The sequence below is a fragment of the Parasteatoda tepidariorum genome, chromosome 2 (assembly GCF_982258835.1).
Source record: "Parasteatoda tepidariorum strain Cologne lab strain chromosome 2, Ptep-v5.0, whole genome shotgun sequence".
NCBI classification, from domain to species: domain Eukaryota; kingdom Metazoa; phylum Arthropoda; class Arachnida; order Araneae; family Theridiidae; genus Parasteatoda; species Parasteatoda tepidariorum.
Window position 1 is genome coordinate 6,475,182 of NC_141756.1, and position 285,569 is coordinate 6,760,750.

General features: G+C 30.7%; 5 protein-coding genes and 5 long non-coding RNA genes across 32 annotated transcripts; 6 read left to right on the forward strand and 4 right to left on the reverse strand.

Moving 5' to 3' along the window:
* The first annotated feature begins 34,169 nt into the window (after positions 1–34,169).
* Positions 34,170–114,150, forward strand: Rsod (superoxide dismutase family protein Rsod). The gene is made up of 15 exons (XM_043056129.3): positions 34,170–34,590; positions 76,602–76,818; positions 89,177–89,579; positions 91,404–91,537; positions 93,473–93,858; positions 101,198–101,549; positions 102,475–103,000; positions 104,235–104,621; positions 105,811–105,897; positions 105,982–106,107; positions 106,188–106,332; positions 107,535–107,661; positions 109,234–109,358; positions 111,627–111,746; positions 113,729–114,150. The coding sequence occupies exons 1-15, from the start codon at positions 34,524–34,526 to the stop codon at positions 113,818–113,820; spliced, it is 3,294 nt and encodes a 1,097-aa protein (XP_042912063.2). The 5' UTR covers positions 34,170–34,523; the 3' UTR covers positions 113,821–114,150.
* Positions 62,479–64,407, reverse strand: LOC147814393 (THAP domain-containing protein 1-like). Its single transcript, XM_087155534.1, has 2 exons — positions 64,107–64,407; positions 62,479–63,000 (listed from the first exon to the last, which is right to left on the reverse strand). Exons 1-2 carry the CDS (start codon positions 64,175–64,177, stop codon positions 62,805–62,807), a joined length of 267 nt encoding a protein of 88 aa, XP_087011660.1. The 5' UTR covers positions 64,178–64,407; the 3' UTR covers positions 62,479–62,804.
* Positions 114,151–117,944: 3,794 nt separating the features above from the next.
* Roe1 (grpE protein homolog, mitochondrial Roe1) lies at positions 117,945–126,918 on the reverse strand. The gene is made up of 3 exons (XM_016055716.5): positions 126,745–126,918; positions 122,565–122,736; positions 117,945–118,470 (listed from the first exon to the last, which is right to left on the reverse strand). Exons 1-3 carry the CDS (start codon positions 126,855–126,857, stop codon positions 118,036–118,038), a joined length of 720 nt encoding a protein of 239 aa, XP_015911202.3. The 5' UTR covers positions 126,858–126,918; the 3' UTR covers positions 117,945–118,035.
* A 184-nt stretch (positions 126,919–127,102) lies between these two features.
* LOC107442217 (uncharacterized) lies at positions 127,103–190,793 on the forward strand. Of its 22 annotated transcripts, none has more exons than XM_071177089.2 (16): positions 127,105–127,304; positions 129,524–129,576; positions 131,354–131,413; positions 135,932–136,006; positions 136,663–136,788; positions 142,786–142,860; positions 143,070–143,229; positions 143,392–143,946; positions 147,385–147,790; positions 154,418–154,663; positions 177,075–177,147; positions 177,739–177,854; positions 180,065–180,160; positions 185,160–185,215; positions 185,885–185,965; positions 190,329–190,793. In XM_071177089.2, the coding sequence occupies exons 2-16, from the start codon at positions 129,526–129,528 to the stop codon at positions 190,448–190,450; spliced, it is 2,298 nt and encodes a 765-aa protein (XP_071033190.2). In that variant the 5' UTR covers positions 127,105–127,304; positions 129,524–129,525; the 3' UTR covers positions 190,451–190,793. The 22 variants fall into 22 exon arrangements, with proteins under 22 accessions (XP_042912088.2, XP_071033189.2, XP_071033190.2 ...); XM_071177090.2 differs by having other exon boundaries at positions 127,122–127,185; XM_043056157.3 differs by lacking the exon at positions 127,105–127,304 and adding an exon at positions 127,345–127,546 and having other exon boundaries at positions 147,364–147,790.
* A 43,470-nt stretch (positions 190,794–234,263) lies between these two features.
* Positions 234,264–238,741, reverse strand: LOC122272551 (uncharacterized). Its single transcript, XR_006227129.3, has 2 exons — positions 238,562–238,741; positions 234,264–234,613 (listed from the first exon to the last, which is right to left on the reverse strand). It is a non-coding gene; the product is annotated as an uncharacterized LOC122272551 (long non-coding RNA).
* Positions 238,742–240,762: 2,021 nt separating this feature from the next.
* Positions 240,763–244,289, forward strand: LOC107447910 (uncharacterized). Its single transcript, XR_001584589.5, has 2 exons — positions 240,763–240,887; positions 243,697–244,289. It is a non-coding gene; the product is annotated as an uncharacterized LOC107447910 (long non-coding RNA).
* A 4,181-nt stretch (positions 244,290–248,470) lies between these two features.
* LOC107447903 (uncharacterized) lies at positions 248,471–252,515 on the forward strand. The gene is made up of 2 exons (XR_006227130.3): positions 248,471–248,610; positions 252,104–252,515. It is a non-coding gene; the product is annotated as an uncharacterized LOC107447903 (long non-coding RNA).
* A 3,290-nt stretch (positions 252,516–255,805) lies between these two features.
* LOC107447902 (uncharacterized) lies at positions 255,806–258,395 on the forward strand. Its single transcript, XR_001584585.3, has 2 exons — positions 255,806–255,945; positions 258,012–258,395. It is a non-coding gene; the product is annotated as an uncharacterized LOC107447902 (long non-coding RNA).
* A 5,157-nt stretch (positions 258,396–263,552) lies between these two features.
* On the forward strand, positions 263,553–271,514 carry LOC107447904 (uncharacterized). 2 transcript variants are annotated; one of them, XM_043052571.3, is made up of 3 exons: positions 263,553–263,712; positions 267,923–268,211; positions 271,197–271,514. In XM_043052571.3, exons 2-3 carry the CDS (start codon positions 267,951–267,953, stop codon positions 271,416–271,418), a joined length of 483 nt encoding a protein of 160 aa, XP_042908505.2. In that variant the 5' UTR covers positions 263,553–263,712; positions 267,923–267,950; the 3' UTR covers positions 271,419–271,514. The 2 variants fall into 2 exon arrangements, with proteins under 2 accessions (XP_042908505.2, XP_042908504.2); XM_043052570.2 differs by having other exon boundaries at positions 263,708–263,733.
* Positions 271,515–276,898: 5,384 nt separating this feature from the next.
* LOC107447898 (uncharacterized) lies at positions 276,899–279,402 on the reverse strand. The gene is made up of 2 exons (XR_011636047.2): positions 279,244–279,402; positions 276,899–277,481 (listed from the first exon to the last, which is right to left on the reverse strand). It is a non-coding gene; the product is annotated as an uncharacterized LOC107447898 (long non-coding RNA).
* Positions 279,403–285,569: the final 6,167 nt, after the last annotated feature.

A 285,569-nucleotide genomic window follows, 5' to 3' on the forward strand; every position in this document is an offset into this window, starting at 1 on the left:
TTGACCAAATGATAAGAAATTTCAGTGATATTGGAAGGGATTAGATAACAGAATGTTTTTGTAGGTGTTTTTAATTTTTTCGAATTGAGCTCTTTTTAATTATTTGCTTCTGTAGGATTTTTGATATAATTTTTGTTACTATCTGTTAAAATAGACTATAGTACCTATTTGATAATCAAACTAGATTAAATTTAAATCATTGAATTCGATTTAAATTGAATATTTACGAATTCAATTCTGATTTACGAATTCAATTCTGATTTACGAATTCAATTCTGATTTACGAATTCAATTCTGATTTACGAATTCAATTCTGATTTACGAATTCAATTCTGATTTACGAATTCAATTCTGATTTACGAATTCAATTCTGATTTACGAATTCAATTCTGATTTACGAATTCAATTCTGATTTACGAATTCAATTCTAATTTACGAATTCAATTCTGATTTACGAATTCAATTCTGATTTACGAATTCAATTCTGATTTACGAATTCAATTCTAATTTACGAATTCAATTCTAATTTACGAATTCAATTCTAATTTACGAATTCAATTCTAATTTACGAATTCAATTCTAATTTACGAATTCAATTCTAATTTACGAATTCAATTCTAATTTACGAATTCAATTCTAATTTACGAATTCAATTCTAATTTACGAATTCAATTCTAATTTACGAATTCAATTCTAATTTACGAATTCAATTCTAATTTACGAATTCAATTCTAATTTACGAATTCAATTCTAATTTACGAATTCAATTCTAATTTACGAATTCAATTCTAATTTACGAATTCAATTCTAATTTACGAATTCAACAATTAAAGTAAAGCTTAGATGTAAATTTCATTTTTTTTCTTTTTTAATATATCAATTTCTTAAGCAAACAATTGTAACTTAAATTTGGTTATGATGTAAGCTATACCAGATTTTTCTGTGTACAAAATTTGCAGAATAGATTAAATTTTCAGGGTATTGCCCATTATTAACAAAAATAAGTGAACCAATTACATTCTATAGTATTTACAATAAATTTGAACAGCCGCTAGATGGCGTTTGAAATGAATCTAAAACTAAGGATGTTATACTAATGACACTAGTCTCGTCACCAATATTTCTCGTTTGGTCAAAGAGTTGGATTTTCAATTTATTTAAACTTTTATCTTATTTTCTACGTCAAAGTAATTTCTTATTCGTTACTTTAATGATGTAGTAGTTTAAATTTTTACTGGACTTAATATCTCCATAACCGAGCTTCTCTGTTTGCTCATTAAAAAATTTTAATGTCATAGTTTTCTAACTGTTACCATACCATTAAAGACGGCATATCTCTAACACAAATGAAGAGCAATAGTTTATGGAAGTTTCACATTTTATAATGGATTGTTTGCTTTTATATTATCCTTCATCACTGTATTAAACAAATATTTGTAAAAAAAGAATTTAAAAAAAAGAGAAAAAAAACAATGTTGCATACCTAATGTGTTTGATACATGAAGATTCACATGAGCATCGTAGATGTTTAAATGTGGCTGGTCATTAGTTTCATTTGTGACGTCATGTGTATCTAGTCAACACTTATAGTAGCCATTGCACATAGATGAATATCTAAAGAAATTATATCTATATGAATAAATATCTGAAATTGAATTGTTTCTTTATTTGACTCTATTTTAAACACTTTTTTGTTCACATTTTTTAAATTTAGTCTCTGCCATCATCAACTCATATCATATAACTCATCCTATATGAGATATATTTGTAACCAAGGGAGATTCTTCAGTCTTGGTTATGAAGATATTAATCCTCTAATATTTTTCCAATTATTGAAAGCGTCTTGTATACTGAAATTCTTCAAAATTAGGTACCTATAAGTGACGTCACGCTGGGGTGTGGAACTGCTGAATCGCGGCTTTTGTTTTGCCATTGTTATTGTGTGTACTTGGGACAGTGGGATAAAGTTCCTAGTGTCATAAGATACTGTGGTAACAAGGATTCTATTATCAGATGGATAATATATACATCAGGGTTAAGACTCGTTATAATCGAAAGATCAGGGTTATAATCGAAAACTTGAGTTCTCTTTATATTTATTTCGTACTTTTATGCAGATTGAATAACAATTGCAATATTCATGTCTTGTAATTTATATTTGAAACAATTTACTAGCCTCTTCCTGATATCAGTTGGGCTAATTTTTTAAAAATTGTTTTAATAACTTAACTTTTTCATAAGGTAGGTGAAAAGAAAACACTTGTAGCTAGAAATCAAATCAATTTTTGAGTGAATATGACTTTCAGAGCTAGAATGTTGACTTATTAACAGGGTTGGCAATTTTTTTTTTTGCATATACCAGTGAAGGCTCTGATAAAATATATCAATAATGTTTAAAATAAGATGTATTAAAAACAACATAACTAAAGTATTTAGTATTTCTTGTTAAAATTATTATAATTCAAACTAATCGGTGAAAAAAAATTCGTTTTTTCTCAAATGCAATACTTTGTTAATACAGACCAAATTTGTCAATTAGATATGAAATCAATTTAGATCAAGAAATATCAACAGCTTTTCAACTACCACTATCAAAATTCCTTAACAAAAATCGTAAAGCTTGGCAGTTGTGCTGCTCATATCACAAGTAGCCGACTTTCATAAAACTTTTATTTCCAAGTTTAAAATAAAATTAAGTGAATCGATTCAAAACTTGAAATTGAGGCCAAATCTAGAAAAGCGGGGTCCCCCACGGTTGTCACTTTAAATCAAATTATGAAGAGTTTAAATTATTTATAACATAAATAAATCACGATATCTAAGTAAATTTAATGTTATATTTATTTAAATAATTGTTAACTCTGAATTCTTATAGACAAGTCTTACGGAAAAAGACAAATAGAATATATTTGTAACAGTTAGAGGCCTTATGATCAATCAGACCCTGCTTAAAATATCGTTTGCTTAAATTAGCCTATTTAAGATCAACCTCTTGTAAAAGTTAATGAAAATCCGATTCTTCGTTAAGCTAAAAATCTTGTTTAGTGGTCTGGAAAATTTTTACTAAGTGATAGTAAAATTATATTTTAAGCGGGAAGTGCTATCCAAGAATTTAATTAAAGCCAACGCATAAAATCTTATTAATAAATCACATATTCAATATATGAATATTTAAATTGTTAATTTATGATGATAAGTAACATTTATAAACTTCAATTACTAAGTTTTTCACATTGAAGCATGAATCTTGCTCCTCCAAATAAATGTTTTCTTTACTCTACTCTTACAGTATGGTAAAAGTGTCACTTTTCTTTAAATTAAAAGTAAAACCAAAGCTTCATAGGATCTAGTTCAAAACAAAATAATAGTTTTTAAGTTTACGTATAGATGGCAGCATTAAATTTTATGGCAACAACCTAGCATGAGGGGAACAATATTAAACTTATAATTCAAAGCACAATATAGTCAATATTTTATTATCTCTTACAGTTATAAACAGGAAGCAATAGATCCTAACACCATAAAAATGATTTTATTCTTTATTATCAATATAGATTTCCATCATGGTGATTTTAGCTTTAAAATTATCTAATTAACATCACTTTTTTATTTTTTGACAATTTATTATTTCACTTATTTAATATTTTTTTCTGTTTCAACTATGGTTTCTATCGCCCATTTATTATTTAACTATTTTAATAAAAAAATTTGACTGTAAAAAATACATAAAATAGAATTATACACACAATTTATATGCAATATTAATAAATTTGTGGAATATGCAATTATTGTATTATTTCTGAACAATATAAATAATACGCATCATAAATAATAATATGCATTTATTTATATGCAATATAAATTAATAATAAGGAAAAACTATCAGAATTTAGTTAAGTCATATTTACAGCTGACGAAAAAAAAATTAGTCTTCTTAGGTTTCAAATATTTAATTTGTAGATATAGATGAATCTCGATACTAATTTTTTTTAAATAACCAGTGGAAGATATTTAAGCATCGCAACATTAATAATCAAGTTTAAATTTATTCATAATGTTATTAAAACAAAATTTAATGAAAGAACAATAAGTTATGACAGTAAGTATTAAGTTATGACATATTATGGCAGTAAGTGTCACTCGAGGACAAAAATACTCGTGAAGAGCAAGTTAGTTTTTGTGCTAGTATTTTCAAGTTAGTTATATTTCTTCATTGAGTCTGTTCAGGCACAGGTAAAAAAACATGTTCACATTTAAAACATAAATTGTTATTGTTTTAATTATTTAGATATAATGCATTATCTTAACTATTTCTTTAATTTTAATATTTGTCTATATTTAACCTTCCTAAGGTACATTGAGAAACAATAATTATGCTTTTAATAACATTAAGACAGCAATTAAGTTATCGTAAGTTTCTGGGGCAATAAATTTTTAAATTCATCCTAAAACTTCATTAAAAAAATATTATGAAATCTTAACCTTATGACTGAATTTCAAACTCTTATTATTTTTGTAAAAGCTAAAAATAACTAGCTGAATTAGGTGATAATTCTTAATTTGATGAGGTCTTACAGTTAACAGATGGCAGCACTAAAACTAATGTAGTCTTGGTTATATTTCCAAATCAACATTTCGACTAGTAGATGGCAGCACTACAACACATGCGGATAATAAATCCTCTATAATAAGTAATTTTTTTGTTGACATTTATTAAGTTTATAAGTTCTATTTATTTGAACAAGTACTTACTTGAAATTATTCTTTGATCTGTTGATAAATGGAAAATATTTGAAGTTTTTAACATGATATTTTACATTCATTAACAGATGGCAGCACTAAAACTAACTTTGTCTCGGTTATATTTCCAAGTCAACTTTCAGATAAGTAGATGGCAGCACTATAACATATGAAGAAAATGAAACTTCTACCCTATGTATTATTTATTATTGGCATTAATTAAGTTTATGAGTACTATGTACAATTTATTACAACTAGTATTCACCTGAAGTTATTCCTTGATCTGTTGATAAATGGAAAATATTTACAGTTTTTAATAAATAGTTAAATGATAGGTAGATAGAGTAAACGGATATTATCAAGTTTGCAATAAAAACTAATACGATATTATCAAGTTAAGCCAATTTTAAGTTATTCAGACAGCAATCCCGAGTAATATTATTATATACTATATTTTTTTCATTTTGTTTCATCACAGTCTGGCAGTGACTTATGTCATAAGTTATGTCAATATAAATGTGCGCAATGATGACTTTGACGCCAGAAAACGACTTGCTAAAAAACTTCAATTTTTATCCGAATCGACTAAAAATTTAGTTAACCTTTGCTGTAGTTTTCGCTTCGGAAAACAGGGACTAAGAAGAACTAAAATGAAATGGTGGCTTATTAAATAAAAGTTCGAAAAGTCAGGATTTGTTATTTAATTAATGAAAAATATATAAACGAAATGGAAGTTTAAAAAAAAAGAAATCCAACACAAGATGGAAAATACAGGGTGTCTCATAAATACTGCCTGAAATCTCTTGATCTAATGTTTATAGAAACAGGGTTCCAGTTCCAACTGAAGAAATTTTTCAAATTAAGTTAGCTTTCTTTGTATGATAGTTTTGGTCACGTGACGTGTTTTAACTTGTAATTAATTAACTTAATTTTTAAAGAAGTAAACTTTTTATACAATGTTTTAATATGCAAACCTTGAACTAGAAAAATTTTTTCTCTGTACTCTTAAACGAGACTGTAAATTTTTTTAGAAAAAAAGCCTTGTAAGAATCATTTTAAAAAAGCAACTTAAAAATTATAAATTAAGCCACTTTTGCGCAAAGAAATAAAAGAGAGAAGAAGTCTTTATAAGGGATCGTATCCATATTGCATATCGTCGTAGAAACCGCGATGAAAACTTTTCTTACTTACATAGGGGTGGTTACCAACTTATTTTGAATAAATATGTAGAAATTAAGAACATTTTAATACGTTAAACGGAATTTTTTAATTTTATCTCTCTCTTTAATTTTATCTTATCTCTAACTAAATTTATGAAAAATATAAAAAGAAAATTGAATTATCTAAGTGTGAAAGATTTTTAAATGCAAGCGACTTTAAAATAGATTTTTTTTTTTATAGTTTATTCTCTTTTTGTTGAAATTATCTACAGGAATTAACCTTTAAAAATGAACACCTGAAATAGATTGATCAAAATAAAGTTGTTAAAATTAATATTTATTTATTTTTTTCTCATAAATTTGAGAGAAATAACAATTTCGCATCACAGTTTATTCTTTTTCGTTAAAATATTTGAATAAAATTTTCTCTCAATAATACGAAACAAAGTTATGAAAATTGCTCCACTAAAACTAAAATTTATGTTAAAAATAAAATGCGTTGGAGATCTCAGAAAACAGGAAAATAAAAACACTAAAATCTTAATTAAGTGAAAATAATATTTTATAATTTTTTAAAAGTTTATTTTAGAGATAGTTGGCAATTACACGCTTACAATTTACTTTAGAATACTCAGAATACTTTAGAATACTCTACTTCGATTTAAAATTTAAGTTAAAAAAAATAAAATACTTTGCAACATACTTAATTTTATATTCTTATTTTTAAAAGAAAGGAATTTAAATAATAAATAAAGGTAAATTATACTTCATCATTTTGACGAAGTTTCTTTTCTTCTGTAAATTTAATTTCTACGTACTAATATTTGATGAAAAAAGTTTGAAAAATTTACTTTACTTGCTATTGCCTCGGCTTTGCTTGCACGGAACTAATTTGATTTCAATTTTGCTTTCAATATGAAAAAAGTTAAAAAAATTTACTACATTTTTATTTACTATACTAAAAGTTACTATATTAAAGTTTACTATAATAAATACTTTACTATTGCCTCGACTTTGCTTGTACGGAACTACTTCAATTTCAATATTTTTTGAAAAAATTTTGAAAAATTTACTATACTTGCTATTGCCGCGGCTTTGCCGACACGGAACGACTTTGATTTTAATATTAACTATTTTTAAGAGATGTCCGCTTATGTTTCAAAATTCCTTATTTTTGAATTTTAGTAATGATTTTCAATAAATGAATTTTAGTAAATGATTTTTTTTTAGTAATGATATGTCAGTCATCCATTGAATCACACAAAACACTATGAGCTCTGTACATTTCAGCATAGTAAGTAATAGAAATATAAAAATTATTTCAATCTCAGCCTATCAGAGTTAACTCATCCCGATTCTCCATTACGTGCTGTACTACTTCCTCACGCACCTCTCGAGCCATAACTTTAATATAGTATTATTTACTCGGAAAAGGGAAGCTCGGTCTCCAATAATTATTATACACAGTATACGGAACCATTAGCGCCGTTCATATGTTTAAATTACATCAACCTCTTTAGAAAGCATTAAAAATAAATCTAAATAATCACATCGTAAAAATGTTTTTATTTCTATAAAAGCACAGAATTATTTTAAATATATTCTTAGCTTATTCAAAATTATTTTAAATATATTCTTAACTTATTCAAAATTATTTTAAATATATTCTTAACTTATTCAAAACTACTTAAACTATCACTTAAGACTACAGAACAAAATGAATCTTAATAAATACTTAATATGTAATCATTTAACACTACTTAAATTATGAATGAATTATTATATTATTAACGAAGAATTACTAACAAAACGCATTATTATATAGTATGACTATAGTGTTGCTACTTTATAGAGAGAAATATCAGCGTTTTTGGTGTTACACAAGAGAAAAATATATAGATTATTTCCTTTTAAAAATGTTACTTGGCAACCTAAGATCTTCTCTTGTTGGAGAATATCACATGTATCCCATTTTAATTCGCACACATGATAAAAAAATTTTTACGACCGTGATTGAAATGACGGTATCAGTTGAAGTCATAAAACGAAGGCTTTATATTATTTGACGATACGATTTCTAATTATCCATCTTTTTTGTTAATTTGTATAATATTTAATAAGTGCGATATTTTTCGTTTTGTAAATAATAATGTATCGTCAATAAATGTTTTAATATATTTTCGACATAAATGTTCGTCAATAAATGCTTTAATATATTTTCGACATAGTTCAGGCTCTATTTTTTGTCTAATCTAATTAATCGTCTAAGAGCAGCTATAACTCAGGGGATAGAGCGGTTGCCCTCCAATGAGGTGAACCGGGTTCGAATCCCGGCAACGGCTGAGCGATACGAATCCGCATCCGGCTGACACCGAACCCAGTGCTGACGTGAAATATCCGTGGGAGATTTTCGTGGTCTTTCTCTCCATGTAACATAAATGCAGGTTAGTTTCCTCAAGAAGTCCTCCACGAAGGCAAATTTCTCCCAATCCTTGTTCTGGGAGTTCCCCTGTCTTCTGGATTGGGTTCAAAATTACAAGGCTACGGAGTTAAACATTAGAAGTTGTAAACCCAAAAATTGGGTCGGATGTTCAATGACGGTTATAAAATAAAATAATTAATTGTCTACAAGACAAGTAAGAAGCATTCAGCTCTACATAAGAAATCAGAATCTGTTTTTACCTGAAATTATGAATATACAAAAGGAGGATAGAGTATATAGTGTGCTGCGTAAACTAAAGCAAAAAGCAGCGTGAATAAAGTGCAAATAACGTACGGAAACGGACATACTATAGTTTCGGTTCTATAAACATGCACCTGCCTCAATGTCTGACCACCAAATGACAAGAAAATAGTTATTAGGTGTGTCGATATTGAAGAAGGTTCTTGTTTATAGAACCGGAACAATAGTATGTCTACTTCTGTACTTTATCCGCTTTGTTTTTTGCTTTTCTATAGATATAGTTTACTGTATTGGCTTTAAAGGTACTTAGTGCTTAAAATTTATTAGCATTATTTTGATCATACATACCACGTTTCAATGCAATGAAGCTATATTTATATATTACTCTATATTTAAATCATGACTGTTACAGTTAATTTTTACCCTAAATGTTTAAATGATTATAAAATAAATGTCTCATTGTTATAAAACTCTTTATGAGAAAAAATAGGATAACCGGGATTTGCAAAGCTGTTTTCAGGGTGTTTAAAGGAATAGAATTTGACAGATATGACAACTGAATCGTTATCATATAAAATTTCCGTAAAAAGGCTTAGAGCCCAACGATTTATTTCAGAGGTTAGATTTCATATTATAAAAATAGAACTTAGTAGATATGACAAAAGTAAAAAAAATAAAAATACGTGTCACATCTGGAATACAGTATAGTTATCTAATATACTAATAGTTCATTTTATTCCTACATTGTTTATAGGATAAGATGTTATAATGTACGACAAAGACGAAAAAATATGATGAAAAATCTTTGTTTGAAAATATGTCCGGAATACAGTGCAGCGATATATAAAAATGGTTGATTTTTACCAAAACGTTTATAGGATAAGTTAGTGATTACTGATTAGATAGGTCGAAAGCGAAGAAATGTATATCAAATAAAATTTGCACATTGGAACGCTGTAAATGGAACTGTATTAGATAAAATTTTTATAAGAAAATTTTTTGGAATCTTTCGACATAATTCCCAGTCTAATTATGAAGCTTGTTATGTTTAGCTGATTCGTTGTTAGTGAATATGACAAACAACGAGACTTCATTTGATGATATTAAAATTTCATATAAAATTCTACGTCTAAGATGTTTATATAGGATTAAATACTAATAGATGCGACAAGGTGATTTGTGTCATGTAAAATCTACACATGAGAATGGGACAGGATAGTCTGGTTTGTAGGGTGTTGGGACCATGTTCAAGAGGTCGTGAGTTCAATCCCTGCCGGCCGAAGATTACCCGTGCAGTAAATGGTGACTGGTGCACGTTAAATCTGTCAAATCACAAAGTCCACCACGTTCCAATAACAAATAACTATCTCTGGGGGTACTGAATTGGAGATGGATCGTTCTCTATTTCAGGTTGAAATTACGATCTTCAGATGAATAAATGGATGCATGAATGGACCGCCCTATAAACGGGCTGTGACGTGCGCGTGGTTTAAGTCATATTCTTGGTCATATTGGGCGTCACTGAAAAACAAAAAATAACCCACCCTTTGCTTAAACTTCGCTTGGTTTCTCCAAGAAGGCCTGCTGGTATTTGGCAAGTGGCATTAGAAACAACAAAAACAATGCATGAAATTAGTTTGGAATCCAGCGAATCCTTTAATGACTGATTTTTGAGACCGTGTTCATTGCATTAAAAGTTTATTTGTTAAAAAATTTGGAGTTAGTTCTCTATTTCACGCCAAATGGCGATAAAAGCTTAAAAATAAAAATGACAAAAAAGAAGGAAAGAAAATAAACTTTTATTCAAGTGCAAATGAAATAAAGGAAGCCAGAACATTGGATTCCATATGAATTGCTCATTCTTTCAAATTGAGATTAATTAAATTATTTCTTATCAGACCGTATCAAAAACGTTACTGGAAAAAAAGAAGAAAAAAGAATTAGCACTCGTTTAAAATCTCTCTTTATTTTCCACGTAAATTTGTAAGAGTTCGAGAAAAAAAAAACGCGGAATTTTTTGCACTCAATTTATAGCTATCCTACATGTTTATTTTTTATGAGTCTTCCATTCCAAAGCTTACGAGCTTGTAATTATTTTCTTTCTTTTTTTTGGACGACTTTCCACTTTGTGTTTGCCCACCTGTTCGCTTTTTTTTTTTATTGGATTGAAATTCATTTTTTTCCTCACTTGTTTTCAATTAGAAATTTAAAAAGGATAAAAATAACGAATTTACGCTTTGTAACGAAATGAAGCAATTACCATTTGTTGTAGAAAATCAGGTACCGTAATAAGCTTTCCACTAACCGTAATAAGTTTCCCATAAGTTAAATTAGTCTCCAATTGCATGCATCTAAAATTAGGTTTGAATTCAGAAACGTGTTTAAGAAATGGGGATTTCCGATATATTTTCTCTCCAATAATTGACTTAGGTACCTCTTCTAAATATTACGGTCGAGGTATCAGAATTAAAAGTTTTTATAAAAAGTCACATATTTACAAAATAGGCTTAGAGTATTTTATGTAAATATAAACCGATGCAGTAAAATAATTTATCATCTCGTAATCTCAGTATATTGTTTGGCAATCAAAAGAAGATCACTCTTTCAGGTTGCTTTTAGGGGAGGGGGGGTCGGGGAGGGGCTTGTCTTAAGATGGCCAGACTATACTAATATATTTCTCTGGCAATTAGAATAAATTATGGAAAAATAATTTCAAGTGATAAATCCAAAATTGCCTACATCTAATAACTGTTTAGACCTACAATGTAAAATAATACGCATTATCATTAGTTTCAATTTTTCAATTATCGCAATTTATTTGCGTAAAAAAATCGCTCGTAAGAATGGAATGCTTAGATAGTTGACAAGGTTTAGGGAATAAACTAAGCAAGTGAACTGTGTGTCTCAGTTTAAACTATGTAAAATATATGTGAACCAGTAAACTATGTATCTAATCTACTATATCTAGTAGTTTATTTTGCTATGAAGCTTTAAACAATTTTTTTAAAATTAAATATGGGAAAGCATTAATTGAATTTTTTTATTAGAGCAAACCTAAAATAAATAGAATTTACAATAAGAAATCAATTTATGTATGTAATTTTAAAATAATTGGTATTTTTCGCAGTGATTTATTTTAAAACTCATATGAAGCTACAAATAATTTTAAAGGCTTATTTTATAAATTATTTAAAATTTAATTCATTTATTGGTATGATGCATATTTTTGTTGGCTTGTGTGATACAGGTTTGTGCTGTTTGCAGGCAATTACATAAGTACGGGCTATAAGCTTTTGTCCAGTCGAAAAACAAATAGGGAAATTTTAAAGAAGGCCAACACGAGGATGAAATAAAAGATTATAAAAATATCCTCAACTTTTGTAAGCTATAGGCTATAAGTTTGATAATTTTTTTTTAAATTGCAAGTTTCATTAACATTTAATTTATTAAAAACCTTCAGGGAATGAGAAATTAATTTTAAATAATTGCCTACTCCAAAAAAAGTTTTAAGAAAATATGTATCAAAAATAGAGGGATGGAAAAAAATCTCCTTGTCATCCACATTTACACTTAAGTCATAGGAATAGTTTATGACTATCATACAGTTTCTAAGCAAGGTAAACACGACGATTATTGTGAAAAAGATGTTTTTTGAAGGAATGCTTTAGGGTAGTATTACCCATATCTCAGCCCATGGAACAAGCTTCAACAATTTGTTTTATTTTAAGTTTTGATATAGATTCCATGTTGTCAAATGCTTTTAAAAGAAAATGTACAAAAATAAGTTCCTTTTCCCTCATATGAAAATATTTCGTTCCGCAGTTGTTATCTATTTTTAGTGTCTTCACTTCATGTCCTTATATTCTGGTTTGAGGTAATGAGGCTCATATGCTAGCTCATTTTTTTTAATGCCACTACGTTTAGTGTCTTTGCTTCATCTATTTGAAGAAGAAAAAAATTGCATTTTTTTTTAAAAGTTGCTTTCTTTTAATGTCAAAGTATAAGAAAACTTTGCATTTATTTTATTTATTTCCCCCCACTTTTTTTGAGGGGTGGAATATGTTTAAACTTGCTTTTAAGTATGGTAACATCTTATAAATTATTTCTAACTATTTATCATTGAAAAGGTGTTTATTATGTATGCCATGTTCTTTTAAATAACAATTTAAAGGGAGACAAAGAACCTTAAAAGCAGACGATTTTGTGATAGCGTTTGAAAAAAAAATTCACATTTTTAAATTTAATCCTTTACTGCTGTATAAAATATAAATATAGTTGTCATTCTAGTCGTCGTTAATATTTGAATATGCCTTGTCTTTTATATATGCCTTATATTTGTATATGCCTTTATAAATGCCTTATTTTTTTTTAAAAAAATAACTATTTAAAATAAGACAAAAAAACCTTAAAAGCAGACGATTTTGTGATAGTATTTGAAAACATTTTAGAATTTTTAAATTTAATCCTTTCCAGCTGTGTTAAATTCAAACATAGTTGTCATTCTGATAGTTGTCAATATTTGTATATGCCTTGCCTTTTATATATACCTTATATTTATAAAAGCCTTTCTTTTTTAATAACAATTTAAAATGAGACAAAGAACCTTAAAAAAAGACAATTGTGTGAAAGAATTTAAAACATTTTCGAATTTAATCCTTTGCGGCTATATAAAATTCAAACATAGCTGTCATTCGGGGCGGAGTTAACGTATTGGTCGAACGTATTATGTGGGATAATGAAGAAAAAAAATAGATCTTTTAAAAAAGAGAAAAATGCCTTTACGCTTAAACACAATTTATAAAATGTAATATTTAGTTTTAATCTCCACAACCTATCAATCTAAATGAATAATTAGTTTGAGCATTATTTATTGTTGTACTTCTGGATAAAAAATATCCTATGCAGGATTTTTAGCAATTCACAGGAATCCAAATACAGAGTTGAAATTTGGAGCACTGAAAATTCCATTTTTATTTGTGAACTGATTGCGAGTATTTTTTTGAAATTATTCGAATCTGTTCAAAAGTTATTGAAATTTTAAGTTTTTTTTCTAGCGAATCTTTACACACTTTTTTTGTTGCCTTTAATAATGTCTATTTATCGTCTTAAAAAAATAATACTTTTCCTGTTCGTGATCTTTATTTTATAAGCTCCAGCTAGAGTCATAATAAAACAAAATTGAGGGAGCTTAGTTTTTGCAAGATAAAAAACAGTTTTTTGTTATAATAATATAAAAGTTTCGTTAACTATTAAAATTACTTCTCATTTATTTTCTCTCATAGAGAATCCGATCTTATTTCCTAAGTTTTTATTCATTTATTTTTTACAAGTATCCTAGAAACAATTTTACCTAGTCCCCAATTGGGTACAAAATTAGCTCAATATGGATTCTATATGAACATGCACCGATGGACCCATATTGGAATGTCTAGAATTTTTAATATTGGTTTTATATAGGGCCAATATCGGCCTTCATGGGGCCAATATATGGCCTATATTGGCTGAATAATGAATACGAAATATCGGATGAATCGGACAATTCTATATAGGGCCGATATTGGTTATAAAGTGACTGTAAAATATGGGGTGAATCAAACGGACAATTCTATATAGGTCCTATATCGGAAAATAACGGCCCTTTGAATGCTTATTGAGCTAAGATTCGTGAATCTCGGTCCAACGAGGGCCCAAGTTATTTTTCTGTTAGGGTACAATTTATTTTTCAAATCAGGGTAACAATTCATTTAGTGCCGATTAACACATATTAACAAAATGTTCTAACACGAAATTGTAATATTTAAATTTTTACTTACAAAACGTTATTTGTTTTTTCGGAAAATATAGATTTTTTAAGAGGGGGGGGGGGGCAACATAGAGAGAGGAGGAATCACGGGAGTAGGGGAGTGGAGCTTTTCAGATTTTTAAAAAAAAAATATACGCAAAGCTATTATTTTAATTCGGATTAATCAAATAACTCGACAACAAACGGAACAGCTTAGATATTTAAAATAGTTTAATTCTCACACTTTTGCTGGAAGTGTATAAATTAAAACTGAGATTCAGGCCACCCTACCACGCAATCCATAAATTTTGGCACATTTTAAAGACTCATCATTTTCTTTTTCAAGAGGTTTATGTTAAAAACACAATAAGAAGTCACAATAAAATTTGCAAATCAGGTTACCATCCGACTACTATGCACGCGATGTCTTTGTACCCATAATGCACTTCTAAAATCCGTCTGTCTAAGAAAGTATTTCAAGAACAAAAAAATTTGTAGAATAATAGTTTTTTTTTGCGACATCTGGATACACAACCTGGAAAAAAAAGAGCCAAAGTAAATAAAAGAATTAAAAAAAAACGCAACTCTTCAGCTTATTTTCCATATTGTTTTGTGATTTTGGCCTTCTAAAAACAGTAAGGTTAGTGGGCCAGAGTTTTATGCCAATATCAATACTCTTAAGATTACAAAAGTTTTGTTTATCCATGTTCAAACTTAAAGGAAGTAATGAAGCTATTACAATCTAGAATATTTTAACACTCATTTTCTTCTTTCACCGAAGACTATGAAAATTAGTTTGATTTTCTTATTTTTAAAAAAATAAATCATAAGCTATTATTGATTATTGAAAAAAACTGATGCAATCAACTGGTTGGGATGTTCTTGCAATACTTTAAAACAACGACTTTTTTAAAATTTTATAATTCAGAAACTCTTAGACCGATTTCATTCAAATTTCGCATATTTCTATTTAAAGTGAACAGTTTTTAAAATGATCTCAAAATTTAAATACCTCACAATTAAAAATTTTTCTGACTATTATTAAATAAAATAATTAATAATTATAAAAAAAAATTTTTTTTTGAGTGGAATCTTTGAATGAAAGAATTTTGAAATTGTGACCGAAAATATTACGATTCGTTTAAAAAGTTCTCGAGTTATGGTGAAATATGCGAAAAGTAAAATTGTTTAAAAGGATCCAAACTCTCGACCGTTCTCCTGACCTAACAATTGTCTTAGTATGTAAAAATCCGATTATTAGATCAAAAGTTATTCAGGGTGTTCAGTTTTTTAGTGCATGTTCAGAAAATAAATGTAATTTTAGAAAATTTATTCAGGACTAGAATATTTACCTTCTTTCATGCCGCTATACAACCCACAGTGGGCCTTGGCTTCCTGATGAATGTTATTCTAATCATTCTTTTCTTGAATTTTCAGTATGCAATTTTCATTATGGTTAGATCTTTTGTTACATTATTTAACAATGTCTGTTCTGGGTCTTCTTCCTCTGGGTTTTTAGTTCATTGATTTCCAATTTAAGACTTTTCTCCGTCCCTAATTTTTACTAATTCGTTTAGTATTTCATGACAAGGGTTTCGATTTTATGAATAAGGTTTTTTTCCTTTCCGTTTGATTGTAAGTTCACGACTGTTTCTAATACTAGAATTTTGTAACAGTCTCGTACGTTGCAAAAAATTCAGACAAAAGTTGCCGTTGTGGCAGTTATACACTGAATAAGGCTTGTTGAGCTAATTTCTGCTTTGGAAAATAAAAGTAAAATAATGACAGAGTATTTTCTCTTTTATCGAATTTGAGTATAAATATAAAATGAGGACTGCTTAAATTAAAATATAATGATTCGATGGCTCATCAAATCGAAGTCTTAATCCAGGCAACAGTATCAAATACTAAAATGGTCATATTTAATCAAAGAAATGTGAGGGAAAAAAAACGATTAAATACAATGAATTCTTGTCTTTGCTTTATACTTTTAAATTATTGGGAAAAAACTTAATCACTATAGTTATTGGCTTTCCTTCAGCATTTTTTGTTTTTAAATTTTAGGATACACTGGTCGTGGTAATTTAATGTGCTTAGGTTGTAGAGCTTGAGTACGAAAGAAAAATGGACCTTCCTTAATTACTTTTGATTTAATGATCGAATCTTCCCGTTCTAGGACTCAATCTTAACGTTTTGATGGGGTGATCTCTAGTATGCTAAGTAATTATGGCAGACGATATTTTAAGTTTCGAAATCAGAAACAAAAACATATTTTCTCTAAATAAATAGACCTTCTCCCGATAGATTCAGATTTCTGACCCTAAAAATATAGAGGGTAGCAGCAATTCGGGAAATATGGTCCTAATAATTTTGTCAGGAGAGCGGTCCAAAGTTTTGCAATAGTTTGGACAAGAGAATGTAGAGAAAAAGTTTAGAATGAAGAGAAAGAGTTTAGGTCTATAATGTTAATTTTACTTCTTACGTATTTCGCTCTATCTCGAAAATGTTTTAAGCGAATTGAAGAATTTGTGCACTTATTGTAAAATTCGTTTATCCAAAGATATATCCATGCAAAAAACAACTTTTAGTTAATATTTATTGTAATTATATTTATTCAATAATATTCGAAAAAAATGTGAATTGCAAAGTATAAATTTTAAAGAATATAATTTTACTTGGCAAATTTGAGAGAAATCAGCCCGACAATTCCAGATAAATTATATTTTGAAAAGTCGCATTTTTAAAATTCTATAATCCATTGAGGGTGGGCCGGGATAGTAGGGCACTGGATCCATGTCCAATAATTCGTGGGTTCGATCCCCCGCCTTCCGAAGTGTAGTAAATGGTGACTGAAGCACGTTAAATCTGTCGAGTCGAAAATGTCCTCCATGTCCTCCATAACAAATCAATACCTCTTGGGGGTACTGATCCAGGAGTTTCCTTGTCTTTTGGATTGGGTTCAAAATGACAAGGCTACGGAGTTGAACATTAGTAGTCGTAAACCTGAAATTGGGTCGGCTGTTCAACGATGGATATAAAATCCATTCAGGGTGGTCTGTTTTTTTTCCTCTTCCCCCGAATGGTTGTATGTTGTACATACAATCATTCCATTGTGTAGTCTTCAGCGTCATCAAGATCAATGCGAGACATTTTTTGGATTTTCCTCTCTACACTGAGAAAAAAAGAATCCAAATTTCAACTTGCATCGAAGTCTCAAAAATCGTAAAAAAAGTAATAAAAATAATCCATATTATAACTATTTTTTTTTTTTGAACTACCATAACTCTTCCATAAATCCGTAAAGGAAAGAGTGTTTTATCTTGTCTCCGTAATCATGGGTGTTTACTTGTAAATTGCTCGGTTTCACCGAGCAGGCTTGCACGTGTGGCAAGTGACATCCGAAACAACAACAACAATAATAGAGAACTTATAGTGCTGGGGAATTTTTTACTCAATAACTTTTAACTAGAGCCATAAATATCGTTTTCAAATATTCTTCATATTTTATAAATTCTCAGTAATTAAGGCCACCATTAAAAATAATTTTTTATTATTATTTTCAGAACCATGAAGATATGGGTCTTAGAATTGACAGAATGAAGAAAAATAAAACTTATACGAAGGACATTATAAGGAGAGCCTTAAATTGCAAGGCTATGAACTTGAATAAAAAGAATCTTGCGGGTAAAAAAAAAAAAAAAAAATTATTTTAAAATTAATGAATATTTAAAACACTAGCAACTCCACCTCCAGCTCGTTTTCGCTCGCTGAACCCCTGAACTACTTACGCTTCTCACTTCACACTTCTTCTTATATAAAAGTTCTTAGTGTAACACATAAATCACTTCTTCTACCCCCGATCCACAGCCACTAAGGATTTTTGCATGTATTTCACAAACTACACTTTTTATTTTATTTAATATTTCCTCATAAAAATTGATTTTGCAGTTGACACAAACTATTGAAAAGATAACATAATAATAAACAACTAATGAAAATATCGGTAATAATATGATATATATTTTATTTTATCGTTCATAATATAATTAAAAAAAAAGGTAATGCGAAATAATTTACTTTATATAAAAAAAATATACCAGTTGGGTTTGCACCTCTTTCAGTATCGTTTGTCAACCCCTGGTAGCCAACCGCCATCCATTTAAGATTGCATTGGTCTGCTCAGTTTTCCTATAATATGAAATTTAATAACTTCTAGACTTTATTATAACTCCTTCAGAAACTTTTTTTTTCATATATAGAGAAATTTAATAAATTGTTCTATAAAAATAGCCGTCAAATTGGATTTCATAAATAACCATTTTTAATACAAAAAAAAAAAAACAGCCAATTTGTTAAAATTTTTCCATGGACGAAAACTACTAAAAACAAAAAAATATTCTTAAATCTTATGTTTTTTCATGAGATTTAACAGTAGGGTTCATTGACTTTACGGCAAAATTTCGAATTCCACCATTAGTGCTACATTTATGCTCAGCAAGTAATCATTAAACATCCAAATATTTAATAATAAAAAGAGTGGTAAAAATTTGCAAACGCGTTTAATTATTTTTTGCAAATTTATGCTGTTTAATTCTCTTGAGGTTGTTTTTCTTTCTCTCTTTCGAAGAGATGACATTGAAGGAAACGAGGAAGTGGCCAATTACAGATGATACTACACTTTCCTCCTCTCTTTCAATTAATTGGATAACCTGCGGGGGTATCCATTCTAACTGAAGATGATCATTCTAAATGAAAGTTTTCAGGACTACACTTTAAATGAAGTGTTTGTTTCAAGTAATAATTATCTCACAACTACTATGAACTTTCAGGCTACCTTTATTTTTAAGCAATTGAGTTTAGGAGAAAATGTAGACGACTGCATAAGCCTTATAACAAATTTTGTGTACTAAGATGTACTGGTTCTAATTCCTCTTATTCCAAGACGCTATATATTTTATCAAATTCTTAAAAAGTCATATTTTTAAAATTCGATTTCGCAGGAATTATTCGACTGATTTCGCTCAAATTCCGCATTTTGCCTCTTAAAATTTCATTCTTTAAGATTATGTAAGCCCTACATTTCAAAAATTTTCCAACTACTATTTAATAAAATAATAAAAATTTACTAAAAGTTGTGTTTTGCATGTAATTATCTTTGGATAAATAAATTGTATAATTGTTAGCTAAATTTTTCAATTCGACTAAAAAATTCTCAACATATTTTTTGAAAAACGTAAAAAGTAACAATAACATTAAGGGGTCCAAGCCTTGGACTGCTCTCCTGACCAAACTATTGGGACCCTATTTCCAGATGGCAGTGACCCCCTTTATTTTAAAAGCAGAAATCCAAATCCCCAGAAAAAATTTATGTTTATTTAGAGAAAGTACGTTTTTGAGTTGCACTAATTAATTGGCATATTTGAGGATACCCCCTCCAACCATTTAGATGGAATCCTAGAGCGTGAAGATTTAAATCAAAATTTATTCTCAGTAGTACGTCTTTTTCCCTCCTGATTTTGAACATATTTTCAAACGCGATTTCAAACTATATAAATTTTCTTAAACACGCAGTGTGGACTATGCCAATTTTTTTTCAAACACGCGTTTCAAGCTATGTCTATTTTCTTAAACGCACAGTTTGAGCTATGTTCACGGTCTATGTCACGTGCATATTCATGGTTTTTAAACGTGCCTATATCGATTTTCTAAACACGCGCATTTTAAGCTATGTATGTCTAAAAAAAAAACTCATCGATGTTGTGGCTGGTTTACGTCGCAACTGGAGCTGCACAATGGGCAATTGGCGATGGTCTGGGAAACAATCCCTGAGGATGATCCCAAGACCTGCAATCGCAATAGACAGGGTTATTCCTACGTCATCAACGACGTCACTTGCTCTCCTCGTTCCAAACTTTGTTTTGAACGGAGCAAACAATATGGCGTTTCTCATGTAGTTAAAAATGGGTAAACTAAATCTTTGAATATATTAATATAGAGTCGAATTTAACCACTGACATGGCAAGAAAAAGTGTTGCATATATTAATATTACGTTAATCTCTTTTTATGATATTAATTGGAGTAGCTTATTAATTGTAAATGATTATGAAAACTTTTTGTATATATGATTGGGAGAATTTGTATTTAATATTTACCATATAAATTGTATTTATAATTTGGAAATCGGAAATTTGTGAATTTTATTATTTGGAAAACGTTATTTCTAATTTATGTTTAATTTTTCTTAAAATATGTATATTATAGTAAATCATTTTTTTTATAATATTGAGACAACTTATTAATTGTAAATAATTATGAAAATTTTAAAACAAATTAAAAAGTTATGTAAGGAGCATGAATAAAGTCAGATAAATTAGTGAAAATTATAAAGCATAGACACACGTTTTTAAAATAGCTCAAATTTATTGTTACCGGTTGTTTTGTCAACCACCAGGATCGAAATCAGCTCTCTAACACCTAAATCCATGGACATTATAAAAGAATAATGTTTCATTCTTAAAAACTGCGCAGCATTAGCTAACAAATCAAAAACGAATATCAATATTTTTGCTAAAAATGTTCAGAAATCTGAATTATTAATATTCCTATTTTAAGGATATGTTACTGTGAAGGACCGAAATGAGTGATTGTTGACTTCCTCCGGTGAATGTTGACAGCATTACTGGCTGGGGTCAGTGTGCGGGTGGGTGATCACTTGGCTCATTCTGCTTAGTGACAGAGGGAGTGCGGTATAGGTCCTCGTTAAACTGTTCTACCGTAAAGTGCTCGACTTCACGTGTAGGTCGTTGGGCTATCGAAGCGGGGGTGTCATCCCCTCTGCTGAGGCTCAAAATTATGATGGCATGTCTTCGGATCATCCTCAGCGATGTTTCCCAGACCGTCGCCAATAGCCCATTGTGCAGCTCTAGTGCTACGTAAATGAACTACAACTGAGCACTAATGTTTCTCCTAATCTGTCTTCAGCAGATATTAAAATATTGAATGAATATAATAATATCATCGAATAAATTAGCATCAAATCGGATATGACAAATATTTCGGACATTCACCAAAGCGATTATGTGATTGTTGACATTCACCGGTGAAAGTCGACCTTCTACTAATGATTTCAATCATTCACGGTAACATTTCAGTTGAGCCTTAAATAATAATCCATAAATAATGCAAGCGTACAATGTATATCGAGAAAAAAAAAAAGATGATTATCCATACAAAAACTTCAATTGCGGTGAAAGTATAAATCTTAAAAAGAAGAAGATAAGCACCTACCTTTAAACTCTTGAAAGCTTTTTTAAAAGGTTTGGAGCCATTGGAGCATTAAATAAGATAGAAAATATCTTAGATATGAATGCTGCTTTGAAGAATGTCTGACACGCCAGAAACATTTTATTTATGGTTGTTCAGCGATTGTATCTGGATTTATGGATTGAAATTTATAATACTATTAATTCGAAAAAGTTACTGCCCAATCCCGATTAAACAAATCTGCCGAATTTCGCGATGTTTTTTTTTGGGGGGGGGGGGAATTTATGAGTTTTATTGATTTTGTAATTTGGGGAAAATGTGATTTGTCTTTGGAATTTTTCGATAATTTATATACTTTCTAACTTTTATCCCTCAATTTACAATTTGAAAAACGTGGGCCGGGGTGAATCATGGGGTAGAGTGTAGGGAGAAGACGCAGGTTTGTATCCCAGCGATGGCTGGTCGATCCGAAATCTACTTTTCCGAACCGACCACAATGCTGACGTAAAACAATCTCAGTGGTTGACGAATCATGAGTTAGGATCCTTCTGCCTTTAGTTCGGGACAGCCGAGTTATGGTTTTCGTGATTTTCCTCTCCATGGGGGAGAAGGGGTAGCTGAAATACGGTTTGGTTCCATCATAAAAGTCCTCAGCGAAGGCTAGTTTGTCCGAATGCTTGATTCAGGAGTTCTCTTGTCTTCTGAGTTGGGATCTAAATTAAAAAGTTACAGTGCTGAACATTGATGGTGCTGAACTCGAAAATGAGTCGGCTGTGCAATGCTTATAATAAAATGAAATTAAAAAAAAAATTAAAAAGCGTCAAAACTGCTAGAACTCGGTAGCAGAAACTTGATACTTTTTTTAAAATTTAATTAGTACCTACTACCAAAATTAATGAAGCCCCATCGACTTCAATAATAGTTTTCTGATTTTTTACTCTCTTTTAAACGAATTAGTAACATTTCTCCATTAATTTTACCTTTATTGCATTACTCATTATTTTGCTTTAATTAATAACTATCCCCAAAATTAATTATCATTGGCATCAGTTATAATATTAGCGTTGTTTTACAATTATTTTCAACGAATTATTACTATTTCCCATTAATTTTGATTTTTATTTCAAAACTTTTTTTTAAAATTTCAATTACCGTCGTTTTTAAATTATTTTGTTTTAAGGTAACACGTTTTTAACGCATAACTATAAAAAACAAAATAAACACGTGATTTTAGATAACCTTAGAAATAATAATTTGTTAATGTAGTCCACCTATGCTACCATGATCACTTTGAACATTCAGATAACCTGACACTACGAATAAAAAATAATTAAGTATTACAAAACGCGCAATAAACAAAGTTTTTAATTAGAGCTATAAGCTAGCAAACATCATCATTGATATCTTTAAAATGTTTGACTAAACTGAATCGTTTATAGTTTATTTTAAAACAATGGTTTCCTCTAAACCGATAAGAAAATTTCATCATTTAAATGTCTCTGTATTAAAAATATAATTTTAAAAAATTCGGGTTTCGTAATTTGTTTACATTTGTACTCATTAAACTTCATGTTGAGTGCATACAGGCACAATTCTTTTATTTTATTATATGTATAGATAAAATTGTGAATATAACAAAAAGTATAGATTGATTATTGCTGAATTTATAGCTTCTGATTAATTTATTACAATCGATGAGTCCGAAATTGAACTATTGAGTTCCAGTTAAAGGCATAATAGACTTAATTTTTTCAAATAATGCTCTCATTTTTTTCACATAACTTTCTTCGAATAATTTGAAAAAGAAAATATTGAGGTCAACACACTTTTTTTTGAATATTCGAATCTCACCTTGAATTGAAATTCAAGGGTAGTGCTGCCATTCCGGAAGAACGAACTGTGATAGCTCTGCGTGAGGTTTTTGACACAATTTAGTCACGCCCAGTGGCATCACTTCGATGTGGCCCACTGATTTTCACTTGTTCGAAAATAAGGCGGTTGATATTTACTCTACCATTCATGTATTTTTCATAAAATCATTTATGAACGTCTAATGTACTTTTCCATTGTAGTTCAACTTTTAGTTTCTAGGTTTATAGTTAATTAAACCACCATTTTTATCAACATTTAGGAATATCACGCAAAACGATTTGAGAGAAAGTTATAAAAAAGAAAATGTTTTAAATATCAGTCGATACTTTTGTTGTTACATTGTTACTGAATTGCTTTTGTATATGTGAAAGTAAAATTTTGCAACCGAAGTTCCGACCATTTTCCAATTAGCTAGAGTAGTCAAATATCTAACTCTTAGCACGGTGTTTAAGCCAATGTTAGTTTAATACGATTCCTAACTGCTACATAATCAGAACTTATTGTCACATGAACGTTAAAAAGTAATCAATCAAAATTGCTACAATTGTTTGTCTAAGTGAGAGGATTCAAATGCCATTTGGAATTTTGTACCAAATTAAAAATTCAAATTCTTGACCGATACAAGCAGAACTTATCGCCTCAGTAGATTTATCGTTAACTAAAATTCCGAGCACTATCCTACTAAATAGAGTGCTCAAAACTTCACGAATCTATGCGTCTAATGTCATGACAAGTTCCAATCGTTTTCAGGCTACTATCAGCAGTACAATTGCTATTAGATTAGAACAATTTGAGAAATATATAAATTCCTTCACTCTTTTAAACTATTCGCGTCATAGCGTTTGCAGTTTTGACGTTTTAATTTGCAGCCAAAAGACAGGTTTCCTGATTTCATTCGTCGACTATTTGCTGCCAAATTCCCTTTGTCTTTCTAATTATCCAAAAGTATTCAAAGAATTTTATTTTGTACCTCCATCTACTACTGAAATCTGCGAAATGATCATGTAAGTTGTATAATTCAATGAGACTGAAATAAGATATATTTTCCTGAAAAATCTTAATTTTTAAGAAATACTACTTCAAAAAATTCCTCCTTGTGGAAAAAAGTTCAAAGTGACAAAATTAAATGAAAACTTAATCTTCATTTATATTTGGGTCAAAAAGTAGGGAACAACATTGTTAACAGCAGCTTATTCTGAATTATATTGATATTTATGTTATATGCACTACACTAAACATTCACTACTTATGCAACATACTGTTCGACTTAAATAATATTAACACTATAATAAGTTTTTAAATGAGATAATCTTTAACAATAAATTTGTGGAAAAAACTACCAGCGTTGCGAATGTTACATGGTTTGCACAATCCTATAGTTCACTTGTTTTCCTATATTCTATTAACGTGTTTTCTTATATCCTATATTTTACGTTCTTTAAAAAAAAAAAAAAAAAAAAAACAGAAAAAACATACGGAAATACTTTAAGAATCATTTTAATAATGGATTAATAAGTTTAAAGTACTTACATTAATATATTTCCTCTTGAAATAATAGGATGGTTTCGTAGATTGCTTTTTAAAGCAAATCACTAAATTGCTGCTTTTTAAAAATATTTCATATAATAAAATATAACTTATTTATTGCAGATATATGTTAAGAACAGATATATGTAACAGTCCCATTGAAACTTAGTACTCTTACTTTTATTTGTAAACACCAGGATACTATTTTTTTTCCTTTTAAAAAACATTGTTTTTTTTTTTTTTTTGTTGGCTTTAGTTTTAAAAATCGCCAAATTTAGCTCCTTTGGTTAGAAAAAAATATTTTTTCAGAGTGTTTAAAATTTTGCAATAATTTATGTTAATTACTCTCGCTGAAAAGAAATATAAACTTACTCTAATTTTTTTAATATTTCATTGATATAAATTTAAATTGATTTGTATTTAACTGTAACTTATGAATAGAACTTTAATAAATAGGGAGGTAGATACCTTATTTACGCCTCCCTAGATCTGCATAATGGGGAAACATCCCTGAGGATAATACAAAGACATGCCATTACAATTTTAATCCTCTGCAGAGGGGATGGTTCTTCCGCTTTGGAAGTCCGGCGACACGTTCGCGAAGTCGACCACTTTACTGTAGAACGGTTTAATTAAGACCGATACCGCGCAACCTCGGTCCCTGCTCAAGTAGATCAAAGTGTTCTTCCTCCCGCTTACTAACCGCAGCCGGTGATGCTTGATTTCGGTGTACTATTGGGAACCGAGTCTTTATGATAAGTCAACTGTGGGCTCTGAAACTTAATGAAATTTATTAATGATTTGCATTTTTATAAAAATTATTGATTTAAATTTAAACTGAATTGTATTCTAGAGCTTAAAGTTTAGGTCTGTGTTATTCGTCCACCTTTTGAGATTTGACCTTTGATGAACTGACTTTTTCTATGAGAATTTAAAAACAAAGTATTAAACAACTCAAACGCGAATTAAAAAACAGGTTTGAAAGTTGACCAATTTCTTTCGATGAAAAATTAAGATCAATGCAATTAAATCGATAATCATACAACTATTCTCTCTGAGCTTAGAGTTCACATTTACCATCATTTACGTTTACGACAGTAAGTTAATTTCTTGCGCATTATTTTTAGTTCACAAAGCCTTGATTGAATTAATCTCAATTGCAAACTCAATTAAAGGATTTAAAATTTTTGATGGTGCGCAATGAGGTGTGGATCGCGAAGGTTGTCTGGGGGAAAAAATACGGTCAACTTTCACGCCAAAGAACATTTTCCTAAGCAGATTATGAATTTGTAATCTTTTTAACTTTCTCAACAACCTGAGTAGTTTTACAAACAGACATTTTATGATTTCGCTTCTAAAGCGATCATCTTAATCTTCCTGATGTTCGAAAAGCGCATTACTATAATTCAAAACATTTAAGTTTAGCGCTTTTACTTACACTACTAAACTTAGAGCATTCAAGTTTGGTATTTTCTAAAATTAAATGTAACTGAATTTTACTCTAATACTGTCAATAAACAACACGTTAAAATTAATATAAAAATTTCGTTGACATACATTTGAATATTTTTATAGGTCATGAAGAGGTCATAGTTGAGAAGAAAAAATATTAATATAAAATTTTAATAATATAATTCTAATTTTTAATAATTTTTTGTCTTATAATTTAATAATAATAATTTTTAAAATTATTATTATTAAATTATATATTAAAAATTAATGTATAGTATAATAATATATTAATAATGTATTAATTTTTAAATTTATAATGTTAAAAATTAAATCATTTTTACAAAATTATTCCGCAATTAAAATGCCTCACCATCGATCATTCTTAAATTAGAAGAAGCTTTAAAGTTTATGCATTGAAAATAAGAAGTAAAATTGAGCTTTGACTTTATTCCTTCTTCGTTAATTTCTAATATTATAAATAGGGTTAAAATTTCTGATATAGTAGGGTAGTAAATCAGTTACACTCATTTCAATCATTCGCGCCTAACCGTTTGCACTTTTGGTGTTTTAATATGTTTATAAAGGAGAGGCTTAGGTATACTATCGTCAATTGCTTGTTGCCGAATGCACTTAGACCCTTCTTCCACTCCAATAACACTCAAATACCGTTCTTCAGTACTTTTATCTACCAAGATACCTGAAATTTAAAGTCTATGTTGAGTAGTGGAATAAGGCTAAAATAAAATCTTTTACCGAAAAATCAGATTTTTGTTTACAAAACTATAACTTCAAATATTACTTCCCCATAGCTCTTCAAACGTGTTCTATTTTTTTATTTATCAAAATACGCAAAAAAATAAATTTAACCTTAAGCTGTGTAAACTTTTGACAGCTTTCCTGATTTAACTATTGGAACTGCACTCTGCTAATTGCGGTTCCCTTCTATATTTTAAAATTGAAATCTGAATTCATAAAAAAGAAGGAAAAAAATATGTTTATTCGAAAAAAAAAAGTATGTTTTTGAGTCGTAACTTGAAATCTCTGTATTAATCAATTAGAAGGCATACTCACAGAACTTTTAAGATTACAGTGAGGTGTAGGGTAAAGTCGGGTAAGACCAGGTAGTGGGGTGGTGAGACCGCTCGATTGTGTCGAATTAGTTCTGTTTTCTAGCGGACAATCTCTGAATTATACTTTGCTAGGCAAGAAAAAAGACCTAACCTATTGGCGTGTTGTTGTTGGGTGCCTGTGTAGATTCGTTTGTTATACTACGTTTTACTATGGTCGGTTTGTTTTACTATGTCAACTGTCTTGTTTTTAAGTTATCCATATTTATCTGTCATTACATCATCATCATCAATAGCTCAACAGTCTTGGATGAGCCCTGGCTTTCTCAAGAAGATGAGATCAGTCCTTCCTTCTCCAGTCACTGGCTTTATTAAGGCAAAGTCACTTTGGAGGCAATCCCTCTTTCCTCAATCTGGATCTGCCTGTTCTTCTGACTCCTATTGGCTTCGCCAGAAAGAATTTATTTTCGTCGTTCGATCATCATTCTTAAAGTGTGCCCGGTTCATTTTATACGTTGGATCTTATGATACTTCAGAATATCTGCTTCTTTGAAAAACCTGCAAAGTTCAGAGTTAGTTCTCCTTCTCCAAACTCCATAATCACAAAAGCCCCCAAAAATGGATCGGAGAATCTTCCTCTCAAAAATTGTGAGAGTTCTCTCATCAGCCTTCGACAAAGTCCACGTTTCAGATTCATACGTGAGAATTATCCTGATTAAACTTTTATATATTAGCAACTTGGTGTTCCGTTTAATGCTGTCAGAATTCAGAAATGTTCTTAGGTCATAAAAGCATGTCTGTCATTACAGTTATAAAAATTATTTTTAGTCCAGCTTATTATACGTTTACTAAAGATTTATATCCTAACAAACAATAAAGATATAGTTTAATAGCAGCACTGTTCCTTTCAATACCTTCGATTCTTGGGGTAAGACCGAGTAACTACACTGCCTTGACCCCTCCTCTTGATGTGTGTCTATGCTGAGCCCATAGAAGCTGCAGTGCAGCGGAGGAAGAAGACAACTACATCCAAGGCTGAACTAAGGTTTCACGGGTCCCGGGACAAAATTTATTTCGAAAAACTTTCTCAAATCACAAAAAAACTTATTTTCATATTTTGAAGAATTTTAGAAATCTTTTTATACAAAACTGTAGTTTATCGGTGTAAAGGAATTGTCTGAGATATCCTTATAATAAAACTAGTTAATAAACACCATGTTTTTTGGTAATAATAATTTTCCTAAAATGTCATATAAAATAGAAATATCTGCTACTTTTCATTTGAGATTGATGAATTTCATAAACGCGAAATTTTGCTGAACCGTAAGGAGTTGGTCATCATGGAACTCGTGTCACCGCAAATGTTCAATCACATGATTTTATTCCATTAAAATTATCTTTAAAGAACCTATATTTGAAATCCAACTTCTAAATATTATTAATAAACACACTATTTCAGGTATACTAAAAATGACAGAAGAATTGAAAAAATCAAAGACAGAAGTTAGAAATGTTAGGTTTATTATATTCTGATTAGGAAGGCAATTTTTTAGTTTCCCAAAATTTTAAAATAAATAACAAAATCCGTCAAGAGAAGGTACTACTGGCTGTAAAACTATTAAACAATATTTTCAGTTGCATGTCAGACGGTTCTAATTGAATTATTTGCACAAATGTTTGTTCATTTTACCCCAATGTTGTTCTATTGCAAAAGATGGCTATTTAGAAAACCTTGTCAGTTATCAGAGCCATCTCTTGGTGTACTTCACTACTAATTTTGAAATTTGGGATAAAAAAATATCTGTTTCTTAAGCAAAACACTGCAAACGTATATTTTTCTCCCTCATTATTTTATGGATAGAATTTTCGAATCGCTGGTCATTTTCTGGACACCCGGCCATTTATAAGTGGGGCCTGTAATGTCGTACTTGATTTTTGATAAATAGTTGTGGGACATCTGATCTATTTCATCTGAGGACAACTTCTTATATCTGAAGATGCATTTCCTCTATTCCTGAAAATTCCACTTGAGTGTTTAAGGAACCCTAGAGACCCATCAACAATGAGAGGGAAGAAACGCTACTAAAATGAGGAGAGAGAAAAAAAAATAAAAGTAGTCGCGTTACCATTTTGGTCGTCATTGGAGTAGAGAGAGAATTTTTCACTCACAACTTCTCTCTCCGTTTATTTAATTATTTTTTCTTTTTAGAAGTGTGTAACATACTTTTTTGGAGACTTCATTAATCAATTGACGGTGGCCCGAAGGTAGGGAAAAAAAACTTTTGAAGATGTGTTACAGAAAAGTACGCGAGGTTCGAAGTAATAAGTAGTTTAATAAAAGAATAGGGTAATTATGATTATTTTTCATAATTAACGGCACTTTTAAAAATAGGCTTCACGTCAAGTTTGAATATCGTGTAAATTTGTTACTATCTGCAATCTTAAAAAAATCCAGTTTAAAAATTTCCGAAAAAAGCTCTTTTTTTTTTTTTTAAATAACACCGAAGAACAATTTTGTTTCGTTTTTTTTCCTGTTGCATAAGATTTTTTAACGGATTTTGGATATTTCATGTTGCTGATTTCAAATCTACCATCGGTATTTCTCTCCAAGCTACTGTTTATTTAAATGATATTTTTAAGTTATTCTTTTTTCAAAATATACAAGTTTAAAAACGTTATATATAACAAAGGGTTCGCGTAAATGTTGCGACACACTTCTAGGGGTGTTAGGGCACATCATCAGGGTTAAAATTGCAATACATCATGTCCAGAAAAGTAGTCATACTTCGCTTGGGCAACTTTTCTATTATGAACTGCTTCTCCCTTAGCTTCTGAACAGGTCGTAACAGGAAAGCGCCTCTAGTCGCGTACGACGTCATTTCTAAGTATAGGTTTTTATGCAATTTCATCCCTAATTCCCCTTGAACTTTGTCGCAGCATTTACGCGACCCCCTGTTATATATAACGCTTTTAAACTTGCACATTTCGACAAAAACTAAACTAAGAAAAAAAAAATCTGTTGCTTTAGAAGCAAAACTTATAACAGATTTAAAATTCCCTCACCCGAACTTGACGAGATCAAACATTTGTATAAATGCAACAAAAAATAAGTTCCCCGGTGAAATAAGCTATTTTTATGAACTGTGACACTATACACTGTTGAAACATAGTTGAATTGATAATATAATTTGACACATATTTGAATTGAGATATAATTTGATATGTTGAGAACAATGGCGAGCATAATTTGTCAGTATTCACAGTTTAAAACAATGTCGAACAAAAGTTGGAATTGTGCATATTTGCTAAAAATGATATACATAATTTGACATCATGCACATTTAAGAACAATGACGCACATAAAATGACATTATGCACAATTGAGAACAATTTCGTACACAATTTAACATCATACACATTTGAGAAAATCAATTCAAGACACATAAACCTACTTTCTCCGTGCAAATATATATTTTTGTACTAAGAAGGTACAAAATGATTTGGCGCAATGATTGGATTGGGATGATTTGGATTTTTAACCCTCCAAATATTTGAGCTAGCAGCAATCTGGGGTAGTCAAAAGTTTGGACCCCTTAATGTTAAACTCACTTTTTGCGTATTTTGATACCTGTAACAATCTTTTTAAGCAAATAGAAACATTTTTGCACACAAACGTAAAATTCCTATTAATCCTAATTATTCTATGCGAATTTTTTTTCATAATAATTATTTTATTTTATAACAGTCGAAATTTTTTTCGAATTATTAGTTCTATACATGTTTTCGCATAATGACATTTATTACCACACACGTTAACTTACATTACCATAAGCTCAGAGGAACACATACTTGCATTTCTTTTCATACAATTTGAGTATTGTTACGCTTTGATTTTCATCATTTTATGATTGACATAGATTATTATATGGATTATATTCAGTATCCTGGAAAAGATTCATTTAGTGAAATGAATTTTTCCGTAACAAATACAACTATAAATAACCAAAATCCATTTTTAAACGTAACGATTAGGAGCATTCGTAACTGTAATTTCGCGTTCATAAACGAAAAGGTGCCAGGTGCTCATTAGTCTTGAAATTTTGGAGCTTTAACCTCCACGAATCCCAAGGCCAACAAATGGTTGTTGCGGGAATAGCTTTATGAAAGTTTGGAAAGGCTAGTTTGTATTGAAATGAAATACCTCGGCTATATACTTAAATTTTTAGAGAATTACGGATACACGCATGTTACTAAATTGCACCTAATAGTGATTTCTAAGTGTAGAATAGATTGGACAAGCAAATCGATAAATGAGCGAATTAGCAAATCAGTAAACATTGAATCATCGAATTAATGTTTCAACGAGATAGCAGTTAGATAACGATTACGTGAATCAGCACGATGTAAATGAATAATTTATTCTTTTATTTGATGTTTCTGCGATTTGCTATTATATTGTTGTATTGAATCTTTGAACTGCTTTTTTTATATTTTTGGCTCGTTCGTGATTTCGCCGATTCTTTGATTCACTGATTCATTTATTCAATGATTTCAAGATTCGTTGACTTTTTGGTTCAGTTTTGGATTCTTTAACACACTGAATAGCCGATTTGTTGTTCCACTGATAAGTTAACCCGTTCTTTTCTTGTTGATCTGATTCGTGGCAAAAACTGATTTTTCAACTTACTAATTCTTGCATTTATTAATTCTTCGATTTGTTTATTTTTTCATTTTCCAATTTATGGATTTGCTAATTTGTTCATTCAATTGTTTGATGAATGTCTATTATCTTTTTTTTAATCGATTCTACGAATGAAAAGATTCCACAAATCTCCTCATTCACTGATTTGCACTTTTTCTGCCCTAATTGTATGATTCGGACATATTAATATAATAATAATAAAACTGTAATAATCCCGTCTTGACCGAATGTGTTTAGCACAGACGTTATACTGCCATGCGGAATTTTTATGTACTTTTTACGTATAAAAATTCTAACAATAGTTTAATTAGTATATAAAAACTATTATTTAGTCCCAATAATAGTTTTTATATACTTCCTTTCTCCTGGAAAATATTTCTATTTAAATTTAGATAAATTTTAGGTTTATGTTAAGAAGGTCTTTCTGTTGCTTTTCAGTTTGTGAATTAGTAAAATTATGGGAACATTTTACTTAATAACAACCTGACTTCTTCAGGGGTTGGACAGACCAGAATGGGCCACAGCCTTCTTCAAAGTTTGAGACCAGGTGATCCTATCTTTGGTTTTGTAAAATAATAAACTTCATAACCATTAAAAAAATTAATAATTTAATGACAAGTTAGATCATAAGAAAACTGTGGATATTTTTTATAGGCAATGTTCTTTTAGTAAACATTTTCTCCTTTTTGGCTCATTTCATGAATAACTTTCCCCATATCCTTTACGTTATGATGAAATTGTTCTAATTCTAATATTTTTCGAACATAATGAAGGAAAAGCATTAAAAATATCCATTTTAAAGCCAAATTGTTCGAAAGTATTATTTCCTGTAGGAAATGCCCAGTCGTATTACCTAAATCTCTACAAAACTTCACTTCCTCAATATGTCGATATATATCGTATTCTGGGCGAAAGAGAAACTTCAGGAACACGATATTTTGTTTGAAAATATAAATATTTTACAATATATTCCGATATTTTTGTAATTCAGCAAATTATCATTAACTTCACATCGATCAATATTTACGTTACCTTAATGAAATTTACAAACATTCAAATATCATATTCTATAAATATTATTTTGAAAAAATCTCGAAATGTTATCGCATTTGATATTTATCACTGTCGATTATGTCGCATTCAATATTTACAGTTGTCAATAAGGATCGTGCTTGCAACACATTCGATATTTGTCATTATTAATATAAACTTGCGTCATTATCGTATTCAACAATGATTCCGATTGTAATACATTCAATATTTTTCATTATCGATAATACAAGCAAAATAATCGTATTTGATATTTATCATTACCAATAATGATCACGATTGTATCGCATTCGATATTTATCTTTGCCGTTAATGCACTGCATTCGATATTTACTAATATAAATAACACTTGCGACGTTATCGTATTCAATATATATTTATCAGTATAGATAATTTTCTTCCATTCATTTTTTGTAATACGATATTCTTTGAGAATAATTTTTTCAATAATGTAAACCCGATAATTGAAAACATTTTTTAAGATATATCGCAAAGATTTAGTCAACACCAAATAAGCGAAATTTTTTCATATCACAATTTGTATTCGATTCCACAAATTCAAACAATTCAGAGCGGATAAATCTACGAGATATTCCTTTGTCAATTCAAGATGGATAGAATATTTTTTAAAGCGATAAGCTCTAATAAAATTAAGAATTGTGAACACAATGCTCACACAGCAATCTATACATGTAAAATAACAACGGACAAAACAGGCACATTCTGAAACTTCATCCATAGCCGGTTCGTGGATAATTTTTTTCAAAATAAAATACCTCCAAAAGTGTTCTACACCTGATGACGTATGACTCTCTCATCCAATCAGAAGAGAGCAGAAAAGAGCCTCAAAACAGGGTTAATCAAGGCCGCATTGAGAAAAAAACCTTGTTACTTCTGAGATAGAAGTCTGCCTAAGCGCGCAACGTCGTTTAGTTTCCATTTCAAGCTGTGAAATAAATATTCTGAAAGAAAGTTGTTTAAAATCGTTAATTTTGTTGGAGATAAATGGCAATAGTTAATTTAGTGCTTGAAATTTGTGTTTGCGCTTCTTAATCAAAGCAGCGGGGATTTTTATATTATTTGTATTTATTCACAGATCGCGCGAAAAATAATTATTTTGACGAATTGGGTTGAGTTTGTGTGCGGTTTGCAGTCATCCACGTGTTCGAAAATCTCACTACAAAACAAAAACTGAAGGATGTCAATGTATCTCGGTGTTTGAAAATGTGCAAATTAGATTACAGAATGTCTATTTTAGTGATATTAGGTTTTATTTGGAACTTTATAAGTGGTGAGTCATTTATATATTTTTACTTACTTGTATATGTTTTTTTATTTGTCGTAAATGTGACATTGTCCTTTTAATTTGGAATTAAAGAAATGCGAAGTGAAAATATTTGAAAAAATGAAGAAAGGTTAAATAAATAATGAGTATTAAAATCTATCATAAAAAAAATATCAAATATTATCGAAATTGAGAAAATATTTGAAGAATAATATTTGAAAGAAAGATTGAATAGTTAACTGATGAAATTGAAAGAATAATACTTGAATTGTACTAAAAATATTTTTGTATAGTTTCAATTCGTGCAAGCATTTTTTTTTTTTTTTTTTTTTTTTTTTTTTTGCACGGTGGGGTGTGACATTTGTCGTGGCTTATCTCGTTAACACTTTGAAATAATTCGATAAAATTGATTTACTTTATTTGACAAATACAAGATATAATGCTTTCAGGAACGTTTTTTGTGTTTTTGTTAGCATAAATACGATTATTTTTTACATCTGATAATGGAAATTAACACAACCAAGAAAGAATAAAGGCTCATTTAATTTCCTTCCTCATGTGCTGACCAAACAATTACAATTATCCGAAAGGAATTTGCAAGATAGTTTTTTTTTTTTTTTAAACATATTATTTAATTTGATTCTAAAGGAGAAATTATAGTTGGACAAAGACTATTTAGTTATTTACAGTTTTCGATTATTAAATTTAATCATATTACAGAAAGATATAATGAAATGAGGAAAAATATTCAACTTTAAAAATTTAATAAAAAATTTTATGTTTGAAATAAAAATTAAATGCGGGATAAGATAAAGTTTCGTAAACGATTTCTTTAAGGATTTTAAGAGGTCAAGTTAAGGAGTTTTTATCGCCGGAGGAAAACACTGAATATTCCTAAAGAATATTTTATTCAAAATTTTTAATATGTATTAAAGCTTAAATTTTGATTAAATGCAAAGTTACATTTTTATTTAAATTTAATTCTAAAAAACTCCAAAAGTCAAAGTAAAAGCAAAAAACGTGGTAGGGAGAGGGGACTTTCTTTTACAAGCATAGGAGGGTGGTTTCAGTTAGCTTATTTTTATTAACAATTTCCGAAATTTCGAAAAACATTCTTTTGAAATATTTGAATGGTCCCTTCTTAATTTCTCTTCGAACCAAATATTGCTACTAAAGTTTACATGCCGTGCAGTTAAAATATATCGTTTCATTCAAAAACTGAGCTCAAATTATGATAATTTCACTATTTTATTTTCCAAATGACGCTGCAACCACCTTTGATTTCACTCAATTGTTGGAATCAAAAAAGGGGTTGTGATTTCCAAATATTTGTCTTTAAATAATCTTTAAAAAGTGTTTTACTTTTGATGCAAACATTTCTATCGTGTTATTTTTTTTAATGAACAGTAAATAAATTTCCCAGTGATCTTTTTAAAATATTTCACAAAAACTCATAATTTTTTCCGTCTGCACGTTTAATACACAAAGTTTACAATTAATTTAGCATTCTATTATTTATCATTTCTTGGGAAGAAACAATTTTTTTTGCATATTTATAAAATTTATATATGGTAGAAAAAATTTGGTGTTTATATTAATCTGTATTATCGTAAAAGTGTAGTATCAAAGTTATTTTTAAAGTTGCTTTTGTCTTGAAAGCACTCAGGGTCTTCAGTGGTTTTTGGGTACGAACCAGGTACTATCTTTTCTTTCAGTCTGAGACTTAATTAGTGTAGTAATTTCTCCCTTTTTTTCATTATAATGGAGTGGTTAAATTGTACATTGTATGGTATATGAATGTTTTGCATAATTTTAAAGTAGGTAAATTAGAAGAGAAAAAAAAGAAAGGACAAAATCGCAGTCGAATGGGGATAAAATTTGGGGCCTTAAGAAATGAAAAGTTTAAAACATCACTTTTTGACAATTTATAAATTAGAAACTTTTTTTTTTACTTTCAAGCTTAAATTGTTGATCTGTGATTTGAAATGACATGCTTTAAGGGTCGGGATAGTCTTGTTGGTAGGGTGTTGGGCCCATGTCCAGGAGGTCGTGAGTTCGACCCTCTCCGACCGAACACTCTCTGTGTAGTAAATGGTGACTGGTGCATGTTAAAGCTGCCCGGTCACAAGTTCCTCCATGTTCCCATAACAAATCAATACCTCTGGGGGTACTGAATTGGATCGATCTCTAGGTTAGATCAAAATTACGATCTGTGGATGAATGAATGGATGTGTGAATGGGTCCACATTTTAAACGGGTTGTGACGAGTGTGTGGCTGAAATCATTTTCTGGGCCATCAATGGTTCCACTGAAAAACAAGCAACGCAGTTTCTGTCATAAATTTTCTTGGTTTCACCAAGCAGGCTTGCTGATATTGGCAAGTGACATTAGAAACAACAACAACAACTTGTTTTAAATGATGTATAAAATTTTACGGCGGGTGATAATTTTTTTCCCAGTCAACATTAAATTAAAAAGTAATACCTGATTATAAATAATAAATTTTTTTTGCCTGCAAATATGTTTGTGCAAACGAGTTTTATAACTGCGTGCTGAATAGTTTGGGCGAAATAAGCAAAATTAACACTAAGAGGTTCAAACTTACATGAAAATCTGATCACTTGGTGGAAAATTATTAAGGTGGTTTTGTTTAGCGCACAGCAAGTTTCTTAATATCCGAATATTAATATTTAGAAATAATGAAAAAAGCAAATATATATTTAAAGACTATTTAAACTGAAAGCTCGTATCTCTTAATTTTTTTTAAATTAATTCATTTTTGTAGGATTTTTTTTTATTAAGATGTGGATACGATTATATTTTATTCCTTTGATTTTCTTTTTAATTTTCAAATTTTTTAATATATTTTAACATTGATTGAGAGTTTACTGAAGAGGACGTTATACTACGTTCTATATTATAAAACTATAAAATTATAAGTGCTATAAAATTTCCATAGCAAGTTTTGAGAAAAGTGAGTTCATATAAATCATGAAGTTTGAAATGGTGAAAAAATATTTTTAAAATATGAAAATGCAAACAAATTATTGCAGGATAACTTCCGCAGTGTATTATTCTGAGTAATTGTTTGCATATTGGTAATTTGAAATTTTTTTCAGGATTTAAAATTTCATGGTTTAATTCTAAGTTGACGTGAACTCACTTTTTTCATACTATAAATTTTAAATTATTTATATAGCAGGGCCCGCGCTAAGCATTCTCCAGCTCGCCAAATTCGATAAAATCGTAAATTTGGCGAATGAAATTGTGTTTTGGCAAAAGTATTGGCGAATGATTTTTTTCCACTGGAAAGAAAATTGATATATAACTCAATCCTCAAAATGACGTCAAAATGAATTTTTTTAAACAAATCAATATTTTTTATTCAATTACAGTAATTTTCGGTAGATGCGCAGCATAACCCATTAGAATTGGGTCCAAAAAATTGAAGCCTGAAACTATCGTAAAATACATATTAAATCCCGTTAAATAATTCCACGGGGAAAAAAAATCTATCATAAAAAATTTTTAAGATTTGTATTTGGCGAAGACTTTCGAAAATTGACGAATACTTTTGATGTTTGGCTATTTTACTGGATAATAATTTGAAGTCCTTAGAGCGGGCCCTTATGTAGGTAGAACAAAATTTGTCATATTCTTCCGCGTATAACGTCCTCTTAAAATCCTGTTATAACAACGCTTTTGTTTTTTTACCTCCCACGGCTAAAAAAAGTGTGATATTCCTCGCCCATGTCCCGATATTGAAGAAACATTCTTAATAAAGGGTCTTTCCAAGTAAAATATTCTCTCTCTCTCTACAGTTTGAGTTCTTTCCCGCCCTCCGATGTCCATAGAATCTTTGTTTTCAGTTTAAAAATAACTGCTCTGTACCACCCATCTCTCTCTAACAAACTTCTTTAATGAATGACTCTCCCCCCCCCCCTTCTAAGCTGAGAATCTTTCTTTTTGTCTTCTACAACAGCTGTTATGATATGAGTGTCACAATAGCCATTCACTGTCTCGCTTTTGATCTGTTGAATTTAATTTTTTTTTTTTTTGAAATATTGAAAGTTGTTTATGAATGTATCTCTGATATCGATTTTGCTATATCATGTCACAATAATGAATAATATTAAGAGGAATAGTTCTTTCTTATTTTACTTTATAACCGTCACTGAACACCTGACCCAATTTCTTGAGTTTGCGACTACCCATGTTCACGTCCGTAGCCTTGTCATTTTGAACCCAATCCAGAAGACAAGGGAACTGCTGGATCAAGTATTGGGAGAAATTTTTCCTTCGAGGCGGACTTTTTGAGGGAAATAATCCGCATTTGCTTTACATGGAGAGGAAAACCACGTAAACCTCTCACGGTTAGCCTGACGTCAACGGGACTCTAACCCATGATCCGTCTACCACTGAGGATATTTTACGTCATCACTGTGGTCGGTGCGAGCTGGGTAGGGAATTCGTATCGACCAGCCATCGCTGAGATTCGAACCCGGTTCACCTCAAATTCTCTCTCATTGCGATTTACTTAAATAATGTTATAGATATACTTTGATTCGATAGCTTTGCAGCAAAATAAAGAGAAAAAAAATGTTTTAAAATGCACGCAAGTTAATGTTTGATTAAAACATTCAGAATACTTTACAATCACGTACAAATAATTTTTTAACTCAGTTTTAAAAAAAAAATAATAATATTTAGAGTAATAAATTAGATTTTTTCCTAAATGCATCTTTTTTTGTAAACCTTTGACGTAGATCGGACGCCGGTGTCCCTTTCATAAATTTTTTTCCTGACACTCGAATTGCTAACAAAGATATATTTTGGTAACTTTTAACTATAAAAAACTGTGTAATAATTACTAAAAAAAATCTGTTAGATTATCGGTGTTACATTTGGATTAAAATATAAAATCCAGAAAAAGTAGTTTGAAATTTTATTTTCCATTCATATTCAAATAATGATCAATAATTGATTTTGTAAATGAAAGAAATTGAAACGATGAACAACTATTTGTCTTAGGCCTAAATAACTGCAATTAAGGGTAAATTTAGAAAGTTTGGAAGTGAGCCGTGTTTGAAACGCAATCTTTAACGCAGAAAAAGACACTGATTATGTTTCATGATGTATTTCATAACCATAAATTATCAAAATACTAAATATAATAATTTCCACTTATTTTGACTTAAATTAATACAAAATAATGAAAAGGTATGAAAAATACGCTTAATAAAAATTCTGTGTCAAAAGGTTAAGAATAATAAGTTTTTTTCTCTTTTTTTTCTGAATCTATTAGTTTTCGGCACGTTTTTCCCTCTGCCTCAACAAATTAATCAAGAGTTAAAGTTAAAATTATTAATTTTTTTTAAAAATCATGACGATTTGACTCAATCTTTTGCTTTTTTTCAAGGACCACTGGTTATTAATAACACTAATATATATCGTGTCATTCTTTAATAGATCAATAGAAAGTGAGAAACTTTGGCTGATGGCATTGATATCTGTTTTTGTTTAAAATGTTAATGCAGACACATGAAACATGTTTTTTTTCCGTTGCAAATATCAAGGATAATGTTATTTGCAATAAAGTCGAATCTTTATCTATAGTTCTTGCATCTTTTGTTTTACCTTATGTTTAATATGTTATACCCGTCACAAGATCTATTATTATTATTATGATACTCGTTCAACTCATTTATGAAACAAGCTGATTCCCGCTTTGATCTATCAAAATTTCTACCGATATTTTATTTTATAACCGTTGTTGAGCAGACGATCCAATTTTTTTTGAGTTAGTGACTACCAATGTTCAACTCTGTAGCCTTGTAATTTTGAACTCAGTCTAGAAGACAAGGAAACTCCTGAATCAAGTATTGGGAGAAATTTGCCATCGTGAAGGACTTTTTGATGGAACTTATCCGCATTTGCGTTGGTTGCATGGAGAGGAAAACCACAAAAACATCTCACGATTAGCCTGACAGCAAGAGGACTCTAACTCATGATCCGTCTACCACTGAGGATATTTCACGCCAGTATTGTGGTTGGTGCGAGCCGAGTGCGGAATTCGCATCGACTAATCATCGTTGGGATTCGAACCCGGGGCACTTCATTGAAAGGTGACAACTCTTTTCCCTAAGCTACCGATATTTAACAGAAATATACAAAAGAAAAACAGTAACTCTCGATGCTTATCATGAAAAAGAAAACAAGAATTGGTTACATTTCGAGGAAAGCGCCTAATTTTTTATGCAACAGGTGAAGAAAATGTTGAAACTTAAAGTAATAGCAATTTAAGAAATGGTAACGAAAGATGATACTGATGAAGTACTTAAATTGGATCGAATTTTATTTTATTTTATATCCGTCGTTGAACAGCCGACCCAATTTCATGGGTTTACGACTACTTACGTTCAACTCCGTAGCCTTGTAATTTTGAACCAATCCAGAAGACAAGGAAACTCCTGGATCAGTACCCCCAGAGGTATTGATTTGTTGTGGGAACATGGAGGACTTTGAGACTCGACAGATTTAACGTGCATCAGTCACCATTTACTACACGGGGAGTCTTCGGTCGGCGAGGATCGAACCCACGACCTCTTGGATATGGGCCCAGCGCCCTACCGACCAGGCTATCCCGGCCCATTGGATCGAATTGTGAAAAGTCAGAAATACTCAACGCTTTCAATAAAATCTTTTTTTTTGAATTAGAGTAACAAAAAACGAGAGGGGCTAAATTGGCCCCATCTGTCTAGTGTTTTTTAAGATATCCAGCGTGTTAGCTATCTAGTGTTAAACTGCCAATTTCTAATTTCAGTACAAAATAGCAATGAAAAAGCATATTCAATAGAAATGTTCGTTTGAAAAATATTAAATTGCATTTATTTAAGTGCTTTTTTTTGTATAATCGATATGTGTTTCCTAAATGAATTCGATACGTGCTTCCTTCCTAGGAATAAAAAAGGGCAGGGTGATTCCTCACAGAAAAGGGCACATTGAATTTTGAAGGGACACTCACTTGACACTGTAAAAAGTTAAAAAATTGTGTAATATTATGTAATAACTGAATTACATCCTCAACAATTTTTATAATATTTTATGCATATATTTCAAAAAGTAATTCTCAACACATTATCGAAACAAGAGAAATTTTGTAGTTTACAAAAAAAAAATTAAAAGCATGCTAAAAGACAATCTCTGAGAAGAATTTTTTTTCAAAAAAAATTAAAACTAAAAATATTATTAATTGATAAACGACTTGAAAGCTTTTTTCCATAATTTAAACTGAAAATTATGAAGAAAAAAAAGAACCTTTAAAGGTGCAAGTTTTTTAAGAAAAAAGTATTTATGAAAAAAATTCAAATTTAAAATTGCTTAAATTCATTAATATATTCCCCCTTGAAAAAAAGAGAAACGTATAAACGTTCAACCAGTTGAATAATCTTAGCAAAGTGAATATTTGTAATAGTAATCAGAATTAAACCTATAAACACAGATAATTTTACCGGTGTATTTATTATTTAAACTGTTATTTATTTATTTTTAAATGGAATATGAGTTAAAAGGCAGTATTTTTTGAGAGATAGCGGCTTACTTTTACAAAAAGGGCAAAGAGGGCGCATTTATATGGATTAAAGGGCAGATAGGGCGGGTTGCCCTTCTAAAAATGCTTCGGGCGAACACTGCCTCAATTATTATTTTTCATTACAATTACATTCTAAAAATTACATTGCGTTGCCAGGTGAAAAAAAATTTTTTTTTTTTTCGAAAGAGATCACATCTCCAAGAAGCACGACAGGTGAAAACAGAAGCAGAACGAGTCAGCGGGAGTTTTTACATCTCTCGTCTGTCATGTTAGGAGAAAGTAACGATTTTTAAGACAGATGAAAGTGCCTGAGAATAATATCTGGCATCAAGCAGCTGAGACACGTTACTCTCTTCTGAATATTTTTTCCTCTTAAAATTGAACCACTAATAATATGAATGCTCACTCATAGAGTTAGAACCCGATTTAGCAAACCTAATTTCTAATTTTCTCTCTCTTCTAATTTTCTTCTTAAAATCGAATATCTTATGATATAAATGCTTAGGTATACCGTCAGAAACCGATTTAACAAATGGAATTTCTCACTTTTTTTTCTATCTTCTAATTTTTTTCTTCTCAAAATAGAACCACTTATGATATGAATGCTTATATACAGTCAGAAACCGATTTAAACAACCAAATTTAATTTTTTTCCCCCTCTCTTCTAATTTTTTTCTTCTTTTAAAGTGAGAGACAGAATTTATTAAAATATCTGAAGAACTTCTTGTTCGTTAGGAAGTGGATAACTTAGCCCGTGGTCACCCATACATTAACTTGTCTATAAAATAAGGATTTAAACTTGTAAGAAGGAAACGATGTTCGTCTTAACATTTCTGCATTCATACTATAAATAAGTAAAAATATCTTCCATTTAAACTTTTTTTGTATAATATCGCTCACTTAAATAACAGAAAAATGTTGAATAAATAATCACAAGAAACTGAGGCGATAAGATATAACTTGATTAAAATACTTCATTTGGTTCAAAAGTATTCAAATTGGAAATTACAGTCTAGATGTTTTAAGTGCTCAAAAATGGGCGCTCATTTTCAAGACTTGCAAGATGTGAAAGAGAAAAAATAAAAGTGATTTAGAATTTAAAGCGTTAAGTTGCCAGCGAAAAATGGAAAATAAAAGAGAAGAATAAAATTAGAGAAGCTTCAGTAGCCGAGAGAGAATAAAAATAAAAATGGGAGGGGGGGGGGAACGGAACGAGAAAAAACCACTATGGCTGAGAGGGGCAAATCAAGGTAAAATTTATTTCCACACGCTATAGAGAAGAAACTAATGTCGTTAACAAGGGAATCAACATTCATATGAATAGTATTCAGGAAATCAGCATTCACATCAATCACTACCTCTGCATAGCGCATCGTGGTTTTTCTTTTTCTGTTTTTTAATTTTATTCTCTCTCGGCTACTGGGGTCTCTCTAGGTTTGTTTCTCACCTTTATTTTCCATTATTCGTTGACAACTTTTCGTTTTATATATAGAATCACTTTTGTTTCTTCTTATTCACAACTGGCAAGTTTTGAAAATGGGCGCCTATTTTTGAGCGCTTGAAGTACGTCGTATATCATTTCCAATTTGCATATGTTTGAAGTGAATAATGACAGAATGTTAATCAATTTTAATATGTTATACACAAGCAATTTTTGCATTATTAATATTAGTATTTTGACTGTGTCTTGGAAATTCGTAGTAATAGTGGACTTCCCGTAATATGACGTATTTGTCATATCAAGCTTTTACTGCAGTTTGGTTTTGGCCCTTAGTAATGTAGAAAATGGAAGAAATGACACTTGGTCATCAACTAAGAAACAAAACTAAAAAGCTTTCCACTGCATTTTTCTTCAAATAAATATAGTTTTTATTGTCTAAGTTTCTTGCTTCTTATACTTCAATGAAATAATTTTCTTTTTCTTTCTATTTTTTGATAGATTTCCTTCTTTTTAAAAAAAAGAAATGCCTTAACGATCCATTTCACCCATTTTTCGGCTCTTAAAAACCTCATTGTGGTCAATGACACTTAATAACAAGCTTTTAAATACTCTTTATTTTTTCTTTTACGAATCTTAATGGTCTAAGAACTTTTTTAAGCAGTATCAGAGCGATGAAAAGTTCACGCAATTCTTTTATTTCACTTCAACAAGTAGAAGTGGAAGTTTTTTTTCACTTTTGTTAACTCAAGCATTCTTTTCTCCTGAATCACCTCAACTTTGTTTATTTTTAAGAGTTTTAAAGAAAATAAAAGTTGTTTTCCTTTGTTCTTCATGGAAAATTGAGTTAGGAAAAAATATTTTAATTAAAAAAGAGACACATTTATTTAATTATTTATAGAAAGCGTACTCCATATTTAAGACGACCTGATCCACTATGGAAACACATTGTTTTCATAACTTCAGAATTTGGTACTTTCACTTCAAGAAGAAGATCACAATACTCACACATGTGACCTATGACTTCAGTTCCAACAGATCGCTTATAAGAAAAATGGCGTGTTAAGTGGAGCTAAGTTTCTCTACATAAGTTAGAATGTTAATTAACGATAAGATAATCGTATACAGAGCCGTATAGAATTAGTTGAAATATAATTTTTTCTCGTCTACTTCTGTTACTTAACTTAGATTTATTAATTGTTTATGTATTTTATTCTAACCGTGATATATTTTTGCTTTGTGTACCTGGCAACTTCGATGCAGAATTAGTTTATGTTCCGCATGGCTTCTTGGTTGTCTTTGTGTTAAGTCTCTGTGTAAATGTATAGTAAAAGAATTGAAATCTTTGTGAAAGAATTTAGAATGAGTTAAGAGAATTGATACTTGACGGGCTTTGCTTACTCGAAATGGAACTTAAACAACCAATCAGGATCGAGATACCCACACTACGTCACTTGCAGGTATCCTATTCTGGAACTTCCAAAAATATTTGCCATTTAGTGAAATAAATAAACGAAATACAGTAAATAGACAGAAAAAAAATATTTGCCATTTAGCGAAATAAATAAACGAAATACAGTAAATAGACAAAAAAAAAAAAAAATATTTGCCATTTAGCGAAATAAATAAACGAACTACAGTAAATAGACAAAAAAAAAAAATATTTGCCATTTAGCGAAATAAATAAACGAACTACTGTAAATAAACAGAAAAATTTTTTGCAGTGCTCAAAAATTATAATAAATACCTAAATAGACTAATATTAAGTTCTGAGAAAATAAAACACCTATTTTTACTATTTTTGGTCAAAAACATTCACAAATAATGTCAAACATATTATTTTAGCGTGAGAAACTAGATCTATAAATGATTTAAATCACGATTAAACTTTAATGAAAATATCCTTTTTTTGCCCTTTATAGCATGGCTGCTTTACGTTAGTTGAATAATAATTATAGTGTGTAATAATTAGCATTATTCTCCCAGAAAACTTTTAAAAAGTAAAGAAGGCCCAAAACCTCAAATTATGCAAAAAAGAAAAATCATACAAGTTGTCTTGTAATGAAAAAAAATCTAGATATTTATGATTAAAATTTCTTGAATTTTTTTTTTTTTTGCCTTTAAAGCACGGCCATTTTATGTTACTTCAATAATAATTCGATTGCTTTATGAAGTAATGTTTAGAAATAATATCTGCAAGTGATGTAGTGTGGGCATCTCGATCCTGATTGGTTATTGAAACTTGGCATCTGTTTACGTTAGCAACTATTCTTTCCATTCTACTTAGAGTAAGCCAAGCCCGTCAAGTATATTCTCGTAAGTGACACATTCTAAATTCTTTCACAAAGATTTCAATTCTTTCACCATATATTTCTTATTTAACGCGAAGTCAAGCACGAAGTCATGTAGAACAAAACCAATCTAATTATACATCGAAGTTGCCAGGTATACAAGACAAAAATATATCACGGTTACAATAAAATACATTAACAAATAATAAATCTAAGCTAAGTTAAAGACGCAGACGAGAAAAAAATTATTTTTTTACCAATTCGACGTGTGATACGGCACTGCATTTAATTAATTTTCTGTTTATCAACATTCTAACTTATGTGGAGAAACTTATCTCAACTTTAACAAGCTATTTTGCTTATAACTATCAGCTATCGCTGACGTCATAGATCGCATGTGGGGGGGGGGGGGGGTATCTATCTTCTACTTCTTGAAGTGCAAGTACCCAATTATCGAAGAAGGCGAAAAACCAAATCAAACATTTAACAAATTGCAAAGAAAAAATAAATATCCAAGATTTCTACGACCCTAAAATATTTTTAATTTTACGTATATTTCTGGGTACATCAGTGGCAAACCTTAGAATCTATAAGCATCATAGACAAATAGAGAAGTTGTTTCTTATTTTTTAATTAAAATTTTTCTTTGAATTTCTTGCTTTTTAAAAAAAATATTTACGATGGTCTTACGTCAAAAATTTATATTTTAAGCATTGAATGATTTTGAAATCATTTTTATGATTTCAAAAGCTTAAAGGCAAATTTATTCTCCAAAATTATGTTTGCTTACCATTGGTCTGCTTTTCTAACAAGGCAAAGAGAAAGAGTAATAAGCGAGACTATCTAATTTTCTGTCGGTCTTGAGTATTTATTAATTGAATGTCGATTAAATATACACGTTGATACACGTTCGCGCTGGGAGCTTAGCATGCATTTGGTGTGGACTTGGATGCAAACAGGCTCTCTCTCTAAGAATAATGGTTTTTCTTAACTTGCAACAGAGTTATAGTGTCTGAAATCTTTTTCTTTGCATAATTGCATCAAGAAAAACAACGGGGAATGTTCACTTTTAAGTTCCAATTTATGTTTATTTTAAGTAAATCTCTCATTGCATGATTTAATTTAGAGGTTTTTAGTGGTTTTTGTTTCCCACGGTTATTATTTTGTTGTGCAATTAATTATTCACACAACGTTAAACGCATATCAGATCAAAGACGAATGTCAAACGTTTTATACACTGAAATATATTTCTTTCTTTTTTCGCATGATCCGCCGCTGCTTTTTTTTGGGTACTCAAATTAACATTATATTTTGTTGCGCTTTCCTCGAAAATTGTCAGACTTAGAAACTTAAAATAAAAAAGTTTCTAAAAAATGTACAGGAAGTGCAATGGGATAAGAAAATTTTAACATGCGTTAATTAGCTTTAGAATTAACGCCTGTTAATTTGTTAAACTTTTAGGGGTAAAAAACACGCTGGCCGCTCTACAGGTATGCATTGACAAAGTTAAAATTTAACATGCTGAAAGGGCCATTTTTGTTTATAAACTTTCAATTATTTATTTATTTTAAATTTGAACTTTTTCGTAACTTATTGCAACTTTAAGTGCGTTTTCTTGAATTTTTTTTGCATTATATAATTATTATTTTTCTATTATCGGCGAAAAGGTTCTCTTTAACATCCTCATTTTGACAGCTGGACTTGATGTCAAAAATGACAAAAAATCTATAAATAAATGAAAAATGAAAAAATAAGATAAAAAATAGATATTTCCAGACATAAATCACAACATTTATATAAAACTTTTTAAAAAATATAAATGTCTCGAAAGAGGTAAAAATCGTTTTCAATTTGAATCGTTTTATAATATTAAGGTTATCATTATGAATTGTTAAGAAGTAAAATCACTGCCCATCTAATATTTATTTTTGCATCACACAATCTATTCCTATGTTTCAATATTTTAAGCACATTCTTTTTTTATAAATCCGGGTAAACGTTTATTTGATTAACATATTAACAAAATGTTTTTCCCTAAAATCATAAAAACTTTATGTTTTGTAAACAAAATTATCTTTCGTTATTTTCTTTCCTTATCTTTACTTTTTCTTTTCGTTTTGGGAAAAATATCGGTTTTTGCAATAAAAGAACGATAAATGAGAGGCCACCACGCGAGCGAGTAGGAAACAAAAGCCACCTAGTTAAAAAAAAAAATTATTAATCACAATGCATTTAAATGCAAATGATTCATATGTTGTTCTATGTTTTTATGTAACAGGAAAGTAGCTTCGGTTTCCCTAAATTAAGTTAATAGCTAGCCCATATCCTGTCATAAGACCAATAGTCATTCGGAATTCACCGTTTCTTTTTATTTCTTTTTAAACGATTTTAGCTTTTTTTCTTCTAATATTTAAACGTTTTAATTAGTTGATTAAACTAATTAGTAGTTATTTCTATATAGTAATTAGTACTTAACAATTTAATTACTGAGACAGCTTCCAAAAACCTAAAAAAAATTATTAAATGTTTCACATATTAGAAATCGAATTTATTTAATATATACGTAGGTATTTTATTGTAAATGCATTACTAAAATTTGATCTCAACCATATTGTTTTTGTTCAACACATTTATTGAAATATAATGTTGGGTATTTTTCAATAAATACACTAATTACAAGAAAAGTAAAATAGTTTTTTTTAATAAAAGCAGCAATATGATCAATACTTTGAAGAGGCTTCTTTCTCCGCCATCTTGGATTTTACTTAAAACTTTTGATTTACCTTTTATTTGCCTAACTTTTACTTACCTTTTTTAAAATTTAGTTTTATTACAGTTTGAACTAATAAAAAACCAAATTGGATGACGCTATTAAATTTATTTTAACGTAATTTACCTAAAAATAAAGATACTTAAAAAAATAAAACAAAAACAGTCAAGTGTATATTAGTTAATTAGCTTTCAACTAAAGCTGATTGCAGAATTGGATTGATATAATTTAATCAGGAAGAAATGAAAAGACAACCTAAAATACGTCACACTTTTCATCTCAAAATGTGATTGGATGGTGACTTTGTATTTTACATGTTTAAAAACTTACTGTCAAATAGAGTAAGTATCCAATATCAGTTTATTTGTGACAATTATATAAAAAGGATTAAAACCATATTTAAAACTTCGACTACTCTTCATACAAATTTTACTGGAATGCCGCATGTTTTGATTTTCCATGGTGTGTATGGAAAGGTATTGCACCGTACATCCGGGTATATTAATATTAAAGAATTCATTTGTAGTAAAAACTATAATTATCTTGTCACGTAATGGCATCTACAAATAACAGGAAACGTACGTGACTGCGCAAAAATATCTTCCTTTTTCTTTATAGTTTCGAATTTTTTAAAATTATGGAAATGGTATAAAGATGTATAAACATGAAAAAAGGATGGGAATTTTCTCGCCAAAGTTTTCCTTATTATTTTTTAAGTGAATGTTTCTCTTCACTACAGTTCATTATTTCACTTTCTTTCCAATTTCTCAGACGATAATTTTTTAATGAGCCACTATCTTGTCATTATTCACTTCGGTAATGGAATATGAAAATGATTTTATTAACTAATTTTCATCCATTTGTAACGCTTTAAATTTTCAAAAATGTTTCAAATTAAATAAATGGATAAGGAATTCTGCTGTTTGCGTGACGATTTATATCTATTAGAAATGCTTCGTTATAGCGAATAACTTAAATATTTTCATGTTAAATTTGTTTGTTTGTTTGCTGTGATAATAAATCCATTTGTCTGTGTGACCTATAGATTTTTGGTACGCACAATGGCTCTTACAACTTCAAAATAATGGTTTGGGGACAAAATACATCGACCAAAATATCGCCAGACAAAATCTCGAGGCCGAAATATCACCTGTACAAAATTACGCGTGGACAAATTCTCTCGATGTCAAAATATCGCGAATGCTGATTACTAGTCATTATGAAACACTAACCTCGTCATGATTAGTGTTTTTCTTTCTTTAGTTATTTAAAGATTTGTTCATGTTATACAAGATAAAGAAGTTCCTTTCAAACTTATAATAAGATTGTACTGAAAGTTGCAATTGCAAATTATGTCCAAAAACAAGGAGGTAATCTTCCGACGTTCTTTTACCGTTATCTTCAAAAGTATTGACAATTTCTTACTTTTTTTTCTTTCAATTTTCTTTTTAATTCTTTTGGTTACACTGAATCTGCTAGCTATCAACTGCACCATTTTTATTTCGTCAGAAGAAATTTTAAGTATTTCCACGAGAATGGATGATAAGCCGCTTAAATCGAGTTAAAATGCCTGCGCCAGCTTTTTGTTTTGAGAGATATCTACCTTTATCATATTACGTAAGCGATATTTAGACCACGCGATATTTTGTCGAAGCGAGATTTGGTCAACGTTATATTTCGTTCACGCGATACTTTGTTGACGCAAGATTTAGTCTACGTGAGATTTTGTCCACGCGAGATTTTAGCTGTGATATCTGGCATAGACTTTGTGTTCAACTTGAGTGTAGGACATCAGTACTCTTTTTTTGGTTTCTTATTGCCTTTTTAGAATATAAGATGCAGAATTTCCATTTTCAAAGAAAAAAACCTTTTTTTATAGAAAGGAATATATTATTCATTAAAACATGATGTTGACTTCTGAAATCACAATTTTATTTTAAGACTCTGTTGAGATATTTCATATTCTAAAATTGAATTCTTCAGAACCAGAATGTCTAATATAGATGGGATTTTTTAATTTTATTTGAGTAAATGAATCAATTAATTCAATTTAAAAATTATCCGGTTAGAATACTGATGCAGAATTATGATTTTTAGAGAAAAAAATCTTTATTTTAGAAATAAATATATTATTAACACATGATGTTGAGTTAAGAAATCGCAATTTTATTCTAATACTCTATATATAATCTGATATTTAATGTTCTAAAATTTAATTCTTCAGAATCAAAATTTCTAATATGGACGAGATTTTTTTAATTTTATTTGAATAAATGAATCAATTAGTTCAATTTAAAAATTATCCTATTATCATATTTGCAAATTTTAAGCTCTATTTGTACTTCACAATATTTTAATTAAACAGCTTAAAATTTAAAAAGTATAATTTTTGTTTTATATTGATAACTCTTTTAATAAACACTCTATGAAAATTAGTGTTATTTTTTTAAAAAAAATATCGGAATATGTCATGTGTTTTTTAATAACAAATAATAAGAAAATTTGTTGAAGAAATCCAAAATAACTCAGAAAAATATTGACTGCAGTTTTGGATAAATAAGACATCCGCCTGGAAATAAATTATAACCGTATTTTGTAGAACTATTGAAATATAGAGAAATTGATAATATTTTCCTGATTTATTCGAATAACAAATATAAATTTTAAATCTTGAATAGATGATGAAGAACTTGCAACATGAATGTTCTTAAATATGTGGTGAATTGGAAACATTTCTCCTGAATGAAGGGAAAATTTAAAAAGAATTAATCCCGATATCTGAAGCCAAACAAATTTAATGCTTGCAAAAGAACGATAAATTAACAAAATACATTGTGTGTACAATATTTTATCCCAAAATTTTGTTCAGTCGTTAAAAAAATACTTATAATGCGTAAAATTAACTAAAAAATTCGTTTTCAGATCGTTTATATGCTTTTTAGTTTATGCCATGTCTATGTTTTCATGGTGCACATGTTATACATTTGGTATTGTTTTTATGTTCTCGAGAAATTTTCAAAATTTCTTTTTTTTCTTTTCTTGTGACAAACTTACAACTCTGACTATAATAGATTATAATTATAATTTTCTACAAATAGTTAAAACATCGACTTTTATTAGCAATAAAAGTACCAATATTATCTTGAAATGCGATGCAATAAAATAAATCGATCAAACGCCTCAGTTTCTTTATTATGTTATTAACCTTCTTAAATTATAGGATTTCGAGCTTTTTAGAACACGAAATATTTTCCTAATGCGTAGTAGTAACCTGGATCGATAAAATATATAATCGACTTTTGGATAAAAGCCATAATAAAATAATATTTCTCTCATTTAAAATTTCCTTGTGATGAAATCGAACTAACTTAGCAGAACGGACGATTAAGGAATGAATCGTCAGATTTCGAATATTCGATTTAGTCAACTATACCATCTAGCTTTCCTGTATAAAAAAAAAGATGAATATCCGTGAATATAGTAAAGAATGGGCGTTAACAAGAAAGAAAAGCACACCGAAGTCTTTGTTTTTGGTGAACACAAAGAACTATTTATTGTTACTCAGGGATCCGGAAATTCGAACAATGCGAAACGCACTTCAAAATCGTTTGCTGCTCACCACGAATTTTGAAGTGCAGTGGCGTGGTCCGGCCGAAATGGATTACTGGTGGAATAATATCATGGACAGAAGTAGCCATGCGCGAACTTAATTCATCTTTATTTAAAGCTAACATTAGCATGCTACTCGGTTTACTGCCCTGCTTTACATTATGTTCGAATTCTTTTTTTCCTTTGAATGACTTTGGATGAAAGAACGTATTTCAACAACTTTCATCTGGATTTTTGGAAATCTAGATCTTGTGCGGAATTTCATCAATGAGAGTGGAAAAAAGAAAAAAGAATATTTTCTTCTGCTTTATTATGGTGAAAAATCGGGGTTCTTATGAAAAAGTTTTGATGAGGTAGTGCGCTAATGAGGGAAAAAAAATTGTCTTTTTCTTTCGACTCTTTAGAGAGTTATGTTTGAGGTAGAAAGAGTTATTTGTTTAACTCTTGTGCCACGCGGAAGTGAAATGAATGAGTTACCTCTTTGAATTGAGGATATGAAATTATTTTCGCCATGTTGCACTCACCTTAGACGATAAAAATGAGACTTAACGTAAATAGCGCCACGGAAATTAATTGATTCATTTTTAAGAGAAGAGGTTCGTATTGTCCACGTTTTCATATCATACTGCGTAGGAAGAATTATCTTTGATGGGTGTTGAGATTATGTTAACAATGTTTTACTTATTTATAATAAAAGTCAATAGTTATTTTTTATTATTTTTGCATTCCAAGAATTTATTATTCCAAGAATTATTTTTCCAGGAATTCTATTCCAAGAATTATTTTTGCATTTTAAGAATTACAGAGGGAGATTTGTATAAGCTTTTGTCTAAATTTTGGTGTTTTCTGTAAATTAATCTCTTCAAAAAGTGATGCCTTATAAACCCCTACATTCGGGTCACTAAAAGAAGAAAAAATATCCTATCAAAATCTGAAGAAATATTATCGATGTCAACAAGAGCATAGGAAAAATTTAAGTGATAAAGTGAAACGAACACATTTTAGTCGGATGAAATCAAAAAATGTTTAAAATAAATTTAATCCCTTGTTTGCTTTATTTGACTTCAATAATATTTCGCTTCATTTTGATAAAAAATTTTGTTGCTTAGCATTTTTTTTCTATTAATTTGTCTCTACTAATGTATGGTTTTTGTAATTTCATCTTCATGGATTCTAAAAGCATTTAGTGCGGCGATTACTGTACATAGGCCTGCAAATTTACTATAAAGCTATGAATTTCATTTATACTGGATTTTCTGTATTATATAGGAATTTAATATTAAGTATCAGTTTGTCTACAGGCGTTTAGGAAAACGTGCAGAAATTGTATTTTACTGTAAAAAATTCCTTTACATACTAAAATATTTCAAAAATTAGTTCTTTTTTTGCCTTTTAGGCTGCATTATTGTTTCTATAATCACATTTGAATTCTTAAATTTGGGTAAACCAAGTTTAAGTTCTCTAAGAACAAGAATTTTGTTTTCTGGCTTCAAGGTTTAAGATTAATAATGCAATATGGAGGACAGGTAAAAAAAAGTTAAAAATTTAGAAAAATTAAAATTTTTAGATGACCTGAAATACGAGTCTTGTGTATCGAAGATGACATCAATATACTATAATTTTTTCCAAGTAAAAATTTATTATACGACTTTCTTAAAATTTGATTTCTTGTCAACTATTCGAACGATTTCGTTTCAATTTTATATTTTACCATTTGAAATATTACAAGTTTCAAAATGACCAGAATTTAAATACCTTACAATTGAAAAGTCTTACGACTATTAATTGAAAAAGTAATTATTAAAAGTTAATTTTTGTATAGAATTATCTTCGGATTGTCTCATAAGTTAATGATAACACATATTAATCTTTTATAATTAACTAATTTTTATTTTCATAACTGTGTAATATTAAGGAGATGATGTTTATAAGCCATGTCTTAAAAACTTGTCTCTATATCGAATACATCGCTGTGTTCTAACTACCTCGTGATACTGCCCTTCGTTGTATGTAGTAATTTTAATCGCATCCATCTTCTTGCAGTTTCAAATAAGGTAGATTCAACGTCTTTTTTTTTTCTTCTAACAAGCACACCTGAGCGGGTGCAACGAAGGAAAAAAGAAGCGTGGATTCAGCGTCATATATCTCTCAAACTTCATCCGTGACCTTGCGCTCCTTTGAGGGGCCCTTAACCTGTTGCAGGTATATAGGGGAATGCCTCTTCACATTCGAATCGAGCAAGTGAAAGGGAATTAGGGGGCATGGGGCCCCTCTGTCCTGTACCGACTCCACCCTGTATCTGGTGTTAAGCTATTTTCAATTGTGAGTTACAGAGTGCATTATCATCTTTAGAACAATAGTTTCTTAAGGAAGATTATATCTGTAAATGTGCTGTTAAGCATAGACAAGGTCTTTGGCTCTGAGTTCTTTCTTTCTTTTTTTTTTTTTAGTTTATTACTTAAGATTTAATGTATCCAAAGAGAATTATAATTATATTACATAGCATGTTTGCAAAGCTGTAGCTTTTTTTACCACCCAAGTCTTCTGCAATTTACATGCAGCTTTCAGAAAAAAATGTACGTAAACATTAATAATATTTCTTCCCTTATCAAAAGAAAATAAACAAATCATTAAACTTTTTTCATATTTTAAAAACTCTTTGTACTCTCACTTAAGAATTTGCTTACTGGTTTAACACATCTAAGTACCTCAATCCACCTACGCTGCTTCTATCATCACTAAAAGAAACAGATATTTTAACACAGAATTATTTAAAATATTTTCAGCTGCTTGCTAAACTATCATAATCGGCTGCTACGCTGCTCTACTTTCAAACATTTCATCTTAAAATTGCTTCAAATGCTTTGAACTTCTACTCCAAACTACTGAAGTCGATTTAGAGTGCCGCGGTGGCTCAAGGCATTGAGCTCACGCCTCCCAATGAAATGACCCGGGTTCGAATCCCAGCTATGGCTGGTAGAAATGAATTCCGCACACGGCTCGCACCACCCACAGTGCTGACGTAAAATATCATCATGAGTTAAAGTCCCTTGGCCATCAGGCTAACCGAGGGAGATTTTCGTGGTTTCCTTCGCCACGTAACGTGAATACGGGTAAGCTCCACCAAAACAGCCTTTTACGAAAGCTAGTTTGTCCCAATGCTTGATTCGGGAGTTCCCTTGTCTTCTGGATTAGGTTCGAAATTACAAAGATACGGAGTTGAGCACTTATAGTCGTAAACTCAGAAGTGGGTCTGCTGTTTAACGCCAGTTATAAAATAAAATATAAAAATCCATCTAGTCTGCTGTCTTCTCCTACAAAGACATGCATTTTAGCCAAAATTTGTTTAAAATACTTTTTTGTCGTACTTCATACTGTTACAATTCATTTAATCTGCATGCATTTTTGCAGTACATAGTTTTATTATGAATTCTTACTACAATCTAGAACAATTCATGAAAACTGGGTAGATTTTTGCAATACACTGCTTCATATGTTTTAAAGTCGCTCCAAACCGATATAATTCATCAATGTTTGAGTTTACGACCACCAACTCAGTAGCCTTGTAATTTTGAACCCAATTCAGAAAACAAGGGAACACCTGAATCAAATATTGAGACATAAATTTGCCTGTTTGGGAGATTTTTTCATGGAGCCTACCCCATTTGCGTTATTTGGAGAGGAAAACCACAAAAACTTCCCACAGTCAGCCTGTTGTCAAGGGGATTTTAACCCATTATTCGTCTACCACTGAGGATATTTTATGTCAGCACTGTGGTCGGCGTGAGCCGGGTGCGGAAATCTTATCGACCAGTCATCACTGAGATTTGAACCCGGGTCACCTCATTTTGAGGCGAGTGCTCTATCTCCTGAAGCCACCACGGCTCATCAAAGAAATATTTCAAACATTTTGCAGTTGTGCTCTAAACTGATGATAAACAATGTTTTTCCTATATAGTTATTAAATTTGCTTCTAAGTTGGGCCGAAACAGCTATTTCCCCAAAATTTCAATATGTTTTTTTTCAAAACTTAATTTTTGTTGATGATGTGGTGAAATTAGTAATTTTTAATTAAATTGGAATGATTGATACATTTTTTCCATTTTACAAACATAATTTTTTTAAAAAATATATTTTATCTTTACAACTTTCGAAGGCTGTTTTTCGAAAGCTGCGTCGAAATATGAAATGATGCTTTTTTGCGAATAATATGCTATTTTTATAGCTGCTGTGAGTTTGCAACTGTTACTCGTGACACTGTTAGGTCAAGTTTAGCCTGTCTAAAGCCACTGCTGTCTACGCTCAGTTTGAAAATGGCGCAAAACGTCGATATGGAGAAAAGTCACAGTTTTGTGAAAATGACAAGAGTTTGTAGTATAATTTTTTAATATTTAAAAACTTACCCCGATGCTGCTTTACTAGGACTCATAAAAATTTGCAAAAACTGAGAATGAGGCAACGATTTTGATAATTTTCATTTAGGTGGATAAATGTAGTCAAATTGGCGATTTTTAAAAAAATAAATAACTTTAAGAAAATGGAAGTTATTATTTGTCTATTCTAAAGTTCGGATACTTATTCACTACAAGATAATATATATAGTTTAAAATCATTGCATTACTTCAAGTGTAAGGCCTTTAAACTATGGCTTTTTTATTTTCCTTGGTGACAGAGCTTCGAGAAACAGCGTTAAGCAATTGCTTTCAATGGATTCTGAAATAAAATATATTACTCTATAAGTAAAAACACGCTGCTCTCAATAGCTATAACCACTCAAAATAACAAATCCAAAACAGTTATATATATAACTTGAAACAGTTTGTTATAAACGTTCATTCACAACAGAATTTCACGGTTGAACGATGAAAAATAACAAGAAATTAAGATATGTTTTTTTTCCCTTTTGCGTCTCAGATTTTATTTTAATTATAATTTTATAAACTGGTGATAAGAATAATTTTAAGTTTCTAAAGGAAAACTTTGCTTCTATTTGAAAACGTTCGAAAAGATTAGTCGGGGACTTTCCCTTTCGGATTTTCAATTTTCATTTTTTTTAATTTCAATTTTGGAAACAAACAGGGTTGCTTGAGGACTTCTTTGGAATGAAATGAATGGGGAGATTAACTTTTAATCATCACTTTCACCAGCACGATTCGAACAGTATTAAAAAACTAAATTTGTTGAAAAGCTTCTCCTCTGTATGAATGGAATTAAGTTTGTTAATCCCCCTTTTAAACTCTTTAGGTTTGTTAGGCTGAGTCTGTTACGCATGGGAAATCTTTTCAATAAAAATTAATAATAAAATAAATGGTAGATGTTAGCCTCTGTTGTTTTAAAACAGACATAAAATCTACAGAAGAATCCTTTCAAAAACTGTAATAATGTTGTAGAAGCTTATGAGGAAAAATGTGCAAATATTTGTCAAATAATTTAATGTTTCGAGTTCAGATTGCTTTTAGAAAGGGATTTGGAAGTTTCGCTTTTATGCACCTTTAAATAAATGCAGAGCACAGCCAATTTCTGACATATTTATCTGTTGTTTTCCAATACATGGTATTTAGATCTTTTAATGGTATCTATTTACATTTGTATGCATCATTAAAGTAGTACATTAATGTAGTTTCGGTCGCACGTAGAATACATTCTCGTACACCAGAAATTTATTACGTTGGATTAATTACTCGCTAAATATTTTTTTAAAGTAATTTTTCTTTGTGTTACCATTTTGTAGTCCCGCAGTGGACTGATCGTTAAGACACGGTTCCCAGCAGATCACCGAAGTCAAACATCACTGGCTGTGGTCAGTGTGCGGGTGAGTGACCACTTGGATCAGTCTGCGTAGGGACCGAGGGTGTGCGGTATTGGTCTTCGTTAAACTGTTCTACCGTAAAGTGCTCGACTTCACCCACAGGTCGTCGGGCTACCGAAGCGGGGGTCCCATCTGCTCTGCAGAGGATCAAAATTGTGATGGCATGTCTTCGGATCGTCCTCAGGGATGTTCTCCAGACCGTCGCCAACAGCCCATTGTGCAGCTCTAGTGCGACGTAAATGAACTTCAAGCTGCCATTTTGTAAAAAAAAAAACAATTTTAATTGCAATAGAAATTGCATTGATAATAAGCATGTTCCATAACATGCAACAAATATAAATAAATAAATCAGGAGAAATTTAACCATGTCGTCTTAATGAATGCTTCATTGATGTAGATCTCACTCTACATAGTTGTTTATTGCAATAAGATGTTTTTGATTAATTACTCGAAAGAAAAAAAACTGTAGGTTTTCTTTCAGTGTGTCGCCATTTCGTAAAAGAATAATTCTGCAAAATTCTACGTGTAGCGCAAAACACGTAGAAAATTTACACACGCTGTTCAATTTTACTTAAATTTTGAATATAATTTGAAGAATGTTTATTGTATGCATATCATTAAAGCAGTTTACATTAAACGTGGTTGTTACGTTTTCCTTATAATTTCTGATTTTAAACGTGAACAAAATAGTTAATCTGAGATAGGAGAATTCGGATAGAATTATATTTGATGAATTATTTAGAGATTTATGCTCGAAATATTTCTGTGAAGGTGATTAAGTACTTCTTTATTATTTATATATGTATCATTTTTAAATTAATAATAACCATTCATTATAGTATTAAACTTTAAATATTGATATTGATATCGTCATAAAGATTTAATTATTGAAATACAAGTTATCGTTTGAATAATATTAACCATTAACAGTTTTTATCATTAGTAATATTTGAATTGTTATGTAGTTATATTAATCATTATTAATATTATTATTTTAATTGTTTATTAACTTATTAATTTAAATATGAATAATTCTTAAAAAAATATTAATGTTTGAATTGTTTTTTTTTTGTACATAGTTTAATTATTTAAATAAAAATCATTTTTGTTTAATACCATTAATCTTTATATACCATTAATCCTTAATTAATATCTTTCGTTTCTAAAATAGCTAATTATTATCCTAAATTATATAATTTGCTATAAACTTTAGTTTCGAAACTATATCTTCTTAAACATTTCAACACTAAAATATAATCATAGCTTATATTTAAATTTATAAGAGAAAACCGGTCTTTTACATACTAAGCGTAGTCTGACCTTCTGTGAATCGGAACTTCCAAAAGAGTCCTAAAATATACTGTAAATTTTTATCTTTTTTCATAAAACTTTTTTTAAAAATTTATTTATTTTTTTGTTTACTCAGGATAATAAAGGGGAAATATTATAGCTTTATTGTGTCGTTATATGTCTTTAGTTTTGTGTGTGATTTCTCAACGTTGTTGTTGTTCATTTACGTCGCACTAGAGCTGCACAATGGGCTATTGGCGACGGTCTGGGAAACATCCCTGAAGATGATCCGAAGACATGTCATCACAATTTTGATCCTCTGCAGAGGGCGTGGCACCCCCGACGATCTGCACGCGAAGTCGAGCACTTTACGGTGGAACAGTTTAACGAGGACCAATGCAGCACACCCTCTGTCCCAACGCCTGCTGATCCAAGTGGTCAACCACCCGCACACTGACCGTAGCCAGCATAGAGTTAAGAGTATAAGTAGAGATGGCATTTGCCACCCTCCTATGAGTAGAAACTGAAGTAACTGTCGGCCATCTTGGATTATGCAAAGCATTCATTATAACCTATGGTTGCATGGCTAATAAATGGAAGTTTTTAAGTGTCAAACAAAACTTAATTTTTTTATTGCTTTTAGTTACACGAAAAAAAGCGCCTCATTTATTACTATTTAGTATTTATTAAAATAACATAACTAAAGATTAAATTTAATCATTTTTAGGCCAAATAATCTAATATTTCATGTATGTAGATTTATTCTTTGACACATGAATGAAAAAAAAATAGTTTAAATTAAAACGCTTTTTATTTTAAACTATTATTTTTTTATTTAATGCTTAAAAAAATTTAAAAAAAAAAAGAAAAAAAAACTTCAGTTTTTTTGTTAGTTATTTTTTCATGCATTTATTAATTTTAGAAGACAAACTTTCCCTTTCATAAATTATATCCCTCAATTGAAGCAGTCATTTTTTGCTGATTGAATCATAGAAAATAATTGAATTTTAATACTTTAAAAAAAGTTGTAAAAAAAATTTATATTTATTAAAAAATTTGAATTAAAAACTTTATATATTATTATATTTATCTTATATATTTCTTTCATTTAGTAGAATAACACTGAACTTTAAATTTTTTTTTCTCAGTTCATGAAAATGAATTTCTTATTTTATTCTTAACAAATACACAGACATAAAAGAAAAATAAATCATTTTATTTATTTTTACATTTTATACAATCAATTTCCATATTTTTTTAGAGTAAGTACTATCAGAGTTTATTAGTCAAGAATAATAATTCTTCACACACAAATATTAATAATATATGTTGGTTATTCGACAGTAAAATATTGCATTAAATGTATTACAAGTGATAAGAATTTAAAAATATACACTTATTTATACACACATTTTAAAGTACACAAAAAACAAAAATTTTAAAAAACGTAACTTTATTGTTAGTTATTTTTTCATGCATTTATTAATTTTAGAAGACAAACTTTCCCTTTCATAAATTATATCCCTCAATTGAAGCAGTCATTTTTTGCTGATTGAATCATAGAAAATAATTGAATTTTAATACTTTAAAAAAAGTTGTAAAAAAAATTTATATTTATTAAAAAATTTGAATTAAAAACTTTATATATTATTATATTTATCTTATATATTTCTTTCATTTAGTAGAATAACACTGAACTTTAAATTTTTTTTTCTCAGTTCATGAAAATGAATTTCTTATTTTATTCTTAACAAATACACAGACATAAAAGAAAAATAAATCATTTTATTTATTTTTACATTTTATACAATCAATTTCCATATTTTTTTAGAGTAAGTACTGTCAGAGTTTATTAGTCAAGAATAATAATTCTTCACACACAAATATTAATAATATATGTTGGTTATTCGACAGTAAAATATTGCATTAAATGTATTACAAGTGATAAGAATTTAAAAATATACACTTATTTATACACACATTTTAAAGTACACAAAAAACAAAAATTTTAAAAAACGTAACTTTATTGTTAACAATTTTTTCATTCATTTATTAATTTTAGAAGAAAAACTTTCCCTTCATAAATTATATCCCTCAATTGAAGCAGTCATTTTTTGCTGATTGAATCATAGAAAATAATTGAATTTTAATACTTTAAAAAAAGTTGTAAAAAAAATTTATATTTATTAAAAAATTTGAATTAAAAACTTTATATATTATTATATTTATCTTATATATTTCTTTCATTTAGTAGAATAACACTGAACTTTAAATTTTTTTTTCTCAGTTCATGAAAATGAATTTCTTATTTTATTCTTAAAAAATACACAGACATAAAAGAAAAATAAATCATTTTATTTATTTTTACATTTTATACAATCAATTTCCATATTTTTTTAGAGTAAGTACTATCAGAGTTTATTAGTCAAGAATAATAATTCTTCACACACAAATATTAATAATATATGTTGGTTATTCGACAGTAAAATATTGCATTAAATGTATTACAAGTGATAAGAATTTAAAAATATACACTTATTTATACACACATTTTAAAGTACACAAAAAACAAAAATTTTAAAAAACGTAACTTTATTGTTAACAATTTTTTCATTCATTTATTAATTTTAGAAGAAAAACTTTCCCTTCATAAATTATATCCCTCAATTGAAGCAGTCATTTTTTGCTGATTGAATCATAGAAAATAATTGAATTTTAATACTTTAAAAGAAGTTGTAAAAAAAATTTATATTTATTAAAAAATTTGAATTAAAAACTTTATATATTATTATATTTATCTTATATATTTCTTTCATTTAGTAGAATAACACTGAACTTTAAATTTTTTTTTCTCAGTTCATGAAAATGAATTTCTTATTTTATTCTTAAAAAATACACAGACATAAAAGAAAAATAAATCATTTTATTTATTTTTACATTTTATACAATCAATTTCCATATTTTTTTAGAGTAAGTACTATCAGAGTTTATTAGTCAAGAATAATAATTCTTCACACACAAATATTAATAATATATGTTGGTTATTCGACAGTAAAATATTACATTAAATGTATTACAAGTGATAAGAATTTAAAAATATACACTTATTTATACACACATTTTAAAGTACACAAAAAACAAAAATTTTAAAAAACGTAACTTTATTGTTAACAATTTTTTCATTCATTTATTAATTTTAGAAGAAAAACTTTCCCTTCATAAATTATATCCCTCTATTGAAGCATTGTCATTATTTGAAAAGAATTGAATTTTAATAAGAGTTGTAAAAAACATTTCATGCATTAGTTAAAAAATTTGAATTAATACTTTAATTTGTCACGATCTTGTAAATGGTTTTTGCAATAATATTGAAAATGATAAATAGCTTAATAATTATTAGAGTAAATTAATATTTAAATTATTTAACAATAAGAGTTTTTGTTCACTAAATTTTTTTTAATCAATGAATCTGTAAGACCATCAAGCAGATTTATTGTTCTATCAATCATATCTTCTGCGAAATGCTCATTACACAATTTACTACACGAAGAAGGTTTCCAATTAACTCGTCTCACAGCTTTGATCCATAACCGTTTACGATTTTCATCTTTAGGAAAACTGCAAATAAAATTCCAACTTAAAAGCATGAGCATAAAAATCGTTAATTACATAAGTCTTTCAAAGAACCGACTCAAAAGATTTATAATTAGCAATTATAAACAACTTTATTAAAATTTTGATAATTACAGTTAATCCAGTCGATAATTTCAAAAAAATAAATGCAGTAGCGCAAATAATCCGTTTTCAGTCTATTATGCTCAACTAAAACCCACGACTCCAATATAGATTACCCACAACTGAAACTTTTAATTTATTTCATTAAACTAAATGCATATCAATTATTAATAAAATGCACGAACTGAAGTAGTTCGCAAAATGAGAGTATGGCAGATTTTTGCCAGTTTCTATAGTTCACTGGATTTTCTATTATAAAATTTATCGAAAGGTTTCCACCAAGGTTATAAAAGTGAAAAAAAGTAACAATTTGGGTGGATTTTTTAAATTATGTTTGTGTGTTAAAAGCTCTCAAAAAATTTCATGTTATTCGTCAGTGCAAGAGTGATCATAAATAAAATAGCAGTTGAATAAAAATCAAATTGTTTACAAACTAGACATTACGATCATATTTTTAAATTTCACTTAATAGCAGAGCAACTGTTCGGAATTACAATTGAAAAAGCAACAGTGCTAATTTTTAATGTTTAGATTACGAAATAATGATCAATAACAGTAAATAACAAAAAAAACACACAAAATTATTTGAGAAACTCTTCATGATAGATTTAATTTCATAAAAGCAAAAAATATTGTAGCAAATAAAATAAATACTTTTAACCATTCCCACTAATTCGAATAACACATGATACTATAATTATGCCATATTAATTGTCAATTAAGCAGTATAAAAGTAAACGAAATCACATTATCTCATCTACAATTAGTTTTATAGTTTTGATATTCTATAAGCCACTTAGGAATTCTATTTTGATTCATTTCAATAAAAATTGAAAAGAATCAAGGTTGGGTTTGAAATGAATAGCTAATAGTTAAGAAGAAGAAAAAAAATCTTTAGTCTTCTGACATTAAAGATACAGTTAATTGTAAGAACAGAATTTAAAAATACTAAATTAGAAAATGATTAAGAGAATTGAATTTACACTTACCTATGAAATGTAATTCCAGGCATTTTCTTTGTCCATCGATTCGTACAGCCGTATGCAAAGCAGTTCGTCATTTTTACAAGCAAAATATAATTAAATTCATTGTTTAAAAGGTAAGATAAAGAAAATCGTTAACGAGAAATAGAAAAAAAACGATAAAAATAACATTGATCAGCAAGTTTAACGTGCAGAAGATAGCAGCATTCGAATGTTTTGCATAAACCAATATGGCCGACCGGTTACAGTGATGGCTTCACTGTTACTTTCTCATGTCAACTCTACCTATACTCTTTACTCTATGGTAGCCAGTGATACTTGACTTCGGTGATCTGCTGGGAATCGTGTCTTAACGATCAGTCCAATGCGCGACTAATTTCTTAATGACCAGAGCTGTGGGGTAGTTAAAACGTCCAAAATCCGATTTTTCTTAAGTGTTCGACTACGACTTAGAATACTTAGATTAGGCGACTTGGACTACGATTCAATTGAAATTTCTCTTGAATCCAAGTAAAGAGTTATTAATTGTTACACTATTATTACTATATTATTTTTTATTTTTGTAAAGTAACTAAATTAACACTCTAATTAACTGATTATTTAATCACTGTTCTAAGACTAAAAAGCACTTATATCTTTAGTTTTTATTTAGTGTGTTAATAGAACAGTAGATAAGCAGATTCATATGAGCTTTTCTCTCTAGATAATCGCAATACAAAATCATCCGTCCCCCCAATATCTGGTTTCACTCTTAGTTTTAAATTTACAAAGATGAGAAAGTATTGGGAAAAGAAATAAAGCTCAATTTTAAAAGAAAAGGAAAATGGTGAATATAAAAACGAAAAAGTATGAAATAAAATAATTTTAAATCATTTAATAATACAACTTTTCTATGTTAAATAACTAATCCCGGGTCATTATAGTCTGGTTTGTAGGACGTCGGGCTCATGTTCGCCAGCCGAAGAATCCCCATGTCTTAAATGTTGGCCGGTGCACGTTGAATCTGTCGGGTCACAAAATCCTCCATGTCCCCATAATAAATCAACACCTCTGAGGGTACTGAATTCGAGATGGATAGCTCTCTGGTTCAGGTCGAAATTACGATCTGTGAATAAATGGATGTATGAATGGGTTTGCCCTATAAACGGGCTGTGAGGTGTGTGTAGCTGAAATTGTACTCCTGGCCATAGAGGGAGTCAATGAAAAACAAGAATAGCACCTTGTGCCTTAAAATTGCTTGGATTCCCATAGCAAGCTTGCTGATATTGGCAAGTGGCATTAGTAACAACAACAACAAATAAATAGTCCTAAGAAACTGAAGCGGTATAGATATTACTTGATTAAAAACTTCATTTGCTTCAAAAATATACAAATAGGAAATAACAGAATCCTGATTTACCCCTCTCACCCTCTGAGGTTTTTCATGTTCTGGTTTTTATAATTTCTCTCTTGGATACTGTGATTTTTCTAGTTTTGTCAATCACCTTTACTTTTCCATTTTTCGTAGGCAACAGTACGTTTTATATTTCAAATCACTTTTGTTTTTTCTCTATTTGTTTTTTCCGAGAATGTCTGGCAAGTCTTGAAAATGGATGCCTGTTTTTTAACGCTTTGAAACATGTTTGTTTTTCCAATTTGTATATTTTGGAAGCGAATAAAGTTTTTAATCACGAAACAATTTGTGCTGCGGTTTTGCACGAAAAAGTAAGAAGTTAAATATCGAGTGCGTACAGTTGATATAGTTTCAGTTACTTTTAAAGATACTATGCTCATTTTATGAAAAAATTACCTTAAAATGTGTTGCAAGAATTTCTAATATTTTTTTTTTTGAACATAGATGAAAAGTCGGCGGTCTTCGTACAACAATAATATAAAATAAAATACAGACTTTTCCTCTGCTTTCCTTAAAAATTTTGTCAGAAATTCTTGCAAAATATTTAATCTGCACTTTAAGATAAACTTTTTGTAAAATGATAATATCTCAAAAACTAACTGAAGCTATATCAATTGGATTCTTATAAGTTATACTAAATATTTTATTTCTTTCCTTTTCGTGCAAAAAGTGGTTGTTTTTTATAAATTTTTTAAAATTATTTTTTTTTTGAAGTGCTCTTATTGATAATTAATATATAACAAGGGATCTTAGTGTGCTGATAAAAAATAAAAAAATGTTAGGATATATTTCGTTAGAATGTTGGAAAATTATAACTTTTGTCTTAAAAAAATCTCACTTGTTGTGGAAAAAAAACTGATTTTAGCTGCTGCATATATATTAAAACATTTACATTTGTCTTAATTTTTCTACTAATTTTTACATTTTCTTCAGGTCATGAGATCCTTTTTACATATACTCCTACATATAGCAAAATATGGCATTATAGGTAGCCTTTAGCAAGCTACGAGTCAGAAAGGAACCATTCGAAAAGTTTGGGAACCATTCATTAGCTGAAACTATATTTTTCATTCATTATAAGCTGAAAGAGATAAAACTCAGAACGTGATGTTTTTTGACAAAAGTTTTTATTTATTTAGCATTATTATTCGGCAAATTTGTTTTAAAAGTGAGATAAATAAACTGGAGTGGATATAAATGTGTAACAAACCCATAAAACAATACTTCGATTTCCAAGAAATAATTATTAATTCTCCAATAAACCTTAAGATTTATTGTGAATTTGAAAATTTATTATTGTATAGAGTGCATTCAGAAAAACCATGAATCAGAAAGAAAGTTGTCGAACGAAGTTCGGGAACCATTTATCTTAAACTGTATTTTGTACTCATTATAAACAGAAGAGTATAAAACTGAGCGTGATGTTTTTGACAATAATTTTATTTATTTAGCTTTATAATCTGCTATTTTTGTTTTAAAGTTGAGATAAATAAGTTAAAAAGAGATATAAATAAGTAAGCAATCTATAAAACAATACTTCGATTTCCAAGAAGTAATTGCTTACTCCTAGATAAATCTTCGTAAGGCTTTATGCCATTTTCTGATTGAAATAAAACGAGGAAAACGTTAAAAAAAAATGCTTGTCCAAAGGGCTCTCATTTAGTTTGCACTAACGAGGCAGTAAATAAAAAAAATGATATTAAATTCTATATTCAATTCATTCTTGTATCAAAAATGTTTTTCAAATGGTCCATCGAGTTTAATATAGTCTCATCATTGTAACTGAATTGCAGAATTAAAGCATCCGGCAAGTCACGCATTTGTGACTACGACCGTTAGATAACTGTTTGTAATTACAATGCACGCCGACATTGTCACGAACTCAACAACCCTTGATGTAAAAAAAAAAGGAAGATGAGAATGAGTTGATTGTTTCTAACCGGTTCAATAATATGCATCTTTTTTAAACGGACTTGACTGTTTTGTTTCGAGGTTTTACGATTTAATCAAGAGTCGAGTTGAGTTGCAATGACACTTCTAACCCTCAGGCGCATTGAAAAATGACCGATTTAGTATAAGTTTGTTCCAGTGACCTTTTTTTAAAAATCGTTTTCAATTTACATGAGAAAAGAGAAACTTTGTTGAAAGTCTAAGATGTTATTTAGATTAAAAAATGTTTTTTCGCTGTACGTTTGATTTATTTTATAGTTTAAAAGTACTATTTATATCTGGTTTGATGTTTTATATTTATTTATAGTGTCCGTCACCTATTCATCAGAGTTGCTATTGTCCTTTCTTAAAAATCGTTTTCCAGAGAGGAACTTGGTCTTTATCTCAAATATTGGATGTTATCTTGTATTGTAAAAGCACCGTTTAAGTGAAAGCATACTAAAATGTGAATTACCGTTATTTGCAACTAAATATATTATTTAGCACCATTTAATTTTGAATTATACTAAAAAGTGATATATTTGTTTATTGACTTAAAAATGTTTAGAATACTTGTAGCATTAAAAGAGGTTTTTATTGGATAAAAAACATTCACTGTTTCCTTAACGCAAAAATAATTGCGGCTTTAATTTTAAACAGTGATAATTTTCATTTTTAAGTTGTGCGTTTGCTATCCGTCTAAGCAATCCCCTTTTATAATAATCGTCTGCCTTTTTTAAATTTCAAATTATAAGCATCTTGAAATGGAAAAAATAATTTCAATCAGAAACAAACTAATGTTTGAAAATAAGCTGAATATAAAAGGTGTGTATGTAAAATGTGCCATTATAACTAGTTATCTTTTCACAAAATATCATAGCGAGATAGAACATATTCCGACAGAAAATAAACGAACGGGTATCGAACGTTTAATTTGAACGGATATAAGCGTTTTAAGATATTCTAATTTACTGCGAACTATTATCGTGATATTTATATTCTTTAAAAAAAGTTGTTCTTAGAATTCGGAAATAACTTGATAAATGGCAACTTGTATCAATGCTGGCGAAAACCAAATTTATTTTTAATTTGAAAGAAGAAGAAACGAAAAAGCCAACGTATATTAAATTTTTTCGCATTTTTCTTCTCGAATTCCTTTTTCCATCAAATTGTTCGTAAATAATTGCGAAAGAAACCCTCCCTATAGCTTAATTTTTAATTACTAATAATTTATTTTTATTATTAGTAAAAAAAAATTTTTGAACAATTATATTTTTTTAAATTATTTAAAAAAAAATGATAATTGTTTAGCCATTCGCGACGTGTATTATCCACCTGTTTAGAATTAAATTAAGTTCCCGAAAAATATTTAATAAATACTTGTAACATTACGAACATTTTACTGTCTTCGTATTTTAAAAAAATTTATGAGAAAAAAAATTCCGAAAAATACCTATCTGCTTACTAAAATTCATGTTTTATTCACTTTAAATTCATGTTTTTTCCTTTTAAACTGCTGGAATCTTTAAACGCATGCCAGCAGCATTTCTTCCACCCCCCCCCTCCCTCATCTTTCCATGAAGAAACAATTCAAACCTCTTCGTCATCTTGTCTTTGAAGTGCCGGCTCCCATCACTTACGCTCCTTTATGTTTATTTCACTGTCTCGCACTTCTTTTTTGAATTTAAAAACCCATTCCTTTACGAAATCCAGTTTATTTTTCTTTCTAAAATAAATGAACACGTTGAATCGCTTGATTGTTGATCGTGTTGAAAGATATCAGACGCAACGTAGATATTTACGGCACGCCAGGAAATATTCGCAAATACCCGTATACTTTGTAGAATTGTATTTTTTAAATAGGTTTATTAACTTATGTAAGTCTGTAAAGAGAGAATCTTGACTTGGCTTCTTTAAAAGACGTTTGCTAGTCATTTAATAGCTTGAGTCATTTCACATTTTCATGTTACTATGACCACCGTTTGTTTTTATTTAACGTCTTTTAAACGAGGTTATCCTTATTCGTATTTGCTTAATTAGTTTATTTTTAATTCATTTCTAAAATCTATTAAACTAAACTTCTTTCATTAACTTCATTAGTTCATTCATATTAGTCTAATTAATTTATTTTTTAACATTAAAAGTATATTATTTATGAATCATATGTGGCAATGAATAAAGAAAACGAATGTTGATTAATTTCTAATTAATCTTATTAATTTATAAATGAATAAAAATAGTTTAAAAAATAATAATTTGACTTTATTATTTTACTTTAAATTTGCTATTTCTTAAAAAAATTCTCATTTTTATTATATTTATTTATATTTTATTTCATTTTGAAAATAAAGAGAGACTTTCATTCAATTAAATACACTGCTGGACGATTGCTAAGGACGGATAACACTATCATCCATAGCAACCACAAAATGAAAGGAAGCAAAATGTGGAAAATTAGAATAACTGCGGGATATAGTAAGAAGAGGTGTGCGTATGCAAATTTTTTTTCCACGTCTGTTCATCACGTGATAGCGCTGATAAGAACTTTAAAGGTTTTGGCGCGTGTGGAGAGTTGTTGTTTCAAGTCAAAGCTTTACAGGAAAGATTTAGTTGACGAACTTGAAATTTTCGGCATGTCTTCCCGATATCACTTGAATGATTTTAAGCTTGGCCGAATTATTGGAAAGATCGAAGAAGGGCGAAAAATAACAGATGTTGCCAGGGTGTTCGACATCTCTCACAGCGTAGTTTCACGGCTGTGGAAATCCTTTAAAACTACTGGAATGTGTAGTAGGCGGCATGAGGGAGGTCGTGTTAGAAGTAGGACGCTTGCAGAAGACAGGTACATCATCCTATCAGCAAAAAGGAACAGACGCACCACAGCTCAACAGGTGGCAAATCAGTTTCTTGCTGCCACAGGAAAGCAGATCTCCCAATAAACTGTTGCCAGATGTTTGAGGGGAGGAGGACTATACGCTATCACACCTGTTGTGTGTGTCCCATTGACCAGACGGCACCGTACTGCCCGTTTGCAATAGTGTCGTGAGCATCACAATTGGACTGAACAGGACTGGGCATGCGTACTATTCTCAGATGAGAGTAGGTTCAGTCTGTCATCGGATTGTAGACGCTAATTGTTCTGGCGAGAGAGTGGTACTGGTTATCGTCCAGAAAATATCCAGGAAAGGGACCAATATCCGACATGCAGCGTCATGGTGTGGGCCGGCATCATGATCAATGGCCACAAGCGCCTACATGTGGTTGCGAATGGGACTATGACGGGCCAACGATACATTGATGAAGTTCTGCTTCCTCATGTTCGTCTTTTCCGTGGTGCTGTCGGTGATAAATTTGTTTCTATGGACGACAACGCAACATGTCCTCGAACACTCGCTGTTCAGGATTGTCTAGACAGCGAGGGTATTCAACGCCTTGTATGGCCATCTCGTTCTCCAGATCTAAACCCCTTTGAAAGTGTTTGGGATGCTTTGGGGAGGCAACTTGCTGGTCGAAACTATCCTCTGACAAACAAGAACACCCTCATACGTGCACTGACAAAGGAATGGGATAAACTGCCTCAACAGCTGCTAGATAATATTGTGCAAAGAGTGATACGACGTGTAGAATGTTGCATCACACTCCACTGTGGACATATCCCGTACTGACACCTTTCTTCAAGTTGCCTGCTGACATTTAGATCCATTGTTCCATTTTTCCGTACGCAGCATCAAATGAACATTTTTTTTTCTTTCAGATGTTTCATAGCTTTTGTACTTTCCAGAACAATGAACATTCTTTATTCTAATGTCTGAACAGTGTGGCAACTATATTTTATCCTACTAGGCCTCATGTTCCGCTTAATGTTATGCTACATTGCAATTTGTGATCCGTCCTAAGCAATTGTCCAGCAGTGTATTATTTTGTACAACCGAATGTATATAAATCCAGAGTAAACTGGGAAAGTTTTATTCTGTCGAATTATTAATTTCGTTTTAGAAAATAGTTTATTTTACTTGTTCCTTTATTTATTACTACTATTTTGCTAGATTTTTTAAATTTTATTATAGGCTGCAGTGTACCTTTTAAAAAAGATAATTACCTTCGAAAATCAAACTTTTTGTGACTAAGTGTAGGAGTGACATTATGATGGCCCCTTTATGTTGATTTTACAATTCGCCATTTTGGAAAACGCAATGACATAGCAGTGTGATAGAATGGGACTACGAGCAATAAGAAGAAAAATTTCTTATTTATTTCCTACTACTTCTTATATCATAAAAGTAATTCAAAATGGCATAATTATCTACCAAACAATTAACTTGCCAATTGCTGGATAATATGTAGGATAATTTCTGTGCTATCCTTAATTATTTACAATTTCCACTAACTATCTCAAGGTGATCAGTGTTTAAATTGTTGCCAAAAATAATTTTCCATTCGAAAGAATCAACTATACTTTCAAACGATATGTCATTGCACGCGTTATTATTATTATTTTTTTTTAAAGAAAAATATGTCTGCTAAGTCACAATGAAAAGAATTGTGGGAACCTATGTCTGTCGAGTGTTTTTTTTTTTAAAGTGTGTCAAGGGCGCTCTCTGCGTATCTCTCTGCTTATTATTCTAAGTCGATCACAGATTAAGGTGAATCACGTTTTGTGACAGTCACAATGTCGCTCCTGCACGCCTTTTTACCTTCTGATGATTCTCTTCGTACTCATGACTGCCGAAATCAGATATCAGGTAGATAATCTCATTCATGAAAAAAAAAAATTCTAAGAATGGATGATAGCTAACAAAAAACATGCAACTAATAAATTAGAGGCAGTTCTCCTAATAAAATAAAACACTTTCAAGAATCACCCAAACAGGGTCAGGCACCCTAGCCCCATATTTCAGGGCTTGATGCCTTAGCAGCTATGGTAGGAATGCCACGTCATTTTGATCCTGGTAAGAAGACGTGGACAGCGCCTGTGCCGGTACCCCTCTCTCATAACTTCTACACCGCAACAAGCGCGAGGACTTATTGCTGAAACAGATTTTTAACGAGTACCTTGCTCCATATTCACGCCGGTTGCTTAGTCAGCTTTGAGGACCGACCCATGCCTCTCCATCTGTGGAGTTAGCGACGCTTTTACCGATCGCGTCATCAGAGCGCTTGAAAGAATGTGCAGTACGCAGAAAATAAGCGGTCCAACCTGAATAACTTTTGATCTAATGATCGGATTTCCACATTCCAAGATTCATTCCTTAAGGTTCAAAGGGGTGACCTCAAATATGGTAATTAATTAGTGCAGACGATATTTTAAGTTACGATATCGTACGTAAGAACGCACTTTCTCCGAATAAACATACCTTTTTTTGTTGTTGACAAATTCGGCTTTCTGACTCCAATAGTTTCGTCAGGAAAGCTGTCCAAAGTTTGGACCCCCTAATGTTAATTTTACTTTTTGCATATTTCGCCACATCTCGAAATTTTTTTAAGCAAATTAAAGCAAAATTTACATTCAATTATAAAATTCCTTCAGCCAATGATAATTCCATTAAAAAACAACTATTAGTGGGTATTTAATATTTTTTATAAGTTAATTTTATAATAGCCAAAAAAAACTTTGAAAAAAGGTTCATTTTCGTGTCTGATTTCGTAACTTAAAATATCGTTGCGCTAATTAATTAGTATATTTGTGGTCACCCCCTCGTACCATTACTGTACATTAAATATTACTTAAGGCGTCTTTCTTGTGTACTTAAAAAATCCATTTTTGTTTCCAAGATTTTGAAACTGTCATTTTGAATGCATCTGATAGTCAATCTAACACTTTCTTCAAAGGATTATAGCTTTGAAGTACTGAAGTTCAAGCACAAACCTTGAAATTGTCTTTTTCAAATGAAGTAAATATAATACTTAGCCGATACATTTAATTTTTCTGCTGCTCTTAGCGTTACTAAAATTTATTTTTCCTCAGATAAACAGAAAAGTAAACCATCTTTGGTAAAAAAGCTTTTAATTTTCAAATTAACGCCAATCAACTACCGTCGCGTCCTGCATTTTGGAATGGCAAGAGCTATGTTTTATAGATGAACAATATGCAAACTTCATGAGATAAAAATAAATATATAAAAAAGATTTAATGCATAACAAACAGACTAGACAGTCCTAACTTAGATCTAACAATCCTAAAATCCTCAACTGTATGGTTTCTCGGTAACTAGTTTGGGTTTCTAGCTAAACATCAAACTGTAGGCGAATTGCAATCGAACTTTGAATATTGTTTTCCCGTCGATTATTTCCACACATGTAGTACACCACATGTACTAGTATTCAGATGTTCCTAAATAGCATGGTCTAAGCAGCGGCTCTCAACTGTTTGACTGCGGTCCATTTATACAAGAGCTAGTATTTATACTAGGTGTGAATGACCAGCGTGATACTTGAGGTCTAATACCAGTGTTTCGGGAGAAGTACTTAAGACTAGCGAATAGTAGTTAATCGAACACTAGTATGTCCTACGTCACTAGTTGTCTTAGATCCGATAGCACTAGTGAAATGTGGTGCCTTTTTTAATATCTTGACCTATGTAGGTATGTAATAAGTGGCTATTTGTCATTATTTTTAAATTGAATATTTAGTAGATTATGAGCATTAAAGTTTTCACAGAATTGATGGTCCACATAACGAAAAAGGTTGAGAGTCCCTTATCTTTCTTAGACAAGCGGCGTCTAATATCGAACAGAGGAGCAAATATAATGCTTCCTGTAGTGTTATTTTCGCAGTATTTTATTAGTAAATCAATAATATTCACATTTAATAGCATATTAAACCTTGTGATGTTGATTTAGAGATTCACTTTTAATGGTTCTGTGTGTATCAGCTATCATGAGATTACATCCTCAACAAATTGCTTTTCTATATCACGTTACGTCTTCAACACTGTTTCCCCCTCTGTCAATCCCTATAATCTTGCTCCTCTATTCTGTATAATTCCCGTCTAATCCTCTGTTTCTATTTTCCTTACTATATAATCTTGTTGTTCTCTATATTTCTGTATAATCTTGTTTTATTCTAAAAATCTACATGCAGTCTGTTCGATTCTGTATATTCCTACGCAAACTTGTCGTTCTATTCTAGGTATTCCTTAGTGTCTTGCGTTTCTATTCTGCCATACTCAATTTATTCGTCTTTTATGTATTTTAATCTTTTCAGTGTTGCATGGGGCAGCAAACGTATTTTTTATTCTGTGCAATTACTTCAAGAACATATTAAGGACGTGCGTGCGTTCTTGAATAAAATATTAGGTGTACCTTTGCACGATTTAAAAAAAAAAAACAAGGAAAATTTTGGCTTATGTTTTTGAGGAGAAAATACCAAAAAAATAATTTTTAATAATTTGTACGAAGGCAATTACAAGTTTTAAGTTTCAGCCTTTGTTCTATGAAAGGCAATAAAATTATCCAAACTAAATGACTAACAAACTGTAACTAAATGATATACTATATCTGTATATTCATCTTGTTAACAATTTGATGTTTGCTTATTGCCTACTATGAAACCCTTTTTCAATACAACTCGCTTCATGATTTTATTCACTTCCTGTCTTTTGTTATTGATTTCCTGAACATTTATAAATCCTAACTACTATGCATACATTAATCAGTAGCTTTATTTTTTCATCGAGTTAACCATGAGGTGTTATCTAAGTATTCTGGGGTTTACACATTTCTTTATCAAAAGATCGGAATCTTGGATAGACAATACGATAATTAGTTCCATTGTCCTATTGTATACATCTGGGTTGGATTTGTATAAGCTCTTTTCTATGCTTCTTTTTCTCAATCTTTCTAAAATTTTAATTATTTTCTTAAAAAAAAAAGGTATCATTAGAGACAAAGATTTCGTTGAAAACATTTCTTTTATTGCGGCTGTTCTATGGTTTGATGGTTGTATTACACGAAATGGTTTTACATCTCTTACCATTTCGACATTTTACTTTTTTTTATTTATTCTTTTCAAAAGTCATACATTGTTAATTTTAAAATAATGTAATAAATAAGAGCATTTTCGAAAGAAATGACATAGTTTGGATTCCTTTTTTTATTGAGATTTTGGTCTCATTTTACCCGATGTTTTATTCCCCGAACTCAATTGGTTGGAAAATAGATCTCTCTATTTATATTGAATTAAGGTTCAAAGCGAGAAGTTGTAATTTATTATACATACTTTAGAAATACCTGTTTTTAATTGCAGATCAAGACGAGAAGTTGTAATTTATTACAGATATTTCAAGTTCTTCGTCGTCAATTATAGAAACAAACGAATTAGAACTTTTCGTTCTCTAAAAAATTACAAATACAGATGAAAAGATTTAGTTTTTCAGGGTGCGAGACATTAAAATCATTAGAACATTTTTTTTATCGTCAATGTAATTGCTACTTTTTCGAAAGTTTTATACAAATTAATATATATTACTATATTACTATAACTGAAAATGATTATAATTGATAAATAATAATAATGAGAATAATAATAATTATGATTAATAATAATTATAACTAATTATAATTAATAATAATTATGATTAAAATTAATTATAATTAATGATAATTATAATTAATATTTAAGAAATATCAACATCTGTAAATGCCATTGTTTCTTAAACTTTTTAAAAAACTTTACTGGAATATATATATACTTTTTTAAGTTTCTTTTCTAAATACCATATTTGCTATTTTACGAATATATTTATTTCTATATTTTTTAAATAAATAAATAAACATTTCCTCAATAGTTGGTATAATTGATTTTTAAAATTTCTGTTTTATCAAATCGTTTAATTGGATTCTTTTTAGCGTTTTACTTCAAAAGATTTTATATAATTTTCAAAGTCATGAATTTTAAATTTGAATGGCGAATTTGTCCTTTTAAGAATAAATTTTGCACTCGTTTTACAATAGATAAATATTTCAGAAATAGTTTGTATTCGCCTTTTAGCAGTCGCCTTTCGTCTGTTTATGAAAAATAATGTCACAACTTTCACTGTATCTCAAGAAATAACAAATCTTATTTTTTTTATGCACAATTGTTTCTTAAACAACGATTTGGCATAGAATAATCAGAATATTATCATTCACATATTGTTGTAAATAATATTGTGTAACTAATATTCTTTTCTTCTTTTCCAGTAATAAATGGACAAGTGGTGTTGTATGCCATCTTTAATAATGCTGGTATCAGAGGTAACATAACATTCTACCAGAAACCCGATGACACAAATGTCACCATCTCTGTTCATCTTACTTCATTTAGCTCTGAACCTAGATCGTTTGCGTGGGGAATTTATTCTTTTCCTGTATTCTTCGATTCCAAAACACCCTGTGCATCAGCGGAGCTCGGTTCCACGTAAGTTCGTGTTCCATTGTTTTTCTGTTGATGATTTCATGATTGATTTCATAACAGAGCTATAAGAATTCTGATTCATTCCTTTATAAGGATAGAGAAATGGTTGTTAATCAATTTGTTGAATAATTCATTCGTTTAATAGAATAAAAATGATTTAAGTCATCTTTGATGTTCCTGAAAGCTTACATTTTTTTATAGCATGAAAGTTTCGTAATCAAAGGTGTTGTATAAAAGACCTGTTCCCAAGTAGTTGAATGCGAAAATAGTTAAGAGTTATATGGGCATTGCTTTAAAAGTCAATTGGTCCTATATGAATATCTGAAATATGGATGTATATAAAAATTATTTTATTTAACTCTAATTAAAAAATCAATATGTTTTAATTGAAATTGAACAAAATTAAATGTTGTGATTTAAGTGAAGTGAATTAACTAGATCACTTATAAGAATACATTCATTGCTGATACAGACTGAGTAAAACCTTTAAGTCCAGTAAGAGTATTTAAGAGCATCGAAAAATACTGTAATGTTTAAATCCCTTTTATATTATTATTAGTTCATAGGGTTAGAACCCTCAGAGGTCCCACTCTAGAGGTAGACCACCTACTCGATGGCTCAACAACACCGAAAACGACCTCAAAGTCCTAAAACTTAAGAACTGGAGGGGAGTTGCCATGGACAGAGGGAGCTGGAGAAGGCGTGCTGTTGAGGCAGCCAAAGCCTGCAAAGGGCTGTTGCGCTCTTGAAGAAGAAGAAGTTCATAGGGTATATTGTTAAGAAATAGCGTGGCAAACAGGATTCATAAATGTGTAATTATCAGAAAAAAGTGGTGTGTCCAAAATTAGTTTTCAGCCTGAGTAAAAACTTTAAGGCCATTTGTAATTTTAAAAATAAATCTACATATACAAGCTTAAATATTACGGCAATTTTGAAGATTGTACAAATACATATGTATTCAAATTCGCCATACATATCTTTAAAGTTTTGGTGCTCTCTGTAAATAAAAGAAAAGTAAGATGTTAACTGATCATAACAGTTTGAAGTTTTTCCTTCGACAAGAATTTGTAGTCTTACTATTGCGATAAAGATGGGAAGATCAAAGACTGTGGTAAGTAATTTCTTAAAGTTGGCCAAAAATTGTGGTAAAATGAATACAGAGAGAAAACCTAAAGCTTTTATGTCCTCACGTGACAAAAGAAGACTTTGCAGGCTTGCATCAACGGGAAAATACTCAATTAGAAAATTTATTTGAATGACGCGTTTTTGTTTTGATGCGTTGACAAATGTTTGTCAAAAAACCATGCATAACATAATTAGAAGGACTGGAAGATAGATTTATATAGCAAAATTTACTAAACCTCTGTTGCTGCAGACTAAATAAATGATGAAATGCAGAAGATCTTTCAGGAAAAAAAATTGGATATATTTACCAAATCAACGCAAACATTCATTCAAAAAAATACGTTTCAAGCAAACAGATATCGAAACTTAAACTGGCCAGCTAAGTCTTTAGATCTCAACCCAATAAAGATCTTATGAGGAGATTTAGCACGAAGATTTTATGCAAATGGAAGGACTGTGGACTATTTTCATTCATGAAAACTATAATATTTGAAATAATTCGGGAAAAAGGCTCCTACACAAGCTTCTTTTGTATTTTTTTGTATACTATTTTTTATGTTGGCCTTAAAGTTTTTACTCAGGTTTAAATGCTTATTTTATACATACCACTTTTTTCTGAACTGACAGGCACTGAACTTCTCGCTCTTTTCCTCGACTGAGGAAATAACTGTAGCTCATTTAATAGCGTCCGATGGGCACTTGTGAATTTAGCAACATTACTCCACTGCCACAGATACCCGTTAAAAGGGTGGGTCGTATTCACACATCAACACAACACACAGAGGGAAACATCCATGTCATGAGCGGGATTCGAACCCGCAATCATTGGCTTCGCAGTCAGTTGCGTTAACCGCTCGACCATCTGGCCAGTTTTTTGACTTTTATAAAATTACAAATCCATTTTGTTACACTTTTTCTTAACAAAATGTTGTTTAAGAATTAATAATACAATAATATTTAAGTCTCAAATTTTTCCCTACGGGCTTTATTTTGATTGTGCAATTACTTTATGCAGTAATTCATAGTAGTAATTTAGAGAGATATATAATAATTAGTAGACCAAGGATGAAATTTGTAGGGAAAAAAGGCAAAGTTTGTCGATAACTTATCTTCATAAGTAATTTTTTTATTCATTAAAAAATGCACCCATATTATATTATCTGTACCCACTAAACGACATGTTTTACAGACACGTGGTATAAAAATTAAAACCATGGTGGGCGAAAGTCAAAACAATTCTTGGAAAACCAGTGTTATAGTATTGTCGGAATTAAAATGTTTTCCTGTTGAAAATTGTCCACCATGGTAGTTAGAGGGGACCAGGTCTGATGTATATGGATGATGGTGAAGAAGTTGTCCTACTGCTGACCAATTTAGACTATTTTTCTTCTTCCATGTTTATTTCTGCTTAGATGATCTATTGTAGGTCAGTCTCAACTGTCACCTTTAGTTCATCATTACTGACCTTTGATTCAAGGTGACCATTTGGCTCAATTATAAGGTCAAAATTACCTTTACGAAAATCTGTAAACAAATTTGATACTATTATTTGTGTAGAAAAAATTATTGTGAAATGCGATATTGATGCTTCTCCCGGGCTGTAAAGCCAAGTTCTATAATTAGGCTTCATAATAGTGTGATTTTCTGACCACCATTCCATCTTCAGCAAAATTATTCTTTTAAGAAACTTTTTTTTTTTTAGAGTTTAAAGTAAAATGTATTCATAAATCGGCAAAAAATGTAATTTTAAAAAAAGTAGTTCGATAAAATATTAAGCAAATGTTTAATAATTAGCAATATTAACTACTGATTTTATTCATGACTAGGTAGTTAAAAATTATTCAATGTTTGTCAACAACTATTTTCTGTAGTCAATAGCTTATTCTTTATAGATAAAATGTTTTTTAAAGCACCTTTAAATGAATATAAATTTAAAAAAAATATTATTTCATTTTTTTAAATAATTGTTTATTTTTAATTTTTAATAAATTTTTTAAATAATTATTTACTTAATCTTGCTCATAGTTAAACGTTTCTGGTACAAGGTTTCTTAAAACACATTTTTTCCTTCGAAAATTTTTTACTCGTTTTATTTCCAAAGTTATGGCTGAAACATCTAGATAAAAATGTGAATAATTTCGCAACCAAAAATCTATGAATAATTTTATTCCTCGTGAGCGATAAGCAGGAAAAAAAAAACCCAATTAGATACTCGTGTTGTGAATGTTAAAAGAAAGTAACGCTCTACATTTTTACTCTAATTAAAATTGGAAGTTAAGGATGAAACCCACACTGCCTCCGTTGTTTCTTCTTCTACGAGTCTGGAAACCTGTTTCACTAAATCGAAATTTCAACAAACAAAGTAAAAGAAATTGTGTTTATTTTGATAACCTGCTCTCATTTCAATGAAATTTCTAGTATGTAATGTAGTGAAATTAAAACGTATTTTATTTTATGATTTTGATGTACAGTAAGCGGTAAAAAAACAAAAATAAAAAGGACTACTCTGAATAACTTTTGATCTATTGAATGGGTTTTCACGTTCTAGGACTCAATCGTAGTGATCAAGGGGGTGACCGCAAAAGTTGCTAAATAACTAGTGCAGACACTATTTTAAGTTATGAAATCCAACACAAAAACGTATTTTCGCGAGGGCCAGATAGCCTGGTTGGTAGGGCATTGGGCCCATGTCTAAGAGGGCATGAGTTCGATACCCACCGGCCGAAGATTCTCCGTGTAGTAAATGGTGACTGGAGCACGTTAAATCTGTCTGGTCACAAAGTCCTCCATGTTCTCATAACAAATCAATACCTTTGGGGTCCTGAATTGGAGATGGATCGTTTTCTGGTTCAGGTCAAAATTACGATCTGTGGATGAATGAATGTATGAATGGGTGCGCTGTAAAGACGGGTTGTGTCGTGTATGTGGCTGAAGTCGTATTCTTAGCCACAGATGGCGCTACTGAAAAATAAGAAACACACTGTCTGTCTTAAAATCGCTTGGTTTCACCAGGTAGGCTTGCTGATATTTGGCAAATGCCATTAGAAACAACAATATATTTTCTCTGAATAATCATATCGTTTTTTCGACGTTTTCCGACGGATTCGGATTTCCGAACCCCAAAATATAGGTGGTAGCCGCGAATTTTAAAACAAGTCATGAATTAAAAATTTGATTTCTCAGGAACTATTTGATAGCTCTTGCTTACATTTGTATTTTGCGAGGTAAAATTACATTCTTTAAAATTATGAAAAAAATTGCATACCTTAAAATTCAAAACTTTTTCGACTATATCAAAGAAAATATTATAAAATAATAACTATTTACTAAAAGTTATTTTTTGCTAGGAATTTTCTTTGGGTAAATGAATTTAATAATTGGACACAAAATTGTTTCAGTTCGCTTAAGTAGTCCCCTAGATAGGACGAAATGCGCACAAAGTAAAATTAACATTAAGGGGTAGCTTACTTAGGACCACTCTATTTTTCCCAGATTGCGGCTACCCCCTATACTTTGGGAATCAGAAGTCCGAATCTTTCTGGAATAAAAAAAGGTATGTTTATTCAGAGAAAGTGTTTTTGTGTCTGATTTCGTAACTTAAAATATCGTCCTCATTAATTAATTAGCATATTAAAAGTCACCCCCTTGAACCATTAAAATTGAATCTTAGAACGTGAATATCATTATATCAAAAATTATTCAGTCCGTTTTTTTCTTTTGCGCATTGTACAATCCATGTTAAAAATTCATTTCTTAAATATAGTTCACATTCTAGTGAATGCGTAAAAATTTTACTAGAGTAATTTGTGGTTTAAATATTGGATTTTCAAGTAATTTTTGACCTAGTGATTGAGTTTTCAATCAACTTCTCATTTTAACTGCAATTAAATGATAAAATTTTCGAGTAACTTTTGACTCCATCATTGGTTTTCGAGTAATTTTTATCCTAATGATTGAATTTCTTATTTGAAGAATGTGATTTTCAAGTAACTTTTGACCTAATGATTATATTAATTTTCAATTTTTATTACAAATATATGTTTGAACTTTTGAGTAACTTTTGGCCTAATGATCGAATCTTCTGGGTAGCTTTGAGTTAATGATTGGCTTTTTTCCAGCTTGTGATTGGCTTTTTTTTTTGTCATTTTCAAGAAATTTTTGATCTAATGATTATATATTTAACGACGAAATTTTTGGTCATCCTTATTTTGGATGCAACTAAATTGTACCACTTTACTGGTGAATCGATTTTTACCGATTTGTACCACTTTACTGGTGAATCGAGTTTAGAATAGATTTTTTTTTTTAAAAAGGAGCAATTACTGTAAAAATTTTCACAGTAATAAATAAAAAAATAATTACATTGAAAAGCTATTTTGTTTTACTTTAGTTAAATTAAATTTAGTTTTAAACATTTAAATTAAATTTAAATGAAATACAATAAATTAAAAGGAATTAAAGCAAATAAATAGGTTAAAAGGTTTTCACAAGTTTACCAAAATCAAATTTGAATTTACGAAATGTAGTTTTTCCTAAATGTTTCTTTTTCTTTAAAAGAATGTATTTCCTTCACAATAATTTCTTAATTTCCACTGATTAGTTAACATTAACATTGAGCCTTTTTAATTACGCTGCTTACGTTATTGCTTGAAGTCGAAAATTGAGAAAAAAATCGGATTTTGAATGTTTCTTATAGGGGTTTTCCTCTTTTTAATAAAAAAATGGTTGACCGTGTAAAGCTACGCACAAATGGCGCTGGGGGTTAAAATTCACTTTAGTACATTACTGTTTCTGGTTGATTATTTTCTTACCCAAGCTTGAGAAAGCGCCATTCAATATTATTATACTTGTAGTGTTTTCAATATAACTCTTTCTTTCAATTTAACTTCAAACGAAACAAACAACAAATGAATTCGGAAGAGCCTGCTGTGATGCTTCCTAAGAAATAACAAATGGCGCTATTTTACACAAATGTAGCCAAATGAGGGATAACACTCAAAATATGGCAAACCTTACATTTTATGTTGTGATATTAATTGTCTTAAATATGGTTTAGAAAGGGACTGGTTTATGGTTATGGTTTACTGGTTACTGGTGACTGGTTATGGTTTACTGTTAGAATTTATAAATGACAGAAAACTCTTATGAATGGTAAAATGACGAACAAATTTAAATTCAAATCACAATAATAAAACTTCCTAGAATATTAAGCCTGTTCACACATTGAGTCGTAAGCATAGCATAAGCGGAGGGATACATCGGAAGTTTTCTGTTGTTTGTCTATAGTAAGAACTCCCCCCACAACAAAGTCTGAGGCCGTCTGCTGTTATGGAAACAAGAAAACCGCACTTTAGGGAAGGTAGCTTCTCATCACTAGGGCTAACACAATAGACCGAAGAATATTATTCCCTTTCTCTTGCCGACCTGAACCAAAACCTATCCTAAACAGTAACCTCACACCCCTACTTGAAATAGTTATGCCTCGTTACCATAGTCACAGCCACGGGTCCAGACGAATGGCTAGGAGAGTTCTTACTTTAGACAAACAATAAATTTCTTCTGGTTTTAGGAAGATATTTATTGTTTACATTCAGTTAACCTTCCATTCAAACTATAATAGTGTGAGCTATCTCTTTTTAGTCTAACTGGAAGACGACTTTACCAACCCCTACACTGATCGTGCTTTATAATAACGATGCTGTATCATCAAAATTTTCTGTAGAATGAAAACGAAAGAGGAAAATAAACGAAATCTTATCTTAATTCATTATTTTTTCATTTCAGTTTAACACTTTGAGCTACAAAATGATGGAATCATTTGTACGCGGAAGGGAAGTAAAATATGCATTGTCAAACCGTAAAGTGACGGTCATTTTCGGTAAAGCCCTCTGGCGGGGAGAAAGCGATTATTTCTAACTGATCTGAATACATCTGAAGCCCAAAAGGCTTCCTAAATCACGTTTGTTTTTCTTCCTCTTATAAGACGACTGCTGCCCACTGCCATTTCCCTTTTACTAGATCGATATGTATGTTAAGAGGTCAATCTGGTCACTCGATAATCATCGTTATCAAAATCGATTACCTTCAAAACTTATTGCCTCCATTACTTCCTCATACACTCCATTTGTTGGCTTTAAATATAAAAAAGTGTTTGGACAGTGGTCTTAAATGGATCAAAATTGTGAACTTATGAGTCATTTGTTGATCTTTTTATTACTATTACTTAAACTTTGTTAAGGGATAATGTTATTTTGCGAAAAAAAAAATTCTCAAAACTTTCCTTGATTAGGAAGATTTAAACTAAATATTAATCCTAGTATTGATCCTAAACTAGGAATTAAGAGAACGCTATAAGAGGTTCAGGTAACCCTAGAATGAATCATTAAGTTAGAAATGCTGCCAAAAATATTTTTAAAATATATAAATACTAACGAATTATCGCAGGATTACTTCCCGAATAAGTAATTCTGCCATAATTTGTAAGCATTTTGTTGTTTTAGAAATACTTTTTTCAGCATTTGAAACTTAATGGTTTATTTTATGCTTACCTCAACTCATTTTCTTCTATACTTTAAACTAAATATTGATATATTTGAAACAGAATTTGCCATGAAGGGATTTTTCCGTGGTGTAGGATCCCCTTAAGATATGAAGAACTAACTAATCAATAGAATGTTTTATGCGCTTGACTTATTGCATAAACTTTTTCTAGTATACAACTTATCAGTGTTTTTAAAACTTACTACACTGTAACTATAATATGGTGAGCTTACTAAATCATAAAGTTGTTTATTTTCTACGAAGTTAAACCATATTATCATTCTCGATAGTATGATTTCCTTTGAAAACCAACGTGATTCAATTTGATACCTTATTAAGGTTGCATCAAATTTACACCGTATTATAGTACAAGGTACAGCTTCAATTAAGTCTCAACATTGAAATGATTTTTGAGTACAATTGATTTCTTGTTTTTTTTATCCAATAATATTTAGATTAACAGATTTGTGCCAGTTTTCTTTACTTCAAAATTTAAACATTTAATAACCTTTGTTATAAAGGACAATCGAACATTAAAGGGGATCATCACTATAAAATTTTTCAAAAATAAGTACTTTTCGTCTTACGTAGTTCCTTCCCGTGTGAATAAATGAAGTTCAAAATACTTATTTCATCAACTAATTGTATTAATATACATGTATAAAAAAAGCTGTTTTTCTTATTTTTTGGTTTGTAGAAAATGTTTTAAAAGATTTTTTTTTTTAAATGTTCATTGACTTCTACTTTCAAGCTTAATGAGCAAATAGTAATTCAACAAAAAATATCAAATCGTAAACATAAATAGGGAGATTTTTCAGTAACTTAAAAAACTTATCGGTTCTAACATTTCAAAGAATTTTTATTAATTCTTTTTGCATCATGCCGCAGACTTAGAGCTTGAAGTTTAATGTTTGTGCAACATTCTGTGTTAAGACAGTTTATATCGTACCCTTACCTAAGAAAATGACATCAGCATTAAAAAAAAGAAGCTGAAATTCCTCATCTGTGCTTAAATGGGGAGTTTCACACGGAAATGCTCTTCGATTTCACCTCACCTTCCAGAAAGGCGTCATTCGTCAGCTCACACGTGATTTATATTAGTGTTCCTTCATCATCTGTTCTCGCGGTCATTGGTAGCTAGAAGCTTGAACATCTCTCTGGAGGGAAAAAATAGTCAAGGTAAAGTGAAAAGTCTCACACGCGTTCAATAAAATCGCAATATAAATTCAAATGAACATACTCATCTTAATTTATGTTTTCTGGAATTCTAATTGGGCTGACATTTTTACAGTTCCTCGAATAAAATAGGAAATTTTGTCTATGTTGCAAAAGGAATCGAAATATTCACTTTAAGACACTCTACCCGCATTTGATATTATTTATAATTAAAATGAGCTATAAATTATTTATTTTATGGAAATTAATTACACTAGTGGGCTGCGCCCCATGCTCGCTAATGCTCGCCAACCCCCGAAAATTGCCATGCAATCTTATATGGTTTGCTTCGCAAACAAAGCTCGCTTCTCTCGCTTCTAACTTAGGTACATTGCAAATGCACAAAATTCTAAGAATTCAAAACAATCATTCAAATCCATATGACAACTTTAAAAAAAAAAAAAATTACATCTTTTTAGTAAATACTAAGTCATTAAAATAAATTTGAATTCAAATAAAGACTCATTGACTGAGACTAATTTTTCAATGAACAATAATAAAACAAATAAATTCGTGATATAAATCAAAAATCGTCAAATAAATTCGTAATACATAAATTCGTGAAAAAAAAAAGCGCTTTCGACAAAATACTAAAATAGAGATCTATCGACAAAGACTACTCACTTCTGCCTAGCTTAATAGTATGAGATTGCCGCAGCTGAATTGTTATTTCAGTTTCCGTTTTCAAAGGCGCTATATGTTGAGCCACCTCAGCTAGATTTGGCATGTGACATTTTTAGCGACATTCATGGGTCGATTTTCTAGCGTTGCCATTCGGGGAGTTGTAATGAGGCTTTCTTTTGTCGCCGTGTAAGAGAAATATATATATAGATATTGAAGCAATAAATAACCCAATGGAATAATAAACAATAAAAAAAGCTTATGATAAATAGTAAAGAATAATTAAATTATTTTTTCAGTAATGATTGAAATAATAAATATTTGACAGATGGAAGATGAAATCAAAAAGTTTCAGTGTATTCTTCTTTACAATAACAGTTCATTTTATTTGTAACTTTCAGCTTATTAATAAAATTGGGAACTACGTCGAACAAATATATTTGATGTTATTGATCAATTTGAAAAATTATATTATTAAAAACAATTAAAATATATTCTTCATCAATTATTGAAGAAGAGAGAAATATTTGTGATAAATAATTTAAATTATGAACAATTAGTTAATTAATTAAAGAAAGCTGTGAGAAGAAATAAACACTTTCGAATTTAATAATCTAATACTGAGCAATTAATTTAAGTAAGAAATTACAATAAGTTATAATTTTTCGGAATATTTCTTCTCTTGGATTTTAAAATAATATTTGTTCCGATGTAAAGAAAAGATTAATGTTACATTGTTTATTTTTAGTGAATGAAATAAGGAAGACCTATTTTATTATTATTATTATTAAGATAAATAATAACTTATGGTAATATTTGTCAGAATAATTCTTCAGATTTCCAATAAAGTTTAACTGGACGCACTTCTGTACACAATTAAATTACAAGTAACTGGTCTCTGTTCCGATTAAACTAAGTGATTTATAAAAAGTTGTTAATATCCTCAGAACTAATGAAATAATATAAAACGGTCAAAATAAATATTAAATAATATATTTAAAAATTCATTTCATTCGATTAATGAAGATAATAATAGAACTTTGTGGATGAAAAACATTGATATTATCTGTTCTTGTTTTCCATTCTCACAATTCTAAGCAGATCTGTTCTTTTTAGAAAAAGAAAGAAAGAGGAAAGAAAAAACGAAATAACCTCGTGCACATTGAGTCATAATTGAGCCTTTTTATTTAACAAACTTATCGATATGGATACTGACTAGTCTAACAGCTACAAGATAAAGGAAAATGCAGGCATACAAAATAATAAGAAATCGAATTTTCAAGCTTAAAAATATCAATTACCCGTGTGGAATAAGAGCCACTGATTTCTTCCAAAAGGGTAGTTGTTATACGCCATGATGGGTTTGTAAATACGCTCCCGTCTTCTACTTCTCTTGATTTTAAATTCCAACTTGTATCAATCAATATTGACCAGTGTTAATATAGTGGTTGTAGATGGGTTACAGTCCTGACATTACTGTCGAAATGACCGTGGTATTTTTCTTAGTGGTTGTAAATTGGTAAAAGTCACATTACTGTCGAGATGACCGTAATGAGTTTTCATTTTTTTAGTGGTTACGGGTTAGTTTCATATAACTGACGGACTGACCGTGGGTAGTTTTCATAGTTGTGATAAGCGGGTAGACTTCGAGGTTGGGCAGCTCGAAGAAGTAAGGCGCATCGACCGGAGATCTATATTGTACCCAAACCCTAGATCACGACTAGCGGTAAAGCTTTATAGCTGATATAAAGTTCAGCAAACACCTGTCAGGAATATCCTGTAGTTCCCAGGTCTTAACGCAATAGTGTCCCAGAGGCTCAAATCTTTGATCACGAAAGACTTCCAATTCAAAAAGAATATGTCGTAAAGTCTCCTCTTCAAGATGACAAACAATACTAAGAGGATCGGGTGCAATACCCATTACCCATAATGTAGAGGTGTCTCCTGAGGGTGTAGTGACCAGTGAGAAGACCAATGATTTTGCTCAAGCTATTCCTCATAAGCTTAAGAGGATCTTTTTGACGAAAATGGAGACCGTCTCCATTTAACCTGGTAGGGGGTAAGAGTCACACTACTGTCAAAATGACCACGTGTTAGTTTTTTATAGTGTTTGTTGATGGGTGAAATTCACATTACTGTCAAAATGACCGTAAGAAGTTTTCATTTTTTTAGTGGTTGTAGACCGGTTAGATTCATATTACTGTCAAAATGACCGTGGGTAGTTTTCATAGTGATTGTAAATGGTTTAGAGTCACGTTACTTTCGAGATGGCAGTGGGTTCATTTCTACTGTGGTAGTAGATTGGTTAAAGTCACATTACTCTCGAAATGACCATAAGCAGTTTTCATTTTTAGTGGTTGTAGAGGGGAATATTACTGTTGAATTGACCGTGGGTAGTTTAATATAGTGATGGTAAACGAGTAAGAATCCCTCTGCTGTCACACTGAAAATAGGTTAGTTTTTGCTGTGGCCGTAGGTGGGTTAAAGTGACACCACGGGCTGTTTTTATAGTGGTTGTAGACGGGTTAGAGTTATATTACTTCGAAATGTCGGTGGGTTATTTTTCATAATTGTCCCATTACAGTCGAAATGGCCGTAGGTAGTTTTTATAGTTTAATTTCCGATGTAACGCAAATACGAGCTAGTTTCAGGCATTTCCAACATTTTTAATTGCCGGATGTCTGTCTTCTTTTTAGCTTTAAAGATCTTACTTTTTTCATTGTGTTTAACTAATTCTAAATATAATAGTTACAATACAATTTTATTTTTAAAAACCTGCAAGAACTTATGTCCAAAATATATTTTCTATTGTGTAATTAATGAAGTAATTTGATTTCAATCAATATGTTTGTCTTTGAAGGTTTCATGACTTAGCCAAACGGCATGGATCTATTATGATTCCTGCAGCAGATGGTATGCCACAAGTGTTCACTGACTCAGATCTTAAGCTTCGAGGATTAAATACTATTTGGGGTAGATCTTTGCTCTTACGCAGTACAGCTTACAATACTGACCTTAGAGCTTGTGCCAACCTTGCCACAGATGGCGACGCCAAGACAGTGGAAGCAACGTTCTCTTCGCCTGTTGCTGGAACTGTAATATTTCGCCAGAGTGAACTCGGAGAAACTACTATTTTCGCCAATATTTTTCATACCACAGAGGATTACACACCTTCGACCAATCACGAGTGGAGAATTTTGGCGACAGACATTCTCGACAGATCCAAGGAGCTTTCGAGGAAGAGAAGGTGTGAAAATCTTCAAGTAAGTCCTTTAATGTAAATTATTCTCAGATGCAAAGCTAAAAATGTTTATCTACTAGTTTTTATAGTTAATGGAACACCAATATTAAATATAGAGAAATCATATGTATTTAGTGGTACAGTGTGCAAAATAAAAAACGGACCTCTCTGTATAACTTGTGATCTAATGATCTGATGTTGACGTTCTAGGAGTCACAATCTTTATGGTTCTAGGGGGTGACCTCAAATAGGCTAACTAATTAGTATAGACGATATTTTAAATTACGAAATCAGACACAAAGCTTTTTCTGAATAACCATACTTTTTTTCGACCGATTTAGATTTCTGTCCCCCAAAATATAACACGTAGTCACAATATGGGAAATATGATTCCAATATTTTGGACATCTTAAAGTTTGAGTGCTTTCCTGTCTCCAGAAATTTTTAAGTGAATTGAAAAATTCTACACATAATTATAAAATTTGTTTATTCAAAGAAAGTTAAAAAAAATACAAAAAAATTATAATTTTTTCTATTATTTTATTTAATAATGGTCGAAACATGTTGAACTGTAAGATATAAGAATTCTTACATCATTTTAAGGAATGTAATATTCAAGAGATTGGTCAGAAGAGCTGTTCAAAGTTTGAACCTCTTAAATATTAATTTTACTTTTTGTATATTTCGCCGAATCTCGATAACTTTCCAAGCGTATTTGAACATTTTTGCTCACAAATTTTAATAAAAATTCCCAAGACTCTATGCATCAAATTTTGAATGTCTGACTTTATTATAAATCGATTTCTCAGGAGCTATTCAAACGATTTTACTCAAATTTTGTATTTTGCCATGTAAAATTACATTCTTAATAAAGGGTTGTAAAAATTGTATAACTTATAATTCAATTTTTTAAAAACTTTTATTAAATATAATAAGATAAAATAGTGAAAAATAATAAATGTTTACTAAAAGTTATTTTTTGCATGGAATAATGTTTGGATAAGCAAATTTTATAATTGTGTGCAGCAATTTTCCAATTCGCTTAAAAAGTATTCGAGATAAAGTAAAATGCGCTAAAGTGAATCAAGTTTAAGGGGTTCAAACTTTGGAACCCTATTTCCCAGATTGCGGCTGCACCCTATATTTTGGGCGTCATAAATCTAAAGCCATTGAAACAATGTTTGTTAATTCAGAGGTAGTACGTTTTTGTGCCTGCACTTATTAATTAACATGTTCGAAGTCACCCACTTGAGCCATTACTATTGAGTCCTAGAACATTAAAATCCGGTCATTAGATAAAAAGTTATTCAGAATAGTTCGTTTTTTTTTCCCACACTGTACGTTGTTAAAGTATGTTACATTGATTTTTGAAGAGTGTAGCAGTGAGAGTGTATTATTTTTAGCACTGAAGTTTAATATAAAGCGAAGTCAAGGTTCTATCGCCATAGGTGGCTTGAAACTCTCCCAGCTTCTGATCAATGGGTTGCTTTGGAAAAAAAGGTGATCAGCGCGCTATACTGATAACCTTATCACCCATCAAAAAATTGTCCACTAAATTGTGAAGCCGACAGGGAGAATCTTTTTCTTATTTTAAAATTATTAATTTTATTGCATTTAAAAATTTATTTATTTATAAATTATACGCATTTAAAAATTTGTGATGTTAGAGATAAATTACTTTATGAAAAAACACAAAAAATCAGTTTCAACTTTATAAAATTTTAATTTCCAAAAAGGAGAATTTCACCTTATCTATATTCATCCATTATTAATATCATGTAAATAAATTTTACTGTTCAAGCAAATTTAATTGCTTCTTCATTGATGTTTTTCTTAAAATTCGTAGGTTCTATTCGATCCAAATAACGTAGAAGATTCAGAATGTTCAAAATCTTCCCATGAGAATTGTAAAATAGGGGAAATGACTAGAAAGCATGGAGAAGCAGCTGTTGGAGCCACTAATTCTCGATATTCTAAGAGGTATAGTTGATTGATTTAGAAATAAATATATATATATATATATATATATATATATATATATATATATATATATATATATATATATATATATATATATATATATATATATATATATATATATATATATATATATATATATATATACATATACACAGGGTGATTCTGAAAAGATGGGAAAAATTTTAGGAAGTGATAGTACACACCCAGACAAAGAATTTTTATCAAAGAATGCATGGTCCAAAACAAAACGCCGAGGTGCTGGCGCATTTGGAAAGTTTTTTCATGCAAACGAGAAAGCCCCATTCCTATTGCGAGTTACTGCGCTACGTTATTTGTCGTCAAGCTTTCGGCCGCTGCAGGGAAAGTTCGCCTATCTTTTCTTCGCCGTTGTACTGTGTGCATAGCCGCTGCCGGCCACTGTTTTGAACACTTATTGTAATCACATGCCATTAGATTTGCTTTTATAACTTAACTTCATCGTTCTTTGTATGTTTTTGCCTCATACAAGAACATAAACTTTGACGCCCTCTAGCGGTTTTGGGTTCTGTTTTCGATCATGCATTCTTTGATAAAAATTGTTTGCTTGTGTAAATTGTTAGTGAATTGATGTTTCATTTTCGTAGTAGTAGTTACGCCACAACCATCAATATCCGCATTCTGAACTAAATTCCAGGTGATACAAGAACACATCAGTCTATCGATATTGTAATGGATCAGAACGAGGTTGTCAACTATTCAACTGAACTTCTGAATTCACTTTGTATAGCATGTCACCGAACATTTTAACTTTGAAAATTGGATTACTAATCATTCTTCTCTGAAAAATCAATCCACCAAAATTTTGAAGCGGTACCCGGCTTCCAGTGGAAAGGATGGTGACCAACATCCTCTAAGCAAAATTTCTAAATGGAAAATTTAAAGCAGAAGATGTTCTGTTGCCACGCATCCCATTGATACACATGTGTCATTCAAATTTTATCGTTTATTGCCGCTTCAAGATAATATCTAGATATATGGAAGATATCTAACGGTAACCGCTATATATCTAGATATATAGCGGTTGATAGATGAAGTCTCGCCTTTGCCATGACCATTAATAAAGTACAAGGACGGTCATTGCAAGTATGTGAACTAAATTTGGAACATATTTGCTTCTCGTTTGGACAGCTCTGTATGGTCTGTGCTCACGTGTCGGAAGACCTTCTAATTATTTGTATAAATTCTAAACAGGAAAACAAAAATTATTGTGTACTCATAAGTACTTGAATAAACATATTTATAACGAAAGAGAAATTGTCAAATTTTTTTATCTTCCGAACATATGAAGAGAAAGCCACATTAAAATTATGTAAATAATTTTCATTTCGATAAACGTAGTTTCCTTTAAATACAATTCAGACTACAGGCAATGCCACGCGTTCAGGGTACAACTAGTAAATAAATAAATAAAAAAAAATCGTTTCCTTTTGATATTTTCTTTTTTGTTTTAATACCTTATTTTTGACTAAAAGATTAGAATCTAACTAGAAAACTCAATATTTTTCGATTTCTAGCTATGCGTGCATTTTTCATTATTAGATTATCTTGCTATAGCTTTGAAGTGCTATGGCTAGATATAACCTACCGTATGTAGAATCTTGCAGTAGGTGATGGAATAAGACATCTCTTAAAATAAAGTAAAATAATTTAAAATATAAATTTTTTTAAAAATGTATTTTAGAATGATTTAATTTTAGTATTAAGATAATATTTTCCATATTCATGGGAACTGTTATTGCTCTCAAGGAAAACATGAGAATTCAAAAATCTAAAATTAACTCGTTATAGACTAATAACTCGTGTACTGAACTGATCTTTAAAACAAACATATCAAATTAACTGTATGTCATGAAGTCTTCGTTGAAAATTTACTTAGTCATGCTTTTTTTTCTTCAGATTCTACGTGGACACCAATCTCCCTTTATCTGCTGTAGGAAGTGGTTTACGTTCGCTTTATCTGGTTTTGTACGAGAGCGGCAATCCTTTCAGAATCATGGCCTGCGCCCCTCTAGTCCCTGTAAAGCCCAAAGAAGTCAAAGCATACATCAGTTCCGATTTTGTGAAGGGCCATATACTGTTGAGCCAGAGCTACAGAACGCAACCTACAGTGGTCACCATACAGCTCCACAATCTCAGAGGACGAGGATCTGCGTTTAGGATACACGAGTTTCCCATACCACAGAGAACTAAAGCTGGAGAGAATTATTGTGGCACAAAATATGTTGGTGGAACATATAATCCATACGAGTTACCTATAGAAGATGGCCCTGACCCAGGAGAAGGTTAGACTAAGTTTTCATTTTGATTGTTGTTATTTAATTAGTTTTCGTATCAAAACTTATATAGTAGATGGTGCTTTCTATGTAGTATGTGGTTTTATGTAGTATTCCGTAATACTTCCTTTTATATATATTTTTAGAATCATAGTTAAAAAAAGACCAAAAATTTAATCATTATCGGTGGCAAATTATTAATTAAGAAAGAAGAAGACGAAATTAGTGACGCAAAATCTGTTTGATTGTCTATTGAAACAGCTGAGAGGCTGGGAGCGAATGTTAAAATCCCGTTTGAATGTCATCCGGTAATTTGAATTTCTTCAGTAAACAATTCTACAGATTTCGCCGATTTTTCGTTTTTTGCTTTCGTAAATATTCATTCTTATTATAGAATTTTTAAAAAAATAAATAAAATATTTGGATTAGTCTGCGTAGGGACCGAGAGTGTGCGGTATCGGTCCACGTTAAACTGTTCTGCCGTAAAGTGTTCGAATTCGCGGGCAGGGGAGTCTACCAAAGCAGGGGAGTCATACCCTCTGCAGAGGATTTAAATTGCGATGGCATGTCTTCGGATCATCCTCAGGGATCTTTCCCAGACCGTCGCCAATAGCCCATTGTGCAGCTCTAGTGCGACGTAAATGAACTACAACTACAACAACTAAAAATGATACATTAAGATGAGGATTGCGGAACGCTCTGTATAACATTGTAATTACTATTTGAGCATTTTTAGTGACTATTTGAAAATATTTTATTTTTAATAGAGTTTTTATGTCTATTCTTTTTCTCTGTTTAGAAACAGAAATCGTAGTTTCTCTTTCTTTCTCTAAATATAGAAATTCTAGTTTTTCTTTCTCTCTCTAGATTCGGACACTCTAGTTTCTCAATTTAGAAATCTTGTATTTTTATGTGGTTATAGAGTTACGACTGGTATAGCCTCAAAACTGTCTTCTTCAATATATATTCTACAGGTTTTGATGGCTTTTCGTTTTCTCCTGGCTAAAATATTACTTCTAAGTATGTATATGATACTTCCAAAAATACATAACAATGGGAATTGCGGGACGTACAACATAATATTCGAAACTAGTGGGCTGCGCCCCCTATTCGCTAACGCCTGCCAACCGCCAAAAATTGGTACGCAATCTTATATGGTTTGCTTCGCTCGCTACTAACTTAGGTACAAAATTCTAAGAATTCAAAATAATCATTCAAATCCTTATAAAAACTTTAAAAAAAAAATTACATCGTTTTAGTAAATACTAAGTCATTAAAATAAATTTGAATTCAAATAAATGACATGCAATTCGTTAAATCTATTAGAAATGTGCTATAGTATAATTCATGATATAAATCAAAAATCGTAAAATAAATTCGCAATATATAAATTCGTGAAAAAAAGCGCTTTCGAAAAAATACTAAAATAGAGATCTATCGACAAAGACTACTCACTTCTGCCTAGCTTAATAGTATGAGATTGCCGCAGCTGATGCTCTCTGGTTATTTCAGTTTCCGTGTTTAAAAGCGCTATATGTTGAGCCACCTCAGCTAGATTTAGCATGTGACATTTTTAGGGGCAATCATGGGTCGATTCGCCGTGTAAGAGAAATAGTAATGTAAACAAACGAAAGCAAACGTTGCTCCCGGCGGAAAAGAAATACAGCCAAAATTTGGGAGCCACGTAAGAGAATTATATATATTAGATTATTAGCTGAATTTTAGTGACTATTTGAAAATACTCATTTTTTTGTAATAGTTTCTGTATCTAATCTTTAATTTCTTTCTCTAGATACAGAAATTCTAGCTTCTCTATCTTGAGTTGCTTAATCTTAACGTGATAAAGCGTTACGAGAAGTAGCTTAAAAGTGTCCTGATAGTAGCAACAGAGAAAGTTATTTCCTTTGCAAAGTTTCCATTAAACTAAGCTGTATTACACTGCGTAAAAATCTTGTTAACTGCATCAAGCTAGGTTAGCTTTTATTAGTGTCATTTCTAGTCACTTTCGGCGACCAGCTTGATCACCTTTCAAAATCGTCTAGTACAACGCGTGTAATCTTTAATGGTAACCAAGTCGAATGCCCAAAGCAACCGCATTTAACTATTCTAATTCTTCAACCTCATCTCCAATCCAAACACCTTAATTAGTTTTAAACAATATATCAACTCATTATTTTTCACCGCCTTGTCTAGCTGTTACCCGACTCTTTACCCATGTAGATGTACTTTTATCTCCGTTTTAACTATTTTGAAGAGAAGTCAGCTATACTGTCAAAGTTCGTTAGTATTAATTTAAAATTTGTCCACCAACTATTAAATCACATAAACCATCGTAACTATGAGTTCGGGATATTTCACCATAGTTAGACAGCAGAAGTATTTCCATCTCTGTCGTGAGATAAGATGGTAGTTAGGTACTTTATTTACGTCACACTAGAGCTGCACAATGGGGAACGTCTCTGAAGATGATCCGAAGACATGCCATTACAATATCGATCCTCTGCAGAAAGGATAGCTCCCCTGCTTTGGTAACATGACGACCTGAGCGCGAAGCCGAGCACTCGACGGTTGAACAGTTTAACGAGTAACGATACCTCGCACGCTCGTCCCCTATGCAGACTGATCAAGGTACGCTTACTAACCCCAACCAGTGATGCTTGACTTTGATATGCTACTTTACGATCAGTTCACTGTGGGGCTGAGATAAAATGGAAAACTCATCCCAATGCCTCATTACGTGGTGTACTACTTCCTCACGCAACGCTCGAGCCATAATTTGAGTATCATATAATATATACGTGCTATTGCACGACAAAGGCAAGCTCTGACACTAATTGGTATAACAGTATGTGGCACCATAGCATCGTTTGAGTTTAAAAATTCCATGCCATTTTTTAGAAAGGATCAAAAGTAAATCTAAATAATTACTTCGAACTTTTTAAGAATAAAAATATATTTTGTTTGTCAGCGAAATTTTCTACTAAAAATTGAAATTCTAAGAATTATTTGAAGATTATTGCACTAAGGTCTTTAAGTTAATTTTGTAAACTTTCGGTTTGAAAAGTGGCGCAGCTGGCTACCATGTCAATCTACTCTTCCAACTGGTCTTTTAATTTCGAAAACTTTTATGAGTACTTCAAATTTGAGAATTTCTTTCGGCTCTTGCAATATCCAAGTTGTAATAAAACAATTATTTAAGCATGTGTTACATACCAGTTAAATCTTTTGAGAGTCAACTTCACGCACTTATGCAAATCACATTAACTTTTTTATAATTAAATTTTTTTTGAAAATAAGTTTAATTTAATTTTTAGTGGTGTTTTCTTTATGTGAAATTTTTCAAAAAATTAATTAAAGGTATTTATGAAAGGAAAAACAGTTAATTAATTTACCTTGACTCTCTTTTCCTACACCGTTTATTGTCTTCTTTCTTTCTACGCTTGATTGAACTCGTTCAAGTTCAGTGAAAACTACCCAACTGTTTAAAAAAAAAAAGATGGAGGTTTCGATAACCTCTCTCTATTTCTTGTTTAGGAGATGTCCTCCACACTCAATCTAAATTCTTCTCGGTTATATTTAGAATGATTGTCTCTAATCGTGGCTGTCATTTCTTCTTCACGCATTTCATTTTTTAGTATTTATGGGGGTTCCAGACAAAAGCCTCATAAGGATCCGTGGTGGCCCAGGGGATAGAGCGTTCACCTCCCTATGAGCTGAACCTAGTTCGAATCCCAATGATGGCTGGTCGATACGAATTCCGCAAGCTAGTGTGAAGCTACTCTTACACGAGCTTCCCTGAAGCTCGTGTAAAAGTAATAGGCGTCTCAAAGTTACACGATTTTCCTTCTATTCACACTTTTCCAGTGCCTGTTGCCATGGTTTCAAAAAATATTACTTTTTCCCCATAGAAGTACGTTTTAGTTCAAGCACGTTCCCTGGGTTGAGGTTGGCAGGAATAGTGGCCAGACGCGGATTATACGGGTAAGAGTTTTACTAACCTAGGTACTTATCCGCGTCTGGAAGGAAAGAAAGAAAGAAGTACGTTTTAGTACGAAGTTAGGTTAGGAAAAAGTCAGATTTCTAAAAACTATGGTAACGGAGAGGGAGAAAGTGTGAAGAGTTGGGAAATTATATAGCCTTGAGACACCTGTTTACAGAGAATATAAAAATAGTTCTAAAATCAAAGTGTCGGTAAAGAGTATGGTGTATTTAGTTGGTGTTAGGCATGCTCTTCAATGTAAAAATAGATATGCTTTTTTATCAATTATTTTTTGTTTTGTTTATCTACTCTTAATAATTTTTTCAGCTTCAATGAGTGGCTTTAATAATATGCGAAATGTTCGTTCCGTAGTAGACGTGTCCTATCACGGAGTTAAGCCTTGGTTCCAACTTTATGTTGTGGAAGATTATTTAAGTCAAATTAACCTTCTTTAGACGCCCGGTGGCCGAGTGGTAGCGCCTCACAGTCCCGTGCCACAGTTCCTGGGTTCCATCCTCGGGCCGGGCAAGGTTGACTCAGCCTTTCATCCCTTCAGTGGGTCGATAAATGAGTACCAAGCATGCTTGGGAACTAAACACTGGGGATTTTGCGTTTGGCTGACCATCAAACAGGACTGTTCCTGCACCCCAGAGCCCAAGGTGGGCGCAGTAGGCCTTGGCCCTCTATGGGCTGTCGCTCCACTGAGTTTAGTTTTTTTTTAACCTTCTTTAACATTGCATGAAAAAGAAAAATCTTCCTCAAAGAAGAATATCTATTGCAAAACTTGCTCTTCCCGACTATCGTACTACAATATATAGGTTTAAAACTTTTAGTTATTTATTTTTAAATTGAAATTCCACTTCACTGATTCATTTACTTAACCGTACGCTGTTTCACTTATTTGTTCCTTTATTTATATGCTGATTCACTGATACGTTCATTCATAATCAGCCAATTCAATTAATCATCGATTTGTTTCCTTTCTTCCCTCATTTTTTCCCCCTTCATACTCTCGCTATATCAGGAATTATTCATAATATCGATTCCTATAAAGACGCCTTGTTACGGAATTTCGTATTTTTAAAAATCAAAAGTGAGCAATCTTAAAAGTAATCATGTGAAAAAACCTGAGTAAACAAACATGCAAAAATTTTAAATAATTATCTCGTCAAAACCAAAATAAAAAGAAATTTTTAAAAAAGGAAATGAGACGAACGGGCGTTATAGCAACGGAAATTATTAAATGACTTGGTCCATTAAATGACATAAGCTGCAGTCTAGATTCTCTTTATATTTACTAACCTTGATATAAAAAACCTATAAAAATATTTCTAAATAGATCCATTAATTTAAAAAATATATACAAATAATTATTTTTTTTAAAGTAATTATTTTACTTTATTAGTTAATTTATGAGAATAAGTTATGTCTATGTACCCTATTAATTCACCAAAACATTTTATGTTGAAAATAAGTACATCAAATTTTAATCTTTTTAAATTTCCGTTCTTTGTGATTAATTATATAGGTTGATCACGTCGTATTACTAGGTTATTTATGCAGGTGAAAAATCTGAAAATTCATTTTTATGGGCAAAAGAAAAACAATTAATCGCGGGTGAACTGGTCATTTAAATCCTATAATCTACTTTCTAGTTCTAAAGGTTTTCAATGGTTTTCTTTTCAAGAATCTGGTTTTTTGTTCATTGAAATAATTTCATTGACAGAGTCTTGTTTTTTTTTTAGCCCTTGACTTGGTTTGTTTGGTTGAGTAAATGTGTGCCGTTTGTTTATTTTTCAATAAGAAATAGTTATCTAAATGGTTCAATTATAGAGTGTTTCATTCTGTGAATGATTTTCATTCTTTTAAAAGGATGATTTTTTTTTAAAGTTTTTGTGTTAAACTTCTTAGATTAAGTAGTAAAATTTCTTTCTTAAGAGTAAGAGGCTAGCTGACGAACAATTTCGAATCGTTTTTTATAGAATTATTATTAATTGAATCGTTTGTTATTTTTGAATAATTGCACATGAAAAAAAATATGCGCTAAAAATAATATAGTTTTGAAATTAAGTCTTTAATCGTTAGAACTTAATATATGTACCAGGGCGGCCGAGGCAGCTGCCTTAGACCTCACGCTTGTGTTCATAAATTGCGATCTTTTTTCTAAATTATTTTTTTACTTTTTTTTAAAAGTATTTTTTGATATTATTTTTAATTCTTTATAAAAAATAGTACTTTTTAATGAGATTTTTCAGGCGGGAATATCTTTTTTGTTTTTAAATTTATGAGAGAAATATGCATGTGAAACATTTTATAAAGGATAAAATACCCCACTGTTGCCTTGAGAGAAAAATTACAAATTTTTAGACTATTAAGTTTTATTACTGCGCATGAGCAGCAAGTACATAAAACCCATAAAATAAGAAAAATTCTAAGAAGACAAAGAAAAAAAAATTAAAAAAGGAAAAAAGAAAGATTTAAAAGAGAAAAATGTCAACAAAAAAAAATTCGAAAAGATACAATCTCGTCACCAGCTCGCACGATTACATTCGCAAAAATAGTGCTTTCTAATATTGTATTAATATATCCAAAGCAAAATATATGAATAAAATAGCTTGAGGAGCACCGAAGAAAAAGATTCGTAAATAAAATTTCCATCCTCTTTCATGCGTATTTTAATTTTTTTTAAGTCTGTGTTCTTTATGCTATTGTACTGAATTTATTTCGCAATATCGTTAAAGGTTGGATAAATTGTTTAAAAAATGTAATCGTGAATATAGATGCGATGCTAATAACTAGAGGGTCTTGAAAGGAAATTGTCTGTATTTACTAAGTGTGTTTCACATAAAAATTGGCCTTGCATTGCAATTTTAGACCATGGTGACAAAACCCTATTTTTTTTCAAAAAACAAATCCCCGTGAAATAAATAGTTTAAACTTCCAATTTGGCTAAGTTTTGTAAAGCAGTATTTTTTTTTATCGTGCTCTGAATACCTCTTCTTTAACTATCCCCCCCCCCCCAGTATGTTGAATTAAACTTCACAAATAACTTAACCAATATCAATGAAATGAAGCTTTAAGAAGTTTTCCATTATATGCCAAAAATGACCTTACAGCGCAATTTTGGACCATAGTGGCAAAAAGTTATTTTTTTCATCTTTTGAAAAGCAAATCCTTTTGGCATGAATAGTTTAAAATTCAAATTTTTACAGTTTTGCTGAACAGTTTTCTTGCGATCAGGTTTTAGACAGCTCTTCTTTAATTATGGCCACCCAGCATGTTGTATTAAACTTAACAAATAAGTAAACCAATATCACTGAAATGAAACAATTTTTCTGTTATAGTCACATGCTGATTCTTTTTGAACAGGTACTGGAGATCAATATCCTGTCGGAGATTTAAGCGGAAAATTCGGTTTGCTCGACGTCAGTCCTTTGATGAATTTACATTTAGGTATCCACGTCGATTTCAACATGCCACTCTTTGGAACGAACAGCATCATTGGGCGGTCCATCGTCATAACAAAATCTGATGGTGAACCCTGGATCTGCGCAAATATAGGATATCCTGAACCGACAAGGATGGCCGTGGCCACTTTTGTTTTTCCAATTGCCGGTGAAGTGGTCTTCAGGCAAGCTCTTAATAATCCTTACAGTGACACAACAGTTTTTGGCGAATTCTACTACATAGATGGAAGTCTGAATGACACAATGGATCACAGGTAAGTTATTAGATTCGCCTCTCTAATTTTTCTAAGCTTTGTACATTTTGTCTAATGATGTATGGTTTAACTAAGGAAATCCAGAAATATATTCGAATTTTTTCTTACATAAAAAAAAAAAAAAAAAAATGTCGAGGCTTTACATAAGGGTAGTTGTTTGTCGCCCAAATTTTGAGCATTGAACCACTATATCCTGAAAAAGCGAATGGGTTACTAGAAACGAGGAATCCGATCCTTAGTATTCCGAATGTCCATCTTTGTTATTTCCTACCCACCGCGCAATTTACGTTTACACCTTCAGACTACTAAAGTGATCCGTGCGAAGGCCTTCTCTCTACTAGGAGATGTTGAACACAAGTTCGATTTGTTCACTAATTTTCTATAGAGTTACTTGCCATTGCAATGCACTTGCTATATTTCTCATGCAGTTTCTGAATTTGAGAGAAGTCTTTTTTATTGCATGTTTATCCATTCTTGAATTTATTTAAAATACTACTTCATGGAAGTTAAATTTCATTTGCTATTTTGTTTAATTTGAGTTAGAAAAATTTAAATTGTAAATTGCAATACTCGATAATGGCTAGAAGCCCGCACAGCCACAGATAGAAGCTTACTAGCTTTTTTGGCCTTCAGCTTTCAATGTTGACCACACTGCCGTCTTTTTGCCATGCTTCACGAAATCGTGGAGCTTTAACCCCCAATCACTCCTTACTTAAGGAGTGTTGCAGGATTGCTTAATTAAGAATTATTATTATGCAATCAAGACTTTACTTCATTAGAGAAACGTACAGGAATAAACTTTTATATAGTATTTAAAAAAAATAGCAAGTTTGATATTTGAGTTCGATTATTTTAACGAAGGAATTTTATAGCAAGAAAAATTAAGCGTTGCAAATTGTTTCACAGTTCGTTGTTCTGATTGCAGGTGGGATGTACACGACTTCGAGCCTGGGCGAGACTTCTATAACTGGACAAAAAGATGTGAAAGTACCGGCGATCAGTTCAATCCATTCTCTGTAGGGGCTGGAAGGCAGTACGAGCGGTACTGTAATCTAGATAATCCTTTACGTTGCGCGGCAGGTGATCTAACTGGAAAAGGATCGCGCATTAACATTTCCGCCAAGAAAGCCAATCAGAGAGAAACGAGGAACAAAGTCTTTTACACGGATGTCCAGCTGCCCCTCTCTGGCCCTGACAAAATTGTGGGGAAAAGTCTCGTAATCCACGATGATACTGCTCCACCCCACAGAGGAGATAGGCTCGCCTGTACGGGGATACGCATTAGGCATCCAGTGAAGGCTTCAGTCCGGTGGTGGATAAGTGGACCTGCGATTGAGTCCAATGTGTCCGGTTTGGTACAGTTTTCGCAAGAATCTGGATTTGATGTGACAGAAGGCAAAGTTGAGTTGGGTGGACTGGCTAGCTTGGCTGGAAACTATGACATACACAAGGTAAGCTTTGTTTAAAATCATGCTGAAAAAATATGTCACAAATGTTCACTTTTATTATTCATTTATCGATATATTGTTACTCTAAATTTAAAAAAAGGAGAGGTTATAAAGTCTGTGTAGATCTTTAAATGGCCTGATTCTATTAATCAGTGTAGTTATAGTTTCATTTTTTAAAGACGAAAGTAAAATCTCATTTATGTATACCTCTTACGTTACATGAGAGCATAAGTGAACCTTGATTAATGTCTGCACTTTTTTTCTTAAGTTTTAAAAAAAGTTGAAACTGTAAGTTTAATGTTAAATAGTTTTTTAAGGCTAATGTCGATATGTGAAAATTAATAGTAATAAAATATCTACCTTTACCAAATGCCACTGTTTTAATACTGGATTTTCCGCAATCACTGCCTTAACTCAGGGGTTAATTGTGAGCCCAACTCGAAAATTCAGAAAATTTCTTGAGTAAAATCATTAATGACGCATTTCAAAAAAATAGTGTCTTTATAATTTAAATCATTGATATTTTCAAAACATGAAATTCTAAATAAATTATATGCAGCATAATTTAATTGAATAATTATGTATAGGTTTACTTTTATGTCTAATCGCATTTATTATTCTACCAGAAAAAATATTTACAAATGAAGGAGATGCCAAGTATAAATTCTAGTTCTAATATTTTTAATTTAATTCTAATTTCTAATTCACGAATTTCAATATTAAAATGTGATCGATGATTTCTAGAAACTTCTGGACATTGGATTTCCGGATCACAATTAGCAAAAAATCCGGAAATCCGGATTTTTTCCGGAGCATAATCATCTCTGTTAACTACATATTTTTAGAAAACCTTGACAAAAATGAAATCAAAAAGTATACACAAGGGGTCTATTATTAAGTGGAAAAAAAAAAAAGCACGTCTGATATTGAACGAAGATCTTTCGACGAAGACAAGACTGAAAACATCGAAACCGGTTCGATTGTTGCAGAAACACCTCCAAGTTTCGTCAGGTAATCAAACTGATTTTGAATTCTTTTGATTCAGGCGTATTCGCTAAAGTTTCGATGGATTTCCATTGCTTTGTTGTTTTCTTCAATTGTGGCCCCAAATAATATCTGTTTCAAAAGGGTGGTACTTCCAACATTCGGCAACTGCATGAAACTTTTGTGCTCTTCCTCTTGCTACCTATATATATATTCTTAAAAGTATTTGCAATGATTTTTCTTTTTGCTGTAGGTCTGGGTACCCATAGACAGAGAATTTCCTTGTACTAGTGACTCTGTGCTAGGAAATTACAACCCATTTGGAGTGAATACCTCTTTGAGTTTTGCACCTGGCATAGGTTCCAACGATGAATACGAAGTTGGCGATCTGAGTGGCAAACATGGAAGCCTTGACAACCAAGATTCATACAGACTGCCTGAGTTTAAGGACAACAATCTGCCTCTCCATGGTCCATATAGTGTCATTGGTAGATCAGTTGTAGTCCACAAGCGAGCCAGAAACTTTCAGTGGACGTGTGGTACTATTCAACCGGATTATAAATCGGATGGGATACGAGAAGTCATTGGCTTGGCATCTTTTGACAGAACAGGGATTTTCGTTGAAGGCTATATTAGGCTGGTAAGTATCATCTAGGTTGAAATCAAAGCTTTCAGATAGTGTTTGTTTCACTTAAAAAATTTATTTACACACTGAATAGCTTTTAATCTATAAATAGGATTTTCATATACTACTGCTGGAACTATACTAATGGATAATTAGTCAAATTTTGCTTTTGTGACGTGGCTATTTCAACTGTTGACCGAGCTTAAAGTCAAAGCGTCAATATTTTCCTCATAAAAGCCTCATCTTTGTTCTGAATACAAACAAAAACCGGGTGTGAAGAGGTTTTCCCTTCCTCATAAATACACAGAGCAAAGCTCGTTACGTAATAGAACCGGTTGAACCGTTTTCCTTGTTTCCGAAATCGTTTCACCTGTGAGACAAACAAACATTCAAAACAAAAATAGTTATGTCGTTTCGCTTCATTCGCGTTATGGATTGGATACCTGTAAGCGACGTCATCGTAGGTAAATCTTGGCATGTGTCGATTCGGAAACCAATCTGGTTCGACACACGCACATGACGTCGCTTACTGGTATCCAATTTAAATCTGATTTAAGCCACATGGTTATGCTTTATGCATAATTTTTTACTTCTTCCCGAGTTACAAGTAAATAATTAACTAGTTAATGTAATTACAAAAGTTGGACACCAAAACTTACTTTTACAGAACGAATGTACCCTGTTTTTATAGATTCGAGATGAGTAATTCATTTTACTAGCAAACTGTCGCATTTTGAAAATTTAGGCAAAATTATATTTAAAGCATTTATTCTTGAAGTTTAATTTGCGTTATTGAGCTTATTCCAAATTCACTATCGGAACAATGTAATGTCATGAATTTGGCAACACCAGACTAGATAAACGAAAGAGAAGTGATTTCCACTCACTTCCCTCATGGATTACGCATATGCTCAGTACATGCAATTACAGGATTCTAACTAAATAAAGTTTTAATTTGTATAATAATTATGTCTTCATTATTACGAAGTTAACACCTGCCTCCAATTATCATAAAAATGGTTTCAATGTAGTGACAAACATGAAAATGGCAGCCAAGTGCATAAAGACACCAGAATTTGAGTTATTAAGACCGAATGTTTAATTTGTTTCTTACTATGTAAAGTGGTGCACAGGAAATAACTTATGTTTATAAAGAATCAGCAATTTTAAAACTTCATTAAAAGTTTAAAATACGTCATTTCAGCGGCAATTGGAATACGCTGATGGCGGGCGAGGAGATACCTGGATTGAAATAGATTTGAGACATCCGGGAGCTCACAACAAGAATGTGGTAGGTATCTGAAGTTTTATGCAGCGTTTATGTATTCAAAATTGTATGAATATGCGTATTCAATGTAAAAATCATTCTCTTTAGTCAAAGAATCATGAATGGGCTGTCTACGTAAATCAAGTAGCTCACGATGCTGTAGAAAGAGTGGAGAATGTTCGTTGCATATCATCTGGATATCGTTGGAATCCATACATAGTGAAATCGGATGATGTAAGTTTCATAGGATAAATAGTTGTTTTCAAAACTTCATTCTTTTGCAAATCTAACGAAGGTTTTTTTTCTTCCTCTAGGACTATTACAAGTCGGAGTGTGGCATCGATAATCCTTTCAGATGTGAGATGGGTGACCTTTCTGGTCGACATGGAACTTTAGAGATTGGTACTGGAAGGAGAGTTTTCACTGACGTAAATCTTCCTTTGGTTGGAAATTTCTCAGGTACGTAGCAAATATTCCTTTGAATCATCATATACATTTTCACATAAAATGAAAAGTCTTAAGTGTCGGTTGGGGCCGCTTAATTTTTACAAAATCTCTTTCTAGAGCAAAACTAAATTTTATTTTATAATTATCTTAGAATAGCCGATCCAATTTTTGGGTTTACGACTGCTAAAGTTTAACTCCATAGCCTTGTAATTTTGAACCCAATCCAGAAGACATGGGAACTGCTTGACCAAGTATTGGGTGAAATTTGCCTTCGTGGAGGACTTTTTGATGGAACTAACCTGTATTTGGGTATGTGGACAGGAAAATCACCCACAGTTAGCCTGAGGGCAAGGAGACTCTAACCCATGATCTGTTTACCAATGTGGTCGGTTCGAGCCGGGTGCGGAATTCGTACCGACCAGCCATTGCTGGGATTCGAACTCGGTTCAACTCATTGGAAGGTGAATGCTCTATCACCTGAGCTACCATGGCAGCAGCCAAACTAAATTTTATTTTATGACCATCGGAGAACAGAGAAACTAATTTTGAGTTTACGACTACCAATGTTCAACTCCGTAGCCATGTAATTTTGAACCCAATCATGAAAACAAGGGAACTCCTGGATCAAATATTGTGAGAAATTTGCCTTTGGGGAGGAATTTTTGATGAAATAACCCGCAATTACGTTATATGGAGAGGAAAACCACAAAAACCTTCCACAGTCAGCACGATGGTAAGGAGACTCTAACCCATGATCCGTCTACTACTGAGGATATTTTAAATCAGCACTGTGTGGTCGGTGAGGAATTCGTATCGACCAGCCATCGCTTAGATTCGAACCCGGGCCACTTTATTAGAAGGCGAACGCTGTATCCTCTGAGATACCCTGGCTCTGCCAAACTATATTGCTTAAAATGGAAGAAGAAGAGTTCAAATCAATGCCACGTCATATGGGTTGATTTTTACTCAAAAGTAATTTTCAAACTGTAAATTAAAATAGCTTGTGCCGTATATTATATATAAAACAATTTTCACAACTAGATAAATTTTTAAAAAATTAATATTTCAAAATGACCCACATATTTACAATAAAATAGCGCTGTTTCCTTTTATCTGAACTTCCTCCTTAATTCTGAAAAAGTTCGCAATTCTGAGAACTTTATTGCTCCCTTAACATATCGTTTTCTTTACATAATTAAATTTTTTTATTACAGTTATGGGTCGATCCATTATAATTTTCGCAAAGGATGGCTCTCAGAACAAGTTAGCTTGTGCAAATATTCTGCCAGATATTCATCTTATTCGTCACATAACTGTCAAAAAAATTCCAGGATTCACAGTGTAAGTAAATAATTTATTGAACTTTCTATAATACAGGGGTGATTGTGAGCCCAAGTCAAAATTCCGAAAAATTTCTTGGGTTAAAAAAAAAAAAATTAAATCGAAAAAAATTTAAACAAGGTTTTTTCCTTTTTCTCAATATTTCTTAGTTTATTTAGAATATATTTAAGATTTTACACATACCTATACAATTTACACATACGATGACCTGGAGAAGTAATTGAAATTTACAAATATGTCTATTTACTGATAAACAATGAATATTAATCTTGAATATAAGCTTTTAAAAGTATTTCTCTCTCTCTCTCCCTTACAAGCAAATGAAATAAACGGTGTTCTTAAGTTCCACCTTTGAAAATTTGATTTTGGAAACTTTTGTGATCAATGATTTTTTGAAACGTCTGAACCTTCGATCTCCGGATCACGGTTAGCGGAAAATCCGGATTTTTTCCGGAGCACAATCAGCCCTGATAATATAAGTTTCAATTACATCTTAATTATATGTCCGATTACGGTGTATTTTTTTATATTAATATAAATTTAGAATTTCAATATAAATTATAAATTTAGAATATGACTAAAATGTGACATTTTTTAAAAAAAATATTGTATTAGATGTCAGAATTATTTAACTCAAATCTCAATAATTGATCACTGTTACTGAAAATTTTAAGACTGGTCATTTTCCAGATATGATAAAGGAATTTTTCAGGTTTTTGTAAAAAATTGTAACTTTCCTTGATTTTTAGACTCAAAATAATATTCCAGGTTTTCCCTGACCAGTAGGAGCCCAAGTCATGGTAGAAATTGCATAATTGATCATTTGTACATTAGGCATTGTACAATAACCACTTTTAAAAATGAGAATGCTGGTTGTTTTTTTTTTACAATTCTGGATGAAAATAGTGATCGAAAGGGTGGGTTATAATCCTGAGGTAAACAAAGGTGCGAGGACCTGGGATGTCTTAGTGATTTTTGAGTACTAAACTCAGTGGCGCGACAGCCCATAGGGGGCAAAAGCCTACCGTGCCCATATCAGTTTTCTTGACCTTGGGGTGCAGGAGCAGATGTTCCGGTTGGGTGGTCAACCAAACGTGGAACCTCCAGTTTTTAGTTCCCAAGCATACTTGGTACTCATTTTATCGACCTACTGAAGGGATGAAAGTCGGAGATAACTTTGCCCGGCCCGAACCTAGGATCTGTGGCACGAGAGCGCTACCACTCAGCGTCCCGGGCGTCATGATATAATACTGCATTACAAATATAACAAGAATATAGAATTTTTTTAACATACTATTAACAGTTTTGATTAATTTTCAATAATTACTAAATTTACTTAGTTGAAAAAATATTTATACATTTTTTTTTTTTTTTTGCCATTCTGCCTCTGAATGAACAGTAGTTGACCGAATATTCGGTCAAATCACAATTCATTCGTATGAAGCATTAGTATATGCGGCAAATGATTTAATTAGTTGAGATGTTACTGTTTTAGGATAAATTTATAAAGTCTCAACTACCTATGATATAACAAACTGATTAATCAAAGTAAAACATTGTTCTTTTTTGTAGGCAAAGGTTTATGAATCACATGAGAGATTTATTAGATGCCAGAGATTGGCTGGTGGTGCAAGACACCCAATCACAAAGAGAGATTTTAGATGGACAATGCATTCAATTGACTATTCATTTCTATGGTAAGAAAACATTAAATTGATCTTCAATATCTAGAAATGCCCTCTAATACGGGTTTTAAACAAAGATTTCAATGGAAAGGTTAAAAGTATTTTAAGTTTAATTACAGCAAAAGAAACAGCTTTGGGTACAAAATCACTGTAAAAAGCGAGTTGGTATGATTCTACTTTTTAGTTTGCAAGCAAAATACCTTAAGATTTGGAATTTCTTTCCAGATTCGCTCTCGTTCGTGAATATTTTAGTATGTAACAACATTTAGTTTTCATAACATGTTCACCCAAACAAAAAAAAAGAAAAATTCATGGAATAAGATTTAAAAAGCTTGGGGATCATTTCATCTTTTTATAGAATATCAGCCAAGACATTGGACAATGTTTGCAGTATGCTAAAGAGCTCTATCTTGTTGTTAATAATAATTTCGAGTTTGTACATAGTTTTGAATTTATAATCGAATTTTAACTTTTTTATATTCTATTGTGCTTTTGCATTATTCCATATTACTCTATTTTACATTACATTTTTCAACGCACCTTCATAATTTCAAGGTTTTAAGTTCTATAGTTTCCGCACAGTGAAACAAGGTGTAAAGTTGAATACCCAAAAAAGCGGCACTTACGATTTTTTAATACAGAAAAATGATTCTTTTAAGATTTACTAAGTATCTTTTTTCATTGAGTTCTACAATTAAGTTAACAAATCAAACAAAAACCTTACTTTCTGTGAATGAACTTACTACCTCACACCCGGAGAACTTAAATTTCTGACCCTTTAAAAATTATCCATTAAATGCTTCAATCAGAAGAGAGGTCGGAAAAAGGTTGTGTGCAGTTTTGTTACATTCATATCTGTTAGCCTTTCAGAAGGATATTTTCTAATGGTAGCCAATTTTATCCTTGAATATATTAATCTAATTTTGAATTGAAACTATTTTAACCACTACAACATAAAGAATTTAAAAAGCATACATAAGAACTCCGAAAGAACATTAATGGTTTTACACTGCTTTTCAGCTTCTACCATAAAAATATATAGCAGAAATCGTAAAAGTTCACAGCTATGGTTACATTCTTTTCAGAAATTCATATGTAATAGTGGTTAAACCATATGTTAAGCACTTTGTTTTTGTTGACATATGCCTGTTTAGGCAGAGGGGGTGCGATTGTTCTTGCTTTCCAGTGGAGCCATCTATGGCCAAGAATTCGACTTCATCCACACCATACGTTGCACCTGCTTATAGGGCGGATTCATTCATACATCCGCAGATCGTAATTTTGACCTGAATCAGTGAACGATCGATCTCCAATTCAGTACCCCCAGAGGTCTTGATTTGTTATGGGAACATGGAGGACTTTTGCGACTCGACAGATTAAACGTACATCAGTCACTTTACTACACGGGGAGACTTCGGCCGGCGGGGTTCGAACCCACGAACTCTCGGGCATGGGAACAGCGCCCTACCAACCAGGCTATCCCGGCCTTGATTGTTTTTAATTAGTTGAAATGTGTGCACATTGAAACTTTTAAATCTTGATAAAAGTGCCAAGAACAACACATTTTAGTAAAACATTTTTAAGCATCACTGGATGAGGTAAAGACTGAGACTTTCATTATGAAAAGGAACACCCACAATTTGTTTTTAGAAAAAATTATACAGGGTGTTCTGTTATCAATGCCCTAAATATATACTTTAAAAAATCTTCGTAAATGTAAAAACTGAAGTAAAAAGTATGCATTTTAAAGATAACAAATAAATAATTGAAATGAGGGAAAGACAAAAACTCTAACGAAGTGTAACCAATCACTAGTGATGGAGTGAGGACAAAAAACATCAAAACAAGTTCGATTGCCAGGAGAAACAGTCAGGCGTCAAAACACAATTGTTAGAATAATTATTAGATTCATAAGTGCTGCCCATTGCACGATTAAGTATAAGATGCCACAATTCAGGAAGTTTCGATTCTAAAAACCCATTTATTCACCATAAGCTTTCAGGAGAGAAAAAAAAGAGATAATGGGGATAAATGTATTTTTAGAAAAAGGTATAAGTGGATAAATGAATAAAGAATAGCTAAATAAAGAAAAATCTAAGTGATGCAAATTTATAAGCAAGCTCTAAAGCAGAGCTAACACTATATTAAACGTTAAAATTGTTAAAATATATAAGTTTCCTTGGAAAAAATTCCCGGGTCTTTATTACTGTTAATATAGTTTTACTTATAAACTATTATTTGTAAAAAAATACTGATTTTTTTCTTTTGTCTTGTTTGCAGGTCCTGATGCTCATCGCCATCAAATAGAATTTAGCAATCTCATCAATCTAGGTAGCGTACGAAGAAACACTAGACTTGGATTAAAAGTCATTGAAACATACTACAAACCCTGTCGCAATCGTGAGTATTTGAAGTTTGAATCTTCTCAAAATAACTCTTACATAAAATTCCCCTATCTACATATATCCCACTATCTACCTAAGCTACATCTTGCCTGTCAACATAGAAATTTTCATGATTATTAACAAAATTTAACAACATGTAATTTTAATTATAGTAAATTTTTTTAAAAGCTTTTAACAAGAAATAAATGATAAATTGCTAACAGGTAAATAGACCAGCATTATCAGTGGATTGGTTATTTTAAAAATAACCAGTATCAATTAGTTAATATTGATATATTAACTAATCCATCATACCAATAAAACTATATAATTAAAATGTGTTCAATCATTTTTAAAGTGATTATGAAAGAGACAAATAAAAAACTGTGAAACTATAAGACTCCACACTACAAGATTTATCATTGCATTTGTTGAAAATAATGAAGAAGTATACGACCTTTGAATTCATCACATAGAAATCTGATTATGTAATCTTGCTAATAGGGTTTCTTTAATATAAAAAGTCTGAATTCCTTAAAAGTTTGAAACATTGAAGTAATTCTTTTTTATATGTACAATTAGAAGATCCCTTAACTATTTAATAGTTATGATTTTTACTCGCATTATTAACCAAAATAAGATAATGTTGGATCGCCAAATAGATTATTTAAATTTTGTATTTGTGGAAAACAGAAGATTCTGAACGTACGCAAAAATCAGAAATATTGGGATAAAATATTTTTTATCACGGAAATCTGGATAACTAAGAACCCTGCATTTAAACCCTGCAAACTAAAAATTTATCTATTATGGTTCATCCTCTTTGTCTTGACTGTGGTTTGAAGAACTAATCTTAAAAATGGATTACTTATAATTTCAATCAGAATATACTTCCATATAAAGCCAACCAATTTTCACACCAATGAATGTAATACGATAACAGTACTAAAAGAAATATTTATGACATTGCCTGGTTAGCAAATCTAAAAATCTCATAAAGATGCAAATTTTAATTTTTAACCATTTTTGAAGTCGTTTTTATTGTACTTTCTTTTTAATTAGCCAGTAAGAAATGTAAGAAGCCTATTTACCTACATCATTAAAGCGAACATTAAAAACCCTCACTAGTGATAAAATACTATGTTTAGTGCACAAAAAAAGGAACACTAAGAATAAATTTTGATTTAATAATCAGATTTTTACATACTCAGACTTAATGTCAATGGTTGGAGGGTCTAATCTTACATTATGCTAATTAATTAGAGAAGACACTATTCTAAGTTACAAAATTAGACACAAAAATGAACTTTCTTTGAATAGACAGAATTTTTTTTTTACAAGTTTGGACCCGCAAAATATGGGGAGGGGGACAACCTGAGAAATCTAGTCACACAAAGCAATTAGTTAAGTCAAGAGAGCTCCTTAAAGTTTGGACCCTTTAATTTTAATTTTTTCTAATTTCCCCATTCTGCAGGAACTTAGTAAGGTAGTTGAAAAACTTTAGCACACAATAAAGAATTTTGTATGAAATTTGTTCACATTATACAAAGATAATTCCATGCAAAAAAATAATTTTTTATAAATTATTTATCATTTCATTTAATAATAATCGGAAAAAACTCTAATTGTAAGGTATGAAAATTTTTACATAATTTTAAATGTAATTTTTTACAACTTATTTCATAGAAACCAGATGTTCTGATCGTACAAAAAAATCAAATATCAGGATAAAATATTTTTCATCAGGAAAATCAGGACAACTAAGAACCCTGCATTATATTGAAGAAATAAATTTAAAGTTTATTTATTATCGTTCATCTTTTTTGTCTTGACTGTGGTTTGAAGAATTAATCTTAAAAATGGATTACTTGTAATATTTCAATCACAATATACTTCCGTATAAAACAAACCAGTTTTTACACCAATCAATGTATTATAATAACAGTACCAAAAGTTTATTTATAATTATGCTGATATATTCTTTTTCCCCATTTCCAGTTAACGATGTCAGTAGTGCGGCCATTTCAAACATACCAATCATGCTGATCATTATCGGAATATTCTCAAGTTTCATTTTTAGATATGTGTGATGTGAACATTTCAAGCCAGCTTTGAGTTATCATTTGATAAATTATATGCCTAGTGTGTAAATGTTGTCTAACTGAGTTATATTTATTGAGCTCAAATTATTAATTTGCAATTTTGTTTTGCAAAAAAGGAACTCAGGCAAAGCAGACCAAAGGAACATTTCATACGCAAAATACTTTGTACATAAATTCATCACAAATGCATTCATTGTTTGTAATTTTCATTTTTTATGAGTTTTTAATCCATTGCATTAATTGCTTGTTGAGTACTTATTGAAGATTTGTATTTAGTGTTTTAAAGCAATTTTTTTAATAAAATATTTTTTTATTCTTTGTTGTTGCCTTCAAAATGTTTTTCATTAAACATCATCCAACTGATTTATAACTTCGTTTAATAAAATTCAATAATTTTGAAAACTTATTGTAAATGTGACGTGTGTTAATGAAATAGAAAACATCTAGTTAATTTAACAATACAAATACATAAAATCACAGATATATAAATTCACATTTATTATGAAAATAAGATAAATTATATTGCATTAATAACTATAATTAACTGACTGCAATATTTTTCTTGAGGTGTTGATGGAAAGGAGTTCAATTTTTTAAATTTATTATTATTATATTTTAATTTACAATATTTTCTTTTTCAATTTACATTCTTATATTTGCTTCATTAAGCATAATTCTTGCAGCCTAATACAAAAAAAAGAGGTATCTCCACAGGTGGAGAGTGCCTTGAAACACTAATGAAGTGCCTCTAATCATTTCAAGGCACTCCTGGAGATCTTTTTTTGTATTAGACTACAAGAATTATGTTTAATAAAGCAAATATAAGGATGTAATTGAAAATAAAAGTATTAAAAAGTTTTAATTCTTTTTTGCTGCTATATAAACAAGAAATAGTACATTTCAAAGAAGGAAGTTTCACTCTCGTCTGATTCTCTTTCTCTTTTTGACCCAAGCCAAGGCCTATCAAATATCGACCCAACATCCCTGCTTGAAATAATTTAATCTTAAAATTATAGTCACTGCCACAGCTCCAGAGGAACGGCAAGTGTATTGCTCTCTCATTTATTGATTTTTTGCTATCCCTTTGATATTCGATTGGAAATAAAATTTATATATTACAATTTAATAAATGCTACAAATAGATAATACACAGCCACAGGCTTCAAAAATGTTTGCATTTACTTTTTGTTGTAATCTGAAGAACTGTGTAATCAGTTTTAAGGGTTGGTCAGCAATAGAGAACAAGGGGAAGGGTGCCCTTATCATTAGAAAAATAATAATAATAAACTGTTTGCAATCAAACAGTAGTAGGAAAGGTTTAATCCTGGTACAAGTTTTTACAATGACAGTCTTTATCTAGTTTTTATTTATCCAGTTAAAAATTCACTTGGAAAACCCGCACAGAGGTTTTTCCAGTAGGTAGTTATCTTTCAAATCATAATTGTGATAACTCTAGTAAAAATCTGTTGGGGAGATAGCAGTACCACTTACAGTTTTTAAAGCTTAATTCTATTCTAACTTTTTGTTTTGTTTGTATACATTGTAGTCAATGAAACATTCTACCTCACAAATTAAAAAGGCTTATTATTTTTTTTTTGTAGATTTAAAAAAAAAAAAACTAATGAGAGTTAGATGCTGTCTATGGGTACAACAAGATAATACATAATATTAATAAAATCTATGTAAATCCATGTAATATGCCAGGGGTCTGTTTAGAAGAAATCTGGGTCCGTTAACGGACCCTTCACAAAATATCTTTTCATAAAAACGGACCCTTCACAAAATATTTTAACTTAAAAACGGACCCTTCACAAAATGATTTTTCTTTTAATCGGACCCTTCACAAATTTGTTTATCTTCATTATTATTTTGTTAATCGAATAAACCCTTTCCAGGGCAGAAAACAAGAAAGATGGATGTAAACGAATTAAGTTTTGTCTTCGGCAAACGCTTCTTCCATTATTCGTCCGAAATGAATATTCTGCGTTCAGCAGTATAGGCTAAATACCAAATATTTGTATGTTGCATCTCTAATTTAGAAGCAGCAATTGTTAATTATTTTTTAAAATGTAATTTTTTTAATTATATTTTTACAGTGTTGAGCATAATCTTGTATGTCTTTACAATTTAAAAACTAATTGAAAAAGTTTTTTTTTGCAATAACGGACCCTATTTGCACAAATTCATAAAAGCGGACCCTGGTTGAAAGAATGTGAGTAATTTTTTCACAATTTCACGAAAAACGGTCCTTTCACAAAATGTCTGGACAGACCCCTGTATGCAATAACAAAAGGGTTTTTAATGAGAAAATAAAAGTCTAATCAATTACAAGTTTCATTTAACTATATAATTTAGTCAACAAAAACATTACTTAACTGCTTATTTATTATTTTTTTTTAAAATTTACTTCTAAACCAATTTTTGAATTTTACTCAATGGTCTTCTGCATAGCTGAAAATTAATAAAAAAAAAATTTTTACTCTAAGGAGCATATTCACTCTTTATTTTAAAAACTAAAGAATGTGAGCATTAATAATACACAGCTCTTTGAATTTAAATATAAAATAAAACTAACAATAAATAGTTGCACGAAATGTAATACCATAATTAATCAAAGAAAGAGTCTATAATTAACTGTAGCTACAGTTAGTATCAGTACTAAAACATAAAAAATATTAAAAAATTTCAATATTCATTTCATTACCCAAAATTCAAATAGCTGTTTTAGTAACATACTATAAAATTAAATGGTCTCGATGTTTACAATGAAAGCCTCAGGAGAATCTACTTTTACAATAAGTAACCAAATCAACATCTTTATTTTTAGGATATTTATATTATTTTAGTTGGGTAATCAAAAATATGTTAATATTTATTATACAATTGCTTAAGTGTATTTTTTTAAAGTACTTTTGTGAAGCAAAATTAAAAAGCCTTAATACCTTAAAGTTGGAACAAAGTTTTTTAAACTATATACAATCTTGGCATAAAGAATTAGCTAGAATTTAGAACGGAAAAATACCTTAAATATTTTAAAAGTTATTAAGCTTTTAAAAATCGGCAATTTGCTGAGATATTTTTTTAAAGATGAAAATAAATGAATGACTTTCAATTTTTATGAAGACAGATAATGGAGTACTTGTGCAACTTTTTAAATGTTATAAAATTAGATCACAAATAGGGAATGCTATTCCGCACCAGAGACTGTGGGATTGTTACACCAATCCCACAAGATTGAGATTTGAAAACGAAAAGAATTCTTCGCTTTTAAAATGCTTATTGATGTCTGCCTCACATCACTAAGAATTCAGCATACATTTGACAGAGAAGAGTGAGCAATTGTTTCGCATTACCTGCAACCTGATGATCAAGGAACTGATGTTTTTAAACCCCCTAAAATGCAATCTAGAGAAGGAGAACATTACAAAATTACATCTTTGACTAGAACCACAAAAAAAACTTTAAAGAAAAATAGCAGATTTTGTCAATGTATTAGAAGATGAAAATGGAAACAAGCATACTGCAAAAGAGATTGAAGATAATGATCCAAAGACATCATCAAAAGATGAATTAAGGTTAGCTATGCAAAAATGCATGCTTCTCTCAGAGTTCCATACAAGAAAAGATTATGGTGAATAAAATTGACTAATCAACAAAGAAATGAGTCTTTCAGAAAAAGGGGATCACACGCCAGTGAATTTGGATCTTTTACATTATATATGTATAGTTGTGGAGTCAGATAAAGACTTATCGAGTAATTTAATCACTCGCTGAAATTAAACCCCCTAATGCGAAACTGAGCAGACAGGGCTGGCTTTAGATAGGCTTGACCTAACAGTCATGAGTAACAGTTGCAAACTAACGGCAGTTATAAAAATAGCATATTATTCGTAAAAAAGCATCATTTCATTTTAAGACGGAGCCATTGAAAAACAGCCTTAACCGGCAAAATTTCTCCATTTCAACCTGTAAAGGAAAGCATCCTTATAAAATATCTTAAAAGTATCAGGTTTGAGGTTAACAGTATTTGAATAATGCTCAATCAAACAAAATAGGTCAAGACAACATTTCAAGACATTCATCAGACAACATTTCAAGCAATCAAAACTATATAGAAAACATTATTTTAATTTGTTCAACATTATTTACACAGTTGATGTTAAACGTCTACGTGGCATAATTTACAAATATTAATTCGAAATCTTATGATTTACTAGCTTTTACAACTCCTACCATTGCAGGACGTACACATCGTTCGTGTAATCGGTAACCGACTTTGGTGACGGCTCCCACGGTGCCTGCTTCCTTAGAGGAATCCTCCATTTCGAAAAGAGCTTCATGGTGATTTGGGTTAAACTTTTCACCGATGGGATCCATTTGGAAAACACCATGTCTTTTCAAAACTGAATGCAACTGGGCTTCAGTCATTTGCAGGCCTTCAAACAAACTTTTCAGATGAGTGTTACCTTCAGAAAGAGCTTCCTTGGGAACTGACTCAGTTGCTTTTCCTAAGACGTCAGCCACTTCAACAAGATCTTTTACGAAACTTTGAATTCCATATTGTTTAGCATCCCCGATTTCTCGACGCATCCTGGTTCGGATATTCTCATTGTCTGCTAAAGATCGCTTGTATTTATCCTGACAAATAAAAAAGTTTATGAGTTTACATTGAGATTGGTTTATTTAAGAAATAAAAGCTTAAGATTGCAAAAAATAGAAAAAGCACATGAAAAAAAAATGTGTTTGAAGAAAATTTTCTGATAAGTAATTTCATTAAGTAATAGTATATAGATATAATAAATCAGAAATATATAATATTTTATAAGCATCAATATTATCATGAAATGTTAGTAACACATAATTTTACTTAAAAAAGATTAAATTATAATGTAAATAAAAAAAAATGCTAATATGAAAAACTTGGTAAGAGAAACTGTCCATAGAAGTTTTTAGTTGATAAAACTTATAACGTTATAAAAGTAAATTAGTGAATAATCTATCACACAGCCACATTAAAAAATCCAAATTGTCAGATCCACCATATGTCTTCACCAGTTTTTATATAATTTGAACAGCGTGTAATAAGAATTTTTGGCAGAATGTGTCTTTTTCAACATGCTTGAAAATTAAATAAAAATGTTAGAAAAAGATAAAAAACAAAAAAAACAACAACAACAAACATCATCAATAATAATAATAAACAAACCACGTTAACAAGAGAGGGTCAAAGAGTAATTTTAAATTATGAAATACGAATTAGAACAATATCAGCTCATTATAGTTTCTAAGTTATAAAATTTCAAAATGGTCATATTCTGAAATATTTATTTCTCAAGAACTATTTAACTAATTTTTTAGAAATAGTATTTTATCATTTAAAATTATGAAGTTTAAGAGGATTAGAAAATTTATATGAAACAAAATTTTTTTTTTACCATTATTATCCAAATAAAATAATAATTACTAAAATAATCTTTTACATGGCATCTTTTGATAAAAATTTAATCAAAAAAGTTTTGATTTGCTAAAAAGTTCCTGAAAAACAGGATTTGCTTAAGTTTCTGCGATATGGTAAAATACACAAAAAGTGAAAATAACATTAAGGGCCCTAAACTTCCAACCCCTCTTTTGGCAGTTTAACTATTGCAACCATATTTTCTAGATTGTGGCTACCCCTAATACTTAGATGATCAAAAATCCATATTCAAGTGAAATGAAGTAGAGGATTGCCAATAAATCCTCTACCAACTCTCACCAGTAATAAAATACTATGTTCAGAGCACAAGAAGAAAAAAAAGGAACACTAAGAATAAATTTTGATTCAATAATCAGATTTTCACAGACTCAGATTTAATCTTAATGGTTTGAGGGACTACTTTTAAGTATGTTAATTAACTAGAGAAGACAATGTTTTAAATTATCAAATTCGGCACAAAAATGGACTTACTTTGATTAAACAAAATTGTAAATTTTTTGACTAATTTGGACCCTCAAAATATGGGGAAAGGAGAAAAATCTGAGAAATCTGGTCATAGTAAGCAATAGTTAAGTTGAGAGAACAGGTAAATGTTTGTAACCGTTAATCTTAATTTCACTTTTTTCAAATTTCCCCATACTTCGAGAATTTAGTGAGGGAGACGAAAAATGTTCGCACACAATAAAGAATTTTGCATTAAATTTGTTCATAGTATACATAGATTATTCCATTAAAAAAATATTTTAATAATTATTTATAATTTTATGTAATAAGAGTCAGAAAAAATTCAAAGCGCAATACAAATTGTTTCATAATTTTAAATGTAATTTTCGACAACAAAATACAAAATTTGAACAAAATTGCTCAAATAGTTTAAGCAGGGGTCTGGTCTGTCCAGACTTTTGTGAAAGGTCCGTTTTTGTGAAATTGTGAAAAAAATTACTCGTAATTTGGGAATATAAAATAAATGTTAAGTCAAATTCTTTCAACCAGGGTCCTGCTTTTGCAAAAAACGTTTTCAAGGAGTTTTTACATTGTAAAGACATACAAAAGATTATGCTCAACACTGTAAAATTATAATTAAAAAAATTAAATTTTAAAAAATAAACAGCAATTGCTGCTACTAAATTAGAGATGCAACATACAAATATTCGGCATTAAACCTACACTGCTGCAGCAGAATATTTATTTCGGACGAAAGGAAGAGCATCTACCAAAGACAAAACTTAGTTCATTTATATCTGCCTTCCCCCCCCTTCCTGGGAAGGGTTTATTCGATTAACAAAACAATAATGAAGATAAACAAATTTGTGAAGGGTCCGATTAAAAGATAAATTATTTTGTGAAAGATCTGTTTTTAAGTTAAAATATTTTGTGAAGGGTACGTTTTTATGAAAAGATATTTTGTGAGGGGTCCGTTAACGGACCCAAATTTCTTCTAAACAGACTCCTGTTAAGATATCAAAATTTAAAAAAATCATATATTTTAAATTTTATTTGACATGAGCTATGGATGGTTGACCGTGAAAAGCTAAGTGCAGATGGCACTAGGGGTTAAAATTCGTCGCAAGATTTCCAGTTTACTACATACGATTGATTTTTATACATGATCTTGAAAAAGCACCCCAGTCAATATAATTATAGTTGTATGAAGTGTTTACAAAATAACATGTTCCTTCAATTTAAATTTCAACGAAACAAACAATAAATGTATTCAGAAAAATCCGCAAGCATGCTATGATGAAACCCAAAAAATTACAAAAGGTGATATTTCGCACAACTGTAACCAAATAAGGGATAACACTCAAAATATGGCAAACCTTACACTCTATGTTTTCATATTGATTTTGTTAAATTTGATTTAGGCTCACAATCAGTTAAAATTTATAAAGTACAGGGAACTCTTATGAATGGTGAAATTATGTGAAAATTAAAACACAAATTACAATAACAAAACTTCCTAGAATATTAAACTAGTTCACACATCACCTCGTAAGCATACCATAAACGGAGTGATACACCAGAAGTTTTTTAAATTTCTTCTGTTTTAAGGAAGCTTGTTATGGTTTACATTCAGTCAAACATCCATTCTTCTGATTTCGATCAAATTTTGTATACATGACAATTCAAAATTTGTTTCAATTATTAAATTTTTGTTAAATAAATTTTATTTGCTGGTTGTTTACCAACAATGTTTGGCGATCTTTTAGTGTTTTGCTCTTTTACTGCTCCTGTGTTTCTTATTTATTGGTTTTAATTTCTGGTTGTTTTGACCACGACTTAACCATTTGTGATTTACCTTTGTACCTTGGTTTGTTTGTTGCCATTTGTACAAATTTTGTCAATTTTACAGCAATGTTTGAATGTAATGTTTTATGTTTTAAACAGTGTAAATTGTGGTCACCATTGTCTTTGTGAGACAAGACTCATCCCTTGTTAACTACCACCACTTTACTGTTTCTTTTGAATTTCTGTAATTGCTCAATATAAGGGAGCGTCGTCGGCTTTACGCACTATAAGGCGACACTCCCAGAGCAAGCTTGTATTATTTGTGTTGCCATCTTCTGTAATGTTTGTAAAATGTAATGGTTTTCAATAAATGCGACGGGTGGAGCTGACCGATCGGCTGGGTACTGTGCAGGTGTCCGGTTGGCAGCCCTTAAATGAATTTTAAAATTGGGCTCAAATACATTTTGGTTTAATTAAAAAATTATCGAGAAATGGCAAAATTCACAAAAAGTAAAATTTACATTAAGGGACCCAAATTTTTGATGGCTTTTGACCAAATTATTAGGACTTTATTTTCCATATTGCAGCAACTTCCCATTTTTTGTGGGTAAGGAATCCAAATAGGACAACAAAAAAAAAGTATGTTTATTAAGAGAAGGAAAAGTATATTTTAGTGTCTGATTTCATTGGTCTATTCGTTTCGTTAAGGGTGTTCTTTCTTTTTTTGCACACTATACATATAAATTTAATCATTTTAAACAAAATATCTAAAAAAATTCTACACTTTACAGGGGCAAAAAAAAAAGAAGAAAAAAAAGTGATAACAAATCATATTCTAAATGGCATGTTACATGGATTTTTTATTTAAAAAATTCAAATATTAAGAAACTTGAAATAAAAAAATTTAAGACAAGATTATTATTCAAATCATTGCTGAGAAAAATAGTTAAATAGATTTAACTCATTGTTTTAAAATTTAGAAGTTAGCAAGTATAGTTATGGATGGCTGAATTAAAAATTCAATTACCTCTAAATCTTTAACCTTTTCTGCAAATTTTTCATTTTCTTCAAGAAGTCTCACAACCTCTTTTTCTTGTGGCAACTGCTCTTCCCTTTTCCCTTCTTTAAGTGTTTCAGCTTCTTCAGTAGCTTGATTTGAATATTGACGTAATCCAACAGCTGAGGCATAATTTTGAGTCCTGTAGAAAATAAATAAGAGAATACAACCAAAATTTTAATTTTAAAACTTATTATATCCAATATGTATGCCATATTTGCTAAAAACTTTAATTTAATAAAATTTGCTAAAAACTTTAAAAGCTGAATGGGGTACATTATGGAAATGGAAAACATCAGGGGATTAAAAAAGAATGTTAAATATTAACCATATTTTCAGGGGTCTGTCTAGGTTTTTCTGAGAGGTACCTATTTTGTGAAAATTTAGACATGATTTGTGAAAATTAAAAAAAATTATATTAAAAAAATCAACACAAAAATATGGATTTATCGTTTCTTAAGGGGTAAAAAAATAAAATTTTAGGAAAAAGTTTGTGTATTGTTTTCCCTAAAGTTGAATTTGTAAAGGTACCGCTACATGGTAGTAAATTTGACTTAGACAAAGTACTCACTTCTTTGATTACAAGCGGTGCTTATTACAAAAGCATGTGCTTATTACAAAAGCTCGAGCCTTAGACATACCCCTGATTTTAATTATATACTTTATCTAGACTAAATAGGCAATTTTATAACAGTCGTTGAACAGCCGACCCAATTTTTGGGATTAAGACTGCTAATTTTTAACTATGTAGCCTTGTTATTTTGAACCCAATCTAGAAGACAAGGGAACTCATGCATCAAGTATTGGCTAAATTTGCCTTTGTGGAGAACTTTTTGATGGAACTAACCCACACTTGCGTTACATGGACAGAAGACCACGAGAACCTCACACTGTTAGCCTTACGGCAAGGGGACTCAAGTGTATGATTCGTCTACCACTGAGGATATTTTACGTCAGTACTGTGGTCGATGCAAGCCGGATGCGAAATTCGTATCAATCAGTCATTGCCAGGATTCGAACCGGGTTCACCTCATTGGGAGGCAAACGCTCTAAATAGGCAATTTGTAAAAAAAAAAAAAAAACAAACAAACAAGTACACAATGTAATTATTCAAAGTAAGAAAGATTTCTGTATGGGTATTTGCACCAAAACTTCTACCAATAACTTTTGGTAACAGATGCAAATTAAAAAAAAAAAAAAAAAATCAGAATCTGGTACTCTTGAAGGTAAGCAGGAAAATACTTCTGAGCAAACCACTATCTGAAATGTTAGTAATTAAGAAAATTGATGCGAAGAACCAGTAACAATAAGATATTACTATTCCTTCAACATTTTCATTAATCCAATAATAAAGTGACTATGTATTGCTCATATTTAATGATATCTACTAAATATCTCATTAAAGTCCATAAATTTACTCTTCATTTCAACTAAATTAAATTATTATATGCTTATTTTAATTCCTTTTCCTCACACACTCTATTGTTGCTTTAATAAAAAATTAGGGATTTTCGTAGTGAGACAGAGTTTAAATTTTTTCCCCAGCTTTTCGAAAAAATCCTCCCTATCACTCAAATCTTTCTGGAAGATATTTTTAATAATAGTAACAGAAACAATTTGTGTTTACAAAAAAAGTGCCTCCACAAATTGAATAAAACTGTATGTATAATTGTAAATGCAATAATTTCTTTTTCATCAGAATATAAAATAATATACATTCCAATATTATGGGTACTATTCTCACATTTTCAAGGGAGGATGGAACTTTATCACACTTTTTGCATTCACATTAAGAAAAAATATTACATGATTTTTTTTAAATACAGAGCAAATAAAAAAATAGTTGAATTTCTTAGCATCCAACTATTTAAAAAGTACCCTTATCAGGGTTGGGTTTTTGACGTCAAAAAGTGGTTTTTGACATGACAAGGGTATAATACTGGTTTAAACCGTCAAAAACCCATCAAAAATGTCAAAAACTAAAGTTTGCCAAAAAAATATATAAACTCCAAAACTACCAACAGTTGCTAGGCATTATATTGAAATTTAATTATACTATAGGTAATAAGCAGGTTTTAAAATATTTTTTAATTAAAATTAAGGTAAAATAACAGATTTAAAATCTCAGAAATTTATATTCAAATGCATGTGCAGAAAAATTTTGCACAAAATTTTTTTAAATATTTATATTTTGAAAAAAAAAAAATTTTTTTTTTTTGATACTTAAGAAAAATAAAAGTTTATTACTATGCATTTTTGACATATAAGGAACATATAACTAATATTTATAAGGAACTTACAAGTTATGTTGTATAAATACAAACTTGATACAAGTGTATGAAAATTTTTTTTAATGTTATACCGAATATCTTTATTATCCAGATTGTTAATTTGAATTTAAAAGTAGTTATATTTGTGAATAATGATAAATATAATTCATATTGTTTATTATATTTAATTATAATTATTACACTTATCATTTTAAAACAATTTTTACCTCTTAATTTTTTCCCCCACTTGTATTAAGAATACAAATAATGCATATCTTGAAAGCAAGAAGTAATTATTCAACAGCTGAATATTTAGATATTCAACAAAATTATGTATAAGTATTCAGCAAAATGAAATTCACAAGTATTTGTATAAACTAAATTTTCAGCATAGTAAATGAATAGGCTGAATATACTGTAAATCGACACTAACTACTCTGCGTATTTAACAGAAAGCACTTAAATTTGTATTGTCTTATGTTAAAAAGATTATTAAGAAGATTTAAAAGAATATTAAAAAGATTTTTCTTTAAAAGATGTCTAATGTGCAAAACTGCTAATGTTTATCTTTAAACATGTCTAATTTTTAGTATAATCTATACTATACACTAAATTTGGTTATAAATAAATTTCTTAATAATATCACTGCAGATTTTCAATAACACATGAAAATGAATACATAATATTAAAAAAGATGTGAGCTTTCAAAAGTACAAGATTTTGGTTACTATTCAAAATATAAGTGTTTCTTCAAAATTTTAAATTTATTTTTTCTAGAACATATTTAGATTGTTGTTGTTGTTCATTTACGTCGCACTAGAGCTACACAATGGGCTATTGGCGACGGTCTAGGAAACATCCCTGAGGATGATCCGAAGACATGCCATCACAATTTTGATCCTCTGCAGAGGGGATGGCACCCCCACTTCGGTAGCCCGACGACCTGCACGCGAAGTCGAGCACCGAACATATTTAGAAACACTATCCTTTATAAAAAATATATAAGTTTTATGTATTAATTAAATTTCACATATGAATATAGGTTTTTGACATTTTCGACATTTTTGACGTGACGGTTTAAACCATGGTTTAAACTGTCAAAAACTGTCACATGTCAAAAACCTGCCAACCCTGACCCTTATATACAAACATTTTAATCATTTACAATGAATTTATAATTTACGATACACAGGAAGATATTCTTGCTGTGACCTGCGGCAGAATAATTATAAAGTTTTCGCAACTTCCACGAAGCGGCCTACGAGAAAGAGAAGTTTAAAAAAAAACCCACCACAGATGGAGACCAACTTGATGAATTCAACTCGCACCCACTCCCAGGCAAACCTTTACGTAATTCTGCAAGAAAATTTGCAAGTTTGAAATCCTTTGGGCACCTATGTCATACTACTTGGTGCGGAAAATCAGTATACGGAAATATCTCCTACTAGTTCCCATTATTACAAATAACGGTACTATTAGATTTCCAAAGGCTGCACACAATTACCAAATTATTATGGTCGCCTTTTCCTATTGTAGTAATACTTGTGGTAATATTATTTCTTCTTTGCGCCTGGAATTGGAATAATACGAAAATAAATTAAAAACCCTATAACATAAATAAGCACGTCAAAGTAGTAATAAAATCTTTCGATCGTCGAACTAGTAAATGACGATCAAAACTATTTTCTTTTCAACAAATGCACACAATAACTTTAGATTAATGAAACTAATGATTATTGAAGAAGACAGAAAGATTTTTTAACAGTTTTGATCAGTATTTAAGAATTCACTTGAGAATTGCCGGCAAATTCTTTAAGGATTCAGCTACGATCAGAGTTTTACTAAAGATTATGAAAATTTAACTCTGTGCAAGTATTCACCTCTTTAATCGAATAGGTTGAATTGTTTGAGACTCCAATTTATACTTAGGAAAAGATTTAAATGACCGTAAAATACCACTTAAATAGGTAGAACGTGCAATCACGGATGCCATGATTTTGATGAATTTTTTATCCAAATTTCTTTCTGATGCAATTTTTGTCAACAAATGACTATTGCCAAATTTCATTTAACGAATCGTGAACAAATATTATGAATTCAATTTTTAATTTATTAAAAAAATAATTTTTAAATCTGCTTAGTTTTCTTTATTTTTAATTTTGATATTTGATGTGAAATTTTGAAATGACTGCGAGTATATTAAAAAAAATATTTATGGAAGGAAATTAACAACACAACTTAATTTGACCTTAATGATGTCACTAACTGATGCCGTAAACAACAACAAGAACAAGAAGTTAAAAAAATAAAAAAAGAACTTCGTAATATAAATTTATTTATTATATTAATTAATGCACAATGGTATCTAACTATTTAGTTGGAATAATTGTCACATTCAAAAGATTAATGTAATTTGAATTAAAGTTAATTCAAAAATTAGGTGAGGTTTACGAAGTTTGTGTTTATGTAATATAAGGGGGAAAGTTCTACACTAATTTTTTCAACCACGTGGAAAAGTTCTTTACTTCCTCTGTTCAATAAATTAATAAAATAAAATGAATAGATTTACTTGTTCGTCAAAGAATTATTGATATAGATATTGTGAAGTACTTGTAACCAGTTGTAATTATCAGTTTCGTTACACATGAATGCATCAACATGCTTGTAATCAACAAACCAAAGGTCAGGGTCAAAATAACATAGCTGTAGAACCCTAAAAAATTACGACAAATTTATTTCTTTTTTATTAGTACTTATTGTAACTAATAAAAATTTAAAAAAAAAAATAATTGGCGATATTTTGAATGGTGATTAATGGATTGTCATGGTAACCTTGAACAAACTATTTCATAAATATACAATATAAACTGCGAATTCCTTTTTAATTAAGCTTTTTTTATTAAGAATTGAAGCTAATAAATATACTTAAAACACAGTAAACAAATTTTTTATATTTAAGGTTGTTGTTGACAAAATCTTTACAGTGGAGTTCAGAATGAAGTTTTTAAATTCTCATTAATTTCAAAAGTTTTTAGTTTAAAATAGTTGATGAATATTTTTTCCAACTTGGTTATTGTAAAGTGGTTTTGTTATGTCAAAGAGATTTTAAAATTTGTATTTTGAACGACAATCATTGACTATTCCTTGCATATAATAGAATGAAATATTTCTGGACTTTCATAATTTCACTTTTTTACAGTTCAATGTAAATAGCATGTTGTAAAATTAACTAGTACAAAGTTCTGTAACTAACTATAGTATTGTAAAATTAACTTACATTTTACCAAATTTGGGTAGATTATTTGTTGCAGAATAATCACCTAGTCTTGATAACTTCTGGGCAGCTGTCCGCAAGAAACTAAAAAAAAAAAAAAAAATCTCTGAACGGGACCAACTCCAAGGGTAAGGGTATAACATCAGCTGTTTTACCCACTGTGTAGTTGTGTAATCATATTTTTTTAGACTTCTGAAATTTTTTTTTTGTGGAATTTATTAGAACTGTCACTATTTTTATTATGATATTATTAAAATGCTAGCCAATTTTGCGAGGTGACTAAAAAAAGTAAGATTTTAGTTGGAAAAAAGTATTAATTAATAGATAATATTTTGATGCTAAAACTGAAAGGCAATGTTAATGCGGAGATCTCCCAAAAATAAAAAAGAGCTGGGTGCTTTTTTCAAAAACAAGGGCACCTCTGTTTTGAAGGACACTTATCTTCCAAATTATATTTAATGCCCTTAAAAATGGAATTCAGAATACTCAAATAAATGTGGTGAATAATATTTTATACATATTAACTTCATCTAAAAATAATTATGTAATAATTAGTTATGCTAATCTGAATTTCCTGCCTTCTGCTATTGCAATTTTTTTTTTTACTTAATATAAAAAAAGAGCATTTTTTTTGCATTAAAAAAAAAAAGGCACTTACTTAATGGCAAGGAGGGTGCATTTACTGTGTAAAAGGCCACCCTTCTAAAAATACTTAAGGAAGAACTCTGGCTATTCTATCTATATCCTATTTAATGTTTGTTCAGAGTTAAAAGTAACAATATTAATTTACCTATTGTTTATTTAGTGTTTGTTTCATAGTTTGTTTAGGAATTACAAGTTAAAAGAATTCTCTTTAAAATGTTTGATAAATTAGATTTTTTAATTTAGTATTTAACTTTATTGTGAAAAGAGATTTATGTATATAATATGATCCATTTAACTGAAAAATAGTCGAGTACGTCTATGTGAAACTAGTTTTTTATTTGCACTGAATAAGATAAAGGCAATAATTCTAAAAGCTTGCTCTTAAGAATATTTCCCGGCTTCTAAAATTTTACATCTTTTGATAGCCCCTGTTTCTTTGAATAAAATTATGTTTTTTAAAAAATCAATCAATATTTAAGGATTCATTTAAAGTTTACAGAAATCATCTTTTCCCATTTCAGGCCATTTAATGATTAAAAGACAAATTTGTTTGCTTAAGAAAAAGTTGTCTTTGCGAAGAAATTATCGTATCAAATACTGCCTTAAATCTCTTTAATAACATTCTTTGTAAATTTTTTTTTCATTTTGAAAACTAATTACAATCATAAAATAAATTGTGTTAAATTGATTTGCTCATTAAAGTGATAGTGGGATTAAACAAATTTATAAATTTTTTTCAGGTATGAAAATGGGAAATGTCGGCAATGAACCTCGTTTGTCAGACCTCCTATTTGTAAGCATATAATTATGTATATGAAAAAGATATTTGTTAATATTATAATTACTGTATATAACATATTACTGTAATTATATTATAATTACTGTTATCTAAATTGAATCCAGTTAAATGAAATTTTCATACTAAGTGTATATTTTGTAAAATTTGTACATTATTTATGTGTAAATTATAAAGTTTTTGAATTGAACTGTTTTCTTCGACTTATGAAAGAATAAGTTTTTTTTAGAATGCCTGTGGCACAAATTAGCAAATTTTACTAACTTTTAATTTAAATTTCATCTTTCGTTGTATGTATATAAATTTTGCTTTATATTCAGTAAATGTAGAAAATCCATTTAATTTGTACATTTTATATATTAAATGGCTTAAACAGTAGAATATTATACATATCCTATTTACTCAAAGCTGGCAACTTTTTATGCTTTTTTGAAAAAATTCTTCCAATTGTAGCTAAGTTTAAATTTTAATCCATGCTTCTTTGTTTTGTAAATTTGAAATAAAATTATTTTTTTTCCTACTACAGTACAGAACCCGTTATTCGGAATTCAGAAAGCCGAAAAACCGGAACGAAATTCAATACATTTTCCTGCCATTTTCAAAAAAATAAATTTTTTTTTCCTCATAAGATTTTAGGATTTTTCTTTCTTTTTTGAAAGATGTTTACCTTGCCATCATTTTGGAAATAATCATTAGTGTATTACTTCATAATTTTTTCTTCTTTTTAAGATTATTTCCAATTTTTTTTTTTAGTTGCGTTTAACAATAAAAAAACGGCTTTTTGTAGCGATTCAGAAAACCGGAAAAATCAGTTATCCGGAATAGCGATCGTTCCGGATAATCGATTCCCTACTGTACATGCTTATGATTCAAAAGTTTATATGAAATGTCACTTTATTACAGTCTTCTGGTGGCGAAGCTTTTAAAGTGTTGGCAAAATTATCAAGAATTCTGAAAGCTTTAGTTTTTAATTGTCTATCACTCTCTAAAATATTTTGCAAGTAATTTAGTAGTTGGTAGTTGCTTACTGTTACTAAAATCATTTGTTGATCATGAAATTTTATAGTTAGATAAAAATTTTTAAATTAGCTAGCTATTATTGATGAAAAATTATAATATTTTGCTACAAAGTGTGGTTTGAGTTAGCATTGTAGATCTACATTAATACTCTTAATAATCTTATATTTGATGGTTTCAAGATATAAATGAACCGTGCATTATTCTCAAAACAAGACGTTTCCTTATAATAGCCAATTTTTCAAAAAGTAACTTACATTGTTATATGCTACTTAGATAGTAATTTGTAAAATGGTATAGCGCGGCCATATGATGAGATGTTGTCTAATTGTTTTAATGGATAGAAAATAAAAAGAGTTTAAAACTTTTGATGATATTGATTATGTTATTAAAGTTATTCAGGCTTTAGTTTTTATTTAATGATTCCACATTGGAGCATTCTGAAATTGTGTGATTATAATGCAAAGTTTATTTATATTAAGGCGTCAATCTTTTTTTAATTGATATTAATTGTTAAGTTTTATGTTTTTCCAGTTTTTATTTTATTTAAATGAACCTTTTTTTTCTAAATTTATGAAATTTACCATATTTTTTCCTCAAATGGAGAAGAAGTAAAATAAATTACAAATACCTATCCCTTTATTTCTTTATTAAATAATTGTTTGTTCAATGAAATTTCTGTTTCTCATTTTAATGGTGTTTGTTTTAGAGCACAGTTCAATTCGTGTTCAGTAAAATTTCTAATACTTTATTTTAGAGCATTGACATGGAGCGTCAACATGATGAAGTTTCTGCCTTGCTGGATAATCTTCCACCCGTAAACTATTTTATTTCTTTATAACATTAAATTTTAAGCTTCGTAACTCATAAATGTCCAAGTTGCGCATTTTCTGTAGTATTTTGTATACATTCAATTGAACTTCAAGAAATCAGTCGACAGGGAAACAACTGGGAAACAAAATTCATTCAAAAAATGTTTTTGTTGAGTTGTAAAAGTTTGAAACATAGTACTAAAACTTATCTGACTTTTTCTATAGTTAGAAAATGTATTCTTATCAGGGTTGGCTGGTTTTTGACATGTGACAGTTTTTGACAGTTTAAACCATGGTTTAAACCGTCACGTCAAAAACCTCACTGTCGAAAATGTCAAAAACCTATATTCATATGTGAAATTTAATTAATACATAAAATTTATATATTTTTTAAAGGATAGTGTTTCTAAACATGTTCTAGAAAAAATAAATTTAAAATTTTGAAGAAACACTTATATTTTGAATAGTAACCAAAATCTTGTACTTTTGAAAACTCACATCTTTTGTAATATTATGTATTCATTTTCATGTGTTATTGAAAATCTGCAGTGATATTATTAAGAAATTTATTTATAACCAAATTTAGTGTATAGTATAGATTATACTAAAAATGAGACATTTTTGAAGATAAACATTAGCAGTTTTGTACATTAGACATCTTCTTTTAAGGAAAAATCTTTTTAATATTCTTTTAAATCTTCTTAATAATCTTTTTAACATAAGACAATACAAATTTAAGTGCTTTCTGTTAAATACTCAGAGTAGTTAGTGTCGATTTACAGTATATTCAGCCTATTCATTTACTATGCTGAAAATTTAGTTTATCCAAATACTTGTGAATTTCATTTTGCTGAATACGATATAGTTTTGTTGAATATCTAAATATTTAGCTGTTGAATAATTACTTCTTGCTTTCAAGATATGCATTATTTGTATTCTTAATACAAGTGGAGAAAAAAAAATTTAGAGATAAAAATTGTTTTAAAATGATAAGTGTAATAATTATAAATAAATATAATAAACAATATGAATTATATTTATCATTATTCATAAATATAACTACTTTTAAATTCAAATTAACATACTGGATAATAAAGATATTAGGTATAACATTTAAAATTTTTTTTTATACACTTGTATCTTGTATCAAGTTTGTATTTATACAACATAACTTGTAGGTTCCTTATAAATATTAGTTATATGTTCCTTATATGTCAAAAATGCATAGTAATAAAGTTTTAATTTCCTTAAGTATCGAAGAGAAAAATTTTTTTTTTGAAATATAAATATTTAAACAATTTTTGTGCAAAATTTTTCTGCACATGCATTTGAATATAAAGTTCTGAGATTTTAAATCTGTTATTTTACCTTAATTTTAATTAAAAAATATTTTAAAACCTGCTGATTACCTATAGTATAATTAAATTTCAATATAATGCATGGCAACTGTTGGTAGTTTTGAAGTTTATATATTTTCTTGGCAAACTTCAGTTTTTGACATTTTTGACGGTTTAAACCAGTATTATACCCTTGTCATGTCAAAAACCACTTTTTGACGTCAAAAACCCAACCCTGATTCTTATATGTGTCTATTTTATGTAATTTTCTCGATACAAATTAATTAAGAAAATCAGACCTATTATTATTCTACCGGGCAATGCAAAAAAAATAAAATAAATAAATAAATAACTGCTTTCTAGTCAGACTAAAAAATAAATAAAGGTCACATTATAATTAGCTTAATGATTGGTATGCTTGCTATTAATAAAAATTACTAATCAAAGAATAGATAGAAGAATCATAGATTCTTTTTTTTTCTTTTTCAAATTTATGTCTGAAAATTATTATGAACTTGAAATGCCTTTTTAGAAGTGTTTCTATAAAATGGCTGGGGCTAATGTGACCATTTGCTCAAAATGTGTTTGCTATTAGTTGCCTTGAAATTAATAATAGATAGCTGCAACTGTAAAAACTTTTTTTTCCTGGATCTTTAGGTCTAGTATTTTAAAATCAAATGCTTTTATATTGATAAAAATTAAATTTATTTAATTTGGAGAATTTGCATGTTTCAGTTTTATTTTATTATTATTATTATTATTTTTAGTTTCACTTTTTCTATACTATTTTACACATTAAAGTTGCACATTTTCTATAATATTTTACATATACTAAATATAATGTCAAGAAGACAACTGAAAAACTACTTGGAATTTTTTTATATTCCAAAACAGGGTTCGTTGATTTAAATCACGATTTAAATCATGATTAAAATCAAATGATTTTTTAAAAAAAATCATTGATTTAAATCAACTGAGTTTTATATATATATATTATATTGATTTTAAAAGTTAAAAAACAGTGCTTTAAATTATTGATACTTATTATTATTTTCTTTTCTCAGTTTTAAAATTTATTTTAAATAAATTGCTGCATTAATTCATTTTAATTAACGAAATTACTTTCTTTCTTGGAGTGTGTTAAACACATTTAAAATTACATGTTTAAAAATCTTTTGATTCTTAACATTGAAAGTACAGATTAAAGTAAATATTTAATGCTGTCTTAATATAGACTTGCATAGCTGCAGAAAGTAAATAAACATGCTTTTTTTTTTCAGAAAGCAAATGTTAATTAAAATTCTACCTTTTGATTAAAAAAGCATGAAATTCAAATCTACATCATAGTTTATTGATGGAAATTTCTATATTTCTAAAGCTTGAGGTTATATTAAAAAGAAATTACCTTAATATGCCAAAAATAGAAAGAAAAAAAAAAGCTGAGTTCAGATATTTTTTTTCTGATATAGTGTCATTCTTCCCTATCAAAGTCTATTTGAAGCAGTAGGGTTATTAACTGGTTTTTATTTTTCTTCTCATAATATGTTTACGGTATCTTGAAATTATCAGATTTTCTTTTGTGAAAAAAAATTCCAATGATTACATAGATTTTTTTAAAAATGTTTTTTAGCTTAACTTATGTATTTTGATAAAGGATTAAAAATGAATATTTTAACATAAAAATATATAGATTGAATATTTATTTTTTGATGAATAACAACATTTATAAACACAATCTGTTGCATTTATTTTGCCATTTTATAAATCATGAGAAAAAAAAAGAGATCACAATTTTAAATTAAAATTATACTGTGCTAATTGAAACTTTGTGTTATTAGTTAAAGTAGTATTCTTTAAATCATGGGTCGCCAAACTTTTTTGATCATTGACCCCTATATAATTTTTCGAAATCTCCATCGACCCCCATAAAACTAATTTTCTGTTAATTAAAATAAAACTCTATTAGATACTGTGTTTGTACATTTATTTTATAATTTTAAGCATTTTTTAGAGTAATAGTACATTGTGTAACAATAGTTTTATGAAAAATATATTAATGTTGAAATTTAAATACCTTATTATTTATTTAAATTAAGTAACTATAAATAAGTAGAAATAATAAGTAAAGTAACTACAGATTTATTGCTTCTTAATCAATGAGATGGGTGTGCCCTGTGTTTTATTGCAAGGTTCGCTATATTGGGCTCAAAATTGGTCAATTTTAATCTTAAATCCCCTCTAAACTCCACATTTAATTTATAACTGTACGTAGTTAAGATTGAATTTACCGATTTACCCCTCCGATTCGGATCGACCCCCTGGCTCAGATCGACCCCCGCTTTTGTTAAATAGACCCCTGGGGGTCTATATAGACCACTTTGGCGACCTCTGCTTTAAATTATCTATTTTATCTTGTCTTTTAATTTCAATCATGCCTTTGTATCAAAATGGTCGCTATGCATTATAATGAAAAATTATTTTAGTAAGTTAGAGCTTCTAAAATATTGTTATAATATAGTTTTAATATTAATTTAATTTTGATTAAACATTTATAAAGTTTTTTTGATCATAAATTAAAGCTCTTATAGTGTATTTAAATACAAATCAAAAAAATCTGATTTAAATCAAAAAAATCCGATTTAAATCAAAATAATCCGATTTTTTTGATTTTTTTTAAAAAAATCAAAAAAATCACGAACTCTGTTCCAAAATGATTTTGTTGAGTTGTAAAAGTTTGAAACATAACACTAAAAACTATTTAAATTTTTCTAAAGATAAAATATTTTATTCTTATATGTGTCTATCTTATATTATTTTCTTAATACACATTAAGAAAATTAGACTTATTGCTATTCAACTGGGCAATGCAACAGAACTGCTTTCTTATAGTTTGTTTACGGTAAGAACTCCCCCCGCCACAAAGTTTGAGGCCATCTGCAGCTATGGAAACAAGAATGGTTATAATTATGTTTCCGAATAAAGCTATTGCTTTAAACTCAATGTATTGGACTTTATTAGGAGTTGCGCTTGAAGAATAATAGTATTCTTTTAAAATTTTCTTTTCTATTTCTTTCAAAAATGTATAACTATTTCTGCATCTCTTATTTATAAAAATTGATTTGAAATTTAGTAAACTCTATCAGTTGCAATTTTAGTTGCTAATTTTCTTTTTAATTTTTGTTACAGGATGAATTAGAATCTTCACTCTCAAATATAGATCTTAACCTATTTTTAGGAGATGGTGCTGACCTTCCTGTTGATGTAAGTTTTAATGGCCATAGTGGGGTTGGCATTTCATCTGCAAAAAATCCTTCCTTCCTGTATCGTGAAAGAAATTGGATAAAATGGAAGAAACTAACGAAAAATACAAGTGTTTAGAAATATAAGAGTAGCTTAAATTTAAACAAAAATAATTTATCTATAGTACCAGAAAGTTAAATGTTTTTCCCCCTTTTAATTGAAAAAGAAACCTTTTTTAATATTTAATTTTAAAAAAAATTATGTATCATTATTTAAGAGTCAGTTTCAGTATACATACTTAACAGTATTTGATTAAAAAATTACCATGCTGTTTGAAATTGTGAATTCAGTGTGTGAGTCATATATTTAGTATGTAATTTGTTAATTTGGTAGTGTCAATAGAATTTTATTATGTTATTTTAACAGTTCTATAGATAATTATAAAAATAGGTTTCTCAAAGTAATGCAAAATATCAGTAATTCTAATTTCTTAAATTCATTAGTTTTTTCCAGTCCAGTTTCTTCCAGTGTACTAGAAGATGTAGATTTTTTCCTTACAAAATACCAACTGTGCTGAGAGACTTTTTACCTGATCATATATTTAATTCAATATTATTTTTTATTATAATAAGTTTTTAAATTAAATTTAATCATATATAAGTTTTCTTTTTTCCCAGTTTCTGGCAGAAGATGTCGCTAATTTATCATCATGCGACTCAGATGAATTCAAGAATTTTTTTAACGGGAAAAGGACTGTTAAAGCAGAACCAGTTTCACCTGAGAAAAATATTTTGGATAGAAAGGTTAATATTACTATTTCATTCAGTTAATAATTTTTTTTTTTTTAATTAGTACAGTAGAGAACCCGTTATCCGGAAATCAGAAAACCGGAACAAAATTCGATAAATTTCCCCCTCAATTTTTTAAAAAAAAAATTTTTTTTTCCTCATAAGATTTCAGGACTTTTTATACTTTTTTGAAAGATGTTTACCTTACCATCATTTTGGAAATAATCATTAGTGTATTACTTCATCGTTTTTTCTTCTTTTTAAGATTATTTCCAAAAAAAAATTTTTTTAGTTGGGTTTAACAATAAAGAAAACGTCTTTTTGTAGCGATTCAGAAAACCAGAAAAATTAGTTATCCGGAATAGCGATGGTCCCGATCGTTCCGGATAATCGGTTCCCTACTGTGCCAAGTTTTGAGTCAATAAATTTAAAGCATTGGTTTTTATTGTGGTTTTTATACCTTCAATTCAAAATACTTATTAAAAAATGTTATAACAGGATGCATAGTGTTTTTAAAAAGTGCTTAAAGATGCTTATTTTTTATTTACATTTTTTAAAATCCCTTAAAGGTGCTATTTTTATTCGAGGTTTGTAAAAAGTGCTTAATTTTCTATCTTTTAAAAAGAGATTTTTTTTTCCTTTGCCGTGTCGGTTGTCGTTCTATCATGTCTATGTAAAGTTTTTAAAAATGTTTTTTCATTGTATTGATTTTATGTTTGTAAATTAAGAACTTCAATCGATAGAAAAAAATAATTTTTGTTACTGCAGATATGCTAATTGTGATTTTTTTTGGTAAGTAATTATAAATATTTTATGAGTGCTTAAAAGGTGCTGATTTTTTGTTGAAAAATCTGGCTATGCACCCTGTGTAAGGTGTTAAAGAAAGTGCTGTAGAACTGGCTTATAATGAGCTGATGGGAATCAAAGCTATTTTTAAAAATAAAACTATTCTGTATAAAAAGAAACTGAAAATGTTAACAAGCAACTTTTCTTATTTTTTTATTAATACTGAAAGTGAATAATAAAGTGCCTTTTTTGTAATTAAATTTTCTTAATCAGGGTTGCTACACTACCTGAAAAATCGCTGAAACTGTGTAAAGCCAGTGAATTTAGAAATTGTCCCAAAATTCAGAGAATTTAGCATTTTTGAGCCAGAATCTGGAAAAGTCAGTGAGTTTGATTTAGGGAGCATTAAGCGTGCAATCTTGGCGTCACCATTTCCTGCACAAGTGTTTTGTCTTCATCCATTTGGCATGGAGCTAAATTCAACAGAACCGTAGTATGCCATGGTTTTGAGACTTAGAAAACTTCTAACTGGAAACGAATTACTGGTTACTTGAATTCATAACTGATAGCAGGGTTGATGGACTTCAAATTGTCTATTCTTATTTTTGATTAAGAAATTTATTTTATGAACAGCTTTTTATAATCTCTCATAAATTATTAATTGATTTTTAGTGGTAATTACCTTAATCCTCTATCACAAAGGCTTCATAAATGAATTTAATTAAACTCATTATTGCGTACTCACAGGAAGCATGTGGATTGCTGTTCTGCATGGAAATTATAAAGCAATTTTATAATATCTTGAGTTCGATCTAGATTTTAATTTTAAGGTCCATTTTTATGAAAAATGGAAATTATTTTTCTGAAAATTTCTCTAGTAATAAGGAACATTCAGTTTTAGCAATCACTATTTTTTATTCTATATTTTTGTAAGCCCACGTTTTCGATCCTTTTTCGGCAACTTCCCTATGGTTTGCCAAATTAATTTCTATATATTTAATCGTTGTTATGACTCACGAATTTCAAATTTGAGCCATCACTTTTTTTGAAGCGTTCGATTCATGACAACTCCATCATAATTTTACGTTGTTCGATGATAGTTTATCTGCATTTAATAAATTTTTTGGCTTTTGTTTTTTTAATTCTGATATTTTAAAATTTATTATGACATTCGAATTTCAATTTCATGTTTTGACACGTTTTATTTGTGATGATTCCATCGTAAATTTACATCGTTTGCTGGTAGTTTTTTTCGGCCCATTTTATACGGTTTTTAATTCCTATATTTTCACGATGATGTAATCACGCCGTGCATATTTCTAATTAATACCTGACACTTTGTTTCATTGGGATTCAATCTTAATGTCATGATGTTTGGTGATAGTTTTTTTGGCAGTTATTTATAATTTTTACGGCCTTTTTCATGTGGTTTCAAATTTCGATATTCTTAATACAATGCTGTTACGCCGCTCAAATTTGAGTTATCACTCTGACGCGTTTGATTCGTGATGATAATTCGTAATTACATCATGATTTCTCGTTAGTGGATGATAATTTTTTCTTTTCTCATTCACCATTTTTTTGGCCTTTCCTACAAGGTTTTTCCAAAATCCAATATTTTTTACTCTCTATTACGACATTCCAATTTTAGTTTTGGCATATGCAATTCTTAGCAATGCTTTTGTAAAATCATGTCTTTTCCGAGAATCTACTATGGAACAGTTTTGTGGGATCATTTTTGTAGAGTGAACTTTCGTAAAGAGGTTGTTTTTATGAATTTGAATTTCCTGATAGGGTCATTTTTACTAATAAGAATTTTGAGAATACACAATTTTTTATAATTTGTATATAGTGAAGGAACCATTTTTTTGGAATTTGAATGTTGTGAAGAGACTGTGAAATGGCTCATTCTAATCGACCCCTGATATTCATTCCAAAAATTTATTATTTTTTTTAATAATAAATAGACAGAAATATTGCCTTTAAATCCTTTATTTTTATTTCACTTTATTTTATTTATTACCTTTGAAGATAATAGAAGATTGTTACATAATTTGAGCTTTTTTTTTCCTGTATGTTTTCACTCTTAATTATATTTATATCTCCAATTTATTTTCTATCGTGTCGGCGAGATTTGAAGATGATAAATCTTACTTTTTGTATCATTGATCAATTTGCTTTCGATTTGGTTTGATTCCTATTTATTTTAGCATTAGTTCCTGTTAATTTTAAAATTTTAATAAAAAAATTTGAATTTCTTATACTTTTGTTTGTTAAGACACAAATTTCTAATACATTTTTAATGTTTTTTCTCTCTAAAATGTTTGTTTTTATTTTGTATTCATAATAAAGGGTCAAAACTTTCTTTTAAAGCAAATTTGTTTGAATTGTTTAATCAATAAATAGAAATTAAATTAGGAAAAATTATTATTCATCACTCAAATCCCATCCAGTTGTGATATTGTGCCTATTTTATTTTTAGAAATACAGTGGGTGATCGGTTAACGAACAAATCGGTTAACGAACACTTTCAAGAAAGATTTTTTGTGTTCGGACAACGAACACATATTCGGATAATGAACAAAACGAATTCTAACGAACACTTCTCGAAAAAAGAAGTACTATTAAACGTTTGTTATCATTTTGTATACAAAATAAGATCACTGAAAGGAGAAAATTTTAAAGCATGCTTAGTATTGATAATTACTAAATGAAACTTGAATTAACAATGAATTTAAATTTAAAGGTCATTCAATAATTATTATTATAAAGCTTCAAACACTTCTCGTTTACCAATCTGAGAATCCCAGAGCATTAAAAAAAAAATTCCATAATTAAGAACAAACTGCCAGTAATGTGGAGATCGAATCAGAGGGTATGGGTCACGCAGTATCCTTTCTAAGAATGGCTATTTGAAGTTTGTGCCCCGAGCATCAAGGACTACCTTGATACCAATGACTTGCCGTTGAAAGCACTGCTGCTATTGGACAATGCACCAGGACATCCAAAGGATCTTGAAGATAATTTGTTGACAGACTTTCCCTGGCGGACAGTTCAGTTTTTACCTCCGAATTCGACTTCGCTGATTCAGCCGATGGATCAGGAAGTTATTGCGGCTTTCAAGAAATTGTACACTCGCGCGCTGTTTCGTCGGTGTTTTGAAGCAAGCCAATTCTCCTCAACAATGACTTCAAAAAAGTTTTGGAAAGAAAAATTTGACATTCTTGAAGCTATTCGTATCATTCAAAAGGCGTGGTCAGAAGTCACACAGCGACAGTTGATTTCGGCTTGGCGGAAGCTGTGTCCATCCTTCGATCAAGGTGACGGAGATGATCAGGGAGACACCCCTGAAATTATGGATGAAATTTTGACAACTGCTAGAGATCTGGAATTGGAGGTGAACGAGGATGACATAGAAGAGCTCATAATGAGACATGAAGATTAACTGACGACAGAAGAACTCCAAGAAATTTTGAAGGAAGAACACCAAGAAACACAGCGAAATGTGTCGCCTTCTGAACAAAAGGAAGACATCTGCCGTTAAAGATCTTTTGAAAAAGTGGGAGGATGTCAGAACAATGGTCTTAGAATGGCACCCAAACTAAGCTGATGTCAGTAGGGTTGGGGATTTTTACAACGACAATGCTATTAATTACTTCCGGAAAATCCTGAAAAAAAGAGAAAAGCAATCGACATTGGACATGTTCTTCAACGCCCCATAAGCAAAAAATGAAAAGGACTGATTAATATGCAAGACTATGTATGTATTATTTTTTAAAAAACTTAATAAGAAATTATACATTTTTTTAAATTTAATTTTTAGGGTCTCCAGAACGAATTAATCGATTTCACATAGAAGTCTATGGTGAATCGGTGATCGGTTAACGAACAATTCGGATAGCGAACATAGTCTTGGAATGGATTATGTTCGTTAACCGATCACCCACTGTATAATTTATTTAGTTGATTCTATACGATTTTATTTACTATTGAATTCAGAATGCTTATATATTTGTTAGTTTCTTTTATGAGACGATTTAGTAGTTACTACTTGCTAAAATTTATTAATAATTAAATTACAGCATTTATTATTATCAAATTTGGAAGAAGCTCAGATAAATTAGGTTCATTTTTTAATTTAATTTGTTTTACATATTAATAGCAGGTTAAACTTTATTAATAATAATGATTTAATGATTCATTAATAATGTGAGATTTTTTTTATAATTTCGGCTTTTCAATATTTTTAAGTATATGTAAAAATGGAATTTAATTTTAAATTACATAAATACTTAAGATACACTCTTTTTTAAAATGAAAATTTCACTCTTGTTCATCTTGGCATTTTTCCCATCATGATGTGCAATGTATGAAATTAAATTAAACAGGGATACAAAATAAAACTGATATACAAAATAAATCAGATATAAAATTAAAATAAAAGCACTTGAGAGTTTTACTAAGTTCTTCAAGTTTTTTTCTTCTAAGTTCTTCAAGTTTTTCAAGTTTTTATGCAATTAGCTAGGTAGTTGAATTCTGTACATTTAAATGTTTATAGATTTTTTTAAATACTTTTAATACTGTTTAAACTGATGAAAACTTATTTTAATTATTACTGCTGAAAAATTCTTTTTCTTCATATCATGCTAAAACGAAGATATTTATCAAAAATCTAAGACCTTCAAATGCATAATGCTTAATTACCTTTCAAAAAATGCTACTCACTCCATGTGTTAAAATCTGTTAACCAGAAAAATCTGTTAAAATTTTGGAATAATACTAGCTATACTTTTCTCATTCATGTTCGTAGGCTTTCTGATGTTCATGATTATCCAGATAAAAATTATTTTGCTGATATTTGTTTGATATTCCTGATTTTTTTTAACATCCTATTTTCTACTGTTATAAATGCAGTTTTTAAAATTTTCCATTTGAAGTATTGAAATATTTAAATTTTTGATCTTGTATCTCTTAAAGAACTTGCTTACAAACTTTTTAAAGAATTGTAATATTTAAAATAAATATTTATATTTTAAATTTATTATTCTTTTAGTTTTTTTTTCCAGTTATTAAATTTGCTTTTAATCAAAAACATATCTTAAAACTGTTTTGAAGCTTTTGTATGCCTTAATTAAAATCAACTCTAATTTCCAATATATAAACTTATTTGTTAATTTTTGTATATCATTGATTCTTAGATTTAATTTTTTTTATTTTTAATATCAGGCTAAGAAAGGATTTGTAAATAAAAAGAACTGTGTTATGAAAAATGAAATTTTAGAAGAGGAAAGAAAAGAAGAGGTTAGTTATTATCAAAAATTGTTCTTAATTTTTGTTATTAGAGTACTTTCTTTATTGTTAGAATGTTTATTGTTTAATGGCTATGCATAGGTTTCATTTTTCGAATATCAGATTTTGCAGCATATCTTTCTATTCTGTGCATTTTTTTTAAATAAAATATTTCTTGGATTTAAAGCTGTGACTATTACTGAATGATATCTTCTGTTTAGATCTACAGTGGAATTTCTCCTGGAATAAATATAAAAGTCGAGGATAGAATAAAATGTGAGATTTTGTCAGATCAACAGAACGATGAGGGCACCATCACACATAAGAAGAAAGGCAGAAAACGAAAAAACTCAGACTATAGCAAGAAAAAGAAAAAGCTTAGTAAGAATTTTAAACTTGTTATTAAATATAAAGACAATCCAAGTGAAGAACCAAAAGCACTTGTCGTATCAGCTTCAATTAACTCAACATCTACTGATAATTCTCCGGCATATAGTGACAGCATGTATTCTCCTTCTCAACCTTTTGACTTTTCTTTTGCAGACATTCCTGATTCGTTTTCAACCTCCATTGCCGAAAAAGTGAAAACTCGCACACGGAACAGGACCAGTTCCTCTGAACCTGTTGTACATAATTTTATAGACAAAAAACCTGTAAATGAAACTGTTGTAAAAAAAATTAAGAAGAGTCCTGCTGAAGAAAGTGCACCGTTAAGAAAAAACAGTCCTTGCCTATCTCCAAAGAGTGTCTCTTATCATATAAATAAAACCAAGGAAGCAATTCAGAAGAAGTTGTGGGCCATAAAGAATTTGGCTGAAAAAAACAATAGCGCAAAGCAAGTTAACAATGTGCCAAGTTTATCTTTGATACCTTGTAATGATGTACTTGGTATTACTGATAATTTCATCAGTAAAAGTAAAAGGACAGTGATAAATAATAATGTGATAGCATCCAAAATTAAAAATTTTCATGATTATTCAAAAAGTATCCCTGTAAATAACATAGTGGTTAAACCAGAAAAAGAACTGAATCATAGTAATCTTCAACTGGTTTCGAATGAATGTAAACCAGTTACTCTTAGAAGTGATACAAATCATGGTGAGTATCAAGACACTAACGCATTAATAATAAATCAGGGTTTGATCCAGGTCGAAATTCAAGCCATTTTTTCCCCCTTCAAATTTAAGAAAATGGTCCTTTTATATAGTGTAAAATTAACAGTTGTCACCAGTCTCAGGGTAACTAATGTAAAAATATGAATAAATAATCCCAAGATATTGGAACAGTATGATATTACCTGATTAAAAACTTCATTCCCTTCAAAAATATGTAAATAGGAAAGAACAGTCGACATGCTTCAAGCGCTCAAAAACAGACTCCCATTTTCAAGACTTGACAGGCGTGAATGAGAAGAAACTAAAGTGATTAGAAATATAAAAGGAAAAGTTACCAATGAAAAATGGAAAAATAAAGCTAGAAAAACCAAAGTAGATGTGAGAGAAAAAAAGATGAAAAACAAAACAAGAAAACCACAGCAGCTGAGAGGGGGTAAATCAGTGTAAAATGCTGGTAAGGAATTAATGTTAACAAGGAAATCAGCATTCATATGAATAAAACAAGATTCCAGTGCATCAAGATGAGCTGATGTGGTCACATCATGGGGGTCACATTAGTTAGCTTATCTTGTAATCAGTCAGCTACCTCCAGTCACATAAGCTCACCTTGTTAAAGACATTAGTTCCTAACCACCTCTCCATAGCGTATTTAAAGGCATTTTACGTTCGTTTGCCCCTCTTGGCTACTGTAGTTTTTCTTGTTTTATTTTTCATCTTTTTTTCTTTCTCGGTTGCTGTGGTTTCTCTTGTTTTGTTTCTCACCTTTCATTTTCCATTTTTCTTTGGCAACTTTTCATATTGTATTTCTATTCACTTTGTTTCTTCTCATTCTCATCTGGCATGTCTTGCAAATGGGCATCTGTTTTTCAGCACTTGAATGTTAATTGTTATTTCCTATTTATATATTTTTTAAAGCGAATGAAGTTTATAATCAGGTAATGATGTAAAAAATGTTGATTAAACTTTTTTTTTATTATAAAAAAATATTAGTTTTTTTAAATTATGTGCTATAAAACAGGCTTTCAATTTTTCTTCTTATTATATTTTTCTCATTATGATTTCAAGTATTTAAGATTTAGTTTGTAAGGAATAAATTTTATGTTTATTAATAAACATAAATTTTGTCTTGCATTATTGGTTCGAAAACTCAACCCCTAAATTTTATTAGTTCAAAACAATATACTGTACCAAAATTTTATATAAACCTACTTAAAGTTGTCAGGAAAATGTTTCTTCGTATTAAAAATTGAGCCAAGTAGAGTTTACCATATTTTGAGAAATGCTTTAAGTATATGCAGAGTATCTGCGCACCTGGAAAGTCATGAAAAATCATGGAAAGTCATGAATTTGTTGTTGGATAAAATTTGTCATGATTTGAACTATTTTTTAAAAAAAAAAAAAATCATGGAAAGTCATGGATTTAAGTCGACGAAAAATCTAATTTTCAAAATGGATTTTACCCCTCCCCCCAATTGTTTGAACGTCTGAATGTGTAACAAAATCCCCACTCACAATCATGTTTTATTAAAATATAGAATGTTTTTATCATGTTCTTTAAAAATTATGGTGTTCTTTTTAAAAATGAAAGAATTATCTTTTAAACATCTGTGATTTCAGAATTTTTATTATTATTTTTATTTTATCAATTTAAAATTTTAGCTGAAGCAAGCCAGTCATTGACGAAATTTTTTATTCCAAAATGAGAACAGAAAGATCAGGAGTATTTCTTTCCTTTCCGATGAACAAGAAAAGTATCTTTAGAATGTAATTTTGCAGAAAAAAAGAAAAAAAAATTAATTGCTTTTGTATCTTTTTCAGCTATTTTATTGCTTCAACTCTTTCTTTACTCTGTTTTTTAAATTTAAAATCTATAAATATGAAGATGCAGAGTATAACAGTTTTGGTTATACCTATCATTTCAGTGAATGTTATTATAATGCTTTTTTAAATTTATTGTTGTGTTTTTCTCGGAGAAAATAGTAACTTTATTAAGTTATGAAAAATTCTTGGAATTAGTCATGAAAAGTCATGAATTTGAAAATCTAAAATGTAGCAGATACCCTGTATATGATATCAATAGTTTAAAATTTTCAATTTTTGAGAGAGTGGCTACTATTAAAAATGTTATTATGGGCCTGTAACAAAATTTCACAATTTTCATTTATACCCTTTCCTAAAAATTGCCTTCCACTAGGGCTGGGATTTATTTTTTTAGGACACTCGAAAAACCCAGAGGTAGCAGAAAAAATAGGAAAAAAAATAATGACTAAAACATTTGTTAACAGATAATTAGAAAACAATAGCTTAAATTTTAACAAATAAAATGAATAAAATGCAAGAAATGAAAATTTTTTCTCCATCACTTAAATTTACCTACTATTTATTTTAGTTTCATATAGAATTTAAAAATCTATATATTATATTATTTACAAGTCGGTTTGAATATTCATACTTATCTGTATTTGATTATAAAAATTAGTATATTTTGAATTCAATGTTAATTTAATTTAACTTGTAATATTTGATTTTGATATTTTTGTATAAGATCAAGATTCCACTATACTCCTTTACATAAAATATTGAAATACACTATATTAGTTTTAATTTCATAAGAAATTAATAAATTTATTTATTTATTATTTTTTTTGCAATTGTTGCTTTTTTTTGTTTTAACTTACTTAAAAGTGATGTATTAAATAGCTGAAAAATCAATACTTTAAGTCAGACTTTGTTGTAAACTGTATAAATTATATTGCTTCAAAATTTAATATTCCTTTTTTTTAAAAGAGTTATACATTTTTTCAAATTGTTTTCAAAAGAACCTTTTTTTTATGAACTTGTTTTATCTTTTTCTCCCATTGTGTTTAAAACTTGCCATATCTGCCTTCGACTAGTTTCAATAACTGATTCTTCTTTGCAATTATGAAAATTAATAATCCTTTGAAATTTTGAAAGGGAACCTAAGAACGAATTCAGATGTGAGTGAGAACTCAACTTGTCTGGAGATGAAACATGCAGAAAATTCTTATGGAACTCCTTTTAGCCGTAATTACATTTAGTGATTTCTTCCGTATTTTCAGATAAACATTAAAAAAGAAATTTTTATTTATATAATTATTAAATAATTTAAAAAAAAAATTCAATTTTTTACATCGATGGGCCCCAAAACCTGGATCAACCCCCCTAAATAATTCTCTAGCCTGGCTTTAATGTATTTTTTAAAATAAAATTAGTTTTTTTCTTCCAAGTTTTAATTAATAACCTTTTCGCTACAAATTATTATTTTTTTTAAAATTTAACTAATTATTTTTCTGTTTTAATTGTATGTAATAGTGAGCTCGCATGAATTTTAATAATTAGTTATTATGAATTATCCAATGTAGTAATGTGTTTTAATTAGAAATGAATCTACTTTTTGAAGCCACGACAAAGCTCCGAGCCCGAAAAGCTTCAGGCGAGTATGTAGATATCATATCAAGTACACAAGAATTCAGTGATGTGCCTGTGTCTATGGCTGAAGTAGAAATTGCTTCATTTGAAGATGTATCATCAGATATTCCCTCTGGCAACAAATCTCCCTATAGTTTAAGGAACTCACATATCTCTGATTCTTCACCAAAGAAACCTGTTGTGCTACTTACTCCTATTAGCAGCAAAAGACTTCTCAACTCAGAGAATATGAGGAATCGTCATTGCAGTACGGAGAGTGAGAATTCATCACATGGTTATCACAGTGCTGATTCTCTGTCACCCGCACAAACAGCAAACTTGTTTCGAACAAGAAGATCTGGCTTGAAATCAAATTTTGAGACCAATCCTCAATCAGAGTAAGTTGAAAATAAATATAATTTATATCATGACGCATTGTAACAAAAATTATTATATAATATTTAAATTAAATATTAATATAATATTAATAAATGTTAAGAATTATTATATTAATATACAATTAACATATAATTGTTGACCTGTTAAAAAAATATTATTTTTTTAATATAATAAATCATATTTAAAAAGAAAAATTCAGTTAGAGATAATTAAATTTTTTATGTTATTGAGATTTTAGAGTAAGTGTTTGTCTTTTGATTTGAATTTTTTTCAATTGAATTGGTAGTAAAAGTTTTGAGAAAGATCTTGTGAAAGATGTGATTCTCAATCTGTTCTTTTAATTACTTGGTAATTCTAATGCTTAAATTTAGTTTCTAATTAGTTAAATAGAGAAATTACACACATATGTCCTTAATAATCATATAGTAGATGCAATATATTGTATTATTTTTATCTCATTAATAGTGTTGATGTATAGCTTACAATTTAGACAATTATTTATATAATTTTTGATGGTGCTGCATAAATAGCAAAAATATCATGATTTTTCCTTTATCTACTATTTTTCAATCAATATCTTGTGTTTAATTATGATAATTGCCTAAGTACTGAGCAGGATTAGAAATTAAGAAAATTTAGACACTATACTCTGAAAGACCAGTAAATGAAATACTTTACTAATCTGTACAAATTCAGTGACCTGTTAAAAAATACTTAAAAGTTTCTAAAACAAAATAAATTTATTCCAAGAAATTTTTAAAATTTTTAATTAAAAATTACAAATTAAGCTTTTTACAAATCATTGTTCTTTTTTTAGTAAGTGGGTTCTTTGTTACCTATTACTCTAAATGGAACATTATATTAAATATTGGAACTAAAATAACAGTTAAAGAAATTAGATGAAAAATTATGAAGAATATATAATATTTATTTAAGATTTTTATCAAAGATATGAAGGAAACCAGGGTTGGCAGGTTTTTGACATGTGACAGTTTTTGACGGTTTAAACCATAGTTTAAACCGTCACGTCAAAAACCTCACTGTCAAAAACCTATATTCATATGTGAAATTTAATTAATACATAAAATTTATATATTTTTTATAAAGGATAGTGTTTCTAAATATGTTCTAGAAAAAATAAATTTAAAATTAGGAAGAAACACTTATATTTTGAATAGTAACCAATGTGCATATAGGAGCAATGTGTAATATAGGAGCAAATGAACTAGACTATTGAATTTTAAATTAAATTTCTACTTCCATCATTTTCATTTTGATTATGTAGTCTGATGCATGTTCTAATTTTTAAAATTACGTATTTAATTAGGATAATTAATAAATTTTCATAATAATTTGTTCAAATATTTCATGGATCAGTGACTGTAATGTTCTTCGGTTTAGTTTGGCTTTTGTGATTGGTTGTTAGTTTTTCAGAAAAATCAGTAATTCTGAATTTTAAATCTTCAATTTTTTAAAATTCATAGTTAACATAAGACAATACAAATTTAAGTGCTTTCTGTTAAATACACAGAGTAGTTAGTGTCGATTTACAATATATTCAGCCTATTCATTTACTATGCTGAAAATTTAGTTTATCCAAATACTTGTGAATTTCATTTTGCTGAATACTATAGTTTTGTTGAATATCTAAATATTCAGCTGTTGAATAATTACTTCTTGCTTTCAAGATATACATTATTTGTATTCTTAATACAAGGAGAAAAAAAAATTGAGAGATAAAAATTGTTTTAAAATGATAATTGTAATAATTATAAATAAATATAATAAACAATATGAATTATATTTATCATTATTCATAAACATAACTACTTTTAAATTCAAATTAACATACTGGATAATAAAGATATTCGGTATAACATTAAAAAAATTTTTTTATACACTTGTATCAAGTTGGTATTTATACAACATAACTTGTAAGTTCCTTATAAATATTAGTTATATGTTCCTTATATGTCAAAAATGCATAGAAATAAACTTTTAATTTTCTTAAATATCAAAAAAAAAAAAAAAATTTTTTTTTCGAAGTATAAATATTTAAAATATTTTTGTGCAAAATTTTTCTGCACGTGCATTTGAATATAAATTTCTGAGATTTTAAATCTGTTATTTTACCTTAATTTTAATTCAAAAATATTTTAAAACCTGCTGATTACCTATAGTATAATTAAATTTCAATATAATGCATGGCAACTGTTGGTAGTTTTGAAGTTTATATATTTTCTTGGCAAACTTCAGTTTTTGACATTTTTGACGGGTTTTTGACAGTTTAAACCAGTATTATACCCTTGTCATGTCAAAAACCACTTTTTGACGTCGAAAACCCAACCCTGAAGGAAACTGATAAATAAGTTATTCTTCGCTTTTCTTGCTGGTACTGTAGACCATTATATATTATTTTATGGTGGCTCCAGTTAGACATTAGTGGTTCTAAACCAACAAACCTTTATTAATTTTGAGCCTTGTTTAGATACATTGCGTACCCTTTTTACACCCCTTTTTTTTGGCACCGAGTATTATCAGGGTGCATAGCGTTTTTAAAAAGTGCTTAAAGGTGCTTATTTTTGATTTTCAATTTTTAAAAGCCCTTAAAGGTGCTTTTTTCATTGGATGTTTTTAAAAAGTGCTTAATTTTCCCTTTTTCAAAATGAGATTTTTCCCTTCCCATGTTGATTTTTGCTACGAATTATGCAAAAAGGCACAGTTCACATTGCTCTATTCAACGCTTTCACAATTAATTCAACCTCTATCTATTTCGGCGTATTGTCAGTCCGTAGCGTATGAAAACGCCATTTGTTTTACATGATTCAAAATTTCATGATTTTTGACAAATGTCAAAAACAACGGCAAAAGTTTTTTTTTTTTTTTTTTGACATGGCAGTTAAAACAGGATAAAATAGTCAATTGTCAAAAACTTTCCAACCCTGCCTAATTATGATATTTTTTTAAAGTGCTTAAAAATATTTTTTTAGTGCTTGAAAAGTGCTTAAAAGGTGCTTATTTTTGTTGAATAGTTTGGCTACGCATCTTGTCTATTTTTTAAAACTAACTAATTTTTATGATTTAAAATTAAAGGCAAACTTAAGCAAAAAATACAATTCTTTATTTATGTTTAAAATAGTTCTATTGTTCATGATGCCAACACGAGTGGCATTTCCACATCAAGGAAATGATAGTGAGTAAAATCAAAATCTCTTGCAAAAAATCATGTGCCTTCGATAACATTTTGAAGTCAATGGAAGTAACACCTAAGAAAGACCATCCTCCATTAACAACCATTTTACTGTTGGACAGAGAGTAGTCCTTTCCGAGAAATTTCACTGTATATCATATCATAAATATATATCATAAAATGTCTACAATTTATATATATATCATATAATTTTATTTGTGGGTTATTGATTCTATGAAAATAAAGCTATTTCAAATGAAGAGACATGCTATGATTTGAGATGATATTTATTAAACACTTTACGTCATTGGAATTTAGAATTGGGCACCGAGTATTATCAGGGTGCATAGCGTTTTTAAAAAGTGCTTAAAGGTGCTTATTTTTGATTTTCAATTTTTAAAAACCCTTAAAGGTTCTTTTTTCATTGGGTGTTTTTAAAAAGTGCTTAATTTTCCCATTTTCAAAGTGAGATTTTTCCTTTACTATGTTGATTTTCGCTTCGAATTATTAAAAAAAACACAGTTCACATTGTTCTATTCCAACGTTTTAACAATTAATTTAACCTAAATCTATTTCGGCGTATTGTCAGTCCGTAGCCTATGAAAACGCCATTTGCTTTAAATGATTCAAAATTTCATGATTTTTGACTATTACTATTGTCAAAAACAATGCCAAAAGTTTTTTTTTGACATGACGGTAAAAACAAGATAAAACCGTTAATTAAGTGCTTAAAAATATTTTTTGAGTGCTTGAAAAGTGTTTAAAACGTGCTTGTTTTTGTTGCATAATTTGGCTACACACCCTGATTACAACCATGAAGATGAAAAAGCTATCCAAATTCAGATTATTCCACATTTTCTTCAAGATTTTCTTTGACATAATTGAATGCTATGGAAATGAGAAAGTTAAAACATTGGTTTGTTTTAACAGACAACACCGTATAGACTGCAAAAAACTTTTGCAGGGATGAGATTTTTCTGCTTTTTAGCTGATTTCCGCTTTTTTCACTTTTATCTCTTGAATTTCAGCTTTTTTATCAAAAATTCAGATTTTTCTAAAAATTTCCCCTTTTTTTTATAAGTATTCCGCTTTTTCAGAAAATTCACCCATTTTCAAAGAGAAACACAAAATTCAAACTACATAGCTACCAATCCTTTCTTATTTTTACTTATTTTAGCTATTTTCTCCCCTTTTACTCGCAGCAGATAAGATTTTCCGAATTTTTTACCCGCCCTCCAGATAGATCCGATTTTTGTAGTTCAAACGACGCTGTTTCTGACAAGCCTTTTAGAGGTCCCAAGCCTGGAGTCTGCCAATATCTCGATTCTTATTCACACGATTTTAATATCAAGCATAGCTTTTCATATTTGCGTGTTGAGATTCTTATTCACACGATTTGAATATTGTACGTTGTGCTTCGTATTTACGCCTTTTTAAAAACCTATGAAGCGATTCGTATTCCCGCAAGTTTAAAATTCAATGTCTTGATTTGCTCATGCTGTTTATAATATCAAACATTGATTTTCATTTATACGTGATTTTAAAATAAGGCATTGGGATTCGCATTCACGCATTCTAAAAATTATGCATCATAATTCTTATTTATGCAATCTAAAAATTACGCATCATGATTCGTATTTACGCGATCTAAAAATTATGAATCGGGATTTGTATTTACGCGGTTTAAAAATTCTATATCCCAGTTTGTATTTTCTCATTTTCAAAATCGTATATCTAGTTTGATATTCATGTGATTTCAAAATCCATAATTGTTATTCATATTCACGCAATTTTAAGATCAACTCTCGCGATTCTTGTAAGAAGTAAATTTTTTTAAAAAATTAGTTACTATGAAGGTGACTGTTTTTCTAACGACGATTATTAGTATTGTTACAACATCAGAGAAACTGGAAGGGAATATATTCAAAACTTACATTCTGTGCTTGCAAAGAAGAAAAAATAGGATTTGTCACAAGATGTTTGAAAATGGACTAACGACTAAATATAGCAAACATAAAAGATATAGGAAACAAAAGCAATAACTTAAAAAGGTATTCAATAAAAATTTTTTTGTTAGAAAAAGAGTTAATTAACTCATCATCAAAATTTTATTTGTAATTGCTGTTATATATGCTATAAAATGTAAAATTCTAATCAAATAAAAAACAATTATCTAAACAGTTGCTGATTGTCATTTAATTTTTCAAACTAAAATACCAATTTTTGTATGTTAAGGAGTTACTATATATTTCTACTTCACTGTTATTGATATGTTTCAAAGGGCTGTAGTTAGATTAGACTATAACATGAACATAATGATTTGGTCCATTGTTAAAGTTTTTTTTTCCCAATATAATTTAAAAAGTAATATTACTGATATATTTGCTATAAATCACATAACAGTATTTATTAAAAGAAATGAAATATTAATGTATATTCTCAGTAATTTTAATTTGCTAAACCAAGTAGTTTTTCAAGTAATAATTGTCTCTTATGTGAACTGAGGAAAAATATAATTTCCAGCTTTATTTTTTCAATTGGTAATTTTTATTTTCACTTAATGTTAAGTATCAATGTAGTCGTTTTTATAATAATAGATTAGTATGCAATTGTATGTCAACACATTATTTATTACCTTAAACTGTCTGGAATTTATTATTAAAGGACTGCGCTTGCGTAAAATTTACTATCGTGGAAATTCAGCTTTTTTGCCTTTTGGCTAATCTCATCCCTGCTTTTGGGATTTCCTCAATAATTATTACTCGTTAACTTTATAAAATAATATTTTACTTGAAATATTGACTTTTTATGGTTCTTTGTGAAAGAACGACTTCTATATCTTAAACTTAATAACCAAATCCTATTTTAAGCTATGAATTAATGTCGAAAAACTTGGATAAGGCAATCTGTATTATATTATATACATAATATTCCGTTTTTTGAGAACAGCTATAATTATTTAAAAAAAATGTGTAATTACAATTAGACATTTTTTTAATAATTATTCAATCATTTTTCTTAATAATTATTGACACATTGTTGAATCATTCTGTTCTGGGAGATTTATCTGGATGTTTTTGTAGGAGAAATGTCAGTTTCTGGCATAATATACAGAAAAATGTTATTAAAATCATGTTTTTTTTTTTTTTTTTTTTTTTTTTTTTTTAAAAAAAAATCTGTAACTTATTATAAAATTTAATTTTCATTAGTCATCATTAATGTCTGCTGCATGCTCATAATGTATGACTTTCTTATAAAAAAAGATATTTTTAGTAAATGTAAGATTATTTCAAAAAGTAAATAAATAAATGACTGTGTATCCTCTTCTCAGAGTAATTAATTATTTAAAAAAAAAAAGCATGAAAGTGTTTTTTATTTATTTAGGTAATATGTTGTCATTGTCTTAATTGAGACTCTTTATAATGTACTCTTTCAGTTTAATGTGCAATTCTAAAGTAAACTCCCTCCATGATAAATTTGATTGTGATGTATCTATGGATGGTAATTATGATCATTTTCAATCTCCGCAAGCTAAAACAAGGCGAATATCTAGATTATCAGAATCACCAAAAAAGGAGGTTTATCCCAGTAATACTTTATTTACCTTGCGCCCCAGTACACGAAGCCAGACAAAAAGTCCTGAAAGACCCATCCAACTGACAAAACTCAAAAGAGAATCAAGGTATGATATTTAAAGAAATTTCCTTACATCCCTCAATAAAATGCTAACTCTTTTAGTGCCATTTCCTTTCTTACAGGATCCCATAACTCTTTTTTTTTTTTTTTAAAACTATTCATTATTTCAGCAAAATAACATTAATAAATAATTTTCTTCTTTAAATATTATTCATTATCTCAAAATAAATATTCATTATCGCAATAAATTCATTATCACGAAATAAATAAATCAAAATAATTTTGTTTGAATATTGTTCATTCAAATATTGTACAAGGTTTAAATATTTAACTAAATAAATAAATAAAATGAAATTCTCACCTTTTGTAAATATTCTTTATTTATATTTTTTAATATCTTTAAATTGTTCTTCTAGATTGGTTTCACTTTGATTTCTTCATTTGTTTGATTAGTTTCTCCTTTAGTTGAATTGTGCTTCTTGATTTGTAACTAAAGTGGAAAACTTTTTTTGGGGATCAGTTGAGAAATATTAAACTTTAAGAATTTAAAAAAAAATATTTCTTAAAATAATTGTAGTTGAGCAAGGATAAATATAATATCAAAGTGTTGTTAATCATATTAGTCGAAGCGATGTATATTCGTATTTAGATTATAAATTATTTGTGACCAGAAAAATGGTTTTCTTTCATGATGTTCATTGGTTTTATGTACGACAACTTTTGTACCAAATTTCCCGAGCAGCAAATCAATATAAGGGTTTAATGTTTATCGAATTTGATAATAATAATAAAAAAAATCTTTTTATTTTGTCTGTGAAGTATAATTTTATATTGCAAATGCTCAATTAATTTTACATAAAATCTAGAATTATTATTGTTATTTATTTATTTATTTTTGTAAATTTATGCCCTAGTGAATTATATTTGACGTTCTGGTTTATGACATTATTATCTGTAATTTCCATTTTTATTAGTTTGTGAAATTGACTTCAATTTTATATTTTTTTCTTGTCATCCTTGAGAAATTTATCTTTGTCCTTTTTTTCAATTTTTTTAAAACGGTCTTCCTCAACTTACTATTATTTTATCTTAAGAACTTGTACCTCTTCAATTAATTGGTTTTGCAGGTATGTTTTGCAGTTGCATGTTTTTTCAGGTGTGACTTTTTTTTCTTGACATCATAGCTCAATTAATTCTTGGGATTCTCCTCCTAATTAATTTAACCTTTTATTTTGTTTTCGGGTTTTTTGAGCAGCTTTGAAAACTCAAATCTGCATTGATCGATATTTGCAAATATAAAAATGAGATCAAAACCATTTTTTGACTGTACATGTTTATAAAATAATGAAATCTTTGTTTGCACTGGATTGTTCAAATTTGCATTTTTAATTCATAGTTTTCGGAAATTATGAATTTACATCTTTTGAGAAACGCTAATAATATTTACTGCAAGTTAATATTTGCATGAAATATTTTCAATAAATGTTATATTAAATATTAACTTGCATTAATATTAAAAAAATATTTGCTTTACAAACATCTCTTAATAATGTGAAATTTTTAAAAAAAAATTTTATTTTAAGTTTTGATTTTAGTTTTCACCCCATCAAGAAACTGGATTACGTGAAAAACTCAGGGACTGTAAAATTAGCTTAAAAAACTCAGATAATGCTTAAGGAAGATAAAATTTTTTAAAAGATAAAGGCTTGGAATTTAAAAGCCTGTATTTTATATTTCTGAACATTTGTTACTTTTTTACTGAAACTCTTTTCTAAGCAAATGTGTCATTTTTGTTAATAAAGCAATTTTTAGATTAGGAAAAAAGCTTAAAGTGAAAGTTTATAAAACTTATTTACTGTAATGTTTGATTAATTAGTTTAAGATACAGATACTTTTTTTTTAAAAAAAATACTTAATAAAAAAAACCTATTCAAGAACTGAAAGATTGACTGAATACATAGAAACAACTCTACAAGTGTCGTTTTTAAAAATAAAGGTTAAATAGGAAACGTGTAGGTATTTCAGTAAAAAGTAATGTTTTTGATATTTGTAGATGGTAAGTGTTATGAGTGAGAGAATGAGATTTTATAGGTTTAAAAATGAATAAAAAATTATTTATTTTGAATAATACTTCAAACTTATTTGATAATATAATACAGACGTCTTCAAACTATATAATCAACAAATAACTTGTTCATTTTTCTATAAAAAAAAAAACTGATATATCCTTTATTTGCATCAGTTTAGCCTATTTGTAGAAAATTAGCCGCCAATATAATTTCATTGATGTTTTTTACCGTCATTAAAAGTTTGTCTGTCCGGAATTCTGCTGATGAATTGAATTTCCGACTGATATATTTTCATGATGTTGCATCTAATATTTTTAGAATTACTCTGCACAATCAGAAAGGAAATCAAGGAAGTTTTTTTTCCCGATAAAGTATGAACCCAGTAATAAAATTACTATAATAGTTATCAATACTTACAATAATAACCACCGTTTGTTTAATTTGAATAATTAAGTGTTAACTGTGGTAGAATCCTTTTCACAAATTATAATATTTAGTTATAATCTTTAATAATAATTATATTTTTAATTTCAACTGCTGCATTAGGTATAGAAATTCAGTTTGTACTTGGTTATAAGCAGACTATTTCAAGTAAGTATATTTTAGTTTTGACTACCTAATATTTCTTTTGTATTTTCATGTTATTGACTAGAGGTTTTTCTCTATTTTTTTCTCTCTCCAAATAATTATCACAAACTCTTTCCATTTAGCAATCAATATTTTTTCCCCCTTGAATATTTCTGTTTTAGTCGTTAATTTCCCTTATTAATAATTTTTATAATTTATGAAGGTTAATTTTGTAGTAATTTATATTTTTGCAATAAAGAAATGTGTCCTAATTTTTAAACTATTTTCTTTTTTTTTTATAATCAGGGATGCACAGCTAAAAGTGTCCCCTAACGAAGTAAATATTTGTAATACTAATTTAATTAGAATTAAACCTATAAACACAGATAATTTTTGTGTCTAATTATTATTTTAACAGTTAATTTTTCCTAAAATTGGATTATGAATGAAAATACAGTGTTTTTAAGGGATGGTGACTTAGTTTTAGAAAAGGGCATTTATATAGATCAAAGGGCAGACAGGGAGCGTTGCCCTTATAAAAGCGCTTAGAGCACTGAGAAATGTTACGTTAGAAGAAATTATGAATTCAAACATCTCAATGATAACCATTAAGCATTTCCGATACTCTATTGGTAACTTAATTTTCACTTTCTGTGTAATAGTTAAGGTTTATTTTTGAGATGAATGAAAATGCCAATTTTTTCCTTTTTTTTGTTGGTGAATTTTAAATAATTTACTTTGTATTCTTTTAACCATATTCTTTAAGATTAATTGCAACAAATATTTTATACATTAGTTTTTACTATATGCTTTGAAGTAAACAAAAATAAAAAAAGAATTCCTATTACTTTAAATACATAATCAAAATAAGCTCTATAATTTCCTGATTAGAACTTTATTTTCACTTCAGCCCTCAACACTGTAATTTCTAATTATCATTCCCCGATCTTGAAATGGCTGTGCATCTCTGCTATAAGTAAATATATCAAAATTTAAAAATGTAAAGGTAAGTAGACTTTAAAATTAGTTATAACAAATTTTTTACTCAATCTAAGCACACTTTGCTTAGCAAAACTTGTCCTAAATATGAATAATCTGTTATAGAAAATGTTGCTACCATCTAGCATAACTTGCAAAACTATTAAAAAAAATTCTCTGTATATAAAATTTTTTAAAGAAACTTTTGCATTAGTTCATCGTTTGATTTAGCTATTTGTCTAATACTCTGATCTAAAATCATGGATTTGACTTTATTTAGTAGCAAAGTAAAGCTAGTTTTGAGGCTCTAAAATATCTTGCAAATCTAAAGAATACTTAAATTTGAAGGTTCTAATTGGAATTTTAGACTAGTATCAATTAATATTTTTTTTAAAAAAAAATTAGTATAAATTTTTTTAATTAATAATGTTTTAGATCTTTTATTTTGTCTCTTAATTAGTGTCATAGAATAATTTCTTGTTTAATGAATAGAAGTAAGTCAAAAAATTATGTCTTTGGAATTAGACTCATTAGGAAGGTAACTAATTTTTATTATTTATATTCTTATAAAAATTATACCTTGGATCAGAAACTACAAATTCTTTCAATCAGGTTTGACACAAACTGTTTTTTATTTTTTATCTGACTGATTTGTCTCCTAAATCGTTACTTACAAAGGGAAAATACTAATGATTAATTTTTGGGAAAGTTCTATTTTTTAATAACCTTTTAATTTTTGATAATTTATTTATTATAAATGAAATATTTTGAACTAATCTGTCTGTTATTAGTGTGAATTTTTATTGTTTATTTTTATGCAAAAATGCATTCCTTCATCTTAAAGCTTAATTTGTAGTTTAGAATAGTGAAATACTTTATTTTGTTAATGTGAATTTTGGTTTACTTGGCCTTTATGTCTTAAATGCTGGCATCTCTAACTTGGGATTGGGTGTTTTTTAAATACATGAAGCTTTTACTCAATTCTTAGAACTACCACAAAAGGTTTTTTCGATAAAGATAAGTTCTTAAATGATTTCAGAATTGCATAATGGTGTTGATCCGAAACTTCAGGACTATAGATCATAAAGGATTATATTTTGTACAATATGGCTGACAGTGCATCATACTTTTGCAGTAAAATACGACAGATTTGTTCATGTTTTTAGCAATTATGCCAGCTTTTATTTTCAGCCAACATGTTGCAGTACATTTTCAAAATGTTTTTCACTTTTGTGAATGGAAAAGAATGTTCATTTTACCAAATTTTGAGAAAAAAATTGTAGATGTTACACTAAATGTTCCAAGGGGCATTTGTTTAGATTGGGATTGTCACTTTTCCCTCTCTTTATTGTTCTTTTTGAAAACAAATACGGAAACTTTGTTTCAAGTTCTCCCAGTTTTCATTATTCAAATTGGAAGGTTTATTGGCTCTTTCCTTACTGGTTATTGTTCAGTTCCAGTAGTCCTGAAACTGTTAACTAATTGTGTCATTTTTGAGTTATTGGGTGTTGCTGCGTAAGGATATTTCTCGCGGAATTCTTTAATATTTATAATATTAAAATAAGAAAATAATATTTATAATTTTCTTTTCACCAAAAAGGGTTTTGACTTCCTAATACATTAAAAGCAATTTTGATGCGGTCATATTTTTTTTAATAAACATTTTTTTAAAGTAAAAATTTATTTACTCGCAAGTTGTTACTCCATTGAAAATTCATAAACAAACTTCAGAATAATATTTCACTAGATTATTTTTCTAAAAAAACGTTTTTTTATATGGACAATACCTAAGAACTAATGATACAATGTTGAGTCTTTAAGCAAAGATAAAGATACGAGGTAAGATTCACTTTACTTTAATTTTTTAGATTTTGCAGCAGTGTATTAAAATATATATTTGCTTTAAACTTATTGAATTATTATAGTTAAATCACTTTTTGTGTAGGTTGACCTGGTGCCATATTTCAGACTGATATTGGTTTGATAGCAATATCGTGAAATCTGGTGTTACAAACTCTGTGCTCCCCACCTTGCAATGTATCTCATGTGATATAACATCTCTTAAATATGTTGCACTAGCAACAAATTTAATTATAAATTCTTATTCAGATATATATATAAGTGCTTATGTTATAATCTGTCTTATTTATTTTTAACATTTATTCATGCTGCTAGGAAAGACTTTTGCTCTTTGAACCATGTACAGACAAACCCCTCTATAGTGAACTGTCTGCGAACCCAGCGATATGTCCACTATAAATGTTGATTCACTGTATCCAAGTTTCTTAATTTTTTTATATTTATTTATGATAGTTGAATTATTGAACTTAGGGATTGTGATTTTACATAATTTGTTTAAATACTATTAACTAATTTAATAGATAATTAATCAAACTTTAATGAGAAAAATACTCACCAAGCTGAAAATTGGTTTTAATTTTACATTTTATGAAAGACATGAGGGATTTTTGATTGAACACAATTTGATTCTAAGTAGACTTCATCAATTTTCTTATCTACAATATGTAAAGGATTTTTTGATCCACATTTTTTGTAGAAATATTCAGGACTTCATTTTACTTCATTTAGGGATGATGCTGAAATCTCATTTTCTTCTAACGAGTCTTCTTCCTTAGCTTTGTTCTTTAATTTTATTTGGGAGAGAATGTAATCATCGGTAAGGGGTACCAGAATGGAACACTTGATCGTCACTTTATTTAAATTGTTCTATAAGATCGCTAGGAAAAATGTCTATTTCTTGTTTTTCTAGCCAAAGAGTGATAGGTAAATTGTCCTCTTTTTTAAAAAAATCTTTTTAAAGACCTGTGTGTAGAACACTGTTGCGGACTGTTGTTGCTATTCCTTGCCTCCATAATTTTTCTAACAAGAAGATAGCATCTGGAAGAGAGATGCATTTCGTGTCCGTGTTATTTTATTTGTAGTTATCTAAAACACGCATCACTAGTTGTCTCCTATGGTCGGACTTCAGGCTGCAAATAAAACCCTGGTCCTTGGGTTGCAACACAGAAGTCTTATTTGGAGATGGAAATACGAGCTTAATGCACTTTAGATTTTCTGAATGGGAGTGAGCTGTGTACACCTGCAAGTTTAAAGTTGGAGAACTGAATAAAAATTTCGGAAATGTAATTCGAGTGCACTATAGCCGAACTACCAATTTCTCAACTCTAACATTGTCCGAATATGAGTTCGGAGAGGACCTCTAAATAAGTTCACTATAACTGTGTGTTCACTATATCCCAGGTTCACTATAGCGGCGTTCGACTGTATTTTGAAGTGTTGAGTGAATCTCAGATCCATGATTAAATCATGTTAAATAAATTGAATTTACAACTGATATATTGGGCTGTGAAGACTCAGCGGTTAAGGCCCTGAGTTGCCTTTGCCAATCCCCAAAAGTGGCTCGAAATATGCTTAGCTTCAGATCAATGGGTACCAGCTTGTTAGGGAAGGTGATTTGACCACATTGGCACAATCATGCTATTGTTCATGAAATCTGTGTACCCTTATGGGCTGCAGTGGGTATTGTTTTGCTGCTTTACCTTCAAACAAATATGCTACTAATCTTTTATTCTAGAGGCTCTTCCACTGGAAGTTGGATGCCTAATGAGGTTTATTAATCCATGTTTTAAAGAAAGGATTATAATAAGTAAGCGAGGGTAGTGTAAGGAAGTTAATGATCTTGATAGGTATCAGTTTCTCTGAAAAGGCAGTTTGGTCACATTGCTTTTCTCAATCATGCTATTTGTCGCAAAATCAGGGAACCTTAACTTCCACAACTTTGCTTGGCCCACAATGGGCTGTGTCACACGGGGAATGCTTTGCTTTATTTTCTAACAAGTATATTACTATCAATGCCATCTCGTAATTTAAAGTTCAGTTCCTAATGAAATTTATTTATTCATGGTTTAAAGCAAGAATCATAAGTGAGTACTGGTTGCGCAAAGGGAGGAAGTTTTAGATCTTGAAACATGGATCTTTATTTTCTGCTTTATTTCATTGAGATGAATAGTTTATAGTAACTGGACTAAAAACAATATCTTCCCATTATAATATGCACTCAAATAAATAAATAGCTGAAGACAAATATGTGAATATTTTACATTTTTTACTCAATCTAACCTAGCTTGGGTTAGCAAAACTTGTCCTAAATATGAATAATTGTTTTAGGCACTGTTGCTACCATCTAGCATAATTTGCCAAACTGTTGAAAAAATTCTCTCTATATCAAATTTTTTAAAAAAACTTTTGCATTAGTTCATCATTTGATTTAGTTATTTGTCTAATACTCTGATATGAAATCATGGATTTAACTTAATTTAGTAGCAAAGTAAAGCTAGCAGCAGCAAAAAAAAAATAAATTGTTTAATTGTAATGTTTAAGTATTGTGTTTTATTTAAGACAATTTTTAAAAATGTCTTATCTCTATATAACAGTTTTATTTGTGTCTGTATTGTATCCTCTTTTAAAAAAGTTGATAGTGTAGGTCAAATACTAGCTATCAAAAGTTATTTATTTAATTGATTACTCTGAGAAAAAGGATAATGCCTGTATTTGAAACATTGGGCGAAGAGAATATTTAAAGTAAAATATGAAAAATAATTAAAAACTTGTCATCATATAGTTTTAGAAAATTAGAGGTATAATTTTTTGATCAAATTATATTTTTATAACGGACAGAAATTAAAAACCAGACTTGTTTATTTATGAAAAACAACACAGTGGCAGCTTTTTCTAATAAAGCATAATTATTTACTCCCATTCAAAGGAAATATGCTTCAATTTAAATGTATATATTTATATATATAAAAAAAAACTTAGAAGGTTATAAAAAGTATGAAATTTAAAATAAAAATGTTATAATTGCAAAAAAGCATCAACTCTTTTTAAAATTAATTCCGATTTGAGTTTTTGTTTTCTCTTTTCACTTATTCTTTTTTGAATAATAATTTTTTTTAGAAAATGCTAGACTTGTTTTATGCATAGAAAAGACTGTTTTTTCCCTAAAATCACACCTCATTAAAACTCAGGGAAAATTTGAAAAGATATATATTATATTTAAGTGGTATTAGCTTTTAGTTAGCATAAAACACATTGTTTGCATTTACATGGGTTATGCAATGTACTCAGTACTATAAAATTTTTTAAAAAAATGATACATTATTTGAGTATGAATCTTTTTTTAAAAATTATTTATCATTAGTATTTAATTATTTACTTATATGTCTATGAAATCTACTTTACAACTTATTTAGGCTCTAGCTTTTTATTTTAAATGTATTGATTTTTTAAAGGTATTAAAAAAATGCACAAAATAAATTTTGTTTAATAGGTTTTTTAAAAGTTGTACATATGGGATATTTAGTTGAGATTTAATTCTGAAGTTAATTGTCCATCAATATTATGCATTTTTATAGACACAGGAACTGGTATAGATTTTTTCTCACTTGGGAATTTGATTTTTTTGGTAGAACAGTGGTATTTGGGAAATCATAGCATCGCTTTTAAGCACGGGAAGCGTACTCATATATAGATCGTTTCCTGTATAACTTGATTGAATTACACGTTACAAATTAGATGCATGATGAGAAGTTCTTTACTTCTTGTCCTGCATGTTTTTTTCTTTAAATTTTGAAAACAATTTGACAATCCATTTAAAATGTTCATTAGTGTCTGTTGTATCTTAACTTTTTAACTGTTTAGTTACTTGGTTAAAAATTTTCTGCCATAAAAGTTTTGACATAATTGTATCAAATTTCTCATTAAAAAATTTAGCTTGCTTTATTTTCATGTCTAACATCTTGTGTGTTCCTATGTAATCCATAGCTTAATTTGTTGCAAAATGTTTGTTTTGTATTAACTTGTATGGTTTTTTTGTGGTTGCTGCTTATTATTGTTAAATTATCTGGTTATGTTAGTTGAAAATAAATAAGCTAGCTAATTTACTTCATTCTTTTACTCTAATACAGTCTTCACATTACTTTTTCAAGCAAACTTACTCATATATTTAACATTTGTGTTGGATAATATACATACACATTTTTGTGTTCAATATCACATTTAATATCTTAAAATTAATCAAAAATAATCTTTTAACAATCTTATTGATTAATAAGTAATATAAAATTTATACCATTTTTATTTCAATATGTATTCCATTTATCTCTGTAGTTTCACAGTATCTTTCTAACTTGATTTTATAGACAAAAATTAATAGCGTAAAGAGAATGTGGTTTTAAGAGGAATGCACTGTTTATCATATTTTAAAATATATCTTTCTGTAAGAACCATCACTATAAAACTTCTCTGTTTTACTCAATATGCAAATCATTATTGTGATTATTATTATTATTATTCCTACTTCCTACTATTATGTTAAACTATTACTATTTCTTTTATTTATAGCTATTTTATGTTTTATTGCTAAATGTTCTTTATATCATTAAGTGCTTGCTCTTTTTTAAATGGCGAAGAAAATGGCGCTGTGCCTGAAGTTGTTAATTAAAAGTTGCACATGAGTTATATTGAATTTAAAAATTAGGGCTTATTATTTTAAATCACTTTGTAGCACCAATTTTTGAGCAAATTTAATTTTAGGAAGTTGTCATATTTAAGAAAGATCTAATTAAGTTAATGAATATTACTGTTAGTTTGATAGCAAAACTTTGAAATTCTTATTTAAAGAAAAAGTTGGAGCTATTAACGAGAAATGATTTGTTGAAGTAAAAGTTTTAATAAGTAACTGAATGATGTTGGAGTGATGCATTGATTCAGTATCATTTGCTAAACTGAATGAAAAAGTTGTAGTTTTTTGTTTTAATTAACTTTAGTTTGCCTTAGCTTTAATACTTTGCATCCAATCTATTCGATTTTAGATTCTTTATTTCCTTATTTTATAAATTGTTCCATTCGTATATTTCATACTTTGATTCTTTCATTCTTGCATTTAAGTTTTTTTTCTTTCTTAGAAATTAAAAGTTGTCGATTCCATTTCTAAAACCATTTTAAAGTTTCTAATCATAATTATTTTTGAGCCATGTATTTAGTTACATATTTTCCAGTTTTTTATGATCAATGCTACTTTTTTTGTAATAAGATATGTATATGCTATATAATTGATCACTTTTGTATTAAGTGTAGGGACCCAAAAAATCCTTTAATGCAATTTTTAGATTAAGTTGCATTTGCTTAAACTAGTTAAATTATCTTTCTCTGTTTCTTTTTCTTTTTTTTTTTTTTGCTCTTTTTTTCTGTTACAAATTTTAGTATACTTTTTCATAATTTCCAAAATTTTGATCATATTCTTTGTAATTTTTGGACTAATTTTGCATATGCTAAAGCAAATTTTAAGGCTATTCTGTTAAATTATAGTTTTATGATATAAAATTATCTAAGAGGTAATTTACTTAAAACGTATGTCTGTTTGAAATTGCGTAACTTTAATCCATGTTAAAATGTTGTATTAAAATGTATTACTTCTATCTTTGGAATGTTTGTTAAATGTTTAAATGGAAGTAATTTTTTTGAAAACAGAAAAATTAACTTAAAAAGTTAATTTTCACCTTTACATTTTAATTATTAAAATCGTGGCAATGTATTGTTGTGATTATTACTTGTACCCTGGAATTAATAACATCACAATGTGATTCTTATAATGTAAATTAAAGATTTTATTAAAAAAATATTGTGTGTTGCTCCTTTCTTTGGTAATATTTATAAGGTAATTAAAAAATTGTTTTGTATTATTTTTATTACCATATAAGCCAGTAATTTAGGAGAAAAAAAAATCTAATTTAAATACACACACTATATCGTGTGTTTTTCTTTAAATTGAATCATAATACAGGGTTCAGCACAAATAAATTATCCGATTTTAAATATTTATAGTTTTGAAACTATTTCACATTTTACAAAAAATTATTTATTGTTCAGATATAGAGTGTTCGATTTGTGATCCTTATATTGCTTGACGAACTTCTAATCTGTACTCAAGTTTGTTTTACCCAACTTGTAGTTTTATGCTGTCAATGGTTTCTCATGCATGTGTTCTTTTAGCTCCACTTTGAGTGCGTGACACTGTTTATACAAAAATCCAGAGACCTTACTCTGATTTCTTTTTATTGGGTTATGTCAAATGCTCTGTTTATAAATCATCTAAATGAAAATACTGCAAGAATCTACAGAACGAATTTCTGTTGCGTTAGAAACCATTAAAAATGTAAAACTTCAAAAGTGTGGACCGAACTCAGGTATTCTGCTTGACATAATTAACTACACATCCTTAAGACCCATTCCGACCAGGATTTCCAAATTTTTGGCTTCTTTTTATTAAAAGTGAGTCCCTATTTAAAATATGAGTTCTCTACTTTTTTTTCCATCTATTAATGTGCATAATCGTAATTATTCTATTGATTGAGAAATAAAGTGAAGGATTTTAAAGCAAGTAAACAGTTATACTTCAAGGCTTTTAATTAGGACAGATAAAACACCTGCATTGTGACTTAGAATTATTCCAATTCACTTTAGCCATTAATGAAAGATAAATTTTATCATTTTTATCTTCAAAATATGGTTGAAATTTTGTTAATGTGCTATTTTTTTTCCTCACAGAATTATGAACCCTTGGGATGCGATATTTGACCTCTGCAATTTTTAGCTTATTCGATACATTGTAGTGCATAAATAGAATTGCTACTACTTGATTACAGATTAGGTGTTTGTCCCATAACATAAGATTTGCACATTAAACTGGAAAAAAAAAGAAACATGGTATATTTTTCTTTGATTTTATTATCACTTATTGTATAACTGAAATAGTTTCAAAAATATGAATAATTTTAATTTCCTCTCTTATTTATTTTAACCATGTATAAATAGTCATAAATTAAACAGAGATATTTGGAACCTAATTATAAGAAAACTACAGATTAAAAAATATTAATTCTATAATCTTTTGTCAAGAATCAAGATTCTATAAATATTTCAATAAATTTATTTAAATAATTTTTTTAAAAATAATTAATTTAATTTTAAAGGATTAAATTATTGTTTTTGAAACCAAGTAAACTTTGTAATGTGTAATTTGATTCTAAAACTTCAACTTTATTTTCAAAATTACTAATTTGCTTTAAAACTAACTTTTTAAAGCTAAATCATTGCTAAATTAATTTCTTATTTTGAGTTATATAATATTTTAAATTACAGTAAAGTATATATATCTTTTAAAGCATATATAGTTATTTGGAGATAATTATAAGTTGACATTTTACTTTATACTCTCTTGGTCAAAATTGTGGAAGAAATTTCAGGAGTTTATTTTTAGCATGTTTATTTACTGTATTTAAATATTGTTATTATTTTTTTATATAAGTTGTTATTTATGTTTATTTGTGATACATTAATTTGAAAGTCATACATAAATGAATGCATAAACATATAGCCATGACACAAGGCTTACTACAATATTTTCTATTTTTTGTTTCCATGAATTCTTTTTTTCATTCTTCTCATTTTCTTTTATTTGCACATTAAAAGTAATAGCAATTTTAAAGTATAGTTTTTGCTTAGAGATGGATAGTTTTCCTAAGATTTTGGAAATATATCATTGTTATTGTTTTTGAATTTTTATTTCCTCTCTTTGTATTTGTTTATTTATATGTCTCATGGTGATGGGTCTTCCTTGAGCACTTGGTTTAAATTTTGCTATTGAGTTATTTGAAGTTTTTTTTCATATAGTTAAGTTATTTTCTCATATAGTTTAAGACTAGTTTATAACTGTGTATAGCTGGCCATTCTTTTCACTATACAAGAATTTGCATTTTGTTTCTATAATTAATTTAAGTATTAAAATAAGCATATTACACTTGATTTTTTATGAAACTTCTTCTAACTGCACTTTTCAGACTTTTATTTCTGCGAACTCATCCAATAATTAATTGTAATTAATATGTTTAATGACTTTATATCTAATTGAAATATTAGTTCTTGATCAATAGTTGATCATAAATACTTTTTTAATAAAACTTCTCTTGCTCAAAGCAGTTGAAATGGTGAACGTTAAGAAATATTTAAAGACCAAATCCGCATTGATATTTGAATAAGAGTCTATTAAAACAAAATAAGCTGAAGAATTAACAAAAGGGTTAGTAAATTTGATTGGTGCCTTTTTTACTATGGGAAAGAATTTTGGTTACATTTGCATAAAGCAAGTATTTATTAGTTCTGTTGTTCATGTTCACAGACAAACAGATTAAATAGGACAAAATATAATTCACAAGCCTTTAAGTAGAAAGGTATAAAAATTCACAAATATACTTCCTTATGAACAACATTTTGCATCCCATTACCAAGTCCTCCCATAGGATTCCCTCAGAGGACTATTTTATAATAGTGGGCTAACATTCTAATTACTTTCAATTATTTTAAAATTCAATTTTAAGTTATGATAATGTCTTTTTGATTTTACCAAACGTGCATAGAGTAATCGATAAATTTTTTTTTGCAGATTGAGAGTTTTGAGTCTACGATTAAAAGAAAAATATCTTTCATAGGAATAATTTTTTGTTTTTCATTATGTAACCCAATTTATCGATAGTACTAAATAGTTATAATATTCAAATACAAAGAATCGTGAACCAATGAGCAATAAATTAATTGCTTTAATCTAAATTTTGTTAGAAATTTATTTTAAAATTTATATTTTAAAATAATAATTTTCAATTATTTTAAAATACACTTTTAAATTATAATAATGGCTTTTTTAATTTGCAAAAATGCTTAAAGTAATCAATAAATTTTTTTTTGACTGAAATTGAGAAAGATCTCTTTCATTGGAATTCATGGAAATAATAATTCATAGGAATAATTTTCTGTAACCTAATTTATAGATAGTACAAAATAGTTATAATATTCAAATTCAAAGAATCATGAACCAATGAATATTAAATTAATTGCTCGAATCTAAATTTTTTTGGATCTAAATTAATAATTATTATGCATAATGCTTAGAAACTAGCCATATCTATCCACTCAAGCTTAAAACATACTCTTTCCTAAGAGGGATAACGATCAAGGCAATTTTTTTCTCTCAATAATTCGAATTACTTTATTACTTTGTTAACTTTAGCATCTTTTAAGAGACTGTTTTTATCTCATTGGAAATGTGAAATGCGGAAAGCAAAAAGTAAATTTAAAAATGTTTTAAACTAACTTATCACTAAAAATTAAAGTAGGATCTTATAAAAGTGGGAAAGATGAAAGAATAAAAAAACTGACTCTGATTTGAACTGAGGTCAATGTTTTTTAATTCCAAGTAATTTCACAATGTCGTACATTTTTAAACTTGTAAAATGCTAAGCTGTTAAATTAAGTACAAGTGTTTCTCTTCGAATTTAGTAAAACATTGTGAGAGAGAGGAGTTCAAATGCCTATGTTTATATAACTGTGTAATCAAATGAAAATACCTCCTCTTATTTAATTTTGTTTACTTTAGGAATAATAATGTTTAAGAAATGATTATGAAAACATTTTTTTAATATGTTTATTTACAAAGAAAAGAAGTTTGATTTTAATATGCAACAAAGGCTGTAATGAATCAGTAAAGATATGATTTTTAAAGGGATTTGAACACAAAATTTGGATCATTAACAAAGAAATGGCATCACCATAAACTTAAGATAACAAAAATGGCTCCCAAAAAATATATAACCTTTATATCAAAAGAGAATAAGAAATTTAATTAGATTTTGAGATGCTGAATTGAAATAAGTCACTAAAATGATTTCTAAATAAAGTTTTTCTTGTAATGATTTATCTCACTAAAGTATGTAATAATAGCTATAGAAAACTTAATTATTTATGCATTTAATAATTTATGCAGAGTAATTTTTATTTGAGTACCCTTTATTTAAGCATTTATATGGATCATTCTCACGAAAACTGTCATTTTTCAGTTCATAAAATCCCCAAAAAGTAAAGTGAATAAAAAGCTCTGAAACTTTTTATATTAATAGAAATAGGTAATGGCATTGTAAAGAAAGTATATGTCCTATAAATTATACTTAATATTTAGATTAATTAATTTTTAAAATAATTAATTTATAATTAATTAATTTATAATAATTAATTAATTAATTTTTAATAATTAATTAATTAATTTAATAAATAAATTAGTTAATTTAATAAATTAACTTATTAATTTTTCAATTCATTTTTCAAATTAATTAATAAGTAAATTAATTATTTTCACTATTTAAAAAGTGAGGGAATGATATTTTATTTTAATACATGTTTTTATCTAAGTTACATCTACCTAAAGTTTGAAAATGATAACATACTAAGTATATCTAATATTTATTATAGTTTAGTCTTATATATTTAATAGTTTTTACAGGTTTGGGAAATAAAATTGGCTGGCACGATTGAACAAAAAAAAATTTAATAATATACTTATCTTGAATCATTCCCTCACTTCAGCGTCATTCCCTCACTTTATACACTAGTGAGGGAATGACGAATTCAATAAAATTTAAAAATAACAGTTAAGCCTAATTAATTTCTGAAGTCAATCACATACGATTATATTCATACAAGAAAGCAACATATAATATCCACTTTCTTGATGAAGTTGTATTTTATTTTACTCTAAAAAATGACATGAGGGAATGACAAATGTAAAAAATTATCTGGTTTGATTCATTCAAATTTATTCCACAGCAAAGCTTCTTTAAGTTGAAGATGGAAACATACTGCAATTTTGTTCTATGATGCCAGTTGTTAACTTAAACTAAGTGAAGTTTTTATTAAAATATTTTTATTCTAAGAAGATTGCAGGTGATAAGAACATTGTTGTGAGGGAATGACGCGAAACACTGGGGACAAAGTTTAAAATAGTGCTGTGTTAATATTTTAATCAGAAATTAAATTTGAAATTGATTTTCTGAATTCTATATTTCAGTATTCTGAAATAAAAAACACGAATTTGTAAAAAAAAAATTTTTATTTCAGAAACAATTTTTTTCTTTTTTTAAATCAGCAGTGGGGACAAGTGAGGGAATGACATATTAGTATATTTTAATTACCTAAAATAAATAAAAAATGATAATTTTATTTTTGTTCTTTTGTTAGCTTGCATTCTGAAGGACACTTTCCCTGAAATTTTTTTTTTCGTAAGCTGTAAAACAAACAAAATATACTGGGGACATGAAAATGACTGTTTTTGTGAGAATGACCCATATACTTAAAGAGAATTAACTTGATGGAGAATATATTTAAAGAAAAATGGCATTTTAAAAATGTATCTGGTTAAAAAAAGAATTGAGGAATCTATGATAAGGTATTATAATATTTTTCTGATCAGAGTTTTGAACTTGATTCTTTAAAATTGAAAACTACTTATTGACTTTCACGCTATATTTTTAGAAAGGTAGCCCAGCCTACCTGTCCTTTGATGCGCCTTCTTTGCTGTATCCTATCTAAATAAGTAATACTATCAAATTAAGCTACCTTTCCTTAAAAACACTGCCTTTTTATTCATATTCCATTTAAACAGAATAATTCACTGTTTAAATGATGAATACAAACTGGTAAAATTATCTGTGGTTATAGGTTTAATTCGGATTACTATTGTAAATATTTATTTTGTCAGAATTATTCTCGACTGGTTAAATTTTTTAAAGTTGTTCTTTTTTCAGGGGTATATTAATGACATTTTTAAGTGATAATAAAATTGTTCTTTATATGCCTTTTTTTTTTAGCATCTAAACGAATCTTTAAGTGTTTATTTTCTCCTAATTTTCAGTTTAAATTATATATATTAAAAAAAAAAAAGAGAAAAGCTTTCAAGCTTTTTATCAATAATCATTTTTTTTTAGTTTACTTTTTTTGAACAAAAATTTGTGCACAAGTGCCTGTCTTTTAACATGTCTTTCATTATTTTTTTATGAAGTACAAATTTTTCTCTTATTTTGATAATGAATGAGAATATTTTTTGAAATACACATATAAAATAGTATGAGAGGGTAATTTAAAAGTTGTTGATGATCAAATTTAGTTGTTATTGCACATTTCGTTTTACTGTGTTAGGGTCCCTTAAAAACTCAAAGCTCTTTTTTATTTCTAGGAGGACCCTGCCTTTAATGAGCAGAATTGTTACTTAAATAATTTGTGAAACGAAGTACAATTAAAATTTAATTGACGTTTTTTGAAAAACTTCAAAAAACAAATGTAGTTAACGTAAAAGTATGCATCAACTACCCACTTATTGACACTTTTTATAACTTCTAAAAGATTACAACTACAATCATATTGGTGTCTAGGTTTACCAAAAGGAACATCATGTTAGTGGTGTTGTCTGCAGCACCATTTATTGACTAGATTCAGGGTTAACTCTTTCTATCTTTTAGAATTGATTATTAACTAAATAAAAGAGTTAAAGTCTATTAAATAGTTTTCACAATTCATGCGTTTAAACAGAATGCAACCTACACATGTGATTTGTGCATTTTTCGAAATGTGGGAAAAAGCTAAGAAAGATGAGTGAAAAATCATTCCTACTGCTTAAGAGTAAAATTGTATTATCAGTTTAAAAAAAATTTAAAAAAACAACAGCAGGGAAACAATAAATGCTTTTTTTCTGTATTTTTTGAAAACACATTTTTAGAAACAATGTCAAATATCATGCTAAACTCTGGCATCTCTGTCCTCTTTTTCTTTAGTTATTCTATAAATTAAGTTGCCTTGACATAATGGTTAAGGCACTGAAGTATCACTAAAAAGGGACCTGAGTTCTATCCTTGGTGGTGGCTTTGAACCCACTTACATTCAGGGTATTTGTTAGTATGGGAAATAAGGGCAGCTGGTGCATAACTACAACTACATTGCCATACTGTTGGTCTGTCTAAGAAACTGTAGAGCTTTAGCCTTTATTTCTGTTACTACCATGCTGTTGGTCAGTCTAAGAAATTGTAGAGCTTTAACCTCCATTAACGAATGCCTAAGCTATTGTTATAATGACTAGCTGGTTCAGGGTCTTTCTCCCGTGTAATTTGTTTCTGTTTTCATTTCTCCTTATTAGTACAACTGACATTTGATCATTATTTGAACACACAGGAATAGCTGTCACCACTTCTAACTGCATTATTGGTGTCCACACTCTCTCACCTTTGAATTCTATTTACTAGATACAAATTATAGGCCTGTCACACTTTAATGTCAGCACTACATTTTTTGTCACACTCTAATGTTCCTCTAACCTCTACTTACTAGATTATCAGTTATAGACTTAGCCTGTCACACTTTGTGACAGCACTTCACTATTTTACAGCACTTAAAGATTCCCTTCGATTAAAAAAATAGATGGAGTTTCAGATTCATTCAAAGTTAATTCATAGAACTGCAATTGGATGCTGATAATACATGTCCAAAGCCTTTCAATCAAACAGTTTGCTTCTTCTTTGAAAGATAAGTGGGTAGTAAATGCCGCTTAGCTTTTCATAGCTGATTATACTTACTAATATGTGTGATCTTCTGCTGATATTATATTTCAATCACTGTTGTTGCACAATTTCTGATTTGTTGTTATTTTATCTACATTAAAATGCCTTTTTTCACCATATGTCCAATTTCAGTTTCCATATGTCTAGTCATTTCGGTGAACTTCAATTACCATGTTTTTATATTACTTTCTGATATCGTGTTTCCCTTTAAAACTTATTTGTTTCAGAAATTATTTTAAGTATAATTATTGATTGTTTTTTAGGATTTTTGAAATATAAGTGGTAATCAAATGTAAGTGATGATTGGTTTCTAGTAAACAATATAATTAGATATTCAAATGTAGATTGCTTAATGTCACTTAGTGAATCAAAACTGATACTCCCAAAAACAAAAGATCTTAATCATAGCTTTATTCTTACTTTAACATGAACACTTTACTTGGAAATTACATTATCATTTTTTTTTTTTATTTAACTAGGAGGCCACACTTTCTGCTTGCTCTGCTCAGTAGCTTCCCCGATTGCTTATCATTCATAATTTTTTTCCCTTCTGAGTCAATATTTAAAATAAAAAAAATTTTTACTAAAATATTTAATTATTATAATTTTATTTGACTACATTTCATTAATATGTTAATCATAACAAAATGAACGATTACCTGGATTCAAAAAGTAATTAACTGTACTTGAAAAAATGTAGGATTGCTTAAAAAAAAACTTAAGATCATACTAAGAATTGCAAAATGTGTGACACAATAAGTAATTTTACACTTTAAAGATTTCCAGTCGTAAATTTTTATCATAAAAACTGTTCTGATTGAAAAATGCTTTTTTAATTAATTTATTCTTTTTTAAAATTTCAATATAAAAATTAAGGTAGTATTTAATCACTCTGTCTCATTTATTTGTTTGTTTTGTTACTTTACGCGTCAACTCAAGCATGAACTTATAAAATGAAAATCTAGAGATCGATAAATATATTTTTCTACAACAATTGATAAAAAATCATTATTTAAAGCAAAAATGTAAGAAAAAAAATCTGCAAGGAAAGCAATTAAAATTGCAATAGCTTTCAAACAAATTAAAATTAAAAAAAACAGACAAACTAATGTTAAGTTCGTGAATGAAAATTGTTCTTTCAGCACGTCAAATTGTTAATTTTAAATGTTAAAATAGAAAACATTAAACAGCTTTTGATATCTTTTTTCTAGTAAAAAGTCACTAATTTTTTTTACTATTGCTAATCATATTTACATTCTTAAATATTATGTCAATTCTATAATATTGTATTCACCAGAAAAGGCTGATAGTAACATATTATTTTTAGTATATTTATATAAACTAAAACATTTCTAATATTTCATTTATTCTTTAGTTTGATACTCTTTTTTTTTTTTGTTAACTTATGGTTTAATCACTTCATGTTATAACAATCAATTGTGTTTAAAAAGCAAGAAAAAGGCAGTCAAGATAATAAGTGTTGGGCATACATAAATTCTTTCATTTATCTTTATTGTGCAGAATTTATTTAAAAATATGAATGAAAATAGAAGTTTAAAACTGTTAACTGTTTTAAATTATAACAAAACTAAATTAAATTTCTGTAAGACAAAACCATTACGTATATTAATTCTTTTTTTTCTTCCATACTATATTATTTTTAATTTAAATTTATTTATTTAAGTGTACTGTTGATTTAGAAAGATTATGACTTTTAAAATTAAATAGAAAAAAGGGAAAACTGAAGAATTGATATTTAGTTATTAAAAAGGAAATTAGCTTGTTAAAATGTCTTGTATGAAAATAATTTGTTTTCAACTTTGTAAATTTATTAATTGTTCTACGGAACTGATAACATAGTTTGTTTTTTGACTAGAAATAAAACCTTTTTTAATCTAGTTTTAATATTCACAACTATTCCTGAATCTACTTTTTGAAAGTTTATAAAAGTGGGTTGAAAAATTATGAAATATTTTAGTAAAATCATTTTTCAAAATGTAATCTAGTGTGTTCTGAGATAAAGTTTTTTTTCCTCTTCTTTTTTTCCAAGAATAAAAATCTTTTTTTCGATTTATCCTTACATTATTTGTGCTTCGATTATCTGTACTCATTTTACTACAAATACTGCAAATTATTTTTAGACTTATTTGCATTTAAGACTTATTTGCCTATTTTTGAAATTTTGTGAAATAAGAAAGTATGTTAAATGTTTTAAAAGTGGCATGTTTGAAGACATTGAATTTTGAAAAGAAAATTTTTTGTTAATAATTTTACTAAACAATACTATTTAGAAGATTATTTTTAATTATGAATCCTTCGACTCTCAGTTCTTTACTTCAATTGCAACCAGTTTGCCTACCAACTTCTTAAAAAACCGTTTTCATTACATGTTATTAATTCAGGATAATAATTTTAGTTTAAATTTTTCCTAGTAACATGTCAATTAAAAGTTTAATTCCAGGCTTTTATTCCAGGCATATAATTTTCAAAGAAAAGAAATGTTTTTAGAATCATGTGTGCAGAACAGATGGGAGTTAAATTTTTATTTTTCAAAGTAATTAACTTATTTGTTTTGATGCTAATTAAACTGAAAGGGATATGTCAGATGTGATCTAGTGAAATATATTTCATTACGTGGAAAAGAATGCACTCGGGAAATGTTAAGTAAATCATTGTTTCTCAACTGCCAGACCGCAGATTTTTTATTGTAGAGAGAATGAGGAAGATCAGGAACAAATTGGTAAAAAAATTGTTTAAGTGCCACACTTTGGTATGAATAAAAATTTTGCCAAGAGTTCAAATTACTAACTGTACTGGTCCGTAATGAAACACTGAAATATTTTACTGGTTCTTTAAGTAAATAGGATTGAGAAATGTTAATTTAGATTATTCGTTTTGTGTTTTGATTTCACATTCTGGAAGGAGCTATGAAAAATATTTTCTGTTGGACTGAAGAAAAGTGTTTCATCAGGTTGATATCTCTGCCTTTCATTTACTTTTATTCATTCACAAATAATTTTGATAAATACATTTAAGCCCGTATTGTTATATGATTGTATGCTCATTAACAGAAGTTTTGCCTGATAGTTGACGTTTTAAATTCTTTGCTCGAATACATACAAATTGTTTTTATGTTAAGTTTCATTTTCGTACTATAAAAATTTCGTAGTACTGTCAAAAAGTTGTTTTTGTTCCTGTATTATTATTTTTATTATTTTATAGTTTTTACCTTACAAAAAATGACTATTTCCTTTTCTTATTATTTTGTCTTATTGTTTTTTTTTTAATTTCTTGTCTATTTTGTCATTTTTTTACTGTTTATTCTACCTAGATCGCAATATTCGGATGATAAAAGACAAGAAAACGATAGCCGAAAAATACCTGTTGACAACCGTAAAGCAATTGTAAGTATATATTTTATTAAAATTATTTGTTTGGTATGTTATTTATTTATTTTTATTATCTTTTTTTTTTACTATGTTAAATTAAATACACATTCTTGCTTAATCTTCAATTGTAGCTTTTATATTTTTTTGCTGTGTTTTAGTAATTGTTTTATTCTTTTTTTCCAAAATATTTGTAGACTTTAATGGAAAAAGGCTTTAAATCACTTCATCTTTTAAAAAATCTAGCGACTGCAGAAGTCTTAATTAAGCAGATCATGCAGAGAAAAAAAATTAATTTCTGTAAATACATCTTACAATAATATAGTTTTAAACCTTAAGTGCTTTTTCAGAATGTCTTTTGGTGTCTTTTTCTTCCAAGCTCTCCAACTATAACTAAATGTATCAAATAACTTCTAATTTTTTATGTATACTCTTTCAGTCATATTTGTAGAAATTTCAGTCATATCTTTAGTTAAAAACTATGTATGAATAATTTCAAGTTTTGTTGAAAATAATTTAATAATAATATTAATAGCTTCACATAAAAGATGAAGAATAAATGTAGACTGATGTTTTTATTGAATATATGTGGCATTTTGCTATTAATAGGAGGAAAGGCGTGTCATGTATGTTGGGAAAATACCTATTGGCTTTACTGAAGAAATTTTACAACAGCGTTTTAGTGTATTTGGCGAAATAGAAAACATCCAGATTAAAGTTCGTGAGTGAGTAAAATTTTATAATTTTGTTTAGCATCATGAATCATTCTGAAGTTGATTCAGTTTGATTAGATTTTATTTAACATTTAATCTTATAACATAATGCTAAATGTTCTTATCCATTAAAAATAACATTTTCTCTCTCTCTTTTTTTTTTAAAAAAAAAAGTCCTTAAAAAGTTCTTTTTTACAAACTTATGTCTTTTCTGTTTAATCTTACAGCATTATGAACATTGTATTTCTGGTCACATTATCTATTTTAAAAATGCCATGGCCGGAAAATTATCCTACCCATAAACTTGGTTGAAGCCGCTTTTTTTCAAAGGGGATACACTTTTAGTTCATTTTCTTAATGAGGGTGCAAACAAGATTCTATTTGTACTAATAATAGATATTTCTGCAAAAATTATTTAATAAAATTTATTCTGAAAACTTATAAGTATTCTTTTTGTATACAAAACTTAATGACAAATTTAAAGGGATGTATAATTACAATTAGATTTCTATAAGGATTGAAAATCGCGTTGCTAGTCATGATCGTAAATGCAAGAAGAAAAAGGCGCAGATTTGAAGGGACAGTCCAGAGTAATGTAATGAAAAGATTTAATCTAGTAATAGCATATGTTATGTGTGTAAATTATGTTCTAGATCTATACATTTTATAGTCTTACAACAGGTGTTCAAAGTTTCTGCCATAAAGATCATGCGACGTATCATGCATTTGGCCAACAAAGGAACATTTATTGCCATTTGTGGTCCCACACTGAGAGTTCCTTTGATTGCAACAACAGCACTAATGAGTCTTTCCACAAGATGTATTAGATCTTTACGATTTATAATCTTACAACAGGTGTTTAAAGTTTGTACCATAAAGCTATCATGCATTTGGCCACCAAAAGAACATTTATGGCCAATTATGGTCATACACTAGAAGTTTCTTTGATTGTAACAGAATCACAAATAAATCATTTCTTAAGATTAACTAGGACTATATAATTTATAATCTTACAACAAGAGCCGTGGTTGCTCAAGAGCGTTTGTCTTCCAATGAGGTGAAACGGATTTGAATCCCAGCGACGGCTAGCCGATATGAATTCCGCACCGGGCTCGCACCAGCCACAGTGCTAACATAAAATATTCTCAGTGGTAGACAGATCATGGGTAAGAGTCCCCTTGTCTAGCTAACAATAGGTTTTGATGGTTTTCCTCTCCATGCAATGCAGATGCGGGTTAGTGCCATCAAAAAAGTCTGCCACAAAGGCAAATTTCTCCCAATACTTGATCCAGGAGTTCTCTTGTCTTCTGGATTGGGTTCATAATTTCAAAGCTACGGAGTAAAAAATTCGTAGTCGTAACCCTAAAATTGGGTCGGCTGTTCAAAGATGGTTATAAGATAAGATAAAATCTTACAGCAGGCGTTCAAGGTTTGTACCATAAAGCTATGATGCACAATTATTGCCAGTAAGGGTCATACGCTGGAAGTTTCTTTGATTGTAACTGCAGTGCGAATGAGTCTTCTCTCCAGATTTATTACAGACTTCACAGGCTTATGGTGTATGGTAGCTGAAAAAGCTCCCCTCAGAAAGAAATCTAATGCTATTAAACTTAGTAAGCTTGGAGAGGGATACATCCAAGCACCAATGCAGTAATGCTCTGTGGTGCAACTGCATGATAGAAATGCGATGCAGACACCACATAATGATTTGCACTGATATTTCCGATCACGGGTTGCTATACAATTCCCAATCCTTATGATCTGCCTTGCCTTCCATAGAAGTTTCTCGCAACTTTAAGGTGGACAGTATAGTTTTCTGATTTCTCATATAGAATTGATATCTAATATTACATTGTTACAAATTGGTGAAGGTTTTAATACACCATCTGCCCAAAATTATCCTCTGTGATATGGGCTTGGAAGGTATTGAGGTATGATGTGGATCTTTTTTTGCATCAATGGTGGCTTGCAGGGCCACACTTTCTATCAGTTTTTAAAAAATGGCCATAGGGATTGACTTCCAGGCATCCATTACAGATTAGAAAAAGGTTGATTTTGGCTGGCTGTGTAATCCGTTTTCTGATTTATATTTAAGGTGTTCTATATTTAAGAGACACAAGTAATCCTAAATCCTGATACAGTTCTAATGAGTGTCTTTTGACAGATAGTGTATTGGTTGAAAAACGTTTTATTAATTATTATTTTTATTTTATGATCAATAGATCTGAAGCTCAAAATGATTGTGGAAGTGTAGTTGATCATGAATATGGTGACTGGAGCCTAATGTCTTCCAGTAATGGCATGGACAGATGGAAAAAGTTAGTAAAATTTTTCGATGCTTTTCCGTTTCACCCGCACAAGTAAAATCAGCTATTTTATTTATCTGTTTATTTTTTTTAATAAAATTATTAAGGATCTGAAAAAATAATAATAATGATAAAAAAATGCCAGGATGGCTCAGGGGAAAGAGTGCTCGGCTCCTAATGAGGTGAACTGATCTCAAATCCCAGCGATGGCTCACCCGGCTTGCACCGACCATATTGGTAATGTGAAATATCCTCAGTGGTAGGAGACTTATGGGTTAGAATCTCCTTGCCATCAGGCTAACCATGGCAGTTTTTTACTGTTTTTCTCTCCACGTTACTGCAAATGTGGGTTAGTTCCATCAAAAAGTCCTTCGCAAAGACAAATACTTGATCCAGGAGTTCCCTTGTCTGGATTGGCTACAAAATCGCAAGGCTGCAGAGTTGAGCATTAGTAGTTGTAAACTCAAAATTGGTTTCGCTGTTCAATGACGATGATAAAATAAAATGATTAAAAAAACAGTTGAATTTACTTGTGGCCTGTAACTTTACATTGGCAACTTTATCGACTGCTCTCGAAATGGAAATGTACCAATGTTTCTTTTATGTAAATTTTTTATTTATAATCTCACTTTGCAACATAAAATTTGTTGAACTCATAAAAATTCAATAAACTTTCTGCACAATTAGCTTATATTAAAATCTTGAGCAAATTTATTCATAATCATCTTTATTGTTATTTTAGATCAAAAATAAGCAGCATGCTCCTCTCTTTCTCTTTATATCTTTTATGGCAAAATTCTTTTCTTAGTGAGTATGGGATCAGCAAATTACGGAATTTTTTTTTTTAATTTCAAGCTATTTGAAATCTAGTGAGAGAGCCAAGTATTCTAAAATACATAGATTAAATAAATCATTTGGGCAGATCATACGAGGGTTGTAAATTAAATAGTGGCAACTTAACCTTGAAACTCACAGAAGGGCGGGCATGCGCAAATTGGATATGGGAGCGGTGAGGTGGCACTGTTGTCGATGTGTAGAGTGCAAAAAAAAGTCAATTTGCTTAGAAGGGTAGTTGTTGCATGTTTTCAAAAGGTGATCATCGGTCGTGGCTTACAATCGAGGTTGCCCGTGGAAAAATGCAACAGAATGCTATCGAGGATTAATGGAAGCCTCTGGAGCAAATGTTTTAACGTGTAGGATAGTAGCACGATGGGTTCAAGCATCTCGTCTTTTTTCGTCATTAAGCCTTTTCACAACATGCTTTAGAGCGATGGAAACGAAACTCCTCACTTTAACGCCACGCAACAACTACTCTTCTAAGCAAATTGACTTTTTTTTGCACTCTACACATTGACAACAGTGCCACCTCACCGCCACTCCAATTTGCGCATGCCCGCCCTTCTGTGAGTTTCAAGGTTAAGTTGCCACTATTTAATTTACAACTCTCGTATATAAAAAGTTGGTATATGCATTGAAGATTGAGATGGATGGAGCCATAAGAAAAGGTTTTAATGAACAGTCTGCAAAAAATAAAAAGTAAACGGACTACCGCTGTAACTTTTGATCTAAGGATCGGACAAGCACATTCTAAGACTTAATCTTAATGGTTCAATGAGAAATATGGAAACATACTTTCGCTGAGGAAACATAGCTTTTTTTGACGGATTCATATTTCTGACTCCCAAAACATAGGAGGTAGCTACAATCTGGGAAATATGGTTTTCATAGTTTGACCAGTAGATTGCCACTTAATGCTACTTTTACTTTTTGCGTATTTCGTCTTATTTCATTAACTTCTTCAGCAAATTGTTAACTTTTGCATACAATTATAAAACTTGTTTATCCAAAAATAGTACCATGCCAAAAATAACTTTTAGTAAATATTTATCATTTTTTTTTTAAATCAAAAATTATCAAAATTTTGAATTGTAAGGTGTACAATTTTTTACATCATTTTAAAGAATGTAATTTTACATGCCAAAATACAAAATTTGTGCAAAATCAGTCAAATAGTTCCTGAGAAATAAAGTTTTAAAAAGCCATACATTTGAAATTCGATTTTTCATGAATTAGACTGATTTCATTTAAATTTTGTATTTTGCTTTGTAAAATCACATTCTTTAAAATAATGTAAAGAATTTTATATCTTACAATTCCAAATTTTTTCTACTAATCCTAAATAAAATAATAATAATAAAAAATATTTACTAAAAGTTATATTTTGCATTTGAATATTTGTTTTATATATACAGGGTTCCCACGGTCCTTAAAAGTCCTTAAAAACTGCTTAACTTTTATTTTGGAAAATAAGGGCCCTTAAAAGTACTTAATTTTGGTAGAAGATTTTTAAAGGTGCTTAATTTTTCAGCATCACTATAGTTGATAAGAACAATTTTTCAGTTCATTGTTTTAAAACATATAGTCATTCTTTTATCACCTAGAATTAGACCATGCACCGAGACTAAAGCATTTTAGAGAGACAAGAAGGGATGTGTGTGAGAGGCCTACAGGCAAGGAGAAGAAAGCATGTCCTTTTATTAATGCATTGATTCTTTCATTAATATATACTGCCTTTTGCCTAGAAATATACTCTATGAGAAGAGTGACATTCTGAAAGAAAAGAATAGAGTGTGGACAAGGGGAATACTGCACATGGAAGAGATAGTGCTTTTTTGGGGGGGAGGAGTTCTAAGGTACTGAAGTGGTAAACCCACACTGACCTTCAAAATTGACTGAATTCAAAAAATTCAGTTCTACTGGTAATGTATTTGCTCATAGGAACAAAGTAAAACCCTAAGAATCGAAGTATCAGAAAAAATTTTGAACTAGTATCCATAACGAAAACTATTTCCAAAATTCTTGAAAGAATTAAATAAATTTGCATAATATTTCAGTGTGTAATAAGTAACTGTAAATTAATTAAAAGCAGTAAAATTTTTTTAAACTCATGATTGTGCTAAAAATTAAACAGATCTGTAATAAACAGGGTTTGAAAAATCCCATCCCACCTAGATTTTACATCAAAAACCTGAGATTTATTGGGGTTTTGGTGAAAACCTCAAGTTTTTTCACAGTATATTTTTATTCCTGAGTACTAAATAAGAATGCATGATTTGCTCCTAACAAGATAGTTAAATTTTTGGTAACTATTTATAACTTGTGCTGCAATGTAAATTTTTTTTAAAGTTGTAGATTGTTACGTTAATGTTTTTATTTCTTAAGGATAGGCAGATTGTTACATAGAAATTTAAATCTAATCAATTAAAAGATCCCAAACTTTTTGATATTAATGTCGATTAGAATAAAATTCAAACTTAGATTTTAATAATCATTTTTCTCAGTTAACATTGTAACTTAATATGCTGTTTTTTTATTTTTAATTTCTATTTAATTTTTGCTTGCTTTAAAATTAGTATATATTTTTCGTCAGATTGTTTAGTATTCCTAATATCAGTTAATATTATGTAAAATAATTTCCTAATATCAGTTTTGATTGTAAAGCTCATGAAAGTAAATATAACACATTTGCTGTTGAGTAATAATTTCAAAATGGTTGCATACTGTTTTCAATCTGTTTTTTATAAAGTTTTGAATAAATTTTTTCCAAAATTATTACTTCACGATAAAAATAAAATATCAAATGATTCTAAGAGAATAATTTTAAGAATGATAGTGGGTGATAAAGAAATATTACAATTAAATATCTATAAATGATAATGAAACAAATAATTTATCAATATTTGTTAATTAAGTAACCTTACCAATTTTCTGGTCATAGGAATGTGTTGATACCTTTAGAAAATCATTTTAGACCCTTTCATTTATATGTTTCCCCCGAGAACTAATAAAAAACGTATTGGTTTGAAAATTATAAATCTTCTCAAACATAATTATATTTTTATTTTATAAAAACTTTCATAAAAATATTTATGGCAATGAATTTAAAAAGATATATATATTAAGTTAAGCCTAATTGAAAAAAAGCGGAAGGATTTCAGGTGATTAGATATTAGTATGACCCGTTTTTACTTGAAATAGGACTTCTCTCATGTATAACTCTAATTCAACTTCTTAGTGTTAATTTTTTTAATGTATACCCTTTTAAATGAAACATTTTGCTAATAGAAATGTATATATATATATATATATATTTTTGACATAACTGATTATTTACCAAAATTGGCCCACTGCTGAATTTGTGATGCATGTCTAATAGCGAAATATAAAAACTTTATTTGCGAAATACATTACTTTCTTTATCTCAAATTTATTTATTTTCTCTTTTTTTAATATGTGAAAAAAAAATGCAAATTTTAATATCTGCTCCTAATTTTACAATTCAATTTCAATGAAATGATTAAAAAGGGAATGCAGGTGTATATTCATAGATAGGATATTTCATAGATGTCGTTAATCTTTAACAATCTAAAAATGTTTTAAAAAAACCCAAGCCAGATTTTCAAAAATAATAAGCACTGTCACTTTTTGTATATATTTATTCGATGATAAATACTTATACTATTTTTAAGGTCCTTTATTTTTCAAAAAAAGTCCTTAAAAGTGCTTAATTTTTGCTTTGTTAAAAGAGTGAGAACTGTAATATAATTTTATATTTTATAATTTTGTGTAAAAAATTTTAACTGGCTCAAAAAGTTCTTGAGATATGCCGAAATATGCGAAAATTAAAATTTGATTGTTTTAAACTTTGGGACGCTTTATTTACCAAACTATGGGGACTATATTTCCCTGATTACAGCTATCCCCATAGTTTGGGGGTCAGAATTTGAATCCGTCAATGTTGTTGACTGAAAATGAGTTAACTAGACATTGCATGTGCAATGACAAGTTAACTCATCATTGATAAGCAACGTTTGGATTTGAAATAAACTGGTCAACAATGTTAATAGCAAGATAGTCGTTACACCAAGCTTGCTTTTTTATTATGAATATAATTTCTTTTTGAGAAAATAGTTTTTAGTCCAAAGTCTAACTTTGTTTAATCACTTTATAGGATGTACGGCTTTGTTACTTTTAAGAAGCATTCTGATGTTGCTCGTGCTATTGAAGGTTTGTACATTATGTTTATAAGATTTTGATTTAATTTTAATTTGCTGAAATGCATTTTTCTTATTTTTCTGATATTTTTTTAATAATATGTTAATTGTAAAATGAATAGATGAATATTCTATTGATTTGGAAATATTTCATTTAGCTTTACAGTAATGCAGTATAATGATACGTATTTATGTTTTATATCAACTAAACATTTCTAAAATATATCGTAATTTTTTTTGTTACGTTGCATTACCTCTTGTTTGTTAATAAAATAATTTATGAAATAGATTAAGAATTATGCATAAAAATATTAAATAATAGATAAAATTTTTTTTTTTAAATTTTGCCATTTTTTTTTTTTGCTTTCAATGTTATTTTGTTACCTAATTGCAATTAAATATTAGGGACTGTGGATGATATATGCACTCTAATAATCATTTAGTATAGTCGAAACTTTAACAGTAATAAAATATTTTAGGCAAGTTGAATTAACAATAATGTGTTTTTTAATGTTTGTGTATTGTATCCTTATGTGTAATTAAAAACTATTAATGAAATGAAAATGGTTAATAACAATTCTAAGAATCTTTCGAATTTAATGGAATTTTTCTATTCAATAAAAATAATATATGCTATAATATCATATAATTTTTTATAGTAATAATGTTATTCATTATATAGAAGGTCAAAAATGGTGGCCAGAGCTTAAACTCAACTTTGGTGGAAGGCGAGAATTTGTGAAAGTGAATTACAGTGATTTAGGTATAATATTTTTGAAGTCATTTTCTGTTTTTTTCTAAGCTTAGTAAACCAACAGAAATTTGTATAACTCTCTAAAAAATACATTTTCTCATTTTTTGTTTTTTTAATACCCATTAAGTTTGATCAATAAGAAATTAAATGATCTTCCAAAATCTCATTATAAAAATATGGTACATTTATACCTAGTTTTTCTATTTTGTCCTATTTTATACAGTACGACCTCGAAAATCCGGACTTCTAAAATCTGGAAATCTCAAAAATCCGGACTCTTATTTCCAGTTCGTCAGAAAAAATTTTCAAAAAAAAAAATTCGCTTAAAATAAAAATTTTAATGCAAGAGCGCAAAACCGCAACTCTACTCCAGCAATGAAGTAGTAGAGGAAGAGGTGGGGGTGGGGAGTGAATGAAAGCTCATAGCTGATAACAAAATTCCAGTCATTCTTATCAGCTCTGTATAGATAACGAAGAATATAGAGAGGATTCCCCTCTATATTCTTCCATAGGTAAGGCGTGCAGGAGGAGGAATTCTTCTACCACCTTGTTTTTCCCCCTTGTGAAGAATGAAAACTGGTTTTTTCTTAACCTTGAAGCATAGGAGGTGGGGACAAGTTTTTTCATCCCCCAACAAAAAAAGGATTAGTATCAGCTGGTACAGTCTAGTCTAGAAGCATCTGTTTCAGTTATAAGTTGAAATTCAGCTCGCGTTTTAAGCCCATACTTTTAGTTTTAATTGCTAATATTATGTTAGCTAAACGATCGATTAAGGGGGAAAATGACAAAGGTTTGATTTTTAATGTCTCTTATTTATTATTTAAAGTGTATATTTATGTTAAGTTGTTAAAATTAAGGTCTACACTCGCACGTTTAATCGCAAAATCGGCCTGGCGAATTTGAAACTTTGATAATTCTATCGATTTTAGTAAGGTATCTAAAATCCGGAAATTTCAGAAATCCGTTGTACCTTCCAAACCCCCCAGCAGTCCTGATTTTCGAGGTTGCACTGTGGTTGCTAACTTGTGAAGAGAAGTTTAGTACATCCATTTTGTTTAAGCAAGGGGGATACCCAGCTAGTTGAAATTTTTATTCCTTTTAACTCGTGTGCATTCATTATTTTGATGGTGAGCCTTGTTTCATCAGCATGTCTTTATAATGTCTGAGTTGATTTAGAAAACTGTCAGATGTAAAGTGCTTTCCAAAATATGCTTTCTTCATGTAAAAGCTTACGAAAAAGGTATGGAAAAGGCATGCAATTTAAAACAAATATAGAGCCTTGCTGACAAGTGGAATTTGCTTGTTACACGACATCCTCACACATTGCTTCAAACCAAAGCACTACTCAAAAGTTTCAAATGGAAAATTTTAGATCTTAAACCATACTGCTCGGACCCTGCACCCAAACCCTTTTAATATACCCAAGCGTGCGAACGACGTTTCCAGAAAATTTGTCACCTGTGAGCAGGGTTGGGTTTTTGACGTCAAAAAGTGGTTTTTGACATGACAAGGGTATAATACTGGTTTAAACCGTCAAAAACCCGTCAAAAATGTCAAAAACTAAAGTTTGCCAAAAAAATATATAAACTTCAAAACTACCAACAGTTGCCATGCATTATATTGAAATTTAATTATACTATAGGTAATCAGCAGGTTTTAAAATATTTTTTAATTAAAATTAAGGTAAAACAACAGATTTAAAATCTCAGAAATTTATATTCAAATGCATGTGCAGAAAAATTTTGCACAAAATTTTTTTAAATATTTATATTTTGAAAAAAAAAAATATTCTTTTTTTTTTGATACTTAAGAAAATTAAAAGTTTATTACTATGCATTTTTGACATATAAGGAGCATATAACTAATATTTATAAGGAACTTACAAGTTATGTTGTATAAATACAAACTTGATACAAGTGTATGAAAATTTTTTTTAATGTTATACTGAATATCTTTATTATCCAGTATGTTAATTTGAAATTAAAAGTAATTATATTTGGGAATAATGATAAATATAATTCATATTGTTTATTATATTTATTTATAATTATTACACTTATCATTTTAAAACAATTTTTACCTCTTAATTTTTTTCCCCACTTGTATTAAGAATACAAATAATGCATATCTTGAAAGCAAGAAGTAATTATTCAACAGCTGAATATTTAGATATTCAACAAAACTATGTATATAGTATTCAGCAAAATGAAATTCACAAGTATTTGGATAAACTAAATTTTCAGCATAGTAAATGAATAGGCTGAATATACTGTAAATCGACACTAACTACTCTGTGTATTTAACAGAAAACACTTAAATTTGTATTGTCTTATGTTAAAAAGATTATTAAGTAGATTTAAAAGAATATTAAAAAGATTTTTCTTTAAAAGATGTCTAATGTACAAAACTGCTAATGTTTATCTTTAAAAATGTCTAATTTTTAGTATAATCTATACTATACACTAAATTTGGTTATAAATAAATTTCTTAATAATATCACTGCAGATTTTCAATAACACATGAAAATGAATACATAATATTACAAAAGATGTGAGCTTTCAAAAGTACAAGATTTTGGTTACTATTCAAAATATAAGTGTTTCTTCAAAATTTTAAATTTATTTTTTCTAGAACATATTTAGAAACACTATCCTTTATAAAAAATAGATAAATTTTATGTATTAATTAAATTTCACATATGAATATAGGTTTTTGACATTTTCGACATTTTTGACAGTGAGGTTTTTGACGTGACGGTTTAAACCATGGTTTAAACTGTCAAAAACTGTCACATGTCAAAAACCTGCCAACCCTGCCTGTGAGTAAAATTTTTTACTAATATTTAAAAAAAAAATCTATCTCTTGAAAGAAAGCTTGCTTTTTTCGAATTCCTGAGGGAAAAAAAGAATCATTTTTAAACTTTTTTTTTTCTACCAATGCAAGCAGGGTTAAATTACATTTATATGATTTAAAATTACGCATCGTGATTCATATTGACACAGTTTAATATTGTGCATTGTGTTTTATTTTTTAACGATTTTATATCAAATTCTGCGTTTCGCATTCACAAGATTTAAAAAATACAGTTATGATTCATGTTCAAGTTACTAAAAAATTATACATCGCAATTCGTATTCACATGATTTTGTAATCAAATTATCAGATACATATTAGCCCAATTTAAAAAATCAAATATTGAGATTTGTATTCACGTGATCGCAATTTCAATTATTTAAAAAGTGCATTTGTATATGACTTCTTGGGATTACTATTTGAAAACTAAATGAAAACTTTAAAAAAAAAAAAAAAATTTAAATTTCGCCAAAATGAGGTAGCAACAAAAGGGTTGAAACTAGTTACCAGTGTTAATAAATGCATGCTGAAAGTTTTTTAATTGAGATTTGGTGTTCACAGAAAGTTTTTCATTTTATCTAAATCTGCTTGCACCCATCAAATTTTACTTATTCCTTTAACTGGGAGACATCTTGTAGAGCAAAATGATGATGTTAAGGTCAAAACAGAAATTTAAATGTAGTTCCAACAATAGACAGCAAGGTTCTATCACTTGCTTATATCAAAGCTTGTATAGTTTTGGGAGGCTTGAAATTTTTTCCTTTAACTTTATGTTCAAGAATGCCTCTAGGAGGGACCATTGAAACCTTTCCCAACAACTGGGCAGACAGCTGCACCAAATGCAGAAAAGGTCAAATAAGGAAACATGATAAAATATAAAAACAAAAAATTTAACAAATCAAACTAATCAATTAAAATGTATTCGAAATATTTGTGTGAGACTCTTATTCAGAGAGCTCTTTTTGACGATACAACCTCATGTTGCAGTCTGAGTACACTAAAGACGATGTTATCAATGATTTAGTTCTAGCGTTGAAAGTTAAGTTAGAAAAACAAAAAGTTATTTTAGAAAAAACAAACACGCCTCTTCTCTTTTAAAGCTAATGGATTTTTATGGTATAAAATTAAGTGCTAGCTGAAACAAAAAACATAATTGTTTGTTTATTTAAAATAGCTTTATCATTCATACTTGGTAAATTTGTTTTTAGACATAATTATAACAGTTGGGATCATTTTTAGAGACACTAAATTTTGTTCATTGGTACGTCTTTTCATGATGCTAACAGAAATGGCATTTTCACAACAAGAAAATGACAGTAACTAAAATTAAAAGCATTTGCGCAAAAATCATGTACCTTTGATAACAATCTTAAAGTCAATGGAAGTAATCTCTAAGAATGACCAACCTCCATCAATGACCATTTCACTGCGGAACGGAGAGTGGTCGCTCCCAAGAGGTTTCATTGTCTACATATATATAGATAGATATATTTATGTATGTTTATTTAAATTTTTTTAGATGGAAATTTCGCTGAAAAGACTGGATATTCGTATGGCTATTCTCCCAAAAAAGATGATGATTTTGATTTTGCCCGTGAATTGAAGGCAGCTCAGCAAAGACGTGGCTTAGCTTATAAATGATATGTTTTGATCTTCTACATTCCTGTAACTTCAAATGAGCTTAATTAATCGCTAAATTGCCAAATACCAATTTGAAAAGATGCAACTTCAGTGCCAGAATTTCAGTTTTTAAACTATAAGGACTGAAATTAAATTAAAACTTTTCAAAATTTTGTCTTAAATGAGGCTACAAGAAGCTGTTTATATCTAAGCATATTTATCAAAAAGTTTATTACTATGCATATAAATAGTAATTTAAATTTAAAAGTGTATGATAAATTGTTAAAAGTAGATTCGATGCTATTGTTTAATTCTGAACATATTAAAGGGATGTTTATAAACATTAAAAGAAATATTTAGACTCTACCGAACATTGTGTTTTCTAACAATTCTTAAAATTTAGATTATTTTCTATTTAAATGAGAGTTCTTACGGTTGTGTTTTAGAACTGAAGGACAATTTTCTCCAAATATTTCGCATTACTTTCTTTTTGCCTAAAATTTTAAAATTGCTATATAATAGCTTGAAAACACCAATCTTAGTCTTGGACAAAAAAAATTTGTCCTTAAAAAATTTATGATGGATCCCTTATGTTGAATAGTAAGGATTTACATACCATGTTTGTTTCTTTTCATTTAAAGAGATAAGAAAAAATTCAATTGTAATTGGAGACGCACATTAGTCCACATTTTAATGTTATAACCATTTATAAGTATGCTTGTAATATTCACCCAAAATGCCTAAAATAATAAGCAAAAAAATGATTTTCTAGATGATTTTCAGGATTTTTATTAATTACACTAAAATTTTTTTTGTCTAATGAGATATTTAATCATTTTTGTTTAGCTTTTCAAGTTTTTGGATTGAACAAATATATTATTTGATATATCGTGGAATTGGATTATGCATATCCATCCTTCAACTAATAATCACACGCTCAGTTTATTGTACAACTCATTTGCTTTTATTCGTTGGAAACCAGTTTCCAATCGTGGTTTTTTTTTTTTTTTTTTTTTTTTGCCCTAGTAGCATAATAGTTAAAAGTTTTAATTAAGTTTAACCCATTTTTAAAATTTTCCTTGTTTGACCAGGCATATCAATTCTTGCTATTGTCTTGCCAAAACTATTTTCTGCTAAACTTACTGTAGTAAATATGTTTTATTTAAAATAGTGACACACACAAGTTTAAATTCGTTTCAAATAAAAACTTCTATAGTTGAAATGAGCTTTTGGAAAATAATTATCTGATTGATAGGAATAAAAATTTATAACTGATTGATTAGAATAAATATCTAAATTTTAGCTCGAATAGAATAAATTGTGCAGTGTACATATAAATTGATTATATCATAAAAATATTGCTAATTAATATAAATTCTATTTATTTTTTTTAGAACTATTAATACTTTATACATTTCAAATTTAATTTTCGGAAAATATTTGATTGATATAAAAAAGGCTTTAAATTATATGTTTATTTTTTTCTGTATCTCTTTAGTACTCACAGTTTTTTATTGTTTGTCTTTATGGCAATTAAAGTGTGTCACAAAACTTGTTCTAAAAATCCAGAATTGATGGAATTTGTCATTGTTGGTCTTATATCTTTATCAAATTTTTTATTTATATCATAAATTCCCATCTATATCATAAATATATTAATTTTTTTTTTAATCAAGTTGAAAAATAAATAGGTCTTTTGGATGAAATAGACCCAACTTGGTATCTAAAACATTTTACTGTTGGTCAAGAATAGAAATTTTTTCTAAAAGCATAAATATAAATCAAATTTTAAAATTTTCAAGTTCAGAAAGGTAAAAATTATCAAGTTAGAGGGGAAAAAAACGTATATGAAATGTAGCATACCCTTTCAAATCTACCTAAAAATGTACCTTAATAGATTGGATAAAAAATTGAAAATTTTTTTATTTGTTAATGAAAATAAAGTTATTTATGTTTTTCAGAAAACATATTTGAATTTGAAAACTAAAATTTGTTTTATATTTATATTCTTAAAAAAAGTTTAAATTTAAATTTTTGATTAAAAAAATTGAAGTTTAGGCTTGTTTTGAAAGACTTAAATCTTTTTCAGTTTGACTGAAAATTATTTGTTAAATGTGTGACTATAGTGCCAACTTTTTATCGACTTCAAATTTAAAAAGTTAGGGATCTGCCATAGAATGATGTACTTTTTTCCCCCCAAATATTTTTTACTTCCCTTCGTCACAAAGTGTCATAATTTTTCATCAAACCGATAACTTCAAATAAATAAATAAAAATTTAGTTTTCATTATCTGAATCTTTTTTTTTTTAAATATATATATATGCAAACTCATTGACAATCATAGGGGATTGAAGGAAATTCAAAAATCTAGATTTCTCGGAAGCATTCCAAAAAATTCCTCCACTGCCATAAGATATTTTGATTGTTACGAGCATTTTATCCTGCATCAACGTGAAATGGTATGTCTGTGTACTTAACCTGTGTTTGTGTTAGAGATGAGATAGGCTTAGCCAATGTTTGATTCATTATCAGTTTCTATTATTCAAAGTAGTTTTGAGTTGGCTATTAAACCACCTTGAATTAGAAAAAACTGAATAATTTCTTACTCTTATTTTTATTTACTTGCTTTTTTTCATGGAAGTGATAGAAATTGTTATTATTATTTTTTTTATTTCATCACTAAAGATCCCAGAATTTAGTTTATTACTCAGATATGTTTTAAATAATCTTAAGCTCAAAAAAAATTTTTTTTAGGCGATTTTGAATTACAATAAATTTTTTTTAAACAAGTCCAAACTCATCTCTAGTCTGCATCTGTCTTTCGTAAAAATTCTGTGATGTCCTGCTCAAATGTGCCAAGTTGTGTTACACACATTACAAGTCTCAAACATTTTAATTTATAATCTTAGAAAACCAGTTGTCTTTGTGGTTGATTTACATAGTGTATGTACTGCAAATTTTAAACAGGTTTGAAGTGTTTATTTTTGTACGTTGTTTAGTAATAACTATATCTGAAATATATTTCATTTTTCTTTTTTAATTTATAGTTTGCATAGATTTTGCTTTTTTTTTAAAACATAGTACCTTATTTCATTTCCTTACTTTATACTGCTCCATATTTATATCTTGTTATGTGTATTTTTTTCTAAAAAGAATGTTATTTGTGTGAAAATAATTGCTTGTTTGATTAAACTCATTATTTTAATTTTGAATGCATAAAAAAGCGCTTGTTTATTATATTGCTTTACATTATATAAATGTGTAATAAAAATAGTTAATTTTCTCCCCTTGTGATAAAATATTATTAAAATTAAATTATGGGTGCACAACCTGTGCTTTAAGGGCGAATTACAGCCCTTAAATAGTCAAAAGTGTGACTCTCACCCACTACCCAAATAAAAATAATTATAACTGTTAACAGTTATAAATTCTTTTTATTAGTAACTGTGTCTTTTGAAATACATAGTTCCCGAATTGAGTATTAGAAATGTAATTAATTTTTATTTTTTATATCGAAATTTTTACTGCGTTTGCAACATAGTTAAAAAATTGATGAAGTGAAAAATATAAATTATATTTTAATGAGAAAAATTAAAAACTTTCTATAATTTAATTAAAAAAACTATTTTATTGCAGAAAAGAAAATTTGCACAAAATTACAAATTTTTTAATTTAAGTATATGTATACATTTACTTCATACATTATGTAATTGACTGTTTTCTGCCTTTTAATTTTTGAGACATTGATATTGTTCCTATAAAATTAGATAATTATTACGTTATTTACAAAAAATCTAAATTTAATTAAATTTTAAAGCAAAATTATTATTTCTTCTTGTCCTTCTGCAAGAAAGGTTGTGTGCCCCAAATTAAGTATTCTTAATTTATAATAAAATTAAAGTAGAAAAATTTTTTTTTACTCTTTTTAACTATTCATACCTGTAAGCTAACTTATCTCTTTACTAACTCAAATTTTCAATAATAATACACTACTTTTTTATTTAAAAAATTTTTTTTAGTAGAAAGATTTAAATTGATTTATGCAAAAAGCATTTGTTCTATGATTTAAGAATATTTTGTGCACAAATGAACTGATTAAAAATTCTGTAATTTTTTATTTTGGAGAGAAAAAAAAATTCTAATATTATTTTGAGCAGTTCTACATTTGCTAGTTCTTCAAGTTTTGTCTGCTTACATGCATATATGTATATATTTTGTTGCTATTATTTAGAAAAGTGAAAACCTAAAAAATTTATGTTTTAGTGAAAGTCGTTTGTATAAAATATATTTTCTAGTATTTGTATTTTGAAAAATTTTAGAGGAGTATGACATGTACTTCATATATTATAGTATATAGGTATTGCAAAACAATCAAAATATGATGTAAATGGTGATATTAACTAAAGAATGTTACATTCTTGTTATACATTTCACTCTTTTAAAAGAGAAATTAAGACATCTCCCATGAAAAATACTTTAGACTCTCGATTGATAGGGATTTAGCGAATAGCCAAAATAATCATATTTATCCAAATTTGATGAAAAATTTCAAAAAAATCCTACAAAATTTATAATTATAAGTACAGTTGTTTACTAATTTTGATACAAAAAGAAGAGGATAGATATTAATTTTATTGCTGTATTTATATTTGAAATTATACTAGTACTATAAAAGAAATTATTTAATTGTAGTTTTTTACATCATTTTTAGGGGTAGAAATTAAGAAAGTTTAGCCATTGGTCGTACTGGACTAGTTACTGAATGATATAACTAGTCCATTCACATTTTCTATGGTCAGTTTATGTGTATCTATCAGATTTTTTCAAAGAAAAGTAATAAAATGAATTTAAATAAACATTACAATGCAAGGAATGTGAATTGTATATAATCGTCATGAAATATGGCATGTTATAACTATAACACAAACCAAAACAGGAAACTAAAAATTAAAAAAACCAAACTGCATACCTTTCATTTACATGGATTGCTAGTTCAGGGACCTCTAATAATAATTTTATGGTGGTCCAAATAAAATTTTTGTAGTACTAGACCACCAATCAATTATTCATTTCAAGACTCAACATGATTTTTTTTTTAAGCCTTTATCTTCTTGCATCACGTAATTAACTTTTTTGGCGTGTTGTTGTGACTTAATGTTTGCCTTAAGGGTTCACCCTGACTTAATTTTTGCCTTAAAGTATCTCTGTGGGCTTGTCTTACTGGATGGTCTGAACCCAGTTAATCGAAAGTCTATCGTATGTATTGAACTTCATATATATTTATTTTTCTTAAGCTTTTTTTTTTTTAAACAAAGCACTTATTCCAGTTACGAAACATATTTTTATTTGCTAAAACAACTGAGCACCATTCTGTTTTTTTTATTTTTTTTTTATAAAAATGTAGAAATTAATCTGATCTTATTTTGTATTGTTTATTTTTTAAATAATGTATAAATTGTTTTGATTTCATTTTGTATTGTTTATTTTTTTAATATTCTCTATTAATTCCCTCTTTAAAATTTGTAAGGGAGAGTATTTTTGCTCAAATTTATTTTATTGCTGTAGATTTTTGTTTGTAAGTTGTAATATGGAGCTTGCTGAAATAATAGTGTTAAGTATGTATCTATGTTAGTTTTTTTTTTTAATTTAGATATTTAAATGTGTTAATTTTGTTTCATGTTCCTATATGCCAGTAAATGTTTACATCTTATTTTTTAACTTAATTTCTATTAAACAACACCTTAGCATTACTGTGTTTTTGTTAATATAAAACCATTAAGAAGGTAGATCTGGATACACAACTACAGTTAAATTTTAAGTATTGTTAGATGAACTGTAAACCTAATCGTTCTTAACATACCTTTAACTTATATGTAAGCAAAATTTCCATTGTAAGTTTTTATTTAGCTTTTGTTTTTATGTGAAAGTAATTTTAGTAATTTTTCAGTTATAAGCAAAAGCATTTTTAAACTCAAAGATCCATAATTATTTGTGGGTCTTTAAAGCCATGTGTACATAGTCTTTATAACCAATTATAATCATGAGTCTTAAATCATGTTTGATCTAATTTGTGGTGAAGGAAAATATATCTCGGTTTATTTTTGATTTAACCAATTAGAATGAGATCCATATGTTTTTAACCTACGTTGCAAGTCACATTAAATTACAGCTGGCTATAAAAATTAAACTCTCAAAAAGTTTGTGATAGTTATTATGTTTTGTTATCATCAGAGTGTATGTTTCTTAAAACAAAAACATATACTACTAGAGCTTTTTGTTTTTAAAAAAAAAGAAAGAAAAAACTCTTTTCATCAAAAATTAGTTAGTCTAATGAATAGTGTTATTTTGTTAAGCCCATTAATTAAAATATTTCTTTCCTAAAGATTTATAAAATGTGCAGTTTTAAAAGAGGGAAAATTGAAACCATAAATTTGAAATATGTTTTTTTCTTTGTGAGCATTTTTTTTTTAAATGTTGCTTTCTTTTGTATATAGTTGTAATATTTGTTTTTATTTGAAATTTTATATCTGCTCAGCTTTCTTTTATATTCAGCAATGTTGAATTAAGATTGTTGATTTATATGATAAAGCATATTGATGTATGTTCCTATATATGTATATACTGAATTGATAGGTGCTCTCATTTTTAACCCACCGGCGGTTCTGTCCATAGAAAGTCACACTCTTTTATCCTCCCAAATGGTTGTGCACATGAAAATCCTCACTCAATATTTTACAATCCCGTAATTAACAAACAATCCTGTAAAAATGACCTTGGATTTTTTTTTTGGTGCTCCTAATCATCCATCTCTAAAATTACAGGGTTGCCAGTCCCCCCGGAAGAATAAAAAAACCTGGAAAATACAGAGAATTTAAAAATCATCTAAAATAACTGAAGAAATGCAGGGAATTTTGAAATTTTCCTTACAAACTGGGAAAATACGTGGAATTTTATTTCTTATTTTTGTCTTAAAAAATGCTGACCTCTCAAAGCCCAATCTGTGGGACATTTAAAGATGATATTTCAGCTATGCTTAATCTATTTCATTTACTGTAGTGGTATTTGTTTTAGGTAATGTTATGCCGTTCCTTTTTTTCTTTACGTTTTTCCAGCAATTAAAACTAGCATAGTTATCCTACTATAAAGCTCACATAAGAGTGCAGTGATTGCGTGTTTCCTCTTAATATATTGTATATAATATGTGCAGTAAAAACACAGGTAATGATTTTTCCAGATATGAGTGGCAACTCTCAATTAGATTATCTAGGACAGTGTTCCCCAACCTTTTTATCACCGTGGACCTGTCAATGTTTGATAATTTCACCGCGGCCCACTGAAGGGAGGGCACGTTGATTGCTTATATTTTAGATTATTTTGATTTATTAATTTTAATTTAATTGTATTTAAAAATGCCTTCAAAATAAAATACAGTTACACCGAAAAATAAACATAAAGTGATTTAACATTTTAACTTACTGGAACGTTAAATTTAATGAGAACCCTGAGCTTGCTTCTTTGCAATGAGGCGGTTCCATCTGGGGGTAATCGAAGACAATGATATATTATAAACATTAAAAAATTTATGTCACTAACTTCGGGAGCCCTTTCTTTTTAAATAAATAAAATTTTAATGGAAAACATATTTTTAATTTGGGGTATAAACCTAGGAATTTAAATTCAATTTCAACGAAATGGGCGGCCCGGTACCATTTGATTCACGGACCAATACCGGACCGGGGGTTGGGGAACACTGATCTAGGAGAACAATGACCCTCCATACCACAGTGTTCTGATTTAAGGGTGGGACAATTAGTCTAAACCAAAGTTGTGTAAAAAAATGTAAACATTTCGAAGCAGTAAAAATGAAAATGTCAAATCAGCCAGTGGGTTAAGCAATGCTACAGTTTACTAATATTCCTTTTTATATATATATATATACATATATATTTTAGTTAGCTAATTTAGCCTGCTCATATGATAAAATGTCTCAAGCATAATATATTGTATTCTGATTTAAGTTGGTAGTACGATTTTTTACCGATATTGGTAATGTTTTCAATTTTTATTCTGAAACAATTCAATAATCAACTTTCCAAACTTTCGACTCTGCGTAAAATTGCTCCGAATTTTTCCTTTTAAGCACTTTTTTTAAAATCTGCAGCCTTCAGAATGACTAGTTTTTGTTGCAAAAAAAAAAAAAAGGAATCAACTTTAAAATTCAGAAGTACTTTTTTATTTATTTATTGAAAGTGGGATTAAAATGTTTTCAACTCTAAGCAAGTAACATAAAATCAGTGTTGTTCTGTCACTATTTAACTCATAGACTACAAATTAAGAACATGCTTATATTTCTTTATGTCAAAAAAATAAATAAAAATAATAATCTTATGTGAAGCTTTAGAAAAAGTACTCTTAAATTCTTTTAAAAATATAGCTGAGTAATGAAATGTAATCTTTGCAGTTGTTAATGTCTTACAGTTACTGTTTTCAGTCTGTAATCTTAAATAAGAGAATTTATTTCTACAGTTGCTCTTAAAAAAAAAGAGGTGTTTCCACTTTAAAGTTTGTATAAAAATAACTTAATATAGGAAATTTTTTATTCTTACTTACTTCTGTAATTTATTGAAAGGTGCTATTGAGAAAGGTGCTTTGTAATACAAAATAAGAAAAATTAGTTTTGCTTGTCAAAGTTTCATTTCCTATTTGTTTAGATTATTTACAAAGTAATTTAAATATACTTATCGAATCTGATGCCAATGTCTCATTTGGTCAGCCTTTCTCTTTAAACATAGCAATGATTTTTGTTAGCATGAGCTCTACGAGTTGTTAATATGTCATTTGTAACACATTCATTGCATCTACCAATAGTGTGAGATAACATAATTTTGGATCTAGCTATGGATGTTTTTTTCCCGATCTCATTCTGCAAATGCTCAATAGAATTAATATCTGGAGATAGTGAGGACTTCCACAACAAAGTGAAGTTTCCATCGTGTTTCTCAAATCAAACCCTTGGCTATTAAAATGAATCAATGAATTAAAATGAATCATTTTGGTCATTTGACATTGTTTTGGTATGAGATCTTATTTCGTCTTGTCCATGAAAATATAATGAAGGTCCTAACTCATACCAACACTAGTACTCAAGAGGCAACACTATGATGTAACTGTCTGGTAATCATAATAGAGTAGTCTCTTCCATGTCTGTCAATTTTTACTTTGATTGAAAAATGTATTTTGTAAACAATAACACATGTAACAAGTAATGTTTCTTAAAAAAAAAAAGAATATTTTTATCCCTTTTTTATTTATCTGTGCCTCTCGAACGAAACCTCAATATTTTAATGAATAATAATAATTATATTTTAATCTTAATGAATATAAATTTTTTTTTCCTTTTTAATTTAGATTTGAGACTTTTATCTTTTTCTATTTAATCTTTCAATTACAAGAAAGAAATATTTAAAAAAAATTTCCGAATTACTTTCTTGTTTTATAGTATAGCCAATTCCACACCCATAAAGCTAAACAATAAATGTGTAGTAATATGTTATGCAAAATACACATCTTTTGAAAGTTTTATCCCTTCTGATTTATTGTTTTTTTCTTTCTTTGCTGAGTTCAATAGTATAATTAAAATTCTAAAATACACTTTTGATGATTTTTAAAAAAACCAAAACCTTTTGCATTTTATATTATACTATACTTATTGCTTTGCAAGTTTCTTTTAGTTATTTGACCAAAAAATTTTTCATTTCAGCCTTGATTCATTTAAATCTTATTTTACATTTGTATTAACTGTTTCAGAAGAAGCAACTTTGCATACATCTGCAAATTTAAAGAAAGTAAAAACTAGGTTAAAATTTCAACTCATTTTTGAGAAAAGATAATAATAAATATTCAAAGAATTAGAAACAATGTAAGTTTCTCAGATAAAGCAATTAAGAAATGCATTATTATTTTTATGTTGAGGCTCTTAGTTTTGATTAGTAAACATTTGTACAATTTGAAGTATATGGTATTGCATACTCCTATTATTTGTTCCTAACATAAAAGTAACTACACATTATAATTTCATGTGGGAAAAATTCCCTAGTGAAAACTTATTAATCAAAATATGTGTTTTAATTTTATAATTTGAAGTGTGTTCATGTTTTGTTTATGTTCTTAGCATGAACACTTCTAGTTTTGTATCACATATATATTAGAATCGAGTTCTAATTATAGAAGATTGATGTAATTGTCTGTGATACATGTTTTATAATTGCTGTTATTCTCTGTATGCAAAAATAAAATTAAATTTTACTTATTTCTGTTCTCTTATTTATGTGTATAGTAATTGTTTTACACCTATAACAACTCACCTATAAAAAAAAAAATTGCTGTTTAAAATTTTTATTAAACACTTAATGATTGACAGTATGTAAAACTTAGCCATGTTTACATGGGCTGGCTGGGATGAAACAGGGACGGTAGAATTTGATATCATTAGATAAAAAAAATACTACTGCTACTACCCGCCATGGAGGTTTTTAAAATTTCGTGACTAACAGCGAGATTGTGGTAATGTGATCGGCATTGCGCACAAGTCGCCTTTACTTCCCAGACAAGCTAGTACGTATCGCTCTGAAGCTAACAAGCCGCTACTTGGGACCGAACCCTAGTTCTTCTCAATGACAGTTCAGAGCGTTAACCACTGAGCCATAGTGCCAGATCATTAGAAAGATTTTTCAAAATATGTTACAAGACTGTAATATCTCGAGGTGTCTTTATTTTAAACAATTTTTAAGCCATTTTTATTTTGCAACTACAGTGCCACTAATGAACCAAAATATAGCAACTTGCATGTCAAACTGGGGTATTTTTTTCTGGTAAATCCAAATAAATTTATGAAAAAATGGGGCTTCTATTTAAGATTATGAAGAGGGCACCTTCCCCACTGGGGTAAGATAATGGGGTCGAATATGGCATCACTTGAAACCATCTTTTTTAAAAATATTTTATTTGCAAATTTTTTGATGTGTTTTTTTTTTTTTCAATGTATCCTTCCGTTTTCATACATTTTGAACATTCTGTAGAACAGAAACTTTAATTACCAAAAGTAACTTTACTTAAATTTTGTGAAGAGTTGACCATATGAAGGAACTCGAACTGCTATCGATAAGAATCGTTTGAGCTTGAAAGGAGCTTTTGTTCCATGAAAGAAGTAAATTGTATGTCCCTACAAGTTATAATGAAAATTAGAATTCACGAATTGGAAATATCAGTTTGAGAAATTGTGGCCTTTACAATTGTAATTTAATTACTTTTTATACAAATTTTTACACCCTTATTTCTATTTTCGCAATACTTCAAATGAATCGATTCGTTTTTTGTGCTAATGATTATTTGCCATAATTAACATTTGTTAAATATAATTAGGCATTCAATATTAATTATACATTCAATATTAATTACTGTCAATATTATTAAATATATCAAACTCAATATTGATTATACATTTTTTTTTAAAAATTTGCGCATACTATTGAGAGGTTTAGCTTCAAAGTTTGTCGTTTCTCAGGAAACAAATAATGTTAATGGAAAGAAAAAAAAAAGCAACTTTAATTATATGAACTGCGCCATAAGTAGACTTTTACAGATATGTTTTATGTTTGCTCATTTGAAATGTTTGCGATAAATGACTTTTGTTGGCAATATTACACATGTGAGATAGTTATTAATTTTTCTACTATTTGTTTCAACATTTAATAAAATTTTACTGAAATTTGACTAATAAGTTGTTGCTCTAAGTTTTTATTTAAAATTTCTTTTACAGAGCAACCTACTTCAATATTTACCAAAAAAAAATTTCCACTAAATTTTCTGAAATTTTTATATGAACCTAAACGAAAAAGTTGAAAAAATCAATTTCATGTCCAATCCATAAAAAAAAACATAATGCTAAAATAAATACAAATACTTTAACCCATAATTCCTTTGGTATAAAAAGTAAAATGTATGAAGTTAATTAGACGTAAAGCATTATGTATATGCAATACAGTACATATATAGTACATGCAAAAATGTATATATATATATTTGTTTCTTCAACATCCTATATGAGTTGACAATAAGTAATTTTTGAGCAAAAAATAGAAGAAAAATTTAAATAAAATTCCTATCATGCATATTAAAAATATATATAAAAAAGGTAAAAGTTATACAAATACAATTTTAAATTCTAATTACATATAAAGGAAAATGTATACATGGCATATAATATGTGAACTACATGAAATATATTATACCTAATGTAATATAGTACGTAAATAATGCATGCAATGTATTTATATTTTCTTTAAAATCATATAGAAGTCATCAGGAAGTCAGTGTCTTACTTAATAAAAATAGAAAATTAGTCTATTTATTAAAATTAGATTATTTATTAAAAGAAAAAAATCCAGACAACTCATATAGGATGTCCAAGAAAATGTTTTAAAATCCGAAATATGCTTTTGTATATTTGTTAATTACACTCTTAGAAAATATGGTTCAGCGTTGAACCATAATATCAGTTCTTTAGAACCATACTATGGTGCAAATTTGATGCTACCCAAATAAAGTATTGAGCTCAACTTTGTTTCTGTGCAAGTTGAATCATAGTATTGTGTACACTGTTAGAATTTTCATTCCAAAATTATGGTAAAATAACCAGCAGCAGTCTGTCCATCCAATTAACCCTAAAGTTTACGGTAAAGAACATTTTTTACCTTTATGGTTTTGAAGCCTTTTACAACTGGTGTGGTTAAAAAACCATACATACGGTTTTTTTAAACCATTTTCAACTAGCATGGTTTTAAAACCGTGAAAAATAAATTTAACTTGACATTGGATATAGTTTATCAGCCTTATGGTGCTTGCCATCGAAGCGTGAATGATAGTATTGTATTCTAATAACTCTGGGTCACAAATTGGGAGGAGCAGGATACTCTTCATGTGTTGAAGGGAAGGGGGGAAATATTGTCAACACTGGGACTCGAACCCCCGTTCTGTCCGTCATGAGATGGACAGAGATGCCTTACATTAGTTAGTTATAATATGTACTCCGCTGCGAGGAACTAAGTGGCTTCATTAGGTAGGCCTAGTTGGTGCGACAAAACTATGGTCGTTTAACCGTATTATGGGAAAGTAATTTTTCTCACCGTTAACAGTTCGGATACCATCTTATTTATGATTATTTGACTATTTTATTTGAATATGGTAAAATAAGGATTAAATAAATTGTTATTTAACCATTTTTTCCGAGAAATTTCGAGCAGTGCATAATAAAGTGCAATTTGATGCTGCCCAAATATAAAGTGTTGAACTTAACTATGTTTCTGTACAAGTTGAACCTTTGTATTGTGTAATCAAGTTTTAGTAATACGATAATATGGTGCAGCTTAGTATCATATTATGGTTACTGTGATTTTGAACAATATAATGATTCATTACGCTAGAAAAATTCCAATAGTATAGTACTGCATTTGAATTTTTTAAATACTAAAGCTCGCTGCTTATTATTAAATGCGTTGTTAATTATGTGAGCCAATAACAAAAAGTTTTGAAAGAAAATGCATTTTTATAAAACCTCTGCTTACGTGTATAATAATTTTTTTAATCATAATAAAACTAGAAAACTTTCAGCAAACTAATATCACCATAAAGCTTATTTTCTTGAACATTAGTATTTGATAAATTAAATTTGGTATGGATGGCCATATATTATATATGTGTTACCTGGCAATTCACAAATATATTTTAAAATAACACACACATATATTTTAAAATAACATTCACAAATATATTTTAATAAAATTATTATTTTTAAAGTATTTGTTAGAAACCGAAGGAGAAATTCCAGATCGTTCATGGGCTGCATCTACCAGATGCTGGGTGCATTGGAAATAAAAGTGACACATAGGCCTTCTAAAATACAAAACAAACATTTATTCAACAAAAACAAACTTGGTCAGAGCTGCTTCTCCGACGGAATCATAACACTTTGCAATGACAAAATCTGACGCCAACACTTTCCTCACTGCACTTCATTTCACAACAGTATTATTTGCTTTTATAAACTTCAAATTTTTAAGAATGAACAAAAATTTGAAAAATATATCATATATCATTAGTATACATGGCAACGTTACTTTTAAAAAGTAACGAGTAAAAGTACAAGTAATTTTAAAAAAAGTAACGAGTAAAAAGTTCTTATTTTTTAAAAGGAACGAGTAAAAAGTAAGAGTAAAAGTACAAGTACTAAACAAAAAAAGTAATGATCTAAAAGTACATTTCTAGGAAATCGAAAATTCAAAGTAACCTAAAATTTTACTGAATAATATTCTTACGTTCTTTAATGTTTTTGCAAAATTGTTGTTATTTATTTAATTATTTTTAATTTTGAAAGCCATGGACATTAATTTATTTTTAAATTCGGAAGAATATTATAATATAATTTTATAATATAATCGTATAATATAATTTTAAAATCAATTATAATTTTAATATCAAACTTTTTATGGATTTGCACGAAAAAGAAATTCTATCTATTGATTTTAATATTTAGTTTATAATTTTTATTTATTTAAATTACCATTGATTTGAAATTGTTTTACTCTATAGAAACGCGTTTTAAAAGCACAAACATAAACAAAGCAAACACGGTGTTTCATATAGCTTTGTGATCTTGAGCTAGTAAAAAATAATTGCATGTGCAGTATAAGTTGAAACAGAATAGTCTACAATTTTATTTGTAACAATGGCTAATGCTGAAGTCATGCGAGAAAATCATTTTCCGAACATTTCTGCCTAACGGAATAATTAAAATTTGTAAACGAATTTTAGTATCAGCGGCTAAATTAATACCTTCGAGTTTTCAAGAGTTAGAATAGTAATTATAATAGTTTTCAATAGCACAAATAGTTCTGAAGTTCTTAGAGATTTGACTGGGCTTCGTTTTACAAGGTCGGGCATGAACATAATTTTAGTAAAAAATGTATTTAGTAAAAAATGTATTAAGACAAAAATGTATTATTAGTGAGTTCAAAAAGAAAATTGAAAAACGTTCAAAATCCAACATTTTTTATTTAAAATGTATGGAATAAATGCATAAAACTCGAAAATGACTGAAAATAACTTGCTAATTAATATTTTTATTCATTTTACAAAATAATTGCATTTCGAAAGTGGTGTCACTGAGTCTGCTGCGAGAATTTATCCGAACGTGCTTAGCCACGCTGAATAAGCGCTCCACGGGAGCACTAGAAGGTACTGCAGTATTATATTTCACGTATAATTCTTTTACGATTGGATATCGATTCAAAATTGATATGCTTTCCGTTTCGACATTTGAGCTCATGTATGCCATAAATTCTTCTGTCGTTGGTGATTGGCATGATGTTTTCAGCTTTAGAAAATTAAGATTCCCTGGGTTTTTTTTTTTCTGTTACTTTATTAGTTATAGCAGGGTGTTCAGCTTGGACAATTCTTTCCAATTTTTTTTGTAGCCTCCTCCCTAGCTTTTTCTTCAAACCAATTAAATTTGATGCAAAGTACCAGACCTGCAGCAAACAATAAATCGTCCTGCGATTTCACATCGCGAAACCTTTCGCAGTTCAAAAGAGTCGTCTTTTCCCTTTCAGGAATGACAATTTTAAAAGGTCAAGGTATTTGAACACGAAGTTAGCTGTGAATGCATATATATTGGGCATTAATTTTAAAAATTAAAAAAACATAAGCATTTTTTAAAAAAAAATTTTATTTTTTATTTTTTTCTTATTTTTAGAAAGCTTACCGAGTTTTAGAAAAAAGTAACGATTTCATTCGACATTTCCGTTACAAATACTTGCACTTTTTCCCTAAAAGAGTACCGAAAGTACAAGTAAAAGTACTAAATTTAAAAAGTAACGAAGTACAAGTAAAAGTACGTACTTTTTAGTTGTACCGGCGGTACAAGCAACGAAAGTAAAAGTACTGCCATACATGGAAATAACACCCTGAAGGCTTTGCAAAAGTCCTGGAAAAATACAAGCAATACATAAAATCTAATCAGAAGAGAAATTTCGTACATAATCTTGAAAATTACAAAAATGAAAAACCGAAAACTCACATTAAATTGGTCAAACAGCAATTTTCTGAAACACACTCAATGTAAAAGACACATTTGAAATAAAAGAAAACAACGCCCTCTATTAAAATGCGCAGTAGAAGAAAAAAATGATAGGGAAGGTTAAGTATTGCGAAACAGATTAATATAATGCTTAACTGGGGCTGCTCAGTTAAGACTTTAATTTCGCCCTGTTTTTCTCAATTGCTTAGAGTTAAAAAAATTAAACAGAAAAGGTTTTGTTCTATGACTTCCGGAGCTGGTACCCCCTGAAGATGTCGGCTTCGGTGGCCATATTTTTATTTCCATTGTTTTTCTTTATTGCTTCAATTATTCTTTCTTTTGAAAATTTCTGCTGCCTTGCGCGTTTCTTTCAAAGAAAGTTCTGTTATTATACTCGTAGAATTAAATATTTTGTATTCTTTTACTTATTTTTCAAGTCACCTCTGTTTTTTACTAGAAAATTCAAATCTGCAATAAAAAACAGAGGTATAATTTTAAGATTCTGAAATTGACCCCACACTACCTCCGGGGTAGAGATAGGGAGGACGTTCTGTGCATTTGAATTCCTCATTTTAAATGATTTAAACGAGTGTATTTTTAAATTTTTGAGTCGATGTGTATTTCTTGTGGTATTTTATCGTTTCCATTTTTTTTATACATTTCTTTACTCAACTACCTCAACACATTTTATTGCTAAATTAACTATTATTTAAACAGTGAAAGAACACGAACAAGCATTGTTGCTTCTTTTTTTCAACCAGAATTCGTTTTTGTTTAAAATGTCAAAATAAGTTGTATCAGTATTCGTATGCTTTAACAATGTAACCATGTATTTTAATAATGATAAAGACAATATTTGTTTTTAAATCTTAACGGTTCTTTCATTTAGTCATCGGATTTCTTGATGGTAATCGACAATGAAGTTCGCAAGAAAATTGTAAGTGATTTCCTTTTACTGATAGTTTTAATTATGTTAGTTTTTTGTTGTTGTAATTACATGATTTTTCTTCACAGCATACTATTAAAAATATTTGAATGTAATATAAACAACTTCACTCTTTCGATCTTGTGGTCAAGGTATTAGGACTTTGTTTATTTTTATATTATTCTACGAATATATTCCTTAATTTTATATATATTTTTTTTAACGGCGAAATCTAGCGTTCTACTAATAACGTTGTTCAAAAATAGAGACCCGCTCAATTGATGGCAACATACAAAATAAGTAAAACGGCTTTTATCTACTTGTTATTTTCAAAATATTATTATATGTAGTTTCTTGCATCTAAAAATTGTTATGTAGTACAAATTAAGTCTCTTAATGACTAATTCAGTGCTTTTAACTGAAAAGAAAAAAAGCTGTCATTTTGTTTAATTATAGCTTGTGTGTCCAACAATTAGATCAATCGATCATTAGCTGAATGTTATAACATTTAATATTAAAGAAACTTGTATAGATCAGTGTATCTAACCCGTCATTGATTTCCTTCGTGCCCAATTCATAGTTATGGAACGTAAATGTCAATATCAGTATATATAACATTTCTGAAAAACTTGCAATTGTATCGCTCAGCTTTGCATTAAACGTATCTTGAATTTATACATGGCCTTATCCAAACAATGTGGATTTCCTAAAAAAAATTAAGAAATTTAAATTTTTGCAGTACAACATTTGCAGTTACATATATAGTTTAACTTTTATACTTACTCGGGAAGTATGAAAGTAAAGACATACGCATTTAATCATTTCCTCATAAAAATGCTTAAAAAGTAATCTAGTGAACTCACCGAATTTCCTGAACCTCCCAAGTCCGGCTCCCCAGTCAAACGACCCAGCTAGGCCACCACCGTGGTGTTAATCTAAAATCCGAAAAATGCATGACTTTTTGCCAACTGGCCCAAAAGTGCACATCTAATTAATTATTTTACAACGAAGTCTAAAACAAAATAGTAGATATCACAAATCAATGCTCCAACAGAACGAGTGTTTTATAATACGACCATCGACCTCATTTATGTTGCCTCAACAACACTGTCTTATAATGGGCTTCATAAAAATTTTCCAAACACTCCGTTGTCTTATAGTGGGCTAAAATCACATATCACAGTAACAATTTCAAATAGTTCCACTAAGTACAGTTGTCTTCCTCATATGGCAGACATCGGATCTGAGGTAATGAAATACTAATTACATAGTAAACAGAGTTTAAAATAATAGAAAAAAATTTGATATCAGATAGGAAAACAGATCATAAATTGGATAATTAATAATAAAATTTTAGGATTCCCAAGTCAAAATTCATGCTAGTACCAGCAACCATAACAGGCCCGTTTCTTGCTATACCTTGCTATGTCAGCAAGGTATTCAAGCTATTATATACTGCACATTGCTAGCTAGCATCAAATTCTGCATATCGAGTTACCATAGCAATAGCACGATAAGTTATATACAAGTATATTATCAAAACTTAACTCCGTCCAACCCCCGTCAAGTAGCATCCGGGTACATACAAGTATCTTATGCTAATTTGCTGTTAACGCTTCTTCCAAGGCATGGAGACACATTAACGTGCTATTGTATGCTTTTTAATGCTTGCCACCGTAATATGTTTTGTAAGCAGCTTAGGCGGATATAGCATAACGCTCTATGCGTCAGTATGAATTGCTAATTTGTTGGACACGATTTTCCAAACATGAGTGGATAGGTACTTTAATGAATAATTGCGTTGTGTTAATACTTCTTAATTTAATAGACTATGAAGACATTTTAAATAGGAACGGCATAATGTGCTAGTAAGAGGTCCTTACGTGCTACAAATAACTTGAATGCGAATAATATTAGATTTAATGTAATATTAAATTATATTCAATCTAACATTTCGACTTCTAAACTTTTTGTCCATTTCATTACTTAAAGACTGGGACGACTTTTTTGGGAAGGAACACCTTATATTATTAATAAATAAAGATTTATTTGTGAAAGAAAACAGTAAGTTCTTCATGAAATATCCTTTCTCGTCAATGCAATTTTATACCAGAAAAGTTGGTGTTTTCTTTACTAGAGAGCGCTGCATTTTCTCTTTACCACCTATATTTCAGAGTTATTATCCGCTGTATTTTGAGACTATTTAGCTCATCTTGTTTGGTGCAACAACAGGTGTTTGAGAAGTAATAAAACTTTAAAAATTAGAATAAAATCTAAGCTTTAAAAACACTGATTACCTTATCAACAATATACAAATTTCGAAACTTAAATCTAAATAAAAATTTGAAAAATGTACTTTTTCTAGCTATACTCTAACTAAATACTAACTTTTACGTATGTAAGAACACAAGAAAAACAAATATTAATAATTAAGTCAATCAAAGCCAAATCGGCATTTCCAAAAAAGCGAGTTCTTTTTAAATATATTTTTTTATTGGAAGCTATCTGTTTGGAAATATCCTCTCCACACAATCAGCTGCAGTAACTGAAACTCGTGCAGGTAAGGTGATGTGGATATGGAATCTATAGTTTATTGAAAATTAATTCGAATCACGAACTATAGACTTTTAAAAAAATTTTAAACTATTAAATTGCAACTTCAAGTTCTTCACGTTTGGTTAGGATGTCATATTATATTGGTTCTGATGTAATCGACAGCTACTAGAATGAACGTCTTAGTCGTTTCAAAGGTATTTATAATTTAATAGCTTTTTTTTTTATAAAACTAAATAAGTTTAGTAATTTATAGCTACATGAAATATAAATAAGTTCGGGTACCCGGAACTCGTCGAAAATTTTGATCTTTTGGTGATGCTTCTGTATAATGCATCCGGTTTGCACCGAAAACCGAGCAGAAAAGTATCCTTAGCTGGTTTCGCTCCCTGCTGGCACCGACCACAAAGCTGTCAAAAGGGATCGTGTACACAATATGCGAAAAATTCGCCTAAGCAAAAGTAGAGATGCGATTGTAAACCTGATTGGTGGAATGTATTTACTTGCAAAAATTTCGGCAGTTAGTGTCTCGTTCTCATCTCCGAATTTATTGCTTTTGTGTTTTTTTTAATTCAGTTTGAATCAACTTTAAATATTCTCAGTGGTCGTACAGAGACTTGGGGTTAGAATGCTTTTGCCATTGGTCTAACAGTGGGACTTTCTCGTGGCTTTCCTCTGCATGCTATGCAAAGACGAGTTTTTAAAAAAGAGTTGTCAAAAACCAGAGGAAATTGGCAATAAGAAAGGCAAGTTAGTCCCAATGCTTGATCTAGAAGTTCACTTGTCTTCGTGGCTGGATTCAAAATCAGAAGACTGCAGAGTTGAACATTGACAGTAATAAACACAAAAATGGGTTGGTCTTTAACACCTCTCATAATGCAAAATAAAACAATAATGATATCTAAGAACATTTTGCAAGTCCAATCGGGGTTCGTCCTTTTTCGGAAAATTTTAATCTACGATAAAAAAAAAAGACAAAAAAACAGGGGCTTATTTTTAAGATATTGAAGTTGACTCCACTCAACCACCCCCCGGGGAGGGAGGAGATTTAAAGGATAAGCTCTGTAATTGAATTCCTCATTTGATATGATATTACGAGTGTATTTTTCGATTTTTGTGTCGATGTATTCTCGCGGTATTTGACCGTTTCCATACCTTTTCTTTTTTTCTTTTTTTTTTATCTTGTCTTTAATCGACTAACCCAAACCATTTTTATATTAAATTAACTATTAAATAAACAATGTAAAAAAACAATTATGCACATTGTTGCTAACACGACAAAATTTATTCTTACATAAAATATCGAAACAAGCTGTAACATTTTTCGTATGCTTTAACAATGTAAACTTTTATTTTAACAATATGCCATAAGCAATTGTTACTTCGATTGATTAAATGCTTTGTCATTTCTTCTCAAAAAAATTCTTGACTGAAGGCAACATTGAAGTTCGCATGAAAATTGTAAGTAGTATTATATTAATGATATTTTTATTTATTTTCGTTTTCCTTTTTTGTAAATTAAGCGTCTTTTCTTCACAGCTTATTAGTAAAAGTCATTTAATAGAATAAAGAAAACTTAACCTCTACGGCCTTGGTGTCCCAGTATTAGAACACATTTTTAAATTGCACTATATTCCTTACTATTGAAAGATTTTTTCTTTAATTTATTTCGCAGTGCAAATTAAGATTCTTTATAACCAATTAAGTGCTTTTATCTGAAATAAGTTCTCATTTTGCTTAATTATAGCCAGTATGTCCTATAATTAGTTCACTTATAAATTAGTTGGATCACGGGCCAAAAGTTATAATATTTCATATTAAAAAAAACTTATATATAAGGCAATTGAACTAACTAGTCATTGATTTTTATATGTCCAATTCCTATTTATGGGCTAGTAGGGTCGATATCATTATACATAACATTTCTGAAAAACGTGCAATTCTATCGCTCAGTATTTCATTAAATGTATCCTGCATTTTTGCATGGCTTTAACCAAACAACATTGATTTAAAAAGAAATAAAATTAAATAAGAAATTCAAACTTTTACAATACAGTATTTGCAGTTACTGATATAAATTGACTAGTTTTATTCGTACCATGAAAACAGAATTGGAAATAAGTACTTAATAAGTACCTCTTAAAAATGATTAAAAAGTAGTCAAATGAACCCACCAAATTTTTTGACGGAGGGAATCTATGTCCGGTATCCAGGCTAAATGATCTATCCTATCACCTGTGTTCTATCCCCTGAGTCGCTTGATTAAAATTAAAAAAAAAGCAAACAAAAGGTTTTCACAAATGAAATAGGCTCAAAATTTCAAATCTAATTAATTATCTTACAACAAACTCTTTAGCAAAAAAGTAGGTGTCACAAATTAATGTTCCAGCATAAAAAGAGTGTTTTATAATGGGATGATTTTCATATTTCCCCAACAACTCTGTTGTATAGTGGGCATGATTAAAATTTCCCAAACACTCCATCGTTTTATATTGAATCAAGATCACATATCAATATCATAGTCGATTTAAATGACTTGTCACAAATAGTTACACGAAGTACAGTTATCTTCAAAATATGGCAGACATCGGGTAATCAAGTGACCAGGTAATGAAGTTTAAATTGCATAGTAAACAGAGCTTAAAATAATAGAATAAAAATTTAAAATCAGATAACATAACAGATCATAAATTGGGTAATTATTAATAATAATAAAATTTAAGGATTCCCAAGTCAAAAGTGTCGTGCTAGAAATAGCAATAGTAATAACAGGAATGAGCTAGTTTCTTCTATGTATTGTTATGACTACAATCTTATGTCTGCAAGATTATATGCTTCACAATGCTAACCTGCATGAAGTGCTGAAAAGCTAGTCTATATAGCATAAGCATGATAAGCTATATACGAGCATCTTATGCTTATTTTCTGTTTAAGCTTTAACCAAATAGAGAAGTAGACACATTAACGAATTATTATATGCTTGATAAATAAGCTATGAAATTTTTTTTGGTATGAACAGCCAGCATGATGCGCAATAATTTAATTACTGCTAATACAAGAACTAATGAAATATTCAATAACATTACATAAAATATTATATTCAATAATACATAATATTACATAAAATATTATTATAATCAATAATACATAATATTGCATTCAATACTACATAATATTATATTCAATAATACATACTATTATATTCAATAATGCATAATATCAAATTCAATAATGTTATTCAGAATATTAAATAATATTCTATCCAACAATTTGACTTTTAAAATTATCCTCCATTTGATTACTTTACAATTGGGACCACTCTTTCAGAGAAGGAGCCCTTCATAGTATTAAGCCAAATTTGAACTGAAAAAAGATTGAGTTTTTTTCTAAATATAGCAACCATATTGCCTTTTTAAACAATCTCTCTATAAGTATCTAAAACAATTGTACGCTTCAAACATATCAGAATAACTCAATATTACTAATATGTTATGAAATGGAGCAGATTTGAACTCAGAAATTATATTATTTATTTTATTGGAAGCAAAATTATTTGTTTGAAAATATCGCCTTTCAAAATAAGCTGCAGACAGCAGCTGGTAGGAAAAAACCACACGAATGAAACATTTTAGATTTTTAAAATAATAAGAAAAAAAAATAGCAGCCGAGCTTTATGTAACGATGAGCTAAACACATTCTTTAATTTATTTTTGGAATTTTAGCTGCATAGATGAAACCAATTTCGTTTCCATGACAAAATGGGTTAAAGAAAAGGAGCCAAGACGAGGATAATGTCGCAGTCACAAGTAGCAAGTCAACTGTTCAATGGGGAATCCATCGAAGTAGGCGTTTTCAAATCGAAGGGAAAGTTTCTGTCAAGGGAGGATGAGGTGGAGGGTTGAGGTAGAGGTGGTGGATGCTCAGCTCAAACTTTACGTAGTCTCGCGTTGATTGCGGTTGAAGCTCGGTCTGTAACTGTAAGTTACGGTGACTGTAGCACCCGGAGTAGATGTTCGGCTTGCACGTTGCAACGCTGTTGCGTCTGTGGGAGAGGGGGTGAATGCTAAGCTCAAACGTTGCGTAACCTCGCATTGATTGCTTGCTGTTTGCTCAGCCTGTTGAAGTCCTTGCGAGGCTACGTAATGCTTGAGTCGAGCATCCACCACCTCTACCACGGGTGTTACAGAATTGTAACGTACAAGCCGATCATCAACTCCGGGCTCCACAAACCCCTTCACTTACAGTTATAGGCTGAGCTTCAACCGCAGTCGGTACGAGGCTTCACAGGCTGTAGCTTCCAGGGGTGCAGCTTGGCATTTACGTTGCAATGCAGTAGCATCTGTGGGGGTGGGGTGTATGCTAAGCTAAACGTTACGTAGTCTCGCATCGATTGCGGATGAAGCCTGGTCTGTAACTGTAAGTTACGGTGACTGTAAAGCCCGGAGAAGAAGCTCGGCTTGTACGTTGCAACGCTGTTGCGTCTGTGGGAGAGGGGATGAATGCTAAGCTCAAACGTTGCGTAGCCTCGCATTGATTGCTTGCTGTTTGCTCAGCTTGTTGAAGTCTTTGCGAGGCTACGTAATACTTGAGTCGAGCATCCACCACCTCTACCACGGGTGTTACAGAATTGTAACGTACAAGCCGATCATCAACTCCGGGCTCCACAAACCCCTTCACTTACAGTTATAGGCTGAGCTTCAACCGCAGTCGGTACGAGGCTTCACAGGCTGTAGCTTCCAGGGGTGCAGCTTGGCATTTACGTTGCAATGCGGTAGCATCCGTGGGGGTGGGGTGTATGCTAAGCTAAACGTTACGTAGTCTCGTATCGATTGCGGATGAAGCCTGGTCTGTAACTGTAAGTTACGGTGACTGTAAAGCCCGGAGAAGAAGCTCGGCTTGTACGTTGCAACGCTGTTGCGTCTGTGGGAGAGGGGATGAATGCTAAGCTCAAACGTTGCGTAGCCTCGCATTGATTGCTTGCTGTTTGCTCAGCTTGTTGAAGTCTTTGCGAGGCTACGTAATACTTGAGTCGAGCATCCACCACCTCTACCACGGGTGTTACAGAATTGTAACGTACAAGCCGATCATCAACTCCAGGCTCCACAAACCCCTTCACTTACAGTTATAGGCTGAGCTTCAACCGCAGTCGGTACGAGGCTCCACAGGCTGTAGCTTCCAGGGGTGCAGCTTGGCATTTACGTTGCAATGCGGTAGCATCCGTGGGGGTGGGGTGTATGCTAAGCTAAACGTTACGTAGTCTCGCATCGATTGCGGATGAAGCCTGGTCTGTAACTGTAAGTTACGGTGACTGTAAAGCCCGGAGAAGAAGCTCGGCTTGTACGTTGCAACGCTGTTGCGTCTGTGGGAGAGGGGATGAATGCTAAGCTCAAACGTTGCGTAGCCTCGCATTGATTGCTTGCTGTTTGCTCAGCTTGTTGAAGTCTTTGCGAGGCTACGTAATACTTGAGTCGAGCATCCACCACCTCTACCACGGGTGTTACAGAATTGTAACGTACAAGCCGATCATCAACTCCGGGCTCCACAAACCCCTTCACTTACAGTTATAGGCTGAGCTTCAACCGCAGTCGGTACGAGGCTTCACAGGCTGTAGCTTCCAGGGGTGCAGCTTGGCATTTACGTTGCAATGCGGTAGCATCCGTGGGGGTGGGGTGTATGCTAAGCTAAACGTTACGTAGTCTCGCATCGATTGCGGATGAAGCCTGGTCTGTAACTGTAAGTTACGGTGACTGTAAAGCCCGGAGAAGAAGCTCGGCTTGTACGTTGCAACGCTGTTGCGTCTGTGGGAGAGGGGATGAATGCAAAGCTCAAACGTTGCGTAGCCTCGCATTGATTGCTTGCTGTTTGCTCAGCTTGTTGAAGTCTTTGCGAGGCTACGTAATACTTGAGTCGAGCATCCACCACCTCTACCACGGGTGTTACAGAATTGTAACGTACAAGCCGATCATCAACTCCGGGCTCCACAAACCCCTTCACTTACAGTTATAGGCTGAGCTTCAACCGCAGTCGGTACGAGGCTTCACAGGCTGTAGCTTCCAGGGGTGAAGCTTGGCATTTACGCAGGGCCGGATTTATGCTTGGCGGGGCCCTAAGCTACTGAAAATGATGGGGCCCTTTTAAGTTCAATTCTATTTCTATACACCTAAAGTAAACTGTCGTATTTTTTATTGCTGAATATTAACATTATATTATTAAAAATTTGATAATATTGCTTGATTGTTAAATATATTGGTTGTGATGGGACTATAATGTAGAGCCTTTCTATTATTGCACATATTTTTTGAACGAGAAAAAAAACAGAAACTCATTTTAAGAACATCATAAGTACATTTTAAGAACAGAGTAAAGATTTGGCATGTTAGAAGAACCATTATATGTTTAACAGAGTTTTTTTTTTCTTGAAAGAATGTATGTTAGTTGGAATTTAAAATGATTTTTTTTTCAAATTTTTTTCCTAAATTTTTTTTTTTTTTTACGTTGCATTTCGCTTTGCTGCTCTATGACTTAGAAACATGAAATTATGAGGGTGTGTCAAGAATAAGCAAGGAGTTAGAAAGAACATAAGAAAATATAATTTGATTATTAGTTTCATTTTTTTTTATAACCGCCGTTGAACAACCGACTTAATTTTGAGTTTACACTACAAATGTTTAACTCCGTATAATATTGAATAATAATCTTATAATTTTGAACTCAATCCAGAAGACAAGAGAATTGGATCAGTACCCAGAGGTATTGATTTGTTGTGAGAACTTAGAGGACTTTGTGACCACGGCAGATTTAACATGCACCAGTCACCATTTTATACATGGGTATTCTTCGGCCGGCTGGATTCGAAATCCCATTCTCACGAACACGAGTTCAACGCCCTACCAAACAGGCTATCCCGGCCAAATTATTAGTTTATTTTATAATAGTCATTGAACAGCCAACCCAATTTCGAGTTTACGACTACTAATGTTCAACTTATTAGACTTCTAATTTTAAACTCAATTCAGAACACAAGGGAACTCCAGGATCAGGTATTGGAAGAAATTTTTGTCTTGGAGGGGGACGTTTTGATGGAACTGACCAGAATTTAAGTTACATGATGAGGAAAACCACAAAAGCTTTCCATTGTCAGTCTGACAACAAGGGGACTCTAACCTATGATCCGTCTATCACTGAGGATATTTTACTTCGGTACAGTGGCTGGTGTAAGCCGGGTGTAGAATTCGTATCGACCAGTCAACACTGGGATTCGAACTCAGTACCCTTGAGTCCATCTTCACTGGGTAATAACTCTGCAGGAGGTACCAATTTTATTGATTTGCCAAATTTTAGTCATCTTCAAAATGTAAATAGAAATTCAATCGTAATTTTTGTAGAATAAAAAGATGGAAATAAACCGTTTTTCCTCTTAATCTGCAATGATTAGTCAGAAGCAACCATGAGGGTTAGTGTGTAAAATGAACAGGTGCTGTAGCTTTCTAGTTTTTTAAATACTTGTTATATTATTAGTTTTTAACATGCATACTTTAAAATAAATAAGAAATACATTTTTCAGTATTAAGAAATAATAATTAAAAACTGTCATCAGCTGGAATAGAGCCCGCGATCTCACAGTTTTGTGTTAGATTTCATAATTATCAGCCCCAAATATACACACCTGCCTTGCGGATATTTTATTATTATTGTTTTTTATTTTTTTTTAAATTTAATAAATGAAGTCATTTGGATACTTGACATTCTTGAACTGGATACTTTAAATGCTTGACATTCGTTATTACAGAATGAAAAGCTTTGAAAGACAAATATTAGTTAATGTTTAATATTTAATTAAAGAAAAAACATAACCCGTATTGAAATCTAACGAATTGTTTCTGATAAATTTTGTGGCAGTAAAAAAAATTGAATCCTGATACATGTCCTGATTTCTTAAACACTTTCTAGTTTTACTATTTAATCAAATTGGTTTCGATGCCTTTCATCCCGCCTGTCTCATTAGTGATTCAGCATATTTCGATGTCATCTTTGATTCGTTCTTACTTAATATTAATTTGTTTGCGACAATTAATTTGTATAACTTTTTTACTACATTTTTGCGAGGAGCTTAAAAATATAATAACGAGGGCATTAACTGAAGTTAATTTGGCTTTTTTTACATGCCTCTTTTGATTACATCATCCACACACCCACACGCGACTGACTGATTCTTAGAAACAGATATTAAATAGTCTCTTGATCAAATGATGGGACAAAATTTGCCTTTTAAACAAATAAAAAAACTTTTCTACCTTTTAAAATTGTTTATTTTTAAATAATTTATTAATACTCAAAATGTTTAAAAGATATGTTCCTTTTCATTGACAACACAGTTTTATATTTTATCTAGTCATTTATTTATATTTTTTAAACTTATTTTTATTTTGTTTTAATTTTATTAAATTAAATGCACAGATTTAAAATAAAAACAAATCTGTCAAAATTTTATAAATAGTTTCAATTTGCAATTTTAAGAAATTATTTCGACTTAGCTTTAAAAATTTGAAATCCTTATAAATCAAAAAATTTAGATGCCTTATTAACTTTAAACACATAATAACAACAAAAATCAGGGAGTTAAAAATAGAAACAAGTATGATCAATAAACAATAAAATCATAAACTAACTAAATAAATGAATTTTGTGTACGAAATATCATATTTTACAAATTAACATAATTCATATTTCGGAGATACATGGAAAATTTGGTCAGACAGGAGGTTTGAACAATATTTTTTACACATATATTTAAACATTTGTTTAGCTGATGATCACTTGATTTCAATGCTCTATCAAGCAATATCACATGTTGCTTCTGTCTATTAGCAGTAAGTAAAATTAAAGTAAAACCACATCTGTTATCTCAATTTCATCCAAAATAGACCAAATCAAGGATTTTGGCAGATAGGCCTGTCAAAGAGGGAATTGAATAGTGGCCCACCATTTAAATAAAGAAAGAAAGGATTTCACGGATTTATGTACGATTAATTTGGAAAATAACAAATTAAAATCAATTACAATAATTAAGTAAATTAAACAATTAAGCTAGTTAAAACATTTAGGATAATTAAAAGGAAAAAAAGCTTTTATAATAAATTGGAAAAAATATATTTTGCAAAAAAGAAAAGTTAAAATTAAACGAGAAGCTCTTTAACGACAATGAGACACAACGGAAATCTCGAAACAGAGTGACCCTAAACAAGATTCTCCCACAGCCCTAGAAACTTTTTGCCCAGAAATCAGACAAAAGGGTGTTTTTGTGGAGAAGGACAAAAGAGCCTACAGCAATTTAAAGAAGCTGAAAACATTTCCCACAGTGTAAAATTGAGGCGGCTATTTGACCACTCCGTGGAGTCTAGAGTACCGCTTTTTAGGATCCATGGACTACTCCCATCACTGGTAGCTACGAAAGCTACAGGATATTTTCATCAGGAAAAAGGCCTTTTTATTGCTCTTTTGGTTAGAAAAGTGAAGAGTAACAATTATTTTATATTTGTAAACACTTCTATTAGATTTTAAAAAGCGTTCACCAATGTAAAAAAGAAAAAAAAATGTATTTTAGTTTTCAGAGGGCTCCAACTTTGAATAAAACTTCAAAAAAGAAGAAAAAAGTTGGATCTGGGGGCCCTTGCCATCTCGGGGCCCCAAGCTACAGCTTATTTAGCTTATACGTAAATCCGGCCCTGCATTTACGTTGCAATGCGGTAGCATCCGTGGGGGTGGGGTGTATGCTAAGCTAAACGTTACGTAGTCTCGCATCGATTGCGGATGAAGCCTGGTCTGTAACTGTAAGTTACGGTGACTGTAAAGCCCGGAGAAGAAGCTCGGCTTGTACGTTGCAACGCTGTTGCGTCTGTGGGAGAGGGGATGAATGCTAAGCTCAAACGTTGCGTAGCCTCGCATTGATTGCTTGCTGTTTGCTCAGCTTGTTGAAGTCTTTGCGAGGCTACGTAATACTTGAGTCGAGCATCCACCACCTCTACCACGGGTGTTACAGAATTGTAACGTACAAGCCGATCATCAACTCCGGGCTCCACAAACCCCTTCACTTACAGTTATAGGCGGAGCTTCAACCGCAGTCGGTACGAGGCTCCACAGGCTGTAGCTTCCAGGGGTGCAGCTTGGCATTTACGTTGCAATGCGGTAGCATCCGTGGGGGTGGGGTGTATGCTAAGCTAAACGTTACGTAGTCTCGCATCGATTGCGGATGAAGCCTGGTCTGTAACTGTAAGTTACGGTGACTGTAAAGCCCGGAGAAGAAGCTCGGCTTGTACGTTGCAACGCTGTTGCGTCTGTGGGAGAGGGGATGAATGCTAAGCTCAAACGTTGCGTAGCCTCGCATTGATTGCTTGCTGTTTGCTCAGCTTGTTGAAGTCTTTGCGAGGCTACGTAATACTTGAGTCGAGCATCCACCACCTCTACCACGGGTGTTACAGAATTGTAACGTACAAGCCGATCATCAACTCCGGGCTCCACAAACCCCTTCACTTACAGTTATAGGCGGAGCTTCAACCGCAGTCGGTACGAGGCTTCACAGGCTGTAGCTTCCAGGGGTGAAGCTTGGCATTTACGTTGCAATGCGGTAGCATCCGTGGGGGTGGGGTGTATGCTAAGCTAAACGTTACGTAGTCTCGCATCGATTGCGGATGAAGCCTGGTCTGTAACTGTAAGTTACGGTGACTGTAAAGCCCGGAGAAGAAGCTCGGCTTGTACGTTGCAACGCTGTTGCGTCTGTGGGAGAGGGGATGAATGCTAAGCTCAAACGTTGCGTAGCCTCGCATTGATTGCTTGCTGTTTGCTCAGCTTGTTGAAGTCTTTGCGAGGCTACGTAATACTTGAGTCGAGCATCCACCACCTCTACCACGGGTGTTACAGAATTGTAACGTACAAGCCGATCATCAACTCCGGGCTCCACAAACCCCTTCACTTACAGTTATAGGCGGAGCTTCAACCGCAGTCGGTACGAGGCTTCACAGGCTGTAGCTTCCAGGGGTGAAGCTTGGCATTTACGTTGCAATGCGGTAGCATCCGTGGGGGTGGGGTGTATGCTAAGCTAAACGTTACGTAGTCTCGCATCGATTGCGGATGAAGCCTGGTCTGTAACTGTAAGTTACGGTGACTGTAAAGCCCGGAGAAGAAGCTCGGCTTGTACGTTGCAACGCTGTTGCGTCTGTGGGAGAGGGGATGAATGCTAAGCTCAAACGTTGCGTAGCCTCGCATTGATTGCTTGCTGTTTGCTCAGCTTGTTGAAGTCTTTGCGAGGCTACGTAATACTTGAGTCGAGCATCCACCACCTCTACCACGGGTGTTACAGAATTGTAACGTACAAGCCGATCATCAACTCCGGGCTCCACAAACCCCTTCACTTACAGTTATAGGCGGAGCTTCAACCGCAGTCGGTACGAGGCTTCACAGGCTGTAGCTTCCAGGGGTGAAGCTTGGCATTTACGTTGCAATGCGGTAGCATCCGTGGGGGTGGGGTGTATGCTAAGCTAAACGTTACGTAGTCTCGCATCGATTGCGGTTGATGCCTGGTCTGTAACTGTAAGTTACGGTGACTGTAGCGTCCGGAGAAGAAGCTCGGCTTGTACGTTGCAACGCTGTTGCGTCTGTGGGAGAGGGGATGAATGCTAAGCTCAAACGTTGCGTAGCCTCGCATTGATTGCTTGCTGTTTGCTCAGCTTGTTGAAGTCTTTGCGAGGCTACGTAATGCTTGAGTCGAGTATCCACCACCTCTACCACGGGTGTTACAGAATTGTAACGTACAAGCCGATCATCAACTCCGGGCTCCACAAACCCCTTCACTTACAGTTATAGGCTGAGCTTCAACCGCAGTCGGTACGAGGCTTCACAGGCTGTAGCTTCCAGGGGTGCAGCTTGGCATTTACGTTGCAATGCGGTAGCATCCGTGGGGGTGGGGTGTATGCTAAGCTAAACGTTACGTAGTCTCGCATCGATTGCGGATGAAGCCTGGTCTGTAACTGTAAGTTACGGTGACTGTAAAGCCCGGAGAAGAAGCTCGGCTTGTACGTTGCAACGCTGTCACGTCTGTGGGGGAGGGGGTGAATGCTAAGCTAAAACGTTGCGTAGCCTCGCATTGATTGCTTGCTGTTTGCTCAGCCTGTTGAAGTCTTTGCGAGGCTACGTATTGCTTGAGTCGAGCATCCACCACCTCTACCACGGGTGTTACAGAATTGTAACGTACAAGCCGATCATCAACTCCGGGCTCCATAGCCCCCTTCACTTACAGTTACAGGCCGAGCTTCAACTGTAGTCGATACGAGGCTACGCTGGCTGTTGCTTCCGTAGCTGAAGCTTGGCTTTTACGTTGCAATGCTGTAGCATCCGTGGGGGTGGGGTGTATGCTAAGCTAAACGTTATGTAGTCTCGCATCGATTGCGGTTGATGCCTGGTTTGCAACTGTAAGTTACGGTGACTGTAGCGTCCGGAGAAGAAGCTCAGCTTGTACGTTGCAGCGCTGTCGCGTCTGTGGGGGAGGGGGTGAATGCTAAGCTCAAACGTTGCGTAGCCTCGCATTGATTGCTTGCTGTTTGCTCAGCCTGTTGAAGTCTTTGCGAGGCTACGTATTGCTTGAGTCGAGCATCCACCACCTCTACCACGGGTGTTACAGAATTGTAACGTACAAGCCGATCATCAACTCCGGGCTCCATAGCCCCCTTCACTTACAGTTACAGGCCGAGCTTCAACTGTAGTCGATACGAGGCTACGCTGGCTGTTGCTTCCGTAGCTGAAGCTTGGCTTTTACGTTGCAATGCTGTAGCATCCGTGGGGGTGGGGTGTATGCTAAGCTAAACGTTATGTAGTCTCGCATCGATTGCGGTTGATGCCTGGTTTGCAACTGTAAGTTACGGTGACTGTAGCGTCCGGAGAAGAAGCTCAGCTTGTACGTTGCAGCGCTGTCGCGTCTGTGGGGGAGGGGGTGAATGCTAAGCTCAAACGTTGCGTAGCCTCGCATTGATTGCTTGCTGTTTGCTCAGCCTGTTGAAGTCTTTGCGAGGCTACGTAATACTTGAGTCGAGCATCCACCACCTCTACCACGGGTGTTACAGAATTGTAACGTACAAGCCGATCACGCTGGTATCCACAGCGAAGTCTGTTGAGCAAATGCTTCCTGAAGAGTTTAAAGTTTCACAAGTGCCCAGTACCCAAGTGAATTATGAAACCCAAGTGTTGGATATAACTCAAGGGAATGGCGAACCTTCATGTGACGAACCTCAAGGGGATGAGGAACTTCAAGTGTTGAATGAAGTCCAAGTGCCTTGTGATGAAACAGAAGTGTTGGATATGCCTCAAGTGTTGGTTGAATCAGAAGTGTTGAATATGCCTCAAGTGTTGGTTGAATCAATAGTCTTTGATATGCCTCAAGTGTTGGTTGAATCTCAAGAGCCCCTAGGCGTGTGTTTTAACGTGGATTTTTCACTCATTGCACCAAAGGAGGATCAAGAATGGGATACATCTGATACTTTTTAAGCAATTTTTCGGAATCTTTGAAGGCATTGGATTTACGAGTAGTTGTGAAACACTGTAGGAAAAGACAGTATCCATTTAATCCAGAAACACCATTGGATTTATCAGCAAAAAACAAACAAACAATCAAAGGAAACGCATATGTAATGTAAATATTGTATAGTATTGATGGTATTATATTGTATTGTAAATTTGAATGTATTGTGTTATAATATAAGTAAATAAAATCCTCTGGGGTATATTTTTTTCACAACTGTTGTTATTCTTTAAGATTTCATTTCTTGTGACATGGCCAAACAGAATGTCATAACACTTTGTGGACAATCAGAATGCCGCACGCCTTAACACTTCCTCCTTTTTCGCGTACAAAAGGGGATTCAGAGCCAATCCATTTCATATTCCCCTTGAGGAGTTTTTTATTAAAATCTACTGAGATTTTTTTTCCTTTCAAGATCGCAGAAATACAAAAGCGATAGCTGTGTGAAACGTAAGGTTTATTTTATAACCGTCGTTGAACAGCAGACCCAATTTTATTGGTTTATGATCATATATGGCAACGTTACTTTTAAAAAGTAACGAGTAAAAGTACAAGTATTTTTAAAAAAAGTAATGAGTAAAAAGTTCTTATTTTAAAAAGTAACGAGTAAAGAGTACAAGCAAAAGTACAAGTACTAAACAAAAAAAGTAACGATTTAAAAGTGCATTTCTAGGAAATCGAAGATTCAAAGTAACCTATAATTTTATTGAATATTATTCTTATGCTCTTTAATGTTTTTGCAAAATTGTTGTTATTTATTTAAATATTTTTAATTTTGAAAGTTGTGGACATTAATTTATTTTGAAATTCGGACGAATATTATAATATAATTTTATAATATAATCGTATAGTATAATTTTAAAATCAAATATAATTCTAATATCAAATTTTTTTGGATTTGCACGAAAAAGAAATTTTAACTATTGATTTTAATTTTTAGTTTATTATTTTTATTTATTCAAATTACCATTGATTTAAAATTGTTTTGCTCTATAGAAACGCGTTTTAAAAGCACAAACATAAACAAAGCAAACACGGGGTTTCATATAGCTTTGTGATCTTTGAGCTAGTAAAAAATAATTGCATGTGCAGTATAAGTTGAAACAGAACAGTCTACAATTTTATTTGTAACAATGGCTAATGCTGAAGTCATGCGAGAAAATCCTTTTCCGAAAATTTCTGCCTAACGGAATAATTAAAATTTGTAAATGAATTTTAGTATCAGCGGCTAAATTAATACCTTTGAGTTTTCAAGAGTTAAAATAGTAATTATAATAGTTTTCAATAGCACAAATAGTTCTGAAGTTCTTAGAGATTTGACTGGGCTTTGTGTGACAAGGTCGGGCATAAACATAATTTTAGTAAAAAATGTACTAGGTAAAAATGTATTTAGTAAAAAATGTATTAAGACAAAAATGTTTTATTAGTGAGTTCAAAAAGAAAATTGAAAAACGTAATAACAAAATCCAGCATTTTTTATCTAAAATGTATTAAATAAATGCATAAAACTCGAAAATGACTGAAAATGACTTGCTAATTAATATTTTTATTCATTTTGCAAAATAATTACAATTCGAAAGTGGTGTCACTGATTCTGCTACGATAATTTCTCAGAACGTGCTTAGCCACGCTGAATAAGCGCTCCACGGGAGCACTGGAAGGTACTGTAGTATTATATTTCACATATAATTTTTTTGCGATCGGATATCGATTCAAAATTGATATGCTTTCTGTTTCGACATTTGAGCTCATGTATGCCATAAATTCTTCTGTCGCTGGTGATTGTCATGATGTTTTCAGCTTTAGAAAATTTAAATTCCCTGGTTTTTTTTTTCCTGTTACGTTATTAGTTATAGCAGGGTGTTCAGCTTGGACAATTCTTTCCAATTTTTTGTAGCCTCCTCCCTAGCTTATTCTTCCGACCAATTAAATTTGATGCAAGGTACCAGACCTGCAGCAAACAATAAATCGTCCTGCGATTTCACATCGCGAAACCTTTCGCAGTTCAAAAGAGCCGTGTTTTCCCTTTCAGGAGTGACAATTTTCAAAGGTCAAGGTATTTAAACACGAAGTTAGCAGTGAATACATATTTATTGCACATTAATTTTATAAATTAAAAAAAAACATAAGCATTTATTTTTAATTTAATCTTTTTTTTTTAGAAAGCTTACCGAGTTTTAGAAAAAAGTAACGATTTCATTGGACATTTCCGTTACATATACTTGTACTTTTTCCCTAAAAAAGTAACGAAAGTACAAGTAAAAGTACTAAATTTAAAAAGTAACGAAGTACAAGTAAAAGTACGTACTTTTTACTTGTTCCGGCGGTACAAGTAACGAAAGTAAAAGTACTGCCATATATGATCATCAATTAAAAAAATACATATATCAATAAAAAATCAGTTTATTTTTTAAAAATCAATTTAAATTTAGTTGTTACTATTAGAGTTCACCGTTGAACTGATAAAAACTGATGAAAAATATATCATCAGTTAAAAAAATACATATATCAATAAAAAATCAGTTTATTTTTTAAAAATCAATTCAAATTTGCTTAATAATATTAGAGTTCACCGTTGAACTGATGAAAAACTGATCTGTTGCTCGCTAAAGTAATGAAATTTTTGAACTTAATAACTATGGATGTATGGATATAACAGAAATCGATAACAAATCAATTGCTCAACAGATTGTTTCATTAATCAAAGCACAAATTTTAAGATTTGTGATAAAAGTAGGGCATAATAATTTTTTTCTTTTTTTTTTCTTTCTTCTTTAAACGCAACTACACTGGTTATCATAAATTAAGGAAAATTCACAAAAATCGCGATAACTCAAGAAATTACACATGGAATTTTATGAAACTTACCCACAATATACAACACATAGTAAGGTATTAAACAACATAAAAAGAAATTATCAGACATTAATAGTAGTATAGAAATTAGCACATGTATAAAATAAACAAATTGGAAGTATCGGTTTGCAATAGAAAAAGTACCTTTAATATGGAATATGATTGCCTCTAGAAGCAATACAGCACAAACAGCGATGTGTGATGCTTTCAATTATGCGGTCTATCAGTTCAATAGGAAGTGAGAGCCATTGCTCTTGTAAAGCAGTTGCAAGCGTGGCAAGGGTCTGAGGGGGCGGATTGATGGCAGATACACGCCTCCCTAGAGCATCCCAAACGTGCTCGATAGGATTCAAGTCCGGGGATCGAGCTGGCCACTCCATGCGAGTAATTGTTTCCTGTTGAAGATAATCATCAACAATGCGAGCTCTGTGTGGTCTTGCATTATCGTCCTGTAACAGGAAGCAATCACCAATTGCCCCGGCATATGGGCGCACATAAGCATCAAGGATGTTGTCTCGATAAACCTGAGCATTCACGGTTCCCCTTGGAAAGACATGGAGGTATGTGCGCCCTCCTAAGGATATGCCTCCCCAAACACAGACACTGCCTCTTCCGTATGCATCTCTTTCACGGATGTTTGATGGATGATAACGGGTCCCAGGTTCTCTCCATATCAAATAACGTCTACTGTCACTTTCTAGACTAAACCTGGACTCATCCGTAAAGAGAACAGGCCTCCATTGATCTGACGTCCAGTGGACATGTTGTCGGGCCCACTGCAAACGGTCTCTCCTATGGCGTGATGTGAGCGGCACGCAAATGGCTGGTCGTCTCGCATACAGACCACCTTCGTGGAGCCTTCTGCGCACAGTTGACGTTGACACCAACCTTCCGGTGGCTGCAGCAAGAGAGGATCTAAGATGTGTCGGAGTAGCGGTTCTATTCCTGCGTGCACTTAATGTCAAATATCGGTCATCGGCACTGGTCGTAACAGTTGGCCGTCCTTGACTGAACCTCCTAGATGCCGAATCTGTGGTTTGAAATTGCCTCCAAAGTCTATGAACCACAGATGGACTCACATTTAGCCATCTGGCCACTTCTGATTGACTCTGCCCTGCCTCTAGTCTCCCGATGGCTCTCCATCGTAGTTCTTCAGGCAAATGATGCCTAGAGGTCATTATTACGAATTGGCTATCTCAGATTTTCAATGTCGCAATCACAGTAAAATTTGTGTGCTTTCTCTCAAACTTGGACTTTTATGCTCCAGGCAGATGACGTAAGCCGAGTGCAGCGCCACTAATTTGCATATTGCAATTTTACTCAGCTACTCTTAGTGGACAACATATGCAAATTTTGCACGGTTTGGCTTACTTTTGAAAGAGTTATCGCTATTTTTGTGATTTTTCCTTAATTTATGATAACCAGTGTAGTATTTGCTACTGGACGCTTTAAGTCTGTAAATTAAATAACAGAAAATGAAATCAGATGAAGTGCAAAAAATATCAACAATATTTTTCTTTAACATGTTCTTTACCAGCACTTCATACTATAACAAACCATTTTTGCACTTTATCTGATTTTTTTAAAATTTAAATTACAGAGATAGAGCCTACTTTAAGGTTCACCATTTGCAGTTGTTACTCTAATATTGTTCAATAGCGAAATTTTTGTTTGTTTGAATGATTTTTGATTTGATGGTTGCGTAGTATACAATATGGAGCAACAAAAATATTTTTTCTTTTTTAAAGTGTTGGACTTTCGGTAATTTTTGCCTCCATTTTATTTTGTATTCATAAAATATTATAAGAAAACTAAACTATTCAATTAAACAACTTAACTTAAACTACTTAATTACCTTCAATAAAAATCCACTTTTTGTGTTTAAAATATATTTAATTTTAAAAATCTGACTTGAAGTAAGAATTTTGCCAAGCCAAGAAAGATTTAGAAAGAAACTTTAATATTTTTTAATTTTATAACCGTCGTTGAACAACCGATCCAATTTTCGGGTTTACCCCTACTAATGTTCACCTCAGTAGCCTTGTAATTTCGAACTCCAGAAGATAAGGGAACTCCTAGAACCAGAATTGGGGGAAATTTGCCTTCGTGGAGTAGTTTTAGTTGGAACTAAACCGAATTTGCGTTACATGGTGAGAAAAACCACGAAAACCTTCCTCGGTTAACCTGACGGCAAGGGGAGTCTAACCCATAATCCGACTACTACTGAGAATATTTTATGTCAGCACTATGATCGATGCAAGCCAGATGCGGAGTTCGTATCGACTTGCAACCCCTGGAATTCGAACCCGGTTCACCTTATTAGAAAGCGAACGCTATATCCCCTGAGCCATCACGGTTTAACTTGAAACTTTAATAAACGTTTCGTATTGATGACGTTCGAAAACAGATTGAAATGAGTGAAAAGAACTGAGATACAATTTGTCGTATGGAAAACCCGTTTAAAACTATCGATAGATCTTAAAGAAGATTGGGATCTGGAACACTCATTTTTTCAGCAACTGGTGAGCGTAGAATATCATGCTTAGCATAAAAAAAAAAAAATGATCATTGGAGTTCTGAAAAATTAGCAAAAGTTCCTTCCCTCTATGGAAACACTTTACCCTGACATCTTTCTGTTACATTAAAACAATTCTATTTCTCACTCTTCAAACCACACCACAAAATGGCTGAATGATAGTGAAATAAATATTTCAAAGTTGCCTGCATCATCCCCTGGTTTCAGCCTCACAAAGGGTTTGTGAGGAATAATAAAAAATAAAATGTAAAAAAAAAATAAAAAAAAAACTGAAAAGAAAATAGTTAAAGAATTAAAGGAAGATTTGGTAAAAATATGGGACGAAACTATCGACGCTCTTAACGCTCTCGTTGAATCTGTGCGAATACGACCTCAAATGATTATTAGAAGAAAGTATTTACAACTGATTTATCCGTATAATGTTGTGTAAAGATCAGAAATCTTGAAATGACTTTTAATTTAAGATTTCTATTTTTTTTTATTTTTAAATAAAGTATTTTTTTAAAACTTCAAATTCATTGTCTGTACTGTAGTTTACGCAGACCTATAGGGGAACTTCACGTTTCAGAACCCAATTTTGTGATTCGAAGATGTTACCTCAAATATGCAAATTTATTAGAGCAGTCGATAATTAACTTACGAAATCGGACACAAAAACTTACTCTTTCTGAATAAACATATCTTTTTTCGACGGATTCGGAATTTTGATTTCGCAAAATATAGGGCAGCAATCTGTGAAACAGGGTCCCACTATTTTGATTACAAAAGTTGTCCAATGTTTGTACCCCAAAATGTTAATTTTATTTTTTCGTCATATATCGCCATAACTCAAGGACTTTTTTAAGTGAATCGAAAAATTTTTGCATACGATTATAAAATTTGTTTTCCCTCATATAATTTCAGGCAACAAATAACTTTTAGTTAACATTTGTTATTTTTGATTATTTTATTTAATAAATAGTAAAAAAAATTGTCAGTAAGAAATAAGTTAAATAGCAAAACAAAGTTGAATAGTAAGGTATACAATATTTTACACCATTTCAATGATTGTAGGATTATATGGCAAGATGCAAAATGTTATGAAATCGGTCGTATAGTTTCTGAAAAATGAAATTTTGAAAATAAGATTTTTTTCTTCAAAAATTCGATTTTTCAGGAGCTATTCCGCAGATTTTGTTCAAATTTTGTATTAAGCTATGTAAAATTAAATTTTCAAATTATTTAAAAAATTGTATACCTTACAATTCAAATTTTTTTTCACAATAATTAAATAAAATACAATAAAAAATACTAAATATTTACTCAAAGTAATTTTTTGAACTCGAAGCAATTTTTTGGAATTAGTTTTGGGTAAATGAATTTGGTTGCCGTTGACCATGAAGTTGTGGTGCCTTAACCCCCCATGACGCCCTGGGGGTGGCTCTATCTTACTTTACTTTTTTATAATTGCCTGCAAAAAAAATTTCAAATCGCAAAAAAAGTTTTCGATATATGTCACTAAATCAAAAAATAAAATACTTTGTAAATCTTTCGTCACCAAGCTATTGTGATTTCACAGACTGCAGCTACCCCCTTAAATTTTAGAAGGAAGCCGCACTCCGTGGAAATCTGAACTCCTTAGAAAAAGCATGTTTATTCAGAAAAAGTACGCTTTTGTTCATAACTTAATCTTGTTTTACATTTTGTGCCAATTCAAAATTGTTTCGACTGCTATTAAATAAAATAATGAAAAATAATAAATGTTCCCTAAAAGTTATTATTTTTTTTCATCGAATTATCTTTTGAAAAAAGATAGTGTGATATAATTATGTGAAAATCTTTTTCAATTCGATTAAAAAATTCTCGAGCTATAGCGAAATACGCAAAAAGTAAAATTAACATTAAGGGGTCCAAACTTTGATTAGCATATTTGAAGTCACCCTCTCGAACAATTAGATTGAGTCCTATAACGTGAAGATCTAACAATAAGATAAAAAGTTATTCAGAATGGTCCGTGGTCCTCTTTTTCAAGGATTTTTTCCAGGCAGTGGTGATAGAAATGAGAGATTTTGGCACGGCTTTTTTAATATTAGAAAAATAAAGTATCTGAATCCTGACTTGCCGTGGTTTTAAAATATGCAAAGTGTTCTTTTGAAGGCACTTTTTTGAAGGGAGGCCCGCTCTTCCTGCTCTTTGATGCGCCCTATTTGCCCTTTTAGTAAAAATAAGTCGCCATCTCATTAAAACACAAACTTTTTATTCATACTCCATTAAAAAAATAATTCATCGTTTAAACACAGTTAATTATACACAGGAAAAATTTTCTGTGTTTGTAGGTTTAATTCTGATTACTATTAAAAATATTTATTTTGTCAGAATTATTTTAAACTGGTTAAATTTGTATAAGTTTCGTGTTTTTTTTCGGAGGTATATTAATGAATTTAAGTAATTTTAAAATTATTTTTAAATACTTTTTCTTTTTTTTAAAAAAAGGCATCTTTAATGTTTATTTTCTCATAATTTTCAGCTTAAATTATAGAAGAAAGCTATCAAGTTATTTATTAATAAGAATTTTTTTTTAGTTTGCTTTTTTTGGAAGAAAAAAATTTTTTGTGCACAGTGATTGTCTTTTAGCATGCTTCATGTATTTTTATAGACTACAAATTTTTCTCTCCTTTAAATAATGAGAGAAGATTAATTTTTGAACTATACATATAAAACAATATAAGAGGGTAATTTAGAAATTGCTATGGATCAAATTCAGTTATAGCATAACATTACATATTTTGATAAATTTTTACGATGTTAAGTGAGTGCCCTTTTCTGTGAGGAAGCGACTTGCTCTTTTTTTATTTATACGTGGAATTTTGCAACATGGTCTAAATACATAACAGAATCCGCCATCTCGCGTGAAAATTTTAAATCATTATCAATGTTCTAGTTATTAACTCCATTGTTAAATACTGAAAATTATTCTTAAAGACATTTATAAAATTTTCTCTATGTATTCCTTAAAGAATTTTAATATATATATTTTTGTGATACCACAATGGGCTTTAAATATTCCCCAGCTTTTAAAATTTCTTACATTTTTTTAATCATTCTTAATCGAATCTCGATTAAATTAAACCAATTATTAAATTTTTATTACATTTTATAAAAAGGCATATATGAATATTTAATACTTTTCTTAACAGTCAATGTAATGCATAACTTTTTATTTCAATACAAATGTAAAACTCCTTAGGGGCCGTTCAAAAAGTACGTACACAAAAATGGAGAAATTTTAAACCCCTCCCCCCACTTCGTACATTACCGTACATAAGGTCTTACTCCCCCCCCTTAGAGTACGTACATTTTATTAGTCTACCCCCCTTTTTCATAAAAATTAAAATAATTATGTTTTAAATAAAATTAAATATTTACTTAGGGAGGGTGTAGGATGAAGTCAAATTTAAATTTGGTGTATGTTTATAAAGTACGTACTTTGTATAATACCTCCCCCCCTCCCCATCGTACAAAACCGTACATAATAGCAAATCCCCTCCCCCCCCCTTCGGGATGTACGTACTTTTTGAACGGCCCCTTAATTCACTGTCGCGACTAAATCGAAAACAAAATCTATTTATAACTCTTTATTTCTTACCACAAGAATGTTTCACTTACATAGTTATACCATTTCTCACAGTCTTTTTGGCGATTAGCCTTCGCCAAATTATCTTCAAATTTAATATTGATTATGGTGGGTCGGGTTTATTTTTGGCTATTTTATCTTTCGATAAATCGCAAACCTCTTCCCATGCTCCTAACTGTCCGTTGAGGACAATTTCCTTACTGATAATTTTCAATTCTTGTTGATCGGCCAACAGTTGAATCTTCACCGAAATTCTGGATGGTAAAAGAATGATTCTCTTGATTCCTTTAAGGGTCTTTATTTTATAATTTTGGAATGTAGCCATGTTAATTATAATAAGATTTACATATTAAATCCTTTTTTCCTAAATGATTTCATTTATTTTTCTGCTATAAATATCTCATTTTCGTAACAAAATTCAGATGTATTTCACACGGCCAAGATTTCTACTTAAATTCTACAAGGAAACTGCATCCACTATACAGTAAAAGAATTTGGACTATACTACGGAAATTCTAGAAAATAAAAAATAAATAAAACGCGTTCCCCTGTTAAAGATATTTTTACACTACGACTATGATTGAAGTTGATCTAGTAAAAAAGTGTGGTGACATGAAAATCCGAGAGCAGCAACCATTTTCCCAACGGATACAGATAACGTAAGAAAAGTATTTTATTTGTAAAGAAAAAAGTATTCACATTTATTATATTAAAAGTATTTACTAAATTTAACTTAAGTTATTTCTAAAATTTTCAGGATTTTCACAGAAATAATGTAATTTTTGTTTTTTGGTTTCACGTTATTTTTACCTTTTAAATAAAACAAGTTTTACAATAAAGACAAAATACATCAAAGAGGCATTGTCAATTTCAAATTCGCTGACGTATATCAATTTCATGTATTGTATGTCTCGAAAAAGACCGATGATTTGGATAAAAATGAAATGGATTTGGATGATAAATGAAATGAAAAAGGAAGATTGTAACGCACAGTCTGCTGCGTTTTGCTTAGGAAACCAAAGTTACTTTAACTTTTACTTTATTATAACTAACTCTTATTATAATTGCTTTTTTTAATATCATTTCGATGCAATGTAATTATTTTAATGTCTTCACATTAAAATTCAGAATTAATGCAAAGTTTTGCTTTTTGCAGCCTTTCGTAATATTTTCATTAAAAGGAACTGCATTAGTAATATATTTCTCAAGGCACTATTTCTATAAGGGCTTTCGCTTGAAACAAACATTTTTTATTCGTACTAAGTTTCAAAATTAGTTAAAAAGTTCGCGAATCGATGGCAATGCTGACTGAAAAACTATACAATGTTTGCAAAATAATTAGTTACTGCAACGAGATTTTGTATGAAAAAAAATTTACAGGTGTTTGTGTAAATATTTCTATTGGAATGACTTGACGTAGCGTCGAAACACGTTTAACAGTTTTTCTACTTAACGAGATTGGTTGACGAACTTAGTAATTAACTTTGGAATTCGGTGAAAAGTCAACATCTTGTTTCCTAAACACAAAGTAGTATACCTGACGTGTTAATTTCCCTCAGTTTTTCATTCATTGAGATTTGAAATTGTTGGTCATGTAAGGAATGTTGCTTATTAGGTGGATGCTTAATATTCTAAATAAAAGCAGGAAACATAAACAAAAGCTCTTTAAATAGAAAATTTACAAAAACATTAACATTTCTCATAAAATCTGTCCATAATTATCCATCAACCGGGAGTTTTATTAGTTTATCCAGTGGTCAAGTTGTTGTTTACATCCACTGCGGCAGTAAGAGGTCCACGAGAAGATAAAACGCAACCAATGAGTCCACCGAAAACACTGAGGGCAGCAAGCGAACTGAGACCATCCCTCATACCACCTTCAGGAATAATAGGCAACGCAGTAACTATGACAACTCCAACTGCAACACAGGTAGCGCAAACACCCAATCGGAAGCTTCCACTGTTTTCCATGATTTGGCTGCAGACAATGTCGCAAATGTGCTAAAGAGAGTAAAAAATATCGGGTAAGGTTATCTTTAAACAGGAAAAGGATTTTATTTCCTGCACGTTAAAGCACTAAAAGTCATCTGCCCAAATTTTCTCTTATTTATTCAGTCACTAATCATTGTTTTTAAATTATTTTTTATTCATTGAATTGAGTTCGATTGAAATTTGTGAATTTTGAGGTTGCAAGTATTTCAAAAAACTTGAACTTTGATGAATTTAAAAAAAATTTCAATTAAGCACAATTCAGTGAATAAATGGAAACAAAAAAATATTGAAAAAATATTCACGGGAAACTGGAAATTCCGGGAATATATTTCTCCAATGGAGAACATGAAGGAAGTAAAATCCTATCGAAGTAAAACCGGTTGCAGGAATTAGTGTGAAAAGGCAACAAGTTGCAGGAATTGGCGTGAAAAGGCAACGGGTTGCAGGAATTGGCGTGAAAAGGCAACGGGTTGCAGGAATTGGCGTGAAAAGGCAACGGGTTGCAGGAATTGGCGTGAAAAGGCAACGGGTTGCAGGAATTGGCGTGAAAAGGCAACGGGTTGCAGGAATTGGCGTGAAAAGGCAACGGGTTGCAGGAATTGGCGTGAAAAGGCAACGGGTTGCAGGAATTGGCGTGAAAAGGCTACGGGTTGCAGGAATTGGCGTGAAAAGGCTACGGGTTGCAGGAATTGGCGTGAAAAGGCTACGGGTTGCAGGAATTGGCGTGAAAAGGCAACAGGTTGCAGGAATTGGCGTGAAAAGGCAACAGGTTGCAGGAATTGGCGTGAAAAGGCAACAGGTTGCAGGAATTGGCGTGAAAAGGCAACAGGTTGCAGGAATTGGCGTGAAAAGGCAACAGGTTGCAGGAATTGGCGTGAAAAGGCAACAGGTTGCAGGAATTGGCGTGAAAAGGCAACGGGTTGCAGGAATTGGCGTGAAAAGGCAACAGGTTGCAGGAATTGGCGTGAAAAGGCAACAGGTTGCAGGAATTGGCGTGAAAAGGCAACAGGTTGCAGGAATTGGCGTGAAAAGGCAACAGGTTGCAGGAATTGGCGTGAAAAGGCAACAGGTTGCAGGAATTGGCGTGAAAAGGCAACAGGTTGCAGGAATTGGCGTGAAAAGGCAACAGGTTGCAGGAATTGGCGTGAAAAGGCAACAGGTTGCAGGAATTGGCGTGAAAAGGCAACAGGTTGCAGGAATTGGCGTGAAAAGGCAACAGGTTGCAGGAATTGGCGTGAAAAGGCAACAGGTTGCAGGAATTGGCGTGAAAAGGCAACGGGTTGCAGGAATTGGCGTGAAAAGGCAACGGGTTGCAGGAATTGGCGTGAAAAGGCAACGGGTTGCAGGAATTGGCGTGAAAAGGCAACAGGTTGCAGGAATTGGCGTGAAAAGGCAACAGGTTGCAGGAATTGGCGTGAAAAGGCAACAGGTTGCAGGAATTGGCGTGAAAAGGCAACAGGTTGCAGGAATTGGCGTGAAAAGGCAACAGGTTGCAGGAATTGGCGTGAAAAGGCAACAGGTTGCAGGAATTGGCGTGAAAAGGCAACAGGTTGCAGGAATTGGCGTGAAAAGGCAACAGGTTGCAGGAATTGGCGTGAAAAGGCAACAGGTTGCAGGAATTGGCGTGAAAAGGCAACAGGTTGCAGGAATTGGCGTGAAAAGGCAACAGGTTGCAGGAATTGGCGTGAAAAGGCAACAGGTTGCAGGAATTGGCGTGAAAAGGCAACAGGTTGCAGGAATTGGCGTGAAAAGGCAACAGGTTACGGGAATCAAAGTGGAAATTTACTTGGTTACAAAAACAATCCTACATATAGCACCTTTTTGAAAATTCCTGTTTTTCAAAATCTGTGGTTTAATTAATTCAGTAAATGTTAAAAAATCTACATGTAAGTCAGGAACATCTAGAAAAACTATCTAGGAATATGATCGCAAACGTGGTGTATATGCTCTCATGATCGCAACACCAGACAAGATCACAGAAAAGATAATTTATGGACAAAGACGTTACAACGAGTTTACAAATTATAAAAAAAAAAGTCTTCAAATCATAAAAAAAAGTTTAAAGCCTGGTTAAGTTGCGATCTGTAGCATTAATATCCAACTCTATCGCTAAGGCAACACATTGATTTGCTGGGCACATTTGCAAGAATGTAATGCGTCGAGTTTGCCACCCTTTATTAACTATATGGTTCTTTCTTGTTCCGTTTCTGACATACATGTAGAATTTTGAGCAACAGTTTTAAATCACTATAAAAAGCATTAATTTCTATAAAAGAATTTCCCCCTATTACCTTATAGTTTCTGTCACTTTAACAAGGTCTGGAGTTGATATTTTCCCAGCTTCCAAAAATATTACTTAAAGCTTCTGAAGTTCTGTTTTTTTCCCCAGCGTTTTTGTGATAAATAGAAGAGTTAAGAAATAACTAATTGTTTCATTGCCAGACTGCGAATTTCAAGGAACAAGGTGTTTCATTGCCAGACTACGAATTTCAAGGAACAAGGTTCGAGTAAGAAGAATGGCGAATCAGAAATCGCAAGTTCGGAAAACCATTGGAAGAGGGAGAAAGATTAAATTCAGAAGTAGAAATTTAAGGTTTTAAGCTAAGCTCTGTAAAAAGGGTGTTTTTTTTTCTTGCTTTTCTGAACTTTATTTCTTTATTTAGAAGTTTATTTCGAACATTTAAAATAATTCAAAGACAAATTTACATATTAATTATAGGTGTAAGTTTTCTTTCAACTTTTCTTATGCAAGTGTTTTTGATTGGACATTATATGCTTGTATCATATTTAGACAGATCCAGATTAGATACATATTAATTTTCAGGATTTGCGGTAATCGTAGTCGAATGTTTGTTTTCATCAAAATATACATTAAATATATTTTGCATATTGAAAAGCCCGAAGAAGACAAGACTAAAAGTGCAGCAAACAAACTCAGAATTGGCACTTTCTGCCCATTTAAAAAACGCAGGAAGACAAAATACGTATGAGACTACTGCAACAGGGCTATTTGTGGAGAGCACACTTTACATCTGACAAAGAGTGCAAACGATAATTTTAACCTTATTTCTATTTTTTAATTGAAAGATTATAATTATTTTTGCATGCTACGCTAGTTTGTTTGAAATAAAGAAAATATACTTGTTTCTAAATCGTAGTCTATTAGTCTAGTGATTATTTTACAGATTAATATTGAAAAGTATCTAGTGTTACAGTGATAACGGACAGCGAAGGACAACAAGTAAAAGCGAAAAAAGTTGAAATTATTTTCTCAACATGTCGGTATATGCCATTCAGTTTTGTGCACGATTTCGTAGTGTTGATTAGTACTAATTTATTGATTTAGTTCTTTTTTTACCTTGTACGTAAATTCAGTTAGTAATATAAATACAGATAACATGCATGCAGTTACTAATTTAAGAAGTAAAAAATTATGCAACGAAGATTATTATGGAACAATAAGAGAAGATTCAGTAAATTTAGTTCATGTATTTAATGAATTCATAAAATATTGGATTTGAGATATAACTTCACAATACGATGCAATTTTTATCCACTATTGTTTCTTAAACTACAGTTACATAACCTCCAACGTTTGATGTTTAGGAGGTATATTTTTCAAACGATAGTTAATTGAAGCCGAAATTTTTAAATTAGTTTTTTTAAGTAGAATTTTTCAACGTTCAATAGCTCATATAAACATCAGCATATGTGACAATCGGAATTTTTATGTATCCGTATAAATTATTTATGTGTATTGGTGAATAAAATTCTTTCAAATCTAATTTCTCAAAATATTAGTATATTACGTCAGCTACTATTGGGAAAAACATTTTCTGAAGCTACCGAAATTCCAGAGTAGTTAGAGGATACATCGTTTATGAAACATTCATTAGTAGTAAAAAATTTCTTAGAAATTCGCTGAGTTAGAAAAGATTGAATGTAATAACTTCTTACCTGTTTTCAAAACTCAGTAGACAGGGCTGCTAGGTTTTCAGGTGAACGAGGAGAACTTAAAATCTAAGAAACACCAAATTCCTTAACTTCGAATATTCTTTTCTTGGGTTCTTGGATTGGGTGAAGGACAGGATCTTTGCTTACAGTCACTCGAAAAAATATTTTTTCGAGTGACTGTATTCTTTTCCGAACAGTGAATTACTCATATAATACGTCATCAGATCATTCCAGTCTGATTGGGTTGATATGCTACTGACCGGAAGTCAGATTGGGCAAGTGCTTAAAATCTTTGACTATGGAACAGAAGGGCTCGTTCGTTCGTTCGTTGTAGTGGAACTGGGCGTCTAAGGCCTTACGGCCCTTTGGAACAGAAGGGCGTAATAAATAAATTACTTTTAACTATAATTATAAATAACTATTTAGTAACAGAAATATTTATTCCCCATATACAATAATAATATGACTTTGAAATATATTATATTACATATTTGTAACATAAATCTTCAGACTCATGTACGCTTTGTTCGAGATTTGTTTGTAAGCCTTCATCAAGTTCAAAGAGGTGACTCCCTGGTCGACCAGTCATGTTTAAGGTAGTGGATTCGAGTCCTTCCACAAACCAAGATCTGATTTTGTGATGTCCTTAACTATTAACCTCTAACTTTTGCTATTTGTTCCGTACAATGAGCCGTTAGTGTTGGTCTGGGAAACATTCCTGAGAATGATCCAAAGACATGAAATCACTTTTTTGAACATTCGTAGAGAGGATGTCTTTCTCGACGACCTGTTGTCTAACGACCTGGAAGAGAACTCGAGCACTTTGCGGGAGAACAATTTAATAAAAGCCGATACCGTGAACACTCGGTCCCTTCGCAAGCTGATCAATGTGACCACCTTCCTGTTCACTGAGAGCTGACAGTGATGCTTGATGTCGTTGATCTACTGGAACCGTCTTTTACGACCAGTTCATCGAGGTTCTTAGGTAATTTGTTGCACAATGCCCCCCCCACTGTGTACAGTGCTGACGTAAAGTATCCTCAATGGTAGCCGAATCATGGGTTGGAGTCCCCTTGTTGCCAGGTAAACAGTGGAAGGTTTTCGTTGTTTTACTTCCCATATAACGCAAGTGCGGGTTAGTTGCATCAAAGAGTCCTCCACGAAGACACATTTATCCCAAAACTTGATCCAGGAGTTCCCTTGCCTTCTGTAATAGGTTCAAAATTACGAGGCTACGAAGTTGAACATTTGTAGCCGTTTTGGAGCCCTAAATTGGGTCGGTTGTTCAACGACGATTATAACGTATATAACTTTGTGCTGTCCGTCTCTCATTTGAGCTATGTCCTTAAGGGTTTACAAGATGTTTTATGAAGTGAGCATGTAAATTAATCGAAAAATGAATTCAAAGAGCGGCTGATAAACTTGTTGCCAAGTTGAAAAACAGTAAATACAAATTAAAGAAAGACAATGCAATGTTACGTTGGGATTCGTATCCTCTACCAACAAGCTGCAGGGCGATACCTTTCACCCCAACTGCCAAAACTAAACCTCATTTAAGTCACATTAGAGTTTCAAAATGAGATATTAGTTATGGTCTCGAAAGCATCCCCAAGCATCCGAAAACATGTCTTTGCAATTTTGATCCTCTGCAGAGGTTATGGCACCCCGACTTTGGTAGCTCAATGACTTGTGTGCGAAGTGGACCACTCTTCGGTAAAGCAATTTAACGAGGACCACTATACCACGCTCCCTTCTACCCTTCGCAGGATGATCTAAGGGGTTACCCACCCACTAACTGACCACTCTGACTGACTCTTGACGTCCCGCAGTGGACTGATCGTTAAGACACGGTTCCCAGCAGATCACCGAAGTCAAGCATCACTGACTGCTGTCAGTGTGCGGGTGGGTGACCACTTGGATCAGTCTGCGCAGGGACCGAGGGTGTGCGGTATTGGTCCTCGTTAAACTGTGCTACCGTAAAGTGCTCGACTTCGCCCTCAGGTCGTCGGGCTACCGAAGCGGGGGGTGCCATCTCCTCCGCAGAGGATCAAAATTGTGATGGCATGTCTTCGGATCATCCTCCGGGACGTTTCCCAGACCGTCGCCAATAGCCCATTGTGCAGCTCTAGTGCGACGTAAATGAACAACAGCAAAATTTGAAGCATAGATCTTCTTTATCATTATCAACTCAACTCTTCTCACCTACCTGGATGTGATGTAGAGGATAAAAGCGAGAAGTCCTCATGTGAGCTGGGATTGGATAGATCTGGGTGTTCCATATTCGTTTGTGTGCACTCCCTTGGTTTTAAAACTTCTGTAATATTTTGAAGTAAGATATGATTTATTTAATATTCAGAGTTTTTTTTTTTAAATTTATATTTCAATGTATTAAAAGTTGCAACCGAAATGATTCACTTTTTGGACTCAACGCTATTATGTATATTTGACGCGATTATTCCTTATCGTAACATATAATATGCAAAATTAATCAGTGATAACCGAAATAATATGTGCAATTAATATGACTAAATTAAATAGAATAAATAAATATTTCAAATAAATAGAAAAAAGTGAGCTGTGTTGTGACTTATAAACTATGTATAATTTAAAATAAAAGCAAAGGACCGGAATAATTGAAGATGAAGGGGAAGAACTGTTTATAATTGTTACTATGTTTTGTTACAACCTTTAGGATAATTCCATATTTAGATACTACTTCTAGAGTCTGTCAAACTACTTCTAGAGATTAGTCAACATTTCTGTTTCTTGGAATAACGTTGCGGTGTCTTTTTGTGTTCTTGCAAACTTGACAGATTCCAAAAGATTTACACCGGGCACATTTTACATTGTGATCTTAACAATTATCAGATAGACTTCAAGTATTTTAAAAAGAGTTTCATGTTAAAAAGTCTTCATTTTTTTTAATAGGATTCTAAAAGTAAATGTAATTTAAAAATGCACAGTTTAAGTACTGTAGTATAAAGAAGCTGTCCCAGGCATCTCTAAATAAACGTACGCTTCTAAGAAACAGTTTAAAAGTTATCTACATCTCTCATGCAATGCAAAAGTTGTTTTGTTTCTTTGACTATTCGGTTCGCCGCTCGACACTGCTGGAATCTATTTACTTAAAAAAAATAAATAAAGAGAGAAAAAATATCAGATTCCCCGGAAACAAAAATTATCAAAATCACTAGGAAATTTTAAATGTTATAACCCTTTGAGTCCAGATAAATGTTAATACCTTTTTTTTCCATTACCTGAAACAATAAACCACAAATGTTCTTATTTTATAAAACTGACTTCATATTTTTTGCACCATTTTCTGTATTAGCATAGAGGACTCTTAATATAAATAAGCAAATCTTTACTTATCAGTTGTAACTGTTCCAAACTGTCAAGTTACGAAAATGTCATATTAAAGTAAAATCAGTATTTCGTGTGACAACAGTCGTTGAAAGAAATTTAAAGATTATTTGATTTGCACAGAACGGAGCTCTTAATTTTAACTTTAAATTTTGGCATTTTAATGTTTTGCAAAATTAACAAATTATTATGTAGTATAGTTTTTTTTTTAAAGTACTTATCGGAAATGTTGACCGTACAAAGTATTTTGATATAAATTACTTGAAGAAATTACAAACAATTAAATTTAATTATTTAAAGGAAACTGCTTTGAGTCTCAAAGCTTTTGGAAATAACTCAAATGGTGGCTACGCAATGTTTTATTTTAAGCAAAAATTACCATTATTAGACGCTTTTTTTTTATAGGTATAACTGGCTCTTTTATTAGTTAGGCATTTTAAAATTGCTCTAACTTTAGCTTAAAACTTTTGAAACTTCAGTTATTTATAAAGTAGCCCAAGAAAATCCTTAAATTTCCTTAATTGAGTCCTTTCCTTAATTGAGCTGATGTAAATCAGGCTATACAAATTTTGCAAAATGTTTAAGCTTTAGGTACTCATTTCATGGTTTTAAAGATCATATAAAGTCTACTTAAATATGGAATGTAACAATAAACCTGTGAGCAGTGTCGCTCTATGTATCGTCGAATTCAACAGTTGTCAACTTTAGAAGTATACTCTGAAACTTAGTTTACTAGCATATGCTTGTTCGAATGTGGAAAATTTAGGAAAGTTAAACTTTTATTGCTCTATAAATGCCATAACCTACCATCAGCTGTTTTCTTATAAGTAACATTTTCCTTTCCTAAAAGAAAAATAGTTACGGATAGATGATAGTTACGTTTATAAAGAAAAATTAGTTAATATAAAAAGTGGTTACAGATAACTTATTACTCTGCGGGAAAATAATAATTGAAATGGCTTTGTTACCAGTTTTTATATTCTGAGTAAGTAATTGCCCTGAAAAACGTGAGCATCTCTTTTGCAGCTAGAAGAGCCTTAATTCTAAAGTAACAGAATTTCTCTGGTCAGCTACAGTTGCGAATCTTTTTTTTTCTTCCTAAATTCAAATATGAAAATTCTTTGTTCGAATACTCTTTCAGCCGCGAGAAATTATGGTTTTCACTAAATTTGATATAATACGACTTTGTGTAATTCTTGTTCTTTGCCGTAGCCTTCACGACCCCAGGACCGCAACAGGCTGTTGTAGGAATGACGTAATTTTATCTCTAACAAATTTTGATACGTTGTTCAAAAAAAGTTATGCTTCTCATCGTTGCTAGGAAACTGAAAAAATTTAAGTCTTTCTGTGCATATATTGACTTTCCCTAGTTTTACTAAGCAGTAAGATTTACCTTTTAACATAATGCTCCCTCTGTAAGTAGGAAATTGGTTTGCCTGCATAAGAAAGTTTCCTGGTTTTTCTTGTGTTTAAATTAATCTTTAAATTGGCTGGAGTAACAAAACATGAATTCTTAATGTAATTGACAAGGTAAAATGTGTTTAACTTATTGCATAAGTTTTTAAATGCACTGCTAATTTTTCTAAAAGTCTAATTTGATCTAGAATGTATTTCACTCTAAATTTAGACCACTCTGATATACTTTGTTACGAAACTAAAGGGAAGAAATAAACTTAAACTTGAGTACGTTTTTACTTGTAAACACTAGAAATTTTATCACTTATGTTTTTAATATCTGTCTTTAGTTTTGTTTCATGCCTTCAATATTTTTCTAGGAAATTCGACTCTTGTAGCCGTGCGGAGAGATGAATAGATATACTATTGCTTTAATTGTTTCCGCTATACTGGGAACAATTGGAAGCGTTTTGTTTATGACTGTACCTAATGATACTGTCAAATGTGTTGGCATTGTATTGACTATTGGATGTTCCTACCTTTTTTTATTCTTCATAATCATGCATCATATAGCTAATGCACCAAAAATCACTGTTCCGGATTGGTCGCAGCAGATTTCTTCTCAAAGTCCTGTTGCATATAGGTCAGAGCAGATCTCCTCTCAAAGTTCTGTCCGGGACAGGTCACAGCAGGTTTCTCCTAAACAGAGTCCTGTTCATCATAGGTCACAGCCGGTGTCTGCTCAACAAAGTTCCGTTAGGGATAGGTCACAGCAGGTTTCTCCTCAACAAAGTCCTGTTCAGGATAGGTCACAATAGAATCCTACATCAACTCAAACTTGATGACGCTGAATAAAGATCTAAGTGCAAACTATGCTGCATTGGAGTTTTAGAATATTGTATTTTGGGATTGTTTTTAAACGATTTGTTTGTATTATTTAATCAAAAGTAAAGTTTTTCTTACAATTTGCAAATCCATGACTTGTGTTTGATTTGTAAGGAGTCTTTTTGAAAATTTAGTACTTAAAAATCTTGGGAACTAAAGTTAAAACATGTTAAAATGCTTTCGTAAACTACTAAATAATGTTAAAACAAAATTTTGGACAAGTTTATAATTTTTTTATGATAATAATTATAAACTCTGTTAATTTGAAATCTTTGTTTTCTTTGGTTAGAGAATGCCTAAAATTAAACTAATTTTCACTAAAGTGATTAACAAATTTTAGAATATTAAAGAATCTGGATATCTCAGTTTTGAACGACTACCTTCAGATCCCTTGAGAGTTTTCTTTTTAAAAAAAAGTTTACTTAAAATTTGTTTCAATACAAAAATTAATCTAGTGATTAATTCTTTTCTATTTGCCCCATCTTTGAAATTGAAAGGTATAATATTTCTCTAATAAGTAGTTAACTGCGCTAAGCTGATATATTATCTTAGTCTGTAGTGCTATATAACTTTAGTCAATTTAATTGCTTTAGTTAGTAACTTTTACAAGTAAGCATTGAATATCACTCGGCTAAGTGGTTTCTTTAAGTTATTTGTAATTGGTTTTCTGTAGCGAAAAACTGTTTTTAGGTCCCTTAATAGAAAATTAAATTATTGAAAATTTAGCGATTCAAATCTGGGAAATTTTTAATCTATAAAATTAGTCCTATAGAAATCTTTCACGAACATAAATAAAACTTTAGAAAAACCTTGATATTGTAACTATTATCAGAAATTTATTATATTCTTGTACCTTGATATCTTAATCTAAGTGCATAAATTTTTATCTTATTCTCCAAACTAAAAAAATACCAAAGTTAACTTTTTTACATAAATCTTTTCCTTAGTATTTTTTCCACATAGATAATTTATGAGTAACCTGAATTTTTACTACATCACAGTACAAAATTCTATAAATTCTGATTGCCTATAAAGAAAAGTTATGGTTGTTTTCCTTGTCAAAAATAAGATTAAGAAAACACTCTTGGCAGTTTTGAAATTCTAGAGGGAAATTAAATGTTAAACCCGGATGTGGATTATCCATATTGCTCTTAATTGAGATTTTTACTTTTTTTTTTCTATTAAAATCTGATAGGGGCCAAGTTTATTTTTCTGAAAAATTAATGAATCTAACGTCAATACTCTTCTAAAATGCATTAACGTAGGAACTTTAAATTTAAGGTCTTTGTTTTTTCAAAGAATAACATATATAAATAAAATTCTAAAGACTAAAAACTTCGACAAAACTCAATATTTAGATACAAACAAAGCATTAGAAACAAAAGTTTTTTTTAAATTATATGGTGGTAAACTGGATGCTGGATATTGGGGTTATCTCGGTGTTTGGCGCGAAGCGCCACTAACCGATTCATCGATTCTGTTTTGTTGTATTCTGGGAGGTCCTATATATCTTTGAAGTTGTAGTATGTTGTAACAACAAGTCAAGTCCTTAAGGAGTAAATCTTTAGTTTTGAAGGGAAAATCATCTTTGGATTGGGGAGATCCCCTTGAGTAGAGTTGTATGATAAAGTTAATAGTATTTTGATAGTATGCAGTCTGAGCATAAAAAGGCGGTAATTGGGCTGAAATTCGAATTATCACTGATTATATCAATATCGAACAATTTATTGAAATCCGATTATGGTGGTAAAAAAAATTTCAAAGCTTAAGTAGTCTCACGATGTAGTAGTATTAGTACTCTATTTACGTCACACGAGGGCTGCATAATGAGATAGTGGAGACAGTCTGAGTAACTACCCTCAGGATGATCCGAAGACATGCCATCACAATTTTCCTATCCTGCAGCGCAGATGGCTTTCTCACTTTAGTGGCCCGACGACCTTCTTACAAAATCGAGTGCTTTACAGTGCAGCAATTTACAGAGGACCAATACCACGCACCCTCGGTCCCTTAGCAATGTGTTAAAGGTGATCGCCATTTCACTTACTAACCGTTGCCAGTGATGTTTGACTTCGGCGATGATTTCACGACATAAAAATTGCACGTATTTGTCAATTCAAAAGGAAAATGGAATCGTGTTAGCCCAGTGGTTAGAAAATCGAGCTCCGGTACGGAGGGCCAGGGTTCAATCCTCGACTCCGCTAAGGCCCACTCCGCTAAGCCTAAGGTGTACATGCAAAACACGTGCTCTTAAAATCTGTGGAATCAAAAGTCCTGTGATCGGTCGTTGAGCAGTACCATGGGAGCAGGGATATGAGAAAAATTTCCTTCCTCTTCAGATCTATGCTTAAATTGTGGGAATGGCCTCACGAATGAGATCCTCTCTTCAGAGGATCAAAATTTTGATGGCATGTCATCGGATCACCCTCAGGGATGTTTCCAACTAATTCACTGAATCAGTTGAATGTTTGCAAACAAATGCGAGTATTTTATAATTACGCATACTTATAAAGCTTGTGTGGTCATAAAAAAAGTAGGGCTCCTAAGCACTTATCAAGTGTTGGTGGGGGTTCGAAACCTAATCCTCTTTACTATAAAACGTTTTGCAGTACCATTTGGTCAGGGAGGCACCACAAATGCAAATATCGAGATCTTGATGTACAAACGTTCTTTAACACAATTTAGAACGAACGGTTTTGCCGAACGGTATCAGCCGACAAACGCTGTGTAAAACGCGGAGATAGGATCCCGCCGATACCCGTATCCTCGTTCTTTCCTTCTCTGTATTGTTCTATCTGTCCTTCTATTTGACAAAGGTTTATCACCCTAAATTGAGCACACAAACCTGCAAATGTATGTAATTCCAATGAACCAATACACTGCACTTGTTGTTGTTGTTGATTTTCGTCGCACTAGAGCTGCACAATGGGCTATTGGCGACGGTCTGGGAAACATCCCTGAGGATGATCCGAAGACATGCCATCACAATTTTGATCCTCTGCAGAGGGGATGGCACCCCCGCTTCGGTAGTCCAACGACCTGCGCGCGAAGTCGAGCACTTTATGGTAACACAGTTTAACGAGGACCAATACCGCACACCCTCGGTCCCTACGCAGACTGATCCAAGTGGGTCACCCACCCGCACACTGACCGCAGCCAGTGATGCTTGACTTCGGTGATCTGATGAGAACCGTGTCTTAACGATCAGTCCACTGCGGGACACACTGCACTTGCAAATTTTATCATTATAAGGAGCGGCGCCCTTGTAAAAGAATAATAAGGAGCTTGATTAGAACAATACGAAGTTACATTCAGGGTTATGAAGGGATTCGAACTCGCTACTTTCTCGCTATGTAGCATTTGGAGAAACGGAGATACCACTTTATCTAGCAGCCCTCTCAATTTGGTCTTAAATTTATCGTAAATACAGGCTAAATTTTTTTTCAATTACGAAATTTCACTAAAATGAACACATGTTTGTCTTTGAGTGGTACGAACATGACATTGATGTACAAACCCTAAACTTTCCGTCTCAGTCCGGGACATTAGTCTTTAACAAGGACCCTTTAGTTAAATGATTGATCGATATTTGCTTATATATAACTATGTAAGCATTTGCAATCTTTATTGATTTGGGGGATAACGATTTTAATATCTGGTCACCTTAGTCTTAAGGTGACCAGATAATCCAGGTCCACCAGGTCCTACCATATCTGGTCACCTTAGTCTTAGTCACCGAAGTCAAATAAGTTTAATTGGCTTAAAACTAAACTCAAAAGTTTTTGTAATTTATTTACGTCGCACTAGAGCTGCACAATGGCTATTGGCGACGGCTCTGAGGATGCTCCGAAGCACAATGGCTTACGTCGCACTAGAGCTGCACAATGGCTATTGGCGACATCTCTGAGGATGCTCCGAAGACATGCCCTCACAATCTTGATCCTCTGCAAAAGGGGATGACACCCCTGCTTCGGTAACCCGACGACCTACGAGCGAAGTCGAGCACTTTACGTTAGAAAAGTTAAACGAGGATCCATACCGCACACCCTCGGTCCTGTCGTAGGCTCATCAAAGTGATCACCCATCCGCACACTGACTACAGCCAATTATGATTGACTTTAGTGATCAGCTGGGAACCGCGTTTGAACGATCACTCTACTGCGGGACCAAACTCAAAAGTTGAAAAAGATACAGAGGGTAAAAGCGAGGTGCATAGATCCTCTTAACCATCACCATCAAATCATATCAAAAATAGAAAAAATTTGATTTCTTAATTTATTTGATTTCTTGAAACATCTAGTATCTGCACAGTATTCATAACTCGATGTTATTTACAGCGAAGATTTGACTTTGCTATTATATATTCTTTCTCGTTCTCTTCATATCTTTCAAACGCTTCGCTGCTAAAGGTAAGTTTTTGAAAAGTATTTTTATGAAATTTGGATTACATTTTCTTTTATATATAAAAAAAATCATATTCGCGTTCAAAAGTTTTTCAGCATTCATACATTTTCTAAACACATACGAATAAAAATAGCGTTCTGTTTTTCAAATATCATCTTAAGACCCATGCGTTTGATTTCTCAATTACTAAATTCCCAGACTTTTTACAATAATAATAAAATAAGTTAGATTAAAATTGTATTTTAGAACGTAGGCAGCTCTATAATCAAATTTAAAGTTTATAGTTATTATTGTAACTTTATAATTATGTTTTAATGAAATTAATTAGTTTAATAACAATTTTGAAGTATAAGTCATATCTATGTTTTATACCACGTCAAAATATTCGCTGCATAAAAATCAGTAAATATTAACTTATTTCACTTTTTTGTAGCAACTGCTAATTATTGTGATTGTTGAACTTATTGTTGATTTTATTGCGTTGTTTGTGGTATCAATCTTGAATACGTGACCTCCTCTTCATACGTGGGCTTTACGCCTTTGGACCAAAATTTTAATGTAACACATTTTCCTTACTCTTTTCATTATGTTTTACTAATTTCAGTTTAAATAAGTAAAAACTATTATATTTAGCATTTTAATAATTTATGATTATGAAATACATCAGGAAACACCGATGTCTTTTTTTTCTGAAGGTAAAATCTTCCAAACATTGCTCACTTCCAACAATAATTTTTCAACTTTGCACTTATTGGCAGTTATTTAGATTTAAAAGAAAAATATTCATCATTGAAATTTCTTTAATTTTTTATTGATAAATATTTGAATCTGATTTTTTAAAAAAAATTCAAACTACTTTTTCTTGGATTTTATATTTAGTACAAATATAATTCCGGTAATCTAATAGTTTTTTTTAATAACAGTAACAAGACTTTCTTTTATAATTAAAAACCAAAATATATTTTTACTAGTAATTAATCCCCTCCGCAGAGGATCAAAATTGTGATGGCATGTCTTCGGATCATCCTCCGGGATGTTTCCCAGACCGTCGCCAATAGCCCATTGTGCAGCTCTAGTGCGACGTAAATTAACAACAACAGCTAGTAATTAAATCGTTAGAAAAAAATGACTCTCATCTTCGTCAAAGGGTAAAATAAAGGCGGAAATTACGACATAGCTTTCTTCTATGCTACGTATTTCTAACTCATAAATGTGATAAAATACATTTTTTTTTAATAATTCAATTTATCTTAGCCTTTTTAGTTATTTTTTATTATTGCACCAAAAGTTTTATTTTTTATTTTTTTTCTTCATATTTTAAGACTATTTACGCCAATATGATATGTTTAGTTCCTAGAAAGATGCGTAAAATCCCTGCCTGATTTTCTAAAGGATCATGTGTGGGTGGAGGTGGTGTTCCTTACACGTCACGGGGAATCACCGAATTCATTTTCGTTTCGCGAATCATGTGGATCTACCGCTTCAGTCCTCCTATTCTATGACGAACTTTGTTTTCTTATATAAAATTTTACCTTATCGCTTCATTCATTTCTTATAAAAATGCCTCCAAGGATATTTTTGGTAGTGTATTTTTTCATATTTTAATCACAAAACAAAATCCTTTAGGTCAACCCAGTTTTTTAACGACTACGGAACCCTGAATGATCCAGCATCTTTTGGTGGAACCCCAAGCATATAAAAATTTTATTAGTAGCTGTGAGCATATTCACCACAGAAAGACTACCAATTATTTCAATAATATTTCATGTGAAGAGTGAATTTTTTATCAATGAAGAATGGTTTTATCAGCGAAAGTCTTAAAACAATAGGTCTTATGTTCAACAGTTGAATTCGCAGACCTGGAGTGGTCATAGTCTAGTTCCGAATTTGTTTTTGGTGCATACTTTAGCTGAACATGAATAAATTGTTCAAACTGAATAAGCTGTAAAATGAGCTGTTTTCGGAAATGAACTCTTATAAACATTATCAGAGAAACATGATTTGTCATTCTTCAATTTGGTCATTTTATTTTGAATTGGAAGGTTAGACGAGACAGTTTTTTTTAAATAAATTTCGCCATTTCTTTTTTTAATGGAGTTTTACTTAAATAATTTCATAAAAATAATCAAACTGTCAGAGAAGATATTGTTTATTATATAAATGCTATTACAAGTTTCAAAACTTTTTACCGGTCTAAGAATTTTAAATTCTCGGAACCAGCGTTCAGCAAAAAGGTGAACCATTTGGGAACCGCTGCTCTAAATTCAAATGTGTAATTAGATAAATACGTAATACTTAATTTGCATTTTTCCAGGGCTACAAAAATAGGCCGCCCATTATCGAGACGCGAAAGTCTTTATTTTTTTAATTTGATAAACTTTTCGTTTTTTTTTTTAAATCTCAAATTAATTTTGTTTCTTCTCTTTCACGTCCGGCAAGTCTTAAAAATGGGCGCCTACTTTTGAAGCGCTTAAAACGTGTTGACTGTTATTTTCTATTTGTATATTTTCAAAGCAAATGAAGTTTTAAACTTGCTAATGTATATCTTAGTTTCTTTTTCTCACTTACGTTAATCTTATGGCAAGGCTCTTTGACACTTCATATCTTAGTGTTGTGACTATATATTAATGCTTTTTACTTTTGTCTCTCAATTCTTCCACGCCACTACACAAATGTTTTAAAATTTCAAATGCAACACCCCTTTGTTCAAGCTCTCGTGGTGTGTGGGATTTCAAAGTATGGTGAAATTACAAAAAATCCTGAAAGTTTTGGAGATTAAATGTCTACTATTCTATAAAATATTTAGCAAAGAGCGTAGTAGTTGGCAAGCCAGTTTACTGAACAATGGTGTTCTTTTATTTCATAATATAGACTCATTTATCATAAATTAGACTTCATTATGGTGCCTACATGCTTTCATCTGTTCAAAAGATTCACAACTGCTCTAGTATTTGAAAAACTAAAACCGAATCGTACTCAAGCCTTTATAAATTGTTTATTAAAAGTTAAGTTTAATTAATGTATATATATTACAAAAAACCATATTCAAAGAGTAAGTTTTTTTAAGAAGTTTTAAAATTTTTAACTTGTAATTCGCGATCGCAACGCTCAAATATAAAGACCGGTGCTATATCGTGAACCTCCCCCCTTTCCTCTCCTATTTTCAATTGTATAGGAATGCACTACGATATTTTCCCCTTTCTTAATATTTTTCGTATTGTATTGTCAAAAATGTTTGCTAAAATCTCCACGATGCTTTTTTTAGAACTATATCCAAAGTAGTTTTGAGTTCCGTATAGTTTTCGGAATGAAAAGTTTTGAAGCTATTTAAGAATAAAGAGTAACTCACGTACTCCCTTCTCCTATGACTCTCCTCAAGCTAAGAGTGAAAACATGCGAAGTGTTGCCATAGTGTTCTGCTCTACACCCCCTGTAGCCCATATCGATAACCAATACAATTTTAAACAAACCATATATATGTGAAATCTTTGTTTTCAGGAAATCTGAGGTTATCAATTGTTGAACCGAGATATGGCCATCAGACGTCGTGAGGCAGCCTTTGGTGCTTTAATCTATGTAGCTGCCGCAGGAGCTTCAGCATTACTTATGACAAGCGAGTATGAATCAGTGCAAAACATTGGGAAAGGATTGGCTGGCGTTGTAGGAATTTCGTTTGTTGCCACTACTGCAGCATACTTCTTACTCGGAGATGATCAACAAAATGTTCCTAAAACCTCTGCTTCAAACAGAGATGTCCCAGCACCGAAAAACAATTGAAATTTGAGGATCCTGGTGGCCAACGGAAGTTTTGAGAAAAACCATGAATTGACTGACTTTTATCAGATATATTTATCTTTTCTGCAGTTTTCAATTTTGAATAATTTTTAATTAAAGACATTTTGAAGTTAAATGTCTATTTTATTTGACATACCTGTTTCATTCAATAAATTTTTATGCTTAAAAAATAGTGCATCTGATAGGTATTTTTATCATGAAGTTGTTTGTTTGGAACTCTTTTACCAAGGAAATTAAATCACAAATTAAGGATTTTTAATCTTGAAGCAAACCATTGATTTCAAACTATTGAAACTGCCTTGTATACCGAAATATTTAAACTTTAAAAGTGATAATTTCTTAAAATATTAATAATTACACAACTTAAAATATTAATAATTACAATTTGAAAAAGTGTCTTTGAGATAAAAATACGTGTTTTGGATGAAAATAATCTGTAATTGCATTTTGTTTATCACTTAGTTTCCCAAAAAAGATTATTCTTTATTAGTAGTCTTGTTTTTCTTTTACTAATAGCTTAACTGCATATTATAATTCTCCAGGGAAGATGTTTTCCATTGACAGTGGGGCCGTAGCAACCTTATGTTGACGTCGGCGACACTTTTGGCAACAATTGCCTCATTTACATTTCCGAAGTTTTGATTCTCTCCCGCCCTATTTACGTAGGGACAGAAAAAAAGATCCTGAAAGTGGTTTTCAGACCTCACAAGCTTTAAAAAATGCCTGTCACATTTGTACTATTCTCGATGTTCTGAGCCCCATTAGGCGAAAAATAACTAGGCGCAACGAACCAATCACACGTCAGGCCTGACTCTAAGTTGGATTCGAACGGTGATGCTTGCCTGAAAGTAGGTTACGATAACCAGAGGTAAAAAAAAAATCAGGTTTCCTCTTATTATGTCACGAGCCTGATGCTAGGCCTCTTATAAATGGGGAATAAAGGGTGTAGCGCAGCTACCACTACAACTATTCAATTCCTATTCACTAGTATATAAGACATGCTAACTCTATTTTATCATGAGGTATCTTTTGATAGAGGACGGTTGACAATGTTGGTAGTCTGCACCCACATTGGTGACTCGGACGTTATCTGAACATATCTGCCTCTACCAACAAGCCTATCTCGATTGAAACACCCACTTCGATTTGAACACAGTTTGGTGGATGGTCAACGGTAAACAGTTGACTTGCTATTTATGACTGTGACATTAACCTCCTCGCACTGTTGCTACTCTTTTTCAACCACACACTCTACTGCTAATAGCAACACAGAAGCGACCACGTGAACTACCGTGATCTAAATAAAGCTCTCACAACAGTCACTCAAAGTCAGGTAATCTTAATACAGCTTTCACAACCTCTCTCAAAAGGGCAATGACTCGAATCCGCTCATCGAATTTTACCACAGATAAAATTCTGGTGATGGAGTAATTTAACGTAGCTACCACTACAACTATTCAATTCAAACACACACACGCACACACACACAGTAATGAAGCAAAATATGCGAAAATTCCCTAGTTTGTCGACTTTTCTTCTACAAGAACTATACATAATGGACTATTTATCTTTTGCTATAAGAACCTTCTCCCTTTTTTTACATAGAATCGCATTTATGTCGAAAAGGACAGAAGACTATTGTTTTGCAGTGTTATAAAACTTTTTTCATAGTCAATTTGGCAGCATATTCCACCTAGATGAATATCATTAAAATCCATTAAAACTTCTTCATTCCCCCCCCCCTATTTAATGAGTTGTGATAATGTAGTGTTGAAGCAACTTTTTAAATACAAAAATAGGATTTTTTTAAGAGAAAAAGAAATGTAGCTTTTTTTTTAAAGTTAATATTTTATACCATTTTCTTAGTCCCCAAAGAGGATACGCTGGACAGAAATAAACAAAACCTAACAGTTTTATTTTATTTTAAAACTTTCGTTGAACAGGTGATCCAATCTTTTGTGTTTACGATTATTAATGTTCAACTCCGAAGCCTTTCAATTTTAATACCAAACCAGAAAAGGGAACTGCTGGATCAAGTAGTGAGAGAAATTTGCCTTACCTGGAGGATTTTTTGATGGAACTAACTCACATTTGCTTTACATAAAGAAAAAAACCTCCCACGATTAGCCTGACGGCGAGGGGACTCTAACTCATGATCCGTTTACCACTGACAATATTTTACATTCGTACTGTGGTCAGTTCGAGTCGTGTGCAGAATTCAAATCAACCAGCCATCACCGGAATTCGAACCCGGTTCACCTCATTGGAAGGCTGCGCTCTATCCCTTGAGCCACCAAGGCTCAAACCTAACAATTGTGACTGTTCAAAACTCACAGCAGTTATAAAAATAGCATAATATTCAATAAGTGTTTTTTTTCGAAAGAGTTTGTAAAATAGCCTTACTCTGCTTAACCATAAAATTGTGAATATTAGTCATAATTCTAGAAAATTTGAATATTAAAATATCTATACTTTTATTGCATGTAAAGTAAGTACAAACAAAAACTACACACTCGTATTTGTTCATTCACATTAGTTTATTTAAGCAAGTAATAAATTTTCAAATCATCACTGGACTTGTCCTGTTCTTCCCCGGCATGAATGCATAGGTGCTGGTCGCTCTCGAGGTGGGAGAGCTGTGGAAAGCACTCGGCTCATCCTTGCTCTGATTCGTATATATTGCTCAATTCTTCTTTATCTATACTTCTATTAGCATATCATATCCGTAATAATAATGATTTCGAGAGAATCCTTCTCTTATTTAACTCCACCGTTCCGTCGTTCAGATGCGTTGGAGTGGAATCAAAGTTCTGACGAAACCTATTTTAATAGAAAAGAAAAATACCGAACCTTAATCAAGCCTATTTTCCTGCTCTGAATCAGTTGTTGTAGTTCATTTACGTCGCACTAGAGGCGACTGTCTGGGAAACATCCCCGAGGATGATCCGAAGACATGCCACCACAATTTTGATCCTCTGCACAGAGGATGGCTGTTCCGAATCTCTAAATACCTTGGCGAGAAAACCGAACCTCTGTTATGATCGGAGGAACACTCAGCCTGTAGAATATGGAATCAAACCAATTTTCATGGATGGTTTCACGGTTATTAGGATAGAAGTGAATAACAAACATCCTCTTGTTACTCATAGAAGATAAAGGCGAATAGTAATTTGACTCGCTCCGACTTTGGGTAGTAATAGTACTTTATTAACGTCGTACTAGAATTGCACCATGGGATACTTACGCTGAGAAACATCTCTGTGCCTTCACAATTTTCATCATCTCTCCCGCTTTGGTAGCCCGACAACGTGTGCGCGAAACTTCAGGTGACCACGTTTTACGATCACTGGAGGACACCACCACTTTGGAAAAAATGGCCCTTAACTGTCTTGGGTACCCACATGAAAATGGATGATGGTGAAGACTTACTACGACTTTAACTTCTTACCACTGAAACTTGGCCTATATATTAAGTCCACTTGACCGCTAAATTCATTTGCATTATCATAGCTAATTTCAACACTTGTTTCGACAGACAATATAAGGTAAAATTCTGCAACATATTGTGTATTTATGTATAAATCTATGTTTAATTTCATGCTTTTTTAAAAATATTTTATAAAATGTAGAGTTATAAGGATAAAGGGAAAAACTAATCGTTTTTGTCATCTATTATTATGACTTAGCGGTAAACGAATTAAATCAAAAGCTTTTATGTTTCTAATCGAATGTGTTTGAATAAGATAACTAATTTTACTACATAATTTGTAGCTATTTCAAATTATTTTATTAACTCTTTGTAGTTTATTTAACATTAGTATAAAAAGTAATGTCTTTTATTTAAGAAATAAATATTAATACTGTATATTTTGGAAATTTGCACCTTTTCGCAGTTCTATTTCAAACGAAGTTTTGATAGTTAATTTATAGCATACTTCTATACTATTAACAACATGATTAACTGTTTTATCCTATAATGAAACCATAAAACAGAAATATTATAATGTTTCCTTTACTGTATGCTTTCAATCGCATGCATATTCGTAACTGAAAATTTTAATAAGACTTAACAAGTGACATTGGGACCAATAAACTTAAAGGATAATTTTTAAACCATATCCCCCATTATTTTTAACCTTAAATTTTTTTCCCATTAAATAGCTTCTTTTGCTTTTGCTTAGAAAGACTATATTTTCTCAATAGTATTTTGAAGTTCGTTAACAGTGCTATATTGTTTACCATTTTCATGTAGCTGACGGAAAAAATTGCCTCAAACGTTCTTATTCTATTTTGGTCTGGTCTCTGGTCAGAACATGATCTCTCACCTGAACATTTTGTTGAGAAAGCCACTTTTTGTCGAACGTAAAATAGGTATCTAGGAATCTTCTCGTTGAAATATGTAATCAGTTCTTGCCATGAGGTCTTTAAAAGGGAAAATATGTTTCCTCGGTACAAGCTGCTTTATTTTAGATGTCAGTCTTTCCTTTAACAAATACAGGGATATCTTTCCACTTAAATCAAAGCGTTGCCAGACTCATCAAGAGTTTGCCTTTTTGATGCATGCTGACGATTCTTAATTCTTTTTGAAGTTCATGCCAATATTATTCCAGCTGTCCGGACCATCACAGTTCCATTTTGATTTCTCATCACTGAACTACAACCGTTTATTGCCATATAAAATGGGATTTTTTTTCTTTGTTCCCTCTTTTATTCTTGCTAATTTATGATTTGGCTTAAGACATGGTTGGGGATGAATTTTTATCACTATATTTCTTCTCTCAATTACGACAATGAATGGTGTAATTAGACTGTTCATATATAGATCTTTTTTATTTGGCGAACTGACATTTTGCCTTGATACTGATCTTTGAACTTGACTGTCTGCCTGATGAACACCCGTATTTCGGTTTTCGGACGAAATCTTTTCATTTATAATTTTAAAAAAATGCCTGTCTGTGTCTCCCTTATAACTTTATGACCACTTATTCTAGTGTCCTGATATTTGGATTATAGATACAAAGATATTTCGTAAGCACAGATATTAACGTATGAATGGGTGATGTCGCTGATTCTTAAAAGCTATCTGTAACCACGAAGACTACATATTCAAAACGACTCATAATCTAAATCATTGCTTGCTATCAATACTGTAAGAAATATTAATTGCAATTGCTGCTAAAATTATCATGAAATAAGCTTATAATCGGTTATAATTACTTTTAATTATATTGCAAGTAGTTTATTTGTAATGTCATTTCGGTTAATTATGGTTTATAAATTTAAAGTTTCTTTATACAAATCTACTTGCAACTTTATTCTTAAACTAATTTATAACTCATCCTAAAGTAATTGTCATTAATTATTCTTCTTTTAAATAGAAAGTCTTAAATAGTTTCGAAATTTCTCCACTCTGTACTTCCCCTCTGGGTTATGGTTTCGGCAAATCTTTCTTTTCCACGCCTGTACGTTTTCAGTAAGAAATTGGAATAGCGAGGGGTAGTAGCAAAATTTACCGAAACAATAGTAACTATATGTAGGAAAATGTGTAGAAAATTGTAAATCTATTCCTGTTCTATTTACTTATTCGTTCGTTAATTTTTTTCCTTTCTAGAAAACGTACGGCAAAACAAGAGACTAACCAGACATTGAGAACATGGCAGAAAGGGCTGTTAGAATTGTCATTAGTTCTTCTATATTTGCTGCTGCCATGGCTGCTTCATGGCATCTCATACCAGATACAAAGTCAAAACTGGCCATCATGGGTAGTGTTGTTGTGGGGGTTCTTGGTGGTGTTCTGTTTTCAAAGTTTGTTGCACCACAAGATGATGGACAAGATGATGTTCCTGCAGCACCTCTGGAAAATTAAGTTAGCCAATGAAACTTTTCAATTTTCAACTCATGAGTTTGAGTAGCAATCTGCTTTTATTTGAAATGTGTCAGCTTTTAAGGTTTTAACCTTTTTGTATTATCGTGAATAAACTTCAATTTTTCTGCATGTTTAGAAATGTCAATTTAGAGAGCATCTACACAATGTAAAACAAATCTTGTTATTCTAATATGTTTAAAATTATATAATGCTTTACCGTTATTTAAAATAGTAACTGCTTAAAATATTAACTACTAGGCGGGTTAATATTTTAAGCAGTCTCCCTGTTCACAGCTGTACTGAAAACAAAACTGTTCGCTGACGCTTGTCTCCACGTCCAAACATTTTCCTTGTGATGCTATTCAGATCTAAAAGTGAACATAAGCGATTTTTCCTAAATATTTTTAAAATATAACATTTAAAAATATATTGTTATAACAAATTCAAGTCAACAACAGTCATTTAGTATTTTCGCTTACCAAACGGACGGATATATATTAAAAATAACTTTTGCATACATCACATTGTGCATGAAGCTGATCGTTAAGTACTTAATTATTCAACGAATCTCTTTTAACTGTAATTTATAGTAGTATATAAATGTAATTTTCGAAAAAAATAATTTTAAAACTGTTAAGAAGAGTAGACGCGGATTTAAACAACTTTATCTTAAAATGCATCGTAGAACTACATTATAATTGCACCGTCAACAATGGAAAACCTGCATTAGACAATTATGGATTTAATATATATCGAAATGTTTGATGCAGTTTGTAAATTTTCGGATTAACACCCGTTTTGCGAACACGAAGAATCCCTGCTAGACTTAGTCTTTAATAATAAATATCTAATGTCCAATGTGTTGTAATATTTTAATATTATATATAATATTAAAGTGTTGGAACACCAGAGAGTTCATTGTAAGCAAGTAATTTTATTAAATAGGCAAAACTTAACTTCATTTTCCATTTGGTAGAAGAAATTTCATAGAAAAATTGTGTTTATTCTAGTCTGGAAACTTTTATTTGGAACAGACACAAAACTTCAATTGACATTGGAGCGCTTTAGCTAGTCCAACGCTAGTTTAAATTTAATAAACTAATTCTTTTTGGAGGTAAAAATAGTTATACAAATTTTGTTTTTGATGATCTGAATTGACAGAAGCTTTTACTATTATTTGTCACAGAGTCTCAGTTGAAATTCCAGCCTAATTGATAGGAAAGTGGACTAGATTGTGATCGGAGATAAGTTTCATTTCTCCCTTCATTACATTAATAATGACTTATTAATATTGAATGTCATTATTATTATTTTTTAGAAATTTTGGTGAGTCGTGGTGGCTTAGGGGATAGAGCGCTTGCTTTCCAATGAGGTGACCCAGATTTGAATTCCTCACACCGACTACAGTGCTGACGTAAAATATCTTCAGAGGTCGACGGATCATGGGCTAGAGTCCCCTTGCCGTTAGGCTAACCGTGGGAGGTCTTCGCGGTTTTCCTCTCCATGTAAAGCAAATGAGGGTTAGTTCCATCAAAAAGTCCTACACGAAGGCAAATTTCTCCCAATACTTGACTAAGGAGTTCCCTTGTCTTCTGGATTGGATACAAGGTTACGGAGTTTAACATTAGTAGTCTTAAACCCTATATTGGGTCGGCTGTTCAACGACGGCTGTAAGATAAAAATAAATTTTGGTTATTGTGGTTAGTAAAAGATTAAAAGCAGAGGGGTCATTTAAAACTGCAGATGAGATTATTGAAAGTGGTCCGATTTTTAATATAAATATTTTATCCTCAACGACACGAAAGCGAGTTAATAAAAACATAGCAAAAAAATATACTTTTTTAAACGAATGCTCATTTTGTGCAATCGTTGATAGAATTAATACGAAAAAATAATTCATGCTGAAAAAATAAATTTTGGGTAAATGTTCGGGGGCCTTAAGTGGTTAAAAAAAGAAAAGAATTTTTGGTTTTGAAAAATGAAAATCATAATGTTTAGTGAAAAATATTTAACTTTGTGATCCGAATCAGAAATCGCATAAAATAGGTAACCTACTTTTTTTTAGTTCTACAAAAAATTAAAGCTTTGAAAAATCGAACAATAGCATTTTCAAAACTTCCGATCTCGATAAAAAATATTATTTTATTTTCACGAATTTAACAATGGGTGAGTTTTTGTTGCTCAAGAGCTGAAATAAAACTTCCCAATTGCACGTTTGCGTAAAATATTTGCTAGTGTTAGTGGTAAAACAAATGAATTGATTACTGAACACACATTTCCAGAATTTCAAAAGAACTAGAAAACATATTTTTTTTAATCAGAACTTGCGAATATTTAAATTATTTGTAATAAAAGAAAACCGTTTTGAACTAAATGGATTGAACCAAGAGTAAAGCATTGAAGCATAGTTTTTCCTACTACTGGGAAAAAAAATCTTCCTCAAAGTTTTAAAAATTGACGTCTTTGACAAACACGGATCTATAATATTGATGCAACGAGATACTTTTTTTACAAATTAAATGGTATATATTGTATATTGACTAAAGGCAATAAGAATAGATTATCTAAAGGCAATAAGAGTACATTGACTAAAGGTAATAAGAATAGTTTGATTAAAGGCAATAAGAGTGTATTGACTAAAGATATTAAGAGTGGATTGACTGAAAGTAATAAGAGTGACTGAATTCGATTGAATCAGACTCAAAGTTTATACCTTCTTTTTTTAAAAACTTTTTTCTTCTTCTTAAGGTTACCTAGTATTTCAATCTGACATTCACGTCGGGACAAATTCCTATATTGGAACCGGCATCCATTGGTTGCATGTACGATAAATTAGGTTAATAGATAACAGTGTTGTGCTAATAAAGCGATGACCGTGGGTTCAATCTTCAAATGGACCAATATTACAAGTCTAATGACGGCCGAAAATTATCGATCGAATTCTATCCGAATTTACAATAGAAGATAAAGGGAGATATTTAGAGGTTTCAAAATTGTCCCCCACTTCCCTTCCAAGGGGTGTTTAAGATCAAGTTTGATATCATTGGATAGCTTCTTAAAAAACCTTGAAAGAATCTATTTTTGATTCGAAGGATATTTCGAGAGATATTTGACCATATCCAAATTTTTTTTAGGTCATGTATATCAGGAGTGGATGAAAGTTATTTCTCTAGCGTGGAGGTAGCGGATTTGATTTCCACAAATAATAAATCCCACAATCTTTTTTGTTGTATCTTTGTGCTGTGCTTCTTTAAACATCATAAGTCTATTTTTGTATCTATTGATTTATCTATTTCTTTCTTTGAATGCATAAGCAGGTTTGTGTGTTCAATTCAAAGAACAGTTTGAAAATCCTTCTCAAGTCGAAGAACAGATAGCGCAAATGGGAGAAAAGCAACACAAAATGGCAATCAGTGGCAAGTCCCACCATTCTGAAAACGCTCTGTAGCTTAGAAATAGTGAGTTCGAATACCACTGTAACCCTGGGTGTATCTTTGTGATGATCTCTTTTAACTTAATGTGCTATTTATTCTTCAATTTATTCACATTTGGCAAAGGTTTATAAGTCCAAATATAGATCACAAGCCTGCAAATGTATGTAATTTCAATAAAACAGTGCGTTTTAGAGTTGGGATGATCGTAAAGACAGGGTCCCCAATAGAACACCCAAGTCAAACATCACTGGCAGAGATCAGTGAGTGGGTGAGAGATCAATTTCATCAGCTTCCGAAGAGACTGAAGGTGTTAAGGGCCGTAGTTAAAATTCGTAAACCGTAAAAAACTCGACTTTGCGTACTGGTCATCAGGCTATCATAGAGGAGGAGCCATCCCCTCTGCAGAGGATCGAAATCGTGACGTCACTTCTTCGGATCATCCTCAGGAACGTTTCCAAGACCATCACCAATAGTCATTCTGCAGCTCTAGTGCGACGTATATAAAGTATTAGTACTACCACTTCAACATGACACGCGTGCTTCTAAGTCGTATTCTGAGCATACCAGCCTGATATAAATAAATAAATAACAGAACGACCCCTGAGACTCCTTTGCATTGAGCGCACATGCCTAACATATGCATGCGATTAAATACTTAAATCAAAGAAATCACAACTTATTAGGCCTTGCTCAATTCAAATTTATTTATTAGTCCGAATTCATGCAGATTTCTGTGCTCAATTACGTAAGAACGGCTTATGAGCCATTGTCAAGAAGAAAGATAGCATAATTCAGAGAATGGCAGCGAAAAGATACAATGTGATTCGAACCCGCAACATCCACGGCCCACAAGCTACAGAGCGCTTGACGTGCGATACCACGTCAATTCAAACTTAATCTCAAAACGTGTATCTTCTTCATCAAAACAACTCAGCATAGTTTAATCTCGCCACGTCTAAACAATACACAGTTTTGTGTCCCGCAGTGGACCCATCGACCACGTCAAAACAGTTATCAACAAAGCAGCCTGCCACAGATTACAAATCCTTCTTCAGAACCCCAACATGGAACTTAGACTTAAACGTTTACTTTACATCTCAATGATCCGTCCCATTCTGACTTATGCATCTCCAGCTTGGTGCAACATCTCCACATCACTCCTTAAAAAACTCATAACATGCCAGAACAAAATCCTCAGGAAAATAACAAAAGCAAGATGGTTTATCCGAAATAAAAACATACATCGCGACCTCAACATAGATTTTTTAGATCATCATAATGCAAAGCTAAATTTCAGATTTTTAGAAAAAAAACATAAATTGTGACACCGCAGGATTCAACGAAATTTATACTTTTGAAAACTTAAGAGAGGATATAAACCTCAGGCTGATGGCAGCTTACTTTTGTAGTGACATAATTTTATCTAAAATTCAAAATATTTAAATTCCTTTTACTCCAATTGCATTCCAATTACCAGAAAGAACCACCCTAAAGATAACAATTCAAGACGAATGGGAAAAAGGCCGCTAACGGCCCCAGGTGCCCAGATAAATATTGATGATGATGATGATGATGACCTATCGTTAAGACGCGGTTCCCAGCAGATCACCGAAGTCAAGCATTACTGGCTGCGGTCAGTGTGCAGGTGGGTGACCGCTTGGATCAGTCTGCGTAGAGATCGAGGGTGCGTGGTATTGGTCCTCGTTAAACTGTTCTACCGTAAAGTGCTCGACTGTTCTACCGCAAGTGCGTTTCCTAGACCGTCGCCAATAGCCCATTGTGCAGCTGTAGTGCAACGTAAATGAACTACAACTACAACAACGACATAGTTTTGTTTATCTAGTCCCAACCATGAACCTCGTTAATGGAAATACAGAGCTATAAGGTTACGCACAGAGCTTGTCGCACTAATCTGGTAGTATTGATAAGACCGGCTACTTTGTATTAATTACAAAATTCAATCTCAGTCGCGCTGCTCTCTCGCTTCCGGAGATTAGATAGATAATAAGAAGGTAATGATCTATGCATTATATGTACGTTTTAAGTCTTAAAGTAAAATTATTTTTAGACAATCTTACCCATTATTTATTGATATAAAAAATTGCTGAACACTTAGGAATTTAAACTATTATCTAATTAATTGGTGTTTTAATTTTCGTTGGACTTTTAAAGTCTCCATATTTTCAAGTTTTAAATTATACTTTTTTTTTAAATCGTTAAACTTCCACGAATATGTTTTCAATTGAATTAGTTGCTAATTTTGAGTTTACTTATTTTATTTAAAAAAAGGTATGCTTTAAATAACTTAAAAAATTCTTTAAAAAGTATACGTTTTTCTTATCGTTTTCAAATTTATTCTTCTAATTACGTTTTCTTTTAAAACTTTTTTTAGTAGCATAAATAAATTTGTTGCTAACCTCTATATTTACTCTGTCAGAAACTTTTCGATGAGTTTTGTTTGCTTTTAGCATCTATTATTATGTCATAGAAAAAAATATTTTAAAATCGCCGTTCTTTTTTTCACTTAGGCTGAGGAGGTGCGAGAAAAGTTAAGTTGGAACGAAATTTAAAAAAAAAAAAATTATATAGGTAGCATTATATTCTAAGTCTAGTTACATTCTAAGTTTTAAGGAGATAATTGAAGCTTTGGTGATAAAAGTTTATTTATACAAGTGATACGAAATAAGTTTCTTGTTTTAAATCTGGCAAAATATCAAACATAGTTCTTTCTTTTTGTTCGTGTTTGAGCGTTTTTGCTATAAAATGGTCGTAATTTCGATTGGCGATAAGTTTTTCTTACATCATGGAAGAAACAATTGTAACGTTTATTGGCATCTGGATTAGAGTTCCAGTTAATACTTGAGCATTTTAGATACCCTCAGAGTGGACACAATTTCGAACAATTTTGTCTTAATGTAACGATAAATTAACTACCGTTCTATTTATGGCTGTCAAAAAATATGAACGCTTGTATTTACTTTTAGCATGACGTTTAGTAACCTATTGTTCAATATAATCTGGTACAATTTCATCATTTAATATTTGTATTAATTTTTCTGTCTGTATGCGATTGTCTGTGTAAAAAACTATGGGCTTTATTCTTGCTAGTTGGAATTTCTAATTGCAACAGAAAATTATACAAAACGGTAAAAATATATACAAAAATAATCTATCATTAAATATGAAGCAAATATTTAAAAACTCTAGGTGGCCGAAAAGATGGAAAATTCGTTACGTTCTCTATAAAGAAAAATAAATTCTGATTGCGGAAGTCAGAAAACGATGGAAATTAGTCAGCACTATCAGGCAGGGCACGTAAGTTATAATTTAAGTTATGGAAGTTTATAAAGGGCATGTAATAACTCTAAACAAGCAGGATTTGTTTGCCTTCTATATTTAATCAAACTACTGTAAAATATTTATATCTATTTATTCTTCAAGATTTCAACAAAAATAGCAAATATGCCAAATGTGTTTTAAAAAAAATCTAAGAATTATGGGATTACATGATTTTGAAATTACTTCGTAAAAATGCTTCTTGTTAACCCAATCAATTTTCATTCATTTTTACTACTTTGTTAATACAGTCTAACTCCGCCATAATGAACACGAGATATAGTAAACACTACATCGTAGTGAACTCCCGTCAAAACTAACATATTGTTTCATATAAGATTATTGTGAAAAGCTGTGAAATGGGTTGTTAGTTTCTAGTGAACTTATTTCTTTCTTGCAATTATTTAATTAAATGATACCAAAATGTTAATGTGTGTGATAAGTTTAAGAGCATATAATTACGGCTTTTAATTAAAAATGAAGAAATACAAATCATAAAGTAGTGTGTAAAATAATTCTTTTCTTTTGGAATGAATAATGTAAGCAGTTCCATAAACAGGTTCTCTGATTGGGATGCCTGGACATGCCATTGAGGTGTAATTAATATTTTTTAAAGGAGATTCAATTCGGTAATCTTTTCCGTTGTAGCTCCTTATCCAATTACAATAAACTTTCATTTTTAACAAATGTAATTTAATTTCCCGAGGAAAAAACTACCTCCTCATATTTTAAAGTCTGAATTAATTTTGTTTCTAATTCAGCTTAATTTGTGGAGCAATTTATTTCATCATACTTTCTGAAGATTTTGAGTCTTTCATTTTTTATTTTATTTTACAACCGTCACTGAACAGCCGACCCAATTTTTGAGTTCAATTCCGTAGCCTTGTCATTTTGAACCCAATTCAGAAGACAAGGGAACCAGTATTAGGGGAAATTTGTCTTCGTGGAGGACTTTTTGATGGAACTAAACCGCATTTGCGTTACATGGAAGACCACGACAACCTCCCACTGTTAGTCTGACGGCATGGGGAGTCTAACTCATGATCCATTTACCACTGAGGATATTTCACGTCAGCACTGGTTGGTACAATCCAGATGTGGAATTCGTATCAATCAACCATCGCTGGGCTTCAACCCCGATTCACCTGATTGGAAGGCTAACGCTCTGTCCCCTGAGCCATCACGGTTCAAGTGTCATTCATTGTAAAAATTTTCGCAACTCAATATTTTTAAAATGTATTTTTTACTTGAATGTAGTTAAATCTTTCTTTATATAAGGGCTGAAAGGACAATTGTTTTGAGATCAAATGGAAAATAACAGTGACTGTATATTTTTCTTACATGTGTGAAAAAAACTAGTTTTTTCATTATTCATTTGCAGGGATATACTTTACTTTTACAATAAATGATCTATTTATGACTCAATCCGAAATATAATGCATTCAACGTAAGATGTTTTAACTCCAGAAAGAGTTACGATTCTTAAAATTCGCTAACGGGTCAACATGAGCCCCTAACATGAACTTCCTTAACATGGTTATTTGAAACTATCACCAAGAGAAATAAAAAGGCCACAGTTTAATTGTCTTATATTTGTAGCAAAGCTATAATTTTAAACTAGAGCCCATTTTGCTGCAAAGAATTATCTGGGCTTTAGAGTAGGCAAATATTCATAATATTTTAAGAGTTATGAAACTTTATAAAAATCGCCAATTTGACGGCATTTTTCCACCTAGATGAAAATTATCAAAATTAATGCCTTATTCTCAGTTTTTGCAAATTTTCATGAGCGGATAATCTAGCATTGGGATAAGTTATTAAATATTAAAAAAAATTAGACCATAAACGCTTTTCATATTTTCAAAGCTGTGGCTTTTCTCCATTTTAACGTTTAGCGCCATTTTTAGAATAAAACATAGTGCTGGATAAAGATAAGCTAAACTTTACCTAACAGGCATGAGTAACTTTCGTAAACTCTCATCAACTATGAAAATAGCATATTATTCAAGCATTATTGTACTGTAATATAGTTAACCAGTATTCTTACGGTGAACTAACTACAAATTTAGTCATCAGTTTTTATGTAAATAAAGATTAAGTACTGCAGTTTCTCATATATTCTGCACTATCTTGCGCAGAATAAATGCAAGACTAATGACTAACACTGGGGAGTAAATTGTTTATTGTATTGACACAAATGCTTCATCTTGCCTCACTCGGGTGTGGGGGGGGATTACAAATCTGAATTTTTTTTTATCTTTAGATTTGTTTTAAAAGGACATTTTTAGTCTATTTTTCTATGGAAATGCAGAAATTTAAAAAAAATGTTATTTATGACACGGAGTCGTATAAAGGTTGCGACATACTTCTAGGAGAGTTAGAACACATTAACGGGATCAAAATAGCACAGAAAGCCTATGCTTGGAAATGTCATCGTGTGCGGCTAGGATCGCTTCCTTTTTACGACCTGTTGAGAAGTACAGGAAGAAACAATTCATAATGGAGAAGCGTCCCTAGAGGCTTATGACGACATTTCCGAACATGAATTCGATGTGCCTCAACTGCACTAGAAGTGTGTCGCAACATTTGTCCATATATATAACCCAATATATAACTTTTTTTAAACTTGTGCATTTCGACAATTAATGGACATATGTCATTTAAAAAGTGAAGTTTGGAGATAGAAACCGATTTTAGATTTTAAACTTGAAATCAGTGATGTGAAAATATCGGAAACGTTAAAAAATCACATGCAATGGAAAACAGAAAAAAAATTGTTCCTCAGTGTAATACACAATAAGAATAGGTTGCTTACAGCACTGTAGATGCTGCTTGTTAATACTAAATCTCACTAAAACCATTTAACACTTGTTTTTTTCCCCCCAGAGGATACCACAAAGCAATTGGAACAAGCATGGTACGCTCTTACTTTACATGCCAAGGCATTGTAATTACCTTTGCATTGATTTGTCTTGTGAGGACTTTTGGATATGTCCTAGTGAAGGATATCCCTCTAAGGATGGCACTCGTTGGATTCATTATTACAAATATAGTTTTCGTAGATCTCTTCAGAATATTTATCACAGCAGTTGGTGGAAATGCAGATAAAACTGAAACAAATTCCGCTTCTGGGCCATCAGGTGAAGACACCAGAGCAGAACAGCCAACCGAAAAGGTAAGAAAACGAGAGAATTTTGCAATGACGTTACTTTTGACATGACCAGTGACTTTTGCAATGTGATCACATTTTAAACTGTAACTTTGTTCCTAATCTAAATCAAATTTAGAATTTGCATATTTTATGATTTTTGAGAACTCCTGTGACAACTTTATAACACTGAATTTAACCAGTGTTTTGTAGTTTAATATTTAATTTTAGATTCCTCTTTAAAGCAAATACTGAAATTAAAGTGTTCATGATCAAAAACTTATTAAAATTCGAACATGATTAGCTATAATACTAGAAGGCATTGCAATGTTACCGCAAAAGAAAAGTTAACAAATCCTCAGTATCTAGAAAAAGTACGATAAAAATATGGGATAATCTAAAGACAGTATTAAAACATTACTAAATTCGTGAGCTTGGATTATTACGGTCTTAGACGTTGGCAATTAATGGAAAATTTTATGACAAAACAATATATAAAACAAAATACTCTCAATTGAGTAAAAATAATTCATTAAAAACGAACTTGAAAACTTAAATTTTATTCAAACATTATTCTTGCCCATTCTACAGCAAATAGTTTATTTTCTCACCATCGCCCTCGCAGAAACTACATGTGAGTTTTAGATTGCTTTTGGTTGATTCCACCAACTCCTTTTAAAACAGGAGTGCCACAGGTTAGGGACCCTTTTTCTGCACATGCGATTCCCAGAAGGAGTTACGCGGAACCCTAAAGTGTCATGGAAGGGTCATAGGTCGTGCAAGGATTCCGAGAAATCACTTTTTTTTTCAAAGCAGTTTTAATTCTTAAACCTCTTATTATATTCATATCCAATCAACCAACATAACTATTCAACTATTTAATATTTTGGGTCATATTTTCATAATTATTTAAACAAAATGTCTGCAAAAAAAAAATAGTATTTCTTACAGTTTCTAATAAAAATATAAGGAATAAATTAAGGAAAAAGATTAGCATTTATAAAAAATTTGTATTAGCATTTTCAATCAAACTTTTCAATTCAAAGAGAATAACAAAATTCAACAATAAAGAATCGTTTCTTCGAAAAACCATTTTCCACATTTGAGTTCATTCAACGTTCGTAGTTTTAATTTAAACAGAAATCATAATCCAGCTTTTTTTAAAATTCCATTTCAACTTACTCATATACCAAAAATAAATTCTGAGCTACTTAACACTCCAGACTAGTTACTTAAACAGTCTGAAAGAAAATCCAGTTTTAAGACTATTGATAAAACGTTGAAATGATATTAAAATTTTTAATTCTGTTTCCTTGTTTGGATTATGAAATTTATTGTCGGGATTCTGTCAATCATTTGTCCCGCAGTGGACTGATCGTTAAGACACGGTTCTCATTAGATCACCGAAGTCAAGCATCACTGGCTGCGGTCAGTGTGCGGGAGGGTGACCCACTTGGATCAGTCTGCGTAGGGACCGAGGGTGTGCGGTATTGGTCCTCGTTAAACTGTGCTACCGTAAAGTGCTCGACTTCGCTCGCAGGTCGTCGGGCTACCGAAGCGGGGGGTGCCATCCCCTCCGCAGAGGATCAAAATTGTGATGGCATGTCTTCGGATCATCCGCCGGGATGTTTCCCAGACCGTCGCCAATAGCCCATTGTGCAGCTCTAGTGCGACGTAAATTAACAACAACAACAACATTCCTCTCAATCATTTAGGACTACTTAGACGGGGAAAAAAATTGGAACCGCTGGTATACTCATGAGGCATCGTAAATTTAATATTTAAGGCTGTTTTTCAAAGACTCTGTCGTCAAATGAAAAAGCTCTTTTGCAAATAATCTGCTGTTCTCATAACTGATGCGAATTTGCAACGACTGTTTTCGTGACTGTTAAGCCTGTTTTTCGTATCTGTTCAGAATATCTGTTGTATATATCAGGGACAATGTTGGACTAGGATTCATGACAAGATTCATGACAAGATTTGCTTTCACTTTGTTTTCCTTCAGCTCAAAGAAGGAATTTATTTCACTTTTATTTCGTTCTTTTATTTGTAGTGTTTTGCTAGTTTTGCAGCTACGCGGTTCTCTGGAGACTCTCCCTTTTTAATTTTCTATCTTGTTTCTGCCACAGATGTAGTTTATAGCAGTTTAATTGCTATCTGGTTGAGTTTTTAGTTTATCTTCTGTATTTTGCTTGGAGTTTGAGCACTACAAAAATTTGCATTTTGTAAAATAAAGAGTAACTTTTTAAAGAAATAGCTCAGTGACAAAATATTATAGAAACCGTTAGTCCTTCCCAACAGAATCAACATCTCTAAATCCTTCACTTCAAAATTATTTCTTCAAATTCAAATGCTTGGAATGAAATGAGTAGAGAGCGTTTTGAAGTAAAACACTGTTTCCATCTAGGTATAATGCATTGTAGTCTTATCCAGTTTAAACCTGTAAAGAAATGATTTGGAAACAATGCTAAGGAACAGCTTGATGTGAAAATCTAACTGTAGGAAAAACTGATCACGACTTTGACCAAAGCTGATCAAATGTCTTCCCCCCTCTGTTTTAAAAAATGGATTGAGCTAGTTAAGAAACAACTCTTGTGATTTATACCAAATAAACCTGATTTGATTCATTTGATGTGTGTTAATTGTTACTTAAGTTTCCGCGAAAGTGTAAATATCTGGTATTTTACAGATAGTGTGTAATGTTCAGATTAACTGGGGTTGTTAGAAATTAAATTTTTAAACTTTTTCAAAGCTTCGTATAAACAATATTGCAGCCAAGAAGAAAATCTTGAAAAAAAAAAAGAAGCAAGTCGCTCAAAGCTGCTTTATTTTAAATTACGGGGACCGTTAATACGCATATTAGCCTAGTAAAATTTGGAAAACGCTTTAATGGATTACCATATCTAGGCTGCAGATTACCTAAGCAATTTGCGTTTTAGCTTCTTTCGAGTTTTAGTGGTAACACTTATATTGAACCAATCACTGTTTAACTTTCCTCTTTTTCTCCAATAGGAAACTGGTGACTGGTGGTTCGCGGATGAAATGAGACAGCTAAATAGCATACTAACAAGTCTTTCCCTCAGTTGTTTAACCTTCTCAGTTGTGATGGGTGCAGCTTCTACTTTTGTTTCTGCTCAAGAGATTCAGTGGATGGCACAAGCATTCTCAGTTTCGAATCTTATATGTTCTGTTTCACTTATGCTATTCATGAAAGTTCGTCCTGTCCAAACATGAAATTAAAATGTTTGATGTCTGCTGAAAAAAGTGACTTTACTTTCATGAGGAATGCAAATGTTTTGTTTTAGTGTTTATTAAACTAGATTTTTCAGATTTTCTAGTCTATTTATTTGACAAATCACATTGATTAGTCTAAACTGAGTATTAGTCCAAGCTGAAGAAAATATCTTAAAGGGCAGTCACGAATCACTGATTCAAGACCTGCTTTGCTCTGACGCACTGAGTGAATTCAGTGATAAAAAGGAACACGTTCTGGTTTCACCGTCGGATTTGACAACGAAAGCACCCCGACCCATAATTAACTATCCATAATTTAAACACTGCAGGCGAAGACTGTTTTAGAGTTTTTTTAAAAAACTATTAATTTCATTACCTGAAAAGGATAAAGAAAATGCTTGAATTTTAACAGTCAGTTCAATTTTACTTCAACTGAGAAAATTTTCGAAAACTGATATTATTCACCTGATAATATTTAACTTTTTAAAATTAAAAATAATAAAACGCACTTCTGTAATGTTCAAATATTTTGGATTCGGAATTTGAAAACTTTTCTTACACCAAAGCCATTTTTTAAAATTTTGAAGAAAAGAAATTCAACTAACACTAGAAAACTATTGAAGTAACATCAAGAACATAACACCAATATGGCTAGTCCTTTTTTCTTGACTTATAGAGTGTCATTCAGAGTTCGTCAGCTAGATAACAAAATTTATCTTCTCGCAATAAAGGTACCCGGTTTTTCACCACTTTCCCAAAACTTTCTTATATATTTCTTCACTTTTTGGTCATTAATACTAAAGTCACAAAACTCAAATAAGATATTTTCATGACATAAAATTTTCCAAAAAATTACTTAAATCAAAATTCATACATTTCTAATAATTTTTATTTGTAATTAAAAACTTTGACCCGCAAGGATAAATTCAATTGTATTTATACATAGGCAATCATTTCGCAAAGACATAAGAACGGAAAAAATGATTTTGAGTGATAAAATTGTCCCAAATGTGATACAATATATTATATGCTTGTTACCAGGAAGATATAGTAAGATCTCGATATTTTTCTAAGAATATTTTCTGATATTTTTGAAACATATAGTTTTTTTTTTTTTGGAAGATAAAGTAAAACAAAGAAAAGGTTGGTGTCTTTTTTTTTTATTATGCATACAATAGAATTTTTCTATTCCCAAATTCCCCCATTTTCATTTTTTTTTCTAGTCCCGCAGTGAACTGATCGTTAAGACACGGTTCCCAGCAGATCACCGAAGTCAAGCATCACTGGCTGTGGTCAGTGTGCGGGTGGGTGACCACTTGGATCAGTCTGCGTAGGGACCGAGGGTGTGCGGTATTGGTCATCGTTAAACTGTGCTACCGTAAAGTGCTCGACTTCGCGCGCAGTTCGTCGGGCTATCGAAGCGGGGGTGCCATCCCCTCCGCAGAGGATCAAAATTGTGATGGCATGTTTTCGGAACATCCTCCGGGATGTTTTCCAAAACCGTCGCCAATAGACCACTGTGCAGCTCTAGTGCGGCGTAAATTAACAGCAACAATAACATTTTTTTATGTTGGGATATTTTTATATATTTTAATTGCAGAACAGTATAAGCCTAGACGACAAAATAAGCGAACAGCAAAATGCTAATTATCAATCAAGCCTCCCAGAGCCAGAAATAGATTCAATAAAATATCTTCATGTGTTCACATCATGAAAATTATCAAGTCCACCAAGTTCGTTAAGACAAACACCTCCTAGATAAGAGCAGGCCTCAGCACGGGTTACCATAAATATCCTTTAGTAGTCCAAACGTAATGACATATTTCGTTCTCAACCACTGCGCAGCTTAGTACCCTTAACGAAATGACATCTTTCTTATTTTTCATCAACTGCGCAGTTAACTTCGTCACATCGGACTTCTAAATTGATCCGTGCTGAGGCCTTCCTTCTTCTAGGAGGTGTTGTTAAGACACGTTTCGCTGCAGACCACCGAAGTCAAGCATCACTGGCTGTGGTCAGTGTGCGGGTGGGTGACCACTTGGATTAATCTGCATAGGACCGAGGATGTGAGGTATTGGCCCTCGTTAAACTGTTCTACCGTAAAGTGCTCGACTTCGCATGCAGGTCGTCGGGCTGCCGAAGCGGGGGTGCCATCCCCTCTACAGAGGATCAAAATTGTGATGACATGTCTTTGGATCATCCACAGGGATGTTTCCCAGACCGTCGCCAATAGCCCATTGTGCAGCTCTAGTGCGACGTAAATCAACTACTACTACTACTCAAGTCAAATCAAATGATGAAAGAAGGCTTTTTTAGAACAAATTTGTTTGGGGGTGCATCCGTCCTTGTGGCTATATAACGCCGTTTTATAATTCAAAGATAACTGTAGAAAAATACGTGTATTACTGTCATATTAGGATAACTTTCAGTAAATGGGTAATTTTTTTTATTTTTGGTATTATAGTCTTATCATTGAATAGAAGTATAATTGGCCACGGTTACAAAGAAAACATAATTTTCTCAGAAATGTAGGGTTTGTAGTTATATCCCGATATTTCTGATATAATAGTATTTTATCCTTATTTGCTTTGATTTTTAGCTTTTTGTTATGATATTCCTGATTTTTGCCCCTATATTTTCTAAAAATACAAACATAGATCTTAGAAAAATAAAATTCCAGAATCGAATAATTTGGATTTTTGATTCAACATCTTTTAATTTTAATTTATAATGCTCGTAAAAATAGCAAATTCGAGCTTTCCAATTTAGGCCTACTAATTTTAAATATGGTTCAGGCATATAATCATACCATATCGTTTCTCTTTTTTTTCCACAGTCATTTTATAAAATCTGTCAATTAAAAATTTTACATAATCAAATTTTTATGGCGATGGTTAATATAGATATTCATTATTTTAAGCAAGAGCAGTAATAAATCTTATAATGTAGAGTTTCATGGTTTCACAATTATTTACTTATTTACTTTATTTTATCATCGTCGTTGAACAATCGAAGCAATTTTATGTTTAAAACTACCAATGTTCAACTACGTAGCCTCGTAATTTTGAACCCAATCCAGAAGACAAGAGGACTCCTGGATCAAGTACTGGGAGTAATTTGTCTTCGGGGAGGACTTTTTGATAGAACTAACCAGCATTTACGTTACGTTAAGAGGAAAATCACCCACGGTTAGCCAAATGGCAAGGGGGTTCTAACCTATGATCCGTTCACCACTGAGGATATTTCATGGGTGCAGGATTCGTATCGACCAGTCATAGTTGGGATTCGAACCCAGTCCACCTCAGTAGAAGGCAAGCGCTCTATTCCCTGAGCCAACACGGCTCAAAAAAGACTGATTAAAAAAGTTAATTTCGATAATTAGTTCTAAAATTATTAGCTATTAATTTTGCAGTATAGAAATACCATTCGGCTCTTTTTGGAACCCTTTTTTCCCTTGAAATAATAATTATTTATCGGTGGTCAAAAAAAAAAGAAGGAAAAAAAGGAGAAAGAGAAAAGATGATTTGACATCTAAACATTTATATCGAAATTTTTAAAAACATAAAACTTAATTCAAGAGTTCAAAAGATAGATCAACACCTATTTAAATTTAAGTAATTATATAAGGTTATTGTCATGCAAATTTTTTATTGCTATTGGTTTCAATGCAAAGTTTGTTATTGTATTGTTTTGGTATTGTTATTAAACGTTTATTATACGAGTAAATGGTGATTGGTGCGCATTAAATCTGTCTCGTCACAATGTCATCCATTTTCCCATAGCAAATCAATACCTCTAGGGGTACTGGATTGGAGATCGATCGTTCTCTGATTCAGGTCAAAATTACGATCTGTGGACGAGTTGTACTTGTAGTTTATACGTCGCACTAGATCTGCAACAATGAGCTATTAGCGACTGTTTGGAAACATCCTGAGAATGATCCGAAGACATGCCATCGCAATTTCAATCCTCTGCAGAGGGGATGGCACCGCCTCTTCGGTAACCCGATGACCTGCACGCGAAGTTGAGCACTTTAGCGTAGAATAGTTTAACGAGGATCAATACCGCACACCCTCGATTCCTGTGTGGACTTATCCACCCGCACACTGACCGCAGACGTGATGCTTGACTTCGGTGATCTGCTGGAAACCGTGTCTTAACGATCAGTCCACTGCGGGACGATCTGTGGACGAATGTATCGATGCATGAATGGGTCTTCTCTTTAAGCGGATGTGACATATGGATGGGGTAGAAGCCGAATTGTCGGTCATAGAGGGCGCCACCGGAAAACAAGAACAACATTTAAAGTGTTATAACGATATGACTCTTTCCAACGAGTAAAATGTTACACATTCTGTATTCTTGGGTTTAAATTGTGTTTAACATTCAATTAGATATTTTTCTGAGCCGAGTAATTGATTTCGATGCGATTATATAAAAAATGTTACATTGGATAATTTTGAATTTCCATTTGCAAAATTTCAAATGTTTTTGTGTAAAATATAGACTTTTAAATAAAAAAAATTATGACTGTAAGGCCAAGATGCGGGTTGTTGAGCGAAACGAACAGAGGGCAGAGCCTTCGAGCAATTTTAAAAATATAAATTTTAAATTTGGCAATAAGCAATCTTTTTTTTTTAGTTACTTTCTATAAAAACTCAAAAATGAGATTATAAAAAGATCATGATCTAGATAACTTCCCTTAACGATATTTAAATAGACATTTAAAGCAGGAAAGGGTGTTCGAAAATTCACCTTGTTAAAAAAAGCAATAACAAATTAGAATTTTTAAAATATTCTCGAATAAAAATTTCATTTCTATATGTTAAATTTCAATTCTGTAGTATCATTTCTATGAACAGCATGGTGGTCTGCACAGCATTTTTTACTATAGGTTTATCAAGTAACAATTCTTGCACTTTCGTACTTCCTGTACATTTTTTAAACAATTTTGTAATTTCAGGTTTTTAAGTAGGTTTTTTTTTTTTTTTTTTTTTTTTTGTAGAAAAGTAAAATGTAACGTTAAGACGTCTCACAGACCTTAAAACTGGAAAAAATGAAGTAAAACAATTTGTAGTTGGTTTTTGGAAGGAAGTTAAATCAGCTAATTGTTTTCAATTCATCACTCGCAATTGTCTCATGAAACAGTCCTAAATGTAAGTTTAAAAAACAACTTTGTGTTGCAGGTAGACAAGTTAGAATGAAATAATTTTCTTACCAGCATCTCATTTTTAGTCTTGATATCTGTTTAACTCTTATGTTTTAATACAGAGAGATTAAATAATAAGTATTTTACAAATTAGTGTATGCAGCTAAATAAGTGATCTAAAACTGTAGGTAAGTATCTTAATTATGTATCATTTACACAAGACTCCTACAAAATCATTTTTTCTTTTGCTCTTCGTGGATGCTAATTGCCCTTGGAATTTACCTTCAAAGTTTGATTGATATAGTAACTGTTTTGCTTGATAGTCTTCAACTAAAACTAAAAATGGCTTTTATTAAAATAAAGATACAGAAATTGTGTGAAATGTGCGTTTTTAAAATACAATCCTATTTACATTTTTCTTAAAATTTCAATTAATATAATTTGTAAATTCATGGTTGACCCTACTCAGCTGGTTGATCCTCCTCAGCTGGTTGGTCCTCCTCAGCTGGTTCATCTTCGGCTGGTTGATGCACTCTCGGGACATCTGCCATTACGTCAGCATTTCCGTTTCCAATAAAATCTACACCTACTAGATTCACAGGAGCATTCGGAACAGGATTTCCAGGAGCGACATCTGCAAGATTCGCAAGAGCGTCAGGAGGATGATTCGCTAGTGCGTTCCTTTGAGCATTTGCATTTCTCGGATTTAAACAGCACCAAACGGCAGTAATGACAACTGCAAGAATAAAGGTTACAACTGCAAACACACCGCATAATATTCGATTAACAGAATGTTTTATACCAGCTGCTGTAGCAGCTAAGAGGAATGCGATAATATATGAAGAAAGTGTTGCAGCAGCAAATGCAAAATCTTTCAAAACCATGGCTGTTTAGATTTTAATTAGCGAAATATCCTAGAAAAAAAAGCACAAGAATGAGTTTTTTTTTCACAAAAAAGAAATGGAGAAGTATACAGCAACAGCCCGTTGAGGGCCAGGGAGGTCATGGAAAATTGCGGTTCGAAGGCTTGACATCGAAGCCTTGACAGTGGCAATGTTGCCAATATTTTACACATGCAACCTTTCAATCTTGGATGCACATCGATCTGAAGCTGGGTACGTTTCAAGCCGCAACCGGGGATCAAACCTGAGTTCTTTATAATAAGAGTGCCTTAACAACTGAGCCACTTAACCGTGTTGTTAAACATTTTTTTACGGTGCTTCCCTTCCAGAGCTTTTTGTTTTCATTTCGATTATACCTGTAGAAGATGCTAATCAATTTACTTTTTAGAATACTAAGAACTAAATTTATTACTAACAGTTTTTAAACTTCGATTTATCTTAAAAATTTATGCTTTAACTAGACTCAAAAATTTAAGCTTTAGCTTTAACTTAAGCTTTTCTCTCTCTGCACTCTTCCCCTCATTGGTTACTATGGTTTTCCATACGGCAGTATGTTTCAGTACCAAAGTATCAGGGTCAGTATTGAAACTAAATTTGCATAATTTTAATTATATACAGAGATGAAGAACAAATTACGAAAAAGATCCCGATAAAACTGCAAAATGCCTGGAAAAGGTTATAATGCACATTCACGAGGTTTTATACGATTCACGATATTTTTTTTTATAATTGAGGAAATTAGTGAATGTTAAGTCTGCTTTATTTGCGATAATTAACCAAAAGTATGAATGACTGCTTCATTATCAGCTGTAGAATCATTTCGAACTGTACTCCAGTTTTAATATTTTTAACTGGAGGAAGAAAAACGTATCCTTAGTTATTTACTATACGATTTAATTAACTTATTTTAGTGTTTGTAAAACTTTAATCTTGTAATGACGATTTTCCGACTAACTGGAGCACTTAGAGTTCCAATCGTTTTCTTACCGCTGAAAAAAGAATTTAATATTAGTATTGAAAAATTCCGACAAATGTTAGGTTAGGTAAAAACTTCTATGTTTATTTTCATAGATATGCACCTGCGATTCTGCAAATTTTATTTGCTTGTCAATAAATACCAGTAAAACGTAGACAAACAAAATGAAAAAATGTTTATGAATTTTTTAATGAGTTTAGACACAAATGAATTTGATTTTTTAAAATTAATATGGGGAAAATTTTAAATCTTTCTAGGGGAAAAAAATTAAATTGTAGTACTAATACCATTTCTAATATTGCCTGCTTGAATTAAAATCCACTGTATTCCAGTTAAAAATAGAATTAAAGAAAAAACATGCAATTTTGAATGGCTAATAAGATAATTTTAAAATTCATATTATTTGTTTTATGTTAAATTTACAGCTGGATGTTTAATTTTTCCTTTATCATTGTTAGATTTTAGGCAATATTATTATGTATTACACAAAATACCGATTTTTAAAGCTGCTAATTATTTTACATGATAATAACTCAGTTACTTCAGTTTTTTAAAATGCAATCGCTTATTATTTATCGGATAAATATTTTTAAAATATTTCCCAAAAATACAATTCTGGGATTGTTTACCAATTTTGATCCAAAATTCAATTAGCAAGTTAGAAGAATGAAGACAAAAAAAGTAAGACATACTAAAGCATTAGAAATTTAAAAGAAAACAGTAAGTTTTTTTTTTTAAATTGTAACTTGAAAATAACACTTCAATTTAATATAAGAACTGAAAATGATTAAAAATTACCTTATCAACTGAGTCAACAGAAATATGAAGTCAGCAATGAGAAAACCAAGAAAGGAAACCAAACCAATTACTCAAACATGCTTCGATTCAAAATGCTGGGTATCGTAACTGATTATGTAACTAAAATAATGCTAAACAGGTTGAGTTGAGTTGAGTTGATGATTAGAAACAGGACCATGTGACTCACCTTTATCTTCTGTCATTACGACATGGATATGTTTGTAAAGATACAGTTCCCAGTAGAACAATGAAGTGTCCCGCAGTGGACTGATCGTTAAGACACGGTTCCCAGCAGATCACCGAAGTCAAGCATCACTGGCTGCGGTCAGTGTGGGGGTGCCATCCCCTCCGCAGAGGATCAAAATTGTGATGGCATGTCTTCGGATCATCCTCCGGGATGTTTCCCAGACCGTCGCCAATAGCCCATTGTGCAGCTCTAGTGCGACGTAAATTAACAACAATAACAACAACAACAGAACAATGAAGTCAAGCATCACTGCCTGCGGGTCAGTAAGCGGGTGGGTGACCACTTTGGTCAGCCAGCGTAGGGATCTAGGGTGTGCGGTATCGGTTCTCGTTTAACTGCTCTACCGTGAAGTGCTCGACTTCGCGCGCAGTTTGTCGGGCTACCAAAGCAGGGGAGCCATCCCCTCTGCAGAGGATCAAAATTGCGATGTCAAGTCTTCAGATCTTCCTCAAGGGTGTTTCTCAGACCGTCGCCAATAGCCCATTGTGCAGCTCTAGAGGGACGCCTACCTTATCCTCTGTCTCTATAGAGTTTTGGAACTTCATCAGATATCTTATGACTCTTCTGTCATTATAATATAAGCATACATCAAGAGGTCACCCTGGTCGAATGATATTCCGCCTTGTTATAGTTAGGTAGCGGGTTCGAATCCCACATGCAAACCTGAATATATTCTTGTGCTGTTCTTCTCGAATTTTATTGGTTTCAAATGCCGCTCCTTGCATTCGTTGCTCTACCCTAGAATTGAGGTTTGTTTTGAATCATTGAATGTATCTTCAGGATGTATTTGACCAGTTATGCTTTTAGATTTTTGATAATTGAACATTTTTACGAGATATTTGACTGTATTCATATTTTTGGGGCAACTTGGTATATAAATGTAAAGCTTGGTTGTAATAAAAATTCTGCAAATACTTTAAAATCGTAACCAATTAAATAATTTTCATTACAAATAAGGTATCAATTTCTTTTTGCTCAAAATGTAAATTGTGCCTAAGACAGAGGGTCTTCATTTTTTCCAACTGCGCTGTTAAAGGAACATTGGACGTTGAGAATGAAAACAATTCTTAAAAAAATAAGTTTTTTGGTGTCCCGCAGCGTATTAATCGAAAAAACAATCGTAAAAAACACCAAAATTAAGTATCACTTGCTGCTGTTAGTAAGCTGGTGGGTGAGCACTTTGATCACCCTGCGTAGGGACAGAGGGTGCGCGGTATCGGTCCTCGTTAAACTATTCTACCTTAAAGTGCTCGACTTCGCAAGCAGGTCGTCGGGCTACCACAGCCTCCACTTGCGTAGAGGATCAAAATTGCGATGGGTCTACGGATCATCCCCAGGGATGTTTCCCAGATCGTCGCCCATTTTGCTGATCTAGTGTGACTTAAATAAAGTACCTACCAACCATTTTTCGGTTCTTGAGATATTAAAAAAATATATCACGTTTTGCTCAGTAATATAAAACCAATCATGTTCAAAACGGAGTTTTCCTTATCGAGTAAAAAAAAATTAAATTTGAAGATTTATATATATTATTTGTTGTAATCATTAACTGTTTAAATTAGGTCGACAATGTGCTTTTATTAAAATCTAAAAATATCTTTCCCTGAATTTCGATTTCCTTCTCTCAATTTTTCGATTGTTTTTCAATGCGTTTAATTTTCCAGCCAGTTTCAGGATATTTATCCTTTTTCCGGGAAATTTTTTGTATTAATTCTTATAATAAATATCACTATAATTCTTTTTTTGTTGTTGTTGTTGTTGTTAATTTACGTCACACTAGAGCTGTACGATGGGCTATTGGCGACGGTCTGGGAAACATCCCGGAGGATGATCCGAAGACATGCCACCACAATTTTGATCCTCTGCGGAGGGGATGGCACCCCCGCTTCGGTAGCCCGACGACCTTTTTTTTTTTAATTTCGTGTTTATACAGCTATCATATTGGGTTTTGTTAAAATAGTTTGCAGCATCAGATTCCTGACTTTGTATGTCCTTAATCTAAGCTTAAACGTGTCTTTGATGAACATATTTCTCTATTTTAAAAAGTGTCCACTTTTCTAAAATTTCCCCGAATTAAAATTCTGATACGTCGTGCCTAAACTATTTTTTTCATTTTGATTATTAAGAACTGATTGAATACAGGGATTTTCAAAACTATAACTATTTTTATGAATAGTTTTAAGGTTAGTATAAATGTGCTATCCGCCACTGGATATCCGGTAAAGGTCCGGTATCCGGCAGTGAAATTATAATGAAAATTTGGTCGGGTACCAGGTAATTGCCGAGTACCCAGTACATCCCAAGAAGACATTTCTTGAAATTATTTACACTTATAGTTTTAGATTTCTAATCCATTATTGCCTATTTCTCTAGGTAATAGGGCCATTTTCTCACTCTTCGGACATCCTTTTCCTTTATAAATAAAAGTTGAATTTGAAAAGAATTTCATGAAAAAAAAGTTAAAAGGATGAAAGACACAGTTTAGAGTCTCGCGTACAAAAGTGCACCGCGCTACCTTTATTTTCTAGTACATAAATAACTTCTTCGAGTGCCATTTATTAAAGAGTACCTTATACACCGAATAGGAGCTGTAATTTTTTCTATAAATAGAAGTCGAAAGATTTTAATGAAAAAGTAAATAAACTTGTAAGAATTTAATTCATTTCAGAATTTAATCTTAAAATTCGGACCGGGATAGCCTGGTCGGTAGGGCACTGGGCCCATGTCCGAGAGTTCGAACCCCGCCGGCTGAAGACTCCCCGTGTAGTAAATGGTGGCTGATGCATGTTAAATCTGTCGAGTCGCAAAGTCCTTTATGTTCCCGTAACAAATCTTTACCTCTGGGGGTACTGGATTGGAGACAGATCGTTCTCTGATTCAGGTCAAAATTACGATCTGTGGATGAATGAATGGGTCCGCCCTATAAACGGGTGTGGCAGAAGTCGAATTCTTGGCCATAGATGGCGCCACTGGAAAGCAAGAACAATCGCACCCCTCTGCTTTAACAGGCATACGAGAGAATCTTAACATTTTGCATGGCAAAACGTATATTTTTAGGATAAAAATAATTTCTACGAGAGTCATTTTCTAATATGCATTCCTACTGTAATTTTATCTTTAAATATAAGTCGAAATTCGATAGTAAAGTGACACAAATTGTAACCATAAAAGAAAAGAACATTTCAGAAATGTGCACCATAAAACATATATTTTTTTGGATGTAATTTCTACGAGTATCATTTTCTAAAATGGTATCGCGCACATTACATTAAAACTATAATTTTACCTTCAATTGTTTGTCGAAATTCGAGAGATTTTAATGAAAAAGTGACTAAAATTGTAACCATAAAAGAAAAGAACATTTCAGAATTTAATCTCAGAAATCAGGACCGTGGATTGCATTTTCCTGGAAAAGTAACTGAAATTTCAAACACAATTGATATCATCAATTGGTATCCTAAAATCTATATTTTGAAGACAAAAATAATTCCTACCAGTGAAAATGACGTCATTGTGAATGAATAAATAATATAATCACTTTACAATCGAAAACTGAAACAGATATGTGACTGATTCTATGTAAAGAAACTAAAAAAGTAATACATGCATAGGATAAATGACTTAACAGGATTAAGAGCAAATTAATAGAAAAAAATTGAAATTAAAATAATAAAATATTAATTGAATAAAAACAAGAAAGGAAAGAATTTTTTTTTAAAAAATATGTTTATTTCAAAAAGTTTCAGGTCTTGTTATGTCAAAATATAATTTTGTATACTTTTAACAAGTCTCAAAACAAAGTTTGAATTAATGACAACACATTATTTTTCACAAAAATATACTATGGATGAAAGATATCTAACAACAAAAAAGTAATCAATAAATAATAATGAATCAAAACAATATGGCAGTTCAAAGCTATTTGTTTACAATGTATACAAAAAAAGAAATACATTTTAAGATTTGAACATTAATTATAACATAATACTTTATATTACAGATGCTAGGAAATATCTTTATAAAAACTTCATAGCAACATATGCTAAATGGCAGTTTAAACATAATTTAGTTTTTAATTCGAAGTTGAAAAATTTTGGAGAAACAGATCTGTATTATTATGCTTAATTTGTTTCAATAACTTAATTATTAATTAGAAAAAATAAAGTATTTCAGAAAGTTTGTTGTGGGCCAGGGAGGTTAACATGCCACAATTTTAAAGACCAACAGCATGAGTGCAGCAATGTGGTCAGCATTACGCCAAACCGCCAGATAAGCTGCTAAACTTCACTTCACTACTTTTAAACAAAGGTTTGAATTAGTTATAAAAGCATAAAAAATTAAAAATTCATAAGGTATAAAAAGTTACTTCGATCTGTTTCTTCGGTTCAGAGCTTTTGCTTTGTGAGACTAGCACTGCCAAATGACTCTTATTTAGCTTAAGATTTAGATTTTATTTTTAAGTTTTGTTTTAGTTATCTTAGAGTATCAGTTGGTTCAGTTTTTCGCTTTTTATTACTAGTTATAGATAAAAAAGATTTTAATTTACTTATTTCCTTGAGACAGATAAGTTCAAGTGGCAAGACCACAAAATTTAGTCTTTATCCGACACTTATCTTGGGCTGACTTGGACTTCAAGTAATCCTAGATATTTCGGGTTCGGACCTCCAAAAGCGAGCCTGAACTCATCTCTAGTGCCAATAGATCGGAAACTGCATAGACTTCAAGCCGCCACTAGGGATTGGAACCCAGTTCTTCACAATGACAGTTCAGTGCCTTAGCCATCACGGTTCCTAATTTTAATTTATTATAATAATATTTTGGTTAATTAAGATAATAAAGAAGTTATTGTAACATCTGAAAGATTATGACTATTTACTATTCTTCTCAAACTATTTAATATTTTATCACATAAATTTCAAAGAGTAAACGTAACTAATTAATAAAGATAGCAAACACACAGTATAACAAATGGTATTGCTTTTATTAGTGAACAACGATAATTAAAAACAGGTAATTACTTATTGCTTCCACTTGAGCTTGATTGTATCAAAATGATAAATTAATTAGGATAATGCTTAGAAATAGTACAGTTTAATGTTGATGGTATAAAAATATAATATTTCATTCACATTTATATTAATATCGTGCTATAACTCAGCATATAAAACGGCAATGAAATTTTGACATTCAGTTTTATGTTGATTTTAAAGACTGTAATATATATAGCTAGCCCTACTATGCTTAAAAGTTTTCACTGAAATAGAGGGAGGTATATTGAAAACTATACGAATGGCGGTAAGGAAGTACATAAGATCGGTTTAGAAAGCCTCAGTTTTATAAAACTCAATATCTGAAACAAATAAAATAATAAATTGTTGACATTAAATTTTGTATTGATTTTGCAGACTGTAACATAGATAGCCCTACTATGCTTGAAAATTTTCAGTAAAATAGTAGAAGATATATTGAAAACTATCCGAATGGAGGTAAGAAAGCATATATGTGCAGTTTAAAAGATATACTAAAATTATTACTGTTGTTTAGTCTAATGCTGATTAAAAGAATTCATCTGGATCAAAAATTTTATTCATTAAATTGGAGTTATTCAAAAAGATGGGATTAAAACAAAAGAAATTTTTACTTTTTGGAACAGCCTCAATATGCAGGGACACAAAGATCTGGAGGCTAACAAGGTAGATGATAACAAGGTCTAGTGTCTAAAGCACACTTGTGCAAATGCAATTTTCAGAAGAAAAAAAAATGACTTAGTTTTTGGAGAGTTGATGGAACATAGATAAATAGAGAAATGAATTTTACTTTTTTTTATATTCATAAACTTATCTAAAGATGTCAAAATGTCCAAAATAAATCTATTTAAACAAAAATCAAATTTTATCAAAAAGAGCGAAAAAATTATTTTTTGACTGATGGAATAATTAGTCAATTTGGGGTCTATTATTCCAAAATGTCAAAAGTAAATTTGTTTAAACAAAAATTATTTTTTTTTAAAAACAGAGCCAAAATATTATTTTTTGACTGATTGAATAATTAGACAATTCAGGATCAATTATTCCAAAAT

Excerpts from the sequence above, each read along its gene's own strand:
- Rsod (XM_043056129.3), top strand. The coding sequence starts at position 34,524 with ATGTGCAAATTAGATTACAGAATGTCTATTTTAGTGATATTAGGTTTT. Across the intron at positions 34,591-76,601 it reads TATTTGGAACTTTATAAGTG|TAATAAATGGACAAGTGGTG; the intron begins GTGAGTCATTTA and ends CTTCTTTTCCAG. Across the intron at positions 111,747-113,728 it reads CTACAAACCCTGTCGCAATC|TTAACGATGTCAGTAGTGCG; the intron begins GTGAGTATTTGA and ends CCCCATTTCCAG.
- LOC147814393 (XM_087155534.1), bottom strand. The coding sequence starts at position 64,177 with ATGACGAACTGCTTTGCATACGGCTGTACGAATCGATGGACAAAGAAA. Across the intron at positions 63,001-64,106 it reads CCTGGAATTACATTTCATAG|TTTTCCTAAAGATGAAAATC; the intron begins GTAAGTGTAAAT and ends TTTTATTTGCAG.
- Roe1 (XM_016055716.5), bottom strand. The coding sequence starts at position 126,857 with ATGGCATCCGTGATTGCACGTTCTACCTATTTAAGTGGTATTTTACGG. Across the intron at positions 122,737-126,744 it reads CAACCTATTCGATTAAAGAG|GACTCAAAATTATGCCTCAG; the intron begins GTGAATACTTGC and ends TATTTTCTACAG. Across the intron at positions 118,471-122,564 it reads AAAAGGTTAAAGATTTAGAG|GATAAATACAAGCGATCTTT; the intron begins GTAATTGAATTT and ends TTTATTTGTCAG.
- LOC107442217 (XM_043056138.3), top strand. The coding sequence starts at position 127,513 with ATGCATCAACATGCTTGTAATCAACAAACCAAAG. Across the intron at positions 142,861-143,069 it reads AAGAGGAAAGAAAAGAAGAG|ATCTACAGTGGAATTTCTCC; the intron begins GTTAGTTATTAT and ends TCTTCTGTTTAG. Across the intron at positions 143,947-147,363 it reads TAGAAGTGATACAAATCATG|AAATGAATCTACTTTTTGAA; the intron begins GTGAGTATCAAG and ends TGTTTTAATTAG.
- LOC107447904 (XM_043052570.2), top strand. Across the intron at positions 268,212-271,196 it reads CAGAACAGCCAACCGAAAAG|GAAACTGGTGACTGGTGGTT; the intron begins GTAAGAAAACGA and ends TTTCTCCAATAG.